This window comes from Pelobates fuscus, chromosome 3 (assembly GCF_036172605.1).
Source record: "Pelobates fuscus isolate aPelFus1 chromosome 3, aPelFus1.pri, whole genome shotgun sequence".
NCBI lineage: Eukaryota > Metazoa > Chordata > Amphibia > Anura > Pelobatidae > Pelobates > Pelobates fuscus.
The window spans coordinates 84,292,035-84,580,392 of NC_086319.1; the positions used below are offsets into that span (position 1 = coordinate 84,292,035).

Consider the following 288,358-nt stretch of genomic DNA (forward strand, 5'->3'; position numbering starts at 1 on the left):
GTATTTTTTAAAGAAAATTTTGATCTAACATTTCTTACAAACCTTTAGTAAAATATGTATATGTTGAACTGTAACACCATTTATATTGGTATGCTACTGGGACATGGTAACATTTTTTTTTTCATTACTTAAAAAACAGCCATAAAGGCAAGATCCAATAATGTTATTTGGTAAGAGGGTATACATCTTTAATGAGTTCCACCCACCGATTTTCCATTTAGATTAAGACTGTGAACTGCTCAGGTGGTGTGGGGGAGAAAACTCTGTTATAAAAAATTGCTTGCTTAGGTTTTAAGTTCAATTTCTGCCAGAGGACATCCTCTTAATTAGCTAATTGATTCTAAGCAGAAGATGGAGATCCACTAATTGCTTTTAAAATGATACACCGAGGACTGGAGACAACAGATAACACGTGGAGTGGAGTAGAAGATGAAAAGAAAGGGAGCACATAGATTCCTCTGGGATTAAAAGCAGACCTGGGAAGGACAGATGACAAAGAAGGTCTAAGAAAGAGAGAGAAATGAATGAGGTCTCAAGACAGAATATGAGATAATGTTATTCATGTTCCTGGCAGAGCCATCTCCGTGTCCTTTGGTTAATTAGAAAATACTGAATTAGGATTTCATACTAAATACAATCTACTAATAAATCTGCAAATAATACATCTCTTAATCAAAGGTTCTGAAGAAGAATGTATTTTTCACCTGACATACAGAAAGTTGCCCTCTCCTCTTCCACTTCCTGTTCCTCTCCCATTTCACTTCCTCTTCCTGTCCCTCTTTCCCTTCCTCTCCCCTTCCTCTCTGTATCCCTCTTATTCTCTCTCCCCATTGCAGTCTGGTGGGATTACTCAGTAAAGTGTGGATTGTTCTGAATCCACTGAATTCAAGTTCAAGGCAAAAATATCCAAATACCGTTTATATGTACATTAATTCCAGACAATTCACACTTTTGTGAATAACAATGTTTTACATTAAAAAAGTGATAGCTTTATGCATTTGAAGATAATTTTCAACTCTCTACTGTTAAACCAAGAGAATGAATAAACTGACTGATACAGACTAACTAATGTGCTCTAGACAGGGCACAGTTCTCTGTGGAACGTCAACTAATATGTTTTGCAGAAACTGTAATAGAAACGAAAATATTGTATTGTAAAATTAATGTTTTAAACTATCCAATGTGCTCTATCTGTATTCCATAAAATGTACATGATATAAGAGCAGGTGCCATGTTGATAAATCTATTCTAAATAATACATTAGCACAGAGCCATTTTACAAAATGACTACTTATCCCCTAGAGACAATTCTTGTTAATGGTTAATGGGCTGTACAATTTGGCCTGCAGCTGAAAGTTACCTACTGAAATCTCATTACTGAGTCCACCAAGTTTATGCACTGGGCTTTAAAACCTCTTACGGATTAACAGGACTTGATAAATATTTAGCTGTGATGGGATAAAGGAGAACATTGGAGAACATATTGTAGCATAGCATGTCAGTAAAAACTATTTTAATAACAAAGAAGATGGCGTCAACGTATTATAACTGTTTTAATAGCAGAAGTACGAAATTACTGACCTTTAAAGACATAAAGACAATGCAAATTATTAATTTATATAGTGCGTGTGATGAGAACAAAAGAACCTCTGAACCAGAATTTATAAAAGACTTTGACAAAATGAGCTTATTGCCCTGAACAAACTTTCAATTATTAATGTTTATCTTTTATTTATTTTTTATTTTTAAGGTACAGTGAACAGTATATGAATATTTACTATATACAGCTGTATTTTTGCTATTTGTGAATATTTAGTGCAAGGTTTCAAAACAGCAGACATTAGGTTTACATGCTATACGATAGAATGTGGAATATTGCCAATAAGGTATATATTTTAGGCTGAAATTGCCAAGCTGTATTAATAGCTGAATTGGTCAATTTATCCAGTTTGGCTTTTTTTTTTTTTTTTTTTGCTGATTATGTGCAATTCTCTTTAGCTCTGGGTTATTTCTATTTTAATTAAAAAAACATTACTTAAAAAGGAGCATTCATCTTCTTTACTTGAGCCAAAAAGACAAACAGTAGAAGCAATAAAATCAAGACTATTGATAAACTAACTAACTCATTTTAAGAAAGTGGAAACTGGTCCCACTCCAACCTTAAACAAATACCTAATAGTATTCTCATGAGTGCAGATTAATGGGTGGGAGGACCATGGGTGCAGGTCATCATAGGTGTGCCAACAACATCTCATTAGGGTGTACACCCTTGTTTGTATTCAAAGTTCTAAAATGTAAATTTATTTTCTATTACTTGTTAAAAAAAATTAAATTTTAAAAATAAGACATAAATGTAATTTTTTTTTACTGCTGTAAGAACCAAGTGTATGTAATTCTCATGATCTTTTTGTCTTGTGCCTATCCTAACACACATCTTTAACTGCTCTCTCTCTTCTGGCACTGTTCCTGCTGACCTTAAACATGCCACTGTAATACCTATCCTGAAAAAACCATCTCTTGACCCGTCCTCCCCCTCGAACTATCGTCCCATATCCCTGCTCCCTTACTCATCAAAGCTTTTGGAAAGACTTGTCTTTACCCGTGTGTCTCACTTCCTTAATTCCAACTCTCTCCTTGACCCTCTTCAGTCTGGCTTCCGCCCTCTCCACTCTACTGAGACCGCTCTTATCAAAGTGACTAATGACCTAATCTCCGCTAAATCCAAAGGTCACTACTCCATATTAATTCTCCTTGACCTCTCTGCTGCCTTTGACACAGTTGATCATTCTCTCCTCCTTCAAACTCTTCAATCACTCGGTCTCTGTGACTCTGTCCTCTCTTGGTTTTCCTCCTATCTCTCCCAACGCTCATTTAGTGTCTCCTTTTCCAAGGATACCTCCTCCCCTCGCCCTGTCTCGGTTGGAGTTCCCCAAGGCTCTGTCCTTGGTCCCCTTCTATTTTCTCTTTATACTGCCTCTCTTGGAAAACTTATTGCCTCTTTTGGATTCAACTACCACCTGTACGCTGATGACACTCAGATATACCTCTCCTCACCGGACCTCTCCCCGGCCGTCCTGCAACGTGTCACTGCTTGCCTCTCTTCCATCTCTGACTGGATGTCGTCACGCTTTCTCAAACTTAACCTCTCTAAAACTGAACTCCTTGTCTTTCCTCCTCCTAATACTGATCCTCCTCTCTCACTCTCCCTTCAAGTCAGTGATATCCACATAAGTCCATCCCTACAAGCGCGCTGTCTTGGCGTCATACTTGACTCTGGTCTCACCTTTGAGTCTCACATCCAGTTTGTTGCCAAGTCCTGTAGGTTCCAACTCAAAAACATAGCCCGCATCCGCCCCTTTCTTACGCAAGATGCTACCAAGGAGCTTGTCCATGCTCTAGTAATTTCCCGCATGGATTACTGTAACCCTCTCCAGATTGGTCTCCCCAAAAGCCGTACTGCCCCGCTACAGTCTGTAATGAATGCTGCAGCTAGACTGATTTTCCTATCCAGTCGGTCCTCTCACACCTCGCCCCTCTGCCAGTCCTTACATTGGCTCCCTGTATCCTATAGGAGTCAATTCAAAGTGCTAACCCATACATTTAAAGCACTGAACAATTCCAGCCCCTCTTATATCTCTTCACTGATCCAGAGGTATGCCCCTCCTCGGACCCTCCGCTCTGCCCGCGACCACCTCCTGACCGCTGCTCGCACCCGTACGGCCAACTCACGCTTGCAGGACTTCTCACGGGCGGCTCCTCTCCTATGGAATAACTTGCCTACTGCCATCAGACTCTCCCCTAGTCTTCAATCATTTAAGAAGGGCCTTAAATCCTATCTCTTCAGGAAAGCGTATGGCCTCCCAGAGTAATCTCTCCCTTACATACCTGTCCCTATGGGATAGTGCTTTGCTCTCTCCTCCAGCTCTGCTTCACTCCTACTTGATATTTCCTATCCTAATGTTTCTAATACCCCACCTCCTATAGACTGTAAGCTCATTTGAGCAGGGTCCTCTTCAACCTATTATTCCTGTAAGTTTTCTTGTAATTGTCTTATTTATTGTTACATCCCCCCTCTCAAAATATTGTAAAGCGCTACGGAATCTGTTGGCGCTATATAAATGGCAATAATAATAATAATAATAATAATAGTTGAAGGTACTGAGATGGGAGTTTACTACACTCTTCGACACAGACCACTAAAAACATGGTGTAGATGCTTGATATTTTCCAGAGATAAATCAGCATTATCCTATCCTTGACATGATGATGATGTGCATGGGCTAGCATGGAAAAATGGAATGATAGATCTATAATATGAAGGAAGATAGCTTTGTCATAGGCAACCGTTATTGTACTGTTTTTTTTTTATATCCCACCCCCGATATATGTCTTCCTATTCCCCACAATGGATTTTAGGGGCACAGGTCCTCCGTTCTTACCTTTAGTAGCCTGACAGTCACTGCATCTTTCTGCCCTTCCTTCCCCGATCTCGTGCATGTCCACTCACTATTGTGCTGGGCAGGCGCGATGCTCAGGGAAGGAGAGATAGAGTGCGAAATTACAGAGGACAAATGATGGACGCAATGAGTAGGTGAGCATTGTGGTAAAATGGGACTTGACAAAGTTGTCAAGTGTAAATTTGTCAAGCTGTGAGGAACTGATTCTGCTGGGTTTTGAACCCTGGTTTACATGCTGCTAAACCTCTTCCTTACCACTACACCAGCCTGCCTTTTGTAAATGTACCTGAGATCTGGTAACCTTGACTCTATAAGCATTGGTATCAGTGACAAGTCTCTTCAGCTGTGTCTGGTCATGTGTCTGGTTCTTGGCCTATAAAAGCCACTTCCTGTCTCTGTACCTTTGCCAGATTATTGTGGTTCCTGTACTCTCCAATCAAGCTTGTTCCTGTTTCTCCTACCTGTTGCTGATTTTGGACCGTTTTGACTTTGCTGCTTCTCCTTCCCACTGACCACGGCTTGTCTCACTACGATTATCATCTCTCTGTTCCAGTCTCCCATCTCTGCTTAAGACCAGAAGGCCACTCAAGGCTCAGGGGCTCAACCACCTGGGTAACGAGTGGCTACCTCTGGCAGAAAACATTGCTGATCTGGCTACTGGACTCCAACACTTTGTAACATCAATATCATTACAGAATAATCTGGCCCATTCATGGAGACCGTCGGATCAGATTCTGCATTGGCCCAGCAGGTTGCTTATAATGCAAGAACTATGCAGACCCAGGCACAGACCATTCAAGTGCTGCAAGATCAGGTAGCTGAACTGCAAAATGAAGTTCGATCAATGCATAGTGAGCTTACCAGCTACAGGGCACATGATGTTGCGGCTGCTGCTGCTACTACTGTTACACCTGCACAAGATGCCCGCTTGCCTATACCAGAAAAATTTGGAGGAGACCGCAAAAAATTTAGGGGTTTCCTAAATCAATGCCGTTTGCATTTCATGATGTTACCTAACCGTTTTCCATCTGAAAGAGAGAAGGTGGGATTTATTTTCTCCCTATTCAAAGATGAAGCCCTGGCTTGGGGCTCCCCTTTTCTGGAACAGGACAGTCCAGTCTTGGGAAATTTAAAAGACTTTCTTGAGGCCATGTGCCTAGTTTTTGATGACCCCAATCGCTGTGCTACAGCAGAAGCCACTCTCCTTCATTTACATCAAGGGAGGCGCTCTGTGGCTGAATATGCTGCTGAATTCAGACAGTGGGTTGCTGATACTACTTGGAACCAATCAGCCCAGAGGTTCCACTTCAGAAGGGGTCTCTCAGAAGCTATAAAAGATGAGCTAGCTCGTGTTGATCTTCCTGTTGAGTTTGATGCATGTGTGCGGTTGGCTATCCGTATTGATTGGAGACTTTCAGAAAGAAGATTGGAAAGACAGGGCTCTTTTAAACCAAGTGCTACTCCTACTTTCTATTCAAGAATTTCTACTCCGACCCCACAAACACCTACAGACTCTTAACCTGAGGCTATGCAGGTAGATCTAATAAGGGGGTCATTATCCAATGAAGAAAAACAGTGGCGACGCACTCACAATTTATGCCTGTATTGTGGTAGTGCAGGGCATTATGCCATCAATTGCCCTAGCAAGTCTAAAAGAACAACAGCTATGACTGCTGAGGGTGCACAGATTCAACACCAATCCCAGATTTCAGACCAACTGGATTCGGTCACACAACCCTTGTTTTCTCTTGCTCAGGGTGAAGAGGGTATGATGACTCAACATCCTCATTTGGTGGTGCCTATCACTTTGCAATATGGTGATAATAAAATTTCAACTACAGCTATGATAGATTCTGGAGCAGGCGGAAACTTTATGGATATTAAATTTGCAGCAGGAAATAAAATTCAGTCTATCCCTAAATCTTCACCTGTGTTAATGGAAACAGTAGACGGTTCTCCACTTACGTCAGGCCCGGTTACACATGAGACTGTGCCCTTAAAATTGATTCTGGAAGTGAATCACCATGAGTCTATATCTTTCCACCTAATTTCCTCAACACAGTTTCCAGTGATTTTGGGTATACCCTGGCTTGCTCTGCATAACCCACAGATTGATTGGAAGACTAGAACTTTGTCCTTTCCTTCAGAACACTGCTTAATGAATTGTCAACCCTCTAAGGCAACACCTGTTGCCACAACAATTAATGAAATGGTTGATACAAACTTAACTAAGCTTCCTCTACAATATCGGGATTTTGCAGATGTCTGTGATAAGAAGAATGCTGATCAGCTTCCACCTCACAGGCCTTATGATTGCCCCATAGAGCTGCTACCTGGAGCTGCTATCCCATTTGGCCGTATATACTCCCTTTCTGAGCCTGAATTGAAAGCACTTCGTGAATACATACAAGAAAATCTTGCCAAAGGCTTTATTCGACCATCTACTTCTCCAGCAGGAGCTCCTATATTCTTTGTAGAAAAGAAAGATGGCAGTCTACGGCCATGTGTCGATTACAGGGACATTAATAAAATCACTGTTAAAAACCGCTATTCCTTGCCTCTCATTCCTGAACTTCTGGAGAGACTTCGTTCAGCTAAAATATTTATGAAGCTTGATCTACGGGGGGCATATAATCTGGTTCGCATAAGACCAAATGATGAATGGAAAACAGCTTTCAGAACCAGGTACGGACATTACGAATATCTAGTAATGCCATTTGGGCTTTGTAATGCCCCTGCAACTTTTCAGCATCTAATCAATGATGTACTACGGGATCTCCTGGATCAGTTTGTTGTGGCATATTTGGATGATATCCTGATATTTTCTGATAATCTTGAAAATCACAGAAAACAGGTCTGCATTGTTCTTGAGCGCCTTCGTACCCACCACCTATACATTAAACTGGAAAAATGTGAGTTTGAACAAACAGAAATTCAATTCCTGGGATATGTAATAACTCCTAAAGGTTTAAGTATGGACGCAAGTAAAATTAAAGCTGTGCTGGACTGGCCCATCCCCAAGAATGAAAAAGATATTCAGAGATTTGTGGGGTTTGCCAATTTTTACAGGCGTTTCATTAAGAATTTCTCTGCCGTTATTACACCGATCACTGAACTTACACGTAAAGGGACTCCTTTTCAGTGGTCCAATAAGGCTGACACTGCATTTTCCAGATTAAAGACTCTGTTTACATCTGCCCCTATCCTGGTACATCCTCAGCCAGAATTGCCATTTACTGTAGAGGTAGATGCTTCTGATTCAGCTATTGGGGCTATACTGTCTCAAAGGACTGGACCTAAGATGTTGTTACATCCATGTGCCTTCTATTCCCGCCAGATGTTACCAGCAGAAAGAAATTATGACATAGGGAATAAAGAACTTTTGGCTATAAAAGCTGCCTTTGCCGAATGGAGACATCTCTTGGATGGAGCCACCCATCCAATTACTGTCCTCACAGATCACAAAAATCTGGAATGTATTCAATCAGCTAAGAGACTGTCAGCCAGACAAGCACGCTGGTCCCTATTTTTCTCAAGGTTTAATTTTTTGATTTCATACCGCCCTGGTTCCAGAAATGGCAAGGCAGATGCCTTGTCTAGGATAGCTGACCCCCTCCATACTACAGTAACCAAAGCCACCATCTTGCCTGAGAGTAGATTTTTAGGAGTTACCTTTCCTTCTGATCTAATGTCTCGCATTAAAAAGGGCTACGCTGATGATCCAGTTTTTCGTGATCCTCCTCGTGATCTTCATATGACCATGCTTAATGGGTTTTGGATTTTTCAACAACGTCTGTTTGTTCCAGAATCAGTGCGACTGGACGTTTTACGTCTCTACCATGACTCAAAACCAGCAGGTCATCCAGGAATCCGAAAGACACAAGAACTACTTACCCGATCCTTTTGGTGGCCTAAATATTATGAGGATGTTAAGAAGTATGTGTCCTCTTGTGATGTATGTGCCAGACATAAGACTCCTCGCTCATCCCCTGTTGGCATGCTTCAGCCTCTTCCTATTCCTCATCGTCCCTGGGGATCTATATCCATGGACTTTATTGTGGAACTACCCCCCTCTAAGGAACACACTACCATTCTTGTTGTTGTGGACCGGTTAACTAAGATGAGTCATTTCATACCAGCTCGTGGTCTCCCTTCAGCTAAACAGACTGCTGACCTAGTTATTCGGGAAATATTTCGCTTGCATGGAGTGCCTGATGAAGTAATTTATGACAGGGGAGTGCAGTTTACATCTCATTTTTGGAAATATTTTTGTTCTATTCTAGGTATTAATGAAAATCTGTCGTCAGCTTTTCATCCACAAAGTAATGGACAGACTGAGCGAACCAACCAGACGTTAGAACAATATTTGCGGTGCTATATTAGTTACCTGCAGGATGACTGGCTGGATTTTCTACTCACGGCGGAATTTGCCTATAACAATGCCCAACACTGCTCCACTTCTCTGAGCCCATTTTTTGCTAATTATGGTTACCATCCAACCTTTCTAGTGAGTCTCCCAATTACTACTTCCATTTCTGCAGTCACTGACCGGCTAACCGCCTTACGAGATTCCCAAGAACTGTTGAAGAAGACTCTTTCGGAGGCTCAGGAATGTTACAAAAGAGCTGCTGATAGGCATAGAAAAGAGGCCCCAGTTTATCATGTTGGTGACAAGGTTTGGCTGTCAACAAAGAATCTTAAGCTTAGGATTCCTTCTCATAAATTGGGTCAAAAGTTCATGGGACCTTTTGAGATCATCGCTCAGATCAATGCTGTCACCTTCCGTCTGCAACTTCCAGATTCCATGAAAATACATCCGGTGTTTCACGTTGCACTGCTTAAACCTTTTCATAAAAATACTTTCCCTGGTCGAGCCCTGCCTGCCCCACCACCAGTCCTCGTGGATGGTGAAGATGAATACGAGGTGGAAAAAATTCTTGACTCCAGGATATTCCGCAACAAGCTTCAATATTTGGTTTTTTAGAAAGGCCATGGTGAAGAGGATAGATCATGGGAACCAGTGGACAATATTCATGCTCCTGATCTTCTTCAGTCTTTCCATTCACAGTACCCTGCTAAACCAGGAAATAGGGCATCCAGAGGCTGCGCCTGTAGAGGTGGGAGTAATTTGAGGAACTGACTCTGCTGGGTTTTGAACCCTGGTTTACATGCTGCTAAACCTCTTCCTTACCACTACACCAGCCTGCCTTTTGTAAATGTACCTGAGATCTGGTAACCTTGACTCTATAAGCATTGGTATCAGTGACAAGTCTCTTCAGCTGTGTCTGGTCATGTGTCTGGTTCTTGGCCTATAAAAGCCACTTCCTGTCTCTGTACCTTTGCCAGATTATTGTGGTTCCTGTACTCTCTAATCAAGCTTGTTCCTGTTTCTCCTACCTGTTGCTGATTTTGGACCGTTTTGACTTTGCTGCTTCTCCTTCCCACTGACCACGGCTTACCTCACTATGATTATCATCTCTCTGTTCCAGTCTCCCATCTCTGCTTAAGACCAGAAGGCCACTCAAGGCTCAGGGGCTCAACCACCTGGGTAACGAGTGGCTACCTCTGGCAGAAAACATTGCTGATCTGGCTACTGGACTCCAACACTTTGTAACATCAATATCATTACACAAGCTTAGGAAAAATACACATGACAAACTAGTCTCTACTTTGTCTTATGTATTTTACAAGAGTATCAAAAAAAAAAGAGAGAATAGTTCCAGAGAGAGGAAGAGAAAAGGAAATGATTTGAGAAAGATATGTTCGTGGTGACAAATTCACTTTAGCTATGTGGCTGCCGACAGCACTTTAGAGCGTCTTGACTAATGCATTTCACAGGTCATCTGGATAGCCTTTATATTGTTTTCCCTCATTGTATTCAGTATTGGGATATTGATCTTGGAATTTTGCCACAGTGTCGCTGTGGTTTTTGTTTTTTTCATGCTGGACTCAGAGCACGGTCTGTGCCTGGCAATTGCTTGTTTATCTGTGACCTCAACTTAATTCTGACCCTGATTGAACTTGGTTGTCCTGACTTTAATTTTCATCCAGGTTCCAATACCATGCCTAGATAAAAGGAAAACCATTTCATAAATGTCCCGGATGCCATGGGTTTAAACTAAAGATGGGGTCTAATTATGTAAAATATTTCTTTCCTAGCTTTGGTAGCTGTTCTGCTGATTCTTTATGTTTTCAAGCCTCTCATTTCATATATTATGCAATAAGAGGTAATGTAGAGGCTACAGTTTAACTTTAAGATTATAAGGATCAGGTTCAGATACACTTTCTTAACAGGTTTCATGGATGTAATTTATACATAAATGTTTTGCTCACTTAATGAGCGAATGGAGTTTTCCTAACAACCATAAAAATGCCTTTCCAAGAAGCCTCCTAAAACTGATACCAAACTTCTAGACTACATGGCGAATTACAGATCCGTCACAATTAACAATCAACCCATAACTTCTTAAAAAAATTCCAGGAAACAACATTGCTCTGAGACAACAAAGTTCAGAACCAGAGCTCGTATGTCTACTGAATTGCTAATTACTAAGTCAACGTATCCTAATTCTCAGTAACATCTCTGCTGCTTTTTACCTTGGAGTTTTTGTGTAAGAATTTTAAATGACTGTCAAGTCAGCCACCTTGATATGATGAATGCCAACTTGTTTAAGTAGGGCACAGATAAACTAGTTACTTTTAGGTGGATGCATAACAGAACTGCAGGTAGATCCGACTTGTTATGCAGAGATTTATAATTACATGACTCAGAGTTTTGTGTTTTAATTTGGTGCGTGTTCATGAATTCTCTTGAACATCATGTGTCAGAATCAAATCTTTCTTCACCCACCTGAGAAACATAGCTAGGATTAAACACACAATTCCTCCTGGAAATCGTCCAACACTTATCTATGCATTTGTCTCATCAAGTATAGAATACTGCAGTGAACTATACCTGATTAATTCAGAATAAATACTGAAGAATAAACACCATCTGTACAAATGTCGGTGAGCAGGTTGCTAACTCTCAAGAAGACCAGTTACTTGTTGTATCACACAGGGTAATTAGATACAAGTCAATTTGCATGCAAAACGCCTACGACCCCAATAGTGTTTTGGAAATTGTACTAAGTAAATAAACAAAGATGGAGCATTGGACATTTCCATTGGACTAATTGGTAAAAGTTTTTTTTTCCTTTTATCTTTTTGTATATCAATGTTAACCAGACTCTACCTTAGACAGGAGTAAGTGAAGTCCATCCGTTGGGTCCCACATTTTGTGAGGTCCCAGCAGTAAAGCATTTTTACATAATTAGCATTTATGCCCTTTGCAAGTGTTACTGCTCCATTGACACCCAAAGTTTGTCAGAAAGATGCAGGGCATAGAGTAATGACAGTATTTCATCAAACAGAGCAGCTTTGCCTGATATCATTCCAGCATGTTAGGTCTCACAGGAACAGAGAGAGAGAGAGAGAGAGAAGGAGAGAAAGTTATCCCACAACAGGCACATGATGGAACTTTTCCATCAAGCAGGCCTTTTACGTCTGTGTGTCAGGATCCCGCGGGCGGCTGTAAGGGGAGGCTGCAATCCGCTTGCAGCACTCACCCTCAGTTCTTCACCGCCCGTGGTCTCCCCTTCCCCTACCTGTTGGCGAGCGGCGTCCTCACAGCCCCGGACGGCGCACGCATCCTCCTTCTCGTCTCCCAGCGGCAGCATGTATAACGCTGCACGCTGGGAGACCACGCATTCATATAAATGCCGGGGTCAGCCACGTGACCCGGCATTAAAGCCACAGCACTACAATCACAGTGGGAGGTATAGATATCTCCCACGTGTGATTGTTAATTCTGATTGGAAATTATCCAATCAGAATTAAACACAGGATTTATATACTTACCTTTCCTGTCTCTCAGTGCCCTGTTGTGGTCTTTGCTTGCTAGTATTGCTACTGAAACTTGTGCTTCTGGTTACGCACTCTCTGGCTTGTTGACTTTCTCCTACCCTTTGACCTCGGCTTGTTTCTCGTTATTCTGTCTTCTGGTTCCCCTTACTCGGCTTGTCTCCTGACTATTCTTTGTGTGCCTAGCCCGGCCACTCTAAGGTCCGGTACAGCGCCTTTTCTGTGTGTGTGTTAGCGTGTTTGGTTCCCCGAATCGTGACACTGTGTCCTTAAGGGGTTATGTGCCAGATAAAGGAATAGTAAATGTAAAACAATATTTAACCCCCCAATTCCAAGATACCTTTCACTTTGCTCCATCACTGGCAATCACTTTACAGTGAATATATTTCCATTGCAATGGCACCATCCAGTTCTTCAGCAGCTCTGTAAAAATTTAAAAAGGTTGTCCTCGCCATGCAGAATATGCTTAGTGTTAGTCAAGTAACCAACTGCATGTGGGCTCTATGTACGTCTGAACAGCATTCTTTACAAATTGCTGATTTGTCATAGTTACAAAGCAAAATTGTTTAAATAAAACAATTTTTTAAGGCCATGATATTTAACCTTTCACACACTATTTTATGCTTCCTATCCAAAAGAAGTGAAACAACCCAATTCCAAGTGATTGATTTTTTCCACGAAAAAGGAGAAATATTCTTCTTCACTTCATATTGGCAATCACGTTTCTCCTTGGATCAACATCTCAATCATGTTATTTATATTCTTTTATATTCTGTTTTTCCAAATAAAGTATCCACACCTTTTTATTCTACATTGACATGCCAGTTTTGCATTGCATGTTTAAAAAAAAAAATGTTATTACATCACTATTACAATGAAACAAAAAACAGCTGCTACAATGATCAACAGGGGTAAAAAAAAATCCAGCCACTATTTCTCCTGGGAATATTTTGGCCAAATTAGTTTTGAGAGCAGAATTGGATATTCTTTTTCAATCTTTGACATGTAGAAACATTTCTAATTTGTTAATTAAACAAAAATGTTACCAATGCTCATATCAATGCTCATGAACACAGCATTAAAGGAACACTCCACTGTTAAAAAATTATATAATATTGGGACATTTTTTTAACCCCTGCAGATTCTAGGTGTCCTCTAAATTAACGTAAAAATAAAGATTACGGTACATTTTTTCTCGATGAGGAAAGGAGCCTCGGGACCTGGCAGGACCCAGGTAAGAGGGCATACTGTTAAATTTCAGCAATATCTATTTGTCTGCCGAGTATATCGATTTTAAATGCTTACAATTTTGAGCAGTGGTGCTTTCATTCCATTCCACAGGTTGTTCATCACTATAACACTCCAACTAGTAATCCCCTTTTTATCCAGAACTTACCTTCCTATGCAGCTTGTCTTCATACATTCTTTTCATAACTCTGTTATGGATACATTAACAAATGTTCAAGGTTTACTGATATTATTCACAAACCGCTATATGAGACACGAGTTGGCGATTACATTAACATGTATTGTCAGCTAATAGGAAAATACATAAATCGTTAATAACAACTTGAAAACCTAACTGTATGAACGGAAAAATTAAATAATAATGAAACTCCTATTATTAAACTATATTAAATTGTATTGTGCAAGAACAAATGACTTAAAGAGTATATGGGGAGGTACTAAACGGCCACAAGAGGCCAAAAATGACAATTTGATAGCCCTTAAGGTCATCATATTTTTTCAAAGTTTATTACATTCAGTTGTTTTTTTATGGTGCATATTGATTTTTTTTTGAGAATTTTTTTTTTTTTTTTTTTTTTTATCAAGCTGAGCAGCTAATGTTATTTGAACAGCTGCTGCTCAACCTAACTTGCCTACTGTTGCAGTTTTACACAGAGCAATCGCACCAGCAGGCAAATGATCTGATTTGTTTTATTTTAATTAGAAAACAGTGCAATTTAAAGAGAAGCTCCATCACCTTACATCTTAGTAATGCTTCACAGTTTTCACACTCCCACCCCCCACTGTGTTAATAATTTAAAAAACAGAAACGTACGATGTCATTAACCAGTCAAAATATGCAATTTGTAGAGTTGAGCTGATTTTTATGTGAGTATTCCACAAATTGGAAAAACATGAAATTGTTGTTTAAGCACTCTTGACAATTTAGAATGCCCAGCATACCCGCATTAAATATTTTTTTTTGTTTATTTTTATAAAGATCATAGAAACATAGAAACATAGAAACATAGAATGTGACGGCAGATAAGAACCATTCGGCCCATCTAGTCTGCCCAATTTTCTAAATACTTTCATTAGTCCCTGGCCTTATCTTATAGTTAGGATAGCCTTATTACTAAAGCAAAACAACTGATCATGTATCAGTAAGATCTCTGTAAGGTGAGTTGAAAGTGAATTTGAAATTTAAGACCAGAGCAGTCGAACGGAATGCATAGCTGACTTAGAGAATTTTTCCAGTTTGGCTATTTGACCTTAATGTTGAAATGCACTTGAATTCACTTTGATTGGCCACCTTAGTGAATAACCCTGTTAGTGTGTTTTCTCTTTGGACTGAAAGTTTCTGCCAAACGTAAAGTACAGGATTTTATATTTTTTTTTACAGAGAACATTCTGGGGACGTTGGGAAAAAAAAACTTTTTTTGACAGACAGCAATGATTTAAGTAATAGTATTTCCTCTTAACTTGAATGCACCATAAATTATTCCATTTACAATTGTAGTTATTCCGGACTCGATATCGACACTATACAAAAGATCCCTAGGCACAACGAAGCAGAATATATGTGATTTAGATGGGGAGCAGGCTGACTCATATTCTTCCCAACAGATTTAACACAGTGTGATGCTGATGTAGATTTATATAGCAACCACATATATTAGACACCCGTGAATAATTCAATTATTATTACAATACATTCAACACCGATTGCTATAATTAAGCACCCAGTACTTTAATATACTATACAGTAATTGCTTTTATTGCTTGAACCATAATATCAACAGTTTGTCAATATAGGAGTTATTCCTATAATGCTTGTTTTTCTGCTCCTAATACACATTAGATTAGAGAAAGTATCCAGCTCTCTTGCTGTGTTTTTTATTTTATTTTTTATTTATTTCTATTGCTTTAGGCTGTCTTATTTATTTATATCAGACCTAATTTGGAAATGGTTTTGAGCATTATTCTTTACAGGGTCACTCCAAACGCCAGTGATTTAAAGTGTTCATGGTGCCTGGAGTCTGTATGTGCAGTTTAACCCACGATTAAAGCCTCACGGCCAGAACTTTGTATTTTTTCTTTGTTCCTTTGACCAAGTAAATATTTTTGCGCACTACATTGTGATGCCTGTGTACTTCTGTCTATAGCATTTCAGTATGAGTTGAACCTCTCTACTGCTTCACCTCTGGCAGCATCATTGGGGCATCATTAGCCTGACCAGAACAAAAGTTCCAGACTGGCCAATGTCAACTCTGTGCAAATTTTCAGGCACAGAGTTATGTTCATTGGCTGATAGCAGTCACATGACGCTTTAGGTAAATTAATGGTGACTGGATCAACTTCTAGCTTGCAGCGGGCTTTGAGTAACCTTTGAACAGTTCCTGGGGAATATAGCCTTAACTTGTGACTGATTCAGATTTTGCTTTGCGTTTGTATTCAGTGCTAATTTGTGTCTATATATAGTTTGGCTTGCTCATCTGTGATTACAGGACATTTCATGAATTGTATCTGAATTTGAACCTCAAAATAGCCCTGAATTGCTTTCAATGAGCTTTTCTGATGTTGCTAGGGCACATTTTCTAGGGCAGAGTTTTGTAAGAACACCAGTAATCCATTAGATATTATCAGGGAACTAGCCATCATTTTTACCTTATCTCATATCTAATAAATGCAGAAACCCACACCTTGTTACCCTGCAACTGTTCACCTCCATCTCAGCTTCCTGTCAATCATTGTTATAAACTTTGTCCTTTGCACCTTGCAGTCGTTACAGAGAAATTAAATTTTTCTACTTTTTGTATTTTATGCCTTAACAACATTTCTTACTTTTTTTTTGTATATTTATTAAGAAATCAGAATAGAATTATTATTATTATTTTTTTTATCAGACCCAACATGACAGAGTGAAAATAAACCTTGATAGCAACGAGTCTTACTAGAAAACAGGCAATATTTTAGAAAACATCAGATATTATTTCTATACTATGACTGTGATAACCGGCTTTTTAAACTGGACACAACAAAACTCAAATACAGGTCTACTTGAAAGGCAGTCACACATAGCTCTACTCAATAAGCACACACTTCAAATAGGTTGATATTAAAATCCTTTTCAAAAGCAAAGGACGTTTTGATGCTGTCTGCTCTGTACACTTCAGCAGAACTCTAAAAGTTCTCTTTAATATATTGCAGTGTCAAGCAACTTATTGAGCATTAAATCATGTAAAACTGCAATTTCAACTCTGTAGTTCTGATTTATTAATGAACATATTTGAAAAAAACCAACAGTAAGACCTGTGGACATTGCTTTGCAATGTAGGATTTTATACTTTAACGCAAGTCTTGAAAAAAATTACAAGAAAAAACAACAACAATGTGATCAAGTTTATATAGAAAAAAAGAGAATAATAATCACTCCAGTTGTTTATCTGTACTGTATATATTGTATTTATCAGTAATAAAAAATTATGTGAAATATATTCTGTGTCACAACATTTCAACAGCCCATTCACAATATAACCCTCTGAGGGCCATAAGATATGCCCAACGCGTTTCTCATTAATGCGTTATTCAGTCCTCTGGAACTTGAAGCATTACAGGTTATATAACCATTATAATTGCTTGCAGGATTGTTCCCCACAGAACATCCAGCGCTGAGCAGGGGGATTTCTGTATACGTGTGTGCTTAACAGAATGGACCAGGAAATGGATATAACACAAATTTAACAGGACAGAAAAAAATGGCATTATGGCTTTATCTCCTACAGAAGCTTATTTGCTTCGGTGACTAGTCACTGCTGGCCATTGCCAGTCCTGTGACCTGCGCAGCTTAGCGTTGATAATGTGATCACTGTGTAACAGAGGCATGCATGTATGAAACATATACACTTTAATGTTAGGAAGTCATCAATGCATGACAGAAAGAAACATATACATATGCAATATAGTGATAACATATAACATTTTACTTTACATACACACTAGACACACACAAAGTGTACACGTATATAAGATCTTCACATAGATGTTTGTAAGGGCTGCTCATAGCTCATCCAGCGCATCCAGTTCAAATCAATAGCTGCCAAGCAGCACATAAATGTTTAATAAAATGAAGTTATTATTTGTAGAAATATCATTTTTTTTTATTATTTTAAAACCTTTATTGAGTTGTTTAAAAGGTTAATAGAATAATTCAAACATACAAAAAAAGGCTGGATTTGTACTCCAATGTGCAGTTTGTCAGCCCTTTCAATCCCCTATTGAAATTGTATTACTGTGTGCTCACATATATATCTATATACTTAGTCACGTGATAATTTGATTCTGGTCAGTATAAATACAATAGGCAAGTAAAAAGTTATTCATCTGGAATTGTATCCCTCTTGGGGATATCTGCTTTGTAATATCAGCTTTAGATGCTGTAAATAAGAACACATGTGAATGTTCTAAGCCCAACACGGTTAGTGAGTATTTAGAACTCTATAATATATCTCTAGATTTCTCCAGTTTTACATCTTTTCAATAGGTGCAGCTGCCTATAACTCAATTGTTTAGCACTCTAATTCCACAGCTGTACCTGAGTTTTCTCTAGTATTCTTGCTGTATAGAACTCTCTAGTATATCTTTACAATTGTCCCTGTAATATTTCCCAAATACCTAATGGGCACAGATACCTATACAAATGTTTAGTTTATTTTTTTTACAATTTATTGGAATGTATTAGTATAAATATTATTTTAGGGCTTTTCTACATTTAATTTAGGATTAGCACTTATTTATGTATATCTATATATTTGTTTTTTTAAATTTAACATTACAAAAACTTTTCATGATGGAAAAATCGTTAAGTTTATCAGTGTTCATTATTTGGTCCATTATAATCAAACCAAACAAACTAAGTAACCTTGTTACAGGGATAATAAAGAAGACAAAACACACACACACACACAAATATATACAGATAGAAACACTTCACTTTGGTTCGATTACAAAACCCCCCCCAAAAAACTTAGACCAAAAAAAAAAAGACATTTCCAAAGACTCCCGTAAAATGCCTGCCCTTTTTCGAGGGTGACAAATGAGATAAACAAACAAACTGATGGAGCTGATGAATGCAGACAGGTGAATGTATGTTTGAACAATGTAGTTCTATTCTGGTACTTAATTTACATATGTAAACAGTCAATATGGGTGATCTGCACAGGACTAAGACAGACAGTGTTTTCAATTTTCAAAAAAAGAGGCATCAAACACTCATACTTTTCCTAAGCATGCAATCAGCATTACAGTCATAGAAGTCTAAAAGAAGTCTCTTGGTCCATGTCAAAGTACTGATGAGGGTTGGCTCCAAGCCTTCTGACTCATCTTTAATTGTTCCTGTTCGTTGAGGACCATTGCTAAGAGGTGTGCAGTTTGCATCCAGCTCCCACATTGCACCATAACTGATTAAGTGTAGATAGGAATGCATATTGACCAGCTCTCTTGGAAAAGACAAGAAGTATATTTAAGAAAGACTTAACGAGGGAAGCTGTGCACTGCATGTCCCTTTAGCATTGGAGACATAAGGAAAAAGTGAGCAGAAAAGTGTTAAAAAAAACCTCAATATACATGATACAGATGGCAACACAGCAGGATTTCATTGCATGCCTTTCATAACATATCCCAAGTTTCCAAGTATCACACCGAGTGAATCCCGGTTACGAGATGCAGGGAGAAGATCTGTACATCAACATACGAATTCAGTCACTTTTATTTACTTGCATCCTCACGGGAAGAGTGTTTTTACGATTTTTAATGTTATTTAGAATTTTTTTTTTAATGTTATTTAGCAAATTTATGTGGAGCAGGAATATAACCCCTGTCTGACCTTCCAACTAAGAATCCTGCCCAGCACTGAGCATGTGTAGAATTGCTCCAAAATGGGCAGGAGCTGAATATTCCGTCACGGCATATAATAACTTTTAAGAAGCAGTGACAGTCTTGGTCCGTGCAATATTGTGTGAGGCAAGAAGCCCAATCTCCCAAATATGTATATAAATCAGCAAAAGTCATGTTTTGTATGCACGTGTGTGTGCCTGCATATATGAATGTATGTTTACATTTGTTTGTGCAGACCATCCGATATTTGTGCTAAAGCTTGTTATGCTAATCTGTGTTATCAATGTGTGTGCTTTTGTGTATTTCTCTTAGTCTAGGTTTCCATTGGCTTTCCCTTTTTCTTGTTGCTGGACATAAGTTTGGCTGGAGCAGAAGTCCCAAATTGGTGGTTTTGGTTACTTTTTGAACATGTCTTGAAGTGGTCCTGGAAGGTACTTGAGTACGGTGTCCAAAATGCTTTCTTCTTCTTCTTCATCATCATCCCCACAGCCAGGTGGGATTGCTTTCTTGGGACGAGTCAAACTGCCCTCACAAGGTTGTTCCATAGCAGCCTTCTCTTCAGCTTCCTTCTCCTCCTTCTTCTTCAAGCCATACTACAAGATGGAAAAAGAATATGTCAAAGATATAGAGACAGCATGAGAATATCTATTGGGATGCAATTTTATATCAAAAATGTGTATTTATTTTAGGAGACTTAAATGAGTTTCAGAGCTCTTTGTGCATTTTTTCTGTACTTTTTTTTTTATAGACCTGATTCTCTGCTGCTGGATTCCTGAGCTATATATTCTTGGTGGGGATAATACCACCTATGCCTATTGGATTGAGAAATCCTTACTTTGGTCTAATGCATGTGAGTAGATGTTTACCATTTTACTGTGTTTTACACTTTATTGCAATGGTGTGCACAATTGTGGTATTACTTCTCTTAGATATAGATATTCATGGAGATAGACCCACATCTATATATTAGAGGAGGGATCATACCACTTCAAGCTATATCTCTGGAGCCAGTACTTAGGCTCCATAATATGTGAGTGAACACCTTTTATATATACCTACTCTTGCTAATTAACTCAGCATACTACACTATATACTTTTATTTGTCTTCAATATTTTATATCTATTGTCACAAGGACTACCTGAAAAGCCTGCATTACATTATATCCTTAGACGGGGATCATTCTGTCCAGTAGTTTAAATCAGAGCTGAATTCAAGCTCCCTTAAAGTGTGAGTGCACAATTGTATTTACCTATCTATTCTATTCTATTCTATTCTAAGAAGTTGTTACACTATTAGGTATTTTCTCTCTCCTTTTTGTCATTGCATATCTCCAAAAGATTATGTCAGATACAACACATATTTTTCTGTTTTATACTTAAATGAGAATGCCCAACTATTAATATAATTGGTATTTATAAAGCGCCAACATATTCCGCAGCGCTGTACAATTGGGAAAAAGACGATACTGTATAAACAGACCAGTACAAAAGGTTATCCAAGGTTAAAATGGGGAGATGAGACAAGAGGTAGCAGAGGTATTTGGAGGTTATGGCAGAGATAATTAATCATATAATTTCAGTAACTGATAACATGTGAAGGGAATAAGGAGTTGATTGACTGTGGTTCCAAAACAGCTGGCAGAGCATACTATATACTTAGATGGAACCAGGGTGGGTGGGTAGAGCCAAAAAGAATTGAAGAGGCTTTGTTGCAGATATGGTTTGGGTATTGGGCCTAAGGAGGAGTAGAGATACACAGTTATTTAAAGGAATTTAGAGCTAAGAGTGGCAAGCAGGAGGGAGAATTGGTAGAGCAAAATAATCATTTGTTGTATACATTTAAAGATTTGCCAATCAAATTATATCAGCCAGCTTATTAATAACTACATGTAACTGCAAGTACAAAATATTAAAATAGTAAACTATGGGTAACAATGGTAGCATTATTATATTAATGTAATAATTTAGTAACAAAAAGTATTCAGAAATCCACTGCAGCATCTTCTGAATGTCAAACTGTACCTTAAGGTTGCAGCGTTCAATTGAAGAGGTTTTGTTGCAGAGATCGTTTGGGGATTGGGTCTTAAGGTTGCAGTGTTCAATTGAAGAGGCTTTGTTGAAGAGATGGGTTGGGGATGGGTGATCCAACGACCAGTAAGAATGTATTGGTCATGAATAGCAGCCACAGATTGCTTAGGCTGCTTTGGCTGCTGTTTCTTGAGAGCTCTTATTCTCAGCACATGAGTGTCTAGCTAAAATTCTAATACATTGACATTTGTCAGCATCTCAAAAATACACTGAGGTATAACACATTGCAATGTACCGTGAATACATTAAGCCCCAACATTCTGAATTGAAGTAGCATTGTACATTTTGGGACCTTTAAATTTTTTGTAAATACCCTACAGGGTGACATGTCCATTGATACGGTGGTGGTTGAGGGAGATCAGTTAGGGAGATATACTTACCTTAAACTTTCCAACCGCACTGCTACCATGTTCTTGGTGCCACCATAGTTCTTATGCTCCTGGCATCTTATCTATATCTACATGAATCTATGGAACGGGGTGCATAGAGGATACTGCTAGACAGAATCTTTCAAAAAAAATCTCAAACTCGCACGATAAGGTGCCTCAGGCATCCATTACACCGTATACAAGATAATGCCTGTTCCTGTCAGTTATTGTAGCAAGACAAGTTAGAGACTTCACATGCTTATATTAAATGGACATAAACTTATGGTGCCATACAGTCTGGAGCGGCATCCCTCTCATCCAACAGGTAATTGAAGAAAAGCCTAGGCACTAAGATGTCACTTAAGGCACACTTTAATGGATAACAGAGCTTCATCATTCAATAAACTTTGCCTTAGGTAACTTGTGTGTGCCCAGTCTTTTCTTATATTACCTATCATTGATCGTGAACAACAAATCATGGGAATGGAAGCAAAGATTGCCACTACTCTGTCTCATCTTTTCATTCAATTGGAATCTCCCCTCCTCCCCCCCCCCCCAAAAAAAAAAAAAAAAAGTCAAAAAGAAGTTGTCATGAACAATCTATCTTTATGAAAAACTTAAATAGTTTCTTCAGCCATATACATGCACCTTGGGTCGGACAGTGTCTGAAAACCGACAGTTAGTCTCTATGGTCTTCTCTACTTCACTCCTTGCACAGAAACAGGGAAGACCAGAGAGACTAACTATCAGTTTTCAAACACTGTTTGACCCACCAAGGTGCATACATTTGGTTGAAGAATCCTGTGATACACTAGGTAGGGATTCATTTCTCATTTTGTACATACACTTCTTTTAAAAAATAAAATAATTTCCTTTTTAGAACTTGATGCAAAGATAAGTAACAGTCATCCTTTAAGTCCAGGATACTTTCATGAAAATTAGGTTCAGATTTTGAATTTATAATTGCATACACCATCATGTTTATTTGTCCAAAAGTTTCTTTGTGTTTGAGAATATTTCAGTGATGTAATACATGTTTGTAAAATGCTGTGTCTTTATTGCTTATGTTTGGGTTTTCTATCAAATTTGATATTAAAAATATGCTAAAATGTTCAACTATCAGAGTTATTTATCCCTTGAACTAAAGTTCTATTTTAAAAGAGAAAAAAGGAAATTGAATTCCTTTATATTATGAAGCAGATATATTATTTCATATTTTCCCTGACAGTTCAGTTACGGAGAGATATAATTGATAAGACTCTTATATCTGTGATGACTTCTAAGTAGACTATGCAACAGATAACCCTGATGACATAGTGCTCACATCCTAAGGTGAAATGAAGAATAATCAGGAGATCCATTTTATTTATTATGATTTTGTATAGACCTAGCATTACAGAAATAAAATAAAGATTTTCTGTACGGGTGGAATCTTAGAAGTCCAATTTATTGTGGCTTATCTCCCCTAAGTATCAACCTGACAGGATATTAAAGATGTGTGTCCTTCTGCCCACCTTGTGATTAGATGGGACATCTACAGGGCGATCGAGCTGCCTGAAGCAGATGATAAAGAGAGAAATGACTTGCCGCTGTAATATCAGACCCTTCATTGATGTCACTAAACATTCTGATCCTATACAGTGATGATAACATGCAGTTAATTTTGTAGCACAAGGTTACATATAAAAAGGGTTGTGTGAAACCAATTTCTATTTTGCGCGGCTTGTCATGTGCAATTACATATGTAACCTGAAAAAATAAATACATGTATTTTATCTGATGAGATTATAGTTTTAATTGCATGCGATTTACTGTGAGATTTACAAATGCAATCTTTGCAAGAAAACACTTTAATATAGGGTGTGCTGATATGTATATGATCATCTGTCTATGTATTAAATTTATTTAAAAAAAAACCATAACAAAAGGGCATTCTCAGGGCATCCACGATGAACACTTTTTAATGTGACAACATTGTATTACATTATGGTCAACATTTCGTTATGTACAATTTTGTCACATTAAAAACTGTTCATTGCGGAAGCCCTGACCATGCCGCTAAGTTATGGTGTGTGTGTGTAAATATAAATCTTTTTTTTTTTTTATATATAAATTTTATACACAGATGGATGCTCTTATACATATCAACACACCCAAGCACTGACAATGCACCTTTGTTGTAGTTTATATGGATAAGAGTATTGCACCCAGGCAAAAACTTGACGTTGAGTGCCGAGATTGTTTTGATATCTTATCAACCTACCTATCTCCATCTGTCCATCCCCCCCATCCATCCACCCCTTCATATTTACTTAATGTTGCAAAAAAAAGAGAGCATATACTAGATTTGTAGGTAAATATATATAATGGTGCCATTGTTTGCTACATATAAACACAGTGACTTAAAATATTGAGGTTTCAGTTCATAAGGACTTTCCTCAAGACAATATGGATTGAAACATCAATATTTTGTTGAAATCACTGTTTATATTTAGCGAATAAAGGCTCCATTATATATACTTAAAAGTCCAGCAAAGATATTGCGAAAGGATGTAGAGTGCTGGGTTTTTGCAAGGAGATTATGTATACATATGTGTGTGTGTAATATATCAAATAAAATATAATGTATTTCAAGCATGATTTGGATGCTGAAATTGTGTACACACACACACACACACACACACATATTTATATGTATAGACATATACACACACACACATATATATATATATATATATATATATATATATATATATATATATATATATATATACCGGTGTGTATATATATATTTAGATTCTAACTCATTTCATTGGAAACAATTGTGTTAAACATTCATAAAGCTTTCAAATAAAATACTGATTGAGGGATCTGGGGTTATTAAATAATTGATTGCCTGAGCTCACTGCACATCCTGCTCACAGTGTGATGTAATTCCAGTAAAATACAAGTTTAGCAGGCTAAGATTGCCACAAGGCATATGTATGTATATGTGTTTGTAGTATCAGTTAGTTAATTATACGTAGCTAAGATACTGTCATCACTGTACTGACCAGGTGCAGGAATGTAAGAACTGGAATTACGCGTCCCTCTCCTTTGTATCAGATGAGCCACGTGGTTAGACCGGATGGATGAGTTTAGACTCTATTTATTAAATAGGTTAAGGGTATGTGTGGGTGTAGTTAATTGTGGGAGGAGCTACAGTGCTATATAAGGAATGTACTCTATGTATTCAGTACTCAGACTTTGCTGTATTTTGGTGACGCTAGTCCCTCTGAGTCCCGATCGGTGATCCAATAAAGAATCTCTTCCTTCCTGAAGAAACCTGTGTCCATCTCTCTGTGCTTGGCTTCCGTCAGTTTCTCCGGTATCATTTGGTGCATTGGCCGGGAAGCTCATCGTTCAACGGTAGCTGAGAGGCAGAGGCGTGAGACGGTCTATCTTTGCCCACGTTCTCTACGGCTGCACCCCTGAACTTCTGCGTGGACCTCCCTTCGTCTCGGCGCCACTGGTCTGTTGTCCAGGAGATCATCGGCCTCTACGTGAGAAGTGCTGGGGTGTCCCCGTCGATGAGTGTGAACTCAGGTTCAGGAACGAGGAGGTAAGACAACTGCTGTTTTAGACGGCAGGACCCACTAGGGGTATACCGATTGTGCGGTAGGCCCAAAGGGGTTTTGAATCTGTGTATCTGCCCCCTCTGTCGGAGGGAAGGAGCGAAGGCGCACCGCTCGATCGAACGCTCTTTAGTCAGACCGTTTGATTTGGTTAGTCAGGCGGGGTCCTGGTGTAAATAGCCCTAGCCGGACACCGGTGTCTTGTCTAGACTAGCGTTCTAGGGTGTATATTACGTTCGCTAGGTCGGAGGGACCGGGAGACTAAGCGGCGCCTGTGTAAATTCGGTTCGCTAGTTCTCATCCTATCTGGGCTAAGTGGGAAGGCGTGTAAATTTGGAACCCACTAGACTTTTGATAGTGCGACTAAGAGGCGCCTGTGTAAATTCGGTTCTCTAGCTCGCTATATATGTGGTGATTGGGCAGTGTGGCTAACCAAAACGGGTGTATATAGTTTTAGGTAGTCCATTCAAGGTACTGGCCAATAGTTTAGTTGGGAATTGTAAATGTGTTAACGATTGTTTTAGTAAAGTGTATATCTTGTTAGATAGCGCGAGCTCAGCCGTCTAGCGAGAGTGTTAATAGTGTGTTGCTGTATTATAGTGCACGGTACCATAACCCTGTATATTTACTGACATTATATAATAAGTACTAATCATTGTCGTCCATTGCATGTTTAACACCATAACCACTAATAATTGTATTGTGACCTTAACTTGTGCTTTGACCTATGCTAACCGTACTGTAACCGCTATTTGTAAAAGACGATGTTACTGGGGTGTGTTATAGACGGGTAATTCGTATATAGAGAATTATAGCGTGGGTGACTGTATAGTTACGCCAAAGGGCATAATATTGATTATATAGTGACTGGTGTAACAGCTGTGTGTGTACGGGAATTCCCTGAGTGTTTATTGTTATTGTGTACGTTTCACTTGGTAACCGTACCACGTGGTGCTGTTGCCAGAGGAAACGGGTGTGACTGTTGAATAGTACGCGTGTATAGTATTCGTTGTCGACGACGTTCCATTGTTAAGTATGGGTGCGTCGCAGTCAACGATTCCGGATCCCTTAGGATGTATGGTTAAGAATTTTAAAAAGGGATTCAAAGTTTGTGATTTTGGGGTAAAGATGTCTCCTGTACGTTTGGTCACTTTGTGTACTAGGGAGTGGCCTACTTTGGTTGCGGCATGGCCGCCACGTGGCAGTTTGGATCCAACTCTGGTACAGCGCTTACACGTGGCTGTATCGGGTAGGCCTGAACTTTACGGCCAGTTTCCTTATATTGACTGTTGGAGACAGGCCGTAAATGACTCGCCAAAATGGCTCCAGACATGCCGCGAGGAGCAGTGTCGCCTCATGGTAGCTAGGACTTGCTCGTCCACTAGGACTGGTGTTAGGCCCATTTTGGACACGCCCCCTGAGTCCGAGATCCCTTTGCCGCCCCCTTACTTTCCGTTAAGAAGAAGTGACGCAAACGCAGGAAGTCCTGCACCCCTCCCCTCATTACCCTCATCCACTTCCGCTTCCTCCTCCAGTACAGGATCCACCCCCCCTCGTACTAAATCTCCCCTTCCGGAACCAGAATCCACCCCCATTAGAAACGAATATCCTGATTTGGCGCCACTTCAGACTTCCGGTCAAGCTTCATCTAGCTCGGCTCGAAGTGTTTTATTTACGACCTTTTCCCAAAACCGACCTCCCACATCCCCATACCCTATCTCTCCCCGACCGGAACCCATGACTGACGCCTCTCTACGTAGCCCCATCCAAACCCGACAGTTGACTGGTGCCCAACAATTAAAGCACTATCAGATGCCTCTTCGTCTGAATCCCGGGTCAGCTTATATCGATGCCGCAGGTCAAATGGCACACGCTGACCCAGTCTTCGTATATGTCCCATTTACCACAACCGATCTTTTAAACTGGAAGACCCATAATTCCTCGTATACTGAGAAACCACAAGCTATGACTGATCTGTTCACCTCAATAGTACAGACGCATAATCCGACATGGGCTGATTGCCAGCAGTTACTAATGACTTTATTTAACAATGAGGAAAGGACAAGAATAAATCAAGCAGCCATTAAAGCATTAGAGGATAGAGCCCGTGCTTTGAACCAAGCCAATCCAGCAGCATGGGCCGCGACACACTATCCCAACACCGATCCCGATTGGAACGTAAATGGTGCTGATATGGTTCAACTCAGAGCCTATAGAGACGCTATAATTGCTGGCATGAAAGCCGGAGGAAAGAAAGCCATTAACATGTCGAAGACAGTTGAGGTGATCCAGAAAAGCGATGAAGCGCCCAGTGTCTTTTATGACCGATTATTGGAGGCATACCGCTTGTATACCCCCTTTAATCCGGAAGACGCAGACAATTCCCGAATGGTTAACTCCGCCTTTGTCAGCCAAGCATACGGAGATATTAAGCGCAAGCTACAAAAGTTAGAAGGGTTTGCAGGTATGTCCATCACCCAACTAATGGAGGTAGCAAATAAGGTCTATATGAACAGGGATACAGAAAGTAAGAAAGAGGAAGAGCGCAAGATGCGTAAAAAGGCTGATATGCTAGCGGTAGCGATCGCAGGCGTAGATAAACGGGGCCCAGATAGAGGCAATAATAGATGGAGTAGGGAGCCTTTGAGTAGGAATCAGTGCGCGTATTGCAAGGAAGAAGGGCATTGGAGGAACGAGTGTCCACAAAGAGAGCAGTACGAGAGAGACCAACCCAGGGCAGGCTACGGAAACTTTAGAGGTAGAGCGAGAGGTAGAGGAGGCCCCGGAGGGAGTAATGGTTATAGAGGGAGTAATGGGAACAGAGGAAGTGTTAGGGAAGACAGGTATATTCCAGCAGCGCAAAGGTCCCGCGATAGAGAAGGTAGGGACTTTGTAGGATTGGCTGACACTGTCATGGAGGACTATTGATACCGACCGGGCTCCATCCCCCTTGGTCGAGCGGAGCCTATGGTCGATGTATCAATAGGGGGGAAAAGGAGTGCGTTCATGATCGACACTGGTGCTGAACATTCAGTGGTGACTAATCTAGTTGCTCCTCCATCTGGAAGGACTATTACTGTGATAGGAGCAACTGGAAGAAGTGCTGAAAAACCGGTTCTTAAAAGTCGACTCTGTACATTGGGAGGCCACGTAGTAAAACACCAATTCCTTTATATGCCTGAATGTCCAGTCCAATTGCTGGGACGTGATATGCTATCAAAATTACAAGCGCAGATTACGTTCCTACCAAATGGAACAACATCCTTAAAGTTTAATGGACCTTCAGGTATTATGACTTTATCCGTACCAAAGGAAGAAGAGTGGCGACTTTATACAGTGTTGACTAGCCAAAACCCTAGGAGTGATGAGACATTGTTTAACATACCAGGAGTTTGGGCAGAGAACAACCCACCAGGACTGGCCCGCAATATTCCACCAATAAAAATTTAACTGAAACATGGGGTTTATCCAGTGAGCCTAAGACAATATCACATTCCGCAGAAGGCTAAGAAGAACATCCAATCCTATCTGGATAAGTTCATACGGTATGGTATCCTAAAATTCTGTACTTCCCCCTGGAACACCCCATTGCTGCCTGTTCAAAAGCCCGGTACAGATGAGTATCGACCTGTACAGGACTTAAGAGCAGTCAATGATGCGGTTGTTAGCATACATCCAGTTGTACCCAATCCATATAACCTGCTTGCTTTAATTCCGGGCGGGGCTACTTACTTCACAGTCTTAGATCTCAAAGATGCCTTCTTTTGCCTCCGAATTGCCGCAGAAAGCCAATGTATTTTCGCTTTCCAATGGGAGAACGCTGTAACGGGCTCAAAACGCCAAATGACTTGGACAAGACTGCCCCAAGGGTTTAAAAATTCACCTACCCTATTTGGTTCAGCTCTAAGTCAAGATCTACTGGATTTCGAGTCTATCCCAGGAGAATGTGTATTGTTACAATATGTAGATGACTTGTTGATAGCAGCAGTTACAAAAGAAAAATGTCAGCAAGCAACGCACGATCTACTACATATTCTCTGGAAGGCAGGATACAAGGTGTCCAGGAAGAAGGCTCAGTTGTGTTTGCCAACTGTCAAGTATCTGGGATTCCATATCTCTGAAGGTCAAAGGATTATGGGGCCAGAGAGAAAAGAAGCTGTCTGCCAAATACCAATACCCAAGAATAGAAGACAAGTGCGAGAATTCTTGGGGGCAGCAGGCTTCTGTAGGATATGGATTCCCAGCTATGCGATACTGGCAAAACCTCTGTACGCAGCCATCAAAGGTACAGAGCACGACCCCTTCTTATGGACCCAAGAACAGCAAACGGCATTTGAAGATGTGAAGAAGGCTTTGATGAGTGCCCCAGCATTAGGTCTACCTGATCACACACGACCATTCTACTTATATGTACACGAGCAAAGAAGAATGGCTGTGGGAGTATTGACACAGTACTTGGGATCATGGCAAAGACCTGTTGCCTACATGTCTAAGCAACTGGATGCAGTGGCCAGCGGACTTCCACCTTGTCTAAGAGCCGTAGCTGCAGCCGCCCTGCTAGTAGCTGAAGCCGATAAACTCACTCTGGGTCAAGAACTTTATGTACGAGTCCCACATGCAGTACAGACGTTGTTGGATTACAAAGGAAATCATTGGTTTAGTAACAGCCGTATGACCAAGTATCAAGCAATGTTGTGTGAAAACCCAAGAGTGCATTTAGAGACTGTAAACACCTTAAATCCAGCTACCCTTTTGCCGCAACCTACTGAAAGTCAACATGATTGTTTGGAAGTAATGGATGAAGTATTTTCAAGTAGACCAGATCTTCGTGATTTTCCCATCCAGAACCCCGATGTTCAATATTACACCGACGGCAGTAGTTATGTGAAAGAAGGGATCCGCTATGCAGGATATGCAGTGACAACAATAGACAAGGTGATAGAAGCTCGGCCACTGGCGAAAGGAACATCAGCACAAAAGGCAGAATTAATAGCACTAACACGAGCGTTACAATTGGCTGAAGGTTTAAGAGTAAATATCTATACGGACTCTAAGTATGCGTTTTTAACCACTCATGCCCACGGAGCTTTGTATAAAGAAAGAGGACTACTGAATTCAGAAGGCAAAGAAATCAAGTACGCAGCTGAAATCCTACAACTATTGGAAGCAGTGTGGGAGCCGAAAGAAGTCGGTATCATACATTGTCGAGCGCATCTGAGAGGAGATGGTGATGTAACCAAGGGAAATCGGATGGCAGATAGTGCAGCTAAGCGTGCTGCTGAATCAGGAAGACAGGAGTATGTGGGGCATATAGCTGCTCTTATACCAACTCCACTGTCCCAATGGACTCCAGTTTATACAGCTCAAGAAGAGGAGTGGTTAAAGACTGAACCGGGAAAGTATTTGGAGAACAAGTGGTATCAGCTAGAAGATGGAAGAATAGTCATACCAGCATCACTAGCGGTAGAAATTGTCCAAAATTATCACAACGGGACACATTCTGGGAGAGACAGTACTGAAGAATCTCTCAGGAAACATTTCTACATACCAAGATTGTCCAACTTGACTCAGGCCATTGTACGCAGATGTGTAACGTGTGCTAAGAATAATGCAAGACAAGGACCAGTAAAGCCACCAGGAGTCCAGTTTATGGGGGGACTCCCCATGTCCGATCTACAAATAGACTTTACAGTAATGCCTAAATCGGGTGGACATCGTTACCTGTTGGTAATTGTGTGCACCTATTCAGGCTGGGTAGAAGCATGTCCTACTCGTACAGAGAAAGCAGGAGAAGTTGTAAGATTCCTGCTACGAGAAATAATACCCCGATATGGACTACCCTGTTCTATAGGATCGGACAATGGTCCAGCTTTTGTTCATCAGTGCCTACAACAACTGACTCATATGCTTGGTATAAAGTGGAGGCTTCATACTGCATATAGACCCCAGAGTTCTGGTAAGGTAGAGAGAATGAATAGAACTATAAAGAACCAGTTGGCTAAAATGTGTCAGGAAACCCAACTTAAGTGGAACGTTCTCTTACCCATAGCTTTATTGCGAATCCGCAGTACCCCTACCAGAAGGATGGGCCTCTCTCCTTTTGAAATCATGTATGGGCGACCACCTCCCGTACTTGGTAACTTAAGGGGGGACTTGAGTCAGTTGGGAGAAGGAATTACCCGGCAGCAGGTTGTAGAGTTGGGTAAGACTATGGAGGAGGTACAGAAATGGGTACAAGATAGATTACCTGTGAATATTTATCCCCCTGTTCATAGTTATCATCCAGGAGACCAAGTGTGGATTAAAGAGTGGAATAATGTACCGTTAGGGCCCAAGTGGAGAGGTCCTTATGTTGTTCTTTTGTCTACCCCTACAGCGATAAAAGTAGCCGAAGTAACTCCGTGGATACATCACTCCAGGGTTAAACCAGCAGCAGTCGATTCTTGGCAAATTACAGCAGATCCAGAGAATCCCTGCAAGATCCGGTTGAAACGCACTACTCAGTCGGAGTAACGAGGAATTATTGTGGATTACAAATTTTATTGTTACAGGTGTGAGTGAGAAGGCCATAATAAAGCCTGTCCGCTTACCAACACATAGTGTATAAGCCAGGAAAGTCTCGAAGGGACACCTGTGAAGACGAGCAGAACTCCATTCCCTGCAGCCCTCACATCCTGGAAGCTGAGGTTCCATCGCACGGACGAAGACTGAGGATGAAGACGTCGAAAGAAGTGCTTTTGATTGTGTTTATTTATATGTGTTTTTATATTCAGGAAGGTAGAGGTACCGACACTCCTAGCTGTGAGGTATGCATTAAGACTACGAGAACAGGTAACCATATTTCCCAAACCCTAATTTGGCATTCACAATACGAATGTAAAGGAGAGGTATCAAGATGTAGATACCTAAATATAGACTATAGTGTGTGCCATTTAGGAGTAGGAGAACCTAAGTGCTTCAGTCCAGAGTATCAACCTCGTACAATTTGGTTGACTCTCAGGAATGGAGATCCTCAGGGGACCCTAATTAATAAGACGGTGTTAGAATCCGTACATTCTTCGGGTGTTCTGCTATTTGATGCATGTAAGGCGATATCAAGTGGTAGAAAACCGTGGAATGTATGTGGGGATCTTAGATGGGAGAGGACGTATGGGTCTAATGATAAATATATTTGTCCCAGTAGTAAAAATAAATATGTGAGTCCTAGATGCCCAAATAAAGACTATAACTTTTGTCCATATTGGTCTTGTGTGGGGTGGGCGACTTGGGGACAGACAGTAGATAAAGACATGATAGTGACTAAGTTGCCGACTAGCCCTTATTGTAAGTCTATGGAATGCAACCCAGTCCATATACTTATTAATAACCCCGACAAGTTCCTAGATAAGTATGGAAATTTATTTGGGTTTCAGATATACGGGACGGGTTTAGATCCTGGGACATTATTGTTTATAGGAATAGAGACTGATACGGTATCCTCCCAGACTCATCAAGTATACCATTCCTTTTATGAAGAGATGAGTATAGATAATAAGATCCCCCATAACGCTAAAAACCTGTTCATTGACCTAGCTGAAAGTATTGCCGGTAGTCTTAATGTTACCAACTGCTATGTGTGTGGAGGTACTAACATGGGAGACCAATGGCCTTGGGAAGCAAAGGAGGTAATGTCCGGTTCTGAGGCAGTTGACCAACTAATATCTACACAAGCCGATTATCATTTGAGTGTTAGAGGTAAATCTGAGTGGAGATTAAAGACCTCCATCATAGGTTATGTTTGCATAGCAAGGAAAGGAATAATGTATAATACTTCTGTAGGAGAATTAACTTGTCTAGGGCAAAAAGCTTATGATGATGATACTAAAAATACAACTTGGTGGTCGGCTTCAAATGTCTCAGAACCATCTAACCCGTTTGCTAGATATGCCAGTTTAAAGGATGTGTGGTTTGATTTATCCATCACATCTACCTGGAGAGCCCCAGCAAATTTGTACTGGATCTGTGGTAAGAAAGCCTATTCGGAGTTGCCACAGGACTGGGAAGGGGCATGTGTGTTGGGTATGCTCAAACCATCCTTCTTCTTGTTACCGATTGAAACAGGTGAGACTTTAGGTGTTAAAGTGTATGATGTGAATCATAGGAAGAAAAGGGGACCCTTAGAGATAGGCACCTGGGAAGATAATGAATGGCCTCCCCAGCGTATCATAGATTATTATGGGCCAGCCACGTGGGCAGAAGATGGTACCTTTGGTTATAGAACCCCAATTTATATGCTCAACCGTATTATAAGATTACAGGCGGTGGTTGAGATTATTACTAATGAGACCTCACAAGCACTCAATCTTCTAGCGAAGCATAATACCAGGATGAGGACAGCAGTGTACCAAAATAGATTAGCCTTGGATTACCTTTTGGCAGTAGAGGGAGGTGTATGTGGGAAGTTTAACCTGAGCAATTGCTGTCTTCAAATAGATGACGAAGGGCAAGCAATAGCTGAGCTTACTAGCCATATGGTTAAACTAGTGCAAGTGCCTACTCAGGTATGGAAAGGGTACAATCCAAGTAGTTGGTTTGGTAGCTGGTATGAGTGGTTTGGAGGGCTTAAGGCAGTGGTAGGTGGAGTCCTACTGATTTTACTGTTGTGTCTACTCCTACCGTGTCTTATACCCTTAGTAGTTAGGTCTGTGCAAAGCCTGATAGGAAGTATAGCAGAGAGGAAGGCTGCTGCACAGATAATGGCGATATATAAGTATAAGGCTCTAGATCAAGGAGAACCAATGCAGGAAGATGAGTGTTAAAAGATTCACATCATAAGATAAGTCTGGTCTGGTTCATGGTAACCTGAGGTATATGCAAACCAAGGTTAAGTGATGCCTCAAGTAATTGTGAAATATCAGAGGCATCAAAGGGGGGAATGTGATGTAATTCCAGTAAAATACAAGTTTAGCAGGCTAAGATTGCCACAAGGCATATGTATGTATATGTGTTTGTAGTATCAGTTAGTTAATTATACGTAGCTAAGATACTGTCATCACTGTACTGACCAGGTGCAGGAATGTAAGAACTGGAATTACGCGTCCCTCTCCTTTGTATCAGATGAGCCACGTGGTTAGACCGGATGGATGAGTTTAGACTCTATTTATTAAATAGGTTAAGGGTATGTGTGGGTGTAGTTAATTGTGGGAGGAGCTACAGTGCTATATAAGGAATGTACTCTATGTATTCAGTACTCAGACTTTGCTGTATTTTGGTGACGCTAGTCCCTCTGAGTCCCGATCGGTGATCCAATAAAGAATCTCTTCCTTCCTGAAGAAACCTGTGTCCATCTCTCTGTGCTTGGCTTCCGTCAGTTTCTCCGGTATCAACAGCATACCGAGCACTACTTAAAATGAGATGTGTCAGCAAAAAAACAAAGAGGACAAGGGGCATCATGAAAGGAAAGGAAAAAGGGAAAACAGCTGGAAGAGGATGAAAATAAATATTAATAAAAACATGAGCGATAAAAATAAAATGAAGTCATAAATAAAATATATCAAAAGCTTTGCCAAATAAAAAATATATATAAATACCATGTAAGTATAATGCTCTTGGTTAAGATTTAAAACGCTCAAAGAATGTCGGATTACCAGATATATAAATATTTATACACATATACATTGTAAATCTGATGTGTATACATCTTTTCAGTTCTGTTTTGTTCTACTTTTTCCGAGTTCGTGTCTCCAAGTTCATTGCTCTTGATTGTTCTCATGGGAGATTTACAAAGTAAGACTCTGAAGTACCAGATTTAAGTATGTGCCTTCCTCCTTCTAAACTGCATCTATCTAGTACGTATACTACATAGAACAAGGAGACATTCAAGCTAACGAAAAATGATCAAATGTTTAACAGACACTGTTTACACTAAATTTGAAGGAAGAAATACCAAAGGTTTCCAGAAAATGAATATTGAACCTCAACCAACAGGAAAGTGATAGGGTCAAAAAGCAGAATTGTAGGGAAAATGAAAAGCAAAGAAGAGGTGATAAAGTCCCTTCTCCTTTTAGCATCTGTTGGCTGGATCTGACAAATTCAGATCAGACGTAAAGCTGTCCAAAGTACGTCTTTATCCTCTTTTGACCAAGCTTCCATTTCTGTCCGGTCCAAACACAAATACATTAAATGCACGCATTTTAGTTGGAAATGTATTTGTTATTTGCACATATTCCAGCTATATTTGTGATGTAAATATTACACATTACAGTGAAGCGTATATTATGGGAACTTAATGCCACTGTGAGTTTCTGGAGAGATCATAAATCACAAGACATATCTCTTTGTTAGTCTCACTGTATTATGGGAAATTAGAACCAATGAATTGTTCAAGGTCATGCGGAGTATTTTGGTATTTAATGTATGGTACAATGCTATTACAGGTATGATTTGGATCTTGAAATATTATATATATATATATATATACACACACAATATATATATATATATTGTAACTAAATAAAATAATATTTACACTATATGTGTGTATGTGTGCGAATCTGTGCGTATATATATATATATATATTTTTAACAAAATGAGACGTTCTTGTGTTGAATTTGTGTTTAGCTCTGTAAATTAATGCATAGAGTATACAAGAAAATATTCATGACAAACAATGAAATTCATTTTTTTGGATCTTCTAAGATTACAAACACCACGATTTGACTTCGAGGTGAAATTAAGGAGGAGGAGGGGATTTCATGTTTGAAGGTCACCTTGCATTAAATGAAGCATGTCTAAGAAGGCATCCATGCAACATTGATTCTTCCTCTTCCACTGTTGGATGACATTGTAATAGATAGATTGAGGGATCTATGGATCATTGATTCTGCCCCACCCTCATCAGTCAAACAGAAGAGGGACGATACAAAGAACACTGTACTCTTCTAGTATAAAATGAAGAAAGAAATAATTCCATTTCATAATCATTGCTGAAGTGAAAAACTACTTGTATAACTGAAATACCCCAAATAAATACAAAATCCTTAACTGTGAAATTCACAATCAGATTAATTTTGTGCCTGGAAATAACCGCCATTGATTACAAGACCTTACAAAGTAATGTGGAGCTGGGACGGAGTTCTACAGAGTTATTTACCAACGGGTGTATTATCAAGATTTCAAAGTGAATTTAAAGTTTTAGATAAAATAGTCAAATACAATACAATATGACAGCTTTACTTTCATCACAGGAAGTAGTATCCACAGGAAGTTTTCCAGAGCAGCAGAGAGGGGCCATTATCATTATAAGTACTGTCACATTTTGGCACAGCAAATCTTGTTTGCTCTGTGCAGATGCCCATGACCACAACTTACTTACATTGCACACAAGGCTATGGACTAGCTACAGAACACCTAGGGATCAGCAGTCCAAACATTATCATTGTTAACATGCCAACAAGGTATTTTGTGCAAGTAATTTATTTATTTATCATCTTCAGAACATAGTGTAATGGTTTGTACAGGTCTTAGTGATATGTCGATTTATGGGTATATACCATTATTTTTGTCTGTGTGTCTGATGTGAGTCTGAGTTTTGGGACCTTGCTATTAATTACATGGACTCTGTTGCTATGATGATCCCAGAGGAGAGGCTTTTCTCAATTTCCATTACTAAGTTACAAGGAGGAAGATGAATGGGGCGTGTCTAAAGTGCCTGACCGATAAATGAATGAGGAGAACCATCATCAGGATGTGGGATGTCAGGTCACGTGTAAGGAAGAAGGAAATTAGAAGTTGATTGGTTGAGGACACTGCTCAGACCTATAGCTGGACCAATGGGTTATTGGATGGGGAAATGTTGATGGTGTTTGTTCGCAAGATGTTATGCATCACTGTTAGGTCTGTGAGTGCAATATTCAGCTTAGAATTTCTTACAGGGTTAGAATTTTTACTTTAGTAAACAACCCTTCAAGTGTATTTTACAGGGTTACACTATTGTATATTTTTGTGTTCCTTTGGCATAGGCTGTATCTCTCTTGATATTATTATTTTGTATTAGTTAGCATATTAAGCCATTTTAATCACCATTTTGCATACTCACTAAAGTTATTAAGCGATTATATAAAGTGAAAATAGCAAGAATTTTAAAGTATCTCTTAAAATTTAAGCCTAAATTGTCAAATTAGAAATATTTACTATTCAATTCTATTTTCAATTCAGCTATTTTGGCCTTACTTCTAAAAAATTCACTTTGAATTTTCCAATTTTCTCTCTTTAATGAATAACCCTGATAGTGATTAATTGAAAATTACCTCCTGACCCTTATATGGTTTAACACTTTCTCTATTATGTAGGGATAATTGTGGGGCACTGAAAACCACTAACATGGCCATAAACAAATGATGACTTTAAAGGAAATTGTCTTGTCCTCCAAATTTCCCAGATCTCAATCTGATTGATCATCTGTGGGATGTGCTGGAACAACCAATCTGATCCATGAAGTCCCCACCTCACAACTTGCAGGACTTAAAGGATCTGCTGTTAATGTCTTACTGCCAGATACCACACAACACATTCAGAGGTCTTGTGGAGTCCATATCAGAGCTGTTTTTGCAGCACAAGGAGACCTACACGATATTAGGCAGGTGGTTTTCTTGTTGTGGTTGATGTAATTCATGGTACGGTTTAATAGGTTGGCAAGACTAAAATACTCAGAGTCTGTTAAAATCCTAGTAAATTAGAGTGAGGTCCAGTTACATTAAATGGAAATGTACCACTTTTAACCTTAATAAAATCCTTTTTAATGCCAATTACATGACCTCTCAGTGGCGGATCCAGGGGGGGGGGGGGGCAATGAGGCAATTGCCCCCCCCCCCCCTGAGAAAACCGATGGTCTCCCTCTCCCCTGCCAGCACATGCAGGTGCTAGCCCTGCAATGTGCCTGTGGACCGGAGGGGAGATCAGAGATATCCCTCCCCGGTCCGCAGGCACTATGCGGACAGCCCGCAGGGGAGGGAGAGGGAGGGAGAGAGGACCTGGGAGCTCTTACCTGCAGCTCCTCCGGGTCCTCCTCTCGCGAGCACGGAGCGTTGCCGCAGTTACCACGGCAACGTTCCAAATCTCGCGAGAGTGAACTCTAGCCCTGGAGTTATGGGCTAGAGTTCACTCTCCCCACTGGGCCACCAGGAAATCCCACTAGGACCACCAGGATCAAGAAATGTCGTCCCCCCCTCCTCAATAAAGGTAAGAAGGGAGGGGGGGGACATCAATATTTATTTTAATTAAATAATTTTATTTATATATTATAAAAAAAAGCCCCCCCCTACCCTTATCACACAAACACACACACACTCTACACACATACACTGCCCCCCATACACACACATTGCCCCCCATACTGCCCCATACACACACATTGCCCCCCCCTACTGCCCCATACACACAAACTGCCCCCATACACATACTGCCCCCATACACACACACATACTGCCCCTATACACATACTGACCCCCATACACATACTGCCCCCCATACACACATACTGCCCCCCATACACACATACTGCCCCCATACACATACTGCCCCCCATACACACACACACACACACACACACTGCCCCCCATACACACATACTGCCCCCATACTGCCCCCCATACACACATTGCCCCCCATACACACACTGCCCCCATACTGCCCCCATACACATACACTGCTCCCCATACACATACTGCCCCCATACACACACACACTCTACATACATACACTACCCCCATACACACACACTGCTCCCATACACTGCCGTCCCATACACACACATTGCCCACACTCACACATACACTGCAATACTCACACACACACACACACACACTGCAACTGTTACACACACATACTGTCCCACACATACACTGCATCCCTGACATACACTGCCACCCTCACTCACACACTACAACCTTCACACACACACACACACACACTGCTCACACACTGTCCCCCTCACACACACTGCACCCCTTACACATTGCACCACTCACACACACCACTGCTCCTATGCCCTACTACAGCCCCATTTCCCAGCAGACCTCAGGTAAGTTGTCAAACTGTTCTTAAACGGTTTGACTACTTACTCTGGGAGGGGGTCACGGCACTATTGACACCATAACCACTACACTGAGCTGTAGTGGTTAATGTGTCTGGATTATTTCTTTAAATAATCTACAAGTGCCCCTCCCGAGATCAGTAAGTAGTGGTTTTTACTTTGGTAAACACAAAAATGGATTATTCGCTAATCACTGAATTAAATTGCAAAATTTAAGTGACATTAGCGGAGTCACAGAATATTTCCACATCTACATGTTTTGTCTTAATTTTACCGTTCAGTTTTGAGTTTGCTAAAATTCATTGTTTTGTGCATAAACCCCACACTGGGGTGATTAAACAACAAGAGAAAAAAATTGAGAATGTTACACTTCTTAATAAACAAAAATTCTATTCTATTACCAGTTGTATAGAATCCACAAATATCTCTGTAATATCTTGTTCATCAAAAGAAAAATGTATTTCTCCAGGCAATATTTTCATAGTTCCCAGAAAACAGAATTCAAAATTAGCTTTTATCATGCAATCAGTGCAAAGAGCAGATTATTGATGCTTGATAATTACATATAACATTTACCCTATTTCTACAATTTCAGAATGTGTTCACTTTTCTATCTATCTATCTATCTATCTACATGTTTGAAAATTTGAATAAATGTAATCTATTTATTTCGGGTATGAAATTCTACTCACCATAGCTACATTTTCAGTTGGCTTTTCTAAACTGTGTAAACCCATCAGTTCTTGAGGTGTTATTCCCTTCTCATAGCTAGAGATCTCTGAGCAACAAGATTCAAACAGATTCCAGATATGCATACACCAAGGTACAGAAGGGATGGGTGATATAGTACAATCTTGGAAACATCTAAAAAAACACTTACTAAAGTACAAAAGTGTGACTAAGGGAAATGTAAATAAAAGTTGGGGTAACATAGGTAAATACTTGATTATAGAGGACATTCTAGATGCATGCTATGCGATAACGTAGAGGTTAGTTGAGTCAACCATTCTATAAAGCCTGTGTAGACATATTAGTGTCCTAAGTGGGGAATCCAACACAGATACATACAGATGGCTTTTGTCTATGATCAGAAGCATGTTTCCTTGTTACATATGTGTTTCTAATGCTGTTCAGTGTGCTTCTTGTGTACATTTTAGTATTTAATACATATGTAACATAGAAAACCAGATTATAGTATTATCTATTCTGCCCAAAATAAAATCCAATGATCATTTGATGTATTTTGAAGGTGTACTATTACATGCCAGTAAGTTTTGATTTTGATTTTTTCTTTCTAAAGTTGGGTATCAGTCATTAAAGGGACACTATAGTCACCAGAACAACTACAGCTTATTTAATTTGTTCTGGTGAGTAGACTCATTTCCATTAGGCTTTTTGCAGAGAAAAGGCAGTGTTTACATTACAGCTTAGGAATATTTCCATTGGCAACTCCTCAGATGGCTGTTAGAAGTGATTCCTGGGGCAGTGCTGCACAGTGAACAGCACTGCCATTCAGTGTATCCACCCTTTGCATGGAGACTACTGAACTTTCCTCATATAGATACATTGATTCAATGAGGAGATGCGGATTGGTCAGGGCTGTGTTTGGCCTGTACTGGCTCTGCCCCTGATCTGTCTCCTTGACAAGCTCATCCAATCCAAGGCTTTCCTACGTGAAAGCATTGTGATTTGCTCAGAACACAACTTGTTATGATGTCAGCCAAGCCGGCAGATCAGGGGCAGAGCTAGTTGCAGGAGACTTGACTAAAAGTACAATTTTGCTATATTTAGGAAGGTAATGTGGGGGGGGGGGGGGATGTTTGGCTTTCCTTCACCCAACAGAAAGGATAAATCTTACTACAGAGCACAGGTAGAAGGGGCATAACTAACAAAAGTGATGAAGAAGACTATACGAAGCAGGTTAGGTAGATACTGTGTAAGGTTAGGGAACACCATAAGAAGTTCTAACTGGTAGTTGTGACAAAAACAATAAAAAAAGTCATGTGAATTACTATGTCAATCTTAGTACATATGACATGGTAAGCGATCTTGCTTTTTGTCTCAAATGCTGATTTCAGGGGACGTAATTACTTTTAATGAATAAATCCTTAAATATAAGAATGCTGTCAATATTTATTATACAACAGAGTCATTTACCAAGGTGAGAATTATCAGTAATGCAAAATTAATTCAAAGGAAATTTCAACTTTTAAGCCGATATAGCTGAGCTGGAAGCATAGCTGAATTTTCCCAATTCGTCTATTTCAGGCTTAAGTTTTAAACTTGGTTTGAATTCCCACCAATTCTCACTTTAGTGAATAATCCCGCTAATATTATAAAAACATAGAAAATGTAACATTTTTGAAAAGGTGTTTCGGGGGCCAAAAAATAAATAAAAAAATAAAATATATAGTGTCATCTCACACTCCGGGATTAAGTCAATGATTAGGATTGCAGCTGGTATATTTTAGGATCAATAAGTGTTAATTAGTGTTTGCACTATTGCATTACTTTAGGAAGATGAAATGTCGCTGATCGAGTGAGGTGTGGACACTCATAATGTAAATTCCACCCTATTCTCTGGCTTCATTTTCATTGTGTGAATAGAAATGTCAGCAAAAAGTGATTTTCTTCACTCAGCCTTTACATCACCTGCTTGACAATTTGTAATGCAATTTGCTAGCGAGTGCTCCCTAAGACCTTGATCATTTTACCCATCGTCATGGTCAGTGGGCTTTTTAAGCATCACAAAGTAACACATCTCAGGAGGAGAAAAGCCAGATATGTTCTTTTCCTAGCGAATGTGAAATGTACATGGTGTAGTATTTACAAACTCAGTTTCCATGGCAACAAAGTGTTTCAGAACGTTTTAGGAATTTGCAGTCTGTGCATGTTTTTACACGCATGGAAAAAATACATAAGCCAACATGAAAGGGCTTTTTATTGTATCATGCTTTGACAAACTGTTCCCCAATGGGTAAAATTACATACAGCATCGTTTCAGAAGTGTATTTGTGCATGATTAGTGTTAAGAACAAACAGAAATTAAATGAGGGATATGAATGCCTAATAAAAACCTTGAAAGAATGTATGAATGCACACACGATAACTATTGTTAAGAACAATGCAATAGCTGCATGTTTAGTAATAAAAGGGGTTGGAAGTTGAAATGTATGTTTCTCCTAGAATAATAAATACAAATAAAATAAAAATTTGCTTAATTGTATATAAATGAGAACATCTCTTAAAGAAAAAACACTACAGGGCTCACTCTTCGAACAACTTAAAGGGATACTGTAGTGCCAGGAATACAAAGCTGAGTTCCTTGCACCCCCGATCCTTCTGCCTTTCCCCTCCCTCGCACCCCCTCCTACCTGGTAAATAAAGGGTTAAAAACCCTTTATTTACTTACCTTATCCCAGTGCCGATGTCCCTCGGTGCTGGGTCGAAGCTCCGCCCCCTCCTCCATGCCAAGATGAGTGAGGTCTAATGCGCATGCGCAAATGCCGCATGCGCTTTAGACCTCCCCATAGGAAAGCATTGAATCAATGCTTTCCTGTGCGGAAAATCTGATGCCGGAGGTCCTCATGCAGAGCGTGAGGACTTCCAGCATCAGATAACGGACCAAAAGTTGTTTAGATTCGGAAAGTGCCCCCCAGGGGCTGTCTAGATAGACAGCCACTGAGGGCAGACTTAGAGCTGCAATGTAAACATTGCAGTTCTTTGGAACTGCAATGTTTTACATTGCAGCACTAGGTGCAAAAGGGACACAGCACCCAGACCACTTCAAAGAGCTGAAGGTCCCTTTTATCCCAAATCACAGGTTTGATGAATGAATACTAGTGCAGGAATGCATTTTACTTGAATTGGGATCGTGGGCGATTATAATGCAATAATGTCCTTTTGATGAGTGGATTCAGCCCAAGTCCAGCTTTGGGTTCCATGTGTGAATGCATTTAAAAGAAAAAAAAACTATTAAAGTAAAAGTAAAATAAACTGATGGAAGGGTATTAGATGTGTTGCTTAATAGATTTTATGTAGTCCTATTTTTCAAGGAGGTAAAATCGATAGAGAACACTTGGCATGTAAAAAACTGCTTAAGTGAACAATGTTGGCTTCTTATCAGAACACATATAAGAGGAATATATTTTGAATTCGGCAAAAACAAGTTCATATCTGTACACCTATTTTGGAATTGCATCAGTCTGGGACCCATTTTCCCCCCTTGCGCTTTAGTTCATTTTCCAGGGGGTAGGTCAAATCAGGTTCTGAGTATCTGGTTTTTAATAATCTTGAACTTCAGTAAACTTGCCTCAAGGTGTTCACCCATGCCATTTATAAGGCTGCCTGGGCAAAATAATCAGGGGAATTCTTTGTTTTGGCCTAAGGTCTGTTTGTATACATATTGATTAAATCTACTTGACAGCATCAATGTGTTCTAAAGTAAACAGCCCTGACGGCAACCTTTTCATCTTATCTCAGAAGCCATTCTCTTTGTTGAATCTGTTCAGTTTCTCTGTACTCTTTCTGTTCTCTTGTGTTTGTTAACATAGAGGAAACAAGAGTTGACTCTCCAGATGTTCAGAATATCAGGAAGATTTTTTTTTCCCTATCGACCTCACATTTCCCTTTTTCCAACTGAGTGTTATCATGATCTTGGTAGCATTTTATCTTACACTGCTGAACCCAATTCCTTATAGTTCATATATTTTTTTTTTAAATATTTACTGGAAAAATAACTAAGCAGACATTTAACCCCTTAATGCCTCAACGACGGAGTCAACTGTTCATGTTCTGAACCAAAATGACACCTTTGATTTGAGTTATAGGTATGTTTACAATTTAAGTGCTCCCATATATATTCTATATGTTTTTTTTAAACGACAGAAAGGGCTTTTGTTAAATATCCTATATGTATACCTAACACAACATTAAGTGTGAATATAATGTTTAAAATTGGAAACAGATGGTGAAAAAAATGCATTTTCACATTTTTGCTTATAATAATTTTTCACACATCCAGGGCAAACATAAATACAGCTCAAAATAGATTATTGCATAAGTTCTGATTGCTAAATGTCTTGTTTGCCTAAGATCCAATAAGATCTAAATATATTTTTGTTAGTTAATGCTAACTCTATAAACACACCCCTTAATTCTATACCACCCTACCCCTAACCCAATTACACTAATTCTAACCGTATACCTGCCCTAGTAATTCATATACACACACACACACACACACACACACACACACAATTATGCACTCTAGTCACTCACTTAGCCACCCAACAAAAAGTCAAACTTTGTAATTTTTTTCTTCTCTCTGTTTCCTACATCTGATGCTCAACTTACTGTATGAAAAGGAAAATCTATGATGTCTAGTGTTGGGTAAGCAGGAGAGCTAAACATTGACTTCCTTCTTGCTCACCTTTGGCACACTGCACATTACCATACAACAGGTTCTGTGATATGACCTTACATGCCTGGACCCCCATTTAATACATGATGGTAGATACTAACAGCCAAGATCAAAACCAAAATTACAATGACAGGTATATAACGCGCTATTGGGAACCAAAACAGAACCACAACAGGGCAAGGACCTGAGCCATAGCAAATTATTTGTAGTCTGGCACTTTAACTTGATAGCTACACCCCCACAAAAGTTAAAAGTTAAGATTATGGGGGACTGTGACATCATCGATGTAATGACGTCATCAATGTAATGATGCCAGCGTGCACCAGGCGCAGCATAAAAGGGGACGGGATTATAGTGGATGGTATTTGGACTGCTGCAGTCAGGAGGAGTCTTCACCAACCTGAAGATGAGGATGGTCCTCATCAACCTGCAGACGTCCCTCAGGCAGTGCATCCCAAAGTTTTATACCTGACAGAGGCTCTCATATCATTACATGGCAGTGACGCACATAAGCATGGGGCCCACTCTAAGGTATAAATGAAGTACCTTGTCTCTTATCTGTTGCCGAACTTTCTCTCTTTCTGCCTCCATCCTGGCATGTTTGGCTTTACGTTCATCTTCTTGCTGTCGCAGGGCTTCCTGTCTTTCCTCCTCCTTTTTCTGGGCATCAGGATCTTTTTCCTCCTCACCACCCAACATTTTCCCCATGTCCTTTGTTGCCCCTAGATATGAACATAATATTATAAATCATTAAAATAAATTACTATAAACAAAAAGTATACATGTTAGTGAGTGGTATTACTACTGGATTTTGCAAAACTGCATAATATCATCCTACAAGTGCAAAAAGGGTGACTGCAAGATTTCTTCTCCATATTGTTCCCTACAACATGGGAAGCTCTGTAACAGGGTACTTGATCTCTGGCAAGGCTGGTGCAAGGATTTTTGCCGTGGCAGGCCAAAAAAAAATTTGCTGCCCCATTTGCTCCACCGACTCATGCAGACTGACATACACGGTCCCAAGCAGACTGATGCACATGCACTGACCCATGCAGACTGACGCACACGCACTGACTCATGCAGACTGACGCACACGCACTGACTCATGCAGACTGACGCACACTCACTGACACACGCAGACTGACGCACACTCACTGACACACACTCACTGACACACGCAGACTGACGCACACTCACTGACACACACAGACTGACACATGCAGACTGACACACACACACACACACTGATGAATGCAGACTGATGCGCACACACACAGACTGATGAGCACACACACAAACTGACCCATGCAGACACACACTGATCCATGCAGGCACACATACAAACACACACACACAGACCCATACAGACAAACACTGACCCATATAGACACACACTGATCCATACAGACAAACACTGACCCATATAGACACACACTGATCCATACAGACAAACACTGACCCATACAGACTGACATACACAAACACAAATTCTTCACAAATACACATTGTGATGTCCCATTGACCCACTTACCTTTCATCATATTTGACTGCTTTTCATGTGTTCCTGGCAGCTTTCCCGCACCTGGCCGCCTTCTCTCCGTTTGAGCCCTGCTATGCTCCCACCCACTTGTCCCCAGGTACAGGGCAAGGGGCGGGAGCGAGAAATTGATGCGCCCCTAAGCTATGGGAGTGCTTGTGGGGAGGGGCCTGGCTGACAGGTTGAAGTGGATGCCGCTGGACCAGTGTTACCACAGGGCGCTAGTCAGCAGACATGTAAGTGCTCCCTAACGCACAGTAACATGGCCGGCGGCAAGATTTGTATTATTTCTCCAACATAGAGGGGTGGCCAAATGAGCAGAGCAGTAAAGCTCCTGTTGGCACCCCGCTTTAAACAGCATACTAGGCTACCGCCTCGTTGGCCTAGAGGATGCGCCAGCCCTGATCTCTGGTCCAATGATCAAAGTTAAGAATATAACATGCTATACAATAGATCGGGGGATCCAAACAGTAGCACAACTTGCTACTTGCCATAATGGCAATTTAAATTTAGACTTTGGAATGGTGTTTTGTGATAGCATGTATTAATGGATTTGGAAAATGTAAAGACAAGCTGAAATTAGTAAATTTATCTGATGAGTTGCTTAAATGTGATTTATTTTATTAAATTTGTTCTTTAACATAATTATTGCAATTCCTTCTCTTTCTTAATGCTTCATCTCTCCATGCATAGTTGTTTTAACACATACACACACAAACACATGCACAAACACACACAAATTTACTCACACTTATTCTTTATCTCCCTATTTTTCTCACCTCTATTTCCTCAGTCCCTCTTGTCGCTTTTTTGTTTCCCCATTGCCTTTCCGTTTCTCATGTAAGTCACATCAGTTATCCGTGAAATGTGTATTCCTGGTTTGAAACCAGTGGTACATTTATCACATGTAATAGAATTCAGTTCTGTTCAACAAAATCATTATGAGGCACAGCTACTGATCCATCTTGCTTGTCTAATATGTTTTGACCCAGTGCATTATGGGGGATAATAAGTCAGTAGTGAATTATGGTGACATAATGTTTGTATTTCATATCGGTCTGTGTATGCAACTGAAAAACAAAATACGCTGGCAAGTTCCTCATGAGAACAATGCAAAATGTTCTTTCTTGTTGAAAGTGATGGGAAATTATGTAAAGCACTTTTAATTGATCTTTTTAATCTGACATTCGTGTCTGAGGTGAGTAGTTCAGATGAATGGAAGATTGTTAATGAAGTGCAATAATTCTAAATGTGTGGAAATGAGGATTCTGTGAACTACAGGCCCAAAGCCAATAATTTACAAGATAGAAAGCTTCAAAGATTCTTGGAATGTCAGAGAATTCATTTCGAGCATTTTGATACTGTAACTAAACAAACGGCTGAAGGTAAATTGGCCGATGTAAGATGTTAATTTTTGTAAAACATCACATACTGATCCATACATTCAGACAGTCTGTAAATTATACATGCTGATCTATATGTAAATGTTATTGATAGTTTTACGTGTGATTTGGTATTTAGCAGGGCATAAACGCAACAGTTAAAAAAAAATAATGAAAAGATGTCTATGCAGGTGCTGATTTCAAGTTAACAGATATCATTTTTGAAGGGGGATGCTATGTCTGGAATTTACACCATTGAATAAAACATTAGAAATCACCTATGACATATGTTTTTTTTAATTGCATATAAAGGATTTAGCAATTGATGTCATAATCCAGTTTAGTCACGGCACAATCGTTGTAATGGAGAAATATACAGGAATATTTGTAGAGATATATCAACGTGTTGTGTTCTGAAAATGGTGCAAAGGACTAAAAGGGAGGCAATCACCATGGAAACCAGAGTAATCAGCAGGCACATTGCATTAGTGAAAAAAAAAAACAATAGGTAAAAAGAGTAAATGGGGGGCATATAACGAATAGATATGGTAAAATACTCAAAGAAAAGAACACAGGTAAAAAAAAGTAAATGGGGGAGAATATGACACTTTGATAAATCTCCCCTACTTTCTTTTTCCCCTCCTCTAGTTACTATGTTCAGTGACATAAGAGGACAGAGCTTTTAAGACTGATTGACAGAGCATCGAGATTTCCGGATAGAGCTAAATACTACACTAAATTCTACATTTCATATTATTTTTCATTCCTTAATCCGGAGGGGTAGGCTAAGCTGTGCATGCTTCCAACATACACTGAATATGCACAGACTTAATATTAGACAGCCTGGAACTCTCGTCCTGGGCTGACCAATGATGTTGTTGGGGGTGGAGTTACACATCCAACGGCAATGTACATTATCTGTTTATCTGGAGTGTTTCCCACTTAATGGTAATGTGCTTGGAGTAATCCTATAAACACGGTCACTTTGGGGTTACACTAAACATTTGTAGCATTAGCATGACATAGTTCAGATGGGATGATCATGTGCCTGTGAATTGGAATTGGATCTACATTACCTCTCTGTAATTTATTTTTATAAAATGTGTTATCTGAAGATATTTTATTTTAAGACTCTAATAAGATTATTCACGAAATTAGAAATTAAGGAATAAATGACAAGGGGATTGCAAATTTTAGGTCAAAATAGCACAGTGGCAAAAACTGCTGAGTTGGAGATATTTTTCCATTTCAGCTATTTTTGCCTAACATTCCCCAGTCAATTCTCTACAATTCCCAGATTTAATTTACAACTTCAACTAAGTGACATGAAAGTCAAAGGAATCTTGTTATATGCATGTTTCTAGTATGCTTTTAGTATATCCCTAGGTATCAGTGTTATCAATTTTATTTAAATACATAGCAAAATAATTTAAAATCCATACTTTTCCATACTTTTCCAGAATATGAAAGTTAATTCGGAATGCAGGAAAGTTCACAAGTGCTCCTTTTAAGAACGAAAACTATTACATTTTATATAAAAAAAATATAACCTGATTGAGCAGCTTTAAAGGGACACTCCAGGCACCCAGACCACTTCTGCTCATTGGAGTGGTCTGGGTGCCAACTCCCACTACCCTTAACCCTGCAAGTGTAATTATTGCAGTTTTTTTATAAACTGCAATAATTACCTTGCAGGGTTAAGTCCTCCCCTAGTGGCTGTCTACTAGACAGCCACTAGAGGGAACTTCCTGGTCCCTAGCACAGATTATCTGTGCTAGAGCGTCGCTGGACGTCCTCACGCTGTGTGAGGACCTCCAGCGTGGCTCTATTCCCCATAGGGAAGCATTGAAATTAATTTTCAATGCTTTCCTATGGGGTGCGCCAATGCGCATGCGCGGCATTGCCGCGCATGCGCATTGGGACTCCTCGGCCGGTGGGCGGGATCAGTCTCGCCAACTGGCCGACGGAGGAAGAAGGAGGAGCGGCGGCGGAGGAGCAGGCAGCGACGTGGGACATGTCGCTTCCTGAGGTAAGTGACTGAAGGGGTTTTCACCCCTTCAGTAACCGGGGATTGGGGGGTGGGAGGGAGAGGGACCCTCCAGCGCCAGGAAAACGGATTGTTTTCCTGGCACTGGAGTTTCCCTTTAAGTACAATTGCTCCTATCAGAGTACAGCAAAATAATACATAATTGTAGCTTATTTTTGTGCCTTTTTGGTTTGCTCTTTGGTTTAGGTTTCTGAACTGACATTCAACCAAGCCGAACCAGCATCTAGCTGAATATCAAGGGTCTTGAAAATGTTTCTATCAGACAAAGCATGTGCATAACTTTAGGCTTTGTCTCTATTGATACATTTCACATGAGTATTTGTACTTTCTTGCACTAAGCAGAACATCTAAAATTGGTATCAGGTTATGTTTAATACATATACACACATGCATATAATTTATCTGTTAATAATTATATATCATATATATCAATTTAAAAGTGTTGGCAAACTGTAGCTCCTCAAATGTTAATTACAAGGACTCCCAAAATTCTTTGAATGTGATAGATGGACATATAATCAGAGGATTGCAGTCTAACAACATTTGGGGTAGGGGTGGGAGTAGAACTTGACAACCCTAGACTAAAAGTCAATGTACACTATGCTGTGATTTCATAGTATGTGAGCAGTCTCTCTTTTAACCCCTTAAGGACCAAACTTCTGGAATAAAAGGGAATCATGACATGTCACATGTCACGTGTCCTTAAGGGGTTAAAAAAAAGTCAAATTTTGTACCAACTAAGTAAACTATAAAAAGTATATCTAAGATAATTTCAGTGATTTTTTTTTGGTGGCTGCTATGGTGGTCATAAAGGTTGATATTTCTTTTGTCGGCAACAAAATATAAATGCAGAAAGTACCGTACTGATTTGTAGGACATACATAGTTGCACTTGAAATATATCAGCTTTAAGCCCTTCAATTACTAAAGAAGTTATGCACACTGTGATTGGATTCAAACAAGTGGCAGACACAATTTCTTGTCTTTCATGGTTCTAATGGTGGACGTCAGTGGTTCAGAAGTCAAATTTGAGGTAAATATTTTTCCTGAACTAAAAATAGAATAGGGTGATTTTAAGTTTAATATTTTAGTTTAGTTATTTGTTTGTTTGTTAAAGGGACACTATAGTCACCAGAACAACTACAGCTTAGTGAATTTGTTCTGGTAAGTAGACTCATTCCCATTCAGGCTTTTTGCTGTAAACACTGTCTTTTCAGAGAAAATGCAGTGTTTACCTTACAGCCTAGTGATAACTTCACTGACCACTGTTAGAGATCCTTCCTGGGTCATGGCTGCCTAAAATGCATTAAAACATTCAGTGTCTCCTCCCTCTGCATGCAGACACTGAACTTTCCTCATAGAGATTCATTTATTCAATTCATGAGGAGATGCTGATTGGCCAGGGCTGTGTTTGAATCATGCTGGCTCTGCCCCTGATCTGCCTCCTTGTCAGTCTCAGCCAATCCTATGGGGAAGCATTGTGATTGGATCAGGCTACCACTTCTGATGATGTCAGCAGACTGCTTGTTTTTTTTGAGGCAGACAGCATGCAGAGTTACAGCTGCAGGCTCGAATACAGTAAGATTTTGCTATATTTATGAAGGCATGAGGGACCCAGGGGGGCTAGATGGTGGTTTTAACACTATTGGGTCAGGAATACATGCCTGTGTTCCTGGCCCTATAGTGGTCCTTTAATAGAGAAAGAGGACTGGCTCTGTGTTTGTGAGACCATTGTCTCTCTCTGCAGGATGCATGGGGGGTTAGTACCATTGTTAAGTTGATTTGAGGCAGAGGGAGGTTTTAAACTTAGAGGGATAGGGGCTTACCAGTAACACCTTGCATCAAGGTTGAAAAATAAGCTATAAGTAGCTGTTGACAGCTCCCATTATACTTTATGGGAGCCTTTAAAAGTAATGTCTGCTGTAAATTTCCTGTTGCTATTAAGGGAATTTAACAGTTGCTGCTCGCACAAGTAGTGACTGACACTTTTACAAGTAGCAGCTGATTGGTAAAACTTACAGACAAGACAGGGAAACAACCACTAAGTAGGTAAAGTGTCTTATCATTCATTACTTCGTATTGCAATTGGTTAATTGTTATCTGGTGCCATCTATATTTATCTGGAGTTACCATGGTAATGGTTACAGAGTTTCTAGTTATTATGGTACGGCAGACAGAGAAGTAAAAGTGGCCATCATCCCCTGCATTTTGATGGGGGGAGGGGAGGGGGGGGGAGGAGGGGCGAGGGAATTACAAATTAATTGAGCATCCAGAGAGAATCCCTTACAATGTTCACATGAAATTAAATGCAAAGTAGCAAAAACATCCCAAAAAACAAATAATTAAAGAAAATGGATAATGGTAAAGAATGGTTCAGACAATATTTAATATACCAGAGATAACATTTGGCTTGATTTATTGTGTGTTCTGCACAAAACTCTGTATACAAGTCAACAAAAGGTTAGTGCTCAGTCCGTTACAGCATCTTAATCTTGGTAAGTTAGAGCATCTTAATATTAGATATGTAAAATGCAATCATTAAAACTGGACTATGTGTTGGCTGTCTGGACTTTAATTTATTTTAGAGGATATGCATATAAAAATAAGATAATTGAAAAAATGAAATAAAATGTTCTCTTCATTTTCCGGAACATTATGTATATATTCTGCAGTACACTAATAGGCTCATTTTCACATTATTTTGATTTGTTCGAATAGTTTTCCTGGAATTATTGCATGGACAAAATTCGTCCTCAAGGACAAGATTTTTTTTTTTGGACAAACCAATCTGCCTATCTGTCTATCTGTGGAGGCGTGTCTTTATGGCCCTCTGGGGCAGCGCACATCAGCTTTCTTGCAATAACAAAAAAAACAAAAAAAAACAAAAACAAGACTATATAATTATTTTTTTCTGTTGGGTTTTTAACTTTTTTTTGTGTAAACGAACATCTTTAATATGTGTCTGTTTGATAACGTGTTCTGTCCCTTTAAATATTTGTTACCACAGTTCCACTTGTTATTTCTCTCTGCTATGGCTACTTACAGTACAAAAAAAAAAGCTTAACCCGTTCCCACCGGGTGACAGACCTGGTCCGTCATGGCGGGGAGAGGATTTACGCCGGATGACGGACCAGGTCCATCATGCGGTAATGTTAACCCCAGATCGCCGTGATCGCGGGGTTAACGGTGCTCCGGTCTGCCTCTGTATTAGAGGCAGACCGGGAGCACCCGATCGTGCTGCCCCTGCAGCAGTGATCGCTCTGACAGGCTGTCAGAGCGATCACATGTGCTGCAGGGACTTACCATCTGCCTCTCTGCACTTCTGGGCTCAATGTGAATTGCAGGGAGACAGATCAGTGATGATCTGCTTCCCTGTTAAAAATAAAATAAAGTTAAATTAAAATCCCATCCCCCTTTACCCATTTTAATTAAAAATTAACCCCTTCCCTGCTAGTTGATCACTGGCTACAGTGATCAATTGGCAGGGTATACACTTTACTATGATAGGTATTGGATCAGCGCTGAGTGATCTAATAGGACTGTGAACAAATCGAAAGCTGCAACCTATGGGTATGAGGTTCCCTCTAATAACCTCAAAGGAAAAATGGCAAAAACACAATAATAGGTCGCGCTAAATACAAATAGATGTGTAATAACAATGTAAAATAAATAAATAAAAAGATAAAATAGAACAAGATCAGAAAGACAAAAAAAATAGGAATAAAATTATTAATATTAATATAAATCCACTTGCACACACTCTAACAGTAAGGAATGGAACAGTTATAATGAATAGTCCCAATACTTAATAGTCTGCTTGTATATTCCAATAAATAAGTGGAAGGCTTGATATGTAGGAATTTCCAATGAAGAGAATGGATCTTCTAATTCATGGGGTGTCTTGACTCCGTGGTATACATGGAAAGACAAAGCAAAGAAACTCCAATAGTGCAAACTGAGGACCAATAAGAGCAGGATGAATATAGGGGAGGTATATTACTCACCTATTATTAAGCATAAACTAGCTCAAGTATAATAAGCATTCAGTGGCGTCTGCCCCCCACTGACGGGATAAGGTGAAGATAATTCCTCGGTATAAAAAAAGGGGAAGAAAAACAACCAAATATAGTGCTCACTGTAGATATGATAAAAATAAGTATAAACAGTAGAAATGCAGGTACTCACATTTGGATGAGCAGGATATACTGCTCAATCTATTCGTTTGGGTGGTATAGTCCCCACCTAGGATTCTTTAGCAGGTATCAGCTTCACAGTAATATATGACCAGGTAAAATAAATAAATAAATAAAGGATATATGGTAAAATAATTCTAGGTAAAACCAATATTCCTTTAATAAGATAATAAATATATAAAAACAGCCAAAACGCGTTTCGCCACACAGGGCTTTATCAACTGGCAATAGTAAAAATCAGCCTGGTACATAGACGCTTAAATAAGCTAAGAAAACACATGCTTATTCAAATTTTAGCGCCAAAATGACGTCATCAATACACAGTATAAAATACAAATACATATTGAAACAGAAAAAATTCAAGTCCTTAATGATAATAATAAGAAAATGAATAAAACCCTTAATTATAACTTTAAAACGAGTGTTATTAAGTAAGAAGGATAAAAATGAAAAGGGAGTACCCAATCACGTGATCGCGGATAGCCGCGATCACATGGAGTTCCCTAAAGTCTTTTGGGTAATGTAGTGCACAGCAAGGGGCATGGGAGGACCGGATGAGTGGGAAGGACAGATAGACACGTGATCGCGATCGTCCGCGATCACGTGGCATACCGCAATGGGCATTGGGCAATGTAGTCTAGACGGAGGTCGGCACAACAAAGCACACCTCCGTCTAGGTAAACGAGCAAGCAGCATAAAGTAATGGTAATTTTGTCGAAGTGCATGGTACAGAATGTGCAGGGAAAAATAAAAACGAGCATAATGAAAATAAAAAGAGAAAAAGAGGGGAAAAAAAGCAAACTTTGGAATAGTGGGAAAAGTGAAGAAAGAGAAATGAGTATATGTAGACAGAGTATGAATATGTAAATATGTAAAGTGAGTATGTGTGTGAGTGTAATGGATCTACAGGGATGACAAGAATATGTACAAACTGGATAGTTGCCTTATAAACAAACAGAGACAACTTCTGAGTAAGTAGTGGGAAATGAATATAAAGTTAAAATAGATATAAATAGAATAGTCATGGAAGAAAAAAGTAAGAATAAGAAAAATAGTAACTTATACTGTAGCAACAGAATATAAGAAAATAATATAAGAAAAAAAATATATATAGGTAAAAATAATAAAGATAAAAATAAAAATAAAATTAAAAATAAAAATGTGATAAAAATAGAATAAAAAATAAAAATAAATATAGAGATAATAATAGAAAAATAATAATAATAAATAACGGGAAAATAAATGGGTAAATAAATAAGAAAATAAATAAATAAATATGGAAGAATATATATGAATATGAATGAAGGGATTTGAATATAGAGAGCAGAGAAAAGAGAAATGATGATATAGTATATTATAAAAAGTTAAAAAGATCAAATTCTGCATTGAGTCCTTGTGGGGCAAGGGTTCTGAGTTGAAAGACCCAATACATTTCTCTTTTGCCCAAGATATTGGTAATGTTACCTCCTCTCCATGGGAGGGTAACATGTTCTATCCCAATAACTTTCAGAAGTGTCGGGTCTTTATTGTGTATCATGAAGTGCTTAGAAACTGAGTGGTTGTCATAGCCCCTTTTGATGTTACGGCAGTGTTCTGCCACTCTTACTTTGAGACATCTCTTAGTCATGCCCACGTACTGTAATCCACATGGGCATTCCAATAGGTATATAACCCCTTTAGTGTTACAACCAATGAAGTCTTTAATAGGGTAAGAGGTTTTTGTAATATTAGAGGAAAAATTAGTAATTTTAGAATTTGTGGTACCTTTTGTGGTTCTGCATACAATACAGTTGTTACACTTAAAACAACCTTTAGGTTTAGATAAAAAATTCTTTTTTTTGTATAGTTTTTGGTAAGCATTGTTTTGAAATTCGGCGCTCCTCTAAATATAACATTAGGTCTATCTGGGATGTAGTCTTTTAAAAGGTCGTCTTGTTTCAGAATGTGCCAGTGTTTGTTTATGATTTTTTTTAAGGTTTTATTCTTGTTGTTAAAATCTAAGATAATAGGCAATTGTGGGGGATCTGCTTTTTTCACTTTATATGTTAGGAGCTCTTTTCTTTCTTTCTCTTTTACCAACTCCAGAGCTACATCTAATTTATTTACTTCATAGTTTTTTTCTAAAAACATATTTTTCAATGAGGTAGATTGGGCAATAAAATCAGCTGTAGATGAACAATTACGGTGGAGGCGAAGAAATTGGCTTTTTGGAATGCCATCCAACCAAGGTTTATGATGGCAACTAGTCTGGTCTATTATTGTATTTGTACAAACTTCTTTAAAAAAAGTTTTTGTTTGGATGCATCCGTCTTGGATAAAGATATTTAAATCTAAAAAATTCACTGACGTATTGCTGAATTCTGAAGTTAAAACAATACCTCTATCATTCACATTTAAATGGTCTAAAAACAGTTTAAGAGACATTTCATTTTATATTCAAAAGAAGGGTACAGCTATGGGAACCAGGCTTGCCCCCAGCTATGCTAACCTCTTCATGGCGGATTGGGAATCCGAAGCTATTTGGGGTGATCATTGCTGGCGGGCAAACCTGGTTTCCTATTTCCGTTATATTGATGACTTATTTTTTATTTGGCAAGGCTCAGAAATGTCTCTTAAACTGTTTTTAGACCATTTAAATGTGAATGATAGAGGTATTGCTTTAACTTCAGAATTCAGCAATACGTCAGTGAATTTTTTAGATTTAAATATCTTTATCCAAGACGGATGCATCCAAACAAAAACTTTTTTTAAAGAAGTTTGTACAAATACAATAATAGACCAGACTAGTTGCCATCATAAACCTTGGTTGGATGGCATTCCAAAAAGCCAATTTCTTCGCCTCCACCGTAATTGTTCATCTACAGCTGATTTTATTGCCCAATCTACCTCATTGAAAAATATGTTTTTAGAAAAAAACTATGAAGTAAATAAATTAGATGTAGCTCTGGAGTTGGTAAAAGAGAAAGAAAGAAAAGAGCTCCTAACATATAAAGTGAAAAAAGCAGATCCCCCACAATTGCCTATTATCTTAGATTTTAACAACAAGAATAAAACCTTAAAAAAAATCATAAACAAACACTGGCACATTCTGAAACAAGACGACCTTTTAAAAGACTACATCCCAGATAGACCTAATGTTATATTTAGAGGAGCGCCGAATTTCAAAACAATGCTTACCAAAAACTATACAAAAAAAAGTGTACAACAAAAAAAGAATTTTTTATCTAAACCTAAAGGTTGTTTTAAGTGTAACAACTGTATTGTATGCAGAACCACAAAAGGTACCACAAATTCTAAAATTACTAATTTTTCCTCTAATATTACAAAAACCTCTTACCCTATTAAAGACTTCATTGGTTGTAACACTAAAGGGGTTATATACCTATTGGAATGCCCATGTGGATTACAGTACGTGGGCATGACTAAGAGATGTCTCAAAGTAAGAGTGGCAGAACACTGCCGTAACATCAAAAGGGGCTATGACAACCACTCAGTTTCTAAGCACTTCATGATACACAATAAAGACCCGACACTTCTGAAAGTTATTGGGATAGAACATGTTACCCTCCCATGGAGAGGAGGTAACATTACCAATATCTTGGGCAAAAGAGAAATGTATTGGGTCTTTCAACTCAGAACCCTTGCCCCACAAGGACTCAATGCAGAATTTGATCTTTTTAACTTTTTATAATATACTATATCATCATTTCTCTTTTCTCTGCTCTCTATATTCAAATCCCTTCATTCATATTCATATATATTCTTCCATATTTATTTATTTATTTTCTTATTTATTTACCCATTTATTTTCCCGTTATTTATTATTATTATTTTTCTATTATTATCTCTATATTTATTTTTATTTTTTATTCTATTTTTATCACATTTTTATTTTTAATTTTATTTTTATTTTTATCTTTATTATTTTTACCTATATATATATTTTTTCTTATATTATTTTCTTATATTCTGTTGCTACAGTTTTATTTACTATTTTTCTTATTCTTACTTTTTTCTTCCATGACTATTCTATTTATATCTATTTTAACTTTATATTCATTTCCCACTACTTACTCAGAAGTTGTCTCTGTTTGTTTATAAGGCAACTATCCAGTTTGTACATATTCTTGTCATCCCTGTAGATCCATTACACTCACACACATACTCACTTTACATATTTACATATTCATACTCTGTCTACATATACTCATTTCTCTTTCTTCACTTTTCCCACTATTCCAAAGTTTGCTTTTTTTCCCCTCTTTTTCTCTTTTTATTTTCATTATGCTCGTTTTTATTTTTCCCTGCACATTCTGTACCATGCACTTCGACAAAATTACCATTACTTTATGCTGCTTGCTCGTTTACCTAGACGGAGGTGTGCTTTGTTGTGCCGACCTCCGTCTAGACTACATTGCCCAATGCCCATTGCGGTATGCCACGTGATCGCGGACGATCGCGATCACGTGTCTATCTGTCCTTCCCACTCATCCGGTCCTCCCATGCCCCTTGCTGTGCACTACATTACCCAAAAGACTTTAGGGAACTCCATGTGATCGCGGCTATCCGCGATCACGTGATTGGGTACTCCCTTTTCATTTTTATCCTTCTTACTTAATAACACTCGTTTTAAAGTTATAATTAAGGGTTTTATTCATTTTCTTATTATTATCATTAAGGACTTGAATTTTTTCTGTTTCAATATGTATTTGTATTTTATACTGTGTATTGATGACGTCATTTTGGCGCTAAAATTTGAATAAGCATGTGTTTTCTTAGCTTATTTAAGCATCTATGTACCAGGCTGATTTTTACTATTGCCAGTTGATAAAGCCCTGTGTGGCGAAACGCGTTTTGGCTGTTTTTATATATTTATTATCTTATTAAAGGAATATTGGTTTTACCTAGAATTATTTTACCATATATCCTTTATTTATTTATTTATTTTACCTGGTCATATATTACTGTGAAGCTGATACCTGCTAAAGAATCCTAGGTGGGGACTATACCACCCAAACGAATAGATTGAGCAGTATATCCTGCTCATCCAAATGTGAGTACCTGCATTTCTACTGTTTATACTTATTTTTATCATATCTACAGTGAGCACTATATTTGGTTGTTTTTCTTCCCCTTTTTTTATACCGAGGAATTATCTTCACCTTATCCCGTCAGTGGGGGGCAGACGCCACTGAATGCTTATTATACTTGAGCTAGTTTATGCTCAATAATAGGTGAGTAATATACCTCCCCTATATTCACCCTGCTCTTATTGGTCCTCAGTTTGCACTATTGGAGTTTCTTTGCTTTGTCTTTCCATGTATACCACGGAGTCAAGACACCCCATGAATTAGAAGATCCATTCTCTTCATTGGAAATTCCTACATATCAAGCCTTCCACTTATTTATTGGAATATACAAGCAGACTATTAAGTATTGGGACTATTCATTATAACTGTTCCATTCCTTACTGTTAGAGTGTGTGCAAGTGGATTTATATTAATATTAATAATTTTATTCCTATTTTTTTTGTCTTTCTGATCTTGTTCTATTTCATCTTTTTATTTATTTATTTTACATTGTTATTACACATCTATTTGTATTTAGCGCGACCTATTATTGTGTTTATACACTTTACTATGATCTGATTTTTTTTTTTAACCGCTGATGGTCAACTTTTATTTTTTGTAACCCTCAGGGGTTAATTTTATTTTTTTTAATTCATTTAAATATATTAAAATAATATATTTAGCTAGCTGGGGTGGGTGGAAGTTAGTGGGGAATTGGGGAATTGCAGAATTTGGTGTTAGGCTAGTTAAAAAAAGTTTTAAAAAAGTTTAAAAAGTTAAAAAAAAGTTTTAATAACATTTTTTAAAAAAGTAAAAAAAATCCCACCCTCCTTTACCCAGTCCTAATAAAAATTAACCCCTTCCCTGCCAGTTGATCACTACCCACAGTGATCAAAATACAGATCACATTATTATACTGTGATCCAATTTTTTTTTAACCCCTTGGGGCTTCAATTTATTTAATTAAATATTTTAAAATTATATATTTTGCTAGCTGGGGTGGGAGTTATGGGAAATTGGGGAATTTACCGTTAGTGCTGCTTACTGCTAGTTAGGGGTTAACGGTAAAAAAAAAAAGCTTATAAAAATGTTAAATCTTTAAAAAAAAAAAAAGTTTTAAGAAAGTTTAGGAAAGTTTAAAAAAAATAATAAGCAAGTAAAAATTTAAAAACTAGTTTTAAAAAGTTAAAAAAGTTTTAAAAAGTTAAAAAAATACATTTAAAAATGCCCATTACCACTACACCTGGAACAAACTAGAGAAAAAAATGGTCACACGCTATGATTCAAAATACACCTTTTGAATTACCCCAGGGTGTATTCTTTAATAAATAGTATGTGTTGGTGGGGAAATTTCAATAACCAACCATCTAAACTACACCAAAATGGAACATGGACAGAGCGTAAAACTTCAAAGTTAGAAAAAAACAACTGAATGTCGGCGTCTCAAATATGCCCCTTCAACATCCACATATACCTGGCAAAGGTACATAAGGGGGTATTGCTGTACACAGACGATATAGCTGAGCAACATATGTAGTATTATACAGTCGTAGCACACATAAGGTTTGCAAAATATACTGTGCAAACTCACTTTGTGCTTCAAAAAGGCAGAAAAAATGCTTATTACCACTACACTTGGTACAAGTTAGCGGAAAAATTATCCCATGCTAAGGTTCAAAATATGCCTTTTGAAATACCCTGGGTTGTCTTCTTTAAGAAATGGTATGGCTTTATGGGGTATTTGGATTATATAGCCTGGTAAAATACTCTAAAATGGGAGTGGGCACAGCGTAAAAATGTAAAGTTTGAAAAAAACTGGAATGGCTGTGTCCCAAATGTGCCCCTCCGATGTCCACATATACCTGGCAAAGGCACATACGGGGATATTGCTGTACTCCCTGCCTCACACGGCTCCCTCTTTTATGGCTATTAAGCTTACAAGACAAACATGCCAAATTCTAAAATCGCTCCACATTAAAAGTTTATTTTACTCCTTGTGCTTTGTAACCTGTAACTACAAAAAAAAAACTGAAAATCCCAGTCACATTATACACTGCTCAAAAAAATAAAAGGAACACTTAAACAACACAATGTAACTCCAAGTCAATCACACTTCTTTGAAATAAAACTGTCCACTTAGGAAGCAACACTGAGTGACAATCAATTTCACATGCTGTTGTGCAAATGGGATAGACAATAGGTGGAAATTATAGGCAATTAGCAAGACACCCCCAATAAAGGAGTGGTTCTGCAGGTGGTGACCACAGACCACTTCTCAGTTCCTATGCTTCCTGGCTGATGTTTTGGTCACTTTTGAATGCTGGCAGTGCTTTCACTCTAGTGGTAGCATGAGACGGAGTCTACAACCCACACAAGTGGCTCAGGTAGTGCAGCTCATCCAGGATGGCACATCAATGCGAGCTGTGGCAAGAAGGTTTGCTGTGTCTGTCAGCATAGTGTCCAAAGCATGGAGGCACTACTAGGAGACAGGTCAGTACATCAGGAGACGTGAAGGAGGCCGTAGGAGGTCAACAACACAGCAGCAGGAGCTACCTCCGCCTTTGTGCAAGGAGGAACAGGAGGAGCACTGCCAGAACCGGGCAAAATGACCTCCAGCAGGCCACAAATGTGCATGTGTCTGCTGAAACGCCCTATGTCCACAGGTGGGGGTTGTGCTTACAGCCCAACACTGTGCAGGACGTTTGGCATTTGCCAGAGAACACCAAGATTGGCAAATTCGCCACTGGCGCCTGGTGCTCTTCAGAGATGAAAGCAGGTTCACACTGAGCACATGTGACAGACGTGACAGAGTCTGGAGATGCCGTGGAGAACCTTCTGCTGCCTGCAACATCCTCCAACATGACCGGTTTGGCAGTGGGTCAGTAATGGTGTGGGGTGGCATTTCTTTGGGGGGCCGCACAGCCCTTCATGTGCTTGCCAGAGGTAGCCTGACTGCCATTAGGTACCGAGATGAGATCATCAGACCCCTTGTGAGATCATATGCTGGTGCGGTTGGCCCTGGGTTCCTCCTAATGCAAGACAATGCTAGACCTCATGTGGCTGGAGTGTGTCAGCAGTTCCTGCAAGACGAAGGCATTGATGCTATGGACTGGCCCGCCCATTGCCCAGACCTGAATCCAATTGAGCACATCTGGGACATCATGTGTCGCTCCTTCCACCAACGTCACGTTGCACCACAGACTGTCCAGGAGTTGGCAGATGATTTAGTCCAGGTCTGGGAGGAGATCCCTCAGGAGACCATCCGTCACATCATCAGGAGCATGCACAGGCATTGTAGGGAGGTCGTACAGGCACGTGGAGGCCACACACACTACTGAGCCTCATTCATGTTGACTTGTTTTAAGGACATTAAATCAAAGTTGGATCAGCCTGTAGTGTGTTTTTCCACTTTAATTTTGAGTGTGACTCCAAATCTAGACCTCCATGGGTTGAAAAATTTGATTTCCATTTTTTTTTATTTTTGTGTGATTTTGTTGTCAGCACATTCAACAATGTAAAGAACAAAGTATTTCAGAAGAATATTTAATTCATTCAGATCTAGGATGTGTTATTTTTGTATTCCTTTTTTTTTTTGAGCAGTGTATATTCTGTAAATCAGAACAACTAAATGAATTTATTTTTTATTACTTTCCTTAACCTGCACAAATTATGTACACATTATTATTGCAAAAACTGTAAAAACAACAAATTTTTCTTTTTTTTGCCTTTTTCTGTATTTTTTATATAATAAATAGGCATTTATATATATATTCCATTATATATATATTCCATCAAATTAAAGCCCTTTCTGTCCTTTAAAAAACAGTATATATTATGTGTTGGTGCAATAAATGAGAGAGATGCAAATTGCAGTTGACCGCAAACAGCAAGAAAATGCAAAAATAGCTTGTGTCATTTAGCGTAAGACAAGCTTCTGAAGCTGTGTCCTTAAGGGGTTAAATCTGATTTTTGAATGACGCCCCAAAAATCTGATTAAACTCTATGGAAAGTTGCCTGCTTCACTGTCATTTGTTAAGAGAGCACATTATGGCACCAAATAGGAGGGGCAAAACTAGCCCTCAGTAGACAGGCCAGCCTACTAGACTGCCTACTGTGCTGTGATAGGCTGTTTACATCAGGGGGTGGAGTTGTCAGAACTCCACTTCCCATGGTGCATTTGAGGAAGAGGATCATTGGCTATTGAGATATGTGGGTCTGGTTCCCTCCCTCCTGCTCCTACAGTTCACCTCCTGCCTCACAGCCCCTTTCACCCTGCTTCACAAGGGCCCCTGCTGTCCCTGCCTCACAAGGGCCCCTGCTGTCCCTGTCTCACACGGCTCCCTCTCTCCCTGCCTCACACGGCTCCCTCTCTCCCTGCCTCACACGGCTCCCTCTCTCCCTGCCTCACACGGCTCCCTCTCTCCCTGCCTCACACGGCTCCCTCTCTCCCTGCCTCACACGGCTCCCTCTCTCCCTGCCTCACACGGCTCCCTCTCTCCCTGCCTCACACGGCCCCATCTCAACCTGCCTCACACGGCCTCCTTCTCACCCTGCCTCACATGGCCCCCTCTCTCCCTGCTTCACGGCCCCCTCTCTCCCTGCTTCACACGGCCCCCTCTTTCCCTGCCTCACACGGCTCCCTCTCTCCCTGCCACACAGGGCCGCCGCTCTCCCTGCCTCACACGGCTCCTTCTCTCCCTGCCTCACACAGACCCTTCTCTCCCTGCTTCACTGCCCTTCTCTCCCTGCCTCACACAGATCCCTTTTGCTCTTTTCCAGCAGCCCTGTGTAAGAGGCTGGCAGTGAGCAGCAAGCGCCAATTTAAGAAGGTAAGAGGGTGCCTGCCAGCCGGCCATGCTTGGTTTTAATTTGCACTAATGGTGATAGGTATGGCTGTAATATGAAGTGCCTGGTGATAAACTGCCTCTCTGTGCGCTCCCCTGCTGGCTCCCATGCTGCCTTCTTATTAAGTCAGACTCTGGATGTGTGAAGCGACATGCCTGTCCAAGCTCTTCCTCTATAGCAAAGTAAGACAGGCACTTAGTGTTAGAAGAGGTGTCTGCCTTACTTCGCTGTTAGTGGCCTGTCAAACCTTGCCCTGAGCCCAGCACATCAGCCACATAGTGACAGGCAACACTCCAACAGCTGGCACCTGTCACCAAAGCAGTCCGGCCACTGGAAGGGCTCTTCATTTATTTCATGTTATTTTTTTTAAAAAAAATGTTTATTTCAGATCTATCTCCAAAAAACAAAACAAAACAAAAACTCATCTCTAGGTTATTACATTCAGCATTAATAGAACTAGTTATTATAAAGGCAGAGCTGACACTTCGCCAAGAGATTGGAAAACTTGGCTGAGAAATATCAGCCTGCTGACATGAACATTGAACGACTGCAGCTTTCTAGCAATACCTTGATGCTCTCACTGAACGGTTGTAGTGCCAGAGACCTGCAGAGCATTGCTTAATGCTCAGCTCCCGCTACACAACTCAAACAGAATTGTTACCCACTTAATAATGGGAAGCAATTAATTTTCAAGTGTGCAACTGAATGACACTGTGATAGAAATTTAAACAATGTAGTAATAATTGTGTATTGAGCTGTGTTTCATTAACAATGTTTTTAAAGCTCTTGGTGACTTATATGTGTTAGTGGACTTTGGAGATGACAAATGCCGAATATGTTCTATTACTGTATTATCTACATGTGAAGTGCTACTTGCATAAATATTGCAACGGTTACATTTGGTGTCCTAATTGCTCTGTTCCTAGTCTTAAAGGGACACTTTAATTGTAGGTGATTTAACAACTTCATCTTATCCAATTTGTTATAGTGCCTTCCATGCTGGCCACTCTATCATACATTCCAAACCCCTATATTAAACTAAATAAAATGTGTGTAAGTGCGACTTCTAGCTATGCTTCCAAGCACTCTGGATATGAGAGCTAGGAATCTTTCTTCCTGGCTTTTATAACATAAGCCATGACATCACGTGTGCGTGTGCAGTGCTGTCACAGTTGGCCATAAAGAATCATTGAGTACAAGGATTCTCTATAAAGGAATTGGAGGCGCATTGCACCAAGCGCCGTGCATGCACCTCTGTTCTCCAATGTTCCTCTATGAGGAGCATTTGATTGACATGACTCCAGGATGACGTGATTCGAGGAGGAGGTTGCAGGAGTGCCAAGAGAAACTCGCACTGGAGAACAGGGGAGTAAGTGGCTTATTTAGATTTTTTTTTATTTAGATTTTTTCTTTGTATAAATGGGGGAGGTCCTAAATAACAAGGGGCATCAGGAATGTAGCGTTAGAAATACGAAAATGCATTCCTAATGCAACACTGTTCCTTTAAGATTAGCAGTGTAGAGTTAGGACATCAATAAGTCAAATTTAACAGGTTAATTTTAGGTTTAGAAAGTCACATTTAGGAGATTAGTATTACGGTTATTATAAAACAAACTGTAGAAAGTTAGTCCAAGCACTACAACCACTTCAGTGATTTGAAGTGGTCATGGTGTCTTAAGTCCAAATGTGCAGTGTTTTGCTTTAAGGCGCTGCACATACATAGTTTAACCCCTTTGCTGCGAGAGGCATAACACCACCTTTGATAGCGTCATACGGGCATCATCAGCTAGGCCGGAACAAGTCTTCTGGGGTGGCTAATGTCAATTATACACAAATTTTCAAGCACAGTCTGTCATTCACAGACAGTGAACAGTCAGACAATGAATGTTAACCGGACCCTCCTGAGCCTGGTGGGGTCCCAGGTGAGAGGATAAACTATTGCTAAATAATCGTGGGATCACAACCCCTACAGTGGGTTATAGTGATTATATTACTTGATGTACCCCTTTAAGAATATATGATTAGATTAAATGTTAGATAAGGGTTTGGTAAAATCTAATACATTTATTAAATCAATTAATGATTTGAACACAAACCCTAACTGTAGTTCTAGTTTTTCAAAAACCAAAAAATTCACAATATGTGAAGAATGTATAAGGCGCTTCCCATGGATAAAAAAACAAAACAAAAAAAACCCTGTTTCTGGTAAGTGCAACAATGACACTCAAGAGTTAATATTGCACATCAGAATTATGTCAAATAAAATTGAATTGCATCCTAGCATGCTAGAACATCTTAGGTTCACTGTGCCTATGTACACTGTGTGCAGAATTATTAGGCAAATTAGTATTTTGACCACATCATCCTCTTTATGCATGTTGTCTTACTCCAAGCTGTATAGGCTCGAAAGCCTACTACCAATTAAGCATATTAGGTGATGTGCATCTCTGTAATGAGAAGGGGTGTGGTCTAATGACATCAACACCCTATATCAGGTGTGCATAATTATTAGGCAACTTCCTTTCCTTTGGCAAAATGGGTCAAAAGAAGGACTTGACAGGCTCAGAAAAGTCAAAAATAGTGAGATATCTTGCAGAGGGATGCAGCACTCTTAAAATTGCAAAGCTTCTGAAGCGTGATCATCGAACAATCAATCGTTTCATTCAAAATAGTCAACAGGGTCGCAAGAAGCGTGTGGAGAAACCAAGGCGCAAAATAACTGCCCATGAACTGAGAAAAGTCAAGCGTGCAGCTGCCAAGATGCCACTTGCCACCAGTTTGGCCATATTTCAGAGCTGAAACATCACTGGAGTGCCCAAAAGCACAAGGTGTGCAATACTCAGAGACATGGCCAAGGTAAGAAAGGCTGAAAGACGACCACCACTGAACAAGACACACAAGCTGAAACGTCAAGACTGGGCCAAGAAATATCTCAAGACTGATTTTTCTAAGGTTTTATGGACTGATGAAATGAGAGTGAGTCTTGATGGGCCAGATGGATGGATTGGTAAAGGGCAGAGAGCTCCAGTCCGACTCAGACGCCAGCAAGGTGGAGGTGGAGTACTGGTTTGGGCTGGTATCATCAAAGATGAGCTTGTGGGGCCTTTTCGGGTTGAGGATGGAGTCAAGCTCAACTCCCAGTTTCTGGAAGACACCTTCTTCAAGCAGTGGTACAGGAAGAAGTCTGCATCCTTCAAGAAAAACATGATTTTCATGCAGGACAATGCTCCATCACACGCGTCCAAGTACTCCACAGCGTGGCTGGCAAGAAAGGGTATAAAAGAAGAAAATCTAATGACATGGCCTCCTTGTTCACCTGATCTGAACCCCATTGAGAACCTGTGGTCCATCAGCAAATGTGAGATTTACAAGGAGGGAAAACAGTACACCTCTCTGAACAGTGTCTGGGAGGCTGTGGTTGCTGCTGCACGCAATGTTGATGGTGAACAGATCAAAACACTGGCAGAATCCATGGATGGCAGGCTTTTGAGTGTCCTTGCAAAGAAAGGTGGCTATATTGGTCACTGATTTGTTTTTGTTATGTTTTTGAATGTCAGAAATGTATATTTGTGAATGTTGAGATGTTATATTGGTTTCACTGGTAAAAATAAATAATTGAAATGGGTATATATTTGTTTTTTGTTAAGTTGCCTAATAATTATGCACAGTAATAGTCACCTGCACACACAGATATCCCCCTAAAATAGCTATAACTAAAAACAAACTAAAAACTACTTCCAAAAATATTCAGCTTTGATATTAATGAGTTTTTTTGGGTTCATTGAGAACATGAATGTTGTTCAATAATAAAATTAATCCTCAAAAATACAACTTGCCTAATAATTCTGCACTCCCTGTATGTTCCTAAAAAAGCACTACCATACTACATAATTTTGATGTAGAATTAAAATAATGTGTAACCAATTTACAAAACGTAGGCTTTTCTAGCTGAGCTGGATAACATGCAGACAGACATGTTATCCCAGAAACCTAAACACACTATATATACAAAGCTCCTGTTACCATCCCTAGAGAAATTTAATGACAAGTTACTTCCTATTTGATATTTAATTAATATAATTTGCCATAATGGGATCATGTCTTTTTACAGACAGACAATCTCTTGAGGAAACAGAGATGATGTTCTAAAATACACAAACACACACACACAAAATAAGAATAAGAAAGATATTCACCTTTGAATGTTTCTGATTTGGTACAAATCTGAGGGGGTTCATGAGACAGAATTACAGCAAACTAGAAACATTAAAAAATGTCAACCAATCCTGATCCACTTTTTGAGTACAGTATATATTCCATAACCTCCAGCTCAGCAGTGATTTATGGGATATGCCATCAGAAATCTTGCAATATCATGTATCACTGTAAAGGCTGCATGTTTCTGGTGCTGGTATTCATTTCTTCAGTTAAGTAATTTTTTTTTAAATGAAAACTGAATTGAATATTTCTAACATAACTAAACTAACAATGATTTCTCTGTGAACATAGTGGGTATGCTGCACATTTCTATAGAAATAAAACATCTTAATTCTGAGGCTCCGACTATCTACAGAACTTGTCACTCTCTCTTTAGTTTAATCACTGACTATCTCTCTGATTAATGCAACTGATAACGAAAATTAGAATCTGAATAATATTTTTAAAAAGTAGAACATTTGTTCAGTTTGTAAATAATGTAAAAACCAAATGCAATATAAATGATGCAGCAAAATTCAATAAACGTTAAATTGCAGAGAAATTCAATATATCTATATGATAAAATTTGGGCTAAAATAACCAAACCTTGACTAGAGTTGGCATGCATCTAAGAAGTAGGCAAACAGCCAAAATTTGGAAAGAAAATACAATAAAAAAAAGTGTAACGCAGTTTAATGATGTGGCTAGATTTGCGTTGGAGAATATTTCCACATCATTAATATTGGCATGCATTTTGGTATTCAGATTTACATGTGCTACAATTTAGAGCTTAGTGAATAATTCTGATAATCAATATTCTCATGTTTAAGTGGACCAAGGACATAATTAAAATGTATCCTTCCTGGCAAAATATTTTATAAAAAAATAAAAATAAATAAATTGTTCAAAAGTTCATGATAACCCACTTTTTAACTCTAGAAATATTCTTCCAATATAAGGGCTTCAAGTGGACCTTTTCTATTTTGTTTGTCTTTTAATTGGAATTCGGTATATATACTGTCTAATTGTCCCAATTTTATTGTTGAAGTCTGAGTATAGACTGTAAATAATAATGTGTAAATTTGTATATCATAAAATTATTTCTGTAGGATGTAACCTACCATTTAATGACTTCAATATTGGGCTTTTTTGAAGAATCTCTATAATTAATAAAAGTGGTCATTATTTAGTTATTCATTTACCAATCTATCTAAGAGTATTTGTGTGAATTGGAGCACTGTAGGAGCGTGTTCCTTTTTGAATTATAGACTGGGTTGTGTCCCAATTAGGCGGATTTCAATTATTTATATGTATCCTAATAAGGCCAGAGTGGGATATTTATATCTATCTATAAAAGGCAGGTATAGGATATCTAAAGCAGTGGTCCCCAACTCAGTCCCTTATTGACCAAAACCAAGTTGTGGTCAGTATCTCCATTTCAATAAAAACAGGAAATAAACAAATCCTGGACTTTTGTTGGTCCATGAGGACTTGGTTGGCGACCACTGATCTAAAGGAATATCATATCCTAGTTTTTTATAAGCACACCACCCTCTCTTTAGTTTATCATCCGGATTAGAAGATCGATAAAATGAGGAATGAAGACCTGCAGGTAAGAATATCTGCCGTCACGGTCTTCCTTTAGGCATTATGTCATCACATGCCACCTTGGGGGTCTTTGCAAAAATGACAAGTGGCAATATCACTTTAATATAGATACAGAGAGGCGGATGATACATTTTCTCCTCTAACAAACAGGCTTTTGTTAAGTGCCTTCATGACTAAAGAGAGTATAATTATTTCAAAGCTGTTGCATTTATACATCTAAAATAGTTTTTTTTTTAAAGTCTACCAACCCAAATCAAGGAACTCTAAGCTGACTTTTGGAATAAAAGAAAAAAAAATGCAGCAGGGAGCTTTCAGATGAACTGCAAAATACGGACAATGAAATCTCCCAGAATTCCGAAATAATGATTAGCAGGATATTTTAACCATTAGCCCGTGGTTTTTTTTTCTCCTTCATCTTTTCAGAGCCAGCATATTGCAAAAGAGATTGCAATTCGAAATTTCTCTGGAACACTAATTAGTGTGATAAGTTACCATTCATCTGTAAAACGTAAAGTCGACTTCTAGACAAATGTAATACATTTTAGGTTACAAAAAAAATATATCATTCTTACCCCCTAAAGCTTGTTTCATGACAAAATCCATACTGTTTCTTTGAGGTTGGTTCTACTGGTCACAGAAGAATTTGCTTCATGCACAGCGGTTGGCAAACTCTGCAAGAGATTTAACAAAATGTAAAAATCTCAAATATTGTGAATAATTTACAAATGTCTCTAAAGAACATTGTTTTGATGAGTTATAAAAGGCATAGTAAACTCAACATTCATTATCCATTATTTTCAGGCACTTTTAGAATAGAAAAAAAAATCCATATAGATTCCTAACTTTGACATTTTCTTTTTAAAGTTGGCAGTCACTCCTATTTTCCGGTTTGCATACTATAAAATATAATGCCTCCTGACTTTAGTTTCTGAAGGTGAAAATCTAAGACTATGTGTATTATTCATTTATACACTTGTGTTTTTAGAAGGAGGATGGAGGAAAACAGCGCCTAACGTGCTTGCCCGTTCTAAATGAATTGTTAGAATTAAGAAGATTGAATTTTAGGAGTTTGAAGAAGTTTGCTGAAGTTTCCCAGGATCTGAGTTGTTCTGCCTTGAATTGCACTTTGTGGAATACTACATAAATCAGCTTGAAGCATAAGGATATATTTCATTCAACCTACAAAACTTTCGAATGGTCATAACGTTGACAATAGCTCTTTACCTGAAGCTGGATTACAATGAACATTATCCTCAGTATTGAGTGGCACATGCTATATCTGTAGGTTACATTTTTGTTGACATTTCCTTTATTCATGCTTGCCAAAAGGCAGCCACATATGCTCACATTGTAAATCGCTATAAGATAGGTGCACAGTATGGCCATAAAATTATAGTCATTTTGGAAAGTTTAATTCTCAGCTGGGGAGAGGGGGCATTTGGACACACAGCACAATTTTCACTACAACCAATTCTGACTCCCATTCAGATCGGATTGAGCCAAGAAGAATGTCCGCTGTCATTGTTGATTGCATATTCTGATGTGCCTAGTCTACATAAACTCATCCAATGAGATGTTGCGTTTTTCTTCCCCCAATGAAAATTCCTCACACAAAAAAACATTATCACTTCAAGATAAAGGATGCAGAATGCCTACTCTATACCACAAAAAAAATGGCATTATGAGATACACGTGTATCCATTGAAGAGCTTTAAAGGAACACTGAAGGCACCCAGACCACTTCAGCTCATTGAAGTAGTCTGGGTGCTGTGTCCCTTTTGCACTTAGTGCTGCAATGTAAAACATTACAGTTCCAGAGAAACGGACACTCATGGACCTCCAGCGTCAGATTTTCCCTATAGTAAAGCATTGAATAATGCTTTCCTATGGGGAGGTCTAATGCGTGCGGCTATTGCCGCACATGCGCATTTGCTCACCCCTGCTGGCTGACGTTGGTGGGAGTGGAATGTGGGCGGAACATGACCCAGCGCTGAGGGACATCAGCGCTGGATTCAGGTAAGTAGCTGAGGGGGGGCGCTATTAAACCTATATTGCCAGGAAAACGGGTTTGTTTTCCTGGCACTATAGGATCCCTTTAAAGAGGTGTCTAAAATTGGGCACATGTTAACCTTTCTGAAAGTTCTGTTGACACATTTCATCATAATGTATGCAGCATTTCTATTATATTTTTAGCCAAGTATATTTGTATCTCTGAACCAGAGACTTCTAAATAACATACACATTAGCAAAATAGATTTGACCGTTTTTGATGACTGAAATAGGATTTTGGAATTTTTTTACAAGCAGCTGCTATCTATAAATTAAAAATGCACACACTTTAAGATCAACGCGCGGAACTCTGTTTCTTGTATAATCTATAATCACTCTTTTTTGTGTCTGTCTCACAATGTGCATAATTGTCTAAATAAAAAAAAAATGAAAAATACAAACAAAAGTTTTTTATCGTCCACTAAACGGACGGTGGGTCAATTTTAGAATTACATTTAAATGCCAAATTTATGTGAAAGCACTTCAAGGCATAAGGGTTACTATGTACCGTGAGTATGTAAGGTATTTTCTGGCATCAGTAATAGTTAGTGGGATGCTAATGCTAATGGGCCACTTGAGAACTATTTCCTGTCACTGAAACTGGTGTTTTGCAGTCTGCAGCTGTTGTCGGCTCTCATCAGAAGCATTGATATTAATTACTATTTGTCTTCAGGAAGTCACATCCTGTAATGTGTCACTACTCCAAATATCCAAGTGGTTATTCAAAGATCCACTTCCTAGGAGTGCCTTATAATGATATGTTCCTTCATTATGTCTAGACCTGGTGACAAGATGGACTTAAAAATAATTCTCTATCTGTTTATAGTCCAAAGAAGGATAATAGTGAGGGTTGTAACACTTTATTATAATAAAACAATTGAGTACATTGTAAGCCTTGAAGGACAGCACCCACATATCATATATTTTTATGTATGTTGGACTGTTTGCCACTTTGTGAGTAAATTGGTGCAAAAAACATTACATCATGTGCAAGATTAAGGATCACATACAGTTTCAAACCTTAAAATATTCAATAGGGATTTTTTTGTTTAAATACAAAACAAGTTGTAAAGTAAAGTAATGTTTCACCCCCTTAATCTATCAAATATCATAAGTATTTGGTATAAAGAAAGGTGCAATAGTCCATTGTACACAGTGTAGGACTTGTATTGCAGCAGCCCAAGAAGGTTTAAAGGACCACTCTAGTGCCAGGAAAGCATTCTCGTTTTCCTGGCACTAGAGTGCCCTGAGGGTGCCCCCACCCTCAGGGACCCACTCCCGCCCGGCTCTGGAAAGGGGAAAGGGGTAAAAACTTACCTTTTTCCAGCGCTGGGCGCAGGGCCGTCTATAATATGATTAGGACCCTGGGCAATGCATTTTCTTGGGCCCCCTGGGCCCTGCCCCTCCTATCCCTCCCCCCAATTACGCCCAATGTGCAATCACACTGACAGACGTACTGGCACATACAGACACAGACAGACATTAAAACATTCACAGATACACACTGATACACAAATATATACTGGCAGACATACTGACACACACAGACATACATACACACACAGACAGACACATACACTGGCAGACATACTGACAGATATACTGACACACACAGGCACATACACTGACAGACGTATTGACACACACACAGGCATACTGACATACACATAGACAGACGTACTGGCACATACACACAGACAGACATTAAAACATTCCAAGATACATACTGACACACACATACACTGACACACAAATATATACTGGCAGACATACTGACACACACACAGACATACATACATACACACAGGCACATACACTGACAGATATACTGACACACACAGACACATACACCAACAGACGTATTGACACACACACACACAGACATACATACACACACAGACACATACACTGACAGATATACTGACACACACAGACACATACACTGACAGACGTATTGACACACACACACAGACATACACACACAGACACATACACTGACAGATATACTGACACACAGACACATACACTGACAGACGTATTGACACACACACACAGACAGACATACACACACAGACACATACACTGACAGATATACTGACACACAGACATACACTGACAGACGTATTGACACACACAGACATACATACACACAGACACATACACTGACAGATATACTGACACACACACACAAACACATACACTGACAGATATACTGACACACACAGACACATACACTGACAGATGTATTGACACACACAGACACATACACTGACAGATATACTGACACACAGACACATACACTGACAGAAGTATTGACACACACACACACATACATACATACACACACAGACACATACACTGACAGATATACTGACACACAGACACATACACTGACAGAAGTATTGACACACACAGGTCTACTGACATACACATAGACAGACATACTGACACACACAGGCCTACTGACATACACACACATACATACATACACAGACAGACATACTGACACACAAGCATACATTTAGCCACCCTCCAGGTTCTTACCTTTTTCTGGAGGGTGGTTTCCCTGGGGTACAGTGGCAGGCTGAGGCAGATAGGAGTTCTTCTCTGGAACTCCCCTCCCTGCCATTCTCCTCCCGCGCGGCTGTGCTCTCCGTCGGGAGGAAGTGACGTCACTTCCTCCCAGCCGGTACAGGAAGGGGCCTGGTCGCGCTGTTTAAGCGTCACAGCGCCAGACCGGGCCCCTGCTCACACATGCTCCCCGGGTGGCCCTTAGTGCATGAGCCACCCGGGGAGCCTCCTCAGTGTGCGGGCCGGTGCAGCTCTGTGCAGCCGCACCGCCGGGTCCAAGGGGGGCTGCGCAAATCGCGGGGCCCACGGGGCAGCTGCACTGGGCCCCCCAGGAGCAACTGGGCCCGGGGCAGCTGCCCCGTTTGCCCCGCGTTAAAGACGGCCCTGGCTGGGCGGGGAGCTCTCCTCCTCCTCTCCGCCTCCGTTCCTCCCCGTCGGCTGAATGCGCACGCGCGGCAAGAGCTGCGCGCGCATTCAGCCGGTCACATAGGAAAGCATTCATAATGCTTTCCTATGGACGCTTGCGTGCTCTCACTGTGATTTTCACAGTGAGAATCACGCAAGCGCCTCTAGCGGCTGTCAGTGAGACAGCCACTAGAGGATTAGGGGGAAGGCTTAACTAATTGATAAACATAGCAGTTTCTCTGAAACTGCTATGTTTATAAAACAATTAGTTAACCCTAGATGGACCTGACACCCAGACCACTTCATTAAGCTGAAGTGGTCTGGGTGCCTAGAGTGGTCCTTTAAATTTGTTTTGACGGAAAATGATGGCCCCATTTGTTTTTGGCAAAATATATATCATAAGGTTTGTCCACCTCCTACAGGTGTGATGGCATGTGCTATATGCAATATAGATTGCACTCAGTAACTATTGACTACTGTCTGTTTTAAGGTAAAGTTATAAGATGACAAGATACTATATTGTGTATATTAGTATAAAATATGTGCAACTGCATCAAGTATAATATGCACAAACCACAATCACGGGCTAGTACAACTGAGTACTTGATAAATGCCTTAATCCCATTACTTAGCATGCCATTAAGATTTGTTTGAGGTTACTTGTTTTAGCATTAAATTAATTTGAACTGGATTTGCCCCTGCATTGCCTTTGGTAAACACCAAATTACAATATTGGTTCTAATTCAGATACTATTTATGAATTCTGTAATTTTGAGGTCCATTCAAAGCTTAGTAAATAACTCCACAAAAGTGCATGTTGATCAGGGAAGCAAATTAAAATAATAATAAGTAATAGTAAACATTACTTCAACATACTCTTAGGGTAGCAGATCAGATCAGTGTCTCAAATGATGATTATTATTTTGCTAAGATTCATTTTTGGTCAGAAATATTTCTTTCACAGATGGGCATATTGTTACCTTGTTTATACAGATTTTTGGAGTTTTATATAATTCAATAAGTGTCTGAACAGAATTTAGATTTTGAAGACCCAACTCATAATGAACTCCATTCTTCTTCATGTTCTGCCTGTATTTTGCTTTATATACAATACTTAGATGCTTGTACTATGTAGATTAATAGTATTTTATGGCCTGAATACCTAATTTGATACTCAAGTGTTTGATGTGAATGTCTTTGAAACACTGAAAGAGAACAGTTAATATATGCCACACGAATGTTTGCATTATCTTATTCGCAAAAAAACAAAACAGGAATAACAAGTCTTAATGCGCTTGGACTGACACCAAACGTTTCCTGGCTTTCAAAACAATCCAAACCACCATAATTACTTAACGTTACAGGAATTATCTGAATCGGACTATAAATAAATGCAGATGAGAAACTGAGAGACAATGCATCAGCCAATGGGAACCTTGGCAGATACTTCCTATGGGAAGATACTCTTTTTGGCACTTACAGAATGGATATATTATTATAGACAGCAGCAGCAGAGAGAGAAAATTGCAAAATGAACACATTTGGCATCTATAGCATGTGCCTGCTTTACAATTATTCAGCATGATCTGAGAAAGCTGTATTGAGAGTGTGCGGTGTATTTAGCAAATTGCTTGCATTGATGGCAGATGGGTTTGGGTTTATATACAATATAAAATAATAGAATATACAACATTTAATGAAATCATTTTACATAACAAATATAGCATAACAAAAATGGCAACAAACTCTGCCTGTTGAACAAACGCAAATACGAATAAGACTCACAGTCCCTCCAAACAAATACAAACAGCACCCTCACACACACACACACATAGCACCCTTACACATACACACACACACAGCACACACACAGCACAGCACAGCACCCTCAAACTACACACACTAACAGCAACAACACACACAGCACCCTTACACACACACTCCACCCTCACAAACACATGCAGCACCCTCACACACACACAGCACCCTCACACACACACAGCACCCTTACACACATACAGCATACAGCGTGTGTATATATATACACACGCGGCGTGTGTTTTTGTGCTTTAGGGTGCACGCCTTTATGCAAAAGGCTGCGCCCGCCTATGATCCCTTTGGTGCTTGATGCATGATTGACCACTGTCAGGCCATTTCCCATAAGCAAACATATTACTAGTAGACCAATTCCATAACAACTCATCATCTATTACTTAGGTAAATATGCCCTTGAACACTAAAAGTGGCCACTCATGGGTAAAAATTGGCTTTTTTAATGACATATTACCCTTTTTTATTTAGGGACATCAACATATAGGAAAGCAGGGTGGCAAGATGGTGTTATAATATATGTTAACTTAATTACATCAATTAGAATAAATGCAAATGCTATATTTTTATTACACGTTTTTGTTTAGCAAATCTTTTTAGAACATCTTTTTGTATTGCATGGCTTTTAACCTGATGCATAAAAAGGGATGTAAATTATCTGAATGAGCTAATATTTTACATACACCAAAGTAACCCACTTTTTGAGGGGCAATTTCCCTTTGAAATGCTAATTTACCTGTCTTGATTTTCTAGGAGATGAAAATATTTGTAAGTGTAAATAAGGTATGCATCAATAATGGATTTATATCAGATTTCTTAAAACAAAGTGCCGTGGTCAAATTCTGCGACAAAATTCTTGTATCAAGAAACATTCCATAATTGTGATTGTTGCTACACATGAACAGCCAGGGCCGGATTAACATAGAGGCTAATGGCGCTGCAGCTCTAGGCCCAGGCCCATTGATTTAAAAAAATAAAATAAAAATAAATTATATATATATATATATATTTTTTTTTACTACTCTTCACATGCTCTTGCTTAAGTGTGGAAATTTAAGAGGGATGAAGGGGAACAAAACTGGTGTGGACTGGCTGACAATTAAATTAGTTAAGGTAAAGCTGACTTTGTGCACTATGCAAATGCTCTCTAACACTGTGGCATGTTCCCTTCTACACTCACTATATACACTTTTTCTCTGTCCCAGACTGTATACCAGGAGCTTCTGCCTGCTAGTAAGAAGGTTAGGAGAGGAGTGGACCAACGAGTACTAGGGGACAATCCTTAGAAAGTGTAGAGCTAGCGCATTATCAGATGCATTTATGCCAAGCTCGGGGTGCTGTCTGCACAGTATGCCCTTGGTTGGTTATCCTGCATGATTGGCAGGCAGCCTGACGTGCATTCACGTCAGGCTGACCATCGAATTCTTCGTGCAGACACGACCCCTCTTTGGGCATTTTTGTCCCTTTGGGCGTTTCTGGTTACGTGATTCCCATTAGTGGCCCACTCTTTTATCCATCCCACCAAAATCCTGCTTCCCTGGACACTGTTGTTAGGGGGTATGGATTTACTTGAAAGATGAAAGTGAGAGATTAGCATAGGGTATGGGTTTTCTGATAGCTATATCCTGTCAGTTTCCCTCCAGCACCACCTCCACCAGATACATGACACTTGGGAGGTTTGACTGTCTTAGTGTTTTCTGTCGATAAGATTCTGTAATTAGGCCCATCAAAATTGTCAGCACCAGGCCCAATGGGCTCTTAATCTACCCTGTGAACAACCTAGACTTGTTTGGCTTATATATTGTAGTCTGCTAGAAAACCAATATGGCTTACTGCAGTACAATCTCAGATTATTTAACTGGGTAGAGTACATTAAGCTTTAATTTGTACATCTTTGAGTGAATATATTCCTAATTCAGTGATGCTTATTTTATTGACCTCAGATGGGTTAATTGCACATATTACCCTACCAAGCATCAAACCTTTAGCCTATAGTGTGAAAACGAAATATTTTGCAGCTGTGTTTTCTATCACTGAGATATATCACTAGCAATGCATATATGAAAGAAATATAAAAATGAAAACAAATGTATCTGTAATCACAATTTGTCTTGTTAGCTTTCAGCTTATCAGCCGAGCATTGTTTAATGAGAAGGGAGTGGAAAGGTTGGGAGTTTCTGATTTGCTCATTGTTAAATTTGTATCCATAGCAATGCTTCCAGGCAAAGAATGATTGAACGCCTAAAGGAAACACATTGCTCTCCATTTTTTCCATTTACAATGTTATTAAAGGAATCTTGGTAGGAGAATAAACTAATCAACTACAACACAAAATGTAATGAAAAGTATCCAGTTGGCAATCAGGAAATAACTAAGGTAGTCATTTTTCAAAGTATTCTAGGCTTATAACAAAGCACTTGTCATGTCTGAACCATTTCATATTATGTAAAGATGTCTGACTTCTCTTTGATGGATCTGGTGCTGGCCTATATCCTGGCATAATTGTACGGGGACTTTGATAAATAAATCCTCTGTTTGGAAATAGTCACGAATTCCTTATTTAAAATAACAATTATAGCCCTTGCTCTATCACATAATGCGTTTAAAATATCATGTGATGTAGGGTAGTTTAGCCCTGGCTATGTAAAATAATAAATATCAAATAACATGCAAAGTAGAGGTGTTTCTTTATATATAATATTTGGAGTTTCATATTTTTTGCATTGGCATTTTGGGTTAATTTGGATATTGTTCTATAAATCCCCCAAAATATGCACTGTGCCTTTAAGACAAATTATGGCATGTGCCAATAACACATCAGCCATATATACAATGCGCTTAGCTACAAAGTGCACATGTGTCATTGGCACGTTACATAATTTGTCTTAAAGGCACAGCACACCCCTGTTGGGATTTATATCACTTAAAGTGTTTTTTGGCAGGAGGGGGGGGGGGGGGGGGGGGGGGGAGTGGGTGTTATTGCAGTTTTTAAAGTGCTTATTGATAATTTAATTACTTGTAAATTTATTTCAGTGCCATTTTTTTCACTTGTAATATTGTTTTTTATTGTTTTTTTATAGATATTGTTCTAGTATATAATATATATTTTTTTAAGTTTACCCTCTCTTTCTTTCCGTTTCTAACCAGTTTTGACATTTGCATTCATACAAGTAAAATCCCACGGGTCAATGCATGATGTACTGCAACTTTTGTTAGTTATGCATATTTAAGTATCAAACATGAATGCATAGATACTTCAATGTAAATGTCATAAATTGCCTCAAGTCAATGCCTTAATTCAACTGCTTTCGTTTACATTTTATCATTTTGCTGTTGAGAGAGGGTGACAGATGATAATCTTTATCATGTTGGCTGTAAGCTATGTCTATGCAGAGTCCATAATTCAATGTCCCACAATCCTCTGGGAATTATTGTGCAGGTACGACTTGTGAAAAGCAGATCAGTATTAGCACCATTGCAACAAATGTAAAGAATTCTTGATCTAACCTAAATTTTACCACATCATTCCCAATCTAATTTTTCACATTGTTCAGTCACCAACAGTTAAGTCTGAAAGCTGTTTAACCAATATTGTCTAGTTTTACAATGTATTATTTAACTGTGTAGGGTACATTTAGCTTTAATTTGTATGAAGTACATCTTTGAGTGAATATATTGGTAATTTTTTTCATTACTTAAAAAACAAAAACAAAAAAAAAACAATTATACCATTTAATGAAAAAAAATAAACATGAGAAAGAACAGTGTTAAACATTTAAATTATGTAAAAGTTCAGCATATATATATATATATATATTATATATATTATTTTATCCCATCTTTTTTGAAATATTGAGGGTAGAAGGGTCACCAGTATTAGTGATTATACAGTATGTTATACGTTGTGTTGTTCTGTGAATGAGTATTTGTTAGTAAAGGACTGAAAATACCGCTTCACAAAACACCAGGTAAATTCAAACATTGTCTACTGTATGTGTGTTTTATACCTGGCTAAAACCGGGCCTCTGTATGGCCAGTTCAAGTTGCAATGGCAGCCTTCACATAAGCCCCAGACACATTGATCGATGCAGATCTCGTTCAATGCAAGAGGTGAAAAGGGTGAAATTTTTACAGATTATTGGAGCGATTTACAAAAGGTAGAAAGGGCCCTGCCTGTAAGCGGAGATCCAGCCATTGAAGCTCTTTTATACAAAGTGCTTACAATCTTCGAAATCATCATCCTTCCTTTTTTTTTTTTTTTTTTTTACCAACCAATGAATGCATATGCATATTAGTTGCCGATAATTAATTCAAAACATTAATTACTGACAAGACCCATGGCCCTACTTGCAAATTCTATAGAAGGAATGTAAACTAGGCCCCACAAAATGTTTTTGGACTACACATCCCATGTTTCTCTGCCAGACATTGCCTGTAACCCGATAATAGCCAGGGTCTGCATTTCAGAACCTCTAGTCTACCATATGTCATTTGGTTGACATTGGCATACCTCTCAGTATTGGGAGGTATGAGACCAGGAAAGGTCAGTGGGCCTAAAGGGGAATACCAGTGACTCCACTTGCATCACTCGTAGCACTTTAAAAGTGCAAAACCTGTCTGAAAAGATGCAGGACTGCCTGCTGTCTTGCTTTACTTAGGGCAGACCATGCAGCAAGAGCTGCTTAAACACTCTCTCATAATCCCAGTACCCTATTGACAGTGAGATCACATCAATTGGTGCACTTTGCTGGCTGGAGTCACTAGTCTGGTGTCTCTGAATGTAGAACATCAGGGTACAAATCACGGCAGCAGGTCCGGAGCCCAAGATTGGTTTGGACTTGCCCAAATTGAGACTGTGGGGGGCCTTTATGATCCACTTATTTTTTTCACAACATTTATCATTAGAGACTATTTGCATACTGCAGGTTTAGAAATGTTAGTATGCAACTAAGTCACAACTCTTTTACATATTAAATTTGTAAAAAGCAGATGTACAGATAAGATAAATTGAAACAACAAATGATGTAGTGAATCTTTGTCTCATTTGGATGGCTACACATTGTTGTTTCTGGCAAATGTTTGTATAATTTGCATACTTACAATTTGTCTTCTGAACATACATAGTTTGTTTTTACTGAAAATGTCAATGTAAAGATCTCTCGATGTGCCAGCATATGCTGGATACATAATAATGTTAATTCAGTCTACCAAATGAATCACAGTGCAACGGTTCTATTCACAATATAAACTCTGGTCCATATAGTTTAACAAATAATTATTTATAGACAAAACATACCAACATGCTAATAAATGACACACAAAGTCAACAGACATACTTATAAAAAACCCAAACCTTAGATCTTGCCCCAAATTACTCTGATTATGAGAGAGAGAGGGAGAGTGAGGGTGGAAGAGAGAGAAGGAGAAAGGAGAGAGAGAGTGAAAGTTTGTATATGGGGAGGAGTGCACAGACAACTCATGGGGTCACTGAGAAATAGGAGATCATGGGACCCACATGTGCCTGCCAAATTGCAAGCTACGCCTATATAGTCCGAGCCGACATACACACACCTCCCACATGTACATCCTTGTGTTACAGAAAGGATTGTAATATGTGAACTAGAGGCTTTAGTGTGTGTTTAAATGAACAATCCTGACAGTGTGTACAAGTGCAATATCTCTTGCGAATTTCATATGTAAAAGTTTAGAAGGTCACTTAGTGTCGTGTATTCATCCGCTTATAAAAATGTGGTTAACGGCATTTACTGTCCACACAGGAAAAGTTGTGCCGAGCAGCAACCAAATCCACAGAAGGGTTAATGCTGATCAGCAATTATGCAAATGGGAGCGTGGTAATTGCCTTTGGGGTCAAAGGCCGGTTACAGCCTATCAGATCTAGAGGAGGGGTATTTAGGCCCAGTTCTCATCCTGCTCAGTGCCCTGTTGTGGTTTCCCTTGTGGTTGTCCGAGAGCGCGTTCCTGATTCAAGTTTCTTCTGGTTTTCGACTTTGGCTTTGATTTTGACTTCCCTGTATTCTGGGATCCCTGACCTCTGGCTTTCTCTTATCGTTGTGTCTCTTTCTGTGTCCCCTGACCTCGGCAAGTATCCTGACTATTCTTTGGTAAAGTTAAGTCCGGCCATTCTAAGGCCCGGTAATACGTTACCTATTAGTCATCTGTATGACACAATTCTAAGTGCTGGATCAACTAGTAATCCTGACACTTAGTATCCACAACCTGCAAAGTTTGGAAAACCATCTGTTCTTTTCCTCCTGGAGTTGTTCACTGGGTCATGTGTCTAGTAATGATGATAAGTTTTAAGCCTGAGTTTAACCCTTTCCCGAGGTTAGGACATGCCATTTCATCCTACAAAAGAAGGGCTTTTATGCTATTATGGTAGCATCGCATGCCCTAATGATCTGGCCCTTCCTCAAGCCCAAATACTTACCCTCCATGCTGCCGCAATTCACTCTTTTTATGGAGTCAGGCAGACATTGCCAGGGTTTATGTGTGTTTATTATTACTAATTGTGTTTTTTCGTTTCTTTGGTTCTATTAATAAAGTATCTTCCAGATTTTTATTTGTAAATATGTATAATTTATTATGACAGTATGTTACTATAACATTAGGAACAAAGTTCTATTTCTTCTCTCTTTATCAACTTACCCTCCATGCCGATCGCGATCATGAGACCTGTCTGACAATCAAGGCACTCCTCTGCAGCCAATCCTGCTAAACCAGCTGATCTGAGTCATGTGATCGTGGTGACACCATGATCGCATGACTCAGACCGACTGGATTGGCAGCATGGGGACTTCCTTGGTTTTCTGGCAGATCCCCCAATATATAACTGCTAAAAGAAAAAAAAATATATATATATAAATAATATATATTATACACTTAGAATGAACTCACATATGAAAATCAAAATACATTTAGCATATGTATATACATATATCTTTATCTTTAAGTGTCTTTTGATACATATATATATATAAATAAAATTCAAAGTGTATTTATATATATAATGAATAAAATAATATAATTATTTATAAATAATATATAGGGAACCTCCCTGACAATACAGGAACAAATTACATAGAATGTAATTTGAAAGCCCTCTATTTGACCCTGTAATTTTATCAATCCCCTTCCAACTTGTACATGGGGAGTACTGTTGTAATTGTCATCGCTGAACAGAAATATGAGTGTTTTAAAGCAGTAAAAAGTATAATGACGATGATATCATCAGTGAAAGTGTATGTTAATTTGTGTGAAAAAATATGAACACTAGCTTTGGCCAGCTTTTTTGACTAATTGGCTACACCTTTTTGAATACACTAGGTCAGGCATAGGCAACCTTCGGCACTCCAGATGCAGATGTTTTGGACTACACCTCCCAGGATGCTTTGCTAGCATTATGGGTGTCAGAGCATTATGGGGGATATAGTCCACAACATCTGGAGTGCCGAAGGTTGCCTACCCCTGCACTAGGTTGTACAAATGGTATGCCACAATGTGGATACTTTTCATTCTTGGGCTGCCTTATGGCCCCAAAAGCAAAACCAATCAGGCAAATTTTAATGTGTAAAAACTGAAATGGGCAAGCTCTTTATTTGAGCCTTCAACTTTCCAAAACACCATGAAACCTATATTGTTTCTGGAAAGGACTCCTGTGAAGTTCAGAAAACACTATCAATTGAATGCTGGACTTTAAGCAGAGTCTGTGTTGGGAATTATGGAGAATTAGCAAAGGAACTGTAGATTATAGACCAGTGGTTCCCAAACTGACTTGCACACAGGGGTGCCACGGAATGTTTCCCCGGTGCTATGGTTTTAGCACCGGGGAAACATTATTACTGAACAGGGGCCGGGTCGGGTGCCGCATTCCTTTAAGACCGCAACCGGGTGCCTGTGATGTCGGCTGGGAGGAAGTGACACTTCCTCCCAGCATCCTGCAGGGAGACAGCATGGGAGGGAGAGGAGGCAGCCACAGTGTGAGGGGACAGGAGCATGAACAGCTCCAGACCCCTCACTCACACAGCAGCAGGAATCCAAGCCACTCTCCTGGCACATAAGGTAAGCTGGAGGGAACAGGAGGGTGGCTAGAGATATTTAAAAAAAATCACTTGTATGAGTGCGTGTATGTGAGTTTGAGTGTGTGTATGTGTATGTGTTTGAGTGAATGTGTGAGTATGGGTGTGTGTATGTGTATGAGTTTGAGTGTGTGTATGTGTATGAGTTTGAGTGTGTGTATGTATAGGAGATTGAGTGTGTGTGTGAGTATGAGGTATGAGTGTGTGTATGTATAGCAGTTGGAGTGTGTGTATGTTTATGAGTTTGAGTGTGTATGAGTGTGTCTGTGTCAGGGTGTGCATCACAGGACTCCAGAATATTTCAAAAGTGCTTTTTATTTCAGCAATCAATGTTCAAATACAAAGTGTCGACGTTTCAGTCCAACCAGACTTTTATCAAGACTCTTGATAAAAGTCCGGTTTGACTGAAATGTCGAGTCCTGTGAGTGCTCTCCATCAAGACATTGTATACAAGGGCCGGAGATTGCACCGAGACATAAACACAAAATGGGGCGGTGAGTGCAGGACACTTGGAAGTATATATATATATATATATATATATATATATATATATATATATGTGTGTGTCAGTGTGTTTCTGTGTCTGTGCACACATCAGTGTATGTGCATCTATGTGTGTGTGTTTTTATGTCAGTGTGTATATCTATTATGGTGTCGGCATGCATCAATGTTTGTGTGTGTCAGGGTGCATGTGTGTATATGTCGGTGTGTATCTATGTGTATCTATATGTGTGTATGTGTCGGTGTCTAAATGAATTTGTGTGTATGTGTCGGTGTATCTGTGTAAGTATGTATGTATGTATGTATGTATGTATGTATGTATGTATGTATGTATGTATGTATGTATGTATGTATGTATGTATGTATGTATGTATGTATGTATGTATGTATGTATGTGGTAGTGTATGTGCATACATCCAAGCAGTCAAACACCAGCACAACATACAAGCACACTTCTGCAATCAAACACAAATATTACATACAAATGTACATTTGCATTTAAAAGTGAACATTATATCCATACACACCCCTGCAATCAAACGCAAACATTACAAACACACCCCTGTATTAAAACACGATAACTATATACAAGTACCCCTTCAAACACCAACACTGTACATTACACTATAGCGCCAGTAAATGCCGCAGCTCTGTACAGATATACAACCTAGAAATTTTGACTTGGGTTGCCTTGGAAAAATACTGAAATATTAAGGGTGCCTTGAACCTAAAAGTCTGGGAACCTCTGTCATAGACTATACATGCTGAGCTGCAAAACTTGTTGAGAATGTTTTCCAAATCAGATAGACTGCCATAAATGTCATAATTCCCTTGCAAATAAATCACTTTAAATGTATACAAAACTCTGTATGCTGTTAAGAACACATACTCTACAGGCAAAAATAGACAAATGTTACTAAATTTATCAACACTAAACTAGTAAATATATATTTAACCTAATTTATTTTGGCAAAAATAAAATACAATTATTCTGGGTTAAATCTAAACATATCTTTCTTTCCACTAAAATAGAAAGCATAACGTTAATATATAATGCAATCGACTTGCGTATCAGAGATTATAACAATTATTACTAAATAAATAAATTATACCATATATTGTTACACCTTTTTATATAATCCATTATGGGCAAGAATCCTCTCTCATCTATATAAAAGCTTCTTGTAACCAAACCAAGATCATTGATTTTCCTAAGCAAATGCATGTGATGGATTTTCAGAGGAAGTTGAGCTCTCAAGAGTGAATTGTAGGATATGTGATTCAGGATAGGTCCCTAGAGGGGACACAGTAAAAGTATATCCCAGTAAGAGCAGTGCTTGATAAGCACTTCCTACAAACTGTGTCACTACCCAAGGCACCAGATACTGAACTAGATCTTTCTAACCTCTTGGCTTATTCATGAAGCAAGTAATTCAGCTTGTTTGAATTCCCTGACTCAAAGCAGTGTATTCACTAAACAGTGAAATGCAGTGAGCAGAACTTTAAAATGAAGAAATGTAAAAGCATGTCCAATTTTCCTAAAGCAGACTGGGCACATACAAGTAAGTCCTCACTCAATGACTTACCTGTTTACCAAATGCTTAGACATACAACCTGCCCTAGAAAGCTTGACTATGTTCAAGGCATTTCCAATGAACATAGATTTGTGGAATTCACTGCGCTAGAGAGTTGATCTATGTCGAAGGGCATTCCCACTGAACATAGATTTAAATGGACTCTCCAGTGCCAAGAAAACAAACCCGTTTTCATGGCACTAAAGAATCCTACAGTGCCCCCCATCCCATGTTTCTGATTTGGTTAAAACCCTTTCAGCTACTTTCCTGAATCCAGCGCTGATGTCCCTTGGTGCTGGGTCAGACTCTGCCCACGCTCCTCCCCTGCTGGCAGACGCCAGTTGGGGAGACCTAATGCACATGCAGGGCAATGGCCGCGAGTGCGCATTCGACCTCTCCACAGGAAAGCATTATTCAATGCTTTACTATGGGGATTCCAGCGGTGCTGGACCTCAGAGCATAAGGACCTCCAGCGTTGTTTAAGCGACCAAAAAATCATTGAAGAACCCGGAAGTCCCTTTAGTGGCTGTCTGATAGACAGCCAGTAGAGGAGGAGTAAAAAAGTCATACAAAGGATCAGCACTAACACGCCACAAGGTTTATATTTAAAAAAAAGTTTAGGCAGCACACCTATAAAGAGAGGGGTCCCCATCTTGTAACCCCAATATAAGTGTAATACAAAAGACAGAGAGAGAAAAAAAGGTTGCGCCTGTAAGTAATAAATATATAAATGAACTTAACAAATGTTCAAGTGAGGCAGTCCAATAGTAAATGAAGAAAGGTTCTTTATGGAGCAGCAAACTTATTGATAGTAGTGATGTCACAGAACAAACCCTGGGATCCGGTAGAGTATGTGGAGAGAAAACAAAGGGGAACTTCAATGGTATTGTATGTATGTACAGTATATTCTAAAATATATATAAATGGGATATTACTCACATTTCCCAGAGCTAAAATTCAGCTCTGGTTAGAAAAGCATGAAGTGGAATAATCCCCACTCAAGGATATATGCAGTTCTCCAGGCTTCCAATCTTAAGTAATAGCAAAGTAATCCAACCGAAAAGATAAAAAAGGTGGCAGAATATAGTGCTCACTGTATCTCACAATTTGCCGAGCAGACTCACTGGTCGGTGTATAGCGTGTAGGTGGTATGATCCCCACCTGGGATTGTTTGTGTTTCTTAAAAACAGCAAAGGTGATGTCAGGCCAAAAAGTATAAAAACTAAAAGAAAAGGATTATGGCAAATGTAGTATATAGACAAAAAAAATTCCTTTATTGAACAGAAAATAGTAAAAAGTTTCTAAACGCGTTTCGCCTACACAGGCTTCTTCAAGAAGAAACTAACAAACAATAAAATCATAGGTCTGACAAGCAAAAATATATATAGAGGAGGACTAAGCCCTGCAAGGTAATTATTGCAGTTTATAAAATGGGCAGAAGTGGTCTGGGTGCCTGGAGTGTCCCTTTAAGGGATTCCCTTGATAATGAGCTGGTTGATGTTTGAGGAGATGCTCTCTCGGGCTTGTGAGACTTGGTTTTTGGTTGTCATACTGGTGTGAGGCATGCTTGCTTCCGACCAATTCGCTTAACGACCTGGCAGTAGGACGGAACTTGGTCGGTAAGTGAGGACTGCCTGTAGTCAAGTTGAGAAAGCTCAATCAGGAGTCGAAACTTTGCAAGGACTATTCCAATAAATCTGCATGAAAACAACCTTTATATGCCGAGTCTGGCTTCTTCATTTGTTGCCAATTTGCCAGGATTTGTCTAACCTGGTCTGGAGACCACTTTTGGTGGTAAGTCGGAGTGTGTGCCACTCTATTTTCCATTAGTACATTTTCCTAAACCAGCAATTTTTTGCAAGTCTGTTGTTAATTTAGTACAATGTTTGTAGTGAATATACCGCAAGCAAAACAATGATATCAAGAAGCTAGGACTATCAGACATTAATTACGCACATGCTTTTTACATTTTCTCGATTAACACTTATACCCATGTAAACCTTTAATTACCCTTGCTTTTACAAAACGGACCAAAAACATATTTTAATATATATGAATAAAACATGTGTCTAAGATACTGTAAACAGTTTGCACCCTTTGGCACATTGCATGCAATGTTTTTTTGCATTTCTGGCAAGCTTTGAAGATATCAGCATGTTTCACACTGGGAAACGAGGATGCTCACAAGGCATCCTAACAGGGTTATTCACTAAACCGTGAATTGTCAGGAATTCAACAAGAAACTGCAAATCGTACGCTAAATAGCTCAGTGGGAACCATAGCTGACTTGGAGAAAACTTCCTCTATAGCGATTTGACTGTAGAATTTAAGGTCTGCAAATCCTTGGTGCATTACTTATAATTTGTGGTTTACTGAATAACCCTGTAAAACTCTTTATTTTATTTTAGTTTTACCAATTTGAGAGGATATTTACAATAATAAACACAAATAGGATATTGACAAGATAAATACTACAGGGACCGCCTGCTAGGTATACACAAATTACCTTACTCTAAATAAAAAACACTGTTGCTGAAAATAATAATCTGAACAGTCTTTTTCTTAAAACACCATTTAGTGTGTAGAATAGTGTATAGTCTCTGGTAGACCCACTAATATGCGCTATGAAATAAAATGGCATAATCGGAAAGGAAGTACAAAGTATACTGCTGATAGCATAGTGACATTAAAAAAATTCACAATATTCATTAGAACTTTCGAATAAAACGTTAACAATTAACTCTCACATTTTTACAATTGTTACCAGCATGTCACAGGTACAGTTTCCAAAGATTTCCAGGTACCTCTGCTATTCCCTGGATTCAGCGTTTAGGTGATCAGTGTGTAGTGCAAAGTTGGTGTTACTCTGCTTTGCTGGTTGGCTGCAGTCTTAGAAGAGTTTGCTGGGTTTCTATTCACCTCCTTTCATTCCAATTTGTTTCTAATTCGGCCAAACACATTTTATTACGAACGTGGCTTGACCATCGACAAGTATGATATTGTTGGCAGCATGCAAAGTACAATCAAACAGACACTCCAGGTAGTAGAACATAGATGCTGGTTAAAAACTGCCACTAAGGCTGACCGAAGACATTGGTGGAGATGTATCAGTGTTCTGTTCTAAAACGAGCTCTCTTACTACTCAAAGTGTGTTAAAACCAGGGAAACCAGTAGAACCATCAGGCACATTCCATTAGGGACATCTCATTTTACATTTCTGCACCACTTTTTAAACCAGAACACTTTGAAAAATCTCCACCATTGTGAAAGTTATTGTTGTAGCTTAAATGCCATGAATAGAGTGGGTAGTGTCTGTAATGTGCACAGTAACAATGCGGGTATTTTGTGAATGCTGCAGGTCAAGAGGGACCAAAATGTAGTTCCCAGCTGTCACAGAACCACAACTCCCATGTGTTAAATATTATGGTTGGCTCTGCACTGCAGGCATTGTAGTTCTATAAAAGATGGGGTTGCCTTTTGGCTCCATTCACTGCAGGTAGTCTCTTTTCCCATCTTTTGCATTCTCTTTCTCCCTCCTCATACACCCTCAGGTTAGACCCAGACAGCCTGAAGGAGACTATTTTGTTCAGTGGGTGCAAGTCATTCTGGGTAGAGCCAAATTCCTTGCACTCAGATGTTAACTGGATCCCAGGCACCCAAAAGGACTTTTAATAGGCTGGCTTGCCCCTTGAAAACATCCGTGGGCCTATCTTCAGCCTTGCAGCCATGAAATCATCCAGAAAGTCTGGTTGGTCCTCAGTTGGCTGGCCATTTCCTATATTTCACAGTGATTTTTCCCATTTTAGTGAAGGAGACTGCTTGTACATGCAAAATGCATTTGCTTGTGACAGTTTATTCAGCACAAAACTCTAAATAAGAACCTCTCATCCAAGTTAATAGAAGCTGTCACTGCCTTTAGTTCGCTTGATTGAGCGAATTTAATTTATATTTTTTAAAGTGATTAATATGCCATTGGCATACAAATTGAAAATAGGTTTATTCTTGTAATTTATGTCTATAAGAATTGCTGACGATATACATGGGTGATAGCATATATGGATACATTAATGACCCTTCAAGAAATGATTAAGGTGATTAGGGATTTGCTGAGATATCCCAGCAACTACCTGGATTATTGCCATAGGCATATAAAATTCCAAGGAACACCTGCAGAAAAAAATACATTTACAGGTATCTTTTTATATTTCGCTTTTTTTAATAAAACATTACCTGTATAATGTATTTTAGAAATGAGTGGTAATTCCACCCTGCAGGTATGCCTTCACAATGTGTCTGTCATGGTACACACAATCTAGGATAATATTAGGGAGCATTCAATTTCATCTGTACATTGTGAAAGCAGAAATGCTTTGAAATTAGATAGATTAAAAAAAAAAGTATCTTCCAACCTGCGTATTATTCCTCAACATAGACTAGTCTATCATAGTGGCATACAGATGTATACTGTGGATTGAGCGACAGGGTGAGCCGGAGAACCCTCATATAGGTGGTTCTTCTGTAGTTTGTCACAGTGCTCTTCCCCTAGCAAGCCTCTCTACCTCTTTTAGGGGGAATATAGAGTGTGTTCATAAGAGAACTGCCCTTCTTGAGGAAGTAATCCTAAGCAGGGGGAATCATGTCTAAAAGGGAGGGGAAGAGGAGGGAAGATGTGTTAAATGTGCTTTTGGAGTCAAACATAGCAGATTAGTACTACTTTAATAGCTTCTAAAGAAACAGAGGGTTGTAGTCAATGGAGTATATTCGAAGCATGGGCTTGTCACCAGTGGGGTACCTCAGGGATCTGTACTTGGACCCATTCTCTTTAATATTTTTATTAGTGATATTGCAGAAGGTCTTGATGGTAAGGTGTGTCTTTTTGCGGATGATACTAAGATATGTAACAGGGTTGATGTTCAAGGAGGGATAAGCCAAATGGCAAATGATTTAGGTAAACTAGAAACATGGTCAGAGTTGTGGCAACTGACATTTAATGTGGATAAGTGCAAGATAATGCATCTTGGACATAAAAACCCAAGGGCAGAGTACAGAATATTTGATAGAGTCCTAACCTCAACATCTGAGGAAAGGGATTTAGGGGTAATTATTTCAGATGATTTAAAGGTAGGCAGACAATGTAATGGAGCAGCAGGAAATGCTAGCAGAATGCTTGGTTGTATAGGGAGATGTATTAGCAGTAGAGGGAAGTGCTCATGCCATTGTACAGAACACTGGTGAGACCTCACTTGGCTTATTGTACGCAGTACTGGAGACCGTATCTCCAGAAGGATATTGATACCTTAGAGAGAGTTCAGAGAAGGGCTACTAAACTGGTTCATGGATTGCAGGATAAAACTTACCAGGAAAAGTTAAAGGAACTTAATATGTATAGGTTGGAGGAAAGACGAGACAGGGGGGATATGATAGAAACATCTAAATACATAAAGGGAATCAACACAGTAATGGAGGAGACTATATTTGAAAGAAGAAAAACTATCACAACAAGAGGACAGTCTTAAATTAGAGGGGCAAAGTTTTAAAAATAATATCAGAAAGTATTACTTTACAGAGAGGGTAGTGGATGCATGGAATAGCCTTCCAGCTAAAGTTGTAGATGTTAACATAGTAAAGGAGTTTAAGCATGCGTGGGGTAGGCATAAGGCTATCCTAACTATAAGACAAGGCCAGGGACTATTGAAAGTATTTAGAAAACTGGGCAGACTAGATAGGCGGAATGGTTCTTATCTGCCATCACATTCTATGTTTCTATGTAACAAAATTTTTTATGTATCACTATATTAAAGGATATGTTTCCTGTTCTATGTTAATTTGAACATATCATGAAACAATCACTATAGTAAAACATTACACACAAATACAACAATTAAGGATAATGATAATAAACGTACATTAACTTCTAATAAATGTACACTAACTTATTGCTACTCTCTAAGAGACTATGTACATCCCACAAGCTTTTGGCAATGCCATTGAATTAAGGTGGTTATGATGTGATGCCATTGTTATGAATGACTGCTTTCATATACTGCCTTTATTGGATGGTTATAAATATTCCTTTATTAATAAATCACCACACAGAAAAACGTGGCCAAAACGTAAAGCGATGCAACACTGCTCAGAAATGCATGTGTTCAAACACTGCTATAGAAAGTTAAAGGGAATGTCTATGTTACCAGTGGATCTTTTAATGCATTTAAAAATGTATATCAGCATTTATTAGTTTTTCAAAACTTCATTCAAAACTTCCTAAGACAAGTGTAGGCAACCATTTACATTCCAAATATTGTGGACTACATTTCCCATAATGCTCTCACGGTCATAATGCTGGCAAGGCATTAAGGGAGATGTAGTCCACAGCATCTGGAGTGAGGATGGTTGCCTACCCCTGGTCTTTTAACTTAATTTCAACATTGTTTGTCCTGGGCAGTGTCCACTCAAAATCTTCTCATTAGGAGGCATTGTGAACACAGGGAGCATAATATAATAGTTTTGGGAATACGTGCCAATACACAGTAAACACATTTGGAATCTATAATAAGATACATGGAAACAAATAGTAAGGCCAGGCCTGCAGGGTTTTGATTCTTTGTGTAAGATGCTTCTTATCTCACACAGGAGAGTGCTAGCATTGGGGCATGATTTATGCTAGCATTAGCTGCTTCATTGCCCTGAGCAGGAAGATAAGAAGGACTATCTTTCCCTGCAATCTACAACTCAGCTGACCTAGATGTTGATTTATTTTTCTTTTCAGGAAGTGTGTAAGAAAGCTATGTGATTGACATTCAAGGGGGTGTGACTAAGGCTGAAGGAATAGAGTCATTTAACTTACCAGTCTAGGCTTTATAACCACTACAGCCTACTGTAGTGGTTATGGTGCCAGGGTCTTTTGATGCGGTCTCAAGGGCTGATAGTGCAATGAAACCTGAAGAAATAACACAATATAATGCTAGCTGTACTAAACATAACTGCATCGTGCAATGTTCATGTAAAAAGAACATTACTATGGAAACACAGACAAACAATATTTATCAGTTCTAAGTAACTTGTTTCTACACTTGATAAGAACACCATATCATTCATGTGTACAACTAGAAATCACAGTTTGATGTCTAGCATATGATTGTTTTATGCAGATATATATGACTGTCAGACACTAAACAAGTCTGCTATCATGCATGATTAAGGTCATGTAGGCCAAAATGGTGCATGTTTTCCTCTGTCCTGTGTACAAATAAACTTTATTATACTGCACCTGATCCATGCAGCCCGTAGGTTATACCTGGACTAAACAGAATTGCCTCTATTTTCACAGAGAGCCAGTAGACAAATATTAAATTACAGCAAGAGAATTAGCAACAATATTTAATATTATATATCACAAGCTTCCAATAAGTTATGTCATCATCTATACTTATAAACATACATCAAATGCATTGTATCGTCAAGCACAGGAATAGAAATATTCCGCTGCAGTAATAAATATTTCAGACATACCTGGCTGATTAATCAAAATACACTAGGAGTCTGGAACCTCCATCTGTGAGAAACTTGTTTGATAAGTCTTATTATTACCATTATGTATTAGATTGGTGTTATTGTGTTTTGTACGTAATCTCTAGGCTGTCATATTGAATATATTAACATCCTATGTTTTACAGCATCTTATAAGTTACAAGCATCTTACAGCAACTTACAAAGGGGTTTCTGACTTTGCTTCACCCTGTAAATAGGAACCTTTATGTGCTAATTGAAGAGTGTTGCTTATGTACATCCTTAAATGAACACCATAGGGTCAGGAACACAAGCATGTATTCCTGACCTTATAGTGTTACACCAATTTGGCCCACCCCCTTGCCAAACCTTTTCCCTTAAATATAATATAATCTTACCTTTATTGCATTCTACTGCTGCAGGCTCTGCCCCTGACCTGCCTGCTTGGCTGACATAATCAGACGTGGTGACCTGAGCCAATCACAATGCTTTCCCATTGCATTGGATTGGCTGAGCATGTCTTGGAGGCAGATCAAGGGCAGAGCCAGCACACACCAAACACAGTCATTGCCAATCAGCATCTCCTCATAGAGATGCAATGAATCAATGCATCTCTATGAGGAAAATTTGGTGTCTCCATGCAGAGGGTGGAGACACTGAATGTCAATGCTGCACACTTTGCAGAACTGCCCAGGAAGCACCTCTAGTAGCCCTCTGAGGAGGTATCCCTAGGCTGTAATGTAAACACTTACTTTTCTCTGAAAAAACTCCAAAGTGTTAACTGCAAAAAGCCTAAAGGGAATGATTATACTTACCAAAACAAATATAATAAGCTGTAGTTGTTCTGGTGACTATAGTGTTCCTTTAAATCTTCTACTATGTCTATATAGCAAGCCCGATGTATTTTTGACTATTGGTGGGCTACAACTGTATGATCATCATTATACTTATTTAGGTTGCTGTCAAGATGGCTTTATGTTAAGCAATTGCTTCTCCTATATTTTTTCCCAGAGTAAGTAATAAGTCAAAGAAAAGTGAGACATGTAATGATGGATAAAATATATGATTTCCAGAATTGTGTGTTTCTGCCTCATCCACGTTATTCGTCTGTGCAAATATTGCATGATCTGGGAATGTTTGTTGTTTAATGAGAAGACAATTTATTTCATTTTGTTTGAGATCTGACTTCCATAGCCAATGAAATAAAATAAATTCCCTAACAGAATAGACATTGTGTGTCTTTTCTTTTCTTTTTTTTTTACAAAACAATGCATTTTGGTTAGTGAAAGCGCACATTAAAATAGGAAAGTCAGAATTTTTTATCTCTACATTTTGTCATTTTTGCGTGACAATGCATTATTGGTGTTTATTTACCAAACTTAGAGTGTTAAAAAATTGCCAATCGGGATTTTACATTTTAGGCCAAAACCAAAAAAAAATATTTCCAGCTAAACTTTTTATGATCCTATATTTGCAATTCCCTGGTCAATTCTTCGAATTCTGGTTCATTAAATCAACCCTAGTGTCATGCCCTGGAGTGTGTTCATACACAATAACCATTTAATAAACAATTAATAGCCAATTAGTAGCCAATCCCTTTGGCCAACATGTCTGTCCTGCCATTGGTCATTATGGGGTTAAAGAGCGTTTTCTTCCTCTATTGCATTTGGCACAAATAAAATCCCCTGACCTTGCTAGGAAGCTGCACGCAACTCTGTGGAAACTGTGTTTATTCATCATGTCAATATCTCTGAACAGATATGTTGGAACACAATGACTGTATTGTTTGCAGTTTGTACAGATGCTACATCTGCTTGGGAGCTGGATTTCTGACAGCTGCTAGCTAAATCCAAACACAGGCGATAAATCACAATGAGGTTTCTATTCAACACTAGGCCAGGTAAGAGTGAAGTGAACACCGTCCATTCTCAGTTTTCTGTTTTCATTGACATGTTATTCCTAGCATTAAAATATTTATTCAACTGATGGCATTGTATGGGTGTTGAAAAGACACCACATTCGAATAAGTGCATGGACACATGTGGATGGATGGATAGGCGAATAGATGGGTGGTTAACTGGATAGGTGGATGGATGGATAAATGTGTATCCAAAGTATTAATGGATCATACAAGTTTCAACACAATATTTGTGTTATTTTTTATTTAATAAATGTAGATGCCTTGAGAAAAATAACAGCCCATAATAATTATTATGTTTACATTTATCACGACGTATACATACATCATGACAACATAATTGCTAAATCTCTTAAATTATTTTCTGAAACATGCTCTGGAATATAAATATATGGTGTTCTGACTCCCCATTAGCATTCTTTTTGGTAACCTATTATATAGTGTTTTTAATGTAAGTCCTACCTCGAATGTGTGTAGGACATAATAAACTGTATCCTCCACTATAATGTCTGTATTACTACTGTACTTATTGTATTTTAAGTAATGTGTTTGATATATATATATATATATATATATATATATATACACACATACATACATATATATACATATATACATACACACATACATACAAATATCAGAAAAATCAGCACTCCCAGGTAGTTCACATATGTGAACTACCTGGGAGTGCTGATTTTTTTTGTTCTACATATTTAGTGCAATCGGGCACCGGGTCAAAAAAACTGCGAGTAGGAGTGCAAGGTATTATTTTCTTTTATATATATATATATATATATAATTAGGGACATGCAGACTCAGGGGTTATATGCCAATGGTTTAAAGACTCAGATCTCATACTACATCATTTGTTTTCATAGAGCTGGGAAATGTGTGCTGTCATTCATCACTCAAAGTACTACACACAATCTGTCTGTCTGCATCTCTACTATATATATATGTATACTTTAACCTGTGAATTTATCAACTAAACAAGGAGATATTTTCTCAGATCTGGGAACATACCTGTGTTCAAGTTGAGAGCTAATGTCCAGGTCAAAACCATACTTCCCACTAGGAACCTCTATAATATGACTACATACTACGTAATATAGCATTTAAGACAAAAGAAGGCTCCTTACAGTCTTTAACGCTATTCTTAAAATTAAAATGAAAGTAAAAACGTTCCAATACTTTTGAAAACTATTTGTCTAGCAGGATGAATTGATAACATGTAGTGTATAATTAGGAGACCAATACATTGTTAACTTTTCTGTGATTAACAGTCCCCTTTAGGTTTCTGCAATCCACATGCATGAGGAGGTAAGAGGAACTTACTTATGATCTCTCTTTCCTATTAATCAATCAGCCTGTCTGGGAGGCACGCAGGCAGTCTAGTTGCATCCTATAAAGTTTCCCTGAATGGTGCCGGAGATGGGTTATGACTGACCAGCTGATCTCTACACTCTCTACACACCTTGAAACTCCTGGTGCCCATTAATTTATTTTACCCTTGTATTGTCTAGGAGGTCATGCAGTCTGAGTGCAACCATGGGAGCAGAATAAAAAAAGCTTTATCTATCAGGCACGGTGTTAGTGGGAAATGAGGAAGGGAAGAGTGGGGCATGGGAGTCCAGAGATCCTAACCTAGGCTGAAAGCTTGCAGCTCCCAGATTCCCTGGTGTAACCCCACTACTGATACTCAACGAGAACACATGTGATCACAGTTACAATAAAATACTGCTTTCTAATAGGGTTGTGCGTCGATGGTATCAAACACACACACACTGGCCAGGACTGAACTTAAACTTACTCTTGGCAAGTGGGAAAAAAAACACATATACATAATCTCCAATATGCAAACACAAACTACTAGAAAATACAGTCTAAAGCAGGGGTTAGGCAACCATCGACACTCCAGATGTTTTGGACTAAATCTCCCATAATGCTCTTATAACAGTAATGCTGAAAAAGCATCAGGGGAGATGTAGTCCACAGCATCCGGAGTACTGAAATTTGATTACCCCTCTATAGCTATAGTTATTTTATATAGCTCTATCAGTCAATATGTATTAGTCTATCTACACATGCATTGCACACAGAGATAAGTTAACAAATTTGGGATGCTATGAAAAAGTGATAATGAATATAAAACACACACTGGCAAATATGCAAACTGCCCATTATCGCTACTTTAACCCCTTAAGGACACATGACATGTGTGACATGTCATGATTCCCTTTTATTCCAGAAGTTTGGTCCTTAAGGGGTTAAACCTGCACAGTCTGACACAGGGGAACTGGTTAATTTATCCCCAAACGTGCAACTGATTGGGGTAGCGGAATATGAAGTTCAAGTATTTCTCACATGCTGCCCTGTACTTTTACCAGTGGAATCATAATGATCTCCAATATTCCAGACATGTCCTGTAGTACTATCACAAGTCACTGCTTCTAAAATATTCATTCAAATAAATCCAAACTCAGTCTGACTTCCGCGTACAGTAAACCAGACTCGAATTAATGGGATTGATGCCAAACATTCCACAAAATGCAATATTTACATAAATACAACAAGTTCATTTTTATTTAGAAGCATCTAAGTCACAAGCTCACAGAACCCCAATAAAGCATTACATTCTTGTCTCTGTCTCCAAGATGTTGCGATTTTCCTAATTATCTGCCTTAGAACCTTGTGTTCAAAGCCATAGAACTGTCAGCATTGTCACTTACCATGGATCTTAGTGGGTTTAATTGGACTTATCTAGCTCAGAATGCTGGAGTATCTGATTCAATTCATAAAGACAGTCCAAGAGTGAATGAATGGAATCCTGTAATTACACAGATTAGAACACACATCTTTGGGGGTTAAATGAATGGAGATAGAACTGTCCTGCTACATTCTAACACCCAGATGTTGCCACCTCTGCTCAGGGTATCCTCAGCACTTCATTGCTCTCTTACTATGGTTGTTATGAGCAATTCTCATCACACTAGCTCAGGCATCTGGTGTTTCAGCACCAGGGAGAGCTCCATTCATAGCAATGAGCTGCAGCTGTTGCTGCGGTAGAAAACACACCAGTGTGATACTACTAGCCTGCAACAATATATCTAGAGTCACTAACCTGGAATGCTCTCATGCAAGGTCACAGTATCAGAGGGGGTTTGCTATGATGTACAGCCGGAGTCCTCAGCCTTTAGTTGCTCACACTCTGCTGCCGAGAGAAACTCCAGTCTGTCTGAACTGCCCAGCTGGTGACTCCAGTCACTCCCTGCATTCAGTGACGTGCTATGTCCCCTCCTTCAAATATCACCCCCACCCCACTCCATCTCTCTCTCCCTTTTAACCAGGTGGCACAGTCTAACTAGCATCAGTTACACACTGATTGATAGAGACCAGACTCTCCCTGAAGCTCTCTTCACAGGTTCCCTTATTTCCCAGCCTCCTTGTACAAATCAATGTACAATGTAATAAAGTGCCCTCACTGCATCCAGACTCTGCCTATAACAGAAAGGGAGATTGGATTTAGGTGGGGAGAATGGGGGAGGGGGGTGTATGACCTTGTTTTCTGAGGACACAATTGCTGGCTTTACTGGTTGACTTCTCCTGAGCCCTACCCACTACTGACCTTCTTGTAAGGATCCTAATGAGATACTTTATTATTCCTGTCATACTTTCTCTATTGGGTGTTATAACATTAATCAACCCCGACTCTGAATAAATAACACCAGATCCATTTTTTTTTCTTTTTACTAACTTCTCCCAGCATGTAGCAACAAGCTGCATTTTTAAAGAGAATTTTTTTCACTCTTCACCCAACAGTTCACATTAACAGAAATACGATTTTAACATTTCATGCTGTGATATACTAACATGGTTATGGACTAAAGTGAAAATTCAAAGTGTATTTAAGTTCAAAATAGCCAAACTAGAAAAATTGTGTCAGCCATGCTTCCATTCAACTCCTCTGGCCTTAAATTTGAAGTTTACTCAGAATGCACAGTAAATAACTCAGTTTATAAAGCATTATTTTACTACTAGTAAGAACACAGCTTGTTCATATTATATCTGCAGACCAAGGGATGCTTTCTTATACCATGATTTATGGTTTACTAGGAAAATTAGCCCTATTTGCCCTATTTCACTAATTGCTATTTGCAGCATTAAAGGGACACTATAGTCACCTGAACAACTTTAGCTTAATGAAGCAGTTTTGGTGTATAGAACATGCCCCTGCAGCCTCACTGTTTAATCCTCTGCCATTTAGTAGTTAAATCCCTTTGTTCGTGAACCCTAGTCACACCTTCCTGCATGTGACTTGCACAGCCTTCCATAAACACTTCCTGTAAAGAGAGCCCTATTTAGGCTTTCTTTATTGCAAGTTCTGTTTAATTAAGATTTTCTTATCCCCTGCTATGTTAATAGCTTGTTAGACCCTGCAAGAGCCTCCTGTATGTGATTAAAGTTCAATTTAGAGATTGAGATACAATTATTTAAGGTAAATTACATCTGTTTGAAAGTGAAACCAGTTTTTTTTTTTCATGCAGGCTCTGTCAATCATAGCCAGGGACGGTGTGGCTAGGGATGGGTAAACAGAAACAAAGGGATTTAACTCCTAAATGACAGTGAATTGAGCAGTGAAATTGCAGGGGAATGGTCTATACACTAAAACTGCTTTATTTAGCTAAAGTAATTTAGGTGACTATAGTGTTCCTTTAATATAATTGGATTTGTGTGTGTTTTATGACATGGAGTGCATTAAAGAAATAGACCAGCATACTACTACACACTATTTTAAAATACTTGACTGCACATTCTTTATGGCAAATGACCTATCTAGTGACCCATTACTAGATGGGTAAATAAATCAACTGACACCATAGGAGTTGCAGAAATATATCTATTCTCAATGTAAAATATGTGGTTTTACAGAGACACTCTGAGCACCATAATAACTTCATCAGATTTAAGTTATTATGGTGCATGGAAGATTTTGGCTGCTTGGTTACCTCAGGGGATCAAGTTTTAAATTAACGGTTTATCTCTAAAGTCTACAGACTATTTGATCTGCCCCTTTATTTCCCTTCTTTGTCTGAGGTTTCAATAGTAGTGGGCGCCACAAAAAGGCTACAAGCATCAGCTGATGATCTCAGCCTATTAATAGCTCCACATTCCCAAACCAGAGTGAGCAGATACTTAAAGGGACACTGCAATGCCAGTACAAAATGATTAAAACTCACTGCTTAGTGAAAACTTGGATACATTTAATTATGTATTTTTTGGGGGGGAGGGGGAATATATCTAAAGACAGCTTGCAAAAGCCGCAGATCTCTTGTCTGCTGCCTTTGGAAGCCCTCCCCTTCTAACCCAGCCCAATCTTTCCCTGGCTGTCCAATCACTGACTTCCCAATGCAGCTCAATGAGAAGTCTTTGTGAGTAAGATGATTTGGGCAATTGCTGCCTCTTGAGTTCAGTATAAATAAGCTAACCAAACCAGGAAGTAACAGGACCTGTTGTCTGCTTTAAAAACCAGTGGGTGTAACCAGGGTAAGTTATAAAAGTGTCAATTACTATTTAAATATACACATTTATTTTCCACACATAAAGCTTTTCAGCAAGCTAAAGTGCTTTAGGGGTCTAGATTGTCCCTTTAATTTTTTCACTATGTTCTGCTGGCATTAGTGAATTACTTATTGAATACGATAGTATTATTTCTTTATGTATTTTATTCCTATTTAAATGCTGTGGTTGACTAATACAAGTTACAATAGATTTTAAATAATTTTATTTTAGAGGTATTTTTCAATATACGAAAAAGTTCAATTAGACACCTCCTCTGTTACCTTTTATTTAGAGTATGAAGACAATATTGTTGAGCTTTATAAAAATATATGTTTTTTTAGGGAGATATCTTGTCTCTGCACTTTATGGATAGTATGGGCACCTGCTGGAACTATATTTTTAGGTATAACTATTAACACTTTGCATTCTCCGTGGCACTTTTCTTTAACTATATATATACAGTACAGTCATCAGTCTTTCCATATAAGCAATATCCTGAGGAAACATTGGAGCATTTTGGAGGGTGATCCAATATTGGCACCAATATTAGGTAACAAACCGAAGATAATCTACTCAAGGGCATCTAATCTAAAAATTATGTTGGCCCCTACAATGAAAGAACAAAAGAAAATTCGTCCTCGACCAGAAGAAATAGACTTTCACAAATGTGGTAAATGTATAGGATGCAAAAACAACCCAACCCAGGACACTCAATTCAACGATATGGAAAATAGAGAATTTTGTAAAATTAATACCTGTCTCAGTTGCAACTCAGTGGGGGGTGATTTATCTTCTTATTTGCAAGTGCGATAAATAATAAATAGGAAGGACTAAGAGACCCTTCAAGAAGAGGGTAGGAGAACATATCTACAATATAAAGAGGGGCTTATTTACCCATAATCTAGCTAGACATGTTTCCACTCATCATGCAAAGAACCCAGAAGGTTTGAGATTCATGGCAATAGAATCAATCAAAAAACACTGGAGAGGAGAAGATCTTGAAAAGGCATTAGATAGAGCAGAAGCCAGATGGATTTTCCAACTTAATACGCTAGAACCAAGAGGTCTAAATATAGACTTTGAACTGAATGCTATTTTTATAACTAACTGTTCCATCTAAGATCATCATTTTGCCTCTGATATTAAAATTCTTCATTTTTTCCCCCTCCCCTTTTTTCTTCCTATTCATAAATATCTCCTGTGTCCTTTGTGTAAAGAACTTGCAGATAAACTTATATAAAAAACCTAAACATTTGTGGTAAAAAAAAATATTTTAAGAAGGGTTCTATACCATCTGCTCTGACCCAATTCTTGTTACAGATCTATATAAATGAAGAATTTGTTCTCCATTTTCGCACACAATAATGTCTGATCTCGAACATATATCACTGATTCCAGGTGTCCTATGTGTTTTGGTATTTTGTATGATGCTAACAGTTAGCTGCAGTTAGCTGCTTTAAAATACCACCCATATTCCTTTAAAAACATTTCTACGCAAGTACTACAAGTATTACCAGTATCAATTGATGTATTCATCTTTGACATCAAATCACTTAAAGGATCACTATAGGGTCAGGAACACAAACATGTATTCCTGACCCTATAGTGTTAACACCAGCATCTAGCCCCCCTGGGCCCCTCGTGCCTCCATAAATATAGTAAAAATCTTACTGTATTTTAACCTGAAGATGTAGATATGCATGCTGTTAGACTCAAGCAGTCTGCTGACATGTGGTAGCCTGTTCCAATCACAGTGCTTCCCCATAGGATTGGCAGGGAGCTATAGTTCTCACCTGAACAACCTGATTAAGCTGAAGTTGTTCAGGTGACTATAGTGTCCCTTTAAGGTCCATACCTAATACACACACTCCTTAGCTATCCCCAAGCTAATGTTGTGCCCTTGTATACAGATGAGGTTTCTCCCCCATTTTAGAGCTTTCGTCAAATACAAACTTTTATCCATTTTTAATTAATTACATTTTGTCAATGCTTATTGCAATTTATTTACAAGAATCACCTATGTCTCCTTTGAGGAACTGTTTTAAAAGAGGGGTTTCAACCATTCACCTTTACCACATTTTATTTATTTATTTTTATACAGTCATCAAAATAATAATTATCCTTTTTATATTAAACTAAATAACTTCTAAGGTAGATAACTAATGTTATCAGTGTAGCATGTGTGGGATTTTGAGTTATTAATGCTCCTCCTGTTCTTTCATAAGCATTTCCTATATAGGTATGATTATCACCAATTAATGTACCTATATGTCGATAATGCCAAATTAGAATAACATTTTACGGAAGGCCTACCTACTGTGCATAGTATGAGATATAACCACACATCCATGATATTCTCTACCTCACAGTTTAGCAAGAGTCTTTTGGGTCACTGCTTGATTTGATTTATACAATTAATTATTTGTTAAATTAAATGTTTGTTTGTGAGCAGTTTCCATCATGTATCTTTTTTAACATTAGCAGTATGAATAAACATGCCTCCTTATAACAAGGGATTCTGTAATGGGGTCCATATGGACTAAATAATTGACAAGTGCTTTCCTTTATAGATTTATCTTTATAGGAAGAAAAATACATGCAGTAGAGTCTACAGTTATTGCTCACATACAAAATAATTTAATTAAGCTTGTTAAAAATAAGATCTATTAATTAAGAGTTAGGCTAAGTATGGCACAAGACATTTTTTTTTTTTTTTTGAGTAAGAGTTCCAGCATGATATAAGGCTGACATATCTGGCACAAATACCAGATTAAAAAAGGAACATTCCAAGCACAATAACCACCACAGCACACTACAGTGGTTGCCAAGTGGTTTTGGTGCCAAGAGTGCTCCGGTGCAGTCCTGGTTTAATCTGCCGAGCTGACTGTCAGCTGAGTGCTCCCAGATAATTTATTATTTAAATGATTTGTTCCATCAGCGACTGAGCTTCTTCTGGTCTTCTTGAGCTGGGGAAGCTGGTTAACAATGTAGGCATGCATCCATTGACTGAGAGCATCAACCATCTGAAGCCCTCAGCTAATGAATTCGTTGCATGAGTTCCTGTCTTGAACAAAAATTACATCTTGCTTTTTCAGATATCCAGTGGGACCCAGATAAGTGTTAAACTTAAAGGCTGTGGAGAAATACATTAACAATTCTTTGTAATAACTAAGCTTGAATGTCAAGCAATGATTGATGCAAAGTGACTTAGGTGCATATACTGACTTAATTACAGCTATACTGGGCACTGAAAAGGGACATGTTTAAGCAGACTAGTATTTTTCAGTACTGTGCAAGGCATGGCCATGACATAAAAACACACAGTTTCATACATTAATCCAAAATATCATTCTACCTCCTTCAGATCTAAAGGGTTGTTTACTACAGGACAGTGAGAGTCATTAATGTTGGCTGCACTCTCTTCAATACCTACTTAAAGTGTTCATTATCAGATTTATATTCCTGCTGTCATGGTTATAACCCCAATTTGCAGAGAGCAACCTTATCAGAAATGAATAGAATGAATTACCAGACCTTAGAATGGCCGAGCTAGACGTGTACTGAGATAGAATGGTCAGGACAAGCCAAATATCAAAGAAGCAAGAGGTCAGGAGAACAAGAAACAATAGCCAGGTCAAGGGTACCAGAGATCAAGATTACAAGCCGAGTCAATAACCAGAGTAGACACAAAAATCACAAAGCGCTATAGGGAAAAAGAAAGGAACCACAACAGAGCACTAAATTAAGCACAAATACTCCTATTTATAGTGGAACACTCCTGCTTTAAAACCGCGTACCCAAAACGTAAGGAGACATTGAAATTGAAGCAAATCTGCGTAACCGAGGTGTTGATGTAGACGCCCATGCATCAAGTCATTAAAGGAGGTGGGGCCAAAAGGTCCGGTGCTGGAATCACTGGACACGTATTGGATATTGCGATCCTCACCATGCAGCTCACACGGACACCCAGACAAAGCCCAAGGTACAGGGACAACGACAGAGTTATTATGATTCTGAGGTAGATAAAATTTGCATAATTTACTTGAATTACAATACTAAACTAAATGTATCCTTCCTGTTTAAATAATATAATATTACTATACAGGATAAATATAGTACATACTATTTCTCTTAATTGACACTCATTAATAGGCTGAGAGCAGTCTATCAAAGGCCGCCCAACTAGATCTTCCTCATACTGCAGCTTAATGGGCAAGTGTCAGCTCAAAAATATTTTTTTAATCCAATCAATCCTTATATCAATTTTTTAAAGGATTTTTTTTTTAAATAAAGTATATTAAAAAAAAAAATGAAAAGAATCTTTAGTATATGACAGGATCTTTCAGTCATATACATCCACCTTGGATCAGAGAGTGTTTGAATATCAATAGTTAGCATATTTCACATATACTTAACTTGAAAAAAATCCACATCTTTTCAAAACATAATGAAAGGATTAGTATATTGAAAAATAATGTTGAGGGCAAGATATGGAGTTTTGAGATATATAAGATGAAGTTGAACTGCTACTGTAAGATACATTCATGTACATTATATAGACAGTCACAATTTTGGGGATTGATAGACCAGCTCATCCATATGAACTAAATTATTAACTTGCAAATCATAATTTTTAGAATGATATTTTCAGCAAATGCAACAATATACATTGATGTCATATTTGACTTTAATTTCTAACATAATGGAAAGGCAAGAATGACAGCGCCTTAGACTGCAGGGGAAATAACAATATCAAGCTTCAGCCCTGACAACACTCACATCATTGTCAAGACAAAAAGGGAATTAGGGACACACCCGGAACATGCATTTCACAGGAATGGTGCTGCCATAGTGACCAAAATTCATACATAATACAGATTAAGTAACATCGCACGCATACAAATACAGATTCAAATTGTATAAGGCTCCTCAAAATCATCTATGTCAGCAAACAAATAAACAGTCCCACCACTACTTTACAGTAATCCATTTAATCCATAAATATATATGTGTTTTTTTAATTATTTTTTTATATAAACATAAAAAAATTGTTCTTTTTTCAAATAAAATTAATTTAATAATGCATTATATATATATTAAAATACACTCTACCTTATTTAGCTCTAGCACTATTTAATTTGTCTCCCATGTTGGAATTAGCGTAGGACCCACTGATATTGGGGTACTATGAAGGTGGGCTTAAAACAATATTGCCATATGGTAGACACTTATATCATGATTATGATTTGTTTGAATAATCATATTGCTGCAGGTTCACAGACATATGTTGGTTATTGAAGTAAAGGATCCACCCCTTATCTCTAACATGTTTTGAGACATAGAATCTTTTTTTAAACATAACTTCTACATATGTACCGGCAAGCAAGATGTAGACAAAATATTAATCATTAGTAAACTGACTATTGAATAAGATGATTTCACTTGATGTTTGAAATAAAAATGTTTTAACATAATGTTGTACATGAACCAAACAATAAAACAGTTTATCCAAAAGAATATCTCATCCAGTGAGAATGACATCAGACATCAATGACATCAGACATCAATGTCATCTGTATCCAGCAAAGATTCCGTGATTGCGATACAGATTACTCGGATATGACAGATTTTTAGGCTGCTATATACAGACTCATGAGCACAAGTGGACAAGATGGAATCAGTAAAAATTTAGAGTCTGCAGATGGCATTGGAAACACACAGGCATACTTGATCTAGTGCAGCAAAACAATGCCTATAGAGAATGGCCATAGAATGCACAAAATGCATTAAACATATAATGAAGAAATGGGAGAAATCCAAAGAATACAATACAGAACAATCCTGGATCTCGATGAGTCTTTATCATGATCACTAAATCTATCTGATGCCTTTTTTTTTACAATAATACACAAAATTCGGTCTCTTTCTTTCTTCTCAAAGGTCCATTTGTAGCTAACAATCTTTCTCTTACCCGAGGTGTCTCCCTACACTCTATTCTTCCAGTGATATATATTTCTAGTATATCTAACTACCATCTGTAGAAGAATACAATACAAGAAGGCAAACTACAAATAGTCTGGCGAAGCAGGGCAGCCTGAAGCTCTTAAAGCAGATACAATTGTGGTTTGCATGTGCACCAATCATCACATATGGCAGTAATATCCTGATAGCGAGACATACATTCTGACGTAGAATGTAGTTAAGTAAACTTGTGGCATACCTGTTGATGTGATGATCACTGTGCCAACCTTTACATTAATATAAAAGGGGAAGGTAATGGGTTGGCAGAGCACACCTTGTCTATACAGGCTGATACAGCCACAAATGTTTCATATACTTTGTGCCAATCTAGAGGGACAGTCTTTAAATAACCAATATATAGCATGTTTTACTCACCTATTAATGACAAAATAGTTCATTCATCCTGATGTAAGACCTTACAAGCAATGCCCTGCAATAAAACACAAATATAATTAGATAAGCACAACAGCACCTCATTAGGTATCAGAAAATATGTATATACAGTTGTGCTACATTTACAAAAAAAAAAAAAGTTATATTTTCCCACTAAGGGATGAAAAAAAAATCAAGGTTGGACCAGATGTTTTCTACCTTGAATTCTTTTGGTTAAATATTGAATCTTTTCTATATACATGAGGGTAAGATAATACATTCAGCAGCATTTTTCTACAGTAAAGTGTGAACCAATCAACTGCTTCCTTAGCTTAGCAGTTTGTTTATTGGGATATGCTTCTCCATCAGAATGTATGTCTCGCTATCAGGATATTACTGCCATAGATGATGATTGGTGCACATACAAACCTCATTATGACTTACAAAATAGGTTGAAATCAGATCATTGAACATATTGCTCCCTCCTGGTGCTCCTCCTACCTGTCCCAATGCTTTTTCAGTGTTTATTTTTCTTTTTCTGCCTCTTCTCCCCAACCCCTCTCTGTTGGCGTTCCCCAAGGTTCTGTTCTTGGTCCCCTACTGTTCTCTATCTATACTGCCTCCCTTGGTAAAATCATCAGCTCCTTTGGATTCCATTATTATTTATATGCAGATGATACACAAATCTACCTGTCCTCTCCTGATCTCTCTCCCCACCCATCTTGACTCGTGTCTCTGACTGCCTCTCCGCGATTTCCAACTGGATGGCTGCTCACTTCCTTAAACGCAACCTGTCCAAAACAGAACTTCTGGTCTTTCCTCCCTCAAGTGTTGTTACTCCCATGTCTGTCTCCCTCCGAGTCAACGGCGCCACTATCACCTCTACCTCGCAGGCTAGCTGCCTAGGTGTTCTCTTTGACTCCAACCTCTCCTTCACCCCTCATGTCCAGTCGTTTGCCAAATCTAGATCTACCTATCCTATGTCTGTACTCCAACATCTGTTGCTCGCCTCTAAGACTTCTCCAGGGCTGCACCTTACTTGTGGAACTCCCTTCCCTTCTCTGTTAGACTTTCATCCAGTCTCCACTCCTTTAAAAAAATCTTTATAAACACACTTCTTCAGGAAAGCATATCATCTAAACTGTTAGCATGTTTTCATCCTCCCCCATGACTTCTCTCCTGCAAGCTTCAAAAATAACCTTCTAAGTTCCCAATTAATACTTTTATAGCAACCTGTTTCATTACCCCTACTTATACCCTTTGTGTCTCTATACTCCACTCCTTCTAGCATGTAAGCTCACTGAGCAGGGCACTGAATCCCTCTGTTCCTGTGCGTCCATTTGTCTGGCTACAATTAGGTGTCTGTTAGTCCACCCATTGTACAGTGCTACGGAATTTAGTGGCACTATATAAATAATAAAATAATAATAAGCTTGGGCAAGAGATACCACTGGAATTATGGAGGCAGAAGAACTAGTAGTTTAAAATACAGTGCTTAATAACTGATCAGAAAGAGCAGTTGAAATAATGGTTCAGGTTCAGGATAAGCTTGTTTCTCATTATTTAACGAAAATGAAAGATATTCCTAAGTATTCATATAAAATTTGCATACACATAAAAAAGGTAAATAATGATTGCATTGCTTACTTTCGATCAAGCATTTCTCCATTCTCAAAATTAGTATGGTCCATGAAGGATCCAGGAGTAATGGTGGCAGACAGACTTTCCTGCCTTTTCTACTGGTAATGATTGGGAGTCACAGATCACCACTTAGTATACAGCAATCATGAACCCACATCATTTCGAAGAATGCTTTGACTCAAGACAAAATGGCAAATTGAGGGAACATAAAATTGCAAGACAGACTTATCTTACCGAAGACCAAATGGCTGCCTGGAAAAGGGGCTTACCACAATAATGCGATACTGCTCATAACTTAATCAACTTCTTCAATTAAAATCCTGTTCATGTGCAAGTGTAAATCCATTATCCTACATCCTAGAGGAAAGCTTAAAGGAATAATCCAAGCACCATAACCAGTACAAGGTATGGTGCCAAGAGTGCCCTGGCGGCTGGCGCTGTCCCACAGTAAGTAGTGAAATCGTTTTAGTATAGTTTGACAGCTGGTTCTTGCCAGGTACCCACAACCACAGTTCATGCTTCTGATATAATCCTGCAGATGTTTACAGAGCTCACCAGGCCTATGAAGGACCATGCTGTTTGGCAGAGAACATCAGCTGATACTTCTCCAAGAAAGTGATGGTCCAGCACACAACTGTAGGTGAAAAGCCCTGCAATTTTATCGAGGTTTCACAACAAATGGCAATGTTTCATCCTCAGTGTAGGTCTTTATCAAGCTTCTTGGTCAATTAACTCAGTCCTGAATTGCCTGTGCATTATTCTACAGAGACATCCTGCTTTAATGCAGGAGATATGACACGTGTAGAGTTTTTATGGTGCTTGGACACTTTAATTTTGGGAAGTTGGAAACTGAAGTCTAATTTTTTTTTTGCTCTGCTAATACTAGAATATTTATCGTCAACGTTTTATAGACTACAATCCCTAGTCTTATTAAGGTTTGATCTGTGATGTCTCACAACCCTTAGTTACAAAACGGCATCCTAAATGTACTGGCATTGTATTGTCTTAGGATCTCATTAATATGTACAAATGCGGGACAGTGCCAAAGCAGTGCATTTAAATGTTAGTAAAGATGAATTTGTAACAAAAAAAGAATAAAATATTTTTTTTTCTAGGACCACAAGCAATTTGTAATCATATTGTGTAAAATGGAGAATATTGTTAAAGTTAAAACTTTCATATTTTTTATTACTACAAATTATAAAAGTTTACATCTTATCCAGCATTGTGGTGTCCTATTTAGTAATAAACTCATATACATTAATAACCATTTTTGTGTGAATCTGCAGTGGATTTGTGAGTATATACGTACTAGGTTTTGACTATCTGATTTTGGTTGAATAAGTTTAAAATTTGTGCTAGAAGAACTTAAAGATGGTTAACCCCATACTGCAGGGGTAAGTGCTAGCTATGCCAAAAAAGAGGGATTTACTTATACTTATGCATTACAAAATGATACACATAGATGTTATAATATATGTAATCTTTTATTATAAATAATAAAAATGTGATAATTTATTTTAATTAAAGTTTAACTTCCTAGAAGAACAGCTATGACATCCATTGCATATAAAAATCTCATTGAAAGAGATCAGATGCTCTGAATAGGAGATTCAACACTGACCTTTGTTCATGTGACCTTTGAATTGGATAGGAAAAAAATATGTTTATTTTGCTGTATGGTTGCTAAGAAACCAAAGCAGCATGTTCGCGTAGCATAGGGAGTGTAAATAACAGAAATGTGTATAGATAGAGACAAATCTATTTCTAAAGAAGTCTACTGTGAAAGTCTTTATCAGCTAATTAATTATTAGACTTGTCCATTTGGTTTCAGCCAGAACGCAATTTCTCCAAAATTAGGCAGACTTGCAGGTTAGCCAAATTCTGTGTCTCATACAAACACCATACAAACTTACAACTATCTAAATGACATCTGCGATGGACATGCATGTTCTTTTGCTTTGAGATATAGGGTTCTGACCACGGAAACACTAACATAATGTTTTATTTGTGGGGGAGGAGGGCTAGCTAAAACATATGGAAAAAACATATATTTACATACTGCAGCTAATCCTGGGCTAGGTAAGCTTTGGATACTAATAAATAAATAAAGGAATTGTAGTGTCAAACACTTCCTAACATATACAGCATGGTTTATCCACAGGCAGGATTTAGGATGTACTCCAAAATGTTTTATTAGTAATAATATATTTAAAATACAAAAAAATATATTTTTAAGCAGTGTGCAAAATAGTAAAAAACTATATACACTACCGCAACTATAATACGTCCTTAATAAAATTCAAATAAGGTGCAAACGACTTGATGAAGTCTACAATTGTTTGCTATTTATTGTTTTTATACAGATTACACTATGTGTGGTTATATTTATTATTTATTTTTTTATAGATTCCAAGTGCTGTACTATTTTATAACACTGGGTACTGTATATGTTAGGCAGTCTTTGACACTAAAATTAAGTTATTTATACATGTACTAAGGTTATTCGGAAAACACCTAAAACATTTATACACACCCACTGTCACAAACTTTGAAGCGCCTATAAACCCACTGATTTTTCAGTATTATTTGTTGTGTTAACCTTCGGATACTGCAGATGTTGTGGACTACATCTACCTTGATGCTTTTCCAGCAGTATGGCTGTAAGATCTTTAAGGTAGATTCAGTTGAACACATCTGCCCCTGGTGTCATTGGTATCTCTGTAATATGGGCTGCTCCCCTCTCATTATCGACTGTGTGGAGAGGCTTTCTTGATAGCAACTGGGCATGTAAAAAAATGGGACAGTTCTGAAATCTCTTGTTTCAGCATGTTTTAAATATACCTATTTTCCATTAAAGCGGCACTGCTATGCCGAACTTACCTTTCCCCAATCGATTCCTCTTCTCTCCCTGAGCAGCGGGTGGGGGCCCTAAATGAAAATGGAGGGGACCTTTTCTCCCCCCCACCCATGAGGGGCAGGTGGGGTCCCTAAATAAAAATGGGGGCGACACCTATGTCTCCCCCAGCCCCCACTCATGAGCGGCGGTTGGGTTCCCTAAATGAAAATGTTAACCCCCCATGTGACTAGGGGTCCCCAAGCCCCCAGTCAGCCCCCACCCAAAAAAAAATAATAAACCCCTACCTATCCCCCTCACCCTATAAATGGGGAGGGGTGGGGGAAATAAAACAAAATCCCTGTAAATAAAAAATAACTTACTATTTAATGTCTTCTTTTTTCTAAAATCTTCTTTTTTCAGCCCCCAAAAAAGGCAAAATAAAAGTTCATAATAACTTTGAAAATAGAATAAAAAACATGAGCGCCCCCAAAAAATAGACGAAAAGAAAAAAACCTGACGCTAAACAAATAATCCATCTTCACCCGTGGATGGCACCGCGCAGACTGAGCTCCGCAGTACAGGGAAAGGCCTATAAAGCCTTCCAATGCCCTGCAGTTAGGCTCAGAGCATTCTGATTGGTTCTATGTTGGAGCGTTGCCATAATAACGCTTTGACAGCACTCTGATCTTTCCAGCCAGCTCACTGGAGGAATATTCTGCCTCCCAGGCCAACCTCTTCCCTCACTCTGCACAATGAAGTGCCAGTAAGAGAGATCTTTTATCTGCCCACCGGCCCATAAGGAACACAGCAAGACCGTTGCTTGGTTATTGCCGGCTCAGCAAAGGTAATGAGTATTTTGGTGTACTGTTACTTTAACAATGTGCACATTGTGTGCTGAGAGCCAACAGTGAGTCAGGAGGAGCTGACATGTTTCACAACTGCAACATTATTTACTAGAAATTTAAATTTGTTATTGTAAGACTACTACTGAAGATGAGATTATAAAGAAAGCCAGAGTCACAGAGTACTAAGAAGCTAGAGTTTGACAGAAAGAGCTGGAGCATTGTATAGAGGCATTGTACTCTCCTTCTGTATTATCTTCTCCTTCTGTATTATCCATCATAGTGTCCCTAGTTGTGTGTGATAGTTATTTCTATCTCTTTCATATTGGCTCTGGTGAGATGACCCTTCACTCACCCTCTTTCTTGCCACATAATTTTCACTTTGCAATTCACCCTCTTCGGAGGCACTCAGAGTGATCCCAAACTTTGCATTGCTGTTGTAATACATAACCCCCTCACCCATTACCTTGTGGCTGAGGAAGATGCTGGTGGATTTGTATCAGTGGCAGTGGAAGCTGTTGCAACACTAACGAGTACTATAGCACATGGGTGATTAATGCTAATGGAAATGTTGATGGTGTTGGTACAGTTAATATTGACAGTGATGATATTGGTGGTAGTACCAGTGGTGGTGGTGATGGTAACATTGACAGTGAATGAGCTTGTTGTGCCAGTGGAAGCAGGTGCAGCTGATGTTGCAACTGACGGTTTTATGAGATGATTCTGTCAGGGTCTTACCTAAGTTGGGAGTCTGTAGCGCAGATATGTTGCTCACCCTTGCAGATAGCCACAGGCCAAGGTGGTCAGGTAAGAATTCACCCGGCATGTGGGTCTGTGCACGGGGGCTGTGCAGGATGCAGTACCAATACGCAGGACAGGCAAGGACTGAACCAGCAGGATCGTCAGGGAATAGCCGAGGTCAAAGGATGCCAGAGAACAGGAACAACGAGGAGTAGCCGAAGTCAAGGGATGCCAGAGGTCAGAATAAATGTAGTCAGAAGCTGGGGTCAATAATACGAAGCAGATGAAACAGGAACACTGGTACAAAACAGGATCACAAGATCAAAGACTTGATACTGAGCACAGGCGAGGCTGGGTTTAAATACCCTGCTGATGACTGATCAGGGTCAGGTGGAGCAAAGCCATAGTCAAAGTACAGCCTCCAGGTTAGTAGACATGCCAGGCTGAACAGGACCGGAATCACTTGTCACAGTATAAAGCTGCTGTGGTTCAGAGGTAGGAAGCAGGACCAGGACTGAGAAGTTCCCCGGTTCAAGTCTCCTGTTGGAAACTCCAGGACCAACCACGTCTGGCCGTCTGTCTATCTGGTGAGAACTGTGACAGTACCCCCCCACTTTAAAAACAACCTCCGGGCGTAAATAGGTTCTCTGTCAGCATAGTACACCTCTCCAGGGTCACTATCTGAATCCAGTGAGTCCCTATAGTCAAACTCCCCAGCATGGATTCCCTTTACAGCTTGGGAGTCCGCAGTACCAGCTTCTGGTACGGCTGGAGAATTGTCCAGGTCTTTTAGGTTCCGGGCACAGGTGGCAAGCACTTACACAACTTCAGCAGGAGCAGTGTTCGTAGCTAACAATGCTTTTTCGAACATTTCAAGGTCTTCTGTACGGACGGTAGTGCCAATAGAAGAAATGGCACAATCCACAGGTATATCCTTTTCGGGGCGGGCAGGAAGTAGTGATGGTATCACAGGAAGCAACTTCGGGAGTAGATGCAGGAGGCTCTGGAGAAGGGGATGTAGTTTTTTCCCGTGGAAGCCAAGCATGGGCAAGAACAACGGCTTCTATTTAGCTTTTTAGGCTGGTATGCGGTGTACACAGGGCGAAGGAAATTAGTACACAGTCGGAGAGCTGGAGGTCTAGGAGGACGAATAGGACACAGTGTGATGAAATGCCCTTTTTCTCCACAGTAATAACATAGGCCATGGCTTCTCCTTCGGTCTCTTTCCTCAGGTGTCACTTTGCAGTGGACAAGTCCTAATTGCATAGGTTCCTCAGGGTCAAGTGGAACACAGGAAACCTCTGGAGTTTTCCTGGGAACTGGATCATAAGGGGGCATCACTGGGGTGTAGTGATGGTACTCGGTTCCTTGTTTACGAAGACTCCGCGATTTTTTAGTACGTGGAGCTGGCTTGGGCACAGTGGTCTTGCATTTTGAGTCCATAGCAGTACTAAAGGATTCCCAGCTGACAAGGACCGGACTCTTCGTCTGCAACATTTGGTGAGCCCAAACTTTGATGCGCCCAGACAACAGGTTGATAGCTGCTCTGACCCTGATGAATTCTGTGGCATATGTTCGAGGCTTTAAAGAAAACAACACCTCGCAATCCATCTTGAAGCACTGAAAGGATGTGCGGCTACCATCAAAACGGTCAGGCATGATGACATGGATAAGCAGGTTCCGGGGCTGGGTGTACTTTGCCTTTAAGAAGAAACATTTCTTGCTGCAGCTCCGAAACAGTCTGGGCCAGGCTGGACACTTGCTGGGGCGAGGGTGAGCACACCACCACCAACAAAATATGGGACACTACCTTGGTACTCTGTGGCTCTGATGAAACCTACAAAGTAGACTTTGCTGTGCTCTCCCTTAGTTGCTTCAACCAAGAATATAGAATGCAAGAACTAGCTGTGGTAGGAGTGTCAGAAGGAGCGTCAGTGCTAGTGGAAGCGGCGGTTGTTGTAGCATGTAAATGATGGTTATTGAATCAGACTTGACAGACATGCTGCTATTGGGTAAGAGCCAGGAGGGACATTAGGTCCTCTACCTTGAATATTATAATAATGATATATTCCCCTTTATTTTATTAAAATCTCCACCCATTGACTATGGGTGGGGATAGGGGTTAAAGTGGAATATGTCCACCTCCGCTTCTCTTTTAGAACTCTCCCAACCAATGACCATGGGCTGGGCACAGTTGGGAGAAGGGATTATGCCACCTCCCTCTTTTTTCACAAAAATCGCTAGTTTTAAAATATGTTAGTAGAAATACCCCCACCTGCTAGTGAGGCTAGAGTAAGGTTTAAAACCTCCATTACAGTAATATGGGGGCCAGCGTCAAACAGTTTGGATATTTTTTTTTTTTTTTAAATACGGACCTGGATCAAAATTCTGAATTTGAGGCTTTCGCTCTGGATTTTGGCTTTCCTGATGAAATCTGAATTACAAAAATCAGGCATTGTTAAATTGCATAAACAATGTCTGAATTTTGAATTGTAAATGGTCTTGTACGCAGCAGCATGGTTTTGTCCCATTCAGGGCCATTCGAACTTTAGAGAATTACCCCAATACAGTTCATGCCATTATCGTGTTCTAAAGCTCAATGAATAAAACAAAAAAGGTATATTAGGTAGTATAAAATATAATATAAACAGTCAAGACAGAGAGTTCATGTAAAGTCAGCATTGGGCAACGCAAATATTTGTTTACTCTCAATAAGCTGAGAGTGTCCAGTTTTGAACGGAAAGCCAGACATGATGATGAGTACACATTGTTCCTAGGATCTAGACAGGATCTCTTTTCAGCTTGTGTCAAGTAAACATCTTATACATATTCGTCCATGAAGCAGATTTATGATGATACAAACAGTGTACCGGAACATAGTGGAAATGGAACATGAATATTATTTGTTGCAAGAACAGAAATATCATTTACCTAATGTTTTGGTAATTACGGAATCTTGTGCATTTTTCCGTGTTGGTGAAAATATAAGCAACGTAACATTTTATTTTATCAGAAATGTGTTTCCAATGTTGTAAACCATCCAAACAAAATTGTGTTTCTAAAGCATTTAACACATCATTACCAGCTCCTAATTTTTCAACCAATCACAATGAAAGTCTTCAATGTTCATGTCAGCGGGTGACACTTTCTAATATCATTGTGGACATGGGTTCAAAAATCAGTCAATTCACTCAGATTATAAAAGTCATAGAAACAAATGCCCAAATTACTATGCAGGTGGTACAATGATTGTAAGGTACCACCTCTGAGTTAATTAGGAATCCAAGTCAATAGTAGCACAAAATAAATTAAATATGTCTCTTTAAGATATTTAATATCAGTCTGTGCCTCCTAACACAGTTCTCAAATGTTAGCAATTTTAAAGGTATGATTAATTAAAAACAAAACATGATTTATTTTCATTTTTTTTCCTCTCTTCCCTTACGATATTCTGCTAATTGAGACAAAGTAATGAAACAATGAATTTAAATATTCCACCCATCACATAAAGGAACCACCACATGTCAAATATTCATTAGTATGTACACTAAATCTTACAAGCAAACAACAATGCATACATATCATTTTCTTGATACACATATATCCTTTTTTATCCATTGCATTATTGGACCAGAAAAGGCTGCCAGATATGGAAATTAAAAAGTCTTGGATAAACTAGAATTTTTTTTGCATGCGTTTATCAGGAAAATCAAATTTCCGGAATGCTCCACTACCCATGTCCCATTATCAGATAAGAGTAATGTAAGAAAGAAAATCTCTGAAGAAAATGTCTGTCACTTATTAAACGACTGAATGTGCTGTTGTTTGTGAAATTGCGGTTCAGTAAAGTTAGCAGGAAATCTATGCCTTTAATTTCCCTCACACTGGACCCTGTGAATTAAATAGTAGTAGTGCAAATTAGCTTAACAAATAATCACATTTTTGCCTCATTCTATTTTAAACATGGATTCCTTCTAGTCTGTGTTTGCTGTATACAACAGAAATCAGTAACCAACCTCATGCTGATGAGTTGCATTAACAACGAAACAGCTGTCCATGAGTGGTTTACTGGCTTTGCATCTTTTCCTAAGTTGTGTTCCAAGCTGTTGTATACAGCAAACACAGACTAAAAGGAATCCATGTTTAAAATGGAATGAGGCAAAAATGTGATTCTTTGTTAAGCTAATTTGCATGTGACCACCCAGAATCCTTTGCTGTAGTAACATCACTGCAGATTTGTGATTTCTGTGGGAAAAGCAAGTCTTATGGCTTGACTGGTGTGCAGATTTTTGTTTAACATTGTATTAACTATCCACATACTTCAGGTGGAAGGGGTTTTCAATCACAATTTTCTCCCACCATAACCTATTTGTATTTTGCTTCCCAAGCACTACCAAGCCTCAATAAGCAAACCAACCTCATGCTGAGTTGCATTAACAACAAAACAGCTGTCCGTGAGTGGTGTACTGGCTTTGCATCTTTTCCTAAGTTGTGTTCCAAGCTGTTGTATACAGCAAACACAGACTAAAAGGAATCCATGTTTACACACACACACACACACACACACATATCCAAATTATTAAACCAAGGAGAAATGTAATAGTCATTAAGGAGTCAAGAAAGAATTTATTTACTTTTTGAGGCATTTGATACTTCTATAAAATCATTTTTCTTTCCTTTTGATCCATGGCATAAAACAATCAGGGTTATTCACTAAATACCGTATTTTGCCAGACATTAGGTCTATCCCCTTCATTATTAATATTAGGGCCCACACCCATCGTCCAAGACCTGTTCTAGCAACTGGGCAGCAATGGCATGGCAGGTGTGGGCATATGAAGTTAAATACATTCCTTATAGTAATATGGGGGTCTTACTAACTCCTGTAAGATTTTTTTTTTTTTTTATGTGGCGGCTGGCTTGCAAGCACTAGTCAGCCCCATGTAATTAAATTTCGTGCCGTCAAGGGATTAGCTTTACTCTCATGTCTGGTGAATCCTATCTACCATACCTGCACTATCACCTGTTGTATATTATGTCAATATGCTTGTTAATATATACAACTTTCCCCACACTCTTGCTAGTGTTTTCTAGGTCCTAGATTAAGACTCTGATTCTGGGTAATTTTTAATTATTAGATTTAGAATCTTTTGATTTGATTTGATTTTGCACCCTTAGAGCTTTGATTAAGGATCAGCACATGGTTAACATGGGTGCTAATGAAGCTGCCTCTCTAGGCCCATGGTTTATGGAGTAGGCCCATTGATCCTAAAAACATATATGCCTTTCTTATACCCTTTTGTGATGCTTACTGCCATCATGTGTCTTCTATGCCTCCATTGACTCTCTTTCCCCCTCTTATGCCTCCTACACTTCTCTTGTGTCTCTTACACCCCACTTGTGACTCCCAACATTATTCTTGTATTTCCTACGCCATTTCTAGAGTCTATTATACCTTCTCATGTCTCAACCCCCCTTTTGTGTATCCGATTTCCACTATTCTGGCTTTTATCCCCATTTTATGTCTCCAACTCCTCCTTCTTGTGTCTCTCATTTTCCCCCCTTCTAGCGTGCCGATGGTAGAAGAGCTTCATTATCCTCTAACCGGCCCACAGGCAGTGTAATGCGGACGCCTGTGGGAGAGACACAGGAGAGGACCCAGAAGAGCTCTATCTTGCAGCTCTATCTTGGCAAGGCTCCGGGTCTCATGCTAGAGTTCACTCACCACTAGCACCACCAGGGATTGCAGAAAGGATCCACCCTCACACACAGCACCTTAACACACACACTACAGCCCTCACACATACAGCACCCTCACACACACAGCACCCTCACTCACACTGCACCCTCAGTCACTCACACACACAGCATGCTCACACACACACTGCACCCCTTTCACACAAACACAGCACCCCTCTCACAAACACTGCACCCCTCACACAAACACACACTGCAGTATGGGGATCACCAGGACCAATAAGAAAGACAATACTACAGGACATGAACAGGGCTCGTGCAAGATGCATTTTGCCTCCCCCCATTCTTACCCCCATTCACACTATTTTGTTCCCATTTCTCTACTTTCTTATATTGTGGCTGAGCTGCTAGTGCTCAATGCTTCTTTTTTCCCTTCTGCTCAATTCAGCCATGCTGTTAGAAGATAGGGGGGGGGGGGAGGGGGAGGGTGAATGAGTAACATGAAATACCCACTCTGTGGCCAGGTTGTTTGGGTGCTGAGATTGTTCAGGAAAAGAAACAGGTACACAATACTATACATATACAGGCACGCACCAGTACACAGAGTGATAATCATACACAGACACACAAATACAGGCTCTCACACAGATCTGACTCTCACGAAGATATCATGAGCATGGTGCCCAGCACGCAGGATGTTTGTGTGAGAGTCGCACAATCATAACGTCCCCACCTGCAGGGCAGACAAACAAGGCAGCATTTACTTTTAATGTGCCTGTAGAGCAGAATTTGTGAAGCGTCCACTACCCCCTTAAAAAAAAAAATAGATTTAGACGCACACATTCTCACATATACGTACACACATTTTCACACAGACATAAATTATGCCCACCATCCATGACCGCTAGGTAGGTAATAGAAAAGGGGCTGAATAATTACATTCTATCACCAAGCAGAAATAAATAATCTTAGGTAGGCAGAATAGAATGGACAGAAAATAAATCTGTGGACAGTGGTGGATAATGATGGTGAAACCAGGGGAAATAGGTGGGAGAACAGATAAAACAAAAGACAAAGGTAGAGATGGACATACGGACCGGGCATGATCCAAGCTGCCTTACACTTGCGCCGGTCCGAGACATGAAGTGTGCAGAGATTGTTACAACCCATGTGTCCAGTTATTCCATTTGTAATTATTAATTCATATAAGATTTAATGTCTATTAGTGTAAGACGAAAACAGTCATCTTGTAAGAGCAGGGCCTTCCTATCACTGATCAAAGCTTCCCTTTAAAGTACTGGGAATCTCAGCTAATCTGCTTTCAAGATTTCATTATGTTTTGAAATCCCCTTGATATCCTGAATCTATGGAGCAAGCTGTGACACATCTAAGAAAAGCTAAGTAATATCACTTGGCATTTTGTGTTATATTGTTCCAAGGCAAGTAAACACTTTTTGTATTGAATAATCATTACATGGTGCATGGCAACTGCCGAGATGCTTAATATATATTTATTATAAGTGCAACTGGATACCTGGTAAATAATGGGAACTAAAATGTATTGTTGTTCTTCAAACTGCCTAGTTACTTTAAATAGTCAATAGAATAAATACTAAAGTTCCATAATCACCTTCCATCATTAGAATAACCTGCCAGATTAAGTGCTAGATTACAGCAGACCAGAGCTCCAACACCACACTAAAATTCTACTAAAACAGAAAAAAAAATACAAGTATACAAACCTGTAAAGTTCACTAAAATTGCCATTGAAAACAGGGCCGAACTGGGGATACAAAGCAGCCCTGGAAAAAAATCTATGCCAGCCCCATAAGTCATTACGCCATATAATGTCACATGTAATATGTAAGGCTATGTCTTGCCACCCGGATGATTGAGTAATATATAAACACACATATATATATATATATCTCACAAAAGTAAGACATCTCTCACATTTTTGTAAATATTTTATTATATATCTTTTCATGTGACAATACTGAAGAAATGACACTGCTACAATGTAAAGCAGTAAGTGTATAACAGTGTAAATTTGCTGTCCCCTCAAAATAACTCAACACACAGCCATTAATGTCTAATCCGTTGGCAACAAAAGTAAGTAAGTTCCTAAGGGGAAATGTCCAAATTGGGCCCAATTAGCCATTTTCCCTCCCCTGTGCCATGTGACTCATTAGTGTTACAAGGTCTCAGGTGTGAATGGGGAGCAGGTGTGTTAAATTTGGTGTTATCGCTCTCACACTCTCATACTGGTCACTAGAAGTTCAACATCGCACCTCATGGCAAAGAACTCTCTGAGGATCTGAAAAAAAAATAGTTGCTCTACATAACGATGGCCTAGGCTATAAGAAGATTGCCAAGACCCTGAAACTGAGCTGCAGCATGGTGGGAAAGACCATACAGCGGTTTCACAGGACAGGTTCCACTCAGAACAGGCCTCACCATAGTCGACCAAAGAAGTTGAATGCACTTGTTCAGCGTCATATCCAGAGGTTGTCTTTGAAAATAGGCATATGAGTGCTGCCAGCATTGCTGCAGAGGTTGAAGAGGTGGGGGGTCAGCCTGTCAATGCTCAGACCATAAACCGCACACTGCATCAAATTGGTCTGCATGGCTGTCGTCCCAGAAGGAAGCTTATTCTAAAGATGATGCACAAGAAAGCCTGCAAACTGTTTTCTGAAGACAAGCAGACTAAGGACACGGATTACTGGAACCATGTTCTGTGGTCCGATGAGACCAAGATAAACTTATTTGACCAAGATAAACTTATTTGGTTCAGATGGTGTGTGTCAATCGTGTGTGGTGACAACCAGGTGAGGAGTACAAAGACAAGTGTGTCTTATCTACAGTCAAGCATGGTGGTGAAAATGTCATGGTCTGGGCCTGCATGAGTGCTACCGGCATTGGGGAGCTACAGTTCATTGAGGGAACCTTGAATGTCAACATGTACTGTGACATACTGAAGTAGGGCATGATCCTCTCCCTTCAGAGACTGGGCTGCAGGGCAGTGTTCCAACATAACGACCCCAAACACACCTCCTTAGACGACCACTGCCTTGCTAAAGAAGCTGAAGGTAAAGGTGATGGACTGACCAAGCATGTCTCCAGACCTAAACCCCATTGAGCATCTGTGGGGCATCCTCAAACGGAAAGTGGGGGAGCGCAAGGTCTTTAACATCCACCAGCTCCGTGATGTCATCATGGAGGAGTGGCAACCTGTGAAGCATTGGTGAACTCCATTCCCATGAGGGTTAAGGCAGTGCTGGAAAATAATGGTGGCCACACAAAATATTGACACTTTGGGCCCAATTTGGACATTTCCACTTAGGGGTGTACTTACATTTCCTGCCAAAGGCTTAGACATTAATGGCTGTCTTGAGTTATTTTGAGGGGACAGCAAATTTACACTGTTATACAGGCTGTACACTTACTACTTTACATTGTAGCATTGTGTCATTTCTTCAGTCTTGTCACATGAAAAGATATAATAAAATATTTTAAAAAATGTGAGGGGTGTACTCACTTTTGTGATATACTGTATATATATATATATATATATATATATATATATATATATATATATATATATATATATTTTTTTTTTTTTTTTAATAAAATAGTGGTCCTTTCAGAGTAAAATGTTTAATTATACTGTAAACATACTCACATACAGACAATCTCACTGACACACACAAGCTCATTGATACACCGCCTCTGTGTTTACATTGCTTTCTAGTGACACCTCTAGTGACAGTCACTCAGACGGTCACTAGAGGTGCTACCTGTGTCAGGGATGCACAGTGTGCAGCACCTACATTAAGCGCGTCCACGCTCTGCATGGAGGTGCTGAACGTTCCCCTTAGAGATACATTGATTCAATGCATCTCTATGAGGAGATGCTGATTGGTGTAGCGTTTTGCAGCCAATCCTATGTCAAAACATTGGATTGGCTGAGATCATCAAGCTTGATGATCTCAGCCATAGAGACAGGGCCAGTTGAGGGGACACCAGCATGGAGTGGGGAAAAAAAGATGAGTAAAAACATTATTCCCTTGCCAATGGAAGGGCTCTGGTAACCTAAACACACACACAGACACACACATACACCATGACAGACAGACACACAAACACACACACACACACCATGACAGACAGACACACAAACACACACACACCATGACAGACACACACCATTACAGACACACACACACACCATGACACACACATACACACACCATGACTGACACATACACCATGACTGACACACACACCATGACTGACACACACACCATGACAGACAGACACACACACCATGATAGACAGACATACACACACCATGACAGACACACACACATAGACACACCATGACAGACCCATGCTCTCACACTGACAGACTGACTCACACATTATTGCTACCTGTGGGGTCCAGTGGCGACCGGCCAGGGGATTGTGCAGGCGGGTGGCATGCTGGGCTGTCGTGCAGGGCGGGTGGCTGGCTGCGTGAATAGGGAGCTGTGCTGTCTTTGCTCTGCTACCCAGCGCACAGCTTAATAAGACCGGTGCCCCAGTCTCATAAAGTAGTGCGCAAGGGCGGGGGAGCAGAGCAGAGACAGCAGAGGTCTCCCTCCAGCCACCAGCAGCCTAATTGTGGCCAAACCAGCTGTCTGCCTGGGCTCAGGTGCCGCGGACCACCTGGAAATGTCCTGGTATCCCAGTGGGCCAGTCTGCCCTGATTGAAAATGTAGATTAAATGTGGATGGAGTTCTATAATGAAACAGGTGTCATTGTATTTAAAGTTGTCCATTAGTTTCATATAAAATGCAGGTAAATCACACATTACCAGGATTATTCCATAAAGTGAGAATGGTCAGAATTCTAAAATTTAGGCCAAAATAGGCGAATTAGACAAATTCCGTTTTTAGTTTGGCTATTTTGTCAATTCTGTTTTCTGTTTGGCTATTTTGGCCTTAAATTTGAAATTCACTTTGAAATCCTGGTTTAGTGAATAACCTTGCTAGTGTACAGAACAATCATTAATAGCAGTGTATTGACAAGCCTGATTAAATATCAATATCTACTTAACAACACCCCCCCTCCCCCCCCAAACAAAACCGCCACAAAATACACCCATAGGTAAGGTCATTGATATTTCAGGCCCTTACTTCTGTTTAAGAAATATTGTTTACTGGAGACAAATTAAATGATGGAATTTTTGTAATGGAATTTTTGTTATATTTTTTTAGTTATGTTAGTATGAGCTCAAAGATAAGATTTCACCAATATTGCATTGGTGTACGTGTCCCTTTAAGTTCATAAGCCTACGATAGATAGATAGATAGATAGATAGATAGATAGATATCATACAAGATCTAGCACACTCACTCAATCACAAAATTGTAACTTCAAAGTTCACAAAATTGAATAGGTTTTCTAAAAACAAATGACTTAGGCAAACATAATGTGGGTTCTGTTACAGTATATGATCATACTGTGCATAAGCCTGCCACAACACCAATGTACCCTGTTTTGGCAAGGTCCTATTCTAGCAACCATATGAAAGATTTCCCAAGTAAGTGGATTAATCTCATAAGAGCAAGCATAGCTAGAGTAGGACCTGCCATGAATGGGGTACCTTGACGTTGTGGCAGTTTTATTCAATGTATGATCATATACTGTATGTATAATGTATGATCATATAACTAAATGTTAGGTGCTTTAAAAAAAAAAATTATGTGAGCTTTGAAGTATTTGTTTAGTGAATGAGTGAGTTCAGTGAATCTCATGTTTGTGTGTATATGTATGTATGTATGTATATATATATATATATATATTGTCACGTTTAAACATTTGTTATGAAGGAACACAACTGCAGATTTCGTATAGTTGAATATTTATTAAAGAAAGTAAAAGGTAAAAACTTTAATTCCAAATTACAGGCACTGTAGCTTAAGTAGTAAATGATAACTGAAGTCCACAGTTACAGGCACTGTAGCTTTAAGTAGTAAATGATAACTGAAGTCCACAATTACAGGCACTGTAGCTTTAAGGAGTAAACGATAGAAAATTGCAGACACTGAATCAATAAAGAGTCTCTTAATAGAGTTAACGGTTTAGGTGAGAAGTAATTACAATAGCTGTTCCATACTTTAACTTAAGCAAGCCAGATGCAGATAACTGATATGAAGTATGAGTTGAAGTTAGCTGTAACAGGATTGTTTTTACCGAAGGACTTTTGGAGACAGGTAATAACAGCTTTTAGATGCAACTCTTATCACATTGGTTTTACTTAGCTTCCTGCACATAGAACACTGGTTCCCGAGATATCCTCAGAGGCGTATGAAGAGTGTTTAATCTTTAGTCTTGGATGAGGAGAGGTGAAGGGAACTTTGCAGAGTCTTTCAGTCCGGTTTGGTAGCAGAGGCTTTCACAACGAAGTTGTAGCCTGGTTGTGAGTAAGGAACGTAGTTCATTAATCCAGCCTTGATCAGCTGGTGCAGTCAGATTAAATAGGCAGACCGTGTCATACAGGGGTGTGGCTAGGCTCCGTGGAACCAGGAAGTAAGAGGATACCATAGTTAAGGCATTACAGTACCCCCTCTCTAATGAGCAACCTCTGGGTGCTATTGACTTGGTTTAGAAGGGTAACGCTTGTGAAATTTGGAAACCAATTTGTCAGCATGAACGACAGAGGAGTTTTCCCATGTATCTTCATCAATTCCATATCCTTTCCATCTGATGAGGTATTGTAAGGAGCCACGATGGATCCTTGAATCCACTATACTTTGAATTTCGTATTCTTCTTCACCCTGGACCAATATGGGATCAGGAGAAGTAGTGACATTTCTTTGGAAAGGGTCAGGATGATAAGGCTTTAGCAAGGACACATGTTTGGATCTTTGGCATACAGAACAGGAATTGACATAAGATTCAATAGTTTGGTCTTGACGAGGCCACCAATAGTATCTTTTAGACAATTCAAGGGTCTTTTTCATACCTGGATGACCTGCCAGAGGAGAATCATGAATAATTTCAAGTACTTTAATTCTGAAAGAGGGAGGTACATAAATCCGGTCTTTAAAATAGTAGAGACCGTTTTTCTTGGATAATTTACTTGATATAGGAAGTTCAAGAGCGTCTTCACTGAGACCTTTAACGTCGTCGATAAGAGAAGATAGGATTCCAATGACTGTAGGAGGAGGAGACTCCAGTTCGGTGTCAGAACAACATGAGGTTTTAGCTGGTTCTTTCGTAGACTGGAGAATTGGAATACGTTGCAAGCATGTTTTCTTGCAATAATCAGAATCAAATGCAAGAGAGAAGGGAAACCATGAGATTTGAGGGTTGTGGTTCCTTAACCAGTTGATCCCTAATATAATAGGAAAAAATGGTGATGAGATGACATCAAATATAAGACTTTCCGTATGAGTATGATTGATGGTTACTTTTAGAGGGATGGATTCATGAACTATTGGTCCCGATGAGATGAGGGACCCGTCAATCACTTTAACAGGTACAGAAGTTCTTTTACGAACACAAGGAATTTTATTCTTTGTTACAAAGGCTGAGTCGATGAATACTCCATTTGCACCGGAATCGATAACAGCCTTGGTTATGATTCTTTTATTGTCCCACTGTAATACAAGAACGATAGGGGACATTTGAGTATTTGCTGTAGAGGGAAGTACACTTAGGATGGAAGAGGCATGAGACTGCCTTCTGCCTTTTGTCCGTTTCAATGAAGGACAATCAGAGACTGAATGAACTTGAGAGGCACAATACATGCAGAGGTTTAACATACGTCTTCGATTTTTCTCTTCAGGAGTGAGGGGACTTCTTATTATCCCTATTTCCATAGGTTCGATTGGTTCAGATGGGTTGTCAGGAGGCTTTGGAGCCCCTAGTTCCATAGGTTCACTTGTTAAGGAAGTCTTTTCTGGAGCTTTTGAGGGAGTGAAAGGTTTGCGGTCTTTTGAAAGAAAAAGAGACTTTTCGGCCTTTCTTTCTCTTAATCTTCTGTCAATGCTGATTGATAGGCGAATTAGAGCGTTCAAATTAGTAGGGAGTTCTGTTCTAGATAATTCATCTTTTACAGCTTCCGATAAACCAATTCGAAACTGGTTGCGCAATGTGATGTCATTCCATTGCGTTTCTATAGCCCATCTTTTGAATTCAGCAATGTAATCTTCAACGGGTCTATTTCTTTGCTGTAGTGTTCTGATTGTTAAATCAGCTGTAGCTTGTTTGTTAGGATCTTCATAGAGAAGAGACATGGCTTCAAAAAATTCATCCAGTGAATCTAAGATGGGGTCATCGTTTTCCAGAAAGGAATGAGCCCATGACATAGGTTCACCTCTTAGAAAGGAAATAACCGAACAAACTTTAGTTCTTTCTGTAGGGTAGGATCGAGGTTTCAAAGCAATTAACAATTTGCAAGAGTTGAGGAACGATCTCCATAGAACTTTTCAGGGTTACACACAGCAGGATCACTAGCCGAGTGCAGAGTAGTATGAGGAGTATGAGTTTGTAAATCTCTGATATAAGTGAGAAGTCTTTCGTTAGTAACTTGCAGGTCTTGCACACTTTGGGCTAGTGCATTAACTCTTTGATTCAACGTAGTTATAGTAGAATCGAAATCTGCTGGATCCATTACAATGGCTGGATTATTCTGTCATGTTTAAACATTTGTTATGAAGGAACACAACTGCAGATTTCGTATAGTTGAATATTTATTAAAGAAAGTAAAAGGTAAAAACTTTAATTCCAAATTACAGGCACTGTAGCTTAAGTAGTAAATGATAACTGAAGTCCACAGTTACAGGCACTGTAGCTTTAAGTAGTAAATGATAACTGAAGTCCACAATTACAGGCACTGTAGCTTTAAGGAGTAAACGATAGAAAATTGCAGACACTGAATCAATAAAGAGTCTCTTAATAGAGTTAACGGTTTAGGTGAGAAGTAATTACAATAGCTGTTCCATACTTTAACTTAAGCAAGCCAGATGCAGATAACTGATATGAAGTATGAGTTGAAGTTAGCTGTAACAGGATTGTTTTTACCGAAGGACTTTTGGAGACAGGTAATAACAGCTTTTAGATGCAACTCTTATCACATTGGTTTTACTTAGCTTCCTGCACATAGAACACTGGTTCCCGAGATATCCTCAGAGGCGTATGAAGAGTGTTTAATCTTTAGTCTTGGATGAGGAGAGGTGAAGGGAACTTTGCAGAGTCTTTCAGTCCGGTTTGGTAGCAGAGGCTTTCACAACGAAGTTGTAGCCTGGTTGTGAGTAAGGAACGTAGTTCATTAATCCAGCCTTGATCAGCTGGTGCAGTCAGATTAAATAGGCAGACCGTGTCATACAGGGGTGTGGCTAGGCTCCGTGGAACCAGGAAGTAAGAGGATACCATAGTTAAGGCATTATATATATATATATATATATATATATATATATATATATATATTTATATATATATCAGTAACCAACCTCATGCTGATGAGTTGCATTAACAACGAAACAGCTGTCCATGAGTGGTTTACTGGCTTTGAATCTTTTCCCAAGTTGTGTTTCAAAGCTTTTTTATACAGCAAACACAGACTCAAAGGAATCCATGTTTAAAATGGAATGAGGCAAACATGTGATTCTTTGATAAACTAATTTGCATATGCCCACCCAGAATCCTTTGCGGTTGCAACATCACTGCAGATTTGTAAATTTCTGTGGGAAAAGCAAGTCTTATGGCTTGACTGGTGTGCAAATTTTTGTTTATGTGGACAGTCCTGCAGCTAACTGTTTATCTGTTTGCCTGGTTGCTCTCCATCCACTTATCATATAACTCTGCTTGAATTGGCACACTCACAGGACTTTTTAAAGATGAAAAAAAACTATATTTATTTCAAAAAAAGCAATTACATATTCGATCAATGTTTTGGCCCTTCATGGTCTTTTATCAAGATCGTACAGAAAAATATATTTATATGCACAAAATAATTCCAAGTCGCCTTGCACTCACAGCTCTAAAATATGTATAATTCCCAGTGCCAATTTGTGGCCTCCATGTCTGCAGAAAAAGTAAAAATCAACAGGCATTCTCAGTTTTGTAATTTCTTCTATCTTTATTCCGAATGAAACACCGTTTCAGTTCTCCAATTAACTTTCTTTGGGAAACTCAGTTGGAATAAAGATTTCCTCCACAGTGGCACGAGTTAGACAATATGTGTTTAAGATGCCTAAAAATGTGAGCCATCCCACAGAGAAAGCTATTAACCTTTCCTGTTCCTCAAATCTTTTCCAAAGGTTTATCTCATTACCCTAACATAATGAGATTGAAAATTCTCAGAATTTTTGCCAGCTAGATAAATCAATGCAAACATATAAAACAGTCAGCAATGTGACAAACAAGAGTTGTATTTTAAAGTGGAACATACATATAAAAAAACATGTTCATACTCAAAAAGTCATAATACAAGATGTAGCTTTTCAATTGTGTGTTTATTTTTCATCAAAGTTAACATATCAGGTAATAAAGTCATACTTAAAGTGAACCAGAAATGTTGAGAAAGAAAGAAAAATTGTTATATAAAAAAATATGCTTTTAAACTCAGGGAAAGTGTATTCCACACAGCAACAATTGAATTGATGGAAAAGTATTTTAAAACAATTACAATGATTATAATCAGTGGCGTAACTAGAAACTCGCAGGCCCTGGTGTAAAAATTAACCTGGGCCCCCATGTGTCTCATCCGCACCCAGCTCTACAATGTGCTCATTCTCCCCCCTTCCACCCTCACTCAACCCTCCATGTGTATCATTACCCCTTTCAATGTGTTTCAATTCCTAGCAAACCCTCTGTGGTGGGACCGCTGTCTGTTCGTGAGTTGCTATGTGTTATTCCCTGTGTTTTTCCCTATATTGTGTTATATTCCTGTGTTTTACCTGCTCCCCAGAGAGCCAACGAGTCCGGTTCGCCTTACGAATGGGGACAACCACGAAACCTCGTAAAAAAGTGTCCAAACCACAATCCTCAGCGCGTGCCGACCCTGGGTGGTGGCCCATTCGTTAGACGAATGCCATCTAGGGGAAGAATTTGTGGATTGCTTCCCCCTTCATTCAGGAAACCTCCTCACTGCCCCTTGGAGTGTTTCCACCAGTCAATTAGAACGTTGGCAACTTGCAACACAAGTGTGAAACTGCAAGGGAAGTAATTAATGAGTGCTTCTCTGGGCGGCCGCCGTTCATATAGACAAGCGGCGGCCAGGGGGAGCATTTGTGTTCTGAAAGAAGACACTTCCCTTGCCTGGTTTCACCCAGGGAACCCACGAGTGGAGGCGGTTACTGTTCTTGGGGTCCCTGAGATTGGTGGGGACACTCTTTTGGGGACAATGGTGGTTTGGCTGGTTTTCTGTAGCTGGGAGTCACAGAGGCAGGAAACTTTCCCGTGCTTGGACTCCCAGATACAGAGGCTCATGGGATAAAGATCACCTGGTCACCAGAGGTAGGAAACCCTGATGATGGGTGGCGGGAACTGAGGACGAAGGGACTGGAGTTTCTGTCACCCGCACAGACCCCTGGAAGGGGGAGGACCCTGGGAGGGAGCACTGAGTGGCGGGAACAAGGGACAAAGGGATTGAGATTCTGGTTCCGTAATGCGACCCCTGAGAGGGGGACGACCCTGGAATGGGACATTGTCGTTGTGTTTGATCCACCCCTTCATTGGGGAAAGTATAATGCTGAGTGTGGCCAAAAAAGTTGTGTTGTACCCCCAGGACTGTGTGTCATCCAGTTACTGGTTGGAAATGGGTCTCTCTGTGTTATAGCTGATTCCCTTCCAGGGACAAGACGTGGCTGAGCAAGGACAACTGGTCGGGTTGTTGGCAGGCCCGCTACACCCTCCATATGTCTCTTCCCTCCAGTCCATTTTATGTGTCTCAATTACTCCCCCAGTCTCTCTATATATTTTAGTCCCCCAGTCCCTCTATATATTTTAATACCCCAGTCTCTCCCGTGTGTCAATTTCACCTCCCAATCCCTCCATGTGTCTTAATTCACCCCAGTCCCTTCCATGTGTCTCAATCCCCCACTCTGTCCCTTCGATGTGTCTCAATCCCCCCAGTCCCTTCCATGTGTCAATTCCCTTCCCCACTCCCTCCATCTGTCTCAATAACACCAGTCCCTTCAATGTGTCAGTTCTTCCCTCAGTCCCTATCATGTGTCTCAATTCCCCCTGTCCCTTTTTATGTGTCTTAATTCCCCCACATCCCTTTCATGTGTCTGAATCTCCCAGTCCGTTCCATGTGTCTAATTTCCCCCAGTCCCTTCCATGTGTCAATTTCCCCCGGTCTCTCCATATGTCAATTTCCCCCGGTCCCTCCATGTGTCTTAACCCCCCAGTTCATTCCATGTGTCATTGCCCCCCAGTCCCTTTCATTTGTCTCAATTCCCCCTTACTTTCCATGTGTCTCAATCCCCCCATCCTTTCCATGTATCTCAATCCCCCAAGTCCCTTCCATGTGTCAATTCCACCACCCAGTCCCTTCAAGTGTCTCAATCCCCCACCCCCTGTCCCCTTCCATGTGTCAGGCTCCTCCTTCTCAGACATCTGCAAAGTGTCAAACTGGTAGAGAGCCACTAGAGGCAGTCTTAACCCTTCATTGTAAAATTGTAGTTTCTCTGAAATTACAGTGTATCAGTGCTAAGGGAACAGGGTCACTGCACCCAGACCACTTTTGGTCTGTGTGTCTATAGTGTCCCTTTAAGGTGGAAAGAGTCAAGAATTGGCACAGACTGCTTTTAAGAAACATTGTATCTCCTTGCTGCTGTTTTTGCTATATATATGTTAGATGGGATCTAAACACTTTGTCACTGGTGGGGTATCCGGCACAATGATTTTACAATGCTTTTACAATTTCCATGTTTCTGGATTTTTCGCTACACAGGGTATATGGCCCCTGGCATTTATGGTAATAGCATAAATGAAAGCAGTGCTTAAAGCACCTTTTGTAATGCAGTTTCCAACATTTCTTTAAATGTCTGATATGAACAAAACAAAAATAAAAAAAGAAAGTAAAAGAAACAAAAAACAAGAATTAAAATGACAGGTTGACAACTTAATATGGTATTATAGAAATTCAAACGTAATGTCCTTTGGAGATGGAGAGATCATGAGAGGCTAACCGGTAAATTTATCTTGACATTTAATATTGAAGTACTTTGTAATTGATCATGTTTAATTATGACCCAGCAAGACTTTTTGATGTTTTTTCTACAGCAGAGCTTAAGCAATTTGTAGAAGTGAATGTCAGTCTGTATTGAAAAGATGCATTCTCCAACAGACTGTATACGGGCTTCTAACAGTGACACTGATGTCAAGATATGGCTACTAGCAAACAGTTAACAGCAGAACCGTGTGGTGAAGACACTTAATGATAAAAAAGGGTGTCTGTTCAGAGTTTAATTTAGTTTGCCAATTCAGTGACATATGAAGAACCACAGAGCCCCGGTGCAAGAATCAAGGAAGGCCCCCCTTTACTTACTTGTCCCTCTTTACTCCCTGAGGGTTGGCTGAGTGCAATTTTTTGTGTGTGGTTTGGCTGAGTGTTATTTTGCTGGTTGGCTGAGTGTGATTGTGTGGAGTTGGCTGAGTATGTGTCACGGTGCCCAATTGGCACCGCAATGTGACCACATCTGATCGGTGCAGTCACTCTAAAGGAGGGACAGGTTACTCAACTTGCCTCCAGCACCTCTCCATCTGCACTGATCCTATGACAGTGGCCAGGTCCAGCGTTAGGAAGGACACCGGGCGCTGCACGGCAGGGCTATATGATAGCGCTGCCCACAATGACGTCACTAATGACGTGAACGTGCGTGTGGCATCATATTTTCACCATGCACGCAAGTTCTGGGATCATGGGACCCAAATAATCAAATAGCAGGGTTATTTAAACCCAAACCTGCACTTGTTCAGTGCCCTGTCGTGGTTTCCACCCTGTTGGTTATCCGAGAGATATTGATCTCGGCTAGGCTTGACTTTCCATATTTCTGGTATCCCTGACCCTTTTGCTTTGTTCATTCCGTGTTTGTTTCTTTCTGTATTCCTGTCTTCGGCTCGTTACTGGTTATTCTTATACGTTACATCTGGCCCTTCTAAGGCCTGGTTATATGTTGTTACTGTGTGTTATTTTGTCCATGTTTGACTTACTTCTGCGAGTTGGGCCACTGGTTCATCCTGACAGTATGACTGTACATGGGGTTTAGTTGCGTGCAAGAGTGAAGTGATTGGCACTGCTTGGGGACACTTCAATATGCAGGGCAATTCCCCATGCTAACCCTAACATTCTGGCTTCACTGCCAGCACATTGACATCAGTGCATCCAAAACTCCCATAGCAAACATGAGAAATGACTGCTGTGGAGTAACATAGAGACAGGGAGAAGAGGATCTGCCTGTCACTCAATATTTACCATTAGATCCAGTGTGACACTGGCACACAGATTTAATGTTAAGGATTTCATTGACAGGTGGGGGAAGGATTATATTTTTAAATGGCTTTAAATTAAAATATATGCACTTGCTGGCATTTCTTTTAGCTCAATGTATAGATGGATTTTAATGTTCTTTACCTTGCACAATTTTATATACAATTTACTAAGATATAAATTTATTAATAATATGTGCACATGTATATATGCTGTAAATACACTCCTCAAAAAAATAAAGGAAACACTTAAACAACACAATGTAACTCCAAGTCAATCACACTTCTGTGAAATCAAACTGTCCACTTAGGAAGCAACACTGAGTGACAATCAATTTCACATGCTGTTGTGCAAATGGGGTAGACAACAGGTGGAAATTATAGGCAATTAGCAAGACACACCCAATAAAGGAGTGGTTCTGCAGGTGGTGACCACAGACCATTTCTCAGTTCCTATGCTTCCTGTCTGATGTTTTGGTCACTTTTGAATGCTGGCGGTGCTTTCACTCTAGTGGTAGCATGAGACGGAGTCTACAACCCACACAAGTGGCTCAGGTAGTGCAGCTCATCCAGGACTCACATCAATGCGAGCTGTGGTAAGAAGGTTTGCTGTGTCTGTCAGCATAGTATCCAGAGCATGGAGGCACTACCAGGAGACAGGCCAGTACATCAGGAGACGTGGAGGAGGCCGTAGGGGGGCAACAACCCAGCAGCAGGACCGCTACCTCCACCTTTGTGCAAGGAGGAACAGGAGGAGCACTGCCAGAGCCCTGCAAAATGACCTCCAGCAGGCCACAAATGTGCATGTATCTGCTCAAATGGTCAGAAACAGACTCCATGAGAGTGGTTTGAGGGCCCAACGTCCACAGGTGGGGGTTGTGCTTACAGACCAACACCGTGCAGGACATTTGGCATTTGCCAGAGAACACCAAGATTGGCAAATTCACCACAGGCGCCCTGTGCTCTTCACAGATGAAAGCAGGTTCACACTGGGCACATGTGACAGACGTCTGTAGACGACGTGGAGAATGTTCTACTGCCTGCAACATCCTCCAGCATGACCGGTTTGGCAGTGTGTCAGTAATGGTGTGGGGTGGCATTTCTTTGGGGGGGGGGGGGCGCACAGCCCTCCATGTAGCCTGACTGCCATTAGGTACTGAGATGAGATCCTCAGACCCCTTGTGAGACCATATGCTGGTGCAGTTGGCCATGGGTTCCTTTTAATGCAAGATAATGCTAGACCTGTGATGCAAGACATGTGGCTGGCTGTGTGTCAGCAGTTCCTGCAAGACGAATGCATTGATGCTATTGACTGGCCCGCCCGTTCCCCAGACCTGAATCCAATTGAGCACATCTGGGACATCATGTCTCACTCCATCCACCAACCTCATGTTGCACCACAGACTGTCCAGGAGTTGGCAGATGCTTTCGTCCTGGTCTGGGAGGAGATCCCTCAGGAGACCATCCGCCACCTCATCAGGAGCATGCACAAGCATTGTAGGGAGGTCATACAGGCACGTGGAGGCCACACACACCACTAAGCCTCATTTTAACTTGTTTTAAGGATATTACATCAAAGTCGGATCAGCCTGTAATGTGTTTTTCCACTTTCATTTTGAGAGTGACTCCAAATCAAGACCTCCATGGGTTGAAAAATTTGATTTCCATTTTTTTATTTTTGTGTGATTTTATTGTCAGCACATTCAACTATGTAAAGAACAAAGTATTTCAGAAAAATATTTAATTCATTCAGATCTAGGATGTGTTATTTTTGTGTTCCCTTTATTTTATTTTAGCAGTGCATATTTATTTATATATAAATAGCTAAAACCCAAAAGGTTATGGTGGGGAACAAAATGTGATTGAAAACCCCTTCCACCTGAAGTATGTTCATTATTAATGCAAATCATCAGCATGAGGCTGGTTACTGGTTTGTTTATTGAGGCTTGGTAGTGCTTCGGAAGCAAAAACCAAAAAGGTTATGGTGGGGAAAAAATTGTGATTGAAAACCCCCTAGTAATATACTACAGATTTGGGAAAAAGTAAGTCTTATGGCTTGACTGGTGTGCAAATTTTTGTTTAACATTGTATTAACTATCCAGAGACTATCCAGAGACTTCAGGTAGAAGGGGTTTTCAATCACAATTTTTTCCCCACCATAACCTTTTTTTTTTTTAAAAAAACCACTAATGACTTTAGAATGTCTGCGCTTAGCATAAACAGGGACAGATCAACCAAGGTCAGGGGATCTGAATCAGGGAGAATCAGAGTGGTCTTTATGACAAGCTAATAAGTCAGTACAGGCCGCTGAAAAGTCGTAATCAGGACAAGTAAGGTCAGTAGCCCAGAGTAACTAATAAATCAAGTCACATATAGAGTCATTTAAATCAATAATGTTGCTGTGTCTGATAGACTCTGAAACAGTGTGTATTGTATAGGCCAGGTAGAGATGGACAGGAAGGGGAATTGTAGCTAGCATCTCTCTTATCTCCTTTTTTTTGTAACAGGCTCGGCATTTGTTTACTTTGTAAAATTGTATTCCTTCTTTGATGGAATATATTGCTTAAAAAGCAATCTTCCGTCAAATTTGATCAGGGATTCATCTATTTATATGTTCTGTTTGGGGTGTAATTTTCGTATACATTTGTATATCTTGTCATACGATGAGTCATTTCTAGGGGGGAAATGTTACCTGGCAATATTGGATTAAGTAGTCATATGCTCAAATATGCTGTCTGTCATAAAAAAAGTTTTACATTTATTGGCTCAAACTTCACTGCTGAATGTTATGCTAGGAAATAGGGTATTTTCAGGGGTGGTTATGTTTCGGGTACGCAATTTACCTTTAGACATTGATTCAGAGCATTTCTAGGACATGATACAAGACATTTTCTCCTAACAGTAAAACCCTCAACCTACTCACAATTCCCACGTCCACCTAACAAACTAAACTCTACACCCCACCAATAAAATCAGAACTGATTGATCACAGTATAAATCTGTCTGTCACCATTATACATGAGTGTGGCATAGGGACTGCCTTGGTTGCCAGATAAAACCCCACAACAGATCCCACCTGGTAAGTATGCACTGGTGATGTGTTGGGGGGCAAGACTGTTCTGACGCACCATGCTGTCTCAGCATCTTTAAAGCCCACTTTGTAGATGACAGCATGACATGTCCTGATGTTGTGAAAGTGTTAAAAGGAAATTTTTATAATTTTTATTATAATTATAATTATTTCTTCATAATATTATCACAATATTATATGCATTAGAGTTTATTTGTGTATTATTTTGTAATGGATACATGTAAGTAAATGCCTCTTTACAGTGCATATCCAGGTTTACTGTTGCCCCATGGTTTCATCAATCTTTAAATCTTTGTTTTACAGAAGCGTGGCTTATCTGACCAAAAACCATGCAAGTAATCAATAGCTAGCATGCATCTACTAATTCTAACATCATGTATAAGTACCTGGCATATCACAAAGGAATTATTTCAGGCTTTCAAATTTTGAGTGGTCTTAGGAGATGGAGCTTCTAACCAAAAATGACTAAAGATAACCATCCCCACTTTGCAAGGATAATCCAACAAATGCACTAAAAATATTGACTATTTATTAAGTATTTATTACAAACCAATACAAATCAGAGCTACTGGTACAAAAACATTCTAAAGATATATTACATCGTTTTTAAGTGACGTGTTAACTTTGCTGTATTCTTCATGAAAAATGGGACTATTATGTGGACATAAGTGAAAGATTTTAAACGTTTTTAGATACATTTCTGATTTTAATACTATATTTTTGTGCAAGACTGTTCAGTTATAGGGACTTACTGTCTCTATAATTAAACAATCTTGCACAAAAATATAGCATTATATACTTACTCATATTTATGTAATTAAACCTTCATACCAAGACTTTACCAGATGGAAGGTGAGTGGTGGAGAATAATGCCAAATTGTTGTATGGCAGAGTGGGCAACTGGGCAGCTAAGAACGACCAATCTTTATCATCTATCCAATCAACATAAGTAGAAAAAAAGTCTCGATGCCCGAGGATACAGGTAACCTATCCTGAAGGAACTGCTGACCATATGAGCTGGGTAACTCTTCTGAAAATACCATACACAAGGGAGACTTAGACTTCCATGGAACTTGCTCTAGAACTCCTTTTTTTTATTTACATGGACACTGATTCACTTATGTGTGCTGGGTAAAACAAACCACTTTTTGCTTTTATATACGTCCACTGAATTTAAATTTACCAAAACATGGACTCTTATGAAAAGCTATAAGGTAGGAAGTTACATTACACAGCAAGCAGTCTTTAAAGCAAATCACTCCTATTTGCAGTAAAGAGACACTGGGGTAAATTACAATCTAGTGTTCGATAGTTATCGACATCTTAATTAGTGTCAATGAAACGTTAGCAATGTTGACAAGTTCACAATCATTATCAATTTGACGGGAAAGGGCACTATACCTTACGTTAGACAGTCAAGCTTAAGTGATCATAATCCTTCAGAGGAACAGTTATTGACACTATAACAGAACCTTGACATTTTTAGTTTGTGATTATACTGAAAATAGTCATGCGATACCGGGTCAAAGTCAGAAATCGTTATTTCTCAGATAAAGCTAGAGTGTAATTTAAATGTTATAGTTTACACACACAGCACACTATTTCTATTGAATGTTGTGGAGAGCCACCTTATGTATTTTGATGTACCTAACAGGAATATAAACCAGGGGAGGGCTGGCAAGTTTAGGCCTGGGGACAATTACAAATGGCTTTTTTGTGCACAAACCTCACAGATCTCGGTGCGAATTGTCCTAGTTGCATAGAACATACAATATATACACTTAATAAATGAAGGCTTCTTACAGATATCCCTGCAACCTTCATAAGTAGGACCAATGCAGCAGTATTGGACAGTCACATAAAACTCTGCACAGATGTACAGACTATTTTTCCCACAATTCGATTGCCACCAATGACAGGCAAAGTTTTTTCAGCAATCATCTGAAACAGGGCTGAGCAATCAGTAGGTCCCCAGATGTTCCAGGACTGAAAGTTTCAATTCTAAAACATCTGGTGATCTACTATTTTTTCAGCTAATCTGTAAACTATCTGTAATTTGGCAGACTGGTCAACCTTGCCAGTGGACCAGTAGGTAACTGTAGGTGAACTCTGTAATTGCAGGCAACCAGCCCATGCACTAACCTGCAGAATGCTAGGCTAGAGAAGAGACTATGCAATTCTTAGCGGTGCCTCATTGCTGACATTGTTTGCTATTTAACATTGTTTCTCATTCCAAAGGGGAGGAACTAGTGCCCAACCCATTGGTGGTGGGTGGGGGTTCTAATTAACTAAACATTGGGTGCTGTATATGTTATTGTCCACTCCACATGGTGGCAGGTCCAACCCTTACCCCAACAATCCCCCACAAAAAAAACAACACAACTTTTTTTTCTTTTAATTTTCATTACTTATGTACAGATTTATGTTTTTTTATTTGGACTATTTTGAGGGCTGAAGAAAAAAAAAAGAAATTAGTTTTATTGCTCCCCTGCTCACTATTAGCATGAGGGTATGTATAGTTATTTATGTATTTGTTTACATTTGTACATCCCTGTAATAATGTATACATTAAAGGGAAATTTTCGCACCGGGGCCCTGTGGTTTCTAGTTACGCCTCTGAATATAGGTAGTAAATATCTGTTCTTTCCCAGATTCCATAGTCTGGTATGAGAGTGACAATAGCTTGTAATAGAGATGCTTCCACTACGGTGGTTCTGGTTGTGATTTTTTTTTAATGGTGGAGGGCTGGGGATTGGGGTCCCCTAGCCACCCAATGGGGGAAGGATGGACAATGCCACTATTTAGGGCGGTGGAAAATAGCATGTACACCCTTATTATTGAATTAGAGACAATGCCTGCTGCCCATGGAACACTAGGTCCTCCTCCCTTATTATTAATAGCAGAGCACCTGCCCACTGCCCATGGGTGGGAGATAGGGGGAAGACATTAGGTCCTCCCCATGAATATTATTACTAGGACCACCATTCACCAGTGGTTGGTAATCGGCGGGGATACAAGGTCTCTCTCCTTATGCCATAATAGTCCCTGTCTGCTGACCACATGTACTTATTTTAAAGTCCCTCACTGGATGCCCATGAAACTAGGCAGAGTGTGGACAGTGACCTACCCACACCCATTACTAGTTTAAAGTCCCCTACCCAATGCTCACTTATATCCCAAGCCTAATTCCCATGGGATGGGGCCAGTGGCGTACACATGATCCAGTGGGGAAATAGTTTCAAAATTATTGTTTGCTTCATGGTCACTATTTAGTTTAAAATTGGTGGTTTGCAATCCTCTATATACTATACTTTGTATAGGATTAAGTTGCAAAAGCATTGATTTTAATCCAGACACCAAATGCATCTAGATGATTGCTTCAGATTTACTCACACCAACTGATTTCTAAACATATTTGACTTTAGTAAATCTTATAATTGCCATTGTGTTTAGATTTTAGTAATTTTTTATAGATTGTGTCCATTCAGACAAAATCCAGTGTTTACTGAATAACCCTACTAGCAGGGGCGTATTAGCCGCGAGGCAAACAAGGCATTTGCCTTGGGCGGCATTTTCCAGGGGGCGGCAAAAAACGCCGCCCCCAAATGCCCAGGGCAAATGCCTTGTTAGCCTTGCGGCTAACTGGGCTGCCAGTCGGGCTGCTGGGCTGGTTGCTGGGCGGGCGGCTGGCGAGGGAGCTCTTCCTCTGAGCTCTCTGCTCAGCTCCCTCGCGCGCCGCAGAGTGAGGCTGGGAGCCGGAAGATGACGTCATCTTCCGGCTCCCAGCCTCACTCTGCGGCGCGCGAGGGAGCTGAGCAGAGAGCTCAGACGAAGAGCTCCCTCGCCAGCCGCCCGCCCAGCAACCAGCCCAGCAGCCCGACCAGCAGCCCCACTAGACCCCAGGGAGGTAAAGAAACCCCCCCCAGCATTCCCAAAGGTAAGGAGGCTGGGGGGGGTAGGTTATATTAATGATATATTATATATATATATATTATATATTATTATATATATATATTATATATATATATATATTATATATATTATATTATATATATATTATATATATTATATTATATATATATTATATTATATTATATTATATATCAGAGAGTGTATGTGTCTGACAGTGAGTGTGTGTCTGCTAGTGAGTGTGTGTGTCTGTTAGCTAGTGTATGCGTATCTGTCAGTGAATTTGTGTGTGTGTGTGTGTGTATTTAGAAGGCGGGACGGGGGGAAGGGTTGGGTGGGGGGGCGCGCGCGGGGGGGGGGCGCCTGAGTTTTGTCCTGCCTAGGGCAGCACAAAACCAGGATACACCACTGCCTACTAGTGTGGCTGCATATTTATGGTGGACTGAACAGTTGATAAGGAATAGGCTACTGAGCATGATGCAGATAGATGTGCTAAGTGAAGGTGACAGACATTTATGTGAAATTGAATAAGATGGGTGAAAAGAGAGCAGAGTATAGCAAAATGAGCCATAGGCAATGAGCTTGGTTATATAACTGTAACGCTGCTTGTCAGTATCATGGAGGACAGTAGAATAGAAGAGGTGAAACAATTTTGATATATTGCCATATGAATCGTAAAAAAAAGTGTTTGATCAAGAACAGACAACTTGGGCAACATAAATATTACCCGACCTCAATGACTCTGTGTGCCTTCAAGTGTCAGTGACAAAATAACCATTAATTGGCTGTCCTCTAACACCAATCACAAAAATCTGCTCATTTCATTGGACAGGGAATAGTGAAACCGGATTGGGCAAGCAAGCATTACATTGCACAAAAGGAATTAGCTTATTGGTCAAGATTCCTGTCATCATTCATATAATTTTCCCTCCCTCTTGTTTGGATATCCCCAAATGAAAACTTACGTGTATTTAATTATGCATTGTTTTCATTTGAGTACATCTAAAATGTACTTGCAAATGCAAAAGTTACAGTTCACTTGCCTGTTTACTTTGCAAGCCCTCCCCTTCTAACTCTGCCCAGACATTCTCTGGCTGTCCAATTACAGACTTCCCAATGCAGTTCAATGAGAAGTACTTGCAAGGCAGGTGCTCTGGGCAATTGCTGTCTCTTCAATGAAGCTCAACTGAGCTCAATTGCCAGGACGTAAGGGACCAGTTTTGTGATTGACAGCCTGGGGATATAACAATGTTAATTTAAAAATTGTGCCACTTTCTATTGAAATATGCACTTCTTGTAAATTGATAAGGAGGACACACTCTTCACACATAAAGCACTTCAGCAAGACAAAGTGTTTTAGAGGTCTGGAGTGTCCCTTTAAAGCAGGCTTCCCCAAACTCCGGCCCTCCAGACGTTGCTGAACTACAACTCCCATGATTCTATTAATGACATAGCTAGGCTGATAATCATAGGAGTTTTACTTCAGCAACATCTGGAGGGCCGGAGTTTTGGGAAGCCTGCTTTAAAGTATATAATCATACATTCAGTAAGCCTGCCTTCATTTTTAAAATATCCAATTTTTGGCAAGTCCTGTTTTAACAACCTAATGATGCTATGAGATTAACTTAAATCCATCAACATTTTCCCACAGTATAAAGTTTAAATAGGTTCCTGTAATTTGGCACCTGTGATAACAAGTTGATGCAAAACCAGAAGAAGATTGATGATTTCTTTCAAATATATGTATAAATGGAAAAGAAAGGCTGCGTTCACCTGAACATGCATACAATATAAGGGTTCTGCTGAGGCCAATAAATAAAATACATACACACACACATAAACTGCATAGCCTCAAGTAATCTGACAAAAACATCAACATGAAACTAACTTCTCTTGGCCATCTTTAGTGATAAACCATACTCATCCAACAAACATAAGCTGAAATCTCTATAAACTCATCTAGATTTACCAATTAACAACTAGAATGGGCTTTAATGCCTTTATGATCCTTTAACTCCAGTCCTATTTCATTCATATTTCACAACATTCCCTTAAACAAAGATTACTTTTAGGGGGAAAATGTGATGGACCTCTTGGGGAACCAAACTAAACAGCAGCTTGCACAAAAAATCCATGATACAATGATGGATTGTTTTTGATTTATGTTGACAGGAGGTCCGTTACAAAGTAGATACAGAGTGCCCGTTATCTCTTTCCCATTGTGCAATGAAGGATAGAGACATAGTCAACCTGGCCTCCATTATCAATATGTAACAAACAAAAAAAAAATTCATTAGTAAAGTGATATCCTTACACGCTTTCTATAGTGTGTGGAGAGGTGGTGAAAAAAGAGATCCATATCCTTATGTCCTAAATAAACAGTGGCAAACGTACAAGGATCAACTTACAATTACTTTAAAAGTTTGCTGTTCAAGAGATGAAATGTGAATATAAGATATTCAAAGAGTGCCTGTGACTGAAACCAATGGATAGTTTTTATACTACCATTCTGTGACCAGGATATCAAATCCTGCTGGCCCCCAACAAGCCCTGGTCAATTCAACCCACAACACATCATAAATCCTATATAATGAGGATATACTGCCAAGTCCTTTATGTCCACCCATCGTATGAGTCCCCTATTTTTATTTTTTTGTGCTAGGGAAACTCACGTTTAGAAAGTCCTATTCACCCTGTTCTATTTGGTCATTAACAAGTGGCAGAAGCTACTGTGACTTTTATAAGGGCATGTGTACATGTGTCAATATTCTTCTCCAAATTAAGGTAAGCTGGTCTGCTTTGGCTAGAAGAGGGACTTTAAAAATATATGAAGAAGCTTAGGCAGAGCTAATCAGTGGGCTATCCAAGACAATTGAAGCATAAGCCTTTTGAAGATCTAATTTAATTGTAGCCAAAGTTCATCAATGGGTTTTCATTAAAGTGACATTCACTTTTTTTATTCTTTGAGTAACAAATGTTGAAAGAAATCCTACTGACTGAGACTGAGAGACTGAGACTGAGAGAGATAAATTACATTACATTTATTGTACTTGTACTTGTTGCAAACTGGGGGAGCCACATTGCTTTTAAGTCTGTGTTCCAGAGAGAGAAAGAGAGAGAGAGAGAGAGAGAGTTTTACCTTTTTTTTTTCTTCTGCATTTTGTTTCTTTTTTTAAGAGGGTGAGAGAGTGTGTGGCTGTGCAAGCCAGGTAGTCTGATTGCTGGGGTGTCTCTCTGCTGCACTGTGACTTTACTGTAGTAATTAATTTTGTGTACCAGCCATCACATTGTCTTACATGTTGTTCAGTTGGGAAGAGACTGGCCTTAAGGCAGCCTATGGGCCCTGGATGCTTACATTATTTTTCTACAATCTGTCTGTGAAATCTGCCATATTTAGATGCACAGTCTTTAGATCTTTCAATGCCTCAATGTGATAGTCAGCAATGGGATTGTGAGCTTCAGTGATATAATTGACCTTTAGATGCAAGTTCTGTTCCTGAACTGTTCAGAGTTTTTACTGGACTCTAAGTTGATTACTTTAATATCTTGTTGGAGATCTGTAACTTGCAGTAGGCTTTTCATGAAATCAGAGAAGGTGTCTGATTCAAGTAGTATTGCTCTCTCTATTGGCACCAATGTGGACATGTCTTCCTAGTTGGATGAAGAGGATCTAGCATGAGCACCCTATTGTTGTATCTCTTCCAGTAATAAATATTTCCCCAATTTAGTCTGTTTTTTATTGCTTTTGTTATAGGCCATAAAATTGAAGTATGAACTGAAGAGGGCAAAAAAAAAAAAAATATATGAAACCACTGGCTGCACCTCAGGTATAAAACTGAATCAATTTAAAACTTACAATCTAAAATTTGCACAGAAATAAACAAAGTATGCACAATATCACTTTTAAGGGGAACAGTTTTCTACTTGTTTCAATACATTTTGCAACAAAGTCCATAGTCTTGTCGTATCAACGATCTTCTCTTTGATGCATTTAGGGAAATTCGAATTCTTGGTTCCAGCAGCTATACTGCAGATTTTTTGTTTGCTATATATCTATTTAGTCTGTTTTGCGCTTTCTATTTTTATGTACAAGATTAACTGTTTTTTTGTTTACCTAATACATGGAGCTCCATCAGGTGCACTTGTCCAGTTGGACATTCAGGCCATGACCCATCAGAGAAGGATTAAGATCAAAGAGCACTAGACAAGCCACAGGTTTGTGTTTTCCCTTCATTCATCACATAGCAAATTCATAATTGCAGGGCCCTTGGGCCTTAAGTGGCATGAATAAAGTCTCCTTATGGTTAAACCCACCCTGCCCCCATAAATGCTGTTTTAAATTAATATTACTTAATTTAACAGAGGGCAGCTTTTAAAGCAACATCATGCATCCCAGTCAATCAGCAGAGGTCTCAGTGGGGTAAGTCTGCTGTTAATGAATGACAAATGAAGCAGCCCGCATATCTAAAATAACTCAAAATTGGGACTTGGTTTCTACGCGTCGTCTGTCTGTCTAGCTATCTTGTAAAAATGTTAATATTCTCTAGATGGGTAAAGCAAATGTCTAGTGTACAGAACAATCATTAACAGCTTTGTATTGGCAAAGAAAATTAAAAGTCAACATCTATTTATCCATAACACCTTAGGCAAATTTAGCAATACTTCAGACATTGTAACCTCTCTTTACATGCTCTGTGAAACTGTCAGGGTTATTTATTAAAATGAGAATTATCATGAATTTAAAGTGTATTTAAAGTAAATTCTAAATTTAAACCCAAAATTGCCAAATTGGAAATGCTCTCTATCTATGCTCATAGTTGAGCTATTTTAAGCTAAAATTTGAAATACACTTTGAATTCACTTTCAGTAAATAACATGTGTTTCCTATAAATAATTTCCTCATATTTAATAGGTTAAAAAATAGTATTTTTAAAATTCTTTTTACTGCATTGCAGAAAATAAATTGTATTAATATGGAGTGTGTGTACTACCGTATATACTCGAGTATAAGCCGAGTTTTTCAGCACATTTTTTGTGCTGAAAAACCCCAACTCGGCTTATACTCAAGTCAATGTCTGTATTATGGCAATTTACATTTCCATTATACAGACAGGGGGCTGGCAGCGAGCGCTTACCTCTCCTGCAGCTCCTGTCAGCTCCCTTCTCCTCCGCGCCGATCCGTTCAGCACCTCTGTCAGCTCCCAGTGTAAGTCTCGCGAGAGCCGCAGGGTCATAGTGCGGCTCTCGCGAGACTTACAGTGTGAGCTGGCAGAGGGAGCTGACCGGACTGGCGCGGAGGAGAAGGGAGCTGACAGGAGCTGCAGGAGAGGTAAGTGCTTCCTGCCAGCCCCCTCCACTGAACTGCCAGTGCCACTGGACCACCAGGGAGTGAGAGCCCCCCTCCCTGCCATGTATCAAGCAGGGAGGGGGGGATGAAAAAATAAATAATAATAATAAAATAATAATAAAATAAAATAATATTTTAAAAATAATAATAATAATACAAAAATTATTAAAATAATTAAAAAAAATAATAATAAAAATGCCCACACCCCACCAAGGCTCTGCAACACACACACACACACTGCATCACACACACTCACACTGCATTCATATACACTCACAATGCATTCATATACACTCACACTGCATTCATACACACACTGCACTCATACACACACTGCACTCATATACACACTGCACTCATATACACACTGCATTCATACACACACACTGCACTCATACACACACTGCACTCGTACACACACACTGCACTCGTACACACACACTGCATTCGTACACACACACTGCACTCATACACACACACACTGCACTCATACACACACACACACTGCACCCATACACACACTGCACTCATACACACACTGCACTCACACACACACTGCATTCATTATATACACACACTGTAAATAAATATTCAATTAATATAATTTTTTTAGGATCTAATTTTATTTACAAATTTACCAGTAGCTGCTGCATTTCCAACTCTAGTCTTATACTCGAGTCAATAAGTTTTCCCAGTTTTTTTTGGTAAAATTAGGGGCCTCGGCTTATATTCGGGTCGGCTTATACTCGAGTATATATGGTAATTTAAATGTTAGATTTATTATATTCTTTAGTTTATGTTTGTGTGAGCTTAGCTCCTTAAGGACAAATGCTCTTTTGAGATGTTTGTGACCAAGGCCTTTTGACCAATTTTGCCATGCATTCATTGTTAAACAATTTCACTCTTCTTCTTCAGTGCACTCATGCATTTTATATATTTTTAAAGAACACATATTGATTTCTTATGATACCTGCCTGATATGTGTACATAACACAATATTAAATATGAATAAAATATATTTAAAAAAAATGAAATACAGAAAAAACAGTGCAACTGAAAATAAAATATATATAAAATAAATAATATTATTTCTGATTGTCAAAATATGCTCAATGTGTCCAGTATTTCACTTATATATCACTTAATATTTATAATCTATAAAACAAATATTGCAAGGAGTGAATTATGATTTTAGAGCTAAAATGTTGCTGAGATTACAAATAGTCACAGACTCCAAAACTGCTAATCAAAAGTATATATGTATATGATGCACATTCCCAAAGCTTCTTAACTAAGAGCTTTTTGATACTTGCCATTTAAAATTTTTATCACAAACCTTGGTCAAATGTGCTGGTTATATTTAATTATTTGTAGTTTATTTTTGGAAAAAATTACAGACCATGTGTGTTCACAGTACTGTAAAGAACTCATATTTATATTTTGCTACTGATCCCGAGTACAATGATACCCCATATGTGTACCTAATCCTACCCTTAATCCAACCCCCAATCATCCCCAGAATCCAACTCCAAATCCTACATATAATCCTACTCCAAATTCCACTCATAATCCAATTCCGAATCCAGACCTCAATCCTATCACTAATCCCATCATTTTGGCCTTCTTAGGGGGTAGTAAGTGAGTTGTAGCTGATACCCCTCTAAGTAAAGTGAAAATTATGCCCATATCTGGATTACCTTTTTAACTTTGGGAGAGTCTAAGTAAATACATTGCAACAAAAACAGATAATATGTATGCTTTTACATTGCAACAAAAACTCTGAGAATGGACAAAAGACACAATGAGACACAACATCTCTAGTGACAGTCACTCAGATGGCCACTAGAGCTGCTTCTAAGTCCGCTGCTGTGCAGTGTGCAGTACCTATGTTGAGCGTCTCCACGCTCTGTATTGAGGCACTGAACGATCCCTGTAGAGATGCATTGATTCATCATGGGCCTGGTATAGAATTTTTTTCTAGGGCTGCTTTTCGTTTCCAGTCCGACCCTGCTTGCAGCAACACCTGATGATTGTTTTGGCCTTCTTTGGGCCTGGTCAGTGAAGTGTAGCTGATATCCCTCTAGGCAGTGAGCAGGGGGTCCACATCTAGATTACGCTTTTAACGTAGGGAGAGCCTGAATGCATTTCTGGGCCGAGGGGCATTCAGGAGGACTTCGGTGTCCGAGGGGGTCTCCTTTTACCCTATGGGCAGACTCAAAACCAATCTGGTTGAGCGTAACAGCTCGGTTTATCCGAGGTGATTTATTTATTAAAATTATTTAAAGGAACATATGAAGATCTCACTTTAAGCATTGCACAAAAGTAATCTGTCAGTCTGGGGCCACAATTATTGTCCCCAACTGACAGAGGGGTCTATCAGATTTCGAAAGATGCCTGGGGCTCTCTGATTTAAATTGCTGGTGGGCTGGAAACAGCTCAGAATCAGAGCAGCATAGTGCGATCGCTCAGCCACGGTGATTTAAAAGGATTTGTGCAGCGCTCATCTATCAATCTGGGGACACATTATTCAAAAGTTACCTGAGCATAAAATGAGTGTTTTTATGCTCATAGAAGTTGTGACGAGACCAACCTTGCCACATTGCATTGGAGGAGCCTGGTTCCCAGTCTGCTGCCTTTAGACTATGGCCCCATGTGAAAAAGCTTGATTTTCCCCTGCAAAGACACGAAAGCCGGGTCATTCGATGCTTGCCCTGTTTGAGCGGTGATACCCCAGATAGCTATGCCATGGAGCCCATTCGTATAATGAAAGACTATGGGAAAGTCTTTGGCTCCATGGCAATTGAAACATAGAAACATAGAATGTGACGGCAGATAAGAACCATTCGGCCCATCTAGTCTGCCCAGTTTTCTAAATACTTTCATTAGTCCCTGGCCTTATCTTATAGTTAGGATAGCCTTATGCCTATCCCACGCATGCTTAAACTCCTTCACTGTGTTAACCTCTACCACTTCAGCTGGAAGGCTATTCCATGCATCCACTACCCTCTCAGTAAAGTAATACTTCCTGATATTATTTTTAAACCTTTGTCCCTCTAATTTAAGACTATGTCCTCTTGTTGTGGTAGTTTTTCTTCTTTTAAATATAGTCTCCTCCTTTACTGTGTTGATTCCCTTTATGTATTTAAATGTTTCTATCATATCCCCCCTGTCTCGTCTTTCCTCCAAGCTATACATGTTAAGATCCTTTAACCTTTCCTGGTAAGTTTTATCCTGCAATCCATGAACCAGTTTAGTAGCCCTTCTTTGAACTCTCTCTAAGGTATCAATATCCTTCTGAAGATAGGGTCTCCAGTACTGTGTACAGTACTCCAAGTGAGGTCTCCCCAGTGTTCTGTACAATGGCATGAGCACTTCCCTCTTTCTACTGCTAATACCTCTCCCTATACAACCAAGCATTCTGCTAGCATTTCCTGCTGCTCTATTACATTGTCTGCCTACCTTTAAGTCATCAGAAATAATCACCCCTAAATCCCTTTCCTCAGATGTTGAGGTTAGGACTCTATCAAATATTCTGTACTCTGCCCTTGGGTTTTTACGTCCAAGATGCATTATCTTGCACTTATCCACATTAAATGTCAGTTGCCACAACTCTGACAATTTTTCTAGTTTACCTAAATCATTTTCCATTTGGCTTATCCCTCCTGGAACATCAACCCTGTTACATATCTTAGTATCATCCGCAAAAAGACACACCTTACCATCAAGACCTTCTGCAATATCACTAATAAAAATATTAAAGAGAATGGGTCCAAGTACAGATCCCTGAGGTACCCCACTGGTGACAAGCCCAAGCTTCGAATATACTCCATTGACTACAACCCTCTGTTGCCTGTCACTCAGCCACTGCCTTACCCATTCAACAATATTGGAATCCAAACTCAAAGATTGTAGTTTATTGATAAGCCTTCTATGTGCAACAGTGTCAAAAGCCTTACTGAAATCTAGGTAAGCAATGTCTACTGCACCACCCTGGTCTATAATTTTAGTTACCCAATCAAAAAAATCAATAAGATTAGTTTGGCATGATCTCCCTGAAGTAAACCCATGTTGTCTCTGATCTTGAAATCCATGTGTTTTTAGATGTTCAACAATCCTATCCTTTAACATGGTTTCCATCACTTTCCCCACTACTGAAGTAAGGCTTACTGGCCTATAGTTGCCCGACTCCTCCCTATTACCTTTCTTGTGAATGGGCACAACATTCGCTAACTTCCAATCTTCTGGGACTACTCCTGTTATCAATGATTGGTTAAATAAATCTGTTAATGGTTTTGCTAGTACACCACTAAGCTCTTTTAATAACTTTGGGTGTATTCCATCAGGTCCCATTGACTTATTTGTCTTTACTTTTGACAGTTGAAATAGAACCTCTTCCTCTGTAAACTCACGTGTAATAAATGACTCATTTGTCCTTTTTCTTAACTGAGGTCCCTTTCCTTCATTTTCATCTGTAAATACCGAACAAAAATATTCATTGAGGCAGTCAGCTAGACCTTTATCCTCATCTACATACCTTTCTTCTTTTGTTTTTAATTGAACTGTATGTGTGTGATCTGAGCACCATTCAGTAAGAATGTGTGATCAGATCTGAGCTATCTGGGGATATGTTGAATGTACCTGTTTTATGCAATGGCTGCACAGTTATATATTTTTATGTATTTTATTGTCTTTTGCTGCCATGTGTTCAATGGAGTTTTGCCTCTGTCCTTGGAGATAATTGGATTACTTCCCAATTATCTCCAGGATAGAAGACTCTGTGGAACTGGTTTTGGGCAGAAAAGCCATGCTTCATTTGGTCACAAAGGACTACAATCTATCTTTTGAACCACTGGACCAATTTGTATGATTTTGGTGTATGTTTGTATATTTGGAGTATGCTGATTCTGAAAATGTAATGTGATGCATACTTTTAAAGTTATGAATAATGTGGAAAAACTGTATTTCTCTGCTTGTGATAATTACATTACCCATTGTGTAAGGTAATTGTATCACAGGCAGAGGGGAGGATTTTGTGTGGGAGTGTCTGAGTGTATTGTACGTGTTTATTGGTTGTTTTCCAAAACCCTGTGGGTGGTACTAATGTGTATATAAGAACAATAAACCCACAGCTATGGCTGTTCCTGCTTGACCCTCAACATGGAGCATTGTCTTGTTCTTGGGGGGATTTACTATATGCTGTTCCAGTTTGACTGCTAGGAGTGTAAACCTATTCGTTTGGTTTTTCCTATTTGGCTGTTTACAGCATTCGTATGGTTCCGGTTCAGCTGTTTACGGCATTCATATGCTTCTCCGGTTCGGTGAATTGGTGTCTACAGTAGCTGTGCCTGTGTCTCTGGAAGGGGAAGATCTACCAAACGGCTGTTAACCCCTTTTTATGCCTGGGGGTGCCGTTACAGAAGTATTTTTAGATAATGTATGGAAGAAACAAACGTGCATAAAATGACTTACCTATTTGAAAATTAGGTCAGAGGTCAGATACCAAGGAGCCATCCAGGTAGAGGAGACAAGAAAAAACCCTTAGCTATAGGTATGAAACCAGGTAAGATGCAAGAACAGAAGCACATTCTCCATAGTTTTGTTTAATCAATATTAATTTAACTATTAGGAATTGGAAAAAATTGTGGAGGATCTTGATAATATCCTCAACGAAATATGCTTGATCCTAAATTACATGTAATTTAATTATTGGATCTACCAATCTTTAGACAAGGAGACAAACTTGGCAATACACTCTTTAGGAAAATTACTCACAGGAACATAGTTTTGCAGGCAATCAGCCTTCATCCTGTGGCTTTAAAGAAGTTTTTGCCCCAGTTTAAATTTTTACCCTCAAGCCATCCACCAACCATTTCACCCATTTACTCATTCAACCATCCGACCATGTATTTTCCAATGTTTAGAATATAATATTTGCCAGCATGCATCTTATTTTCTCGATTCGTATTCATTTGGTTATTTTTTTTATACATATTTCTGTAATTTACTGTAAATGGAACATAAATAAGGAATTAAATTGAGTGTTTTATTCAAAATTTCCACTGCCTATTTTGTTCATAGCCTGATAAATTGAAATGTATTGCTAATAATATCTAGGACTATTGAAATGTTTAAAAGAATGTGCTTGACAGTTTAGAAGAGACCTTATTTTTCCCTATGAAAGATTTCCTTTCATATTTTTTATCAGAAAGATGGGATATACTTTCATTAGTGGGTTTTTTTTGTCGCATTCTCTGGCAACTGTTACATTGGCTTTCATTTTCTTTCCATAATTTTGTAATCTATCAATTCAGTTCATATAATCTAAAGAGAAAATTAAACGTTGTAAAAGAGTGAACATTCCATTTTCTCATAATGGGATCTGGAGGGACTGCAAATCGATTTCTTGTTACAAGTTACTAGATTTACTGATGTGCCAAACTTTGCCCAGTGCCACAAAAATATGATTCACCTCAGGCATCACTTTCCTTACACAGACAGCCCTTCAATCTGTTGTCCTCAGGATGAAAATGTACAGGAAAGACTAAGTTTCAGCAACCTGGTGGCATATTATGGCTTGATGCTTCACTACCCATTTAGCCTGCTGCCATCATCTGCTGCTAAATCTGAGTTAAACCTCTGGGCAACACCGTGGCCTCATTGTAGGCAGATTTAAAGAGCAGGAGGAAATCAATCTAGGCTGAGAAAGTGTAGGAGGTCATAATGTGCCATGGGACCGAGGCAGACATAATGAGCTTTGGGCATTAGAATGTTAGCACTTTCAACATTGGAACTTTAATTTGCAACATGTGCAACTTTGTCATCTACTAGTTTTTCTTTAAATCATTGAACTCACTAAATTCCCCTGGTCCTTGCTCCCCACTAACACCAGGCTGATTATCCTCTGCTTTTAACGTTTTCACCAGAACAGTGACGATAGTTAGAAAAATCCTTCACAACAAATAGTATCGTGAAAAAGCATCGTTAAACTACTGGTGAAATAAAATAATCTAAAAGTGATAACAAGATATGTAAGTGAAAATTACCCTATGCTGAAATGTACAGGGTTATTTACTTAACTCCACATATTGTCCGGATGGACAAAATACGGTCAAAATGTCTGAATTCTAATTCTCATATTTACTAAAGCCAAATATGGTCAGAATTTGGACTGCCTGGGTGATTCTGCAGCATTTGCCTGGATGCATTTGGTGTACAGATTAAAATCAGTGTTTTTGCATCCATACACAATACAAAGTACAAGGATAGAATATTCACAAAGCACCAGTTTTACTAAAAATCGTGAACGAATGCATCCAGTCGGATACACATTCACAAATTATCATTCACTTACTTTTTAGCAAATGAATGATAATTTTACGTACTATTTGCCTACTGGCAGAGCTAGCAACCAGTAGGCAAATAGTTAAAAGCCCTTGTCGACACACCCCATGCTGCAGGTGGGGGCATATCTGTAAAATATTTAGAACTAGCAACTGGGCCAGTCATTGGAAAGGTCTCCCAAAATGGTGAAAAAATGGAGGAAGGGAGGATAGACATAGGGGGGTGAACATGACTTTGCTTGGCCACTCTCCCTACCCCCCCCAGGAGTGGCACCCCTCAAAAAAGTGGCTAATCCCCTATCCACCCTCAATAAAATTAAATAATCTACCTACTCCCCTTGGGCGGCCATTAAAACTAAAACCTGTTGTAATAAAACATTATACTTCTTCTAACTCTTCTTTTATTCAGCTCCAAAAAAGACAAACTTAAAATCCCAAATTTCCAATGTAACTAATGACAATAAAAAAACCCAACATATTCGCAAAAAAAAAAAAGTGAAACAAAACACGACGCAATAATAATAATTGATCCATTTTTGCTAGGGCTCGCTGCAGACTATGGTCTCATAGTGGAGAAAGCCCCTATAAAGGTCTTGGCTGTTACATTGTGTGATAGAAATTCCAATGCTATGCAATATTAGCGAGTGATTGGTTGGCTAGCTAGCAAACCTATCAAAGTACTATGACCTCTGACAGGCAAGTCTTGAGAAAAGTGGGGATAAGGGTGGGGGGAAGGGAGGGTGGAGAGTGATTTGTTCCCATTATTTGTTTGAAAGTCCACCAGGTGAGGGCATAGGGAGGGGGACTATGCCTACCCAGTTGCTAGTTTTAAATATTTTGTAGATATGCCCCATATGTGGCATGGCAAGTTAGGGAATAAGGATGTTTTTAACCTCCTCCATAGTACTATAAGGTTATATTGGACCCTATAGGATTTTATTAATTTCATTTTTGACTTTTTAATATTACTTTTTAATATGGGTTATTTAACTATTTGGCGGCTGGCTACTAGTGCTTTCAGCAGGCAAATAGTTTGGATTTTCAAAAATCTGGGCCATGATTTGAGGCATTCGGTCCAGACTTTAGCTGTCTTGCAGTGTTTGATCGGGCTGAAATCAGGACAACATTCAGGCCCACTCAGGGACTGAATTGCCCCATTTAGGGGCTGAATTGCCCCATTTAGGGTCTGTATTGCAAAATACAGATCTTGATAAATAGTGTAAACAATGTAAGAAGTTTGCAGTCCAAATGGCACTGTATGCTAGTTTTTTTTTTTTTGCCCAATTCGGTATGGGGCCATTCAAACTTCAGTGAATAACCTGACAGACTTGTGTATGAGAAAAAACTTGGTTGACTGAATCACTTTGTCCCAAAATAGAATTTAGTTTGGATAGTCCGATAGTCATCCATGTGTCATTTGGGCTTGTCTAAATATTTTCCAAACAAAATATTCAGCATAACAATTTTTACCAAATAAAAATCGCGTAAAAATGGTACTGCAAAATATATATTTTAATACACTCCTCAAAAAAAATAAAGGGGACACTTAAACAACACAATGTAACTCTAAGTCAATCACACTTCTGTGAAATCCAATTGTCCACTTAGGAAGCAACACTGAGTGACAATCAATTTCACATGCTGTTGTGCAAATGGGATAGACAACAGATGGAAATTATAGGCAATTAGCAAGACACCCCCAATAAAGAATGGGTTCTGCAGGTGGTGACCACAGACCACTTCTCAGTTCCTATGCTTCCTGGCTGATGTTTTGGTCACTTTTGAATGCTGGCGGTGCATTCACTCTAGTTGTAGCATGAGACAGAGTCTACAACCCACACAAGTGGCTCAAGTAGTGCAGCTTATCCAGGATGGCACATCAATGCGAGCTGTGGCAAGAAGGTTTGCTGTGTCTGTCAGCATAGTGTCCAGAGCATGGAGGCGCTACGAGGAGACAGGCCAGTACATCAGGAGACGTGGAGGAGGCTGTAGGGGGGCAATAACCCAGCAGCAGGACTGCTACCTCTGCCTTTGTGCAAGGAGGAACAGGAGGAGCACTGCCAGAGCCCTGCAAAATGACCTCCAGCAGGCCACAAACGTGCATGTGTCCAGGTCTGGGAGGAGATCCCTCAGGAGACCATCCGCCACCTCATCAGGAGCATGTACAGGCGTTGTAGGGAGGTCATACAGGCACACACACTACTTAGTCTCATTTTGATTTGTTTTAAGGACATTACATCAAAGTTGGATCAGCCTGTAGTGTGTTTTTCCACTTTAAGTTTGAGTGTGACTCCAAATCCAGACCTCCATGGGTTGAAAAATTTGATTTCCATTTTTTAATTTTTGTGTCATTTTGTTGTCAGCACATTCAACTATGTAAAGAACAAAGTATTTCAGAAGAATATTTAATTCATTCAGATCTAGGATGTGTTATTTTTGTGTTCCCTTTATTTTTTTGAGCAGTGTATCTGTTAATATATATTAGTATGTGATATAAATATTATATACATAACCCTGATTTATCCATTTTCACACCATTAGGCTCACAGATCAAGTGAGAAAAAGTAATGAATAGAAGAAAAAAAGAGGAAAAACAGGATAAAAATAAATTTTTATATATGATATATTTCTTAATTATATTACATATAAATATCACTCTTTTTTTTACTATTCCTTCTTTTCTCCCCTTTACTGGCCACATCTCACTTGATCTGTGAATAAAGTCAACATTTAGTGTCTTTTCCCTAACTCTCAATCATCTTTTTTTTAACTGTCAATCATTTTTTTCATCCATCATCTTTTTTTTTTTTTTGGTGCCAAGGACAGAACTTAAAATCATTTGTTCGATTATACATCGATTATACATGCACATGGCACTTCGGAGTGGCAGAATTCAGATGACCGGCCAATCAAGCAAAATTCTGACGAATGTCAATTTAGTGGGAACCAACCACTACAAACACATTGACGTTAAAAAGACCATAATCACTGCATACCTGATGACCACACATAGACATGAGATAGATCTTTTAGAATTAACAAAGAATATATATACAACTAGTATGGGCAAATGCTACTTTGTTAACAGGACTAAACTTGTCAAATACCAAGCAGAGATAACTTCTACTTAGAATAATTTTGTAATACAGTTCTGTAGTTGACAAAAAGATGATTGTTTTTCTAAGTTTGTTGTGAGTGGGCAGAAGTCGTGGATTAGCAATAAACCATTAAGTGGAAAGGTATGTTTTTTGGCAATTAATACTATTCCTTTTCTCCCACGCGCTGAGTCCTCTTTATGTAAAGAGTCTGTTCAGTTTGTTTTTCAAAAATACTTGTCAGTCAATAACAAAGTGTATTTAAAAAAAAAAAAAAAAAACCTGAGTGATCAATGTATGATGTGTTTATCTATATTTTAGAATTCTGTATTATTACATAACTGTACAACTTCTACAGCTGGGTAAAAATACAAAATAACATTAGAATAAATCGTTTATGGTTTGTATATTCAGCAATGTTGGAAAATGTAATCTGACATGTATTCTATATGTTTTATAACTTCGTAACCAGTCATTGTCAATCAGTATCTAGAGCTCATCCCATCATGTATGCTTAGATCACTGTGCAGTGCAGTTCACCATGTCAATAAGCTGTTTTGATTTATTATGAGTGATAAATAGTTTTTTTAAGGGTATCTGACAACAAGTAGAAATAAATAAAATAGGATTATTTACTAAAGTGAGTATTTAAAGTGAACTCAAATTGAATTTCAAATTTAAGGCAAATGACAGCATTGCTGTCTGAAATAATTTTTTCATTTCTACTATTGTGGCTTTAAATGCTTACTCCAACCCTTTTGATGGCAGTGGGGGCTTTCCTATATAGTAAAATGCCCTATTGGGCACTATAGATAAGCCCTTTCCCCTCTTTTAGCAGTAAAAGCTGCAAACATAATGTTTTACTCACCTTGAATCCAGCCCTGGGCGAAGGTCCCGGCGCTGACTTCCACAGCCCCTTTTATGTCACAGGGCTTGAACGGACTTCTCATAGAGAAGTCTGTGATTAGATTAATTTGCTGGCTCAGAGCATATTTTGGCCAAACGGGGATTGAGGGGGAGATTTAAAAAAAAAACAAAAAAAAAAAACAGGGAGACTGGAGGGAACACAAAGTTGGGGGGAACAATCTTTACATCTGTCTGCAGTGTGCAGTGCATGTGCTGATGACAGACATGTTTATGCATAGAATTGACATTGGCAGCCCAGAACAGAACGACTAGCCCCCAACAATTAAAAATACTCTATCTCAGCATGTGCAGTGCTTCAAGCTACTTTTTCAATTTGAAATTCACTTTGCATTCACTTTAGTTGAAAGATGAAATCTACCAGGTGTTGTGTCTAATTCATACGAGATTTCTTTCTGTTTATTGGAACGTTCTATTATTTTACATTTTTATATTTATTAACAAGAGTTAAGTGCAAGTTAGTGCTTGTACTGCCTAGACTGACACACCACTGTGGTTAATTGTGTAACATACACTGGTGAATTCTGCGTGATCTAACACCACGTTAGTGAATAACGCTGTAATTTACTCAAGCAAAGTGGGGAGGAAACGGGTTTGCGGTCAAAAGCATTTTACATTACTCGTCTCACATTGAAACGCAATCCTGCTCTGCTTACAGGCACAAAACTTGTTAGCATTTTCCTATGGTTTATTCCGGTTTGACTGCTTACAATGAGGGGCCACCAGGGCAGTTATGGCACCATAACCCCTGCAGTAAGCTTGAAGTCTACCTTTAAAATGCTAAGAATTATTTCCCCAATCCTAACTCTGTCTAAGATTCACTAAGTTTGGGAACACTATGAACTGCCGGTTTTGAAATGATTTAAAAGTGAATTAGATGTACAGATAATAGAGCAATCTGCAGGCAGGATACGGTTTTGAAACTTGTGATTCTATTTACTCTGAGAATGAATGTTTTAATGTGACTGTTTATCAGTCACGGTTGGCTCTGGGTTTCATGTGGTCCTATTAAACAAAACATTAATGGACTGTGGGACTCTAAAAAGTCCATTATGCCAGCTCTGTGATACAATTGTTCTTTATAATATAGTGATATATAAGAGATTCACTCGCTGGTCTGGTGTTTGCTACCTGCTTTGTCCGATCATTTAGGTAATCACTGCTTATAGAAAGTGCATGAATGCATTTTTAGAATCTGCAAAACCTCTTTCAATAAGATACAGTTTATGATATTATAATAAGTCTATACAACAAGTGCATAGATTATTCTCCCATTCTGTGAGGTGAGCCCCATAGATTACCAGGTGTGCTAAGCAGCTGCCCCTTGTGCATGACAATAGCATCTATGAGTCAGGTAAAGATGAAATTTACTCTCTATTCAATAATTAAGTGGAGTTGACAAGTGAATTCACAAAAAAGCCAAATTGCTGATTTGGTAGAATCCTCCTGTCATTTTCATATAAATTGTACAGTTCTCTTGTCAGCTCCTCATCAAAGATCTTTGTTTAGTAAAAAGCAAAAAACCTTTTGGATCAGAGGCAGATGTTCCCAGTGAGCACCTTTGCTATTAATTCATATAACATCATGCATAGGGTATTGCAGTACATACATATGCTGTTTAGAGCTCTGTCTCTGAATACCATCCAATAACGACACGTTCTATATGTTCAAAATATTTTAAAGGAACACTATAGTGTCAGGAACACGAATATGTATTCCTGACCCTATAGTGTTATAACCACCACCTAGCCACTATGGCCCCCTTTTGCCTCCCTAAATATAGTAAAATTGTACTTGTAGACAAGTCTGCAGCTGCTGCAACTGCCCCGTCTGCCTCTGACCTGCATGCTGTCTGCTGACATCATCAGATGTGGTGGTCTGAGCCAATCACAATGCTTCCACATAGCATTCAACAAAACAAAACAACACCGTTGTTAAGTGTTAATATCGTGTAAATTACTTAACTTCCAATCAATCTGTAGCCTCCCAGGATCGTCATCCACCCAAAACGATCGTTATATATATATAGAACCACAAGCAGAAATGGGATACGGCTGTACAGTCTATGGAGGGAACATACAAAGAAAAAACAATAGTGTGATACAGTATATACAGTGAATAGTGCGCTTAAATGGATGCACTCACGAGATAATGGAGATAAAAGAGCATTCAAAGGTGCCTCCCCAGGATATATGGGGGGATACTGGTATCCTTTGCAAATGTCGAGCAACCAATGGGACACAGGACTCCAGGTGAGTAGTAGTAGAAAATATTCGTAATTTTATTCTCTTTAAAAGGTGGAACAACACCATAAAGATAAAATATAAAAGTGCAGCAATAGGTCCAACGCGTTTCGTTCAACACAGGAACTTCATCAGGGACCGCACAATAAAGGAAATCATCAGCAGTATTGCAGATTGTAAAAAAATTATACATCCCCTGCTGCACTTTTATATTTTATCTTTATGGTGTTGTTCCACCTTTTAAAGAGAATAAAATTACGAATATTTTCTACTACTACTCACCTGGAGTCCTGTGTCCCATTGGTTGCTCGACATTTGCAAAGGATACCAGTATCCCCCCATATATCCTGGGGAGGCACCTTTGAATGCTCTTTTATCTCCATTATCTCGTGAGTGCATCCATTTAAGCGCACTATTCACTGTATATACTGTATCACACTATTGTTTTTTCTTTGTATGTTCCCTCCATAGACTGTACAACCGTATCCCATTTCTGCTTGTGGTTCTATATATATATATAACGATCGTTTTGGGTGGATGTATAATTTTTTTACAATCTGCAATACTGCTGATGATTTCCTTTATTGTGCGGTCCCTGAGGAAGTTCCTGTGTTGAACGAAACGCGTTGGACCTATTGCTGCACTTTTATATTTTATCTTTATGGTGTTGTTCCACCTTTTAAAGAGAATAAAATTACAAATATTTTCTACTACTACTCACCTGGAGTCCTGTGTCCCATTGGTTGCTCGACATTTGCAAAGGATACCAGTATCCCCCATATATCCTGGGGAGGCACCTTCGAATGCTCTTTTATCTCCATTATCTCGTGAGTGCATCCATTTAAGCGCACTATTCACTGTATATACTGTATCACACTATTGTTTTTTCTTTGTATGTTCCCTCCATAGACTGTACAGCCGTATCCCTTTTCTGCTTGTGGTTCCACATAGCATTGGCTGAGAGTGTCAAAGTGGCAAATCAGGGGCAGAGCCAGCACAAGTCAAACACAGCCCTGGCCAATCAACATCTTCTCAAAGAGCTAATTGAATCAATGCATCTTTATGAGGAAAGTTCAGTGTCTGCATGTGGAGGGTGGAGGTACAGTACTGTACACTAGGCAGCTCCCCAATTGTTCTGTTCTGGAATTATTGTTTGTGTTGTGTTGTGTTTTTTAGTTTTTTCATTTTGTCACAGCAGTGGATTTCCTGCACCAGCAAGTTTGGTAAATGAATAATGCCCAGACGGGCTTGGGGAGTCGCAGCCTGAATTTGGCTGATGACGAATTACAGGGCTTAGTGTCCCACCCAGCCCCCACCCCTGGGCAATGAGTGAGAGTTAATAATTAGTGTCCCCCTGTGTGCATTGGAGGCAAGTGTGGACTAAAATAAAATAAAAAAGTTAGGTGTTCATAACACCCACAAAAGGCCAAAGAGATGAAATATAATTATATGCACTCTCAGAAATATATATTTAAATAGATGCTAAAACAAGTTAATGTAATATAATTTTTTTAAGGAAATAAAAATTGTAGACTAAAAATGTTAAAATCATTCTCCTCTCTGAATCTTTATGTAGGTATTTTTCACCAGAATAAAATATGCAAAGATGTATATTTACATTTCTTGTTGCCTGTAATCTATTTTAATGCACGTTTCCCATTGTTGTATATTGTCAAATAAAATAATCTTTAATGTATGGATATTGGGGGGCGGGGCCTGACCGCCGACGGGATCAGACGCGTTGTCTCCTGGCCGGCGGCTGGCACCCCTCCTCCCCCCCAGACCGGGGGGGTCATCCCAGTCCACGGAGGCACTAACCAGGGCACCAACCTAGGCCGATCAACCACCCTGGCGGGGAACATCATCCGGGCGCCAGTCCACAAGATGGCCGCCGCCATGTGCGCGGGCTGCCAGAGAGAACGAGCTGACGCCTGCTCGAAAACGAGGAATCCAACGCAGCTAATGAGAAGAGCACCCATTATTATCCCAGCAGCACATTACAAGGCAATAAAAAGGGTATGGACACTGCAGATGTGAGCGTCTAATGTACCTGAATATCGTCACACTGCCCCCCCGACCACAGAGAACACTGAAAAGACGCTGCAGAGACTCCCGCCGGAGCAACAGATGGAACATGAAGATGTCTGCAACCTTGAATACCAGCGGCAAGCATGTGACACTGTCTAAATATAAGAGACTGCAAACATAAAGGGGGTGCTTAGTAACTAAGTCATTGTTACCAGTTACCAGTCAGGAATATGGGGATCTGCACTTAACAAGATAATAATGTTGTGTCTTTATCTCGGGAGGGGGGGAGGCATAGATAGTTAATCTGGGTCTAGGAAAGAGCTTGTAACTAATTGCCTAACTACTGAAGCACCACATATGGCAAGGCGCAATCAGAGGCGGCTCTAGACTTTATGAGGCCTTAGGCGAAACACAAACATGAGGCCCCACTAACAAAAAAGTGTCACATATACACATTGATGCACTGTCTACCTGTGTATGTGCCTGAGAGTGTGTCTGACAGAGAGTATCCTTGTGTGTGCGAATGTATGTCTCTGTGAGCATGTTTGCGTTTTTGTCTGAGACCCTATGTGTATGGGGTAGCTGATGGTGAGAGGGAGCAGGGGGTGTGATGGTGAGAGGGAGCGGGGGGTGTGATGGTGAGAGGGAGCGGGGGGTGTGATGGTGAGAGGGAGCGGGGGGGTGTGATGGTGAGAGGGAGCGGGGGGTGTGATGGTGAGAGGGAGCAGGGGGGTGATGGTGAAAGGGAGCAGGGGGGTGATGGTAATGTGAGCGGGAGCGGGGGTGATGGTAATGTGAGAGGGAGTAATGTGAGAGTGAGAGGAGGTAATGCGAGAGTGAGAGGGGTAATGCGAGAGTGAGAGGGGGTAATGCGAGAGTGAGAGGGGGTAATGCGAGAGTGAGAGGGGGTAATGCGAGAGTGAGAGGGGGTAATGCGAGAGTGGGGGGCTAATGTGAGAGTGGGGGGCTAATGTGAGAGTGGGGTGGGGGGCTAATGTGAGAGTGGGGGGCTAATGTGAGAGTGGGGGGCTAATGTGAGAGTGGGGGGCTAATGTGAGAGTGGGGGGGTAATGTGAGAGTGGGGGGGGTAATGTGAGAGTGGGGGGGTAATGTGAGAGTGGGGGGGGTAATGTGAGAGTGGGGGGGGTAATGTGAGAGTGGGGGGTAATGTGAGAGTGGGGGGTAATGTGAGAGTGGGGTGTAATGTGAGTGGGGGAGGCTGAGGGTGGTGACGGAGGGTTATGCTGAGGGTGGTGATGATGAGGGTGGTGGGGGGCGATGCTGAGGGTGGTGAGGGGCGATGCTGAGGGTGGTGAGGGGCGATGCTGAGGGTGGTGGGTGGTGAGGCTGAGGGGGGTGAGGGGGGTGATGTTGAGGGTGGTGGTGGGTGGTGAAGCTGAGGGTGGTGAGGGGTGATGCTGAGGGTGGTGGGAGGTGAGGCTGAGGGTGGCGGGGGTTTATGGGGGATGGTGAGGCTGAGGGTGGTGGGGGTGAGGCTGAGGGTGAAGGGGTAATGGTGAGGGTGGTGGGGGTGAGGCTGAGGGTGGGGAGGGGTGATGGTGGTGGGGGTGAAGCTGAGGGTGGTGGGGGGTGATGGTGGTGAGGCTGAGGGTGGTGATGGTGGTGGGGGTGAAGCTGAGGGTGGTGGGGGGTGATGGTGGTGAGGCTGAGGGTGGTGATGGTGGGTGATGGTGGTGGGGGTGAGGCTGAGGGTGGTGGGAGTGAGGGTGGGGAGGGGGTGAAGCTGAGGGTGGTGGGAGTGAGGGTGGGGAGGGGTGATGGTGGGGAGGGGTGATGGTGAGGGTGGTGGGGGGTGATGGTGGTGAGGCTGAGGGTGGTGATGGTGGGTGATGGTGGTGGGGGTGAGGCTGAGGGTGGTGGGGGGTGATGGTGAGGGTGGTGGGGGGTGATGGTGAGGGTGGGGAGGGGTGATGGTGGTGGGGGTGAGGCTGAGGAGGGGTGATGGTGGTGGGGGTGAGGCTGAGGGTGGTGGGGGTGGGGGGTGAATCTGAGGGTGATGGTGGTGGGGAGTGAGGCTGAGGGTGGTGGGGGTGATGGTGGTGGTGGGTGGTGAGGCTGAGGATGGTGGGGGTGATGGTGGTGGGGGGTGAAGCTGAGGGTGGTGGGGGTGATGGTGGTGGGGGTGAGGCTGAGGGTGGTGGGGGGTGATGGTGGTGGTGGGTGGTGAGGCTGAGGATGGTGCGGGGTGATGGTGGTGGGTGGTGAGGCTGAGGGTGGTTGGGGGTGATGGTGGTGGGGGTGAGGCTGAGGGTGGTGGGGGTGATGGTGGGGGGTGAGGCTGAGGGTGGTGGGGGTGATGGTGGTGGGGGGGTGAAGCTGAGGGTGGTGGGGGTGATGGTGAGGGTGGGGAGGGGTGGTGGGGGTGAGGCTGAGGGTGGTGGGGGTGATGGTGGTGGGGGTGAGGCTGAGGGTGGTGGGGGTGATGGTGGTGGTGGGGGGTGAGGCTGAGGGTGGTGGGGGTGATGGTGGTGGTGGGGGTGAGGCTGAGGGTGGTGGGGGTGATGGTGGGGAGGGGTGGTGGGGGTGAGGCTGAGGGTGGTGGGGGTGATGGTGGTGAGGGTGAGGCTGAGGGTGGTGGGGGTGATGGTGGTGGTGGGGGGTGAGGCTGAGGGTGGTGGGGGTGATGGTGGTGGTGGGGGGTGAGGCTGAGGGTGGTGGGGGTGAGGCTGAGGGTGGGGAGGGGTGGTGGGGGTGAGGCTGAGGGTGGTGGGGGTGATGGTGGTGGGGGGTGAAGCTGAGGGTGGTGGGGGTGATGGTGGTGGTGGGGGGTGAGCCTGAGGGTGGTGGGGGTGATGGTGAGGGTGGGGAGGGGTGGTGGGGGTGAGGCTGAGGGTGGTGGGGGGTGATGGTGGTAGTGGGGGTGAGGCTGAGGGTGGTGGGGGTGAGCCTGAGGGGGGTGGGGGATGATGGGGAGGGAGAGACTACCTTTCCCTGGTGGTCCAGTGGGCTCCCTGGTGGTCCGGTGGCCACTGCTCACGGTCTGCAGCTCCTCAGAGCTGCAGACTGTGTAATCTCGCGAGATTTCAGAGCGTTGCTGTGGTAACCCGCGGCAACGCTCTGATTGGCCAATTCTCGCGAGTCACATGGTCTGCAGCTCTGCACACTGCGGAGCTGCAGACCAGTGTCTGCGGTGGCCGGCCTGGCAGCAAGGAGGGGCCTCGCACCCGGCGGCATACCGGGCAAGCCGCCGGGCCCCCTCCTGGTGTCAGGTCCTCGGTCACTGACCGAGGACCTGACACACTCTGCCAACAGGCGGTTTAGGCGGCCGCGAGGCCCCCGCCAGCGCGAGGCCTTAGGCGGCCGCCTAAACCGCCTAATTAGAGAGCCGCCTCTGGGCGCAATGTTGATGTAAGGGCTGCATCTCATATTAATGGAGTTACCTGCTAAACCTAGCCTGATGCAATTAACGTGGACAGAACCCTATTACTTCGCCTCTGTTCAGTTTTTCTATGCCAGAGCCTGGTCCTAGCCTGTATTTAAATAATAAGAAACTGAATAATCATAATATCCTAGCCTGCAATAACAACCAGTACAGGGTATTTATGCCACTCACACTGTCATTGCCACTTCCTCAGCACTGCTCTGCTAATCCTGTTATTTACTTTGGGCAATCCTTTACCCTATTTCAATCTATTCTGCTGTACTCTATGTTACTTTACTTGTCATTTAAAAACAAAAATATGGCAGTCTTTCTTAGGAGTGTATTACAAACTATCTTGTAATCATCAACTTGTGTTACCCCAAAATACCTCCTCTTTCTATTCTGTACCCCATAACGCATATGCCATAATAAAAGAAAGAATTATAAAAAAAAAAAAAAATAATAATCTTTAATGTATGGATATTTATAGATTATTTTTTTAAAATAAACAGTTCTGTGTTCTTCAATATTTAAGAAAGTCAGTTCCAGAGGCTGCCTATTAGTAGATCCATGAATCAGTGAGTGTACATTTACCATTATTTAATCCTGATTTTTCTGTTTGGCATTTCAGAAATGTACTAAACCATATGGTGGTAAAGCTCTCCAGGACTAATATCAAGCATGTAACAGAAAATATGATCTAACAAGCAATATGACCACTATGATTATCCCACTCACTCAATTCTGTTAAAATTACTAGTCACTCCAAGAGAGAAGTCCACTCAATGTGTACACATTTGCTAAATGCAACCACAAGCACTTTATTCAGTAATGTGCTGTTAAAATGCTAGGCTTCAAGGCATACAAGCAGAATGTTTTATGTATTATGTTTCTATGTAGAATGCACATTTCAAGGCAAATGATTATATATTTTAGAATCTCAAAGAGCAAAGCTTTCCTTTCCATAACATTAAACATGTGTCTGAAGCAAAAACACGTCCATCATTAATTAGCGAACAGATATAAAGTTAAGGCATGCATATAAAAAAAAAAAAAAACCTGAGGTTGTCATACAGTCAGGGATTTACGTAAACAGAAATTGTTAAGAATTAACCAGCGAATTGCAAATTTAAGACTAAAAGAGCTGAATTGGAAGTAATTCTCCAAATCACTTATTTTTCCAGCTTTGCTTTTTTTTAATACAAAATGTACTGTTCTCTGATCATATCCCAATAATTCCTACGTTAGTCAATGTTTTAATAATAATAATAATAATAATAATAATAATAATAATAATAATAATAATAAAAATAATAATAATTTTATATTCTCCTTTTGGCTTATACTGCTTGATTATCATGTTTATATGATTCCATATTTTTTCCAATTTTTGTTTTTGTAATGTATTATCATTAAGCCAGTTGATGTTCAATGAACCTTACATATATTATAAGGTAATGATTGTTCTGCATTTTAGAGATTCAAAGTGAATTTCAAATGTAAGGTGGTAGTGGCCAAACTGGAAGTAAAACTGATTTAGAATTTAGTTTTTTTTGGCTATTTTGATCTGTAATTTGAAATTCACCTTAAATTCTTACTTTAGTGAATAACCTTGTATATTATCCCACTCTGACTAACAGGGGAGGGCTGGCAGCCTTAGGCCTGGGGGGGAAAACCAGTCAAGTGGCCCATTGCACCACCAAATCAGTTCACCATCCATGCCCACCTTTTCCTGGTTTTATAACAGATATTGATGTTATGCTAATCAGTAGCTCTTTGCCATACCCGCTCCTTCACGGCTCTGACTTTCAATGTTGTCAGAGCGCAGGCTGAGAATCTCTGAGCCTGTGCTCTGACTCACTAACTGAGCGCCGGAACCACGAGGGAGAGGCTATGATCTGACTGCACCTACTGCGAATCGTTTAAATTGAATATGCTGGTGTACCCAACTTGTGAGCTGTGTTGGCCGCCGGGCGTCTCTGTTGTCATGGCACCCTGCGTGACCGCACAGCTTGCACACCCCAACGGCTGGCCCTGCTGACACACACTGACGTTACTACTTAGACATCCCTCAATATTAATACAGACATCAGAGTAAACACCAATAAACTGTGGAAACAGAGCTGATCCCCCCCCCCAAATTTATAAAGATTTGCTTACTGGATTTGTTGTAAGATTAAATCATGCCTCCTTCTCTCTCTCTCTCCCATGCGCTGCTCTGTAGGCTGGGAGGAAGTGGTGAGTAAACACAATCTCCCAGCACAGCGGAACCTGTGGCTGCATGGGGAACAGCTGAATTTGCCACCCCCATGTGACATCACAATGCCCCACATATGATCTGACATATGAACTAACGCCAGTGCTGCACACAGTGTGTGTTTACATTAAAAAGCCTGCAGGGACAGGCTATAGACACCAGAACCACTTCATTAAGCTGACGTGGTTCTGGGGACTATAGTGTCCCTTTAATGTGAGGTAAATTATAGATTAGTGTCACTAATAATATACTAGATTGCCTACTTACAACCAGATGAGGTGGTGATGGGCTCTGGCTGCAGTCTGGCTCCACTGGTCTGGTGTAGAACAGGATCTCTGGAGTCTGTTTGCAACTGTGGTCACAAAATTCAATGTTCTGGGAGAATTGGAAGCAGCTCCATTTTTTTGGGGCCCCCTACACAGCTCAAGGTCTGGGCCCCAGGGCCTGACGGTGAGTATGCCCACAAGGCCCACTCATAAATCCACTTATATGTTCCACCCCACCATGAGTTCACTCACAGGGAGTGGAGTGTGTAGGGGATGTGTTATGTGTTATTGTAGAGGATCTAATATGTGTGCTTATGGTATAGTGTATGTGTATGTAGTGTATAGGGATACCAGTTTGTGTAGGTGATGCAGTGTGTGTGTGTGTGTAGTGGAAGCAGTGTGTATTTGTGTATAAGGGATGTATTGTGTGTTTCTGGTTGTGTGTAAGGGATGCATTGCGCGGATCTGTGTTTGTATGCATAAGGGATGAAAGGTGTGTGTGTGCATTGAGTGTGTGTAAGATGCATTGTGTTTCTGTGTGTATGTAAGAAAAGCAGTATGTGTGTTTGCATGTGTGTGTAAGGGTTTGCATTGTGTGTTTCTGTGTATTTTTGCAAAGGATGCATTGTGTGTGTGTAATGGATGCATTGTGTGTTTCTCTGTGTGTAAGGGAAGCATGTTGTGTTTCTGTGTGTATGTAAGAAAAGCAGTGTGTGTGTTTGCATGTGTGTGTAAGGGTTTGCATTGTGTGTTTCTGTGTATTTGTGCAAAGGATGCATTGTGTGTGTGTGTAATAGATGCATTGTGTGTTTCTCTGTGTGTAAGAGAAGCATGTTGTGTTTCTGTGTGTGTAGGGATGCATTATGTGTTTCTGTGTATGTATAGGGATGCATTATGTGTGTGTGCGCGTAGTGTGAAAGAGCTCCCTGTCTTGCCTCCTGTCCTATAGAGCTGTCCCTTAGAGCTCTCCCCTGCCCCTTAGTGGTCTCTCCTCTCCCCCACCCTCCCCTTAGCGGTCTCTTCTCACACTCACCCACCCTCCCTGTGCTCTTCTCATCCCCCCCTCCACCCTCCATGTGTTCTCCTCACCTCCCCCCTCCCTGTGTTCTTCTCAGTCCCCCCCCTTCTCCTCACCCTTACTCTCTCCCCTCCTCCTTGTGTTCTTCTTACTCCCCCCTTGTTCTTCTTACCCCCTTGTTCTTCTTCTTACCCCCTTCTTCTTCTTACTCCCCCCTCCTTCTGTTACCCACCTTCCTTCTGTTACTCTCTCCTCCCCCTTCTGTTACTCTCTCCTCCCCCCTTCTGTTATTCTCTCCTCCCCCCCTTCTGTCACTCTCTCCTCTCCCCCTTCTGTTACTCTCTCCCCCCCTTCTGTTACTCTCTCCCCCTTCTTTTACTCTCTCCTCCCCCCCTTCTGTTACTCTCTCTCCCCCCGCCCTCCCTGTAGCGTGGGTGAGCTGCTCTCCAGTCCATGACGCCCGGCCGGAGTGATAGGAAGGTGCACACTCAGTGTGCACTTCCTGTCAGTCCGGCCGGTTACAGGAAACAGAAACTCCTGTTCCGCGCGGAGTTTCTGTTTCCTGTAACTGGCCGGACTGACAGGAAGTGCACACTGAGTGTGCTCCTTCCTATCACTCCGGCCGGGCACCGCGGACCGGAGAGGAGCTCGGCCATGCTGCAGGGGAGGGGAGGAGAGGGGAGAAGCAGCTGCAGCCGCCTGAGGCTCTTTACAGAGCGCTCAGGCGGCTTCAGCATTTAAAGGGCCGGCCCTGCAGCGGCCGGTTTTAAAAGGATTTAGGGCGGCCTGGGGGGCAATTGCCTCCCTGCCCCCCAGCTCAGCCCGCCCCTGCTGACTAATGTGGCAGATGATGGGTTTCAAGGGGTATTATTGTTCTCAAATCATAACAGAAATTATGAACATTTATGATTCTTTTGAATATTTTACTTTTGGTAACAATCCCTCCTCAACTGCCAAACTACATAGCGGTGGTTCCCAAACCAGTTTTCAAGGCTCCCCTACCAGTCCAGGATTTAGGAATTACCCAGTTAGAAAAAAAAAAAACATTAGACACAACTGGGTAATCCCTAAATTCTGGACAGGTAGGGGAGCTCTGAGGACTGGTTTGGGAACCACTGCTATACAGGTATATGTAAATATGGATCATCTTTATATTTTGCTTCTAACTGGACTAAATGTGCAAGTAGGTGATGTTATTAGAGAATGTAGATTTGGAAAAAACACTGTTTTCTCATGCAGATCCGATACAATATTTATATCATAGTGAGTACAGTTATATAGTCATTCAACTGTCTTAAGTGAGAAATTTGACGGTAACATCATTCATGGTCATTGACCTTTTGCATAGTCATGATAATATAAAAAAAGAAAAATGTACTCACAGTCTTCCCTTGTTTAGTTAAACTGCTTACTTGACAACACAGAAACTATGTACGCAGTAAATTATAAAATTGCAGTATTTCTTTATAAAACTGACCTATTCTCCATCCCATTGGGATCTGCAAAAGGGCTTTGGAGCACTTTTCAGAATTATTTTGTTTTGCATGTGATTATTGCAAGAAGCATTGCATTCCCTCTCTTAATTCTTCTCCCCACAGATAGCTCACATGTATACACAAATTTATATCAGCTTCAAGTATGAAAGACTACGCTGACCCTCCTAGAAATATTTATAAGTTAGCAAAGGTACTAACCGGCGCATCAACCAAATGGGATATCCTACCACTTAGGGAATTTTGAAATATATATTTTTTTAAAACAAACTTTACTTGTTTCATTTTATATCCAATAGATATGTGTATGTAACAAATGGAAACATCACAACTGACTTATTTTCATTTTGGAATGTCCATATACTTGGATAAAGAAAGTCAGCAACACCACATTCCTGCTAAATAGTATTCAACAGAACAGAAATGGTCTGGTGAGGGATTAGCAAGTTTATTGTCTTTATTATGTTTAATGGCAGGAGTCCTTACTGTTTCACCTGTACGCAATCTCAGTGCTGTTCAACATTATATTCTCTATATTGCAATTAGGCCTAGGGGCATTAACGTAAGCAGTAATGGGTTTCAAGATTAAAAACAGCAATAAGAGACAATAAGGCAGTAAGAGACAACCAAGAAGTCTTAAAAGACTCTATAGATTTCCTGAGATCTGTTGTTACTTATAATATGACCATAATATTTTTACAATGATTTGTGGTTGGAAGGTAAATACCTTTCAAAACGTAAGCCATCCAGTGATTTGTGACTAAATCCTTTAAATGCTTAATATAAGTTAAGTAAGCTTTAGGAAGTGACAGAGTGGGCATGAAATGCGTCAGTTTGATCCATTCCTCCCCACTGTAAACTTTGCTAAATAAAGGTTAACCTTTTATCCCCTTACTTAACATGGACATTTTTTTTTTTTTTTCCTCCTTAGGGATAATCCGGTATTTCTAGGTATTCCAGCGGTCCCAGAGTGTGCATGCCTATCAAATTGATTTAATATATACTCTTTTCAAATATTGTGTCCTTCACTTAGTGTGAACATTTGTTGCCTTTAGTAATTTTATTTTTTACAGTTTCCTTTAACATGTGCAAGATAGAATATTTTGAAAATTACTTTCACTCTCTTATGTGATCCCTACACTTTAATTAATTGCTGACATTTCAAGTCAGAGACATAAGGGGTAGAAAAATATATAACAAATGTCTCTCCTAAAGGGCAGCACTTTACTCTCTCCTCCAGCTCTGCTTCACTCCCACCTTATTTGGTTGCTATTTCCTTTTGTCTAATGTGTTTTATACCCCACCTCCTATAGACACTAAGCTTGTTTGAGCAGGGTCCTCTTCAATCTATCGTTTTCATGTAATTGCCCTATTTATAGTTAAATCCCCTCTCTCATAATATTGTAAAGTGCTACAGAATCCGTTGGTGTTATATAAAGGGCAATAATTGTAATATTAATAATTTATCATCATAACAGTTCCATAAATAATTATGTGTTAAAGGGACACTATAGTCACCTGAACAACTTTAGCTTAATGAAGCAGTTTTGGTGTATAGAACATGCCCCTGCAGCCTCCCTGCTCAATTCTCTGTCATTTAGGAGATAAATCCCTTTGTTTATGAACCCTAGTCACACCTCCCTGCATGTGACTTGCACAGCCTTCCATAAACACTTCCTGTAAAGAGAGCCCTATTAAGGCTTTCTTTATTGCAAGTTCTGTTTAATTAAGATTTTCTTATCCCCTGCTATGTTAAAAGCTTGCTAGACCCTGCAAGAGCCTCCTGTATGTGATTAAAGTTCAATTTAGAGATTGAGCTACAATTATTTAGGGTAAATTACATCTGTTTGAAAGTGAAACCAGGTTTTTTTTCATGCAGGCTCTGTCAATCATAGCCAGGGGAGGTGTGGCTAGGGCTGCATAAACAGAAACAAAGTGATTTAACTCCTAAATGACAGTGAATTGAGCAGTGAAATTGAAGGGGAATGATCTATACACTAAAACTGCTTTATTTAGTTAAAGTAATTTAGGTGACTATAGTGTTCCTTTAATATATTTGTAATCCTCATATAATGCACTAAGTAGTAAAACAAATAGTGGGGGATTAAGGAATAAGGAAACTCTTCACCATGTATTTTTGTTCACCCTTTATAAATGTCAAGCTTCTTAACTCAGATTACATTGATCATTTGTCCCTCGTCTTTCACAACACCTTTTAAGTGTACATAAACATGAACGGCATCCAGTTCAATTATGACACATTGTTCCAGTTAAAGTCCTATATGACGAGTTTTGCTATACTAAAATGTCTTTTGATTGTTCCTAGGCCCCAATGAATCCAATGTCAGAGGTAAACCACCAATTGTAGGATATACCTCTGTGATGAAAACTTTAATCTATATAAGAGGCCATTGTCATTTTAGACCACTGAAAAACCCCTTTGCGGTCGGTCACAATGTAAGACCTCAAATGCACATAATGTATCTGAACTAACGACTTAAGGATAAGATATTTATTCTTAAATACACACAATGTGCAAATGAAATACTGATCAGAAGGCTCACAATGGTAATAAAACACTATTTAATGCTCTTCACACATTCCATTTAGATTGATACCCAAGGCAAAGCTGAAATATTAACTCAACATAAACACTGCATTACGTATTAGAGAGCTATATGCTAATAGCTAAGTGTTTCCAACTTTTTTTTCAATAAAACTACAATTTATATCTTCATTAAAGGACAAACTGCTGTAAAGAACTAAAAAGTCAAGATGCAGAGAAACAATGCACACAAATTAAATGAATTACAGTGTATTGAACAATGACCAAGAGTTAAAAATATGTACAGTTAAAAAAAATGTTTGTTTACAACATGTAAATTGTAAATTAGAATGTTCCTTAATTATTTTTTCTATTCATTTTATAAACATATCCATGTCATATTAAGCTCCTTCTACAAATATCAAGACAAATCTTTAACAAATGTATTACAATTGAATTTATTATTCCTAAAGGAAATTCAATACTTCAATCTTCTATCAGCCCTATTAGACTGCAGAACAGACTAAACCAGTATTGCATAATTCTCATTGGTATGGAGGATTGAGTGGTGTAGGACCAAAAAAAGGGGTGGAGCAGTCTAGATCATCGTAAGGTGTAATTTTGACCCACTAAGAAAATATATCACAGTATTTTACTAAACAACCAAACCTTCAAGTGGAAACACATTCAACCTCTATAGCAGGCTTCCCCAAACTCCGACCCTCCAGATGTTACTAAACTACCACTCCCATAATTCTCAGCCTATCTACTTCAATCATATAATCATGGGAGTTGTAGTTCAGCAACATCTGGAGGGCCGGAGTTTGGGGAAGCCTGCTCTATAGCCTATAATCTATTTGGCACTCCAGATATTGTGGACTACATCTCCCCTGATGCTTTGCCAGCACTATGGCTACATGAGCATTATGGAAGATGTAGCCCTTAACATCCAGAGTACTGAAAGATGCCTATAACAGTCCTATAATAAGCTTTTTTATCAGATATATCACAGATACACCCTTTTCACACTGAGCCAATGCATAATCTCTCATCCCATAGACAAACAATATTCTCACTATCTCACAGACACTACAGATGCAATCTAATCTCAGGCAGACTGTATTTGTTCTCTCTGCACTTATACTAAACAGGGCTCTATTTGCAGACAGCATCTATTTTCTAATTTTCAAATTCAGAGAAGGTCCTTGTGCAAGTAATGTTTCCCCACCCCTTATAGCACAATGTGGTTCCTGTAATATAACAAGATAAAGGACAGTGCTTTGTAAGGCCCACAATACGTGTGTATTGAGTGTACAAGTGTTCATGAAAAAAAAAAAATAACAAACCATACTGGTAGTTGACCTCTGGGCCCATGGCCACATACTGGTAGCTGTAGGGGTTCTATCCACTTTCATTAAAGGGACACTACAGTTACCAAAATAACTTTAACTTAATGAAGTAGTTTTGGTGTATAGATCATGCCTCTAAAGTTTCACTGCTCAATTATCTGCCATTTATGAGTTAAATCACTTTTGCTTCTGTCCATGCAGCCCTAGCCACACCTCCCTTGGCTGTGACTCATATAGCCTGCATAAGGTTTCATTTTCAATCAGATAAAGTTTTGCTCGGTAAATTGAACTTTAATCATACACAGGTGGCTCTTGCAATATCTAGAAGGTTATTGACAGTGCAGGGGGATAAGAAATTATACATTAAACAGACTGCAATAAAGGAAGTGTAAAAATTAGATCTCACTTTACAGGAAGTGTTTAGAAAGGCTGTGCACATCACATCCTGGGAAGTGTGATTAGGGCTGCATAAACAAAGTGATTTAAGTCCTAAATGGCAGAGAATTGATCAGGGTCAGGGGTATGAAACACTTTTACACACTAAAACTGCTTCATTAAGCTAAGGTTGTTTTGATGACTATAGTGTCCCTTCAAGGCTATTGTTCCAAAGTTTTTACTGGCTGCTATTTGTATAAAAAAACGTTGTAAGTCATATCAGGCCTGTGATAAAAGCAAGTGAGATTCTTGTTGATTTAGATGAGATGCCTCGAGAGTTAATTATCATCTTATAAGTAGGAAAACAATGCACAATATAATGGTCTCTGTGGATCGGTGTGATTGTAACGAGCATGTTGCTACAGTTGTCTCTGAATGAATTGCTATGCACAATGTGCCTTCGGGACCATATTTTTTATCTTTTTATTTTCTTTAGTTTGGCAATCGACCCTTTGGCTTTAAAATACTTTTGAGTTTAAGTCAGTTCTCACGTCTTTTTTGTTAAATTTTATTTTAATTCCTTTCTCATTATTGGTTCTTATAATGGACTGATTTTTTTTTTCAGGGTAAGTATTAGATCAAAGTTATAATACAAAGTTTTGGCCAGTGAACAACAGAATAGAATACGGCATTATTACAATTAAGATGAACACAGGAGAGGGTATTTATTAAGGAAAAAGAGATCTGCTCTCAGGTGTGCTAGATGCAAAAAATAAAAAAAATTATAACGAAGCTACATTGTTGTTTGCATCAATCCATGGCAATTTCTTGGTCTGGGGAACATTTACTTTTTCCAACAAATGTTTCACCATTATGTATCTTTATTAATAAATTCAACTTTCAAATTAGGGTTAGTGTTAGAGTAAGAGTTAAGGTAATGTATGAGATAATGTTTAGTGATAGTCTAACGTAGAGTAGAGGATGAATGATTGGCGCAGTACATGTTTAAATACTTATCAATGTACATATGTAAAGTGTCACTTAAGTATTTGGTCCTCAATATTATGTAGCATCTTCTTCTGATTTTTATACTGTTTAAATCCATTAACCGTCGCTATACTAATACTCGATCATGTACGAATATAATCTTATACAATGGAAATCCTTATGAAAGCATGATGTCTGAACTCAAGTATCATGAATATATCCCTATGACTGCAAGTCAGTTTATATGTACGTCAGTTATTTTGTTTCATAGAAAAAGTAAATCTGCTGTATTATGGCTGTCAAGGATCCCCCGGTGACTGGTTTGATTACTGCTTTAAAGAACCCAGCCATAAATAAACTTGTCAGTACTGAAGAGGGTGTAGGTGGGAGACCTGACAAGACCCTTGACTTACACTGTATATGTGAATGCAGAAAGGGTAGCAGAATATATATAAGTGTTTATTAGCTGTCACAATATGACACAGAAGAAAGTATTTGAGAGAGAAATTTTTCATTCTTATATTCAGTGCTGAAGTGGGCTTTGACAAGAGATGATATACCCTTAACACGTCAGGAGAAGATGATAACTGAGATAGATGTCTATCTGTTCTGTCAGAAAGTCACTTAGACCGTCTCTCTATTTATCAGCAATGTGTATTGTATAGAAATGTGTTTTTACAGGTTTTATAAATCAAGTGGAAAGTGACCAAGAGAGAAAAAAAGGAGTAGCAGTAAAAAAAAATCTAAATCCATATATTTAATGAATATATATAATATATAAATATAGATTTTATTTTTACCGCTACTCCTTTTTCCTCCTCTATTGGTTACTTTTCCTCACTTGATCTGTGAACCAAATGGCAGAAAAATGCAGCCTTCATTGTATTGCAAAATATACATTTATATTGTGTACATATTTTGCAGTACATAAACTGGCACCTTTTTGCACAATTTTTGTCACGGACAATATTCAATCAAACCAAACCGTCAACAGAACGAGTGTCTGAGGTGCAAAACTAAATTTCATTTTCGAATAAAAAATGTTAGGCCTAGCTGGATCTTTCTACCATGTACAAGTCTGATGTTTACTTTATGTAATCATTATGCTCACAAAAAGGCGATTGTTATATGCAAATTGAATTTTTAGGACACTGCACTCCACAACATCCTAGCAGATTATTGCAAATGTCTACATTCAGGGTATTTTTGTTAGACATACTACATTTGTAAAAAAAATAATTGTGCTTCTACCCCAAGATAAGTGACCACATACAATCTTAAATAATATAATATGTGCATGTATATATGTGCATGTGTTATATACATAGAATAGAGTATTTTTTTTTTATCGGTCCAGCATTTTTTTAAAATTAATGTTTATGTAATGGTTTATTTTGCACCACAAAAATTTATAGTAAATATCTAAAAAAAAAAAAGCAAACCAACAACTCCCTCATATAGTAAATATCTAAACAAACAAACAAACAAACAAACAAACAAACAAAAAAAAAGTAAACCAACAACTCCCTCATAATATTAGCTAGAGGCCATTGATACATTTTACCTGTCTTAATTTGCTCATTTGATGATTTGACAACATATTTAAAATTATACGAAAGTAGACTAAATGTATATTTGGTTGTGAATTTGTATTAAAATTAGTTATTGTCTTGTGGCATATGTTTCACACTTTGAATTCTAACACCAGTGCTATCCTTATATATATCCTTATATATATATTTAATGGAACTAATATATAGTGTTTCAGCGCACAATGATTTCTAAGTGACTTTTAACATTATTGCTGTGTTTGTAACATCCAAAAGCAATTTTACATGTGTTACTTTGAAATGGTTTAAATAAAGATTATAGCTGAGCATATTATGTTTGTTATATATGTCAGTATATATACATTTTAACACAATCAAATGCTCATCATGTATGTACCAATGTAAAAACCATACACATGTTAATGCTCATCATTTATGTAACTGTGTAAAATACATACACAGGCACATCATTCCATTGTAAAATATATATTTATATTACGTATATAGCCTACCAGGTTCAAATTTAAGAATCTAGCCTCATCTAAGAACCATACATAGGAAAATGCTCATCATGTATGTTACAATGTATAAACCCATACGCAGGCAAATGCTCATCATGTATGTTACAATGTATAAACCCATACACAGGCAAATTCACATCATGTTCATCATGTTTTTTTTTTTACTATGTATAAACTGCACCACAAGTCTCATCGTGTATATTATGCTCATCATGTAAGTTACTATGTACATACCAGTGCACAGCTAAATTAATTACTGGTGTCACAAACTTGGTTGTTCTAAAAATGACGATAGAAAATGGTTTACCATTTTTGACCCATGCAACATATAAAAATAGGAAACACCATTTAAACACCAATTGTACACACCACAACCACCATGATGGAAATGATTTAGATGTAAGTACTCCAATGCTGTAAGTTTTTTTTTTGTTTGTTTGTTTTTTACTAAATCAGGATTTGTGGAGAATTGACGTGGGGATTTCAAATTTAAGACCAAAATTGCAGAGGTAGAAAATGCCTCCCATTTGCCTATTTTGACCTACTACTTGTATTGTTCTTGAAAGTTCAGCACAATTCCTGGATTATCTAATAAGCCCTAATGTGTAATGGGGAAGGTTTTATTTTTTATTTTCTATTAGATTGTAGCACCTTTTCGATCTGCCTTGCTTATGTACAATCCCCTTGGTAACCAGGGAATTGTCTGAGTGCACTGCAGGCCTTTTCAGCTGAGGTACCATGGCTGTGTAGTACCTGTTAGCTCAGTATATCAGTTCAGTACAGGTTAGCTCTGCACTGCAGTGGTGATGGATTGTGTCTATCAGGAGAATCCTGTCTACATCACTGCTACCCATGTTAAAGAAATCCTACATGAGAAACAAACCCTCTGCTGACATGATTAGAATTGTGTCAGTGATCTGTGCTGGACAATTTCACCTGCAGCTCTCCTACACACAGCAAAAAGACAAAGGCCAATCTCAATGCAAGCCTGTGGTCTAATTGTTTGCAGACCGCCTGTTATTCTGTCTGCTTTGTGCTTTGGTTAGCAGCCAGGAGGAGCTATCCCTTCAGCCATGGTGCTGAATCAGTCAGATCTCATGGCTACTCTGCTCATGCCTCATTCAAAAAAACTACATTTTCCTCAAGACACACTGTTGATCTTTTGCATTACCCATTCCTCCCTGCGTTAAATTGGGTGAAGAAACATCAGAATTGAACAAGATTTCCTTCCCCTAATGCAGCTGGGCCTGCCTTGCTAAACAGGCTGTATCCAACCTGATCTGCTGTATTCTATAGAAAAGATGTATCTCTTACCCCTCTGCAGAAAGCGATGCAGCAAAATGGAACGTCCTTTGCTTTATCCTGGAATGCTTAGAATCAGTCTTGTTGCTTGTGGTATTTGTATTTCCCCAGCCTTTCTCCTTCCTCTTCCCTTTCTGTCACTATATTTCTATGTCTCTCTGCCACTTTCCAGCTCTCCCACCCCTGCTCTGATAGAGAAAGCTTTCTAAAAATAGCACCCTCACGCCTGGGAGCAAGCTAGCACATCCTATATACATTGGTTGAATTTGTATCATCCGCTTTTTCAGCCAGCTCTACACTAGCAGTCTTTATATTGTCTGGATCTGCAAGCCCTGCCTGTAGATTCACAGCCAGACCTTCTTACTATCACTGGCAGAGAGACAGGCAAGGGGTAAAGGAAAGACATTTTATTCTGATTTTATTCTGATATTTTTTGAGGTTGAAAGGGTGTAAAAATAAATAATAATAATAATAATAAAAAAAAATCAACAACAACCTTTTTTTTTTAATGTAGGATTATTTTGCAACTCTGATATTGGCTGATTTATAACTGCATTGAACATGCCAGGTGTACACTGTCTTTTGAAATAAATCAATTGATTGATCATTGATTTAGTGTTTACATTAATGAGAAATGTTATTGTCATTGCTTCTAACAGAAATATTGTGAACTTAAAATAATGCAAGCCAACAGAGGACAAAAAAAAATAATTAAAACAATGTAGAGTAATTTTACCACTTAACCCTTTGATTGCTACATTCACATTAAACAGAGAATGTTGATTGGTGTTAATGACAGGAATGATGCGCGTATAAATTTATATAAATCAGCAAATAAAAAAAAAAAATGTGGAGCAGTACGATTTAACCTTCTGATGGCCAGATAAGTGCAAATCTCATATTTATTTTGAAAATGGAAATACATTGCACTGGTTGAAAATAAAAAAAAGTCTTGCTTGCTCAAAAATTTACTTTAAAACGGAGGATAAAATCTGCTGTCATTAAACATTTCAAATATCCCCACCTCCCTCCCTCCCTCCCTCCCTCCAGAATGTAGTAATAAAAAGGTTTTTGCGTAACCCATGGACCTTAAGGGGTTAAAGGAATAATGTATATAGGTTCCATTATTTAAATAAAATAATGAATGGATCAACTCTATCATAACTTGTACAGGTTAACATTTAAACTATGAATTGGGTTTAAAAAGTTTTGATTAGAATGCTATAAACCCATTCTTATCCTTTGATATTTCACTTGACTGATGTTAAGCACCTGAAGTAATGAGAAATGACCAAACCAAATTAACATTTGTGGCTGTAAAAAAATTGGATTTTTTTTTCAAAGTTGTACTGTAAAGTACTTTATATGCTTTTTTTTGGTAGGAAATCATTTTAGTAGTTATAGGTTTATTTGCTGAATAGTAACTTGTGTTGAGTGGTTAGTGACTTTTAGAAAAAAAAAAAGTTCTCAATTGGGAAAGTGACTTCAGAAGATTCCACGATTCGAAGTGGAACATCTGAGATCTATATCCAGAACAGTAGTTTTAAGAAGTAAGATACTCTGCAGCACCCTCTGGTACGGGACTCGAGAATGATGAATAAAACAACATACCACCTAGAGAAAAACTTATATATATATATATATGAAAGTAACCAATTTTTTGTAATGATTATAACCTTGTCACTAACACTAGCAAAATTCTCATGCATATATATTATAATCCATATCGCTATGGAAACAGAAAATGGAAATGAAAAATGGGGTCTATACTTTAAATCTTCATACCTTTACGTTTATATCCTAGACAATAATTTGGGTTGAACTGACACCTTGACTGCGAATGTAGGCTAATGCTGTATAGCTGAAAAAATTGTTAAGTGGAAATATTTTTTGGAATAACTTTTTCAATTTGATGGTCAATTGTACAATGCATTTGTTTTTGTATATATGGGCATTAGGTGTTCGAGCTGGTGTAATTGTCTGTATCAGGGATATCTATTTAGTCCTTCATCTGTTTAATCTGTCTGATATCTTTTTATCCAATTTAAAACCAAGCCTCTGCGTGTATTACCCAAAGCCGCTATTATACCACCAAACATGGATTACAATTTATTAATCTAGATAGGTCAGAGAAAGTAAATAAGACCAGGATTTAAGTGGAGATAAGCTGCCTTTTTAAGGCCGTTATTACAAAGCGGTTTCTGGTGACTGATAACAGATGTCACAGATTTATCAATGAGTCATTTTCAAACAAATAAAGATAAACACAAAGACTAATTTGACCTTTTCAATGTAATCTTCACCTTATATGGAGTCCTAGGTAAAACTGTGGTTTGGGGAAACAGCAAGGATCTGACTACAATGGCAAAAACAGGTATATTCACTAAAAAGTGAATTGGTATGCATAGACAACTGCCCAAAATACCTGAACTAAAAAAAGTATAAATGTAAATATATTGTAAATTTATTAGACCACAAGCATAATGGATGTCATCAACTACCTTATTAGAAGAAAATATGAATTTAGCTGTGTGCGTTGGCCCTGTGTTATAAAACCATACTTTTATATTCAACTTCCAGAAGTACAGATTTCTGGTTCTGGTTCCAATTGTTCACTCACCAATTCTGGACTTTTTTTTCCTGAATCCAAATCTGTCAGCAGCTCATTTATGTTACTCACCACAACTGTGTCCCACTTACTTCAAAACTTTGTACACCTTTCCTTTCTTATTCTCTGTTACCTTATTTTTTCAACTTCAATTTTTAATTTCCTACTTTTTATGTCTTTCTTCTTCTTTTCTATATTGTCATCATTGCTGTATGTTCTCTTTGCATCTATCCTGTTCAGTGGCTCTTTATTTTTATTTTTTTCAAATTTAAATTTTTTATTTTTTTTTTACCGGTAAGGTAACCATACATGGCATGGCAATGCACATACAAGAATTTCATATAGATACATGGTGTTGACAATAATAGTTAGATTGTCAGTGCGTACATGCAGAAGAGTATGTCACACCATAACGCAATTGACATATCGGAGTGCCCCTGTTGCCATACGTAGGCATGACCACAAGGTGTCTCAAAACAAGAATACCGGAACATTGTAGAAATATTTCAAAGGGTTTTATCAATCATATCAATCAGTGTCAAAACACAACAAATCCCTAAAAATGTTGTGCAATAGATACTTGCACTCTACCATGGCATGGTGGCAATATTACTAAAACTTTAGGTCAACGGGAAATGCAAATGGATTTTTTACTTAAAAACTCTAACACCTACTGGTCGTAATGCAGACTTTGACTTATGTGATTTTTTTTATAGCTCCCTTCTTCTTCCCCCCTTTACTATGATTCCTTATTTTTACGATTTATTGCTTTTATACTTTATCCCTCACCTTATTTTTATCATTATTATTTTTTTTTAATTTATTTATAAAAATCATTTATTTTATTGTATTTTTACTGTCACCATATGTCAATCTCTACAATGTGCCATTTTATAAAAGTTGAGATTCTATATTTATCCGGTTATCAGGTTAATAAACACTAATTTTTAGTTAATTTTAGGCTTATATATATATATATATATATATATATATATATATATATATATATATATATATATATATATATAATATATATACTTTAGTTAATTATAGGCTCATAAGTATATGCTTCCATATATGCTTCCATGGAGCAATATTATACTTCTTGGAAGTATATACTTTTTTCAAAAAATTTGAGTCATGTGATCTATGATGTCACACAGCAGTTATTTTTTAATTTCCCTCCCTTATTTAACCCCTTAAGGACCGGACTGTTTTTGCGATGTTGTACATTTGCGACCAGGGATCTTTTTACACTTTTGTGGTGTTTGTGTTTAGCTGTAATTTTCTGCTCTCTCATTTACTGTTCCCATACAAATTATATATTGTTTTTTTCAGGACAAAAGGGGCTTTCTTTACATACCATTATTTATATAATCTCATGTAATTTAATTTTTAAAAAATGAAAAAATATGATGAAAAATTGAAAAAAATACATGTTTTTTTACTTTTATGTGAAAAATCTTTTACTCATCTACAAAAGCGAATGAAAAAAACTGCTAAATAGATTCAAAATTTTGTCCTGAGTTTAAAAATACCCAGTGTTTACATGCTTTTTGCTATTTTTTTGCATGTTATAGGGCTATAAGTACAAGTAGGATATTGCGGTTTCAAAACATACATTTTTAAAATGTATCAATAGTGACATTGTAACACTATTATCTGTCATAAATCGCTGAATAACACCCCACATGTACATATTTTTTTTAAAGTAGACAACCCAGGGTATTCAATATGGGGTATGTCCAGACTTTTTTAGTAGCCACTTAGTCGCAAACACTGGCCAAAGTTAGCGTTCATATTTGTTTGTGTGTGAAAAAAGTAAAAAACTAAATTGAACGCTAATTTTGGCCAGTGTTTGTGACTAAGTGGTTACTAAAAAAGACTGGACATACCCCATTTGCAATACCTTGGGTTGTCTTCTTTTGCAAATGGTATGCCATCATGGGGGTAATTCTCATTCCTGGGCTACCATACGCTCTCAAAGGCAACGTAACCAACCTGGCCATTTTCAATGTAAAAATATTTGACCCATATATTTGACCCTGTAACTTTCAAAAACACTATAAAACCTGTACATGGGGGGTACTGTTATACTCAGGCGACTTTGCTGAACACAAATATTAGTGTTTCAAAACTGGAAAATGTATCACAACAATTATATCATCAGTAAAAGTGCTGTGTGTGAAAAATGCAAAAAAGTCACTTTCACTGACAATATCATCGCTGTGATATGTTTTACTATGTTTTACTGTTTGGAATCACTAATATTTGTGTTCAGCAAAGTCTCCCGAGTAAAACAGTACCCCCCATGTACAGGTTTTAGGGTGTTGTAGAACGTTACAGGGTAAAATACAGTGATAGCAAATTCAATTCTCTGGACTTTCGGCCTGGGTTGGCAGGCAGGTCCCTTAAATTGCAATCAATAAAGTAACTTAATTATGTAAAAATATTATATAAATACACACGTAGAATTTAAATATATATGCATATTTATATATTTGAAGTCTACGTTTATATTTATATAATTATTTATGTAATTTTGTATATGGACATATGAATAGTTCGTATTCTTTTTATTTATTTATATATACATAGATATATATACAATTTCATTCTAAGTGTATTTTGATATAAATATATATATATATTAATATCAAAATACAGTTAGAATAAAATTTCGTATAGATATATAATTTTTTTTTAAAATTGTATTATTATTTTTACATGTTTAATTTAATTTAAATTACTTTTTATTTGTATTTTATAATAATATATATATATACAATATATATACCGTATATACTCGAGTATAAGCCGACCCGAATATAAGCCGAGGCCCCTAATTTTACCCAAAAAACCTGGGAAAACGTATTGACTCGAGTATAAGACTAGGGTGAGAAATGCAGCAGCTACTGGTAAATTTCTAAATAAAATTAGATCCTAAAAAAAATATATTAATTGAATATTTATTTACAGTGTGTGTATAATGAATGCAGTGTGTGTGTATGAATGCAGTGTGTGTATGAATGCAGTGTGAGTGTATGAATGCAGTGTGAGTGTATGAGTGCAGCGTGTGTATGAGTGCAGCGTGTGTATGAGTGCAGCGTGTGTATGAGTGTGAGTGTATGAGTGTGAGTGTGAGTGTGTGAGTGTGTGAGAGTGTGAGAGTGTGAGAGTTGCAGAGCCTTGGTGGGGGGTGGGTGTTTTTTTTTATTATTTAAATTTGTATTATTTAAATTTTTGTTATTATTATTAATTATTATTTTTATTTATTTAATTATTATTATTATTATTGTATTATTTTTTATTATTTAATTATTATTTTTTTATTATTATTCATTTTTTTTTTCGTCCCCCCTCCCTGCTTGATATATGGCAGGGAGAGGGGCTCCTTCCCTGGTGGTCCAGTGGCATTGGCAGTTCAGTGGGGGGAAGGGAGGGGCTGGCAGAGCTGTAACTTACCTGTCCTGCAGCTCCTGTCAGCTCTCTCCTCCTCCGCGCCGTCCGTGCAGCTCCCTCTGTCAGCTCACAGTGTAAGTCTCGCGAGAGCCGCGGCTCTCGCAAGATTTACACTGGGAGCTGACCGAGGTGCTGAACGGACGGCGCGGAGGAGGAGAGAGCTGACAGGAGCTGCAGGACAGGTAAGTTACAGCTCTGCCAGCCCCCCTCTCCCCCAGTCTGTATTATGGCAATGCAAATTGCCATAATACAGACTATTGACTCGAGTATAAGCCGGGTTGGGGTTTTTTAGCACAAAAAATGTGCTAAAAAACTCGGCTTATACTCGAGTATATACGGTAGTTATTATATATATTATATATATATATATACGTGTGTAGTTTAATTATAAGTGTATTTTTATATTAATATATGTACATATTAATACAAAAATACACTTAGTATGACATTATATATATGATATATAGACATATATTATATAGGTATAATATATGTCTATATATCATATATATATATATACACATATATAATAATAATTTTTTTTTATTCACTTTAACTTTATTTTTTTATGATTTTATACTAGCAGGGAGACTGCCTGTCAGCACAGACAGTCCCCCTGCAGGCAGACACATGGACACCTATTGTGACCATGTGGTCGCCCTGTTGGGCGATCACATGGCCACAGGGGTCCTAATCCGCCATGGGGAGACTGTCTGGGCTGCAGGCAGTCTCCCCACAACGGGAGCACCGGCGATCGCCGCCAGGGGAACGACGGGGATCGGGTAAGTACATCTTAAATTTAGGACGGTTCAGGACCGTCGTCGGTCGGCAATGGAAAAATGCCGATGACGGTCCTGAACCGTCCTGCGTCGTTAAGGGGTTAAAGCAGCTCTGGTCCTTCCTTCTGTAAACACTTTTGAGAGAGTCATTATGTGGTGAAATGTATTAACTGTATTTAAATATTCTTTTATATATCTCTTTTTTCCCCCCTACATATCTGCAGGAGAGGCTGCATCCACAAGAACCTCTTATAGAGTCTGTACCCCACCATATCCTCAGGCGGGGATTATTCCGCCCAAGCGTCTAAGTTGGAGCTGCACTTAAGCTCCTATAAAGCGTATCATTTTATTTACCCTCACCTTACTGTATTTTTTACGTACTTCACTATCAGTTTCTTATTTCCCCTAATTTTTATGGTGTCCAAGGACATTCCAGGTGCTGCACCTCCATCTTTGTATTTACCTACTTCTCTACGAGACAAGAAAGACCACGGATTTGGTGACCTAGCTACCATTTGGACTGTTCCAGTACTGGACAAGTGCTGAATATCCTCTTACTTTTATATATCTGCTATATCTACTGAGTATAACTTCCCCATAGAGATTGTTTACATGGATTAGGTAGCCAGGCTAGATACCTAGTGCGGGGAAGTGGATCATTTCTATCTTTCCCATGCCTGAGGGAGAGTTGTATCATCCCTAATTCTTGTAGGGCTATGCATTCATAAACTGGTATAACTATATATATATATATTTATATATATATATATAAATATTAAAAACGAGGTGTTGGAATGATAAAAATCTATATTTAAAAAAGGTCACGTGACGCACGGCTAAAATTACTTCCGCGTGCTGCGTGCTGCCTATTTATATTTTATATATCCTCATATTTGTGGCACTTTAGCGCTGATCCAACTTCGATTCCTTTTCTATTCGTATTGCTAACCCCTCTTGTGATAGCAGCTAGTTAAGACCACAGGTTCAAATATGTCTATATTTGACATTAGAAACAACTATGTTATTGATATTAACCATGTTTTTAATACAGAAGAAAATTTCCCAATATACACAAAAACTGAAAGTTCTAATCAAAAATAACTTTTTTGTAAAATTAGAAAAAGCGCTTACTATGGAAATTAAGCTCAAATGGGAATTAGCCACACAAATATTTAGAAGAAAGAATAACCCCCTAGGGGACTCAGACTTTTTAAAGAACCAACATCAGACAGAGATGACGAGGACTTCATGAGGGACTGGTACAACAAATTAGAAATCTGTACATTTGGCCTCATGGAGACACTCATCATCAAGAAAACAAAGAAATTGTCAGTTCTTGATGTAGAAATAAATAACCTCAAAGAAAAAATGTCATCATTTACAGAGACACAATTTTTTAAACCAAATTCCATCATAATTCAGAATAAAATAGAGAAAGTTGAGATGGACACAAAGCATATCAAAGTGAAAAAGTACATTTGTGACAAATATGATTATTCCAATAACCAAATCCGCTCCTTTCATCTAAATAAAAGAAATAACTCAAACACTGTCACTCACCAATTTTCCAACACATATCAAAACAGTCACACAACTAAATCACACCCTAATCACTTTACAAGGAAAGAAACACACTATCACCCTGCTAGAAAGAACTCACACGTCATCACGCAATTATCAGACTAGATCACATACCACTCAATCTAACTACCAAGTGCAACCAAGACACAAGAATATCACAACTCTTTCCCTATATCTTTTAATCACCAAAAGCCTAACGAAAACTCACCATATTCCCCAGGGACATATCAAAACGATAGGGCAACCAGACCAAAAGCCCAAATATCTAGGTATGCACACAGACACTTTGAAAGCACTAAGTCACCTGTCAACTATGTTCATAAGAATATATACCAAATGCTATCAGTAAACTCAGAATCAGATAATGATGATTATTTTTTAGAACTGTGCACTCAGAACAACATTCACACACCAACACCACATCCTATAAAAACGAGAAAAAGGAGCCTAAGTTTAGAGGAAGGAGAAGTGGGAGAAGAGCACAAGAGAGAAAGGTAAGATCGACAATAATCCCTAAATATTAGAAGGAACTTGGCATCTTTAATCTATCTCAAAAAGCCTACTTGGGGGGTTTATTATTGTTGGTTTATGTTCCCTCATATCCTGGGATCCCCCCTTCGGGCTTTGAACCTTTGGCCCTTTTTGCTGCTGTGCTGGCAAGCTGTCTGCTCGTTCACACGAGCAGACAGCATACTGACATTTTCCTGTTCGTGATCACTGAAGGACCTCCTCCCCTTCAGTGACGTGACCTGCCCGGCCGGCCTCGCATGCGTTTCACCATACGGTGACGCATGCGTTCCATTTGTCACATGACGCGGAAGTAATTTTAGCCGCGCGTCACGTGACCTTTTTTAAATATAGATTTTTATCATTCCAACACCTCATTTTTAATATTTATATATATATTTAGTGTGTACATACATATATAAACCATTTGTATTAATACTATTCTAATTTGTTATGCAGTTTATAATTATGATTGAGATGATGTCATTTTGGCGGTAATTTTTAAATTTCAATACTATTATGGTACCCTATATAAAGCATTGTAAGTCAGGTTTATGTCTTTTCATTTATACTCTACTTGAAGAAGCCTTTGCTGGCGAAACGCGTTTAGAGTTTGTTTTATACATTTTACTATTATTAAAATAAAGGAATTTTGGCCCCAAATTTTAGTTGCCATTTTCCTTTTTTTAGTTATCTATTTTTACCTTAACCTGACCTCTTCGATTTTACCATTTTAAAGACCACGCCAAAAGAATCCTTAGGTGGGGATTATACCACCCAATCGCAATACACCGAGCAGTATAAGCCTGCTCAATATACTGTGAGTATATTTTATACCTTCTTTTAATTCATACTCAAGTTAAGCAGAGAGCACTATATATTTTATCCTTTTATTTCCGACTGAAACCAACGTTGGACCATTGAATCTCAAGCTGTTACTCCATATATCCTTGAGTGGGGATCATTCCACTTCACGCATTTCATACCAAAGCTGGATTTTAGCCCTGGAAATTGTGAGTAATATTTATATACTTTAATATAGTGTTTGCTGCACTTAGGACTTGGAACAGAAGTTTGGCGTTCACTTTAGACATGTGTTCCTGGCTTATAAATAGTAGACTATGTTTTGGTGTGGGTGTGTACGGTATGTGTAAGAGGTTTGTGATTTCCTTTCCTACCATTTCCCAGTATAGTTTAATAATTAGGCAGGACCACCAGATATGTAGCATCATACCTATTCCTCTTTTGTATCTCAAGCATTTGTTTGAAGCATTTTCGATAGTTTTTCTGGCACAAAATACCAATGATATTGCAGTTTCCTAATAAGTTCAAGGTGTGATGCACGATGACATTGGTATTTTAGAGATCTTTTTAAGATTTACGGAAGACAGGAGATTTATTCTTTGTTATAGTTATGGGAGAGTCCATGGATATGAAAAATACCCAGTGGCGTACTAAAGGGAAAGCGGGGGCACACACAGTCATATGTTTGTGTGTGTGTATAAACGTGTATGTGTTTAGTAGACAGCTCCCTAATTTGGTGTTCTTAAATATGTTAATCCTACATAAGGATAACGAATAAGGGAGTTACCTACTAAACAATTGAAAGTTTAAAATTAAGAAAAAGGCTTTTAACATGTTGATCTTTTAGCTGTAGTAGAAAATTCCCTAAATTGGTGCCCTTATGTGAGATTATGTGAGATTCCATATGTAAAGATATCAAATTAGGGTGCTGTTTAGCAGATAGCTCCTTTATTTGGTGCCCTTAAATATGGCAATCTCACATAAGGATAGGAATTAGGGGAGTTACCTGCTGAACAAAGATCGAACTTAAGAGATGTCAGTCAGCCCACAACAAGAAATCTGGATGGCTAATGTGAATTCTATGCATATTTGTTGTCTGATGTTGAATCAGACAGCCAATGGCAGCACATTACCCCATCCCTTATTGAATATTATTAATGCCTCTCCTCCCCCCAGTTTTGATTATGGTATCTTATGTGACTCCCCTGTATATTGTTCCTAGAGTCGCCAATGCTTCAGGGGCCTGTTTGTGCACTGCAGTGCTTTAACAGTGCGACCGGGCTTCTGTAAAAATGTAATAGCACACTCAGTGCTATATACATTAAAAAACAAATACAAGTGTTTTTTACATTTTAAAGTGCGGGGGGAGGGTGGGGAGAGGTGCCAGAAAGAGGACCAGCCAAGGGTGCCAAATGCTGGAGGTACGCCCCTGTAAATATCACACCTGTTTAAATATTTAGATGTGATAGATACCACACCTGTTTAAAAATTATTTATATACTACTTAATGAAAAATCTAAATTGTGTGACTCTATACTGTATTTCTGTGTACTCTCTGAATAGTTTTGTTATTTCGGACTTGTATGTTCCACATTGCTCTCTTATTCTATACTTTTTCTTTCAAAATAAAAATAAAAAACTTGATTAACAGTGTGTGATGCTGTGGCTCTTTCTTAATGTAGGCATGTATTTTGGTCACAATCACATACTATGATCAGCAACAACATTAAAACAAGCTGCCTAATATTGTGTAGGCCCCCTGGTGCTGCAAAAACAGCTCTGATGCATCATAAAGGCATGAACACCACAAGACCTCTGAACGTGTCCTATGGAATCTGGAACCTGTCCTGCAAGTTGTGAGGTGGGGACTCCGTGGATTGGATTTGTTGTTCCAGCAAATACCACAGATGCTTAACTGGATGGCAAACCTTGAACATTTGTCATGTTCCTGAAACCATTCCTGAACACTTTTTGCAGTGTGACAGGGTACATTGTCCTACTGAAAGAGGCCACTGCCATCAGGGTACACCATTGCCATGAAGGGGTGTCTATGGCTATGCAGCTCCATATGCAGCAAACTGTGATGCACTTGAGTTCAGTAGAAAGTGGCTTTGAGCCATAGGACTGACTATGTTTTAATATCAATGTACTGGTCATGTCCGGAGTATTCTTCAGAGGAGTGAAAAAAACATTCAGTATTAAACCCTAGAAGATAGGATATTCTGAACCTTACCAAATGCAAATGGGGAATTGCTGCTTTTTAGATCAGATCATTCACTCATGCAGTGTGGAAGGCAGAGATGGGTCACTGGCCTACTTCAAGATAGTTATTGGGCTTCATATCATCCAACATGGTGGGTGTGTGGATATAGAGGGGGGCAAAGGCTAGCCACACTCTGGTTTAGATGGAGTTTGTGGAGGTCCTCCAGCACTTTGTATTTAATTAGGTAAAAACCCATTAAGCAGCTCTGACCACCCTCTACCCACCCTATATGGCATTACAAGTTGTGAGGAACCTGGTAGGTAAGAATAGTTGTAACTATAGTTGTAGGACTGCAGTCATTAAATGAACTGTGCTACTCCAAAATTTGCAATCAACATTTTATTATTCAGCCAGTGTTAGCAGACACATCAGCATATCAATCTGACTAGGGTTATTGTAGACCTGCTTCATGCATGCTCAGAGCTCGGAAAGCACTTACAGTAATATATGTATGCTTGTAGAATGTGCTAAAGCTTAACATAGCTTGAGGAATAGAAAAGGGATTAGTGATTTAATTGTTTTCTATGGCATTATCCACAGGTCAATGTATCACTTTAAGCAGCTTTAGTGTTTGCTAATGGTAATGACTGAATAGTAAATAATGCATTTGTCACCAACATTTGCATTTTTAAATGTTGATATCTTCTGAATAAAAAGGGTATTGGTAGAGAAAAACACAGAACGTACACACCATAATATAATTACTATGAACTATTTCTGTAAACCCTCATTATAATTGTTTTAAAGATATTTGATTTATTAGTAGGATTCTACTTGACCCCACACTGTTCAGTTCGAAAGCATGAATAGTCAATCTAGATTAATTAAATACTTTGAGGCAGAATTATTTTAGACTTGTGCATTCTCCAAATCGAGATTTGGCCAAGTTCTGGCTGATTGAGTGTTTGGCCGAAGTCTGTATTCCTGAGGCATTATGAAGATGAAACAGAGCAAATGACTAGGTGATGCCGAAACATATTTGGATGCTTTGGGATTCAGGGTTCCACCAACAGCACCAAAAAGCTGTTTAACCCCTTAAAGACACATGACACGTGTGACATGTCATGATTCCCTTTTATTCCAGAAGTTTGGTCATTAAGGGGTTAAAAATATATATATAAATAAAAAAAAATTCAAGGTTGGTAAATAAGCAAATTGGTTTATCATGTTGGACAAGAGGTTTGTCTAATGATGTGGGCTGCATCTGCTGTTTAACCAAGATGTGTAAAAAAAGGTCATTGATGGTTAGATGACCATCACTAAATCTTGATTTTATTCACAGACCAAGTGAGAAGTGACCAATAAGGGAAAAAATCAGCAGTAAAAATATCTATACTTCCATCCAGGGTTGTTTTAGACACTTTAACTGTAACCATTGAGAGACAAGCCAGCAGAGAGGGATTGCCTGCTTTCCCCCTGGCTGAACCTGTGTGGGAATGGGGGGTAGGCTGTGCCATTGATCCTAGTGTGAGACTGGTTAGGCTCAGGTTACTGATGTGCCTGTCAAGTTTGTAGAAAGAAAAATATTTTTCAGATGGAGTGTGCTCAGTGCTGTGTGCAGTGTAGTGTTTCTTAAAGTCAAAGACAATAATGTTACAACACATCAGTGGCGGATCTAATGTTGAGAGGGCCCTGGTGCATCAAACAGTTTTGAACCCCAAAGTTGTCCAAAAGGTAGATCCACATCTGCAGAGGTGTGTTTGTGTGGTGTTGGCATTTAAATGCAGGTGGACATTTGTGAACATTTGTGTGTAGTGTTGGTGTTTGAATGAAAGCGTGTTTGTAAATAACCTTGGCAATTTAAACCAAGGGATGTTTTCATATATAATATGTGTGTGTGATTGCAGGGGGGCGTTTGTATGTAGCGTTAGCATTAAAATGCTGGTTTACACGTGTGTGTGTAGTATTGGTGTTTGGATGAAGGGATGTATTTGTATGTAATTTTGGAGTTTGAATGCAGGAGTGGGTTTTTATGTAACGTTTGCCTGTTATTGCAAGGTTGGGTTTGCATGTAGCGTTGGTGTTTGATTGCTGGGATTTATGCACATACACATTCACTGCAAAATTCTTACTTAAACAGATACACATACACATTGACACACACAGATACACTCTTTGACACATACACACTGACATATTATTATTATTATTATTATTTATACTGGCATTTACAAAGCGACAACATATACCACAGTGCTGTACAATTGGGAAAGACAACACAATAAGAATAGACCGATACAACAGGTGTAGGGCCCTGCCCCTGAGCTGACAATCTAAAGGTTTAATTGGGGGAGATAAGACAAGATGTAGCATAAACACATATATATATATATATACAGTACATTGACACATATATAAATACACACTGACACTTACACAGATAAACATGCTGGCACGTACACATACCTTGCTTGTATGACGTTTAACCCCTTAAGGACCAAACTTCTGGAATAAAAGGGAATCATGACGTGTCACACACGTCATGTGTCCTTAAGGGGTTAAAGCCCAAAATTATATTCCCAAGGTTGGTACCAGAACATAGACTAAATAATGAATTTAAGAACTGGATTTCAGATATCAGAAATAGGGAATATTTAGAAAGTCTAGAAAACATTAATTTTCTGGTATAAGGGTGTAGATGTAATATAAAAGAATGTTTGCTTGAGGGCCAATGAGTATTAAAGTGGACTTTGAATTTGAATGATAGGTCATTTTGAATTCTTACTATAGTAAATAACCCTGTTAGTGTATTTCTGGGAATACAACCGAGCACAACAGACTGGAGGTGGAATAAAAGTTATCCCTGTCTCTCTGCCTGCATTCACATTTTCCGTGCAGCAACTTTGATTTTAATTGTTTTTTTTTTTTTATTCTCCTAGGTTACATAGTTACATAGGTTGAAAAGAGACATGTGTCCATCAAGTTCGGCCTTCCTCACATCTGTTTTTTTGCTGTTGATCTAAAAGAAGGCAAAAAAAAAAAACAGTTTGAAGCACTCATCCCTTTTTGCTTTTGACCAAGTGTGTTTGCAAAAAAACAAGAGTAAAATGAACACACCAAAAGGGGGAGGTTTACTTCCTGCAGCGTGCTTTTAGAAAGTTAGGGCCAATCCCTGAAGACAGTTGGAAAAAAAAGAAATATCCAGGAACACCTAAACGTTTCTACTAAAAGGCAGTATTTATTTGAAACAAGGAAGTGGAGACAATGTTTTGGCTCCTCTCTGAGCAGACTTAATCAAGGCTCAGAGAGGAGCCGATACGTTGTCTCCACTTGTTTCAAATAAAGACTGTACTTTAAGAAGAAACCTCAGGTGTGCTTGGATATTTCTTTTTTTTTCCATTTGACCAAGCGTGTGTCATCTCCTGTTCCTTAGTGCATCAATACATGAATTCTTCTGCCATAACTAATTCTCTTCTGTTGCAGAACTTTGGACTGTTACTATTTCAGGATTTCCATTTTTGGTAGAACAAGGGAAATCATCCTCTTCACATACGCACTAAGGAGTCATCGAAGCCATCAGCATACTATATCATGAAATGGTAAACATCTCCATGCATTAGGAAAATAGATTTCTACAGATGGTTGATTTTTCATATTTCTGTTTAGAAATATTACCCTTGATGAGATATTTTAAAAATTTACTTGGACATACACACAATGTATCTTTAGCAGCTACGAAAAAGTTAGTGAACTATTTTTTTTTTTTTTTTTTAGCTGCAGCTATCAAATATTGCCCATTACTGTGCCAGTGTCAGGGACCAGGAACCAGACAGAGACAGAAGTAGATGCAAACACACCTTTATTAATAAATAACAAATAATAAACAAAAGCAAAGTCCAGGAATCAAGCAGGGGTCAGTCACCAGAGCGGGTAGTCAGACAAGCCAGGATCAGGAGCACGGAGAGCAGCGGAGTCAGGAACAAGGCCGGAGTCAGGAACCAGGAGCAAACAGGAAACACAGGAACAAGGAGACTTCTGGGAAACAGGAAACCATGCAAGGGCAAGGAGGTTCTGGGCTTAGCTGTTTAAATAGGCAGAACTGATTAGCAGCAGGGTTGATTACTACTCACAGGTGAGTAACCGTGGCAACAAGCAGAAGGAGCTGATAGTAATTGCAACTGAAACTCAATCACTGAAACAGAAAAGGGTTGCTGTTTAAAACAGCAAAGAAACCCTGACAGCCAACAAGTCAGTAGGAACTTTCCGTTCTTGGGATTGATTTGTGAATACACTGTTACCTTGGATGAAGCCAAGACATTCATTATTGTAGTGGATTATTAAAAGTCATCTGTTGCATGAATTATATTCAAAAATTATTTCTTCCAGCACCTGAATGACACCTTTGGTCGCATTTCTTGACTCTTTTAGTAGCTCTTATAGCTGCACATATCACCTTGTCCATCTATACTGGAGAAAATTGATCTTGAAACAAATTAGATTTTCCACCATGTTATGTCATGCAGTGAAATATTTGCTTTTATTTTTTCAACCAAATACATTTTCCATTCTACAAGAGCTTGAAATAAAGTTGTTGACATGATAAAAGTTACTGTAGCGATAACGATATAAGATTGTTGCGCAATGAATGTAAGTAATGTTCAGATTGTATGAAGTTATTGTTTTCTTTAGTTCCATGTACAAGCAGTGATATCTAGACACCTCTTTAATTAGTAAGATTCTGTTAATTCACCAATTAAAATGCATGTGTAAAAAAGTACAAAATTCTAAAAAGGTTAACATAAACAAATCATTTTAAGATGCCTTAAGATAAAATGATATTTAAGTAGGTGATTGCAACACCTTTCATTAATTATGACAATTGTATAACTTTCCTATATCTACATCAAAATTTACATGTAATATAAGAAAAATATATTGTTATAATGACCTTTATAATGATTATAATTTCCTTTATATATGATGACCCCTCTACTCCACCAAAAGTGCCTTCAATGGGGACATGACCATCAGACCTGGACCATGGAACAATGGACAAAGGTTGCCTGGTCTGAGGAATCACATTTTCTTTAAATCAGGTGGATGGCAGGGTGTGTGTGTATCGTTTACCTGGGAAAGACATAGCAGAAAGATGGACTGTGGGATGAAGGCAGGCAGGCAGTGTTATGCTCTGGGCAATTCCCGGTGACAAATCAGCCCAGAGCTGCACGGGAGGACCTTGTTAATGATCTCAGGCAGCTGGGACCATAGTCACCAAGGAAACAATTGGTAACACACTATGCCGTGAAGAACTGAAATCCCCCTGCTCAAGAAATCACATGTACAGGCCTGTCTGAAGTTTGCCAATAGACATCTGAATGATTCAGAGGAGAAATGGATGAAGTGTTGTGGTCAGATTAGACCAAAATCAAGCTCTTTGGCATCAACTCAACTCGTCGTGCTTGGAGGAGGTTTTAGTAATGGGCATCGAGCATATTGCAGAGAATATACCCAATAGAAAATTAGCCTTAATTACAGCAGAAACTAAATGGATCTTTAGACTCAACACACTTACTCCTAATGGGTTAAATGAAGAAGTGGAATGTAACATTTAAAATTTGGAAGACATACTTATTTGTCCCTGTGAGTGAAAGATCTTTCACTGTCTCTATATGTGGGAGAGGATGAATCGGGAACCACATATATATTACGATTCACCTTAGACCCCATGGTCTCTTTAACACTTATATGAATCCTATATGAGTGTTCAGCATTTTTTTCCAATGTTCTTTTTCTTAATTATACATATAAATATATATACAAAAATATAGTGCTCAACATTTATTTTAATGTTCTTGTTCCTAATCTAATATATATAAATAACAGATTTTTATAAAACAATTGAACTATATTATCATTATTATTATTTTTAAAAAAAGGCTCACAAATCAAGATTGATTAATTATCTCTGTTAAACTTGAGATTGAAATACTTTATTAGTAAAAATAAAAGTAAAAATAAAAATATATTTTTAATCTTTATTTTATGTCTATATATATATAATTTTTCGATGTTAATAATATGAGATTGTCCTAATAAGGATATATGTTTTTATTTATTATATTTTGTGTTTTTCTATCCACTTGCAGCATATTTTATTTTAGATCTGTAATGATCTCAGTTTATCAATTAACAATTATGACCATTTACTTTAGATCTGTAATGATCTCAGTTTATCAATTAACAATCATGACCATTCTATGAATCAATTAACAATCATGACCATTCTATGAATCAATTAAGAGTGGGTATATAAACCCGGCTCTTAGACAGCAGACATTGTCTTGAAAAAGTCCTCCAGCTAGGACGAAACGCGTAGACGTGCTGTCTGCTACCTCACCACACCGCTGACGGATTTGAACTTCCCAGCCGATTCGTCCTTTACGACCCGCCATTGATTTTCGGCAAGCGACCTGGCGAGAACGGCCTTTTTCCTGCAGCCCTCACGGTTTGGAGTTTATGTGCTCCCAGTTTCTCACCCGATGGTCGGACGGATAGGGTAAGTTGCTGAAGTGATATCCCCATAGTTTTCCATATCTGGATGTGATTTTTTACCTTTGGGGCCATCCCTATCGCTTCCCTCTTAGTCTTGACCAGGGTGTTTGGCTGGTGTTTGAGCTCCCTCTCCGTAAGACGGCTTGGTCGTCTGGGCACTATCCGTTTATCCACTTATATATTTTTTCACGGACTGGACTGGAGCCTACTGCTTGAACTTTTTTGAGTTCACATATAGTTTTTATGCTAATGTGCACATCTCTGATTTTTTACATCAGTCCTTTGTCGACAAGAATATGAATAAGGGGCCCCTTACTATTCATCACGATTACATCTGATACTGGACGTTTTGAGATGTTGTTTCATTTTTTATGATTGGTTTATTATACAATAAATGATATTTTGTTATACTCTTATATATATGTGTAGAGTATTCTGATTCAGATAAGACTCACCCAGTACATTCAATTGTGGTTTATGGTGGTCATTGTGGTGATCTCGGCGAGATTGGTCATTTTTAAGTTTATTGATATTTTCATCTTGATTGTTATGTAGATCTGCATAATTAATTGGAGCGCTCACATACCAGTTATATCTTGGAGGAGGAGGAATGCTGCAGATGGCCTCCACTGTCAAACATGAAGGTGGAGACATTATGCTTTGGGGGTGTTTTTCTGCTAAGGGGACAGGACAACTGCACCGCATAAAAAGGGACGCTGGACTGGGCCACGTACCATCAAATATTGGCAGTGTTATGCTCTGGGCAATTCCCGGTGACAAATCAGCCCAGAGCTGCACGGGAGGACCTTGTTAATGATCTCAGGCAGCTGGGACCATAGTCACCAAGGAAACAATTGGTAACACACTATGCCGTGAAGAACTGAAATCCCCCTGCTCAAGAAATCACATGTACAGGCCTGTCTGAAGTTTGCCAATAGACATCTGAATGATTCAGAGGAGAAATGGATGAAGTGTTGTGGTCAGATTAGACCAAAATCGAGCTCTTTGGCATCAACTCAACTCGCCGTGTTTGGAGGAGGAGGAATGCTGCAGATGGCCTCCACTGTCAAACATGAAGGTGGAGACATTATGCTTTGGGGGTGTTTTTCTGCTAAGGGGACAGGACTTATGCACCGCATAAAAAGGGACGCTGGACTGGGCCACGTACCATCAAATATTGGCTGAGAACCTCCTTCCTTCAGCCAGGGCATTGAAAATGGGTCGTGGGTGGGTATTCCAACATGACAATGACCCAAAACATGCAGCCAAGGCAACAAAGGAGTGCCTCAAGTAGAAGCAAAATAAGGTCCTGGAGTGGCTTAGCCAGTCTCCACACCTTAATTCCATAGGAAATCTGTGGAGGGAGCTTAAGGTTCGAGTTGCCAAACATCAGCCTCGAAACCTTAATGACTTGGAGAGAATCTGCAAAGAGGAGTGGGACAAAATCCCTCCTGAGATGTGTGCAAACCTGGTGGCCAACTACAAGAAACGTCTGACCTCTGTTATTGCCAACAAGGGTTTTGCCACCAAATACTTATTCCACTTATTGACATGCAAATTAATTTATAACTTTTTTTACATGCTGTAACAGAACCCCTGTTATTGCCTGGAAACCCAGACTCAACCGTGTACAAAAGCCCCTTTTCACAGACCCTGTATTTGTTTCATGCAGCTAAGAAAAGACTGTTCATTGAAAATCATTCACTTAAATTGAATGATCATGTATTTGGCCAAAATCCGTTCGTATACCGAATCGTTTGTCGAACGACTGACCACCCAGAGCAGGAGTGTGGCACCAATTAACCCCCCTTATCTGTAAAAACTGCAAAAACCTTAACATTCTAATGGATCAACAGGGTGGTCAGTGGTCGGCGTTCGTCTGTGCGAACATGTGGTGGCGGAAATTTTGTCTAGTCGAACGCACTCAGCGGTGTTTGGTCGTCGAACGTGTGAAACTAATTGCGGCTACCTTTTCCGCGAACACCGCTGAAACTTCTACCTTCTGTGCGTCCGACTGGAAGTATGCAAACAGAGTGCTATTACGGGAGCATAATGATACGAACAGGATGTATTCATTGTTAGCAGACACTAACGGTTCCGTTCGTGCAATTTGTATTTATTGTGAAGAGAAAAATAGACCGACCGCACAGACTGAATCCGCGGAACTGCTTTGGGCAGGGAAATGTGCCAGCGGTCGGTCACATCCACATTTCAGCTAACTCCCGAACCACCGGTCCGATTCGACTCGATTTTGGATATGTTGTTCCCCTGAATATGCTGTTTAATAAAAAAAAAATTTGAACTCTTGTTAAAATTTGATGTATAGTTTTAAAGTTACAGAAAGTGTGTAAAAGTAGTTTTTAGCTTGGAGATAATTGAGCTGATATCACAATTAACTCAATTATCTCCCAAGCAGAGGGGAGGAATGTACAGTGATGAATGGGTGTGTTTTTACTGTAAATCTGTAACTGATTGGCTGCTGCGTTTTCATCTTCAGTGCCCCACAGAGTCCACGTGGGTGGTAACCTTGCTGTAAAATATGTATAAAAGAAACTGCTTGTATGGTCATTAAAACAGTTTTGCTTAACCCTTTAAAACGTAGCCTCGTCTCGTTACTGAAAGGGAATCTGTTCCAGCTTAATCACTAGCTCTTTTAAGAGCTCTGCTTCTCTCTCTACAAGGATCCAGCAGATGGGATATCATGACCCCTTTACAACCTGGGTAGCCGTTACACATGCATTTTTCTTGAATTTTTTTTTTTTGTTATTCTGTCTCTCACTTTTAAAATACACCTACCATTCAAATTATAGCTTGATCATTTCTTTGTCACTGGGCAAACATTCAAAATCAGCAGAGGATCAAATACTTTTTTCCCTCACTGTAGCTTTTAATTCACCAGTAATTAAAATTCTGATTCAACATTGACTATATGACTATATATGACTATATATGGAATACCTATTCTGCACTGCAATCCTTCATTGTAGTAACTGTTAGACTAATGAGCAGTGAAAATAATTTAGTTTGGGCAAATAAATTTGGACAAAAAGAACGTTTTGGCTCAAATGAATTTCATCCATGTTATCGTGTTGGGAAAAATTAATAAAAAAAGGTATGAAAATGGGTCCTGATTAGCGCAGGGGAAACATCCAGCTACTCGTGCAGGAGAAGCCAGATGTGGACAAAAGTGCCCGGGGTAGTCAACCATTCATAAGTTGTTAAACCATTCCTAAAGATCTTAAGACAATAACATGCCAGCAGAGGAGCAATTGGGAGCAACAAGAACGTTCAATTTCTAACTCCTCAGCTGCTTTTAGACTGAGTCGTTATTATAATTGCAACTGAAATAAAGTATACATTGAAGTTGCATGGGCCGCTGCTCTCCTATAGTAAAATAATTATATACATTCAAATCTTATTCACTTTGTTAAACCTTGACACCAACAGAGGTCACTGATTCAAAATAAAGGTGGCCTCAGCAGCCTCTAGTAACCATGCGCTTCCACACATATTCAGTCCATAATTAATTGGCTTGGTGGAAATCCACAGCATACATGAGATACTTGCCTCAGCTCATAAAAGAAATGTGAAGGGTTGTGAAAAGGCTTCCGTATGATTATAAATGTGCATCTTTGGCCTCTTTATTAAGGCCTAACACAATCGAAGATTAGGCCCACCACAGTCAACTCTATACAACCATAAAAACTTAAGCCCTGCGCTCAAACTTCCACTATTTCTGGGTAGCAGCAATAACTATAGTATGCATCAGCCCTGATACATACAATAAAAAACAAAGAAAAAAGATACTTGCACACTATCCCAAGTCCCTAAAAATATCTAAGGCCAAACATATCCTAAGATTAGGCACATCACAGCCAACTCTCTACAACCACTCATATATCACATTTATCGTCTGAAGTCCACAAATGCAAATGTAAGGTGGGGGCTTGGAGTTGGGATTGTAGTTTGCTGTTTTATATCAGAGCACCCTGCTGGATCCACTTATAGTGTCTTGACAGCTGGTGGAAACCACCCAGCTCTCACTTACATTAGCTCCACTGATTGTCCTCTTTATAATGGTCTAATACACTCTTTGGTTTAGGCACACCACAACCAACTTTCTACAGCCACTGTAAGTGTATAAATGATATATCACATTTCTCAGCTATGGTCCCTCACCACAAAAAAAAATAATAATACAATTTTGCATTCATATATAATGTTTTAAAGGCCGTATAATTTTTTACTATTTATTGACCTTTAATAAATCAAAAAACCCTGGAGAAAAAAACATAGCGATCCATAAATATTTACCTTTGAGTTGCAGCAGCTCTTCTGTAAATCAAATGTTCAGCAGTCAGCTGCCCGTGAGTTCTTAATAAAAATGGTAATGTTTGCAGATTGATTCTGTAACATCATGGTGACAGGGACCTTTCCCGCTGACCTTGTGTCACAACAGAAAAGATTAATACCAGAATGAAAGGGAAAATGGATTTAAAAACATATGGTGTTCAGCATTTTCTGCCATTTATTCCCCTCCATCTTTACTACTCAAATTCAAAAATAAAATCTTTCCACCTTTCTGCTTCAATTTTTTTTATTTCCCTTATAATCTGTCAGAAAAAGCAATATAGAAAATTACATTTATATTAGTTTTTTCCCCCATTCCTATGGCACTAACATGCTCTTGTTGTTTATAGGAAATGCCAATGCAAACAGTCAGTAAAGTAGCTTCAACCTCTACATCAATAGAATGTATCCCAATGTTGTCATTGTTAACACTTTGCGGGAAAGGCGGAGTAACACATACCTTTACCCAGGGGTGTATTTACCGCGAGGCTGACAAGGCATTTGCCTTGGGCGGCACTTTCTGGAGGGTGGCGACTTTCTGGAGGGCCCTCTGAGGCTGGCAGTGGCGGCACTTTCCGGGCAGGTGGCGAGGGAGAACTGATCCTCCTGTTCAGCGCGCACTGCAGTGATGGCGGAGCCAGAATATGATGTCACTTTGACCTCGGCATCACTACGCAACATGCGAGGGAGCTGAACAGGATGATCAGTGCTCCCTCGCTGACTGCAGTGACCGGCCGGCTGCCCAGCAGTCCCACTGGACCCCACGGAAAGCGAGAATCCACCTCAGCACTCCCAAAGGTAGGGAGGCTGGGGGATTGAGTTAAAAAAAAAATTGTGAGTGTGTTTGTGTGTCTGTTAGTGTGTGTGTGTGTGTGTCTGTTAGTGAGTGTGTGTGTGTCTGTTAGGGAGTGTGCTACTATGTGTGTGTCTGTTAGTGTGTGTGTGTGTCATTTAGTGAATGTGTTAGTATGTGTGTGTCTGTTAGTGAGTTTGTTAGTGTCTGTGTGTGTCTGCTTGAGAGTTTGTTAATGTGTGTGTCTGTGTGTATTCATGTCTGTTAGTGAGTGTGTATGCGTGTCTGTTAGTGAGAGTGTATGTGGGTCTGTTAGTGTGTGTGTCTGTTAGTGAGCGTGTTAGTGTGTGTGTGTCTGTTAGAGAGTGTGTTAGTGTGTGTGTGTGTGTGTCTGTTAGTGTGTATGCATGACTGGTAGTGAGTGTGTGTCTGTTAGTGAGTGTGTGTGTCTGCTAGTGAGAGTGTGTGTGTCTGTTAGTGAGTGTGTTTCTATGTGTGTGTCTGTTAGTGTGTGTGTCTGTTAGTGAATGTGTTAGTAGTGTCTGTTAGAGAGTGTTAGTGTGTATGTGTCTGTTAGTGTGTATGCATGTCTGGTAGTGAGTGTGTATGCCTGTCTGTTAGTGAGTGTGTGTGTCTGCTAGTGAGAGTGTGTGTGTGTCTGTTAGTGTGTGTGTCTGTTAGTGAGTGTGTTAGTGTGTGTGTGTGTGTCTGTTAGAGTGTGTTAGTGTGTGTGTGTGTCTGTTAGTGCGTGTGTGTGTCTGCTAGTGAAAGTGTGTGTGTGTCTGTTAGTGTGTGTGTGTTAGTGAGTGTTTTACTATGTGTGTGTCTGTTAGTGACTGTGTGTCTGTTAGTGACTGTATGTGTATGTTAGTGAGTGTGTGTAACAGTTAGTGAGAGTGTGTGTCTGTTAGTGAGTGTGTATGTTTTCTGTTAGTGAGTGTGTATGTGTGTCTGTCAGTGAGTGTGTATGTATGTCAGCTAGTGTATTTGTGTCTGTCAGTGAGTGTTTATGTGTATTTAGAAGGCAGGGTGGGGGGGGGGGGCAAGGGGTGGCTGAGTTTTGTCATGCCTAGGGCAGCACAAAACCAGGATATGCCACTGTCTTTGCCATCCAAAAGCATAATGGATACTATGCAGTTGTGTAAAATATAATTTTGTGTCAAAATTAAAGACTCACTAACTATTTTTTTTTTAAACTTTGGCTTTTTAAACACACTGGATTGATTTAATAGTTGCTAGAAACATCAGTATTGGTCATTAAAAGAGTTACTTCTTGAAGTAAGGAAAAAATAAAACTTGGTTCTACTTACTAGTATGTCTATTATCCAAACAGGATGTCTGAACATAATTGACTAATTCCATGGTGTGCTTTTTCATGGTTTATTATAGCCATGAAGTGCAAGAAATTGCTAATGGTATACTATAATGTAATTATAACATTATAATTTAAACATGCCTGTGGTTCCTAAGATCCCAGTAGTAAAATAAGGGAAGCAAGGACTCAAAAAATTGTGCAAAGTGCCCTGGGCTCCGAGATTAACCACAAAGGTCTGGTGAATGTATACCTCTACATTCACCCTGAGCAGGTTGTGTATGTAGCAATATATATACTGAGCAGATCTTATAGAATAGCCTCTTTCCTCACTGTGTGTGTGGTGTAGAGAATGATATACTGGCCAACGCAAAGTTTCTTACCCATTTTTACCCCATGGCTGGTATGGTGGAAGAGAATAATAATAATAATAATAATAATAATAATAATAATAATAGTAATAATAATAATAATAACAACAATAATAAGACCAGACTAGGGGACAATAATAATAAGGCCAGATTAAGGGACCATGGAATTCCCAGTATCTTGTTTGAATACTCATATGACTTATTAATATCCAATCCCTCTCAAAATAATTAAAATAAATAAAAATTCAACCAGTCTCTTACCCCAAATAAGACTAAATGTAAAGTCCTCCCCGGTCCTTGGAGATAAAGGGTCTTTCTAGAAAATTGATAGGAGTTATTTTATTCAGTGAACTAGGAATATAAAAGGGAATATTAAAAATAATTAGGCCAAAACAGCTAATAACAAACATTCTACCATTCATAGCCCAGGATGTTTTTATCTAGTATTTGCAGTTTTGTTTTCACTTCTCCTCAGTTGCTATTTTAGTGAGTTAAACCAAAAGTGCTCATAGTAGGAGGCTAAACTAGCCAATTTAAAAGCACATGCTGTTATATTGAGGGCAGGAAGCCCCTATCGGGCAACATAGATGCCCTCTGATAAACTCCTGTTAGGGAGTGAAATGCGTTAACGCTATCTGTCTAGACCTTTTTCTCCTTCTGGGTCCCAGCCAAATGTTTTAATCATGAAAAAAGGTATTTAAAAAAAAAATGGAAACATTTTTTAAAGTTGGTATGATTTACTTTTTTTCCGCTCGCTTATATTGGATGTTTGTGCAGAACCTGTGGTTGACTCCAAGCACATGAATATTGCTCCAATAGATTATCTACCAGACCTCTAGCAGATAACCACTTTTCTATCTATATTGCAAACTGTCAGTCATAGCTGTGAATATTAAGAGATTCTAGAAAATCTGACTGACCAAGTGCTGTTTCAATATTTATATTTATATATTGTTTATGTAATATTTCAGTATTACATTTAATAATAGTTTCACAACATAGACTCCAACACACATTTCTACAGTACTTTTGTCAATCCCTCATAAGCCTGCTTTCCAGAAGTGATATTTCTATGTCTTTTGTAAGAGAAACTTGCAATAATGCTTCCATTATAAAACTTGACTTCATGCCTAATTTTTCTTCTTTCACCAAAGGTCGAGAAACCTTCTGGGTACATGAAGATATCGATCGAGCTCCTGTTTATTAGATGTGACACTTTGGCACAAACCATTAGTTCTCAATAAGGAACATTACTGGTGGTTGGATGAATAAAGAACATCAAAGAAGTCTGACTCTACCTTTTTTTCTCTCTTTTTTTCATACAGTCAAACAAATTACAAATGTATGAATACCCTACCTGTATAAAAAAGGAATTATTATAGAGAGATTATTTTTTAATGGGCATTTAAAGTATCATTATTTTAGAAGTGTTTCTGGCTGTACAGTCTGCCTTCCTTGGGATAGCCAGGGGATTACTGTATCTCTACGGCAGTGACACAGGTGAGGGATGGATGCATTAGTTCACATATAGAGCTTCAGGAGACAGTTAAGATAAATGTGGCACAGGATTGATTCAGCATTAATGAATCAAATAAGGAGCTGGAATGGAATGGCAACAGACAAGAAATGAAGATATGGGAAGAGCAAGATCCATGCCTTAAAGATCTGCATAATAAACATAGATATTCTAATGGTCACCGTTGATGTACGTTTGTCCAAAATGCAATATTTAACATTTCAGACAAATAATGAGTCTAAATTTGATAAAAACGTATTAAGGTTCTCAGCAGCAATATGCTTTAACATATTTTTTTTTTTTTTTTGTGTGAAAATCTAAAGAAGTCAACAAACATATAACCAATATTGCAATCCTTTAGATTTTAAGCTCACGGGCAAGATATAGGTCTATTCTTATTTTGTTGCTTTTTTTTCTAAACTGTACAAAGCTGTGGAGTATGTTGGCACTTTATAAACGCCAGTAGTAATAATAATAATAATAATAGCAGATTTTGGGTCTGCTTCTCTCCGGGGTCGCACTGCTCAAGGTTATGCACCTACCTTATTTTCTAGTACCTATCGCTTATCCTGTTTTTTCCCACAATGGTCTCTTCTCACTCAGGATCCTTGGATCCTTCAGACAGTTTCAGGTTTCCTCATTTCACCACCGACCCACTACAAGAGTTTCCTCCCCCCCACCCCATCTATGGATGTCCCAATTGGACACCACCATATTACATATGGAACTCTGCAAACTCAGAGACAAGGGTGCAATTGAAACCTCTTCACTCCCAGGTTATGAACTTGAGAAATTTGAATCAGTTCATCTTATATCGACAATTCAAAATGGAAGGCATACACATGCTTCTGCACCATATATGTTGTTGATGTATAATTAGTTATAGTGCTAGGTGTTTGTATGATTGACAATCTGCCAGACAATCTGCCAACCAGACTCGCGGCTCATTGCAATCAAACCGTCTCGCGAGATTGAGGGCAGCCATCTTGATTCACCCGTACACTGTGGCGGCCATCTTTAATCTTGCATCTCACGCTATTGAGGGCAGCCATCTTGCTACACCCACGCGCCGCTATTTTCGATGCTCGGGAGTAGTTTATACTAATGCTGCCTGCTTACAGCTTGCTGCACTCACAGCTCAAGCGGCTCTGACACAGGTGTTGGAACCTAAGGTCACAAGTTCAAATCCAGGTAAGTATTATTTTGTACTATAAATTCATGTTATGATGTATTACATCTAGTATATAGAGGTTTAAAGGGATATCACCTATTACCCTCAGATTAACTGTTACAGCACAGATTAGTGCTCTGTATAATTACACATTAGGTTGAATTAAATGTTTTTAAGGGATGTTGGAGCACAGATTAGTGTTCCCTATCAAGACGGTGACATGCACATTTGTTAATGGACTCACAGATGTGTCCGTTTCGTCAGAAACCCCAGTGTTCACCTCTCCTATGGGAAGCGCATGGCAGCACTCCTCCGTGTTGGCTGATCTGGGCACCAAATCATTGGGACCATAGGCACAAGGCATACTTTTCCAGAGGGAACCTATAGCACACATTTATGGTCTCGTTGCCCTCATCAAGACCCACACATCCAGGAGGAAGGTGTTATGTGGTAACCCCCCTAAGGGGTGTTCTTTGGGACTGACTGACAGCGTGACTTTGTCGCAACCACTTCAGGACATCTGACCACGTACCTTGCTATCGCTTACTCTATTACCAGGGAGGAGTGAGAGTCAAGCTCTGGTGCTCCAGATGATCGGACAGAAAAGACAGAACATGCAGATGCACTAGATACTGTTTTCCTCAGGTTAAAACCTCTAAGGTACCATCGACTGTACTTTCTACTCCACCCACAGGAATTCAAACTTAATATGGAACCTTTCACATGGACGACTGGCCTGACAAAACTGGATATGAAGACACGTCATGGTGATCCTTTTCCATCCCCCTTGACAACGTTATCTAGGTCCCCTGTGACACGATCAACCTCGGCTCTTCACCTGGCCCCTCAACTCGGATCCCTGGGGGGCTTAATGAAACTACAGAAACCAGTGATCAATTATATATGGGGAAGACATGGCGTTATCTTCCTGGACAATCTCCTGCGGGCGATTCAGGGAGCTCAAGACTGTGCCAACACTCGAGATTCTCTGTGGTTTGGCTGGAATCATCGTATTTCGTGCTGGATTAACCACTTCTTAGGATTCTGAAGTGACTGCGCTCCTTGCACGTGGAAGTTCTTTCCTTCATATGTCTCCTCTATCCTCAAGGAATTTTCACACAGTCCTTCACTGCAACACCATGACCCTATATACACTTGCCCAGATCGTGGGATACTGCCCTCCTCCACCCGGGCCATTTTCCTTAGTGAGGCCTGGTCAGGTTCACTAAGGCAGACCCCTACGGTAAACCGGACTTCTTCAGCTCCCGCTGTGAGAGAGTCATCCTTGTTTCCCGGACCTTACGGGACTGAATGTGAAGAATCTCCTCCTCCTACATTCTTATAATACTTTTATCACAGATCCGAAGGAAACCTGCATCTTCTATTACTGGAGGGTGGGTTGACCCTAGTGGCCGGGACTATTTCTGGGGTTCTTGGCAGATTGGCGGAATATCGCAGGCTGCTAGACACCTCTATTGGTGCTGTGTGGAGCTAGTAAAGAGAGATTAGGCAAAATACTTGCCTCCTGTCATTACTAAAATTAAGATTATTAGTACACTAAAACTAGCATAATCTTCAATTATATTTTACAGCCTTTCTGTCCCCATTACTCAACATTAGACATGTGCAATTCATTTTTGTTCCAAGTCAAATTTCGTCCAAGCTCATCAGCATTTTGCATTGAAATTACCTTATTGGTAACAAATGAAAAACAAATAATTTGGGATATTTTCTTATTGGTAAGGATAGCAAATTAAGGAGCTAGATACTAAACAACTTAAAGAGCAAAACTAAGAAAGGGCTTTTGAAATTTTTTTTCATATTTTAACTGTTTTGTAAATAATTCCCTAATTTTCTACTCTTTGGATTGGGATAATTAAAGATACCAATTTAGGGAGGTATTCACTAAACATCTGAAAAATCTAAATGTAAAAATAGCTTTTCTTAATGTTGCACTTTAAACAATTTAGCAGATACCTCCCTAAATTGGTACCATTATAGTGATTGCTATATCTAAAGGGACACTGAAGGCACTTCATCTGCTTCATCTCATTGAAATGGTTATAGTGTCTGGAGTCCCCTTGTGCCTTCCTTTCATTCAGCGTTAAACAGTTTTTAATGTTAAAATGGTTAATGAGATAAATTTGTTTTGCTCGGATCAGTATTTTAATATTTAACAAATGTGAACAAAGCACATTTTCCCCATGCACATCTGCACTGGACCACTGTAGTCTACACATATTTTGGTTTTAATAAGCTGTTTACCCAACATCCACTTACTAAAGCTCTGTATTTCATATAAAAACAGGGGGTAGGTGCAGCGCTTTAGTAATCCTTGACAAGGTATATGTGGAGAGAACCAGATAAGAAATAATAGTATTATAGTATTATAGTATTTAAAACTGTAGTGATGATAGGTAAAATAAAAGATGTGTACTCACACGTTCCTGGAGCTTTAATACAGCTCCAGTTTATGCGCCTGGGCAAAATAATACCCTCCTATGGATCAAGTGTAGAGGTAATTCTTTGAATTTTATGTGTGGTAGGGGGTATCCTCATAAAAAAATAAACAAATAAAAATCATATATGGTGAAGTATGTAGATTTATGAAGCAAGGGTAGGTAAAAACTTTAAAATGTACACTTACGTGTAATGGAGTCGTAAAACCTGGCTTCTATGATAGCGCTTGAAGTGGTATGATCCCCACTCAAGGATACAGGTGTAAATATAAATTCTTCTGTCCGTGTCCAGAAATAAATAAGTTAAATCTACTCATAAGCTAAAGAGCAAGTTCCGGTTTGCTCAATCCAAAGCGCTTGGGTTTTATGATCCTCACCAGGGATATAGCTCCAAACAATGCAACAGCAGCAAAGTTAGGTCCAATCTAATACATTTAAAGAAGTTTAATATTAAAAAAATTAAAAAAGTAATATAAAAGTAATATATAATAAAATAAAATAGTGATAAAAAAGTTATAAACAATACACTTAACGCGTTTTTTTCCTTGGATAGGCTTTAGCAAAAGTGTTTTACAGAGTGAATGGGACCTGAGCTGCTTAAATAGGGTTAGGATTTAGAAAATAACGGTTTTGTGGCATTATAGTCACATGACCAATTACATTTTTATTTTTTTTATTTTTTTTGGCTACAAAATGGCATCTGCCTGGATAAGCTAGGGATCCAAAAAAAATGGTGGACAAGTAATTTGTATAACAAATTAGGGGCAGTAGCTCCCTCTACAGGCATCAGGGTCTCAACCTGACTGCAGTTTGTCGTTTTAACCGACTTGAGTGGGTAAATGCCCACATTCGATGGTGTCTGGCACTTTGGAGAGATGTTCTCCTTATGGATGAATCCCGAGTTTCACTGTACAGGGCAGATGGCAGGCAGCGTGTATGGTGTCATGTGGGTGAGCGGTTTGCTCATGTCAACGTTGTGAATTGAGTGGCCCTTGGTGGCGGTGGGGTTATGGCATTTTATTGATGGTATTTTGAATGCACAAAAATAACTTGACGAGATCCTGAGGCCCATTGTTGTGCCATTCATCCACGACCATCACCTCATGTTGCAGCATGATAATGCACGGTCCCATGTTGCAATGATCTGTACACAATTCATGGAAGCTGGAAACATCCCAGTTCTTGCATGGCCAGTATACTCACTGGACATGCCACCCAATGAGCATGTTTGGGATGCTCTGGATCGGCGTATATGACCGCATGTTCCAGGTCCTGCCAATATCCAGCAACTTCGCACAGCCATTGAAGAGGAGTGGACCAACATTCCACATGCCCTGATCAACTCTATGAGAAGGAGATGTGTTGCACTGCGTGAGGCAAATGGTGGTCACACCAGATACTGATTGGTTTTTGGACCCCCCTGGACCTCCCCATACAGTAAAACTGCACATTTTAGAGTGGCATTTTATTGTGGTCAGCCTAAGGCACACCTGTGCAATAATCATGCTGTCTAATCAGCATCTTGATATGACACACCTGTGAGGTGGATGGATTATCTCGGCAAAGGAGAAGTGCTCACTAACACAGATTTAGACAAATTAGTGAACAATATTTGAGAGAAATATTCATGTGTACATGAAAAAAAGTCTTAGATTTTTAAGTTCATCTCATGAAAAATGGAGGCAAAAACAAGTATTGCGTTTATAATTTTGTCCAGTGTATAATTAAGCCACCTAAATCTCAGGCAACTCTCATCATGAACATGAACTATGTTAACAACTATTTATATAGTCACAACATATTTGGTCAGATTTGCACCTACATTAAACAGTTACTGAACATTCTGTGTGTTCCAGTGATTTTATTCTGTATGAAATGCTGCACTATGTGCTCTGTGGATATTAACTGTCAAAAAGATCAATAAAACAGTATGTAAAAGATGACAGGTAATGGTTTGTGGTTTTGTTACTGCTAATAAAAAGTGTAAGTCTTGAACTGTTAAATAATTATCACATAATTTGCTTAATACTGAAGTTCTAAAAAAAACAACTGAATTGTCGAACCTACTTGAAAAGATCATTACATACATAGCACAATTTTCCTCCAGAATGACTCATGTGGAAATTTGAAACAATTTATAATTATTGATTTTGGTTTTACTTCATACATTAAATGTACTGAAAACAGTATAATTATGGTAATCATGAGTATTGAATAGGAAGTAATGGAAATTTGTCAGATTAAAAAAAACAAAAAAAAAACAACAACAACTAGGGGGTATATCCACTACAACAAAAATAACTTCAAACTGAGTTTAATATAGTGGACTTGATATATAGATTCTGCCCTTATAGTCCAACAAAAAAAGATACTTCTTACATTGGTCAATTTGTGTAGTAGCTGTGAATCATTTGCTGGAGAACACCTTTAATTGAAAAATAGGCATCAAAACAGGTTTAGCTTAATAAAACACTTTTGGCATATAACTCTTTGCCACTTTTGTTTCTGTTTATACAGCCTTAGTCACACCTCCCCTGGCTGTGACTGACACAGCCACCATGAAAAATGTGTTTCATTTTTGATCAGACGTTAACTTACTTTTGAAGTTTTCTTTTATCTCCTGCTGGTCTAGAAAACTATTAACAGATCAGGAGATAAGACATTCTAAATTAAACATACTGTGCAATAAAGAAAGTTTTGACATTAGATCTTTTTTTACAAGAAGTGTACTTCCTTCACAACCGATGGTGGGTGCTCCAGATCCCCCTCAATTTTTACACCACCTCCATGGGGCAGTAATGGTGATGGGGCCATTATAGAAATTGGGCAGAGAAGTGTAGCAGCATCAATGCCTCTCCATTCTCAGCCAACCATGAAGTTACATCAGTCTCTGAGGAGTTGCTCACTAATTTTCACAGACCATGCCCATTAAGGTGCAGCATCATTCAAGTTGTGCACATGTCATTATGGCCTTGACTAATCCTAAAGTGTAGTACATCCTATTCATTTTCTGGTTCGGGTCCTGCTCAATGTACTGTGCCTGTGCAAACCTGCCACATAAGTGATGCAAGGGCCAGTCCTATTTATACCCCTCTAGCCTTAGATACAGTGCCCTTTCATGGTTTCTAGACCCTAAAGTGCATTGTTCTTGTTTTTTTTCTTGGTTCCTCATGTACGCAGTTAGTATTTTGGATTCTGAAACCTGCTCTCTCTGACCAAGCTTGTGTTTTGGTTTATGATTTGGCCTACTCTCAGCTTAGTTTTACCCATTTGAGTTACAGCTTTAATCTTAGTCTTCATATTTTCTATCTCCTACTAAGCCTGGCCACGTTAAAGTACGGTGATATGTCTGTTTATTATTTTTTACGGTGATATGCCTGTTTATTTTTTTGTTAAGTTGCTTATCTACATTTTGCTGAGGATTCCCAGCAATTTCCCTACACCATGCTTTTGACCAATCCAGTTAAACCTGTAAAGGAACTCCTAGTACAAACTGGACAAAAATGTAACTTAGTGTTAGGTACAAAATATAAGGCCGTGTTCATTGTCTCGGGTACTTTATCTGATACATTTTCCTCCCTTGATGACCCCAATTCAAAATTCCTCAGGTATCTCAAAAATCAGTTACCATTACCATTACTGTCTTCTTGGTCTGTAGCACCACATACTGTTTAATTGAAACTTTCATCAGAATAATCTTGAATTATACAGGCATGTTGCAGACATATTAAATAAAATATGCCCAAATTTGATTGCGGTTTTTTTTGTGCAGTTCTTTTTTTCATTTTAATCTTCTTCCCCAGACCAGACCAATTTGTACTGAAATAATAAAAAAAACAAAAAAAACAATAGATTCTTCACACTTCGGCAAGCTAAAATTCAACAGGTTTTTTGAGTGTTCCTTTAAGACAGCTGCCCTTCTGGATCTGACTGTCCTGCTGTTATCTTTTTATTTGAGTTTTAAGATTACCATATATTCTGATTCCTCATCCAACAATTACTTATCTTTTATTTTCTAGTTTGACAAGCTCTGAAAAGCCAGAGGTGTCCTATCATCAATGGTGTCCTATCATCAATGGTGTCCTAATCAGTGGACACTTTAAAGATTCTCTTTCTATATTGTATATGTAAATGCATTACAATATATGCAGACATCTACTGGTCTGAGTAATTTCTGGAGCAATGGAAAGTCCTTAAGTAAATCATTTGCAAATATCAATACATTTCTTATTCCTAAAGCCCTCGGTATATATTTGTATGTATTTTCTCTACATACCTAGTAAGGTTAGTCACTGGACCTTTATCCCTTAAATTAAAATTTATTTCCAAGTAGAAGGATTTTTTTCCTTGGCAGGAATTTTTTTTAAAATAGCCAGTTGTCAGGGAGCAGACACCTAGGGCTTGACTTATTCGTGCATAGAAAACAACAACATAAATTTAGGGCAGGCATAGAATGCTATAAAAATATCAAATTTTATTGCATAAGTTGCTAAGTCTATCTATTAAAAACTTTCTCCACTGTAACGGCACCCCGGGCATAAAAGGGTTAAACCGCCGTTTAGAAGATCTTCCCCTTCCAGAGATACAGGCACAGCTACTGTAGAACACCAACCTCCCGAACCGCATACAAGGGAATGCTCCAAACTCCCGAACTGGATATAAAATAGCACTCCAAACTCCCGAACCGGAACCTCCCGAATAGCTGCTAGCAGACGAATAGGAAAAGCTTCCAAGCGGCTTACACTCATAGCAATCAGTCTCTATCAGCATACAGTGAATCCCCCCAAGAACGAGACAAGGCTCCATGTTGAGGATCAAGCAGTGGTCTGGTTTACTGAGGGCTACCGTCCCGGTATTTATGCAGGTCTCCCACTTGGTGGACACTCCTCTAGGGGACCAAATGGGAAACTGTAACAAAAGACAGACAGGTATCAATTTAGGACATACAGTCACAATACTTTCCCACAATGCATCCTGTCTTCCTCTCTTCTGCCCTGGAGATAATTGAGAAGTAATTCAATTATCTCCCAGGACAAAGACAAATCGCCATTAAGCACGCGGTGGGCACAAAAACATTAAAACACTTTAAAATACACAAAGTTACATTTTATACATAAAACACAGACATGTCACACATCCCCAGATAGCTGGGATCGAAGCGCACAAAACTACCGAATAGCGCTCTGATCCTATTCACACAGTTCAATTGCCATGGAGCCAAAGTCTTTAATTACACGAATAGGCTCCATGGCATAGCTATCTGGGTTAACACATTCACATAACAAAAGTACCGGATGAACATGTGTTCGGTTCAATCGCTACGAATAAGAACCAGGAGGCGGACGGCTCAGCGGTGTTCGTGCAATTAAGTGTCCGCCTTTAGTTCCATAGTTTAAGCGCTGAACACCGCTGGTCGTTCGGGACTTTCAAAATGGCCGCCGCCACGTGTTCGGCAAACGAACAAAGACCACCCTGCCTTCGTCAATTAAGCTGCGGTTAACCGCAGCTTCAGGGAGGTAAATTGGCGGCATACTCCAGCTCCCCGGTGGTCGCGCCTTCGGCAGTTTGTTCGGTAGATAAAATCTACCGAACACCCTGGCAGAAAGGCACGAATAAGCCTTTCTGCAGGGGAAATAAAGTCTTTTAAAGTCTGGTCCATAGTCCAAAGGCAGCAGGTGGGCACCCAGGCTTCTCCAATGCAATGTGGCGAGATTGTTCTCGTCACATCTACCATAACTGTTTCTCTGTTGGTGTTTTGCAACTCATTCTGATAGTTTTCTACACCAAAATAACAAGTGCCATTTTCAGGGGAACATTTAAACAGTGCTAAAAATGTATACTACGGGACATTGAGGGGTTAACTAAAAGATTAATTACAGTAGATAATAATTTCATAATTAATTGCATAATACAGTAAATAATTAACTAGCTAAAGTCATCAGACAAAATTGAGATTCAATAGCCTTCCCACAGAAATTGGGGAAACCATAAAATGTCTGATTATTACTATACTTTTATCAAATGTCCCCTTATCAACTACAGGAGGCTCCTGCAGGGTTTAGCAAGAATTTAACAGAGGGTCAATATCCTTCCCACAGAAACTGGGGAAACCATGTAATGTCCCCTTATACAGCATAGGTAGAGGTGAGTGATTGAATATTTAAAGAGAAGTGAGTTGCAGAGATGTAGATGAGTTGGAACTTAATAGAAACGCAATGAGCCTTTGGATTCTGCTAACTAGGGTTATAATTTAACCCTTGCAGTAAACATGCCCAACAATTCACAATTCAGGGGCCTCTGACTAATTAAGCTGTTTCCTGGAGGGGGCAAAACTCAAGTTTCATGGTCATGTAATGTGTGTGTATTTATACAATATTAATTAACATTAAATAAATTAATATCTCTCCCCCTCCCCATGTATAAATTAATGTTTTTGCATATTTGTTTTAATTACATTCAGGCCTCCCAACTGTCCCAATTTTGTTGGACAGCCTTGATTCTTGGGTCCTGTCCTGCTTTCCCATTTCAACTAGCATAGTGCGTGCAAATCATTAGACACACTAGCGCTATGCTCAGAGTATTATGACCCTGCAGAGAGCACTGCAATGTTCCACCCTTGGAAGGCAGGCCTTATTGATTGGCAGGCAGCCTGACATACATTTACACCAGGCAAACTGGTCAATTCTATGACTGGGCTACCCCCTTTGTGAATGGGGTCGTAACTGTGGGCATAGACATTAACACTAATAAATCCGTTTTTAATTCTCAATAAAAAATGTATAGCTTTTCCCTGATTATTATAGCATTTTAACCCTTAAAAATATCTGTAAGAAACCTTGTTAACTAGCCACAACCCCATGCCTGTGACTGACACCATGACCACATGGTTTCATTTTACAATCAGATATAACGTATTTTAAAAGTTTTTATCTCCTGCTCTGTAACTAGAACTTTAATCAACTACAGGATCTCGTAAGCTATTAACGGAGCAGGAGATAAGAAATTCTAAATTAAACACAATTTGCAATCAAGGAAGTGTAAACAATAGATGACTCTTTATTGAAGGTGTTTAGGAAGGCTGTGTGAGTCGCATGCAGGGAAGTGTACTAGGGCTGTATAAGCAAACTACTAAGTGGCAGATAATTTAGCAATGAGACTGCAGGGCCATGCTTTGTACACCATAACTACTTCAAAAAGCCAAGGTTGTTTTGGTGCTCATAGTATTTTCTTAATTCATCTGCACTCTCTAACTTACACTTTTCAAAAAAGCTGTAGATAGAAATATGTGCTAATGATGATTCAGATCTTACATGCATCTACTGATTTTTTCCATGGTAGTTCGAACAAATTATCCCTTCAAAACCCCGGTAAACGTGTGCTTCTTCCTCCCTCATTCTGTCTGTATCACTCTCACTATCTCTTCCTTTCTTTGCTCATTTTTACCCTTCTCTCATTCTCTCTCTCCCTCTCTCGTCTTTCTCTTGCTGGCGATGTATATACAATGATTCAAGTACAGCAAGAACATTAGATAAATAAGACCAAGATCTGACACAATGGAATAGAAAAAGTAATGCTTGATGTATTATACATCATGTGTATTGAAACATGTTCTCAAAGGTAACTACCAAAAGAGAGATTTATTCATTCACGCAGTGTATGTATTAATTGAAAACCTTTGTTTTTTTCCCATGGACAAGCAGGAACTGCACTGATTAACAAAAATACTGAGCTGGCTTGATGTGAAAAACATTATCTAAAACACTTTATATTCTATTTATTCAGGAATGTCACAGAAACTTGGTAATTTTAAATTAGCTTGAGGAACATACCTTCAGGCGAGGCCCCAGGCAACTTTATATCAGCTTCTGAAGTTTCTTACTATATTTCTATCATACATAAAAATATATTTTAGATTTTATTGGACTGGACCACAAAGGGAATCTACCAGTCCACCAGGTATTAATGTTCCCTTTCCTGCCCAGTAGTGTTGTCGCGAACCCGAAATTTTCGGTTCGCAAACGGCGAACGCGAACTTCCTCAAATGTTCGCGAACCGGCGAACCGCGCGAACCGCCATTGACTTCAATGGGCAGGCGAATTTTAAAACCAACAGGGACTCTTTCTGGCCACAAAAGTGATGGAAAAGTTGTTTCAAGGGGACTAACACCTGGACTGTGGCATGCCGGAGGGGGATCCATGGCAAAACTCCCATGGAAAATTACACAGTTGATGCAGAGTCTGCTTTTAATCCATAAAGGGCAGAAATCACCTAACATTGACACCTGTCCTCAAAGCCCCTGATACACACTGACACAGAGCAGAATAGAGACTGTTCCCCGTCCTCAGAGACCATGATACACACTGACATAGAGCAGAATAGAGACTGTTACCCCTACATAGGGTCACTTGGCAGATATGGCGGGGTCGTGGGAGGGGGAGGATGACTTTCACCTCTTCCCCTGTTAGATTCCCGTTGTGCTGTGACATCACCCTTATACGCTGTGTAAAGCATACTATTTAATTTGATCAGCATGGCCACTTGAGCTTTTATAGTTTTCACGCTGCTTGTAGTTTATATATGGTTCACAAAAATCAAACAAACGATAAAGTAAACATGTAAGGATTCAGAATATTCTTTCAAACCCTTACACATTGTGTGTACATACTTTTTGTCTTAAGTTTGTGGCTTTAAAGAGGTTCACGTTGTTTCTATGATGTGCATAACATGTTCTTGTAAATGTTTGTTAAATTTTTCCTGGAATTGTAATTTTTGAATCTGAATAAAGATAGTCAAATCCCTGATACACACTGACACAGAGCGGAATAGAGACTGTTTGTCACGATTCGGGGAACCCAACACGCCAACACACACACAGACACACACACAGAAAGTGTGCCGTACCGGTCCTTAGAGTGGCCGGGCTAAGCACACACAGAATAGTCAGGAGACAAGCCAAGAAAGGGGAACCAGAAAACAGAATAACGAGAAACACGCCGAGGTCAAAGGGTAGGAGAAAGTCACAAAGTCAGTATAACAAGCCAGAGAGTACATAACCAGAAAGCACACGTTCAGTATCAATACTATAAAGCAAAGACCACAACAGGGCAGGGAGGAACAGGAAAGGTAAGTATATAAACCAGAAGGTTAATTCTGATTGGCTAATTTCGTATCAGAATTAACAATCACACGTGGGAGATATCTAAACCTCCCACTGTGATTGAGGCACTGTGCCTTTAACGCCGGGTCAGGTGACTGACCCCGGCGTGTAACAAATTGGCCGGTCTCCCAGCGTGCAGCGTCATGCATGCTGCCACTGGGGGACCCGGAAGAAGACGCGGGCGGCACCCGTGGCTGGGAGGATGCCGCCCGCCGAACACCTGGCAGGAAGGGGACCGTGGACGGCTGGAGGGTGAGTGCCGCGAGCGGATTGCAGCCTCCCCTCGCAGCCGCCCGCGGGATCCTGACATTACCCCCCCCTCGAAGACCGCCCGGAGGGCGGGAAGCAGAAGGCTTCAAAGGAAACCGGGCATGAAAGGAGCGGACCAAAGAGGGAGCGTGCAAATCAGAGCTCAAAACCCAAGACCGCTCCTCAGGGCCGTATCCCTTCCAATCCACCAGATACTGCAACCGACCCCTAGAAACACGAGAGTCGAGAAGGGCAGCCACCTCGTACACGCCACTGGAGACCGCGCGAGGGGAAACGGGCCGCCCGAGGGGACGAGAGAACCGGTTACACAGCAAGGGCTTCAAAAGCGAGACGTGAAACGTGTTCGGAATACGCATGGAAGGAGGCAGGTCAAGGGAGTAGGAAACGGGGTTAACCCTACGCAACACCTTGTAGGGACCCAGAAATCTGGGAGCAAATTTCATCGAGGGAACCTTGAGACGGAGGTTCCTGGAGGACAACCATACCCTATCACCCGGAATATAAGAAGGGGCCGCAACCCTACGGCGATCAGCAAACCTCTTCTGAGCAGCAGCTGAACGAGATAGCGCAACATGGACCTGATCCCACATCTTCCGCAAAGAGGCGAGGTGCTGGTCCAAGGCGGGCATTCCCTTGTCGGAGAACGCACCGGGAAGGACAGAAGGCCGAAACCCATAAGCAACCTCAAAAGGACTTAAGCCAGTAGACGAGTGAGACACCGTATTCCTGGCAAACTCAGCCCACGGAAGGAGGTGAGACCAGTCGTCCTGGTGCGCATTAGTGAAGCAGCGCAAATACAATTCCACAGACTGGTTAGCACGTTCGGCTGCACCATTAGATTGCGGGTGATAGGAGGAAGTGAACGACAAGGAGACCCCCATCTCAGCACAAAAGCCCCTCCAAAACCGAGAGACAAATTGAGGACCCCTGTCAGACACGATATCCTGAGGAACCCCATGCAAGCGGAACACTTCTTTGGCAAACACCTGAGCCAACTGACTAGCAGAAGGAAGCTTTTTAAGCGGAATGAAGTGCGCCATTTTAGAGAACCTATCCGTCACAGTCAAAATCACCGTCTGACCATCAGAAAGAGGAAGGTCTACAATGAAATCCATGGATAAGTGGGTCCATGGTTTCTTTGGTATAGACAGAGGCAAGAGTAGACCCTGGGGTCTCACATTAGGGGACTTACACTGAGTACAGACCCGACAAGCCTGTACAAAATCTACTACGTCCTGCTTAAGCGAAGGCCACCAGAACTGTTGAAGGAGGCCCTTATAGGTTTTGGTTACTCCCGGATGACCGGCAGTTTTGGCGGTGTGAAATAAAGTTAACAGCTTTTTTCTGTCCTTTGTTTTAACATATAGTTTACCAGCCGGCGTCTCAGGGGGTGCTTGGGTTTGGTATGTCTTAATACTATCAAGAAAAGGAGATGAAACAACCAAACGGGTAGCAGCTATTATCTGAGACGCAGGAACAATAGGTACAGGAGTCAGGTTAACAAATTCTAAAGGTTCATGCTGTCGGGAGATAGCGTCAGCTTTGGCATTACGGCAACCAGGTCTATAGGTAATAACGTATTGAAAACGTGAAAGAAATAGGGACCATCTAGCCTGCCGGGCAGATAACCTTCTAGCGTCAGCTATATAGGAGAGGTTTTTATGATCAGTAATAACCATGATTTTGTGTCTAGAACCCTCTAATAAGTACCTCCATTCCTTAAAAGCTAACACAATAGCTAATAGTTCCCTGTTCCCAACATCGTAATTCTTTTCTGAATCGGACAACCTTTTTGAAAAGAAACAACAGGGATGGAGGGGTTCATCATGCGATAACCTCTGTGACAGTACTGCTCCCACACCTGACTCAGAAGCGTCTACTTCCATAACAAAGGGAAGAGAAGGATTAGGGTGGTGCAGTACTGGAGCAGAGGCAAATGCCTTCTTGAGAGTTTCGAAGGCCTTAAGGGCTTCGGGAGTCCAAACCCTAGGGTGTAGACCTTTTTTAGTCAGCTTCGTTATAGGAGAGATAAGGGGTGAAAAGTTATTTATAAATTTCCTATAATAGTTGGCAAATCCTATAAAACGCTGGATAGCCTTAAGTCCTTGGGGAAGTGGCCAGGACAGTATGGCTTCCAATTTAGCAGGGTCCATACTGAAACCCTGTTCAGTAATTATATAACCAAGGAATTGCACCGAGGTTTGATCGAACAAACATTTTTCTAACTTACAGTAGAGTCCGTTCTGTAATAATTTCTTGAGCACCATCCTAACATGATTATGGTGTGACTTCAAATCAGGGGAATACACAAGTATGTCGTCCAGGTACACCACGGCACAGACATGCAAAAGATCCCTAAGGACATCGTTTATGAGGTCCTGAAACACAGCAGGAGCATTACACAGTCCAAAAGGCATGACCAGATATTCGTAATGCCCGCTGCGCGTATTAAACGCTGTTTTCCACTCGTCATTCTCCTTTATACGGACGAGGTTATAAGCCCCCCTGAGGTCTAATTTGGTGAAGTACTTAGAACCTTTCACACGATCAAACAACTCAGTGATGAGGGGGATAGGGTAGGCGTTTTTAATCGTTATGTTGTTCAGACCCCTGTAGTCTATACATGGCCTCAAGTCGCCCTCCTTCTTTGCCACAAAAAAGAAACCAGCACCAGCAGGAGAAGAGGACCTTCTAATAAAACCTTTACTTAAGGATTCCCGTATGTACTCCTCCATGATCTGGTTTTCTTTCTCAGAAAGAGGGTAGACCTTACCCCTAGGAGGCATAGTACCCGGTAACAGGTTTATGGCACAGTCATACTCCCGATGTGGGGGTAGTTTATCTGCTTCCCTTTTTTCAAAAACCAATGCAAGGTCTGCATACACAGAAGGGACAGAAACAGAAAGTGGTTTAGCCGTGGGCACATTGAGTGAACAAACAGGACGTACATGAGCCATACAGTCTTGTTGACAAGATTCCCCCCAGGAGAGTATATCTAAACAACCCCAGTCAAGTACCGGGTTGTGCTTAACTAACCAGGGAAAACCCAGAACGATTGAAGCAGTAGGGGAGTCAATTATTTGAAAGGTTAACCTTTCCTTGTGCAAAGCACCCACAGACATAATGATTTCTTGGGTTTCATGGGTTACCAGAGGTTTCTCAAGCGGTCTACCATCTATGGCCTCAACGGCCAAGGGTGTGGCCTTTTGGATCAAAGTCAAGGCTGCGGTTTTGGCAAAGTTCTCATCCATAAGGTTGTCTGCCGCACCTGAATCGATCAAGGCTTTAGTTGTTATGGTGGTTTTATTGACCAAAAGAGAAACCGTAATAAATGGTCTGGAGATGGACACATGAGGGGACAAGGTCATAACACCCGAGGCCGACCCCTCTCTAGGCCTTAGGTGCTGTAGTTTCCCTGTACCTTAGGGCATGCATTACAGCGGTGCCCCCTCTTACCACAATAAAGGCATAACCCCTCCCTTCTACGGTACGCTCTTTCAGCCTCAGTTAACCCCGTAGCGCCTAATTGCATGGGTTCAGGGGATGGTGGCCTAGGAGCGGGTAGTGCTAGTAATGCAGTGCTGGGTAGGGCAGGTAACACCCGTGTATCCAGGCGTCTTTGACTACGCCTCTCTCTAATGCGGTTATCAATAAGGATCACATAGTCTATAACATCATCCAAAAGAACAGGCAATTCCCTGGATGCTATTTCATCCAGTATGTAAGCGGCCAAACCCTCCTGAAAGGCTGTTACGAGGGCGTCATTGTTCCAAACCACTTCAGCTGCTAGAGTGCGGAATTCGATAGTGTAATCCGCTACAGATCTATTACCCTGTCGTACCCTAAGCAGAGCTTTGCCAGCAGAAGCAACCCTACCGGGTTGATCAAATTTGCGTTTGAAAGCGGTCAAAAAGTCTGCAAAGGACATTGGGGAAGCATTCTCCCACATGGGATTAGCCCATGCTAAAGCTCTCCCTGACAAGTGGTTTATCAAAAAGGCTATTTTAGATCTGTCAGTGGGATAGGAACGTGGATTCATCACCAAATGGATGTCAATTTGGTTGAGGAAACCACGACACAATGCCGGGTCACCGCTGTAGCGCTGTGGCGGCGTCATATGCACTACATGGGCAGGAACGGGTGCCGGAGTGGGAATGGGCTCGGGCACAGCAGCAGCAACCTCCTGAACGGCAGGCTGCAAGTGTGCAGTGCGAGCCAGTATGGTTTGCAAAGCTTGAGCAAACTGATCCATACGGTGGTCCAAGCCATCCATTCTAGCCTCCTGATTAACTAGGAGCTGTGGTATGTCAGCAGGTTCCATTATGGCCCTGTTGTAATGTCACGATTCGGGGAACCCAACACGCCAACACACACACAGACACACACACAGAAAGTGTGCCGTACCGGTCCTTAGAGTGGCCGGGCTAAGCACACACAGAATAGTCAGGAGACAAGCCAAGAAAGGGGAACCAGAAAACAGAATAACGAGAAACACGCCGAGGTCAAAGGGTAGGAGAAAGTCACAAAGTCAGTATAACAAGCCAGAGAGTACGTAACCAGAAAGCACACGTTCAGTATCAATACTATAAAGCAAAGACCACAACAGGGCAGGGAGGAACAGGAAAGGTAAGTATATAAACCAGAAGGTTAATTCTGATTGGCTAATTTCGTATCAGAATTAACAATCACACGTGGGAGATATCTAAACCTCCCACTGTGATTGAGGCACTGTGCCTTTAACGCCGGGTCAGGTGACTGACCCCGGCGTGTAACAAATTGGCCGGTCTCCCAGCGTGCAGCGTCATGCATGCTGCCACTGGGGGACCCGGAAGAAGACGCGGGCGGCACCCGTGGCTGGGAGGATGCCGCCCGCCGAACACCTGGCAGGAAGGGGACCGTGGACGGCTGGAGGGTGAGTGCCGCGAGCGGATTGCAGCCTCCCCTCGCAGCCGCCCGCGGGATCCTGACACTGTTCCCCCTACATAGGGTCACTTGGCAGATATGGATTGACACCTGTCCTCAAAACCCCTGATACACACTGACACAGAGCAGAATAGAGACTGTTCCCCCTACATAGGGTCACTTGGCAGATATGGATTGACACCTGTCCTCAGAGACCATGATACACACTGACACAGAGCAGAATAGAGACTGTTCCCCGTCCACAGAGACCATGATACACACTGACACAGAGCAGAATAGAGACTGTCCCCCCTACATAGGGTCACTTGGCAGGTATGGATTGACACCTGTCCTCAAAGCCCCTGATACACACTGACACAGAGCAGAATAGAGACTGTTCCCTGTCCACAGAGACCATGACACACACTGACACAGAGCAGAATAGAGACTGTTCACCGTCCACAGAGACCATGATACACACTGACACAGAGCAGAATAGAGACTGTTCCCCGTCCACAGAGACCATGATACACACTGACACAGAGCAGAATAGGGACTGTTCCCTGTCCACAGAGACCATGATACACACTGACACAGAGCAGAATAGGGACTGTTACCCCTACATAGGGTCACTTGGCAGGTATGGATTGACACCTGTCCTCAAAGCCCCTGATACACACTGACACAGAGCAGAATAGAGACTGTTCCCTGTCCACAGAGTCCATGATACACACTGACACAGAGCAGAATAGAGACTGTTCCCCGTCCACAGAGCCCATGAAACACACTGACACAGAGCAGAATAGAGACTGTTCCCTGTCCACAGAGACCATGATACACACTGACACAGAGCAGAATAGGGACTGTTACCCCTACATAGGGTCACTTGGCAGGTATGGATTGACACCTGTCCTCAAAGCCCCTGATACACACTGACACAGAGCAGAATAGAGACTGTTCCCTGTCCACAGAGACCATGATACACACTGACACAGAGCAGAATAGAGACTGTTCACCGTCCACAGAGACCATGATACACACTGACACAGAGCAGAATAGAGACTGTTCCCCGTCCACAGAGACCATGATACACACTGACACAGAGCAGAATAGGGACTGTTCCCCCTACATAGGGTCACTTGGCAGGTATGGATTGACACCTGTCCTCAAAGCCCATGATACACACTGGGGGGAGCTACTGTCCTCCCCAACCACTGCGCGGTGGGTGGGGGCCATAAATCACAATGGGGGGGCCTACTTTCCTCCCCCCCGGCCTCCATCCCTGCGCGGTGGGTGGGGGGCATAAATCACAATGGGACGGACCTACAGATAGGAGTGGAGTATTGTTCATATCAGTTTAATACCTTCTGCATCTCCTATCAGTGGACGTGTATATGGCAGCCATTTTAGGAACCGCACACCTGGGACCCGAGCAAGTTCACCTCGTTCAAGCTGCTCTGGTTCCTTGATGAGCCAGCTGCCCGTGAGTTAACATGTCCCGTGGAGAAGCACTCTGTCCTGTAATGCCTCACCACAAAAAAATAAATAAATAACAGGACTCGGAGTGGTGAGTTTAGTAAATGTTCATATCAGTTTAATACCTTCCGCGTCTCCTATCAGTGGACGTGTATATGGCAGCCATTTTAGGAACCGCACACCTGGGACCCGAGCAAGGTCACCTCTTTCAACAGGCGACATGATTTGGCCCTGTAAAACTATCCTGGATATTCTCTACAAGTTCTATGGATATGGCATTGATTTATGTAACAGGGAGATGGAAGAAGATGCTTGGTTGGTCCTCTTACTTGAAATTTGTGGCACTGCGCGGGCAAGCTAATGTGCCACCAGATACTAGTGGTGAGTTTAGTATTGTTCATATCAGTTTAATACCTTCCGCGTCTCCTATCAGAGGACATGTATATGGCAGCCATTTTAGGAACCGCACACCTGGGACCCGAGCAAGGTCACCTCTTTCAACAGGCGACAAGATATGGCCCTGTAAAACTCTCCTGGATATTATGTACAATTTCTATGGATATGGCATTGATTTATGTAACAGGGAGATGGAAGAAGATGCTTGGTCGGTCCTCTTACTTGAAATTTGTGGCACTGCGCGGGCAAGCTAATGTGCCACCAGATAGGAGTGGTGAGTTTAGTATTGTTCATATCAGTTTAATACCTTCCGCGTCTCCTATCAGTGGACGTGTAAATGGCAGAGATTTTTAATTGTTGAATCACCTCCCCTTTTTAGGCCAAGGTGGGAAGATGCTTAGACCACTGGTATATTGGTGCCATCTTGGAGGATTTTTTTTTGGTTTGGTTTTTGAAGCCACAGTGCTGCACCAGTGGGCCTAAAAATTAGGCATGTACACATGCCTGAAAAATTTGGTATTGTTGCAGCCGCTGCGGTAGCAGCGGCCAGAAAAATTGATGTTTGTTTCACAGGCAGAAAGTGCCCTAAAACATGGCGGCTTGAACCCTAGTTGGTGGGGGATAAGTCAGGCAAGTCAAACGTCATTCAGAGCTAAAATACAGCAGCGTGTGGACCATTTTTAGCCCAAGGCAGCTCATCTCATCAGGCCTTTTTTAATCGAATGTATCGCCCAGTGTCAGTCCCTTTGGGATCCATCCCTCATTCATCTTAATAAAGGTGAGGTAATCTAGACTTTTTTGACCTAGGCGACTTCTCTTCTCAGTGACAATACCTCCTGCTGCACTGAAGGTCCTTTCTGACAGGACACTTGAAGCGGGGCAGGCCAGAAGTTCTATCGCAAATTGGGATAGCTCAGGCCACAGGTCAAGCCTGCACACCCAGTAGTCAAGGGGTTCATCGCTCCTCAGAGTGTCGATATCTGCAGTTAAGGCGAGGTAGTCTGCTACCTGTCGGTCGAGTCGCTCTCTGAGGGTGGATCCCGAAGGGCTGTGGCGATGCATAGGACTTAAAAAGGTCCGCATGTCCTCCATCAACAACACGTCTTTAAAGCGTCCTGTCCTTGCCGGCATGGTCGTGGGAGGAGGAGGAGGATGACTTCCACCTCTCCCCCTGTTAGATTCCCGTTGTGCTGTGACATCACCCTTATACGCTGTGTAAAGCATACTTTTTAATTTATTTTGCAAATGCTGCATCCTTTCCGACTTGTTGTAATTCGGTAACATTTCCGCCACTTTCTGCTTATATCGGGGGTCTAGTAGCGTGGACACCCATTACAGGTCGTTCTCCTTCAGCCTTTTTATACGAGGGTCCCTCAACAGGCAGGACAGCATGAAAGACCCCATTTGCACAAGGTTGGATGCCGAGCTACTCATTTCCCGTTCCTCCTCCTCACTGATGTCATTGAAGGTATGTTCTTCCCCCCAGCCACGTACAACACCACGGGTACCAGATAGGTGACAACGAGCACCCTGGGATGCCTGTTGTGTTTGGTCTTGCTCCTCCTCCTCCTCCTCCTCAAAGCTAAATTCCTCCTCTGACTCCTCTTCCTCACAATCCTCTTCCAGCGTTGCCGCAGGTCCAGCAAGCGATGCTGATAAGGCTGTTTCTGGTGGTGATGGTGACCACAACTCTTCCTCTTCCTCTTCACGCTCATCTACAGCCTGATCCAGCACTCTTCGCAGGGCACGCTCCAGGAAGAAAACAAATGGTATGATGTCGCTGATGGTGCCTTCGTTGCGACTGACTAGGTTTGTCACCTCCTCAAAAGGACGCATGAGCCTACAGGCATTGCGCATGAGCGTCCAGTAACGTGGCAAAAAAATTCCCAGCTCCCCAGAGGCTGTCCTAGCACCCCGGTCATACAAATATTCATTAACAGCTTTTTCTTGTTGGAGCAGGCGGTCGAACATTAGGAGTGTGGAATTCCAACGTGTAGGGCTGTCGCAAATCAAGCGCCTCACTGGCATATTGTTTCGCCGCTGGATATCGGCAAAGTGAGCCATGGCCGTGTAGGAACGCCTTAAATGGCCACACACCTTCCTGGCCTGCTTCAGGACATCCTGTAAGCCTGTGTACTTATGCACAAAGCGTTGTACGATCAGATTACACACATGTGCCATGCACGGCACATGTGTCAACTTGCCCAACTTCAATGCCGCTATCAAATTCTTTCCGTTGTCACACACCACTTTGCCGATATCCAGTTGCTGCGGAGTCAGCCACTTTTCCACCTGTGCGTTCAGGGATGGACAGGAGTGCTTGTCCGGTGTGACTCTCTGCTTTCAAGCAAGTCAAACCCAAGACGGCGTGACACTGCCGTATCCGGGATGTGGAATAGTACCTGGGGAGCTGGGAGGGTGCCGTTGATGTGGAGCAAGACGCAGCAGCACAAGAGGACTCAGCCGAGGAGGTTATGGAAGAGGATGGAGTAGGAGGAGTAGAGGAGGTGGCAGCAGGACTGCCTGCAATTCGTGGCGGTGTCACCAACTCCTCTGCAATGCCACGCATTCCTTGCTTGTCAGCCGTCAGCAGGTTTACCCAATGCGCAGTATAGGTGGTATACCTGCCCTGACCATGCTTTGCAGACCAGGTATCAGTGGTAAGATGGACCCTTGCCCCAACACTGTGTGCCAGACATGCCATGACTTCCTTTTGCACAATCGAGTACAAGTTGGGGATTGCCTTTTGTGAAAAGAAATTCCGGCTGGGTACCTTCCACTGCGGTGTCCCAATAGCTACAAATTTTTTGAACGCCTCAGACTCAACCAGATTGTATGGTAAAAGCTGGCGGGCTACTAGTTCGGACAAGCCAGCTGTCAGACGCTGGGCAAGGGGGTGACTTGGTGACATTGGCCTCTTACGCTCAAACATGTCCTTGACAGACACATGACTGTGGGCAGATGAGCGGGAACTGCTCAAGGCGGGAGACGTAGTGGCGGATGGTTGAGAGGGGGCAAGAAGGACAGCAGTGGTTGACGTGGCTGAAGATGCTAGACCAGGAGGAGGATGGCGGCTTAGAGTAGGCGTGCTGCTTGTACTCATGTGTTGATCCCATAGGCGTTTGTGATGTGAGATCATGTGCCTACGCAAAGCAGTTGTACCTAGGTGGGTGTTGGACCTCCCACGACTCAGTTTACTTTGGCACAGGTTGCAAATGGCATCGCTGTTGTCCGAGGCAGACACACAAAAAAAATGCCACACTGCTGAGCTCTGAAATGACGGCATTCTGGTGGTGGACACAGCATGCGTTGATTGGCGTGCTGTCGGGCTGACCCCGGGTGCCAATGCATGCTGTCTGACTGTGCCACTAGCTCCTTGCGACGACCCCCCCTGCTTCCAACTTGTCTCCTCCTCCTCTCTGTCCCATCTGAACTTTCGCCCTGTTCTTCTTCTTGCCGAGCGGGCACCCACTTGACATCCATGGACGCATCGTCATCATCAACCGCTTCGCTTGTATCTGACAACTCAGAAAAGGAAGCAGCAGCGGGTACAACATCATCATCATCACACCGTACCTCCATGTGTTTAATGCTGCCTGCCTGATACATATCCCTGTTATCTACATCCTCTAGCAATAATGGTTGCGCATCACTCATTTCTTCAAACGGGTGTGTGAATAACTCCTCTGACATACCAAGTAAAGCGGCTGTGGTGCGGGTTTTGGTGGTGGCGGCAGGCGGGTGAGTGGTATCTTGAGAGGTGCCTGAAGCTAAGCTGGAGGAGGGTGGTGCGTCAAGGTTCCGAGCGGAGGCTGTACACGATTGGGTGTCCTGTGTTAGCCAGTCAACTATGTCCTCAGAACTTTTCAAGTTCAGGGTACGTGGCTTCTGAAAACTGGGCATTATTCTAGGGCAAAAGGGAATCACAGCACCACGACCACGACGGCCCCTGCGGGGTGGCCTGCCTCTGCCTGTCATTTTTTGGGGCATTAGTGGTACTATGCGTGCAAGCTACTGTGAGACCAGATATGATTGGCAATGTGAACTGTAAGAGTTCTGCAGAGCACACACTGTAGGCCTGACACACCCGCTTGAAGACAAGTAACTGCTATTCAATCTATAACAGTGAAAAACAAATTTTGGTTTTAAAAGCACGCTATAGAGACACCAGATATGATTGGCAATGTGCACTGGAACAGTTCTGCAGAGCACACACTGTAGGCCTGAGACACCCGCTTGAAGACAAGTAACTGCTATTCAATCTATAACAGTGAAAAACAAATTTTGGTTTTAAAAGCACGCTATAGAGACACCAGATATGATTGGCAATGTGCACTGGAACAGTTCTGCAGAGCACACACTGTAGGCCTGAGACACCCGCTTGAAGACAAGTAACTGCTATTCAATCTATAACAGTGAAAAACAAATTTTGGTTTTAAAAGCACGCTATAGAGACACCAGATATGATTGGCAATGTGCACTGGTACAGTTCTGCAGAGCACACACTGTAGGCCTGACACACCCGCTTGAAGACAAGTAACTGCTATTCAATCTATAACAGTGAAAAAAAATTTTGGTTTTAAAAGCACGCTATAGAGACACCAGATATGATTGGCAATGTGCACTGGAACAGTTCTGGAGAGCACACGCTGAAGGAAGGACTGACAGAGCCGCTTGAAGGACACTGACTGGCTGCTATTAGCTTATACTAGAAACCTTTTTTCTTTGTAAAAGCACGCTAAAGAGACACCAGATATGATTGGCAACTGTCAAAGCACGCTGGCACAGGTCTGCAGAGCACACGCTGAAGTAGGCCTGACACCCAGACGCTTGCAGACAACTAACTCTAGCATGTAAGCTCATTGAGCAGGGCCCTCAACCCCCTCTGTTCCTGTACGTCCAGTGGTCTGATTATGTGTCTGTTAGTCCACCCATTGTACAGCGCTACGGAATTTGTTGGCGCTATATAAATAATAAAATAATAATAAAAATAATAATAACTAACTGATCTTCTATTGCAGTGAAAAAAAATGATTTCTTTAAAATCTAAAGCTTAAGCTATTGTTAAAACAGATATGAGTGGTGGCACTGACTGTGCAAATGGGCAAGGCATCCAACCTGACACAGAAGCTGGCAGGCAGGCAACTGCTCTTCTAATACAGTGAAAAAATTTTTTTTCTTTAAAATCTAAAGCTTAAGCTATTGTTAAAACAGATATGAGTGGTGGCACTGACTGTGCAAATGGGCAAGGCATCCAACCTGACACAGAAGCTGACAGGCAGGCAACTGCTCTTCTATTACAGTGAAAAAAAATGATTTCTTTAAAATCTAAAACTTAAGCTATTGTTAAAACAGATATGAGTGGTGGCACTGACTGTGCAAATGGGCAAGGCATCCAACCTGACACAGAAGCTGGCAGGCAGGCAACTGCTCTTCTATTACAGTGAAAAAAAAATATTTCTTTAAAATCTAAAGCTTAAGCTATTGTTAAAACAGATATGAGTGGTGGCACTGACTGTGCAAATGGGCAAGGCATCCAACCTGACACAGAAGCTGGCAGGCAGGCAGGCAACTGCTCTTCTATTACAGTGAAAACAAATTATTTATTTAAAATCTAAAGCTTAACCAATTGTTAAAACAGATATGAGTGGTGGCACTGACTGTGCAAATGGGCAAGGCATCCAACCTGACACAGAAGCTGGCAGGCAGGCAACTGCTCTTCTATTACAGTGAAAACAAATTATTTATTTTAAATCTAAAGCTTAACCAATTGTTAAAACAGATATGAGTGGTGGCACTGGGCAAGTAGGCACAGTATCCAATGTGAACCTCACACAGAAGCTGGCAGGCAGGCACCTGCAATTACATTACACAGGGAAAAAAAAAAAAAGCAGCCTGATGTTAGAGCCCTAAAAAGGGCTTTTTGGGGTGCTGTCCTTACAGCAGAGATCAGATGAGTCCTTCAGGATTGTAGTGGACACTGAATACCCTAGCCTAGCTATCAATTTCCCTATCTAATCAGCAGCAGCTAAACTTTCCCTCCTCTCACTAAGCATGCAGCTTCAGAATGAATCGAAAATGGATGCTGGGAGGGAGGTTGGAGGGTGTGGAAGGGAGGGAGTGCTGCTGATTGGCTGGAATGTGTCTGCTGACCGAGAGGCACAGGGTCAAAGTTTGCCCAATGATGACGAATAGGGGGCGGATCGAACCGCCCATGTGTTCGCCCGCGGCGGAGAACGCGAACACGCTAAGTTCGCCGGGAACTGTTCGCTGGCGGACAGTTCGGTACATCACTACTGCCCAGATAAGTAGTTAAGCAGAAAGTGGGCATCATTTTACATATATGTCCTGCTTTTTATTTTTTTATTTCCACTTTCTTCCATTAGTCTAAATGTACCTCAAAGAGCTTTTTTTCCTTTGTGTTGAATGAGTGCCACTTACTTTTCTCAGATATTGCTTTATAATGAATTTTGCACGATATTCCGTTTCTCAAGATGGATTTCTTGGTCCAATTTATTAAACACTGCATCCCTACATTCTATGACGGGTACTAGCGCACTTTGACTCATTACTACCTAACTGGATTTGAACAAAATACCCCTTTTGATAGTTATTCCAGTCACAAACCAAGGTATCTATGGAATACCAAAAGATAATGTAAAAATAAAATACATTACAGTATGGGGAGACTTTGCTTAACACAGCCTCTCCACATAATGTCAGTCCCCCCAAACACACTCAGCCCACGTACATTGCCATCTTCTCACTTACTCACCACCCAACCATGTCAAACTCACCACTCATCCCTGTCACACTCGCCACTCCTCACTCTGCCACACACTCTGTCATACTAACCCCCTCACCCAGCACATCACTCCCTCTCAAATCACCTGGCAAGTGCGTCATACACACACCCTCATCTTGCCATTCACCCTGTCAACCTCACCCCCTAGCTCTGTGGCATATGCCCACAGCCAACTCTCACATTCACCGTCACACCTACACCAAACCCTGTCACACTCACCATCCCTCAGTCTGCCACACATCCTATCACACTCACCCCTAACACATTCACCCCCTCACCCTGTCAACTTCACCCAACTTACTCTACTAACTGTTACTCTCACCAAACTAACCCTGCAACACTCATGCCCCTCACCTTGCCACAGTCGCCCCCTGAAGATTGTCGTCATCATACATATGCACCTTCCATATATGAAACACAACCTTACCATAGACACAACACACAAAGACCGCAAGCATTGGGCACTGCACACACACACTCACATACACAGGTACACAATGACAGAGACAGAGACACATCCAGTCAGAATGCACACACTTATGGGCACATACAGAGGTACATAATGCTAGACAAACAGACACACTCACCCCCCCTCCTACAGCTCTCAACCTCCTCTACACACAACACTCAGCCACTACGCTTTCATACATACACCACTCACAGAAATTAGGACAGGGAATGAGCTCCTTGCAGCACACTTCACACCGATGTAGCAAGAAGATCTACTCAATGTTTGAATGAGTAAACAAATTGCTGAGACTAGCTTCCCTGTGTGATCCTAGGATGAAGGGGAAAGCTGTACTCTCATCCAACAATCTAACGTACTGCAGGGACGGACTTATTAACACAGATCATGATTTGCTGTGAAAGAGAAGCATGCGGTTAAGGGAGATGTGCACATTGAGCCTACCACATTGTCATTGTCCACTACTCCAAGCAGCAGCGACATCATAACCCCAAGACAGCAGAGTGGAGCAGGTGCGGTTTCTGCTTAGGCTATTGTCTTTTTGGTGGGGGGGAAAGTGAGTCATCAAGTAGCCAAAAGAAGGCTATTAATGCCTCTAAAATGATCAGAGCTTACCTGTATGAACATGCTTTTTTTTTTTTTTTTAGCCAGGTGCTTTGGCAGAACCAATTTTTTTGTGCCGTGCACGAGTCTAATTTGCACTATTTAACAATGTCCAGATTTTGCAGAGCAGGCTCAAAACAAGCCTGTCGGGCAGCTAAAATACAGACCTAGATTGTTAAAATCTGAGCCCGTATGCTCTAAATCTAGGCCCATGTTTTAAAACTCTGAACTATTTCCCCACTGGCTTCAAGAGCTTACTAGCTTTCACTGGCACTAACTAGAAAACTAGATGCATGGGTAAGCTTTGTTCTTCTCAGGGTGGAATAGGCGAGTGGATGTCAATTACCCACTGACTTTTTTCCTTTCATGCTTGGCTAGATCTTCCATTTTGAACTTGAAATGTTCTCTGCTCCCCATTTTTCCTTAATACAAGATAGCAAACAGAAAAAGCTTACAATAAATTATTATAAAACTGAGCTCTGTTACTTACTTTTTTTTTTTTATCAAAACGTACAATCTAATTTTAGCAAATTACATATTACAAATAAATAAATACAGTCCAGAATGTTCTTTGCCTTATTATTTCTAATAGTTTCAAGTAGGTCCTTATGAAGAGAGACCTCTTATAGTATGGGAAATTTCTGTAATAGTCCATTATCCTCAATGGGACAACGCATGGGATATGTAACACGAATAAACACTGAGAATGTAGCATTATCATAATTCTTATATATAAGAAACACTCTAGTCACAAGAACAACTACAGCTTGTTGTATTTGTTCTGGTGAGTATAATCATTCCCTTCAGGCTTTTTCAGTAAACACTGTCTTTTTTCAGAGAAAATGCAGTGTTTACATTACAGCCTAAGGATACATCCAAAGGCCACTCCTTAAATAGGTGCTAGAGGTGCTTCCTGTGGCAGTGCTGAACAGTATGCAGCAGTGCCATTCAGTGTCTCCACCCACTGCACGGAGACACTGAACTTTCCTCATAGACATGCATTTATTCAATGAGTCTCTTTGAGTAGATGCTGATTGACCAGGGCTGTGTTTGGCTTTTGATGGCTCTGTCCCTGATCTGCTTCCTTGACAGTATTAGCCAATCCTTTGTAAAACATTGTGATTGGCTGAGAGAATCACTTCTGATGATATCAGCCAAGCAGGCAGATCAAGGGCAGATCCAGCAGCAGCAGACTGGAATAAAGGTAAGATTAACAATATTTATGGGAAAAAAAAGGGGAGAGGCGGGGGGCTAGATGTTGGTTTTAACACTATAGGTTCAGGAATACTTGTTTGTGTTCCTGACTCTATATTGTTCCTTTAATATAAAAGAAATTCTAATTCTTTCAGAATTCAGATAAAGAGTTACCAACTAGCTCAAGACCAACCGTGTGCAGCAATATAATCCTTGCTTAGGATGTAGCAGATGGGTAAGCATGCAGGATATGCAAAGTGTGTAGGTGCAACTTCAACCAGAGATTGATGGAGTGTCTCACAGGTGATATGTGAACATACGCATATAAAAAAAAAATTGGAATAGTGTGATATTTTTTGTTTCAGGTGGTCTATGTGATAAAGGTAAAAAACACACTTACAAATGCATATCTTCACAATCAGCTCTAAGACAAAAGCATGGAGCAGTAAGATCCCAGCTCTTGCATACAGGTAGGTAGTTTCCTTTCAAAATCGTCAGTGGGGTATATGATGTAAATATAAAAAGAGAATATAAGTATTGCTCTCTGATTGTAGCAAATTTTAAGATCAAATGAAAAATTACTTAAATTTTCTGGAGCAATTTGTTTGCTCTGTGAAACCAATATAGGTGGATCTATCTATATGAGATGATAGATCCAGAAGCTGTAGTGTCCGAAAATCTTCAATATAGGATATAATGTCAACAAAACTTCAGATGTGTCAATTTAGGACCTTGCCGTGAGTGAGCATTAGGTTCCCCCCATCGGCGGAGGAGGAGCCCAACACAGCATTAAGGAACATCAGAGCCAGAGTCAGGTAAGTGGAAAAAAGCTTTTTAACCCGTTATTTACTTGCAGGAGGTGGCAATGAGGTGGGGGGGACAAAGAAACGCTGTGGTGTTAGGAATACAGTTTTGTATTCCTTACACTATAGTGTTCCTTTCATTTGGAGGATTTCGGGTGTTGGTGGTTAGACTTTAGTGGAGAATGTTATATAATACTAATGGCTAAGGAACTGGCTAATATACCACTTACAAAGGGAAAAATAAGTATGCTGGAAGTAATGAATAATGCACAGAAGTAAGCCTCCAAGCCTTGCTAGTATGTAGCAATGACTTTTTCTTTCTGATTTTTGTACCACAGCTCAGATTATATACTATGTGACTTCTTCAGTGACTCCAGAAACAGCATAAAAAAAAACAGAGACCAAATATCAAGTGCTTTAAAAATGTTCCCAGAAACATATTATTGCCATTATTTTCCTCTAATAAATATTTTACCATTATGTATATTTTGTCTTACGTGATATTTTTAGGTTATGGTCAGTGTGAGTGTGTTTACAGTGTAGAGAATAATATTTTCAGGGTTATGCACTAACGTGAGGATTGTAGGGATTTCAAAGTGAATTCAAATTTAAGATCAAAATAACTGAATTTGGAAAAAGTTGGGAAGTTAACCAGGCTTCGAGTTTGGCTGCTTTCGACTTAAATTTGAAAATTCACCTTGAATTCCTGACAATTCCAGACAATTTCGTGAATAACGTTGTTAGTGTATTGTTAGGGTTATCGTTTACTGTATTGCTGTTTTGTAGTTACTGTTACGGTAACTATTAAGTGACATAAATCTCAGTTCTGCTTAAGATTAGTGAGTGTTACAATTCTGGAGAACAGCGGTTTCAGTTCATAAAAATGTCAAATATAACGCTCCTTAATGTAACACCCGCTAATCCGTAGCTGCCCAGCTAATGTATGTAGGTTACTGCGATGTGCTGCATTATTACCCATTCATTACAGTGAATAATTGGATGAATGTTGTCATCATCCATGCCGTGTGGGATAAATCCGTCATATTCACCTAATGGGTTTCGTTCTAAACTTAGCACTTACTCTTGGTTATAATAATTGCATGGGTATCATTCATTACCATGCTTGCAGTATGCGGGTGTAAAAAATGATCTTCCTCATAACTCCAGCGCACTCATTCACTAAACAGTGATTTCAAAGAAGAATGTGATAATCTTTTAAAAATACCTAATCTAGGCAATATAATGAGGGGTTAGTTACAGTATATGATCATACATTGCATATGCCAGCCACAATGTATATGTGTGTATATATATATATATATATACTGTATACATACACACGCTTATGCACACACACCTACACACACACAATAAAATGTGAAGTGAGACTGCAATCTGGATAGTTTACTGTTCATTCTAAATGTCATTGAATGATTAAACCCCTTGCAGCAATTTAATTTCAGTGTTAATGCACGGAATGTCGAATTTGAATAGATTTCCAATGGATCATGTAATGAAATGCATTGCATAAGAAGAACAGGCTGTCTATACTTTGATTAACTTTCAGAATGTTGGTATGAAAGTGTCAACGTTAAAAAAGAGAACGTCATTAAAGCGGCAGTGTAATGTCACAGCAATGAAAACAGCATGGCAGAATCATAGTGCCCTTTTTTAATGATGAGCATCATTGTAGCTCAATGTACCCTCCTGTCCATAATGCTATAGTGATGTGGGGTGCATGACAAAGGAAATAGGCATAGACAGGATTAGGAATATTGGGGGTTAAGATGGAATTTAGTTTATGGGACTCAGGGTTCAAAAAATATTTTAAAGCAAATAATTAGGATGTTCTCAATTTTCAAACAAGATAAATAAGTAATCACAAGCCTTTCAATTTCAACATATGATTTAACATATAACCCCATGAACATAATTGGAATGTTGACTGCATTACTTGTACAGGAAAACAGAAATTTAGTGTACAGATTGCTTTTCAAGAATACAAACAAAAAGAAAAAGAATGGGTAGCGATGTAGAAAGTTCATTATTATTTAATACAAATTTCATATAAACTAAGCAATAAAAGACAAAAATTACTGTAGATCACATTTTACTTCTCATAGAACTCTTAAAGGGACACTATAGTCAACAGAACCACTACAGCTTAAAGTAGTAGTTCTGGTGTCTATAGCCTATACCTGCAGACTCTTCAATGTAAACACTACCTTTTCAGAGCAAAGGTAGTGCTTAAATTGGTGTCTAGTAACACCTCTTGTTGCATTGACTCCAAAGGCACCTAGAGGTGCTTCCTAGTCCAGTGTTGCATGGAGATGCTGAACGTTCCCCCATAAAGAACCAGTTGGGGCCCGTCCAGAGCGGCATTGGAAAAAAGGTGAGTAAAAAGGTGGGTGAAAAGGTGAGTTTTACCGAGATTGGAGGGGGTGGTCACCTAAACAGGACTATAGTGTCAGGAATGATACGTTTGTATTCCTAACACTATAGTGTACCTTTAATACAATGGACCAATTTCATCTTAATGCTTTCTGAGAGAAAAACACAGTGCTTCCAGAGAACTGAAAGGGAAAATTCTACAACTGTTACAAAAATAGACAGTTACAATAGGAATAATGGGGAATAAAAATAACATTAATTGCTGTGACTTTTTTCATGTTTATGGTTCGATGGTTTCAAACCATTTTGCCATCAGACTGCATAATACATTGCTGACTTATTTTAGCTTCTGATGTATTAAACATTGGAATATAGTCTAATTGCAGGCTGCTGAAAATGATAGACTACTAAAAATTGGTTTGTGTGTGGCGAGCTTCATTGTGTTACTGTAGCACATAGCTTGTGAATGCACAGGCCACTGACATTAGTTGTTATAATTTGTAGAATTGGTCATCAAAACATCTAATTGGAGCGAGGTTCTGATGCTTAAACAGCATAGTTTCTGGTCTACATGTATGTTTCCAACATTCAATGTAAAAACAGGAGTGTGCTTAGATGATTTGTGTTTGTGAATATTTCACTAGACATGTTGGGGTCTCTGACAGATCTGCAGTAAATGGATCACATTTCTTTTTTTTTTTTTTTAAGTGGCTTAGTTTACTTGCAGAACGGCAATCAAGTTATATAAAGCAAAGAATTTCGCTCTTTATTCAATGAGATGGATAAGATATAAGAATAGCTAGAAATTGAGGTGACAGGTGAAAAGGATAATAGGTAACAAGAAAATAAAAATTACCTACATCTCAAGATAGTAATAGCAGAATTGTCGTGACTTGCTTTCAAGTGAACATCCAACAGGACAGCACAAACAGAGCACAATCAAAATTCATTGTGACAACGTATCAAACATTACATAGTCACAAAGTATAATATAATAAGGATTTTTCAATGGGAAAATGATCTGACAGTGTTCTTACTATTCAGTAAAAGTTTATGATCTATATGAAATATGATCTATTTTAGGGTCGGTAAAATTTGTAAAAGTAGCTAGCCAAAAATCAGTCTTGAAAGCCACAAAGAAATTAACTTCATTAAATAAAGAGCTTTTAACTGTCTTGTGTTTGTTTTTTGTTTTGTTGTTTGCTCAGTGCAACAAGCAAAAGTTGAATTAAACAGTTTGTGCATTTATATAATTTGCATAAAGCTGTTTCAGCTAAAGCAATACATAATTAGAAAGATAGTTGTAATTACCCGCTACGACCTATGGGAAAAGCATTCACTCAATATTAATAACCTGTTGCGTTTGGACAAAGAATCAACATGCCTACCTATTTTTTTTTCTTTATATTTCATCAACAAATATGTCTTGTGAGGTTCACATAGAGCATAAAACAACTTTTAATTTTTGGCCATTTTTGTATATTGGAGTTGAAAGAGAGTTATTGCTGCATTGTGAATATCCAGGAAAAATAAACCCAGCCAATAGCAGTACAGGGTATGTGGAACTGACTACACAGGTATTTGTAAATAATATGCATTGTGCACAGTCACTTATTGGCACTCCCTTGCCATGTTACTTTTGTATGCACTTGGAGATAAAGTCTAGAATAGAGAAACCCACTTTTATTATATTTCTAACACATTCTCAGGGGATATAGGCAGTACTCACTCTAGGAACAATATATTCGGGCTTACATAACATACCATTGTCAAAATGGGGGAGGGTCGTACTAATAATTTCCACAGAAATACACACACACAAGCATACCTACAGACATATACGCACACAAACAAAGAACCACAGACAGACACACAATAACACACATAATCACATATACACACATGATCACAGACATACACACAATCACAGAAACATTCAATCAAAGACCTACACACACCCAATTTTAGAGAAACACACAATCACAGACATGGACACACACATAATCACAGACATACACACAATCACACACAAAATCACAGACATACTCATACTCATAAGCACAGACACACACAACGATAAACACATTGATATACAAGGACAGGTACACATTTATAAAGTAATTACAAGGTCCAGCCAGCCTACTTACCTTGCTTTGGAAAGACTGTAGTGGATCCTCTGTCTGGTGGCCAGTGGATGTTCTTGCACAGATCCCATGTGTGCCCTCTACTGATGCCAATGCCGGGATATGACAACATATCCTGGCTGCTGGCACACTGCAGGGCATGTGAGGGAGCTTTACAGTGAGAGCACAGTAAGTAAAAGGCATCCTCACCATCTGTGCTCCCCTCCAGTGTGGACACCATTATATTTTGGCAGAGTAGGCAAGTTTAGTTAGCAGCTAATTAACCCCCTTCCTAGTACTGGTGCTCTAGGCTGGGGAGCTCATGGGGGTGGGGCTATGAATAATCTAGCCCTCCCCTCCCCCCTCAATCCTCTGTAGCGATGCCATAGAATATAGGGATTAGGTACATTTTACTGTAATTCCTCATTGCCTTTGCACAATATAATTACCTGCTACTTAGAGTTTCTAGGCACATATGAGTTGGTTAATAAGAGACACCTTTGCTATGAAGTTGTTGTTCCCATCCTGGTCCTGCAGCAGCCATTTGTATAAAACACAATATTTCATTACATCTCATTACCAAGGCCAACCAAATCCTTGTCCATTGAAAGCTTAAAGCACTAAATTTACTTTAGCTTAATAAATCAGTTTTAGTGTATAAATCATGCCCCTGCAGTCTCACTGCTCAGTTTTCTTCCATTTAGAAGTTAAATCACTTGTGTTTCTGTTTCTGCAGCCCTAGCTACATTCCCCCATTGGTGACTCACACAGACTGCATAAAACAATGTTTCATTTTCAATCAGATATGACAGAACAGTGTTTACTTTAGAAGTTTTTATCTCCTCAGTTTTTATCTGCTGCCTTAACTGAACTTTGATCACGTTGTTCTTGTAGGCTCCAGCAGGCTATTGACAGAGAAGGTGATACAACATTCTAAATTGAACAGACTATGCAATCAAGGAAGTTTAAACATTAGATCTCCCTTTACAGGAAATGTGTAGGGAGACTGTATAGGTCACCTGCAGGGGAGGTGTGACTATGGCTGTAAAAAAACAAGTGATTTAATTCCTAAATTGCCGAGAATTGATCTATAAGACTGCAGGGGCATGAGATATAATACTCTGCACTAAACTAAAGTTGGCTTCTTGCTTAAAATGTCCATTTAAATCATGAACTGTATGTAACAAAATTAAAAAGCTTTTCAAAATATGTACAAAATGAATACACTGCACATTTGTAGTTACTGGCATATCAGGCACTGCAAATAAATAAGTAAGTGCAAAAGGTAGTAAAATATTGAGTAGCCTGTATCCAGTTCATTATGTCAGATTGCATGCATTTTATTGGTCTTGGTAAGACTTTACATCCATCCTTGTTCAATCTTTTACTATTATCATCAACTTCTTTCTAGCTCTTCAATATCATTTTGCCTTCATATGTATATGTTATGTTTATCCGCACCATTAAAAAGCCTACATGTGGCAAAATTCCTTCTCCAACTGCTATCTTGCCTTTCTGCTACCTACTGTGTTTAAGTTTCTTGAACAACCTTTACATAATAGCAACATCTTGTTCCTGTAAGTCAAACTTAACTTTTTTCACCCTTCATAATCTTTGCCATGTAATTCTGCTAGTGGTTTTCCTCTTACCTTTCCCATGACTCTTTCTAAATGTCTTTTTCTGCCACATCTGGAACTCTCCCATTGGTTCTTAGCCTATAGCACCCAAAGTTGAAAATGAAGTTCTGTATTAGCAGAACTATAGAAAGAGGGTGGACTGTAGGTGCTTCATGGGCTCCAATTTTTGTCTAACCAATTAAAAATGGATTGACAAAAACTCAGTGGGTGGTGTCAACAGATTCTTTACACTAGGTAGACCCCCAGATGTTGTAGAACTAAAAGTCCCATGATGCTTTGCATGCTATTAAAATGCATTTAGAAAGCATCATGGAAGCTGTAGTTTTGTAGTTTTAAAACATCTGGAGATCTACCTTGTGAGCACCCCTGCTTTAAACCATAACCATGAGAATGAGCTATTGTGATTTTGGTGCTTAGAGTGCCTCTAAACAATTCTATTAATATACCTAGAACCAGGGCCTGCGTGACCATTAGGTGGATTAGGCGGCCGCCAAGGGCACACAGGCCCGGGGGCCCGGGTGACCGTCATGAGAGGAGCCCACATCACAGTGCTCCCCTCCTGACGGTCTCTGTATGTAGCATGACTAATGCGGACCAGGGTAGAGGAACTTGTTTCCCTCTACCCAGTTGGTCTGACAGAAAGCGAGTGCAGAGAGCGCCAAACTGTCAGACTGGGAAAAGGGAAACGGCTCCTCTACTATGGTTCCCGCTCGGCCTTGCTACAACATAGAGGTGAGCTGGCACAGAGTAAAAGGGTGGGGGGGTGTGGGTTTTTGAGACACACTTTTAAAGTCTGGGGGGGTTTAAGAAGACACAGGAGAGTGTTAAGGAGCCACATGGAGGTGTTGCGGGTAAAGGAGACATATGGGGGTTAAGGAGAAACATGGAGGGTCTGGGGGGTTAAAGAGACATATGGCAGGGCTGCGGATTGTTAAAGCAGGGACGGTGCAATGATTTTTGCCGCCCTAGGCAAACAAAAATTTGCGGCCACCCATATGTTCTGCCCACCATGTGACATCACAATGCCCCATCCATATGATCTGCCATATGGGCCAACGCCAGTTCTGTACCCAGTGTCTTTTATCTGAAAAGGCAATGTGTTTACATTAAAAAGCCTACAGGGACCGGCTATAGACACCAGAACCACTACATTAAGCTGTAGTGGTTCTGGTGACTATAGTAGCCCTTTAATGTGAGGTAAATTAGAGATTAGTGCCACTAATAATATACTGGATTGCCAACTTACCACCAGATGAGGACAAGAGGATGATGATGGGCTCAGTATGGCTCCACTGATCTGCTGTAGAAGAGGCTTTCTCGAGACTGTTTGTAACAGTGCTCACAAAAATCAACCAACAGGAAGCAATTCCATTTTTTGCGGCCCCTTACACAGCTCAAGGTCTGGGCCTCCAGGGCCTGACCGTGAGTATGCCTACAAGGCCCGCTCATAAGTCCACCTACATGGCCCACTCATGAGTTCGCTCACAGGGAGTTGAGTGTATGTATGTAGGGGATGTGTTATTGTAGAGGATGAAATGTGTGTGTTCTTCAGTGTTTCACTTCCCTCCCTGTCCCTTAGTGGTCTCCCCTCTCTTAGTGGCCCTCTCCCTCCTTAGTGGTCCTCTCCCTTAGTGGTCCTTCCTCACCCCCTTTGGGGTCCTCCCTCTCCCCCACCCTCTTAGTGGTCTTCCCTCCACCCCCCTCTTAGTAATCTTCCATCCCCTCATCTCCAACTCCTTAGTGGTCCTCCCTCTCCCCCTCTCTTCAGTGTTTCACTTCCCTCCCTGTCCCTTAGTGGTCTCCCCTCTCTTAGTGGTCCTCTCCACTACACCCTCTCCCTCCTTAGTGGTCCTTTCCCCCCCTCTTAGTGGTCCTCCCTCCACCCCCCTCTTATTGATCCTCCCTCTCCTCCTCTCCAACTCCTTAGTTGTCCTCCCTCTCCCCCTCTCTTAGGGGTCCTCCCCCCTCTTAGTTGTCTTCCATCTCCTGCTCCCCCCTTTTGGTGGTCCTCACTCTCCCCCCTTAGTGTTATCCTCCCTCCCTGTTGGGCCTCCTACCTAGCATTGTAGTGTGGCCAGGCAAAGCGGACTGGGGTACAGAAGCTCCTGTACCGAGGTGCGCGTTGCCTGGCCATGCTACACTGAGTGACTAGCAGAAGGGAGCGCTGTGCGCTTCCCTACTGCCGGGTCACCCAAATTTCGTGCACCCTGGGCCGCTGCGCCCTAGGTGACTGCCTAAGTCACCTATAGGACGTGCCAGCCCTGGGTTAAGGAGATACATGGGGCTGATTGGTTAAATAGACAAATGAAGGGACTGGGGGGGTTAAGAAGACACAGAGGGCTTGGGGGTGTTCAGGAGACATATGGAGGGTTAAGGAGGTGGGGTTAATTAGATAAATGGAGAGGCTGGGGGTTAAGGAGAGATATGGAGGGCCCGGGGTTAAGGAGACACATGGAGGGGCTGGTTGAGGTTAATGAGACACATGGGGAGGCTGGGGGGGAGAGAGGCACATTGAGGGCTGGGGGGGAAATATGCACAGAAACAGCTGCTTGGGAAGGCACAAAGGGGACTTGGGGGACAAAGATACACATAGCGGGCTGGGGGGATGACAAAGAGACATACAGAGGGGCTTGGAGGGACAAAGAGAGACACGTGCGAGGAGGACAAAGACACAGAGGGGCTGGGGAGGACAAAGAGGCACACAGTGCGGCTGGGAAGAAAAAGAGACACACAGAGGGGCTGAGGGGCAGAAAGAGACCCACTTAGGTGCTGGGGGAGAGACACACAGAAGTGCTGAGGAAGTGGAAAAACAGACACACACAAAGGAGTTGGGGAAAAAAAAACACAAAGAGAAGAAAGAGACAAACTAAGTTGGCAAAATTATTATTTTTTTCGGGGAGGAGGGAGGAGGAGGGTAGGCACAAGTAGCAAGTCTTGCTTCTGGCGCAAAATAGTATTGCACCGGCCTTGCCTAGAACTTTTGCTTTTACAAAATGCAGTTTACCTTGTATGTCCCCATGTATTGAACAGCATTAATGAATATGTTAGTGCTTTTACTATTACTAATATTACTAATAACTGATATTGATAATAATAGTAACAGTAATAATAATGCTTCCAGAAGTTGCCCAATCATCACCAAAATTCACAATTTATTTATACCATTCAGATGTTTGGGTGTGAGTATGGGGCTCATTTCCAGATTACATCTTTATTTACTGTTTGTGCTTACCGATTATTGAATATGAGAGATTTTCAGTGTTTGTTAACAAACAAATAAATACATAAATAAATACAGATTTTCGTGATCATAGGGAAGGAAGGGTGGTTGTACGCATTGCCATTCTTCGGTATAAACATCAGCCCATATTGCAACTAGATTAAAGCTGGAAAGAAAAGGAGACAATAAGAAAACAAAGTGACCTTTTATGTCAAATATTGTCTTTGATTGGAGACATTGAAGGGCCAAAGCTCCATCTGTCTCAGGGGATTCTGGGGGATGGGAACAACACATAGCCATAGGTACGATTTCCAATATGACATCTCAGCATAGACTCTCAGAGACTACTATTTAATCTCACTAATACCTATGAGATTTTGAGTTATTTCTGCTTTGTGGGCATTTTCATTCACCAACACAAAAAAGTTAAAAAAAATAACTATACACCGTGTTCCAGAACATCAAAGGAGTCTGGTGGTTATGTTTGTTGTCCTTTTCACCATATGGGTTCTGTTTGTGTAATAGCACTCTGCAGGAGACAGTGTCTGCAGCTCTGGATGATCTTGCTATTCAGTCAAGATAGATGAGTAGGAGTCAATAAGAAACTTCTTGTAATGCTTTCTTTGCAGGGTTTCTTTTGCTTCAAAGTGATCAGAGATATTTTTGCTTTTCTAGAAATCAATTAACCGTCATTACGTGGGTGCAAGGAGTTAAGACTTCACTCGGAGTTCAGGTTTTGTGTGGGTAGTAAAATATATGCATTCACTCAATGGAGAAAATTGTCTTACTGGGACGGAGCTATAGAGAAACTAGTATTTCCTGTTGTGACAATAACGGTTGGATATAAATGAGCCCACAGTCTGCTCTTCATGAGAGAGCTTATTTTAGTACATGTATGCTATATATTAGAAACTCATTCTTCAAGTGTGTATTGCTTAAAATGCTACATTTAAACAATGAATTTTAATAACCCATATTTGTTTTCTGAATTTAAAAAAAAAAACATTTTTGACATGCTCTCTGGTGGGGAATAAATGGTGGGGAATAAATTGTGATTGAAAACCCCATCCACCTGAAGTCTGTGTATAGTTAATACAATGTTAAACAAAATCTGCACACCAGTCAAGCCATAAGACTTGCTTTTCCTACAGAAATCACAAATCTACAGTGATGTAACTACCTCAAAGGATTCTGGGTGGGCATATGCAAATTAGTTTAACAAAGAATCACATGTTTGCCTCATTCCATTTTAAACATGGATTCCTTTGAGTCTGTGTTTGCTGTATACAACAGCCTTGAAACACAACTTAGGAAAAGATACTAAGCCAGTGAGCCACTAATTCCTTACAGCTATTTATAAGATACTTCTACAATCGGTTTCAAATGAACTGGGATTCATCTGAATTTTGGGTAATTGGCAGGTCAAATTCCATAAATCCCATATGAATGTCTTATGAACAAACACAAAAAAGTATAAAGGACAAGGATGTTGTGAATTTCAGTTTTGACTGTGCCACCAAAAAAAGAGATTGAAGGAAAAAAAAGATGATTTATGGTTATGGGACAGCCAGGAGTTTAATCACAGATCAAGTGTGAAATGACTAATAGGGGAAGAAAAGGACTAGCAGTAGAACATATTTAGATTTTTTTTTGAAGATATAAAAACTATATGTAAAGTTTTTTACTGCTCCTACTTTACATTATGTATGTATTTTGCTGTCCCAGTTTCTTGTCTCTTTTATTCATCTATATTAATTGTTTTTTTTTTTTTTTTTAAATTCTTTATTTTTGGTCGTGACATGTAGTGAAATGGTCCTCAGACGTTGCAATGACACGGCTTTCGCAGAAGCCCACAGTAGCAAAGGAAAAGAAAACAGAAAACAGGCATTTAGGCAGTTTACAATGTGGCTTACGCAGAAGCCAGAACATTTACATGGTGGGACAGTCTCATACTAGCATATTTATAAGTGCATAATTGGTTCGCCCCCTGTGTTGAGGAGGAGACAGTTGTGCCGGTCACGACACCCACAGGCATCTCGGTCGGCCGCCCTGCGGGGGCCTGTGTAGAGGCCTCACTGCCACATCACACTGTTGCTTATGGGTTCAGTCATGACATATGCCAAGAGCCTCATTGCATATAATATTACTGTGGCTATTTCAGTGGTCACTGCAACATGCTATATGGTCAACATTGAAATTTTAAAACTTTAAATCTGCGAAACTATGTGGTGAAGTTGAAACACCTAGCGAGATTTGAGAAAGGAGGAGAAAAAGCAGGGGAAGGAGGAGAAAAGAAAGGGGGAAAGGGATAAAAGGTAGGGAGGGGGAAGGAGATACCCCCTGTCGGGAGACGGCACAGGCTGGCGGGGGTGAGGAGTACGGGCTTATGGGTCAATGTAAACTTCCCATGGTTCCCAGACCTTGATGAAGTGGGAGTACGTGTCTCTCACCTGCGCAGTGAGCTTATCCATGAGAAACGCTTCCTTGATGTTACCTATGACTCTGTCCAAGGGTGGTGTGTCTATTTGGAGCCACGTTTGCGCCAGAGCGCGTCTGGCCACCAAGTTAATCTTGTTCACTAGCTTCTGTTCCCTGGGTGGGAGATTGTCGATGGGTTTGGCTAGTAAACACGTCCAGGGGTCTGGCCTAATCGGTCGGTTAAGTACGTCAGTCAGGAGTTTAGCTACCTGCTCCCAATAAAGGGCAGCTTTCGGGCACGACCACCACATGTGGAGGTAAGTACCTTTGGCTCCACATCCTCTCCAGCAGACATCTGAGGGCGTTTTCCCCATCCTGTGTAACTTCACTGGGGTGGTATACCACCTCAGGAGTGTTTTATAGCACTGTTCCTGGTGAGTAACACAGATTGAGGATTTGGCCGCTGCCTCCCATATGTCCTGCCAGTCCCCACTGTCAAGAGTTTGTTGGAGTTCCGCCTCCCATTGTAGTATATAGGAGGGTGTGTGGGAGTCGTTTGTGGGTGCGCTTAATTGCTCGTAAAGGCGGGTAATGAGGCCGGCACGTGGTCCATCAGACAGGCATAACGCTTCAAAGAATGTGGGTTTGGCCCTGGCCGCTACCGCTATTTCAGGTTTCCTGGCAAAGTCCCTAAGCTGAAGGTAGCGAAAGTAGTCTTTGTTAGCTAGTGGGGCCCTCATTTTTAGGTTGTCGAAGGTGTGAAAAGAACCGCCCTGGAACAGATGACAGTAGCGCTGAACACCCGTGTTCTCAAGGCCTCGAAAGTCTCGAGGGGTCATACCTGGCGGGAACGCTTTGTTACGAAGATAGGGTGTCAATGGAGAGACCGGGTGCGCGAGGGCATATTTGTGTGCAGTAGCGTTCCAGACCCGAATCGAATTGAGGATGGCGGGGCAGGAGGTGCCAATCTCTGGACGGTCGGGCTTCGGGACCCACATCCAATACTGGGGGAGATCAGTACCCATAAAGTGCGTTTCTAGGTCAACCCATCTGTGTGTGTCGGGTGGGGAGTGCCATTCAATTATTTGCGCTAGATGGGCAGCTAGGTAGTACAGGTGAAGGTTTGGGAGTCCCAGTCCCCCCTTGCCTCTCGGGGTGTATAGTGTATGCCTCGCTACTCTGTGCCTCTTCCCCGCCCAGATGAAGTTGTCTATTGCGGTTTGTAAGGGTGTAAGATCATTTTTAGTCACAGCGACAGGCAACGCTTGAAAGATGAAAAGGAGGCGTGGGAGGAGATTCATTTTGATGGCATGTAGCCTACCCAACCATGAGATGGGCTTATCATGCCATTTATCTAGGTCCCTCCGTAGCACCGCAATGATTCTCTGGTGGTTTTCCTTATAGAGGTCCTCGTAAGCTGGCGTTAGCCTGACCCCCAAATATTTAATGGGTTGTGTGCTAATCTTTAAGGCTATCGCCTGCTGCAGCCATTGGATGTCCGCCTCTGTCATCCCTATTGGCATGCCGACCGACTTGTCAATATTGATTTTGTATCCAGATACCTGGTGATACCCGTCGAGAATCTCAAGTACCCGAGGAATGGTGGCTTTAGGGTTTGTTATTGTGAGTAAAATGTCGTCGGCATACGCCGATATTTTTAATTCTTCGGTGGCCACCCGCACCCCCCGGATCTCCGGGTCCGTGCGAACGAGGTGTAGTAGGGGCTCCAGTGCTAAGATAAAGAGGAGGGGGGAGAGGGGGCAGCCCTGGCGGGTACCGTTCCTTAGTTCGAAAGGGGGCGACTGTGCCCCTGGGATTGATATTTGTGCTCTCGGGGAGGCATAGAGTGCCTTAGTCGCTTTTATGAATGTGGCAGGGAGGTGCATTGCCTCTAGTAGAGCAAACATATAGGGCCATTGTATCCTGTCGAACGCCTTCTCTGCGTCCAGGGAAAGGACCAGAGAAGGCGCTCGCGTTTTGCCCGCCCACCACACTATGTCTACCGCCCGTCTAGTATTGCCATAGAGTTGTCGGTTGGGGACAAAGCCCACTTGGTCCGCATGGACCAGTTTGGGGAGTATGAGGTTAAGTCTAGTGGCCAATATCTTCGCATATACTTTAAGATCAAAATTTATGAGGGAGATGGGGCGATAGTTTGCCACGTTCGTGGCATCTCTGTCAGGCTTGGGAATCAGGACTACATCTGCTGTGGCTAAGTCGGCGTTGGGCAGGTCATCTTCTGTCCAGGTCTTGTACATCGCGGCTAGGCGAGGGACTAATTGCTCTCTAAAGGCTTTATAGTAGGAGCCGTCGAACCCATCTGGGCCCGGGGCTTTCCCTCCTTTAAGGGCTGTGATTGCCCCGTCTATTTCGTCAGTTTCTATAGGTGCGCCTAAGGGTGCGGTGCTGTGTGTCGGTAGGAGCGGGAGGTTGGCTTTTTGCAGAAACTCTGCTATCTGAGCTACGTGGGTTGCGTTCTCAAAAGTAAGGGCCGGGGAGTGATTATACAGTTGGGTATAGAATTTGGTGAATTCTTCACTAATGTCCTTAGGGCTGTTGAGAATACGTCCCTGTGCGTCTTTAATGGCTGAGATATTCGACATCGTACGCTTAGGTCTAAGGGCTCGCGCTAATAATGTGTCCATTTTATTTGAGTTTTCGTAGAAAAAACGCTTAGTGCGGACCATCTCTCTACTAACATCATCTAGCATGAGCTCCCTAAGTTGGCGCCTGATGTCTGTTAATTCTCTAATCGTGAGTGGGGTGGGCCCTTGTTTGTTATATTAATTGTTTTTTGAGCGATTTGCGCGGACTAAAATTGTGCAAGCCGAACAGCCCTTTGACTTTTAGACTACCTGAACATTTTTTTTTTCATATAAACTGATTCGGCTGAACATAATTATTTTTTATTTTTTTTTATTAATAAGATTTTTATTGGTCTCTGTGGTCAGAGCAGGACAGGTGCAGGTAATGCAGATATTCACAGAGAAACATTTTTTCCACTAATGACAATTTAAATCAGAGAGCCACGTAGGGCCAAATAAACATGGAACATAAAGATAAGTAAGGACTCCAAGGTCCGCAATTCAAGTATGAAGCAAATTGTACAAATTGTGCAATTTCTTACCCTTTTCAAGGGTATAAAAAGATGGTTGTATCTAAACATCAGTAAGGTCACTTCCCTAGCCAATAATGCAGTCTGTGTCAGGGGTGTTCCTTACTGCTCCCTTGGCTTGGGTATCCTATCAAAGTGAGGTTGGAGTACATGGAATAGAGTGACCTCCTCCGTTCTTCCCTGGCTGGGGCGTGGCCCGCAATCCGAGACCCCTCATCCCACCGGTCCTTGGGCCATGAATGTAAGATCTTCCATTTTTTTAAACCACAATGTCAGTGGAGGGGGGGAAGGGGGTCTCCTGTTTCCAGTAGAGGGGCACTACTTGTTTGGCTGTGCTTTTAGATTTGAATGGACATTGATTTCTTGTATCTAGCTGTCAAGGTGGTGGTATGGTGCAGGAGAAAAGGGGCTGGTCAGAAGGGTGAAGGGTTATCCAAACATTTCTGTAGGATGGTGTTAATCACTGACCAGAAGGGCTTTATTTTGGGGCAGTCCAACCATATGTGCAAGAAAGTGCCTAATGTAGTTCGACATCGCCAACAGTCTCCATCAAGAGCAGGATTCATGTTCTGGAGGAGATGAGGCATTCTGTACTAGAGTGTCATGACCTTATATGCCGTTTCCTGAGTTTTGCTAGCCAATGTGCAGTGGTGTACTAGACTGCAGATCTTCCCCCATTGGTTTACAGTAAAGGTCTCACCCAGGGCAACTTCCCACTTTCCCATGTACCCAGGAGCTGGGAGGTTCAGTTGTGTGTCTAGTAAAGAGTACAAAAGAGAGTTGACTGTCTTGTATATGTCAGGTTGTTGGGGGATCTGTCTGAGGAACCTGCTCAGCTGTTTGTATTTGAGTGTATGTAAGAAGGTCCATATGGTTCCCCCAGTAAGTCCCCCAGTGTCTTGAGCTCATGTCCCGTGAGCATATGTAACACTTGAACCTGACCGTGAGGTCTACCCTCCATTCCCGGATGAAAGTCGGGATTGTTAGTGATAGGATATAGAGGGGACAGCAACGATGAGAGGCCCAATCTATACCCTATCCTCCACTTGATGTGGGCTTGGGGTGTCCATGTCTCATTACCTAGTAAATAGACACCAGGGATGCCCATTTTTCTTGCTCCACTAACACTAGAGGCAGAGAGCCCCCACCGTAGGATCATAAGATGCCCAGCCCCTTGACCCCAAATCTAAACTTCCTTGCTCTCCACTGGGTGAACAGTAGTGTATATGCATGTTTGTTTACACACACACACACATGAACGCACACACAAAGTTACTGCAATGCCAACATAAAAATTGTTCTTTAAACTGTAGCTCTAAATGAGTTTCTGTATTACTTCCAGCATGCAGGGCCGGATTAACATAGGGGCTGATGGAGCTGCAGCTCCAGGCCCAGGCCCATGGAATAGGCCCATTGGTTTAAAAAAAAAAAAAAAATTTTTTTTTTTTTACATTTTTTTTTTTTTACACACTACTCTTAGGGTTGCCAGGTATTTCTCATGTATTTCTTAGGGTTGCCAGGTATTTCTCAGAAGTATTTCTCAGGTATTTGAGGCTGCCTAGCCGGTGCCAGTATTGCAGTAATACCGGCAATACAAATGTCTGTCTCAGTATAAACATAGTTTATTCTGCAATACCAGCGCCGGCCAGTAGGGGTCGCTGTTTGTGTGGAGAGAGGCAGTGATAAGAAGTTACGGCATCTCCCTCCCTGCATCTCTCTACTCACTGATCCGCGGGGACCAGTTCTGCACAGAGAGTCCAGACAGCAGCTCCGAGACATGGGGACGCTGAGACATTGGGACACTGGGTAACATGGGGACCCTGAGCATGGACGTCCGCAGGAATTTTTCCGGGGGGGAGGGGGGACATAATTGTAATGACATCCATGCTTGGCCCCTTTTTGACAGTGTCATGAAAGGGAAGGAGCATAGTCATTTTCACATAAAGCCAGGGTGAATAGCGTTTTCACAACTATGGTGTCAGGAATATATGTTTGTATTCCTTACACTATAGTGTTCCTTTCATCAAATTACAGGAACATTCTGGTCACCATAACAACTTTATCTAAATGAAAATGATGTGATGCAAGGAGGCCCCTGGGTGCTCTTTCTTTAAAGGGGTTAAACCGCTCTCAAATGGTTTACCCCCAAAGGCTTCCTTCAGCTCCAGATCTCCAGGTCGCTCAGTGGTATTCAACTTCTGAAACAGAGTGTCAGGAAGTGCAGATTGACGTCAGGCATGGGTGCTGCAGATTGGCTAGAGTGGCCTGGATTTACATTCTTGACACTCTAAGCCAATCGCTAGTTCCCGATTCATAAAAATGTTTTACGTTTTTATGAATGGGGAGCTACTGATTGGCTTAGAGTGCTAGCTGACCCATCTAGCCAATCAGCGGCACCCCTACCCAGCGGCCCTCTGTGTTTCCTGACACTCAGTAAATAAAAGTGAACACATTAACACTGATATTGTTTGTTTTTACCTGGGGAGATGAGAAGGTCCAAAGTTTCCCTGCCAGGCCCAGGTACCAACGCCTAATGATGTGGTGTCCAGAATGAAGTGCTCCAATCTCATTTTCTTCTCCTTCATTTGAAACAGTCTTCTTTGCCTTCTGAGGCTCCTTCTGCTCCTTTACCTTTCTGCTACTTTCTGCTTATTTTGCGCCCTTCTGCTCTCTTTCTGATCCCTTTCTGCTCCTTGATGGCCCTTCCTGCTTCTTGATGGCCCTTCCTGCTTCTTGCATACCCTTCCTGCTTCTTACTGCCCTTCCTGCTTCTTTCTGCCCCTTCCAGCTTCTTGCAGCCCCTTGCTGATCCTTTCTGTTCCTTCTGATTCTTCCTGCCCCTTCCTGCTCCTTGCTGCCCCTTCCTGCTCCTTGCAGACCCTCCCTGCTCCCTCTTCCTACTCCTTGCTGCCTCTTCCTACTCCTTGCTGCCCCTTCCTGCTCCTTGCTGCCCCTTCCTGCTCCTTGCTGCCCCTTCCTGCTCCTTGCTGTCCCTTCCTGCTCCTTGCTGCCCCTTCCTGCTCCTTGCTGCCCCTTCCTGCTCCTTGCTGCCCCTTCCTGCTCCTTGCTGCCCCTTCCTGCTCCTTGCTGCCCCTTCCTGCTCCTTGCTGCCTCTTCCTACTCCTTGCTGCCTCTTCCTACTCCTTGCTGACCCCTCTTGCTCCTTGCAGACCCTTCCTACTCCTTGCAGACCGTCCCTACCCCTTCCTGCTGCCCCTTCCTATTCCTTGCTGACCCCTCCTGCCTCTTGCAGACCCTTTCTGCTCCTTGCTGACCCCTCCTGCTCCTTGCTGCTCCTTCTACTTTACCCTCCTGTTCCTTGAAAACCTTTCGACCCCTTCCTGCTCCTTGCTGCCCCTTCCTGCTCCTTGCTGCCCCTTCCTGCTCCTTGCTGCCCCTTCCTGCTCCTTGCTGCCCCTTCCTGCTCCTTGCTGCCTCTTCCTACTCCTTGCTACCTCTTCCTACTCCTTGCTGACCCCTCTTCTCCTTGCAGACCCTTCCTACTCCTTGCAGACCGTCCCTACCCCTTCCTGCTGCCCCTTCCTATTCCTTGCTGACCCCTCCTGCCTCTTGCAGACCCTTTCTATTCCTTGCTGGTCCCTCCTGCCCCTTGCAGAACCTTTCTGCTCCTTCTACTTTACCTTCCTCTATGCGGTCTCCCCCACCCCCCATCCCTCACTTACCTGCTCTGTAGGCTGCCTCTGTGCTGCTCCCCTGCGGTTTCAGTCATGAGAGAGAGGCAGGGATAAGCTGTAGCTTCCTGCCTTTCTCCATTCACAGCGCCACCTACTGGCCAGCGCTGGTATTGCACTGTATTCTCACACTAAAACGAAAAATAGCAGCACAAGCTGAAAAATCCGGGGGGGCCAAGTACCCCCTTTACCCCCCCATTCGGATGCCCATGACCCTGAGACACTAGGGACACAGTGGCCCCATGTCTCCCAGTGGCCCCTAGTCTGTGTCCCCATGTCTCCCAGCCACTGTCCCTAGGGTCTCAGTGTCCCCATGTCTCCCAGTGTCCCCATGTCTCTAAGTGTCCCCTAGTGTCCTAGTGACATCAGGACACATGGAGACATGAGGACACAGACTCAAAGGGACACTGGGAGACATGGGGATACAAACACTAGGGGACACTGGGCGACATGGGGACACTGAGAGGCATGGAGACACAGGGAGACATGGGGACACTGGGCGACTGAGACATAGGAGACATGGCAGTGTTCCCATGTCTCCCAGCCAGTGTCCCTAGTATCTCAGTATCGCCATGTGTCCCTGGTGTCTCTCAGTGTCTGTAGTGTGCCAGTGTCCCTAGTGTCTCAGTGTTCCCTAGACTCCCAAAGTCCCCTAGTCTCCCAGTCTCCCAATGTCTCTGTGTCCCCATGTCTCCTAGTGTCTCAGTGTCCCCTAGTATAAAAGAAAAAATCTCAGGCACTCAATGTGATAGATTTAGGCAGGTTTATTGGACACCGCAACGTTTCGACCTGTACCCAGGTCTTTATCAAGTCTCCAATGTCCCCTATGTATCAGTGTCCCCTATGTATCAGTGTCCCCTATGTATCAGTGTCTCAGTGCCCCATGTCTCTCAGTGCCCGTAGTGTCTCTGTGCCCATAGTGTCTCTGTCCCCGTAGTGTCTCTGTGCCCGTAGTGTCTCTGTGCCCGTAGTGTCTCTGTGCCCGTAGTGTCTCTGTGCCCGTAGTGTCTCAGTGTCCCCTAGTATAAAAGAAAAAAATCTCAGGCACTCACTGTGATAGCTTTAAGCAGGTTTATTGGACACCACAACATTTTGACCTGTACCCAGGTTTTTATCAAGTCTCCAGTGTCCCCTATATATCACAGTATTTCAGTGCCCCATGTCTCCCTGTGTCCCCTCGTGTCTGTCACCCAGTGTCCCCAAGAGTCTCAGATTTCCCAGGTCTCCCAGTGTTCCCTAGTATCTGTGTCCCCAGGTCTCCCAGTGTCCCAATGTCTCTCAATGTCCCCTAGTGACATGGGGACACTGGGAGACATGAGGACACAAACACTAAGGGACTGGGAGACATAGGGACACAGACATTCCCCCTTTTTGTGTATGTTCGCCCTTTCGGACGTTCTGGTTATGTGATTTGTGTCAGTAGCCCACCCTTTTACCGCATCCATAGACTTCCTGCTTTACTGGACACTGCTGTTAGGGGGTATGGGTTTACTTGAAAGATGAAAGCATGAGATTAGCAAAGGGTATGTGTTTTCTCATAGTTGCATCCTATGAGTTTCCCTACAGCATCATCTCCATCAGATACATGACGCTTAGGAGGTAGGACTGTTTTAGTGTTTTTGGTCAATAAGATTTTGTAATTAGGCCCATCATAATTATCAGCACCAGGCCCACTGGGCTCTTAATCCGGCCCTGCCAGCATGGTATGCAGGATATAATACTATAGAGACTGAATAGTATTATTTTCCCTATCTGCATACAAGTAAGTACTATTGAAAAATCAAATACTATAAAGTATTTATAACAAGGAAAACGAATGTAAAATATGTTACGTGCCTGCAAGGGAAGGTACTAGAAAGACTGGCACATGAATACACTGACACTTTTTTGCCGCTAGTTACATGTTAGTATAAAACAGCCAACAACAGTATGCTGTACCACATTTTCTCATTTAAGAGACAAAACAGCAATTTACAATTGATCAAAAGAACATAAATCTGTGCCTCGAAGAAACTGCTTGTCTCTCAACAGTAAGAGCATCAAAAGAGCTTCTCTTCAATAAAATGTGCAGCCCCTAGGGTTATTATTAATCAAGAAAGATGGGTGACAAGATGCAGAAAGGAACGGAGAGTTAGAAATGTTTGCTTTCTGTAGATGTCATTGTATATTACTTGGTTTTCTGGCTCTCCTATCAATTTTATGTTCACATAACTGATTGGTAATAGATAATAACATAACAAGACATTCATTCTGATCCATCCATACATGGAATATTACACTTATTTTATTTATATGATTACATATTGCCAAATAAATATCACATGGCCATTGAAGTCAATTTATAAAAAAATATGTGTTGCCAATATAGATCTTGGTGAAATGAAGACACAAAGAAAAAAAAGTCATAGGGTTACCTTGTCAATAAATGGGAGTCAAAGTTATTTTTTAATCAATAAAACAAGGTTGTATAAAACAGTGTTTAATATGCAGCAACTGTATATTAAATACATACTCAAGTGGTTGTCAGGAAGCTAGATAGAGCTGCAAGCTAAGAGCTGAACACAGCACATCCCCCAAAAGAAGGATTGTCTTTCCATACAGTTAACAAAGAAAGCAAGAACGGTATAATGGTAACCTATTCCCTAACTAGATACAATGAAAAAATGTCACTCTCCTATATTTCACTCAAAGTAGTTTCAAGTGCCCCTGGTCTGACATTAGAATCAATGATCCAGGCTATCTCCCATTCCAACATAGGCACACTAAAGGTAAAACACACTGTAGCACTGCTGGTCTGCCTCCTCAGTAGCCATGGTCAAAGTGTTTGACAGAATACTGCTTGGATATATAGATTGTTTCACTGCACTTCCATTTCCTCTTTGGGTCATTTGTAACTTGATTTTTGAATAAAATTAACATGTAGTGGCCCTAACGCTCACTTATCTATTCTAGCTACCCTACCTCTTGATTGGACAGGAGATACAGTTGGCTCATCTATGTTGGTGAATCTACTATGTGCATGAAAGATAGTCTTAACCACCACAAATCCAACGTACGCATGAAAAAGTGGACCAGCCTGTGTCTGAACACTTTATTAATAGGGCATTCCATTTTGCAGATTCATTGTCAAATGATTGATTCGGTGGTCGTTCCCTGCAGAGGTGGTGATAGGCGCAGCACATTCCTGAGGAGAGAAAAATTCTGGATTTACATTCTTGATATGGTTAAACCTACAGGAATAGAGAGTTTGACTTGCATAGTTTCTTTTGAAACAGTTTTGTACCCCGTGTTTATTTATTTTTTCAAACCTGAGTTTCTAGGATTTTTTGCCTAATATCATTTGTTGTACCTGTGTTTTTTTACTTTGGTGCAGCACTATATATTTATTTATTCTGCATTACTTAATTTCATATTTTTTCCTCCCTTGTTTTGTTTTCTATGTAGGGGGATTTTTTTATTTACTCCTATGCCACTTCTATCTTCCCTGTTTTATATTGTATATCTGACCCTCTGAGAGCTTTTGTTCCTTCCAAAAGGCTTTCATTTAAATTATTATTTTTTTGCACATCCTTATCCTGCCTTGAAGGCGGAGCCCCTGTATCTGACAGCCGTTTCAGCATGTTCCATTGCCGCGAGGTCCCTCCCTCTATGCCTCTATAGCTGAGGCCTGTCTGTAGATCTCGCCTTTAGCTGCTGAAAGTTCTCAAGCCTAGTGAGCAGCTCAAATTGACCATGACAATTTTCTTGTGGTCACAGATCAAGCATTCTCTTTTTTACTATGATTTGCCTTTGGTTAAATATTAAATATACAGTGGGACCTCGGTTCATGAATTTAATGCGTTCTCCGGGACGTTTCTTATTGCGAAACATTTCTAAACCGAAACACGGTTTCCCATAGGAATGCATTGAAAACCAATTAATCCGTTCTGGAGGTCAGAAAAGAAGTCAAAATGAGCTGGCATGGAAACCAACCCACAATACAGAACACACAGTAAAAGGCATGCAAACAACAAAGCTCAGCTCCCTACCTTTCCACAGCGTGAGAAATGCACCAAAAAGTCCCAAAACAACTGCAAACAATTTCCAGAAAGGCTCCAAAACTCGATGCAAAAGCCGCTCCAATACCCCCACACTCGACGCCACGTGCTACCCACAGGTTCTAGCATGCAGGGAGCAGTGCTATAAACCTCGCAGGTGCAATGCATCCTGGGGAAACCTTATTTGTATTGCAAATAAAATTTGTAAACCGAGGCATTATTTTCAATGGATTTTCATTTGTAAACCGAAAATTATGTTAACCGAGGCGTCTGTAAACCGAGGTCCCATTGTATTTGTTTTTTGCTTGCAGTGCTCCTTAAAGTTTCCCTACTCTAGTGAGTGCCGGTTCCCTTGACTGATACAGCTGCCTGTGGTCTGTTGCCATCTGCTTTTGGTTACACATTCTCTGTGCTTTTGACACATTCATTAGTTATTTATTCTCCATGTGTTACTTTATTTTTATTTTTCTATCCTCTCTTTGTTTGCATTGTTTACACTTCTGGTTGTGCTTTATGCCTACCTAGTCTGCTGAACACTTCTGGTGTTTTTTTTCCTGTTTGGTTTCCTTCAGAAACACTAATATCATGTGCCCCCTCACCCTGGGTGTTACTCATTTTTAGGTAGCCTCCCCACCTAGTATGTTGCTTATATAAATTGTAGCACTGTACACTGTTCAAGCGTACTGGCTCTATGAACGATCACTGTACTTCCAGACATTGACAAAATGCATGCACAAAACAAACAAAAGTGGCAAAGGCCCAATATTTATGTGAAAATTTGAACAACAACCTATCAAACCCAAGAAACTTCTGGAAAGTCATAAATAAAGTACAAACTCCCCCAATCCCTCCACTGTCAAAATGGACAACCAAACACTGCAACAAACCCTAGATGTAGCAAATGCCAAATCTTCAAAATCCTCATATAGAGAAATTCAGTTTTAGACCTGTGCCTGTTAATGTCTTTAAGAAACACCTTAATAATTTAAAATTGAAAAACCAGTGTGGACCAGATCAAATCCCAGCAATGTTGCTGAAGCTCAGTGCACCAGCAATTGCTAAACCTGTGGCTATCCTTTTCAATGAATCCCTGGTGTCAGGATACATACCCAAACTTTGAAAGACTGCAAAATTTGTACCTATCCATAAAAGGGGTGACACTACTTTGGTTTCTAACTATCGCCCTATATCATTGCTCCCTGTATTGTCAAAAATCTTGGAAAAATCCACCCACACGCAACTATGTGAATGTTATCAAATGATCAAATTATCTGACCTCTGATCAATCCGGCTTTCGTCCAAATCATTCAACTTTGACTGCCCTCTTAAAAGTTTGCAATGACATCCAAATTGGCATGGAACAAGGAGGCTTAACTGGAGCTATTTTCCTTGATTTTGCCAAGGCCTTTGACACAGTAGACCATGGCATTCCTTTGCAAAAAGTAAAAAAACTCGGGCGCTGGTGATCGTCCGCTAACTTGTTTCCGATCATATGTTTCAGACCATTTGTGGCCATTTCTGATAGCAGTTCCCTCCCTTTTCCAGTCATGTGTGGTGTTCCCCAAGGCTCCATACTCTGCTAATCACATTATTTATAAATGATCTGCCTAACGTCTCCTCAACTATACACATGTATGCAGACAACACTGTAATGTACGCTAGTAAACCCAAGCTATCGCAGCTTGAGGCTGTGCTTCAAAACCAATTCACAGAGGTAGAAAAGTGGATAGAGGATAACAAACTCTTCCTAAACACTGACAAAACTGTTACAGTGATCTTTGGAAGAGTACCTAAATTACGTAAACTACAAAATCAACAATTGTGTATCAGAACAAATTCAAATAGCACACTGACAGCAGTCTGCTCTTTTAAATATCTAGGTATGTTGCTAGACCCCAATCTATCCTTTGGCCTTCACATTGAAAAAAAAAATCTCTTCAAAACTTTACCCAAACTTTACCCAAAACCATGTACAGAATCAAATCCTGCCTAAGCCATACAGCAAGGAAACAGCAACAAATGCAAATGCCGGTTATTGATTATTGGGATGTAGTGTATGCACCCGCACCGCAAACCCACCTTAATAAACTTAATACTTTATATAATTAATTCGGCAACTTTGTACTAGAATGTAATTACTTTACTCACCACTGTGACATGTTAAAGGGGCTAAACTGCCTGTCGCTGTAATCCTGACGCACTCTTCATCTTTCCAGCTTGTGCATAAGAGCATTTCTGGGAAGCTCCCACCCTACCTGAGTAGAATGCTCTCCCTGGCTGTTCCCACCTCCTATTATATCCGATCCAGTACTAGCACAATATTTAGCATACCACAATACAATAATAAAGTGTCTCGATCCTACTTTTCCGACAGAGCACCGCAATTATGGAATAACCTCAGAGACACAGTCAAATCTTCATTCAATCTAAAATCTTTTAAGAGATCTATGGCAATATACCTCAGCACAGAATGCACCTGTCATGGTTGAATTTATTTGTTACCTGTTATGTATAAAATGTATATATGTGTGTGTGTATATATATATATATATATATATATATATATATATATATTTGTGTTAGGTGCTTATGATAGTACAGTGTGAAATACCATAAATAAATGTAGGATAATAAATAAGAGCAAGTCGGTTATGGTGTGCCGGAACCGATGATGAGGTAGGCCTGAGAAAGAAGAGGGCAATAATTAAGTAATCAAATTTATTACAGACAACCAATACAGATACATTTATCAACCAGACATGTTTTTGAAAGCATCCCTTAATTCTTGTACTGGGTTCAGTATGTATCGTGAGTAAGTGGATGACTTCCAGCGCCCCAGTGTTTTTATAACATGAGCTGGGATGTTGATACTGGAGGCTGTGGACGCTGCTCCTATACGAAAGGAGTGCCCTGAGTAGTTTGCTGCATTGAGGCCCAGTTGAGTGAGCAATGACCTGACGTAGGTCATGAAGGTTGTGGTGGTGAGTACTGAACCTTGTAGCTGTAGTAATGGTTGTGAGGGCAGTAAGTTATGATGCTGTTTGTATGCATCAAGAACCCCGACAGGACACCATGTGTTGTGCGTGGGATAGTACGGAATGTTTACGGGTATGTGCTAACTGGTTTTGGAGTGAGGTAAAGTCAGGATGTAATGATCCCTGTGTTTTGTTAAGTGGGAATAGAGGAGGATAGGAGTAGATTGGGTTGTGGTGGTTGTAGTGAACTCTTTAGGTCTTAGAAATCCATAGAAAGCTATGTATATTGCTGTTTTGATGATAGAATTTGTATTGGTGTCAAAAGGTTTTAAGTCAAGCAGGTTAGACAATGCTTTGAAGATATGGTTATCTATGGGTAGCCTCTGTGCTGTATGTGTGGGTTCTGATTTCTGAATGCCTCTAAATATGGTCTTGATCTGGTGAGAGGCCATGAAACTATTGTTATTTGGGTGTAAAAGTAGCATATGGTGTTGAATGCCAGTGAGATAGAGTTTGATGGTGTTATATGACATGTAAAGTTTAAGGTGGCAAAAAGAAGCAAAACCCCCAAAAGATGTCATAACAAATGGTTGCATGATGTTATGTTCCAGAAGGAATCTTTTGAATAGTGTAAAAGCCCTGTTGTATGTTTTGTGTGTATTTTTTGATAGTGCCAATTGGGACAACGTCCTGCTATGCTGCATGATGGTTTCTAGTCCAGTATGAGTTGTTGAAATGTTAGAGTGATGGTGGCTGTGGGCGCAGCTGATGGGAGTGCTTGAACGCCTGAAATTTAAAGCGAGACAAATTGTCAGCAGCTGTGTTACATACACCTGGAACATGGGAACAACATAGGAAGAAATTATGACAAGTAGCCAACCAAGTGAGTTTCCTCAGAAATCTCATGATCGTAAGGGATTTGGAACGACCTTTGTTGATGATGTGACAGGTTGCCTGGTTGTCTGAGTAACAACGCACTGGCATATTAGCCCATAAATGACCCCATGCTACGGGAGCCGACACGATGGGATAGATCTCAAAAAGAGCTGAGGTAGTCGAAAAACCTTCCAAATCCTGAACTGCTGAAGGCCAGCTGCCCCAAAGCCATCCGTTCCCAAACATTGCTGCAAAACCTGTGGTAGATGCCGAATCTGACCAAATGGTAGGTGATGAGTCAGTCAATTGAGGGAGGAACATACTTTTACCATTCCAAGTGGTTAAAAATCTCTTCCACATGTTTAGTTCTGCCCTAGCTTGGGTATCTAAGGACAACCTGTGCGTGTCATGTAGGAAAATTTGAAAAAGATGCAATAGTCGTGATATAAAGGAGCGGCCTTGAGGTATGATGCGCATAGCAAAATTTAGTGATCCCAGCAGAGACTGTAGCTCTTTGCGGTTACATATACCGAGCTGAAGGTAGCTGTTTATGTAAGTAAGAATATTCTCTGTCTTGTCGTGTGGTAGGCTTGCTTGCATTGTGGCTGAGTCTAATTGGATACCCAGAAAAGTGATAATCGTGTCTGGCCCCTCCGTTTTCTTAGGGGAGATAGGTTCACCTAGTTGCTCAAATAGCTTGATGGTAGCTTTGAGACTACTTGGAGGGGAAGTATTCTCCTCGACCAGTAGGAAATCGACCAGGTAATGTAATACCTTAGGGCATCTGGCTATGTTCAATAGTAACCAGCACAATGCTTCGGCAAATGTGTTGAAAATAGCTGGGCTACTTTTGGACCCAAAAGTTAAACGGGAGAAAAAATAGTAGTTCCCGGACCATTTGATGCCATGCAGGTGCCACAGTGTGGGGTGGATTGGTAGTAACTTAAAGGCGTTAGTAATGTCGGTCTTACTAGGCCAGGCTCCAACCCCTGCTTGTATGATAGCGGTAATGGCGTGATCTATGGTGGTGTATTGCAGGGAGAATTCCTCGGAGGGTATGAGGGAGTTAAGACTGGGGTTGGCCGATGAGTGTGGTGCCAACAAATCAATGATAAGTCTCTGTTTAAGGGAAGATTTCCCTGTGACTATACCAATGGGGTTAGTGCGCCATTCTATGAATGGAGGAGTTTTGAAAGGTCCCAATACGAAACCCTCAGCCACTTCTTGGGCTATGAGGGTGTCAACCGCTGTGGGGTTGTGTTGTGCGGATTGTAGATTAGGGCATTCCAGAGTCCCGACTGATATGTGTAGGATACCTGTGTGGAAGCCTTCTGTTAAACCAGAGATAAGAAAGTCTACTAGGTGTCTAGACGGGTGCTGAGACATAAATGCAGTAAATACCGGCATATTAATAGACGTTAGGTAAGGCTTGGAATACATTTTATTTGGACACATGGTTTTTGCATGTGCCCTAACACAATTTGAACAGATATGCAATAGTCTACATCCACTATAATTACAAGACCCAACATTGAAGTTATTACATATCTGGGACTTGCCCAGAAACTTTATTGGGCGTCCCAGTTTGTCTCTTGACAATTTCTCTGGAACACCAGAGGAACTAGCTCCTTGCGTGGAAGCATGTTCGTCCGCCGTGTTTGGACAAAAAATTGTTGTATGGGTTGTAGAGGAGCAGTTTGCACAAGCCAGTGTTCTTAGATCTGCAAAGTGTCTTCAAAAAATGACGATATCAATTCTTCCCCAGTTGGATCGTGTTCCGTACTGGGAGAAGGTTCCAGACACTTTTGCAGAAAAAGACCTATGGTAGTCATAAAAGGCTGAACCACCATATTTGTTGCCCAGGTCTACCAGCTTGTGCATGTAGAGATCAAACTCCTCTCTTCTGTTGGGATAGACCACACAGATGACATCCCTGTAAATACCAAAGGCTAGTACAAACTCAGGGATAGTCAGTTTTCTGTTTAGGCGGGCATCCCTAGATCTGACAACAACAGACACATCATCGTAAGCATAAGTCTTATTTTCAACAATATCCTGGGAGGCAATTAACAGGGAAGCCAGGTTGACGTCTTTACCTTCCAGGATATCTCTTTTTTTATTTTATTTTATTTTATTTTTTTTAATTCTTTATTTTCAGTTTTGGTGCAACATTTTGATGTTTACAGACAATGAGAAAAAAAAAATCGAGGTTCTGTGTCGTTCGTGGTTTGCACCATTTTGGGTCGAGCTATAACAATTTATTGAACAATAGTAACATGTTAAACAAAACATATTGAGCAGTACATAGGTGTTGTGATGCTTTGTGCATCCTTGTGTTTGGGATGGGACTTTGGTGTATTGCATTAGCTCCCTTCAAGTGTGGGTCTGGTGGTGATGGTACTCTATGAGAGGGTTGTGTTAGTATTCGAGTCATGGGGCGGCAGGGTTGCGTCAGTTCCAGGTGTCATGGTCTGACTCGCTGTGATGTGCTGAGTATAGGTGTCTGCGTGCGTTAGTGGAGGTGAGCTGTTTGTCGTAGGTAGCTTATTTGGGTTGGTTACCCCTAACCAAAGGGGGCTGCGTGGGGGGGAGAGGGGATGAGTTGTCGGGCGCCCTGTGGTTGGATGTGTGGTGTGCTGGCTCTCATTGGCTTGGAGAGGGTGAGTGCATCAGTGGCCTGTAGTGTTTGAAAATTTATAGCGGAGGCTAACTAGTAGAAAAGATAAAACGTAAAACATAAGTAAAGTCACAGAAAGAACTCAGAATTTAATGTGTGCACCAGTCATGGTGGCAAAGCCTGTGGTATCAGTCCACTTCCATCATGGTACAGGGTGTTGTCATCCGCTCGGTCTGGGTTCCGACTGGGCGGTGTTCCCGGGGTCCCATACTTCCATTTGAGGACTTTTTTGTGGTGGAGGCCTCGGGTTGGGTAGATTACAGCTGGTTAGGAGGTTAGGTGCTTCCTCCATGGAGGTTAGGACATGGGTAGTGGCGTCTTGTGTTACTTCTAGTGTCCCGTTAGTGCCCCATCTGTATGCAATTCCCGCTGCTCGGAGTTGTGTGGTGAGTGGTCCATATGATTTGCGCCACATGAGGGTGGCTTTTGATAGGTCTTGAAAGAACGTTAGGGAAGCGTTCTCAAACAGCAGTGGCGTCTTGCCTTTCAGCCCAGCCATTATGTGTAGTTTGTCTTGCACTGTGACACATCTGAGGATGACGTCTCTGGCTGTTGGGGTCTTTAGGTGTGGAGGGGTGGGCAGGCGGTATACCCCATCTATGTTCATTTTCTTTACCGCTGTGTGTGGGAGTGCTGTGGCTAGTAGGCGTCTGGCGTAGTGCGGCAGCTCTTCGGCCGATATCTCCACGGGTATGCCCCTGATTTTTATGTGTGAGCGGTGTTGTCGATCTTCCATGGTTGACATTTTGAGTGGTTTGGTTTGTTTGTTGTTGCTGGATTTGTTTAATGGAGTCTTCCATCGTGTTAATGTGAGCATGTACCATCACTACTTCTGCTTCCGTGGCTCTCACCTTTTCTGTGACCGTGCGTAGTTCGGTCTTGAGAAGGGCTGAGTCAGCTGCTAGGAGTTTGTGGATGTCTGCTAATAGGAGCTTTAAATCTTGTTTGGTGGTTGGTGCAGAGTCATCTGGGGACTCCAGCAGTGGCTGTGGTGGTGCTTGTAAGTGCCCTTGTGAGTCAGGTCTGGGTTGAGGTGGGTTGTGTACCCTTTCAGGCTGTGTTGCCCTTGGGGGTCCCTGGGAGTTCAGGCCTTGTGGTGCCTGGGTGTGCAGCTGCAGTTTTTGGGGCTGCCAAGAGAGTTCTTGCCCCTGCTGTCCTGCTTTGGGTGTCTGAGGGAGCCTGGGTGATTCCGGCCCTTGTTGGGGTGTGGTAGGTGCCAGGGTTGACTCCGGCGTTCCTGCCGCTGGAGTGGGTTTGGGCTGGGCGGGCTTTTGTAGCATAGTCCCAATATCTCTGCCCCCGGCCATACCTTGTGGTTTTTGTGATTGGCGTCCCATTGCCGGCATATGTGTCGGAGCTTTGGATAGGTCCGGGGAGCCGGAGGACTCGGTGTGTTCCGCTGGGTATCCACTCAGCAGGTCCTCGAGGCCCAGGATCGTTGGGGTGTAGTAGGCCCCGGTTTTGCGTCTCCGTTTCTGCAACCGTTGTGGTAGAAAAAAAGGCATCGGGAGGTGCAGCTCGTTGTGCTGATGACGGTAGAGTATGTGGCGATGTCGGAGGAAGATTGATAGTTTGTGGATTTTGTCCGCAGAATTTGGGAGCTGATGAAAATGGCGTCCGTTCGTCGGGTAGCAAGCCCCGCCCCCCAGGATATCTCTTTTATGTGCTCAGGGATCATATGAGCAGGGCTAACTTCCTGGTCATCCAGGGTGATGGCTGGAGCAACTAATGGCAAGTCGACTGGTGCTTGTGAAGCAGCAGCGGGTGGGCCTGCTAGCGTAAGGGCCGTGGTGACCGACTCAAGTTTCTCCAGCCTGGAGTTGACCTTGCTCATGGACGCCATGAGTGAAGACAACATGGAATGTATGTCTCCTGGGTTGGACTGGCTAGGTCCTTCCCCGGCATCCATGTTGTTTGTAGATGTACGTAGCAGTTTGAAAAGTTCTGCTTTCCTTGCTGTAGCGGGGTAGGGGATTTGTCGTCTCCTCAATTCCGTGGTTATATGAGGATCTGATCGATGCTGGTCTAGCTAGCTCTCCTCCTTGTGTGGAGTGACAGCTCTAGCCGGGGTGCTAGGCAGGGAGAAATCCTCTACCCCTTCCTGAGACATACTATAAACAAAACAATTAATTAGTGTATGAAACCACCAAATTATACTGGCAGGCTAGCTTTGCCGGATGGCGAAAACATTATACTTGTTTGGTGACAGGTGAGGCCCTACTAATTGCCAAGCGGCTTGAGAGGCTCTATCTATGCGTTGGCGCGAGGGGATTTGAGGCCACTCATCGTAGTGGCAGGAGTTTTAGGCCTCTCGGTGACTGTAAGACAGAAAAACAGGGGAAGGGAGTGACAGGTGAGGCCCTCTCTATGCAACATGCTAGCTAACGTGTGGCCCGATGGGTGTTTGCCTCTGAAACGTTGAGGCGGGGTGTTGGCCTTGCGGGACCACTAACTGATGGCGACGGCCAAGACGGGGTAAATACCTATTGGGAAGCCTGTGACCCTATTGCCAGTACTCTATCCTAGGGGGAAGAAATGAAATGTATGGTAGAATACCAAATGAGCAGGTGTTCGTACCTGGTAGTATGACAAATATCACAGGAAAAACTGTGTGGAGCAAATATATTAAAGCTTGACAGCCTGAAACGGGTGGATTGTTGGAAAGAAAAACAGACTTGTTACCTGTAGCAGCGATGTTTTTAAGGTTTGCTGGCGTATGATTGTAAAATGAAAATGTTGTGATATACCATGGGAATAGAAATGTGTTACCCAGGGAAAGTGATGCCATGGCTTTAATAAGACATCTGAGGGAGGCCGTGGCCTATGTATAAACAACATATGTGTTATATAATAATGGTGTGTAAGGGAAACATAAAATTGATGTAAGTTATATATATATGTATATTATTGTGCAGAAAAGACGTATGATTGGTTGGATCAGTACGTGTGATTCAACCCGAGTATGCATGAAAAGGAATTATAGCCTTATGTGTCATAGTTAACAACAAAGAAATGAGGCCTGTAACGTAGGCTGAGACAATTTTAAATGAAATGGATAATTATGGAAAAACTCCTGGAAGCATGGGAGTCCAATGATCCATACAGAAATGTTAGCTGGTTTCATGCACTTTGATAGAATAAGTGATACCTTTAAATAGCAATGAAAATGGTCTGTCTATTAAAACAAGCAACTATTTAACCAAATGTATATACATGAAATGATGAAATGTAACTCATGAAACTGATCTATGCAAAATACATAGCAGAATAACCGAATCTAATATGAAGGGAACCAGAAGTTAGCACGAATAGCTTAAACGTATGCATTTTAATGCGAACAGCAAGCGTGTATAAATATAACATGAATAAAGTGCCGAATGGGAAACACAACCGAAATGATAATCGTTCAATGTAGCAAGGGAAACAGTTTGTGTGAAATGATCGCTTCTCTTAATACGCCTGATTTGGCCGAACAATTGTACGAAATGAAGCCGCGAAAAGGCTTGTGTAATTGCGACTGTGCAGAGAAAAACCGTAAAGCGAGGACCCGTGCTGTACCGTGCACTGTGGGAACCGATCCTGGCGTGACAGGTAGGTCTAACTTATGGTTTAGGAGTCCCTGGGACGCGATCTACGACGAAGACCCGGGTAAGAAGCTGGACGGACGGAAAAGGCCTGCAGGAGGATTCCTGGACACAGCTTGCCGCGGAGAAACTCGTGGGTAAGAAAACCAAGATGGGGTCTGGGAGAACCCGGAAGTGGATCCTCATTCAAAGCTGACCTCGAACGGTAAGGAGCAGGGTAAGAGGAGTGCCTTAAGTAGGCTAGGAGTGGAAAACCAGCACCTCCCACAAATCCAGGCAAAATTGCCTTAAAACATATATTTATAGTTTGTATATTGTATTTTGTAACATTGTATCCTATTGTAACAATGCAATGTTTTATGGACCCAGGACATACTTGAAAATATGAGAAATCTCAATATTAACAACAGTGAGTTAGCGCACAAAAATGGAAATAACCCCCAAACTTGGAAAGCAAAATATTAATAGAACTTATTTGTGTGAAATATCATTCAGCTTTATGATCTTAGGAATTACCCTATGAATTGTAAGCCAACTGCATGTATTTTATTGTTTGTATATTTTATCCACTGTTTGGAAGTAAATAAAGTGTGGAACCTATTGGATTACTGAAGACCCACTATTTAATTATACCGCGAATACACTGTGGGGCTAGTCTAAGTCCCTGCATCACATGAGCAGGGTACATAGGGGGAGTGTTATTAACCCCTTCCCACACAGTGTTAAAGTATTGGAGTATCTATCTGCTTTACTTCATAGATATCAATCTGGACCAGATAACATCAGACACAAAATACAGATTAAATATAAGTGGGAATATAAGTGCTCCACATAGATTGTATATGGTGGAGGTTTCTCACCCAACGTTATTACACCAGTGTAGTTCTTATTTCTCTAGATTCCAATTTTAACCCTTGGAGTCGTGGAGGATCTAGAAGGGGCCACCATATTACAGTGGACTTTGAGATCTTGAGATCATTTGAAGAATATCGTGTGTACATCAGGACAATACCTAATTTTGCATGAACTTTCTGCTGAATTATATTTTACCCAAATATGTTCCATTAATATTTTGCTCTCCAAGTTTTTTTTTTCATTTTTGTGTGCTAACTCACTGTTATTATTGAGTTTTTTGAGTTTTTACTATAGATAGGTTTAATATAGATTGACGAGATAATATATTTTACAAATTTCTTATAATAAATGATTTTTATTAAGTTTCAATATAACAAGACAGACAGTCAGGAAATTTATCGATGAACAATACAAATTTCATATTTTTCATCGAGACATAATAAAGTGCATACATATAATCTATATTTACAAATGCATTAAAGGGAAAGCACCTCAGATTAATATCTAGAAATCTCAATGTATCTATCCTGGTAAAATGTTTTATAAATAAATAATATAAAGCAATAATCAACAAATATGTTGAAATTACACATTTCAAAGCAGACAAAATGCTATGAGTAGTCAAACACTTAAAACAGTAAGCCAGTTCAAAGGTCCCAGCGATTGACGAAAAGATTCAGGCATCATCAAGATTAGAGTCCAATGTGTAGAATTGTACCTAAATTTAGTGGTATAAATTACCAATTACCAATTATCAACTTCTTGTGATAACGGGACAAATAAGCTGGGCTCTGTTTTACAAGCCACCAGAATGTTTTAAAACCAAATATAAATCTTCCTCTGGAGACAATACAAGTACATTAATTATATAATGTAACTGTTCGCAGATAACACAGCACCGTGGAAGGTAATGCACACTGGACTGTATGCTACTTCTTTACATAGGAATTTGGATTAATAGGATGATGGCAGGTAAGATTCATGCGTAATAATTGGGAACATAGATAAACATTCAACATATACCCTAAGGGATTAGGTTGAAAAAAATGTTTTTGTGAATAATTTGAAAGAGCAACAACAACAATGACGTGTATTTTATATGATTTGATAACATTATACAAATATATATAGTACCAGTGGAAGCAGTTCTCTGGTGACTTGTTCCTTAACAGCGTTATACAAAGTACAAAGGGTCTTACACTGAGACTTGAGGAAATAAGATTTCACATACATACAGCAGTGGAACGTACGCAACAACACAACTACATAGGCTGAAAACAGACATGTGTCGATCAGCCTTTCTTACATCTGATCATGCTGTTGATCGAAAAGAAGGCAACAGACTCAGCTTGAAGCTCTTTAAAATTTTGCAACAAACTTGGTAAAAAATCCTTCTCAACCCCAAAATTCCTTCTCTCCTTGAATCAAGAAGCTGTTACCCCATCTATTAAAAATATTATGTTTTTGCAAGTATGCATTCAGTTGCTGTTTAAACATCTGTACAGACTCTGATAAAACCAAATCTTTAGGCAGAGAGTTCCACATCCCTATTGTTCTTACTGTAAAATCAACAACAACTTTCCATGGCTTTAGACTAAATCTTCTTTCTTCCAGTGTAAATGCATGACCTTGTGTCTTATGTAGAATCCTGTTTATGAATAGCTTTCCTGATAATGGTTTGTGTTGACCCTAAATATATGTGTAAAATGCTATCATTCCCCTCCGAGGCACTTTTTCTAAACTAAACAGATATACATTTGTTAACCTCTCTTCATAACTAAAACGCTCCATTCTTTTTTATGAATTGCGTGGCTTCTACAACTTTTATAGTGCCATAATATTGCTCTTTAGAAGAGGTGCCCAAAATTGCACAACATATTCAAGGTGTGGTCTTACCATTGAATTATAATGAGGGAAAATCATATTTTCATCCTGAGAATTAATGTCCTTTTTATTATACATGACAATACCATACTGGCCCAATAACCTGCCGATTGACATTGCACATTGTTGCCTAATTTGTTGTTTATAGCAATTTCCAAATCCTTCTCGTGTTTTGTTATCCCTAATTCACTAACATTTACGGTGTAAGTTTATTCTGAATACTTTACCCTAAAGTGCATAATTTTGCATTTATTAGACATGTGCAATTAGTTTCGTTCCAAATGTGATTTTAGATGAATTTCGGCCACTTCAGACATTCTGATGCTTTCGGAGGTGCCAAAGTGCTTTGGATTTCGGAAAAGTTGCAAAAAAGAGAGAGATGTAAAATTATGTGATTGATGACAGGAGTAGGGTTAGGGGTAGGGTTAAGCTTAGGGGTAGGATAAAGGGTACGGTTAGGGTTAGGGGTAGGGTTAGGGAGCCCAAAAGATGTTCCAAATTCCGAAGTCCCGAATTGCCAAAGTGCCGAATTGCCGAAGTTCCAGATGGCCAAAGTCCCGAATTTCGGAAGAGCCGAACCAAACCAAATTGCTGAAGTGCCAAATGTTTTTCTTTCCAGAATTTCTGAACTGAACCGAACCAAATATTTCGCCCATGCACATCCCTAGCATTTATCTACATTAAATTTCATCTGCCATTTTAATGCCCAGTTCCCCAATCTATCTAAATCCCTCTGCATCAAAATAATATCCTGCTTACAATGTATTACTTTACAGTTTGTGTCATGTGCAAACACTGAACATTACTTTAAATGCCTTTTTCAAGATCATTTATAAATATGTTGAATTGAAGTGGTCCCAGAACAGAACCCTGAGGGATACCACTTACCACTTTTGTCCAACTTTGAAATTTACCATTAATGATGAATCCCAATACTCTTATCGTTAAGCCAATGCTCTACCCAAGAACAAGAATTTTCATTTAGACAAATTTATTTTAGATTGAACAGTAATCTATTGTGTGGACCCATATGAAATTCTTTGGCAAAATAAAAGTAAATCACTTCCACTGCAACACCCTGAGCTATACTTTTGTTTACTTCTTGTAGAATGCAATTACGTTAGTTTGACATAACCTAACAATGTTCTTCCCAATGAATTCATGAAAATTATTTCTTATTAACCCTTTAAATACTTTCCAGCCACGGAAGTTAGGCTCACAGATCTATAATTTCAAGGCAAAGAATTTGAATCATTTGTGAATATAGGAACCACATCTGCCTTTTTCCAATCCTCCGATACATTTCCTGAAACAAAAGAATCCTAAAACATTAAAAACAGATGTTTACTTTTTTCCATTTTCACTTACCTCCTTAAGAACCCATAGGTGAATACCATCAGGCCCTGGAGTTTGTTTCCATTAACTTTTTGTAGTTTCTGTGGCACGTTGTTTTGAGCCATCCAATTGCAATTTTTTTTGCAAGTTTATTGCAGAAGTTGTATGCATATCTACTACTACTGTGTACTATTCACAGTATGAAAAATACAATGCGTAATTCTCAATTTAGAGAGTCTCTTTTAACATGCACAAACAACGATTTGTATTAAAATACTCTGAATGTTTTTTTTCTGGCACAGAATTATACGTAGGAGTAAAGTACTTACTTAGTATGTAAATTATTAATAGCTTGTTGATTTAAGGAAAAATCCAATTTGGAGTCAAGAAGCATTAATTCTCAGTTTCACAATTGAGTTTCATTGCAGTCAAGTACTAGTAAATAATTGAGAACAGGATGACATTTTGTTGAATTTCTATTATTTTGTGGTTTTTTGCACTTGTTTGTCTTTTTACAACTTTCTTATTTATAATTATGTATGAAAGAATTTTAATGACTATGGTTTATTATATTTATCTTATACAATACACACACGGCCATTGACTTGATAATGCACTTGATGTTTCATATCATATGTTTAAATGCATTCTGTGACATACTAATAATTATATTCAAAAATGTTGAAGATTACATTTCAATGAATTTTTTATTTCAATCTCCTGTACTTAAAAGCACATGCTGTCTGAGAATCCCAGAAAACAGCAAATAGCACAGAATTAATACCTATTTTGAACCTCACTATCCCACCTGAAACAACTGGTGAACGTACCCAACACGATGGCACAACGATCTGCAAAAAAAACAAAACTGAAGACACCATCCCTGCAGATTTCTTCAATGTCTTCACCGCCACGCCGTGCCCAAGATGGCGCCGGAGGGAATCTATCATCGGCCTCGAGCTCGGACAGGAGTGATATTACCTCCATATCCACTAAAGACCTCCCAGCCACGGTATCTTCCATTCAAAAAATGCTAAACGGGCTGCAAACAACTATACAAGCTGATTTTGCTAAATTGGCAAAAGAAATAAGAGCTGACGTCAAAGCCCTGGGTGATCGCACCGACTATCTAGAGAGCAAAACAGAGGAAATTATCTCTGCACATAACAATGTAGTCACGGCCTATGACAACATGGAGGTAAAGCTAACCGACCACGAGGACAGGGATAGACAAAATAATATTCGCATACGCGAAATCCCTGAAGAGGTTACCTCTAAAAACCTGGGCACACATATTAAGGCGCTATTCCACTTCCTAGTACCAGACCTTCCAGAAGAAGCCTTGCTCCTTGATAGGATGCACAGATTGCCTAAACCAAAAAACCTCACAGCAGCTACTCCAAGAGACACCATCACGAGGGTCCATTACTACACCACCAAAGAGGCCATAATGCAGGCATCACGGAAACAGCCTACTATACCTGAGGCCTATGGCAGAATCCAACTCTTCAGAGACCTTTCGGCATCCATGCTGGCAGCAAGAAAGACCTTCATGCCGATCACCAGAGCCCTGCGCACAGCGGATATACCCTATAAATGGGGGTTCCCAGCACGGCTAATCATCAAACGTAATGGCACTGAAAGACATCTTCTAAATCCAGAGGATGGAAGAAAAGCCCTGACGGAGTGGGATATTCCAATGGACACCAACATACAAGACATTCCCACTGGACAAGAAGCGGCCAAGTCACAGATGAAACTTATCCCAGATTGGAACACCGCAGCTGCAGATAAGTTACTCTAAAATGCTCATTATGGGCTTAGGTTACCTGCATTTACACCAATGTGGTGTATAACGAGGTGCACAACCCTTTAAACACCCTTTGTGGTTGTTTTGTAGCACGTGTTAGTGCTGAAATAAAAAAATAAATAAAAAAGTATATATATTTTTGTTTAATTTACAGATGGTCACTTACACTGGTAAAGGCTTAATTTAAAGTACTTAAGACCGTTATTTTACATAATTCACAATATAGGGAGGATGCCTATATGACATAGGAACTGTATATAATAGACGGATACTCCCCAAATAAGACAGACATATCCAATAAGGTCGACAAATACCTCATGGCCGGCTACATAGGTGATCGACCTAATAAAATAAATACCAGTGATTACTACGGTCTCCAAATAGGCATTCCATATATTGCAAAACGATGTATGATACTGATAGAGAGATGCGCTATAGGGCCACAGGGAAAAGCAGGTATTAGAAGACCACATAGGAAACTAATTAGCACCACGAATATCTAATGACTATCAGTTATGCCTAAGACGCTACACCTCCTAGGAATAGGATAGGATCAGTATGACATCCTCCCAAACGCTATATGTCTTGATATTTGTATATTGTTTGAGAACTACATATATAATGAAAACTGTCTTTCCATAAGACAAAACATGACTTAAAAACTCTGTCCATCCTATAGAGGAGAAACACACGGTCAGGACAGACTCTTCCCATACACTAATGGGATGTCATAGAAATGTAACACAATGTAACACATGCACTGACTCTAACGATAGCTGGAAAAGAGGACTAATGCCAAACCCACCAACACACCAGCATCCACCATGATCCATATACCTGGGATTCTCTACCCCACACATGGGCTTAAGTGCCCAACGAATGTTAAAAAAAACTAGGTCTCAATATAGAGACCTTCCTTTTGTATATAGTTTGTTACGTGTTTTATGTTAACTTTCTCCACCTGGTTCCCTTCTGTATCAAAATGACCCATTGCCAAAGCACTCTGAATACACCATTGCAACATGTCTATGATTTACAATTGATAAACCACAGATATAGTCTCGCCATTATGAAAATGTATCACCATTTTGACACAAATGGCACTCCTCTAAAAAGATCAGCAATATACATAGGCACCGGAGATTCCCTCCCATGTCACTTAACATATTTTCATTGAATGCTAAAGGACTCAACTCACCCTATAAAAGACGCATGGCCCTGGTAGAAGCGAAAAACCACAGAGCACATATAGCATTCTTCCAAGAAACACATTTCCAAACTACACAACACCCCAAACTCACCTCCAGCCAATTCCCGATAAGTTACCATAGCACATCCAAAAAAAGAAAAGAGGAGTCACAATTTTAATTAGCCGAGACGTATTGTTCCAATTTATAAAAAAGATAAGCGACAAAAAGGGACGATATCTGATCCTACAATGTGTTATTAACAATACCCAATACATGCTAGTCAATTTATACGGACCACACATTGACAAACATGTCTTTTTAGATCATGAACTTTCCCTAACAAAAGCGCATAAGTTTGGCGAGATCATCCTGGGGGGGATACGAACTTTATTATAGACCCATCCATGGATACCACTTCATCTTCCAAGATCACACGAACAACGACACAACGGCGAACACGTGTTACCTCACTCATAAAGAAGGTACTAATCTCACATGATTACACCGATATCTGGAGGAACTTACACCCTCTTGAAAAGGACTACACACATCACTCCTTAGTGCATGACACCTACTCACGGATTGACCGTTTCTTAATTCCAACCTTACAATGCCGATATAGGCATTACCTCATGGTCGGACCACGCTCCAATAACAATATCCATAACCACACAATACCCCACTAATGGGAATCCCACATGGCGACTAAACGACTCACTACTCACTGACCATACATTAGTCTCTGAAATTACTAAAGAGTTGGAGGTGTACTTTTCCATAAATGACACAGATGAAACGAGAGTAGACACCCTATGGCAAGACCACAAAGCGGTCCTTCGGGGCCAATTCATCAAACATGCCAGCTTCAACAAAAAACGATGTACAAACGCATATTTGGACATACACACAGAGTTAACCAGGCTCACACACGTGAACAAACAGTCACCTTCTCATGACACCACAAAACAAATACTTCACCTACAAGTTCAATTGAAGGACATGGACCAAGCTAAGACAACTTATCTATTGACAAAAATAAAACAGATTTTTTAAGGAGGGGAACAGAGCAGGAAAGATATTAGCAGCCCAACTCAAATCACGGGCCCTGTCCTCAAGAATAGCATTAGTTCACAACGCAAACGGGGACAAACTTACTAACCCACTAGATGTGGTGGATGAGTTCAGCAAGTACTACAGCGGCCTCTATAACTTGGCAAGTGACACAAATAATCACTTACCTACACAAAGAGACATTGATACCTTCCTACAGGAGGTACACCTACCACCCATTACTACAGAAGATTGCCAGAAAATTATAAAGCCATTCACTACACAAGAAATCATAGATACCATCACTCAACTACCGAAACATAAAGCACCCGGACTGGATGGGTTCACAAACCTCTATTACTACACTTTTAAAGATATACTAGCGCCCCACATGACCTCACTATTCAATTGCTGTCTCCAAACAGGTATCATGCCCACATAATAACACTCCCAAAACCGGGAAAACCCCTGACTCAATGCTCCAACTTTAGACCAATTTCCCTTCTAAACTGCGACACTAAAATATATGCCAAACTGTTAGCCAATAGAATAACCCCCATTTTACCACACATTGTACATAACGATCAATCAGGCTTCATTAAAGGAGGGCAGGGTTCCGATAACACTAGGAATATCCTCAATATATTATCCCACATCGAAGCGGAGGGGATCGAGAGTATCCTTTTAGCTCTAGATGCCGAAAAAGCCTTTGATTGGCTGGGCATATATGACATCAGTACTGATACGGCTTCCCACAAAAACTCATACATGGCATTATGACACTATACAGTTACCCTACCGCTCGAGTATACCAATCGGGATTTCTGTCATCGCCATTTGCTCTCACCAATGGTACCAGACAGGGGTGCCCTCTATCCCCCCTTCTGTTTATATTAGCACTGGAGCCCTAGCCTACCAAATCCGACAAGACCCACTCATCACTGGAATACATATAAAAACCAATGAATACACATTATCTATGTTTGCTGATGATATCCTTTCCCTTAGCAAACCAGAGGTTTCTCTGCCTCGATTCATGTAAACATTACAAGACTACAGACGTATATCGTACTATAAACTCAATAGTACTAAAACACAAGGCCTACCATTTCACATATCCACAACACGGGTAAGCAAATTATGTCATGGCTTCAACTTTAATTGGAGACAAAAACACATTACGTACTTAGGAGTGAAACTAGCCCTACATGCCCCACAAATGGTGACCCTCACTTACACCATATGTGCACATCACACTTCCAGACATGGAAGCACGTCCAACTATTGTGGTTGGGTAAATTAAACTCTATTAAAATGGTATTACTGCCCAAGATTCTGTATATATTTAGAATGTTACCACTATACATTCCACCATCTGTCCTAAAACACCTCCAAGCAGCCCTAACCAGATACATCTGGAATAAGGTAAAGGCTAGATTACCTCTGTCCCTAATACAACTTAGGCAACAATCGGGAGGGCTGGGTTTCCCAAAAATATCTACATACTATGAAGCCGCCATCCTTGAATCCGCCATACGCCTCCATGCCTCTAGACATTCATTGCAATGGGTCGGCATGGAACACGATAAAACACTCCCATACCAACTGCTACATACTATGTGGTCTCCAAAAATGTATAGGATGCAGAAAATTCAGTTATACCCCACCACCAAGCTGACCATGAAAATCTGAGACGGTTTTAACTACTATGTCTGACAAAGGGAAGATTTTAACTACTATGTCTGACAAAGGGAAAATTTGCACATACGCCCCCTTGGGGGCACTGGAAGGAGTGTCAACAGGGCTGTCACTGAAACCATGGTACACTCATGGTATCACCTTTATCAAAGATCTATGCTCTCACGGTGTCACGTATTCATCCGCTTATAGAAATGTGGTTAATGATATTTACTGTCCACACAGGAAAAGTTGTGCCGAGCAGCAACCTAATCCACAGAAGGGTTAATGCTGAGCAGCAATTATGCAAATGAAACCTGGTAACTGACTTTGGGGTCAAAGGCCGGTTACAGCCTATCAGAACTAAAGGTATTTAGGCCCAGTTCTCATCCTGCTCAGTGCCCTGTCGTGGTTTCCCTTGTGGTTGTCTGAGAGCGCGTTCCTGTTATTAGTTTTCTACCTGGTTTTTGACTTTGGCTTTGTTTATTGACTTCTCTATATTCTGGTATCCTGACTCCTGGCTTTCCTCATCGCTGCGTCCCTTTCTGTGTTCCCTGACCTCGGCTAGTAATTTTGACTATTCTATGTACGTTAAATCCGGCCATTCTAAGGACCGGTTATATGTTACTTATTTGTCATCCGTGCTATACAGTTCTACGTGCTGGATCAAACAGTAATCCTGACACACGGGAAGATGTTGGCCTTCCCCTGCAGGCAAAATATAACCTACCTGCCTCTTATATATTCCGATACCTACAATTGAAAAGAATAGTGCATAGTAGGGTATCACTACAGCCCCAACCAACAGCATCACAAACAAATCATACCATAGCTATTTTTACCAGGTGTCTTTTTTCACCGACTAAACCCAAGGCCTTATTTTTGTGCTATAAGACCCTATTGGGACACACGCCACCGCATTCCTTCACATATGTATCCCAATGGGAAAAAGAGGGCATACTGCAACTTACGAACGACCAATGGATCCACTCACTGAATGCTCTTAAAGGTCTCACATCTTGCTTCTCACATATAGAAGCCCACAAAAAAGTAATTTATAGATGGTACCTGACGCCACAGAGACTCCATCAAATATATCCAGTAATAAGCCCCCTATACTGGAGATGTGGCTCAGACAAGGGCACCATGACCCACATTTGGTGGTAGTGTGACTTGATTCGACCCCTTTGGTTACAGGTCCAACAAATATTATGAAAGACGATGGGCTACGCAGCGCCTCTTACACCACTGGTGGCACTCGTGTTGCTCTTCCCAAACACGTGGAAGAAAGCGGCTACGAAATTAGCCTCCCTTGTTATACTAGCAGCCAGGAACCTTTTGGCCCAACACTGGAAAAGCACATACTGTCCCTCACGTAAAGAACTACTAGACAAATTATACCAATATTATAGATACGAGATTCTTTCTTCCGACTCCCACGAGAAAGCAAATGAACGGAACAAATATGGAAACCTTGGCTCACATCATTATACCCCCCAAAATAATGGTCGAGCCCCAACCCATACCATCAAGGCGTATGCCACAGAAACCAACATACTCATAGAGGGCCAATCCACGAGGGTGATACTCCCATAGATACACATTACGAGACACTTTAGGGCATACACACACAATGATAGACTGTTGAATAATAATGCTTAACAATAGCTCCAACAAGGATGTAAAGAATGTTACATAATGTGATAAGATCAGAGGCTGGGCTCATTTTGTACCCTCCCCTTTTCTTTCTACCTTTTCAAAATAAAAAAAACTTTAAATTTAAAAAAAAAGTGCATGCTGTCGTCAGCAAACAGCAAAACAAGTGAGGTGACAAATTATGAGAAAACTTTAATTTGGATCATATTTATCTAGCCATCACTGTCACCCTAAATCTAATTTATAGTCATGAATGGTTCTATGTCCAATGAATACTTACAGTTTTCCAACCCTTATACATCAATAAATCAGAATGCGTTTAAAGGAAAAACTAGTTTTAAGTGGTACTTCGTCATAAAAGCGTAGGACTCTCTGCACTTTTCATCAAAGGATTTATTTGCACTAGAGAAAGTAGACATGTTCATATGTTATCATGACTGACACAACCATAAGGCAGCACAGACAACTGCCTTAGGGCGCACCAGCCCGGAGGGTGCAGGATCTGTTTGACCAGCAGAAGGGGAGCTCACAGCACAGGACTCCCTCTCCAACAATGCTTGCTTGTAGTGTGACCGAGTGGACCACTGTAGAGGAGCTTATGTATCCTCTAACTGGTCTGACAGGAAATGCTCGCTGGGACCACAGAACAGCTTCCTGTAAGACTGGATGATGAGAAAGACACACACAAATGAAGCTGGGGGATAAAAAGAACTAGAGGGGCTGGGAAGAGGAAACATAGATACACAAAAGGGGTTGGAGAAGAGGCACACAGAGAGGCTTGAGGGTAAAAGTTACACACAAAGGGGCTGAGGGAAAAAAGAGACACAAAGGGACTGTGTAGAAAGATACACACAAAGGGGCTGAGGGAAAAAAGAGACACACAAAGGGAAAATGGTGGATAAGATATACTAAAGTAAAGAGTAATAAAAAGGAGATAAGATACACTAAAGCGGGTAAGACCTTCAAAAGAGATTATAAGAAACACAAAAGGGGGTGAGAAATTCAAGAGGGTGGTTAAGGGACACACAAAGATGACGATGCATTTTATTTGGTGGAGGTGAACTGGGGCATCAAAATTAATTTTCACCTGTGTAACCAAACATATTTAAAAAGAATTCTGGAATATTTTAGCAAAAACCATCTCTTTCCCACATTATGTGATACCTCCAAAGTGTTAAGATCTTTAAAGGATACTATATTACAACATGAACTTATAACAAAATCTTAATTTCTTCCAGTCTTTCTTCCAATGTTTTCTGTAATAGTTTGTTGCTCCAGCTGAGCTCATAATATGCATCTCTTAGTATATCAGTCTATAAACGGGTAGCATATATAGAGAGATATAAATAAGTACATTGAGTGGAAAGAACAGAGATGTGATAAAACCTTCCATAGTAATTGTTTCATTTTTTTTTTTTTTTCTTTTGTAGTTATGGACATCAACAATGTTTCACTGTTTGTATCTGTGTTTGGCTTCCTCAGTGATGTTTTGTAATCCAGCAATTTTACCAAGAACAAAAAAAATGCTGGAACTGACTATGATAGGAGTTCAGCCTGCAACACAACTGAAAAATTGCATGGGTCATAAGACTGACATTAGAGTATAAGTCGGTCATTTTTTTTTTTTCATGGTTCTATGCTAACTAGTATATTGAGCTCATAGTATGATCCCTACCTCTGCTTAAACCTTAATTGAGGTATCTACCTATGTATTCAGAAAAGCACAACTCAGCCAACCACATAACAAACCATTATCTGGATTTCTATTCACAAAGAGGACTATACATAAGACACAAGGTCACCTGTTTAGACTGAAAGAAAGGAGATTTAGTGTAAGGCAAAGGAAAGGTTTTTTACATTAAGAAAAATAAGGATGTGGAATTATCTGCCTGAAGAAGTGGCATTATCAGAGTCTGTACATATGTTTAAACAGCAACTAGATGCTTACTTGCAACAACATAATATTTAAGGATATTATTTTTAAATTGTAGGGTAATAGCTTCTTGATCCAGGGAAAAATCTGACTGTCGTTCTAAGGGCAAGAAGGGATTTTTTTTTTAGTTTGTAGCAAAATTAGAAGTGCTTCAAACTTTTTTGTTTCTTTTGGTTCAACAGCAAAATACAGATGTGAGGAAGGCTGGACTTGGACACATGTCTTTTTAGCCTATGTAGCTATGTAACTAAAAATTAATGTTTTTGAATATTGAGTATTTTTTCATAAATGAAAAAACAAAAAACAAAGACAGCGTGATAAAAAATATGTACAGTTTTGTAGAACTGAAGAAAGCACCATAACATATTCGATTTCACTGATTTTGAATAAAATAACATTTGTATTGAATATTCATCTATTTTATTTCTCATTTACTATCCCATTACTATAAGGTGTGCAACATTGTTCCCAAGTTGCACATTTGCTGTTGTTTCCCATGCTGCTCTTATACTTATATAAATAAAATAAAATATACCCCCACTGTCTATATAGACTGTCTATACATTTTCGAAGAACAGGAAATGTTAAGAAACACTCTAATTTTAGAAATATATATATATGTTTACATCAGACTAGTATTTACACTAGTGTTTAAATTTCTGGCTCCCCAGATCACATTTTTAAAGAAACATTTTAAATGCCCATAAAAAAAAGCAATGGAAACAGAAGATGCATGCATAACAATTTCTATGCTCTGCCAGTCAGATATTTCTCATAGAGAAGCTTGGAATCCAAGATCATTCAGCATCATCATTGATGATGCCAAAGACCTTTACTTTTTAATGTTTTTCATCATGGAGCACCTCTGTTGGCTTCTAGATTGCCAGTCACTAGCTAGAGATGCGGTATTGAGCATATATAAACATTACCATATCTCATAAATGGCAACAGTTTACATGTTTCTTTAACCCCTTAAGGACACATGACATGATTCCCTTTTATTCCAGAAGTTTGGTCCTTAAGGGGTTAAAGGGACATCTATTGTGATCAAAACAAATTTAACTTAATGATACAGCATTGGTGTATAGATCATGTCCACACAGTTTCACTGTTCAATTCTCTGACATTTAGGAGTTAAATCACTTTGTGAATGCACCGCTAGTCACACCTACCTGTATGTGACTTACACAGTCTTCCCAAACACTTCCTGTAAAGAGTCATCTAATGTTTACACCTCTACTGCAAGTTATGTTTACTTTAGAATTTCTTATCTCCTGCTCTGTTAATAGCTTGCTAGACCCTGCAGGAACTTCCTGTTTGTGAACATATGCCTCAATGTTGATTTTAAAGGAACACTATAGGGTCAGGAACACAAACATGTATTCCTTAACCTATAGTATTAAAAACATTATCTAACCCCCTGCTCTCATTGCCCCCGATACTCTACCCACCGCCCTCCCCCTTGTAGCTTTGCCCCTGGTGGTAGCTTTGCCCCTGATCTATCTCCTTGGCTGACATCATCAAAAGTGATGATCTCAGCCAATCACAATGCTTTTCCACAGGAAAGCACTGGATTGGCCAAGGAAGCAGGGACAGTGTTTACTGCAAAAAGCCTGCAGTAACAGGCTATGCTTACCAGAACAACTAAATTGAGCTGTAGTTGTTCTGGTGACTATAGTGTACCTTTAAGAATGTATTAATACATTATAATATGCAATAATGTAAAGTGACTTCTCTTTTGAACTAAATATTAACAGATTTGTACACTTTACTTAATTATTATCAATAACAATATGGTACTTTATCAATAACTATACTCGTTAAAAGAATAAAGAGTCGGAGATATTTAATTTGCAACATACAGAAGGTGTCATTAAAGTCAAACATTATGTTAATAGACAGTTAATAATCAGTTCTGTACAGTTCTATAGAATTTCAGGATTTTTAACAGGGCCCAGATGCACAGCCTGCAGGGAATCACTGGTTCTGAGGCATTGAATAAAGTAGCTTTTGATGGGTTTCTTTTTATGTAATTTCTTTGGAAATACATAATTATGTTCTTCTGAAGCTATACAACTTTTTACAGCTGCTGTGTAACAAAGCAAAGTCTTCGCATTCTCTACAATGTGATTCAAGCAATCTTTTGAACATCTGTTAATGTCTCCCTGGGCTTTCACACATTATGTAAGTGAAATATGAATACAGTAGCGATAACATATTCAATCAAATACTGCATTTACCGTGACTTACCTGATTGCCAATATTGTTGATTGATTTATATACAGAGCTAAACATCAGACCACCTGTTTTGAATCCAAATGTAGCTTTTATGATCTGATTTCCAAGGTTTATCATAAAAAATGAATAACAAATAGACTATTTTTGTCTCAGTTTTCTTTTGGACAAACGTTAGATACAGCTAACGCTATTGCAGTTTACCTTTACATACAGGATTTCACCTACAGTATGTCCATTGGAAGACTGTTCAAAGTATCTAATAAAACCAAACCTCATTCTTTTTTTATAACATTGTGCACATTACACCTCACTCATTCATTCTCTGGCTCTAGTACTTATATTATCGCAAAGCCTTCTTTCCTTTAACTTTACTCAAATTTGATGTACCCATATGACAACTGCTAAGGTGGTATATAAAGATGAAGTGCACACTCAGTATTGGAAATTAATAATAAAAACCACCACTGGTGTGCATGTGGAGCGCTTACAAATTTGTTGACTCACCCATATGGGTTAACATACATATGTATGGAAAACGTGACTCATAGCGATATATCTGAAACAAATGTAAATGCAAGAAATAGTGCAGATAACGTTTTCAATAAGTGCAGTGAGGGAATATTCTATATGGTCTCACTCACATGTAGCAGAGCCCTATAGGATAGGCTCAAATCTGCTTATGGTGACACAGTACCCAATCGGTCCTCTAGGTGTCTGGAGATCCTTATGCATACATGAGAGAGAGAGAGAAAACAAGGGGAATGTACAATGTCAAATAGTACAGAAAAAAATGGCTTCTCACCTGATGTGGAGCCCTATACCTGGCTCCTGGTGTGTAGGTGTCTGTGCCTTTAAGGTGGTATATACACTGATCACTGCCACAACATTAAAACCACCTGTCTATTATCATTTAGGTCCCCCATTGTGCTGCCAAAACAGCTCTGATTGCAATATGGGCTTGACAAGACCTCTGAAAGTGTCCTGTCATGTCCTTGTGTGTTCCAGCACATCCATAGATGTTTAATCAGATTTGGGTTATTTGGAAGCCACGTCAACACCTAGAACTCTTTGTCAAGTTCCATTCCTATAGAATTTTTTTGCAGTGTGACAAGGGGCATTATCCTGCTGAAAGAGGCCACTGTCATATAGACCTTCATACATATCCTGAAACTCTTGGATGGGAATTCATACGTTTTTGATATAAGTAATTATTTTGTTCTTACTCTCCCCTTCTAGCATTGTTTTCTGCACTGTTTGTTTGTTTGCCCCCCCCCCCCCCCCCCCAAACTCTGGTAACTTTCACACAAGATATTTACGACCCTCTGCGAGAATGGTGTCTATTTTCTTTCAAATCTGTGTCTTATCTGCACTCATGTCGCTCTAACCCCTGTATCACAACTCAACTTTGAAATCTATGTGTCGTCTTGCTCAGAAGTGCTTTAGACTTGAGTTAGGGATGTTCTCCCGAAAGCTTGTCATTAAAAAATGATGTTAGTCCAATAAAAAATGTATTACAAGATAGGAATTGTATCTGTTTTTAAAATCTACCTCACTGGAGTAATATGGCTACAATCTCTCTCTCTCTATATATGTATTCCTTGTGTATATATATATATATATATATATATGTATTCCTTGTATAATTCCTTGCACTCTTGCTCTCAAATATTCTTGGAAATAATTCCAGATGCTAGACTGTAGCCACAAATATGTAGAAACAAAAAAAAGGATAGTCTGCACTCACAGACTTCTTTAATAAGTAGCGTTTATTTCCTCATATTAATAAAATTCACACTAGTTAAAGAGCATAAAGTAATCGACATGGTTGAGGTCCCCAGTTAGGACTTTTCTCAGGACAGCATAACAACATTCCAACTTCATGGAAAAGTCAGCCATGACATAGAACTCCGGTGGCCATATTTTTAGTGTCAGGCAAGCAGGGCTGCTTAGAACTCCGGCCGCCATATTTTTAGTGTCTGGCAAACAGGGCCATTTGGAATGTGGCATATTACTATTTTTAGTATGAGATCTGGCTGAGGGGGACCACCTAGAAATAAATATACGGTCGGTCATCGGGAGATCCTGGCGGTCATTTTTTGAGTGGGATTCTTTATTACAGTACAGGAAACATGAAGCATAGCCAATTTAACTGTGATTGGATGGGTTGAAAAGGCGAAACTTTTTACCGTTACAAACAAGCTCTTCCTTGAAAAAGTCTGAAAAGACGAAACTGGTCGGATTTGGAAAAAAATACTTCACATTTGGATCATTGTAATGCCTATATATAAGTTTTGAAGATCCTCAATAGTGAATGTGACTAATTGATTAATATACCACACTGGTGGTTTTTTTACATATTGAAGGCACATATCTGAATACGCCACACCTTGTGTTACTGTTTGTAATTTTGTATTTCATCTTTTTCAGAGTTAACCAGTGTGTTGGTGTAATTGAGGTACACACTAACATTTTTGTTTGGTGTTTGATTTGTACTTGTACATAACACTGCCTCCGCCAGCCTGCCTTCTTCCCATAGTGCATCCTGCTGCCATCTCCTCCCCAGATAAGTGATGCACATGGACTTGGCCAGCCACCTGATCTAAAAGAAGACCTGATTCATCAGACCGGACAAGCTTCTTCTGTTGCCCCATGGTCCAGCTCTTATGTTTATGTCCTCATTGAATGCACTTTCGGTGGTGGACAGGGGTCATCATGAACAATCTGACTGGTGTGTGGCTATGCAGCATAATATGCAGCAAACTGTGATGCACTGTGTGTTCTGAAACTTTCTATCATTGCCAGTATTATGTTTTTCTGCAATTTGATTTACACTAGCTGTTCTGTGTGATTGGATCTTTAAACCGTTGGGTGCCCATGACCCTGACGCCAGCTCACCAGTTTTACAATATGAACAATATGTTCATAGGAACTGCACTCAATCCACAAAAAGACAAGGGTGCTAACTGGACCATGGGTCAGCTCAATCCCACCAATTGTAGATACCAAAAATAGAAAGCAGGTCCCGGCATTTCAACAGCTTCAGGCAAATTTATTAGATCAGAAAGTACACAGCAACAGATGGGTCTTTGTCAAAACGTTGATGTGTACTTTCTGTTCTAATGAATTTGCCTGAAGCTGTCGAAGTTCCTGGACCTCCTTTCTATATTTTGTAGCTAGCTCACCTGTTGTCCTTCCCTGCACCTCTTTTGGTAGCTACTAACCACTGCATACTGGGAACACCCCACAAAGTGTGCTGTTTTGGAGATGCGCTGACCCAGTCGTCTAACCATCACAATCTGGCCCTTGTCAAAATCACTTAGATCTTTTTGCATGCCCCTTTTTCCTACTTCCAACACATTATCTTCAAGAGCTAAATGTTTACTTGCTGCCTAACATATCCCACCTCTTGACAGGTGCCATTGTAACAACATAATCAATGTTATTCACTTCACCTGTCAGTGCTTTTAATGTTGTGGCTGATCAGCGTAGATTAAAATGAAGGCAAGAGTACATATGGGATTTTGACTACAAAAATAGAAAGTATATTCTATAATTATAGACACTAACATTTTGCTCCTAAATAAAAATGTAGTTCATAACAGTCCTTAGTTATGAACTGAAGCATGATCAAGTACAACTCTTTCTTAACTTGTGTGCTTCCATTTACCTAGCCCTCAATCAGAAGCACATGCTGTACTTACATGACTGAAGATGAAGAAGATGGTAAAAGTAATTTCAAGCTGACTGAGCAACTGGGCAATACAGTATGCTCTTTAATCAGGAAAGTGTGTGCTCATGCCTAAGGGTAAGGTCAATGGCAAGAGTGGACAAGGGTTGAAGAGCTGACAG

General features: G+C 40.1%; 1 protein-coding gene across 4 annotated transcripts; it reads right to left on the minus strand.

Moving 5' to 3' along the window:
* Window positions 1-18,379: 18,379 nt before the first annotated feature.
* On the minus strand, window positions 18,380-179,755 carry CPLX2 (complexin 2). 4 transcript variants are annotated; one of them, XM_063447327.1, is made up of 5 exons: window positions 179,609-179,755; window positions 108,331-108,385; window positions 70,495-70,593; window positions 45,592-45,767; window positions 18,380-20,074 (listed from the first exon to the last, which is right to left on the minus strand). In XM_063447327.1, the coding sequence occupies exons 3-5, from the start codon at window positions 70,523-70,525 to the stop codon at window positions 19,877-19,879; spliced, it is 405 nt and encodes a 134-aa protein (XP_063303397.1). In that variant the 5' UTR covers window positions 70,526-70,593; window positions 108,331-108,385; window positions 179,609-179,755; the 3' UTR covers window positions 18,380-19,876. The 4 variants fall into 4 exon arrangements, with proteins under 4 accessions (XP_063303397.1, XP_063303399.1, XP_063303398.1 ...); XM_063447329.1 differs by lacking the exon at window positions 108,331-108,385; XM_063447328.1 differs by lacking the exons at window positions 108,331-108,385; window positions 179,609-179,755 and adding an exon at window positions 99,497-99,604.
* Between the last annotated feature and the right edge of the window lie 108,603 nt (window positions 179,756-288,358).

What these genes read in the sequence shown, in the direction of transcription:
- CPLX2 (XM_063447329.1), bottom strand. Translation starts at nt 70,525, where the DNA reads ATGGATTTTGTCATGAAACAAGCTTTAGGGG. An exon ending in CATGAAACAAGCTTTAGGGG is followed by an intron (nt 45,768 to 70,494) that starts GTAAGAATGATA and finishes GTTCATATCTAG; the next exon opens with GGGCAACAAAGGACATGGGG. An exon ending in GGCAACAGATAAGAGACAAG is followed by an intron (nt 20,075 to 45,591) that starts GTACTTCATTTA and finishes TCCATCTTGTAG; the next exon opens with TATGGCTTGAAGAAGAAGGA.